Source organism: Oreochromis aureus, linkage group 8 (assembly GCF_013358895.1).
Source record: "Oreochromis aureus strain Israel breed Guangdong linkage group 8, ZZ_aureus, whole genome shotgun sequence".
NCBI classification, from domain to species: Eukaryota; Metazoa; Chordata; class Actinopteri; order Cichliformes; family Cichlidae; genus Oreochromis; species Oreochromis aureus.
Genome location: NC_052949.1, coordinates 6792321 through 7017217, shown reverse-complemented (window position 1 = coordinate 7017217; position 224897 = coordinate 6792321). Strand labels below are relative to the sequence as shown.

General features: G+C 38.8%; 6 protein-coding genes, 1 long non-coding RNA gene and 1 other non-coding gene across 20 annotated transcripts; 4 read left to right on the top strand and 4 right to left on the bottom strand.

The window, feature by feature from the left end:
• Window positions 1–1201: 1201 nt before the first annotated feature.
• Window positions 1202–1274, bottom strand: trnav-cac. The gene has a single exon. It is a non-coding gene; the product is annotated as a tRNA-Val (tRNA).
• An 8681-nt stretch (window positions 1275–9955) lies between these two features.
• LOC120441405 (dickkopf-related protein 3-like) lies at window positions 9956–11514 on the top strand. 2 transcript variants are annotated; one of them, XM_039616243.1, is made up of 4 exons: window positions 9983–10108; window positions 10263–10437; window positions 10531–10732; window positions 11381–11514. In XM_039616243.1, exons 1-4 carry the CDS (start codon window positions 10028–10030, stop codon window positions 11439–11441), a joined length of 519 nt encoding a protein of 172 aa, XP_039472177.1. In that variant the 5' UTR covers window positions 9983–10027; the 3' UTR covers window positions 11442–11514. The 2 variants fall into 2 exon arrangements, with proteins under 2 accessions (XP_039472176.1, XP_039472177.1); XM_039616242.1 differs by lacking the exon at window positions 11381–11514 and having other exon boundaries at window positions 9956–10108; window positions 10531–10736.
• A 2702-nt stretch (window positions 11515–14216) lies between these two features.
• On the top strand, window positions 14217–18307 carry tectb (tectorin beta). The gene is made up of 11 exons (XM_039616001.1): window positions 14217–14541; window positions 14623–14698; window positions 14985–15175; window positions 15865–16016; window positions 16125–16197; window positions 16389–16492; window positions 16586–16669; window positions 16764–16926; window positions 17647–17725; window positions 17823–17855; window positions 18137–18307. Exons 2-11 carry the CDS (start codon window positions 14632–14634, stop codon window positions 18211–18213), a joined length of 1023 nt encoding a protein of 340 aa, XP_039471935.1. The 5' UTR covers window positions 14217–14541; window positions 14623–14631; the 3' UTR covers window positions 18214–18307.
• Window positions 18308–18917: 610 nt separating this feature from the next.
• Window positions 18918–30176, bottom strand: gucy2g (guanylate cyclase 2g). Its single transcript, XM_031744948.2, has 22 exons — window positions 29802–30176; window positions 28481–28829; window positions 27999–28108; window positions 27236–27418; window positions 26994–27138; window positions 26192–26327; window positions 25974–26077; window positions 25412–25578; window positions 25191–25331; window positions 24505–24588; window positions 24229–24333; window positions 24046–24117; window positions 23499–23667; window positions 23249–23404; window positions 22739–22916; window positions 22377–22517; window positions 22099–22291; window positions 21522–21696; window positions 20670–20768; window positions 19820–19911; window positions 19644–19736; window positions 18918–19503 (listed from the first exon to the last, which is right to left on the bottom strand). Exons 1-22 carry the CDS (start codon window positions 30174–30176, stop codon window positions 19408–19410), a joined length of 3363 nt encoding a protein of 1120 aa, XP_031600808.2. The 3' UTR covers window positions 18918–19407.
• A 685-nt stretch (window positions 30177–30861) lies between these two features.
• On the top strand, window positions 30862–40867 carry acsl5 (acyl-CoA synthetase long chain family member 5). Of its 2 annotated transcripts, none has more exons than XM_031743392.2 (22): window positions 30862–30980; window positions 31728–31786; window positions 32365–32530; window positions 32629–32740; window positions 33894–33958; window positions 34086–34187; window positions 34290–34389; window positions 34677–34855; window positions 35001–35033; window positions 35125–35176; window positions 35925–35998; window positions 36131–36208; window positions 36280–36414; window positions 36537–36671; window positions 38001–38096; window positions 38367–38439; window positions 38584–38672; window positions 39031–39147; window positions 39915–40058; window positions 40137–40238; window positions 40328–40399; window positions 40704–40867. In XM_031743392.2, exons 3-22 carry the CDS (start codon window positions 32375–32377, stop codon window positions 40839–40841), a joined length of 2052 nt encoding a protein of 683 aa, XP_031599252.1. In that variant the 5' UTR covers window positions 30862–30980; window positions 31728–31786; window positions 32365–32374; the 3' UTR covers window positions 40842–40867. The 2 variants fall into 2 exon arrangements, with proteins under 2 accessions (XP_031599252.1, XP_039471994.1); XM_039616060.1 differs by having other exon boundaries at window positions 30868–30980; window positions 31640–31786.
• A 3023-nt stretch (window positions 40868–43890) lies between these two features.
• LOC120441426 lies at window positions 43891–44508 on the bottom strand. Its single transcript, XR_005614073.1, has 3 exons — window positions 44277–44508; window positions 44069–44181; window positions 43891–43997 (listed from the first exon to the last, which is right to left on the bottom strand). It is a non-coding gene; the product is annotated as an uncharacterized LOC120441426 (long non-coding RNA).
• LOC116324051 (ankyrin-3-like) lies at window positions 44015–221834 on the top strand. Of its 11 annotated transcripts, XM_039616401.1 has the most exons (48): window positions 95192–95267; window positions 97598–97659; window positions 129536–129637; window positions 130082–130180; window positions 135241–135339; window positions 137764–137862; window positions 143314–143499; window positions 144833–144856; window positions 149494–149592; window positions 151810–151908; window positions 152389–152487; window positions 152581–152778; window positions 154811–154909; window positions 155214–155312; window positions 156915–157013; window positions 158918–159115; window positions 160298–160396; window positions 160576–160674; window positions 161501–161698; window positions 162050–162148; window positions 163421–163519; window positions 163613–163711; window positions 163798–163893; window positions 164395–164467; window positions 171621–171744; window positions 176671–176773; window positions 179335–179441; window positions 181273–181305; window positions 182859–183083; window positions 188609–188763; window positions 189336–189547; window positions 189698–189905; window positions 190953–191049; window positions 191141–191369; window positions 191968–192093; window positions 193337–193459; window positions 193954–193980; window positions 194596–194680; window positions 205757–205831; window positions 207554–207685; window positions 207840–207983; window positions 214283–214967; window positions 215051–215243; window positions 215455–215538; window positions 217184–217267; window positions 217720–217968; window positions 219422–219493; window positions 220353–221834. In XM_039616401.1, the coding sequence occupies exons 2-47, from the start codon at window positions 97627–97629 to the stop codon at window positions 219467–219469; spliced, it is 6042 nt and encodes a 2013-aa protein (XP_039472335.1). In that variant the 5' UTR covers window positions 95192–95267; window positions 97598–97626; the 3' UTR covers window positions 219470–219493; window positions 220353–221834. The 11 variants fall into 11 exon arrangements, with proteins under 11 accessions (XP_039472334.1, XP_039472331.1, XP_039472336.1 ...); XM_039616400.1 differs by lacking the exons at window positions 95192–95267; window positions 97598–97659 and adding an exon at window positions 44015–44143; XM_039616397.1 differs by lacking the exons at window positions 95192–95267; window positions 97598–97659 and adding an exon at window positions 63910–64075.
• LOC116324061 (microfibril-associated glycoprotein 4-like) lies at window positions 114971–119143 on the bottom strand. The gene is made up of 6 exons (XM_031744604.2): window positions 119124–119143; window positions 118975–119029; window positions 117845–118042; window positions 117356–117452; window positions 116985–117152; window positions 114971–116851 (listed from the first exon to the last, which is right to left on the bottom strand). The coding sequence occupies exons 2-6, from the start codon at window positions 118978–118980 to the stop codon at window positions 116601–116603; spliced, it is 720 nt and encodes a 239-aa protein (XP_031600464.1). The 5' UTR covers window positions 118981–119029; window positions 119124–119143; the 3' UTR covers window positions 114971–116600.
• Window positions 221835–224897: the final 3063 nt, after the last annotated feature.

The window sequence follows — 224897 nt, the reverse complement described above, 5'->3', positions numbered from 1 at the left end:
TTGTAAAGTGTACAGGTGCACAGCAGAGATGTGGATTGACTTGCCATGGAGTCAGCCTCAAGTGGCCAATCCAGGAACTGCAGTTTTGGCACTTGTGTGTTGGCCTCTTCTTTTGATTTTTTCTGGTTGTTGTGAGCAGTTTATTATTTGTGGGCTTCGTAAAGCTATTTTTACAAACCTGATGCTGGTGCCCAATCTAGAACTGGATCCACACATTTTCACTGTCAAATACTGGTGTTGGTGCCAAAACACTGACACTGGCACAGCACTACAAAATTGCAGGGTTTAAATTTGGGACCACTGGCATGTTTGACTTGCTATGGATAGGGCTGCCACAAGAAATCTATCAGTAATTAGAATCTGGCTGTTTTGATTTTTCTACCACTGAAATTTTCCCAACTCCCACTAAGCAATGTGCTTGGGTTCTCAAACACAATGCCGCCTGGTTCTCAAAGGGCACCAAGGAAGAAAGACCTGGTGCTTCACTACTAATTACTTAAAGCTCAATGTCAAACTAAATATGAAGGTTTTATAAAACTGATGGATGCAGAGTTATTTCAAATCAGACACAGAATGGGGGATCTTCTTAATTGCCCCTTGGGGATAAATAAAGTCTTTCTGATTCTGCTTCTGATTCAAGTAAAAAAAAAAAAAAAAAAGTAATGGCATGTGTGTATTCTAAGCTCAATCACAAACCCAAAAGGAATAGAAGCAGGATGCCTATAAACTCAAGACTTATTACACAATTGTTTTGGTCAAACATTTATGGGAGAGTGTGGGAATACAATTTCCCAGCAAAATGGAAAATCTAGCCAAATTTCAGACCCTTGTTGGAATTGTGCTAAGTTCAAATCAAATCAAGCTTTTTTGTCAGTTTGCTGTGCATACGGCTGTAGCGCAGGCAAAATGAAAGGGCGTTTCTCCAGGGTCTTAAAAATATTATAACCCACACACAAACAGCATGCAAACACCCTACCCCCCATATTCAGACACACACACATCCCATATGTGTTGCTGTAATTAACTGTAGTTAAAACTGAAGCAAAAAGACTACCAAAGGTCCTGGATACGGTGCTGTACACATCCCAATCAACACTTTAGCACTTTAACAACTTGTGGGAGGAAGCTGTTGATCAGTCTGGAAGTTAGGTAGTGGTTCACAGAATTTGTGGAAAGGCTGTGAGGGGTCCTTTATAAAACATGTTTCCGCCCGGTTTCGAACCAGGGACCTTTCGCGTGTGAGGCGAACGTGATAACCACTACACTACGGAAACTGCTGCTTAACTGCTGCTTGTCACAGCAGCTTGAGGTCAGCTTCCAGAGTGTGTGGATTTGCCTCTACATCAGGAGATTAAAAGAAATCAGTCTCTCGCTTTCTAGGATAACAGTGTCAGTACTTGGCAACATAAAGCAGGTACATTTCCAGCAAGCATAATGAGAGTGAGCAGGTCAAGTAAGCAGGTGGGTCAAGGGTAGACTTTCCCAAAGCATCCCTGAGCAGTGGAAAAGACAAGTGAATAACTATCACACAGAATTAACTCAAGCAAGCTGATAAGTAACTAAAGGCCTGAGCAATGCTACCAAATGGGTATGTTAATAAACTGGCAATGCATATTGAAGGCTGAGTTAAAACACTGTGCTGACTGCAGATTGATGACAGGTATGGCTGGTCAGGGTTTCTTCCCATCACTGGACGACATACACTATATTGCCAAAAGCATTTATCTGTCCATCCAAATCACTGAATTCAGGTGTTCCAATCATTTCCATGGTCAGAGATGTCTAAAATTAAGCACCTAGGCATGCCGACCGCTTCTACAAACATTTGTGAGGTCTCAGGAGCTTATTGAATTCCAGCTTTGTACCGTGATAGGATGCGACCTGTGCAATAAGTCCAGTCATTAAATTCCTCACTAATAAATATTCCAGTCAGCTGGTAGCGGTATTATAACAAAGTGGGAATGATAGCAACTCCGTGGTAAAGCAGGATCAGCAGATATTGAGGTACATAGTGGGCAGAGTTTATCAACTTTCTGCAGAGTCAGTTATTACAGATCTCCAAACTTCATGCAGCCTTCAGATTAGTTCAAGAACAGTACATGGAGAGCTTCATAGAATGGGTTTCCATGGCCAAGCGGCCGCAAGCCTTGCATCACCAAGTGCAATGCAAAGTGTTGGATGCCGTGGTGTAAAGCACCCCACCACTGGACTCTAAAGGGGTGGGTCACGTGTTATCTGGAGTAACAAATCATGCTTTTCCGTCCGGTGATTGCCATGAGAACGGTATTTGTCTGACTGCATTGTGCAGTCAGAAATATAAAGATGGTGAAGGTGGATTATGGTGCGGGGTTGTTTTTAAGAAGTTCCAGTGAGAGGAACAATTTCAGGCTCCCAGCTTCATGGGAACAGTTTAAAGATGGCGCCTTACAGTTCCAACATGAATGCGCACCAGTGCACAAAGCAAGGTCCATAAAGACATGGAGGACAGAGTTTGGTGTGGAAGAACTTGACTGGCCTGCACAGAGTCCTGACCTCAAGCTGAGAGAACACCTTTGGGATTAATTAGAACTGAGACTGCGAGCCAGGCCTTCTCATCCGAAATCACTGTCTGACCTCACAAATGCGCTTCTGGAAGAATGGTAAAAAAATTCCCATAAACACACTCCTAAACCTTATAGAAAGCCTTCCCAGAAGAGTTGACGCTATTATAGCTTCAGAGGGTGGGACAACATCATATTAAACCCTATGAGTTAAAAATGGGATGTCACTTAAGCGAATAATTTTGGAAATATAGTGTAAGTCAATAACCACTCTCCCACAAACAAGGAAGAGAGAGAAAAGGCAGGTGCCACACCTGGTAGACAAGGTGAACAATGACACAGAGTTTTAAGATCTTAACTCTTTTAAAGTGATGTGTTAGGCAGCTCTACACCAAATTAGGGGAAAATCTTTTGCAAGATAGACCAGTAAAGTTTAAGAAACTTAAGATATGTATACCAAAATAAACTGAAGATGTTCCAGAGGTGCATATTTTGACATAATTTACACTGGGGTTTTTTTTGGGGGGGGAAACCCCTTTCCTCAAAAAGAGGATGTTTTCTGGTCCAATTATATGCTTTAAACTAATATTAACAACAGTTTTGACTACTGGGCACCAATGACCCTTGTTCTAGAGTCTCTTCTTGTCCTTTGCTTCTTTTCCCATCTTAATAATAAAAACCCCTAAACCTGGCACAAAGAAAGCATGCCTGTTTCCCATTATAGAAGGAATCACACTCTTGGGTCTTGTTCCAATTGAAAACAGGTTATAGGGAACATTATTTAAACCTGGATAGGAATGTACTCAAAGATCTAACGACAAAATAAAGACACGTTTGGTTCACTTGAGGTTATTTTTAGTGTTAAGGTGGGGGTTTATTTTGTTTTATGGATACAAAACAAAGCTGACATAATACTATCATGAGGTTTAGCACAACATGTCCCTGTCAAATATGTGTCTTTGCAGGATTACTGTCACTCTATATTATTAATCATAACGGACAGATGTGGAACTGGTTGAGTCACAGAGGCAGACATGTCGTGTTTTTGTGAATCCTTCAGCTCGCCATATATTGTGTTAGTCGATTTCAAGATGAGTCAAATTCAAGACTTATTTTTTTCTCACGTCACCCTTTTAAGTTCTTGTTTTCTGTATTAAATTAAAGCATAGAAGTTCAGTTCAATTCAAGAACAAGTCATCTTATTTACAGAAAACCTGGCACTAAACATAGGAGCCATTCCCTTAGAAATAACATCTGTTTTACCAATAATAAAGATCCCTCATTTTTTCGAGAATACAGTTAATGACTAGACATTACTTCATCAATTGTCTGTCAACTACTTTTGTATTACTTTAACTTTACTAGTAATACAAACTTTACTTTAGATTTTTTTTAACATGTACGTGTATTTGTGTACTGATGTGAGTACAGCTTTAATCCTACCTCAGTCGCAGCAGTCTTCTACCTGCTAACATCTACTGGCTTCATTTCACTGCTCACTTCACTTCATGCAAAGCAGCATAAAACCTCAGCCATGCTTGCTCAAGGTGTGAATTGCCTGCCCACAAACACCGAGAAAAGGCTTTAAGGCATTTCTAGCACCTCATTTTAAATTGTAACCTCAATTTAGATTTAAGGCTGGAAAGAACACTGTGATAGGAACACATCGTGCTACAGGGATGCAGCCAGATTCACAGCGTGGGGGTGACACCTGTACACTTTCTGTTCACACTTCTTGTATTGTTCTCGGAGGACAAATTGTATGAATATCATTGCATTTATCAATGTGTTTAGACATTTGGATGGAAGTTGATTATTTGGAAAATCAAAGTCCAAAAAGTCAATTTATCCTTTAAGGTTTACAGGATGTTGGCCAAATACAGAAAAACGTGTGTAGTTTTAAGATTACAAAACAGCCAAGCTGATAAGAAAAAACATGGATGCCCCTCCCCCCAACAGTCCAACAAAAAGAACAATGTTAAGCTTTGTAACTCTACACAAAACAGGGAAATTAAGTAAGTAAAAAAGAATGACAGAGAACTCCTACGAAGCTCTTAAACTCATCAAATGTAGTTATAGAAACCACTTCTGACATTGAGTAAACAAGACAAAGGGGAAGCTAAACAAAGCTGCAACAGCATCCTGTCATAAACAAACATAAGAAACATCAGCAACCACTCAACACGCAGGTCGGTAACCGTATCACAAGAACCACTATTTCAAGGACTTGATATCCAGATATCAATTTTGCAGAAGAAAGTCATTGAATGTTACGCCTTGTGTTTTTAGGTATTTGCTTACAGCCTTTACAGCTTTAGGGAGCTTCTAACATTTGTGAAACACATCCAGCACACAGAGTGATGCTGATATTCATTTGAGTGTTAATTTTGATAAACGGAAGTCAATTTAAATCTATGGTCTCCAACAATCCATGAGAGAAAAACATTTGTCTTGTTCATGGCAAATTTTTTACTGTGTTTAGTGGCTAGGTGCTAATTTTTATTCAGTGCACAGCTAAGTTGTTTCCTGTTGAATCAAAATGAGCTTTAAGAAAACAAGTCTAACAATACTGGGTTCACTGTTACCACTGCCTCCTTCTAGAGTGGATACAATGATTTGATCCATGCTAGTGGATCAAAGTGTTACACATATGTGACATAGCAAAGGAAAAGCTAACCATAAAAACAGAGAGAGAATCCCAAAGACAAACGTGCAAAAGCAATGACAAAATAATTTTTCAATATTTCCAATTTTGTCTTAACTTTACTGTCTGCAGATCTTTTAAAATTAGGTCTGAAAAATGTAGTTATTGAATATTTTCTGATGCATAAACTGCAAATAAACAATGTGCTATTTTTTGCAGATGCAAACATCCGAGCTATGAGGTGAAAACTCCCACTTAGCATAGCCATTCACTGGCCATTCAGCCAGTTGAATTGGCCTTTTCTGTCTTTAGCCTGTGGCAATAATGTTGCATGGATTGTGTTTGATTGGCAGTTTCTTGTAAACCTAATGGATTTAATCAGAAGTTTAATCATTTATGAATGTGCTACATGTGCCTGTTTTTCTTATTGTGTCATTACTAAAGCACATCTATATTACTCTTGATTTACAGGTCTTTCTCAATACATCTAAAACCTTTTTTTTATTATAACTACTGGTGAAAAATGCAAAATCAATGCTGGCAGTTTTCAATCGTACACCATCCACTTACTGATTTTATTGTCCATAAAGTTTCCTCTCTCCAGTTGTCACGAAACATTCAAGCAGCTAACAGGAGAACAAACAACACAGCTGATGTAGCACAACTTGCTTTTGCCTTTCCCAGACTATAAATATTTATTACCATGAAGGCCTGGTATCGTCTGACACTGCACACTGTAATTTCAGTAATGCTGAAACGAAATGTTTTCCACTGACCTGAATAAACATGCACTCTAAGGGACTTTTCCAAATTTTCCATCCGTCTTGCACTGAGTGTTTTCTTGGAAGTGGGAACGAGGACTCGTCATAACCTCCACCATTCACAGCTCCCCATGGTGGTGGTAGAGATGGTGGTGTTGGGGGTGGGGGGCCAAGGTCCATTACAATGGGCAGACATCAGCTTGCCTATTGTCTCTGTTAATCCCTAATTGCACGACCATCAGCGATGTTGATTCTTTACATGCATTACAAGCGTCATTAGCAGAGTCATTAACACAGGGAAAACATGTTGAGGACCGTAGAGACACAGTTATCTGTCACTGCATTGGGTAAATAATCAGGGAGATATCTTACTGAAACTACAGATGTATAACAATAGTGTTTTTGTAAAAGAATGATAAGGGAGGGAGTGGGTGTAGTTTAAACTGTAATCCCTATGATGCAAAATGCAGTGCTGTAAATCTTATTAGGAAGGATGAATATGTGTATGTGTGACTCACTTTAAAAGTTCTGTTTATGAGTTACAGAACAGGAAAGTTGATGATGAAATGATGAGTCTGCAAGCTCTAAAACTTTTCCTACCAAAAAAGACATTGAAAAGATGACTGTGCCAGACATGTACCTAATATTCAGATTTGGCTAAAAAGTTAAAAAAAAAAAGAAAGAAAGAAAAGAAACAAAATATATTACATTAATATGATATAGCATATTTAGTGAAAAGGTTACCACAGGTTTTATTTGAAAGGCAAAATGACATCAGTACTTCTGCAAACTCATCAGACAACCAACACATTCAAATCTAACCCCTTTTTTATTATTAACAATTTTCATTTCTACTTAAAACCAAAGCAAACAGAGAAACAACTCAGCTTAAAGACTAATAATAACTATTACACTGACCTGAGTTTTGCTCAATATTAATTGTGTCTCTTTGTAAGCTTATTGGTGCAGCCCACCACAAGAATCCTAGTTTCTCATGTGGTCCCTAGAGGAAATTAATTGCCCCTCCTCTAAGCATCACCCTTTTCACCCAAGTCTGCACAATCACCGTGGTGACAAAAATAATGGATGCAGAGTCTTAAAATGAAGAAGTTGTGCCCTTGCATCCCTTGACATGATTTTAATGTTCCAAAATATCCTTTCCCCTTCTTTACCATCTGACCCAGCACCTTCATCCTAATAGGCAACACTGCTTCCCAGTTCCCCGGCCTCTGTGGGAATAATATGTTTTCATTATCCAGAGGTCCATATAAATATCCTTATCATGAAACACATATCGAGACATAACCCCATGAGAAACAGAATTTAAGGTCAAATGCTGTTTAACATAAATGGTGTAAGAACATAGATACTTTTTTAAAAAGAAAATCACCATCTGAAATTACTAGTCTGCATACATGGAATGGACATTGTGTAGCTTTGTGGTTGCAATCAAGTCACAGCCAAATAATAAGTGAGTCGGGTGTGTTTAAAAAAAACCCCACATACATAACACATTATCATTTTTGAAACAACAGCTAAGCATCACCTAGACATCTACTAAACTTAACCAAATATAACCCAATTTTAGCTTTGATGTAGCCTACAATTTAGAAACATTGTAATATTTTAGACCAATAATGAACAGAAAACTGATGAGTACGATAAAACTATCTGTCATTTATTTGAATGGATTGGAATGGATTATATTTTCTTTCTCTCATTAATGCATCCCTTCCATTACCTCTTAGTACTCAATACTCCAGTCAAAATGATTAGACTGCTCCAAAGGCTACATAACCCTGACACAGTACTTATTTACACATTGCTAATTGCTACTATTGTACCCACTAACTGTGCCATTAGTCTGTGTTACTCTGTTCTGATAAGGATAAGGAGCTAAGATAGTCCCAGACTGCAATATCTGTGTATCTGATCTGGGCTGTCTGCCACTTAGAAAATGTAAATTAGTGACAATTATTCAGGCACCTCAGTCTGAGTAAGAAATACCTAATGGTAATGTTAGATAAAGCTCTCCATACAAGGTGCATTAATTATAATTATAGACAAGACAAGATGTTGTCTTAGTTGGAGAGACATTAAGTGGTGGGTTTTATGGTGGCCTGGAGGCTCATGAGTGAGGGTCCGTGTGGGCTTATCGAGGTGTAAGCTATGACTACATTCATCCAAGCAAAGCAAAGAACCAAATCCTATTTCCAAAAAAAAAAGACTGGATGCTGTGTACATTGCAAATTTTAAAAAGCGTGAAACCTCTATAATGAATATTAAAAATGTGAAATTTTATGTTTTTGAAAATATATACATGCTTATTTTGTTTTTGATACAAGAAAATGTTTTACAAAGGTCTGCACAGGGGAAACAAAGACTGAAAAAGTTTTATAATGCCTATAAAACATCTAGTGGAACTCAAATGGATATGAAAGAGGATCCCAGAAAGAAGAAGATGACTGTTTCTGAATCTAAAATTACATTTCATCATGGATGGTTCATAATATAATTAAGATTTAAAGGAACTGGAGAAAATTCTGGATGCATGGGACAAAGCCCTCAATCATTACTGAGTAGTCTTTGAAGCTCTCAGTCAGCTCTTCATTAAAAACAGACTCTGTCTTGGACATCACCGTATGGACTCAAAAACACTTCAGTAAACCATGCTGTAGATGTGGAGTGTCATTTGAGCCACCACTGCTGATGGTATGGCCTGTATTTATGTACATGGGTAGCCTTTACATCTGTGAGGACATTACTGAAGAAGAATACTGTTATATTTTTAAGGGAAGGCTTTGCTCATTTCTGCCAAAATGACCACATTTCTGCATGATTGCTGAGGCCATAAAGGAGACTCTAATATCATCCTACTTTTAATAACTGCCTAGAATTATCTGTATCTATATGTGTAAAAACCACAACCAGTATAGTCTATGTCTCACAAATGTTTGTTCCTGGAGTCAGAACAGTACAGAAGGAGCTGAAAATGTCAGAACTGGTCACTGTGGGGGAGTTTAAGCTCTTTTGGTCAGTGTGACTGCTTTTAATCTTACTTTTGTAATGATCTGTTATATGACTTAATCATATGGGAGACTTTCACCTGGATAAATAAAGCATAACGAAATGATCTCAAACACAGACTTTGTGTATATTAAAAACTTAAAATTAGCTGATTGTTGGACATTTCAGTTATTATCATACCTTTGTTATAGAGAATTGCTTGTCCTGCTTGTCCTGTATAAAGATTCCAGGACAAAAATGTGAAAAAAATATTCTTTTTGTTCCCCTACAGCACCTTGTCTCCCCTCTCCTCCTGATGGTAATTACATTTAATGAGATCAGGGTTCATCCGCAGGGTGCACTTCTCCAAATTGCTCACAGCGTGGGGTCTGAAGTGGGATAGGGTAGGGGGTATCAGGACAGTCGAGGTCGGGGCCAGGAGTGTTTGCCCAGTGTTTGGGGTCAAGACTTGCAGTGGCTCTACTTGTCAGAGAGCAGTGAAACATGTCATTAATTTGTCTGCTTTTGTCCTGCTCATTTGTTTTTCTGGTAGAGATAATCACGTGAAGGTGGTGCTTGTCTTGGCTCTATTGTGTGAAACTGTTGTCAGTCCATCACCACCCATCCCCTCAGTGCCCCATCTCTCCTCATTCCCTTTCTCCCCACTCCATGAATGGCCATTTTGCCACTATTTGCTGACTGCAGGGGGTGACCCCAACAATTTAGTTAATCCATTAACAACTAATTGTCTCCTCCTACTCTGTTGTTTGGACAAACAGCCTGGTGGGGGGAGGTCAAGTCCTTCTGACCTATAAAAGTCAAACCAGAAGAGCAGTGAGCCACTGTCACTGCATGGATACCTTCAGTACTGACTGTCTACACTTTGACTTGCACTTTTAAGCTCTGGATTTTTGTTTCGAGGTTTCCTTGCTTTCTCTTTGACTCACCTCTTTTTAAGTTAATCATTGTTCATTTTTTATCAATCCTTTTTGTGCATTTTGGAGATGTTTGGAAATCTGTGGTTCGTTTGTTTGTGTCTGTCCTTTTATGGGACAGAAGCACGTATATGGGCCTGGATGCTGAACATGCCCCACAGTCCTCCCAAAGAAGGAGCAAAAGCACTTCAACAGAGCGCTCCTGTTGCCAAACAAGTCACGGTAAGATACTTGAAAGTGGCCATGATTATTTTGTTTGAATTAACGAAATCATTTGTCATCTGTGGAAAAAGTATGAGAGCAACATGGCACTTCTGTCTTAAACTGGGCTTAAAATTTCAGGCAAAGTTTGCAATGATTTCCTTCTTTTCTTCAGGCTGCATGTGACCACGACAGAGCTTGTGGAAGGGGTTTCTCATGTGATCGCCACTTTGGCCTTTGTGTGCCTCTAAGAGGGGAGGGTCATTACTGTCGGAGAGATGCGCAATGTGTTCGTGGACTTAGCTGCATGTTCGGGAAGTGCCACCGCAGTATCCCTGATGGACAAGAGGGTAAGGGTGGACCAACAAATGTAACCAAATCTTTTAAATTTCCAAATTTTTCTTCAAACGAGAACAGAAGTGACCAGTGTTTCCTTAATCCAGGTGCCAGGTGTAAAGTTGACAGAGACTGTGGAGCATCCATGTGTTGTGCCCGGCATCATGGTGAGCAGGTGTGCAAAAGAAGACTGATGCTTGATGAGAGCTGTTATGTGCCTGATGGTGGTCTGGCATTCAGCATCAACCAGATTTGTCCGTGTGATGAGGGTTTACTTTGTCGTGAAAGCAGTGGAAAGCTACAGAGAGAGTGAGTACTACAAACACTGGTTTTCTTCATCAGATTTTTTACTCAACAAAAAAAGAGTTCGCTAAAGTGACTGATATCAAATCCACTCCAAAACTTTTAGTTCCATTGATCAATAAACGGGAAGTTTTGGGGTCTTGCAAAAAATTAAGCAAATGACAATCACAATTATACCATTTTGTGGGTGTTAATTCAAATTCTTCCTGGACTTCCGCACAATCGAATGGACATGCTGGGTTTTCTGGATTTTTAGGCTTTGGACGCCATTTAGGCATTTGTTCTATTGGTGAAAGTGCAGGTCGAGGACTAACTTCCCAGAAAGCTTTTAAGCCTCTCTGTTCCACAATACAATTTACAGATGAAATTTAAGCAGTGTTCACAGATGGAAAAATGAAAAAGCTTTTAGCTAAAGAAAGAAACAGCTCAGAAAAGTTGCTGTACATTGCAATGTAAATTTGTATGTTTGCATTATGTGCAGTGCATGATTGTCTACTAATCTACAGCCTTAGTAACAGCAAGACCCTTTAAGACCCTTTTTCTTTCATTCAGTATGATAATAACTATAACTCAGTAGTATGCTTTAAACATGGTTCAATTTGTCTAAAGTAATTGCTACGTGCAAAGACTAACTTGGGTTTGTTTGTCTTTCAGGAGGGAGTTTATATACCAGCCAGAACGAGCAAGCTGGACCTGCCAAGTGCCCAGCCTTTGATACGTTATCAACAGAAGTGCTATTTACTGTGTAAACATACTGTATATATTTAAATGTATATATTTCTAAATATGCTGTATTGTTATTAACTCTTATTAGAGACTTAAAGCAAGGTTGTTTTTAAGATTTCATTTTGTAAATTTTGACAAAAAGCACTACTGTATGTAGCTGGGCTCAACAAAGCTAGTGTTTTATCCAAAATCTTCATCAGGATCATTTGCTGATCTTTCTTTCTCTAAATGTCTGAAATGCTTCAAGTTTTAAGCATAAATTAAAGAAAAGGTTTTCCAAAACTAATGAGTATAATTTGTGTTTCACAAAAATATATTAGTTTCTTCATTTTAAAGCTTCCAAGATCATTCCCAATCACTAATCAAAACATATGGGTAAAGAGTAAAGTACCTGTGCATACAGAAACATTATATACATTTATATATTATAAAACATTTATGTAATCCAGACTTTACAGACAAAGAATGTTTTGAAATCAAAATATGTGTTTTGGAGAATTTTGCCAAATAACATCAAGATAACAAAGGTAATTAAATATTGCAAAAATGAGAAGTAGCATCAGAATTATAAATTAAAAAAAAAAAAAAAGTAATGACAGTAAAGTCACTATTATTGTTTAAAATAAAATTATTTTAGATTTTAGTGTTTTTTTTTAGATGATTTGTATATATTCATTTAGCATACAATCAATTAAAAAGTAGAGACATTTTGAGAAAAGTTCATCTTCTTGGATGTTTTGTTATCTTCCTTACTACAAAGCTCACCTTATAGTAAATTTCATATTGCCAAAAATTCTTTATTAAACCTTGTTAAAAAAAAAACGCTAAATGAAATATTGATTGGAAATATAGGAGTTTTAATTTGTTTTACATTTACTACATCTGGTATTTTTTTTTGCAATTCATTGATAAAACATGTATTGTGCAATTTTATTTAGATTTGATTATGTAGAAGTCTCAGAAAACTTCAAATGTTTCAAATATGATGAAACTGAAATGATTTTAGGTGCAGTATCCCTTTAAAGCACCAAGTCGACTGTGCAATCTTATGAAAACAGAGTCTGTCTCCCTCTGAGCACGTTTCTTGGACTACAGGAAGCAGTTACATAATATGAAGGAATCTTGCAACTCCTAATTGTTAGCATCACCAGATGCTGTAATGCTAGCTGTCCCCTGACCCATTCTTAGATCAGTATCTTCCTCGGACTACGTCGGGCATAGTCTGAGGGCCATTCACATGCTAATCGTCCACAGTTTGCCCCTTCAATTTCATGGTGACTTGAATTGTTCTGTGAAGGACATTAGTGTCTAACCTCTTTGCTATCGTGTTACAGAGCTTATCATTAAGTCTTTGCAAGGAGGTATTTGGTGCTGTGAATAGAGCCTCATGACAAGAAAGATTGGAAAGTCTTAGGATGTTTTATTAAGGTATTGATGTGTCTTTTATGACAAACCTTTTGATTTTATGAATAAACAGGATGTAAAAGGCAAAGAAGAATTTATGCCAGAAATAATGAACAGTCACTAATCACAACTAGAGTTAATAAGGCTTCAGGAAAAGCCAGTGTGACTGTTCTAAACCTGCCGGTGAGAACACACGTTTCACACACATAAGAAAGGCAAACGAGACAAAAGCGATATCTAATAGCACAAGACTTTGAGAAACCTTATATTGCCGAATGCTGCAAAACAGTGGCTTATCATCTCCACTTAAGAACAGAAGTTACCATTGTAGGTTGGCACGTATCACAGTCAACAATCGCATTTTGGAGGTATCTATACATGTCTGTTTGCACTATTTAGCTTCTTAAACGGTTTTCTATTCCTGAATGCTTTGTCCTCTAGCATAAAAGGAAATAAAACCATTTTAGAATTTGAAGACATTTTAACGAGCTGCCTATTTCTCTTTTTACTCCAGATTTCTGTAAATATTCACCTGATGTATATTACAAAACCGATCTATCTATAACTATAAAAAGTGATTGTTTTTTGTGAAGTTAGCTTTTATTATTCTATTATTTCATATTTATCTATTTTTATACCCTTTATTGAACCATATAAAAGCTTCAGTGAAATATAAAATCCTTTTTACAAGAGTTACCTGCCCGTGTAAGCAGCAGCATATCATGTTACCAGGTATGGAGTTAAGGGCGTGGCCACCATAATTAACAGAGGTACCAATCATAGATGGTACAAAAGGTGGATGTAACCACCGTGATGTCACCCATTGGTTTGTGAAGTCCTATTTGTAGGCTCAAGATTGGTGTTTTCGGACAACTTTATTTAAAAACAAATTATGTGACAAAGATAACGCTTCCTGCAAAGTACAACCAAGCAAGCAAGTGAAATTTTAGCATTTTATAAGTTTATAAGTTATGTTTTTTGAGTCCTAACATTGTAAGAATGCAGCTTGGTAGTCTAGTTTAGCTGAGCTTTACCCTCTCACCTACAGGCGATAACTTTTGGCTAAGGAAAACCTCCATAAACTCCAAAAAAGTAGTGTCCACAACTAGTGGTCTTCATGCAGTGTATAGTTTTATATAAATCATGTTGTTTTGGTCAGATGGGCTTAATTTGATAAAACTTGCATCCTTCTGGCTAACATTAGCTTACTTGCTAACACGGATCTATGTGCATGATGTTAATATTAGTTTTGCAACAATAGCAACACTGATCACACATAAAGAGATCACACATAAAGAGACTCGCTTTAAATTTTGCACTAGTCAAAAAATAATAGTTTTCAATGTATAAATTTAAGAATTCTCTATTAGCTGTCTCTAACACACAGGGCTCTACAACCCTGAGAGCTAATCCTTTGAGACTTTGGTCATTTGAAAGTCAATGTCTGAGCAGGACAGAGAGCTTTTGTGAGAAGCTGACAATAGAGCTCTTAAACCCATCCTGCCAAGGGAAAAAGTGGAGATAGGAGAATGGGTGAAAGTCGATTAGCCTTACCTGTGATAGTATAAAATCCCTCCCTAGGTTATCAAGAGTTGTTAGCTCTTGAACCACCACTCCAGGTAAACTGCTAAACAGCCATGAGGAACCTCTGACCTCAAGGTGGTTGAAGACATTACTTCTGTCAGGTAAGTGTCATATGTGTTATATTTTCTCAGACTTGCTTTACACATTATCCTGTTATTGATAATTCTTGAATTTCTCTGCAGCATCACACTATGGCTTTTGTCAGTGCACTGTTAATGCTGCTGCCTGTTGCATGGTCATGCATTCCCCAAAAAGCAGGTAAAAACACTTTGACACAAAGATTAGTATGTATTTAACATGCCTGTATAGCATTTATATGTTGATTTTTTGGTCATTGTTTTTTAATGCAAAAATCACCATGCATCCTCAAACCATGACTTATATGAGTTATTTTCATATATATTTGAAAATCATTCCTTAATGTGAATAAACCTCAAGAGGAAAAACAAAGAAGGAATTCATAACCACTACTGTCACAGTATGATTAAATAAACTGTAAGGTAAAGTGTATAATATTCTCTTTTTATTTTCATTTTTACTTCAGATTACGTTATGGTGTCATGTTTCCCTAATGCCATAATTGCCAACGTCCCAGACTGTCCTTACGGCTGGGAGATTGAACACTTGTCTCTCGGTGGAGTCTGTTACAATGGAATACACAGCCCAGGTTACTACCGCTTCATCATCCCAGATCTCACACCCAAAAATCACTCATACTGTGGGACTCAGTCTGAGGTGAGATGCCAAGTAGGCCATAATAACGGGTACTATGCAGCCATGCAGAGAGATTAATTTTGTCAGTTTTTCTTGAGATAATACCTGAGATTATTGTAGCATCTTTACCTTGCAATACAAAGCACCTTGAGGCAGCTGCTGTTGTGTTGTTGGCACCATATAAATAAAACTGAATTGAAAGGTGAAATACTGACTTTTTATTTTGCAGACATAGGACAGGGACTGGAAATATAATGATAGCATATTATTACAGACATTATCAGTATGCTGTGCATCAGAATGCAAACTATAACATGTAATTTGTACAGAGAAAACAATGAATAAAACACATCTCCTAAAAGTAAAAAATAAATAAATTAATTAAATATATATATATTATATATATTTACAGATACACAAATGCAACAATTACATTTAGAGTCAATAAAGATTTCAACAGGTTTTTGCTGTGTTGCATTGCACTGGGAATAACAGACAATCAACAAGACACAGGGTCACTAAAATGCAATCATCCTGAAGTTATCCCAAGATCTATTAAAATGATCTATGTAGGTATTAATACTGCTGCATTATTTTTTGTAATTTGGTTGTAGTATCCCTTGAAGATAATATGATTTAAATACAGAGAAGTTTCTCTCAGTTTATTAAACAAAAATTAATAAAATTATTATATACTCTTCATGCAACAGTACATGCCCGGCAAAGACCCCAAATACATCTTCTACAACTCCATTGTGTCCAACGATACTTCACTGACAGTCAGAAACCAGCCTGTGAACTACACCTTCAGCTGCACGTACCGAGCAGCCTACCTGGTTAATAATGCCGTCTTCAGCCAAAGGTAAGCACCAGTTCAGGACACGAGACGATCACAGCTGCTGTCTGGATGATATGTGCCTTCTGACCCAATGACTTGCAGCGTTTTTACTAAACCCTCTGCTTTTTCCAGAGTGGCTACAGTTTATGTCAACAATGGGAGTATAGGCACTTTTAGATCACAGTTGTCTATGAATGTGTTCACGGTGAGTAGCTGCTCAAAGATTCGCCCAGTGGAATCAACATGTTTAACATAATAAATGCTTTTTATCAGTGTGTTTTTGTTATAAATAGTCTTTAATAAATGAAGGTATTATCATGTACACGCTACGATCATTGGATGCAAATGAGAAACTGCAGACATCTTGAAAAACAAAAAATGTCCCATATTTCATAGAATTCAAAGTTCCTGTATGCCAAGGACGCTCCCTATGTGATTGATACATCTGAGATCGGCTCTGAAGTATTCATTGGCATCGAGGCAAAAGGTCTAAGTAACAGGTAGACTTTAGATGTTTGTATGTTTATTTTCGTAGTTTTAAAGGTACGATTCTCTCAGACTTCCAAACCACATTTGTCCTTTACATCTCAAAGATTCAAAGTTGTGATAAACAACTGCTGGGCCACTCCTTCACCTTACTCCACAGACAGGAAAAGGTGGAGCCTCATCATTAACAGGTACTAAAACACAAAAGGCTAAATTGAACTTAAGGAACATTTTGTTCCCACTTCTTTATGTTTTATAGGATGTTTAATTGCTGTTTTCCAACAGCTGCTCCTCTGACAACACTGTGACTATTTTTGAGAACGCCAAAGACAGCCGCTCCATGTTCAAGTTCAACTCTTTCCGCTTCCAGCGGCAGGAGAAGGTGTCCACTGTTTGGCTTCACTGTGAGGTCCAGGTGTGTGATGGAGAAAGGATCATCTGTCAGCCAGTGAGTGTTTTGTTATTTAATGATACCAAAAACATTATAGTACTGAAGTCGTTCCCATCTACATGTTGCTGTTTTGCAATTGCTCTTTTTATATGTCATAGTAGAAAAAGCACAGATGTTACTAATAACATTAACTGTGGCTCTGTTGTTAATTTCCAAAGATTGACACGCACCAGATACAAAACCTGAAACATCTAAATGGAATTCGGCTAGTACAGTTTAGGTCTCTTAGTCAGTCTTCTTTAGCTCATCATCTCTGAGAGCTGATTTTCTCCCAGGCTTACCTGATTTCTTCCCTGGCAGCAGATCACTTAACAGATGCATTCACAATCCTGCAGGTTAATCTGGGCTGGCCAAACCGTTTTAGATTAAACTGATTAAACTCACTATCAATGGACTGATGCAGACTGCAAAGCTAGCAGCATTAGCCAATACATTTTAAGTCTAGCTTCCTCATAGCTCCATGTTGTGACCTTTGACACCATGCAATTATAAACTAAATAACCGATCAATATAACATTGAATTCTGTGTCTTTATAAAGTTTGGTACTTTTTGTGCAATAACAATTCCACATTAGTGACTTTTCTCTACTAACAAAAAAGATAATTTCATATTCTGACTGGCTGTTTTTCAAGTTCTTCTACTGGCCTTTAACATCAAGTTGAGTACAGTGTAAAAAAACAAACTAAACAGGAAACTATGGTTGCTTTTTCCTGAAGAGCCCCTGCTCTGTGAGGAGTTTGTCATCAGAGGTAGACCCGAATGGGGGGATCCTCACTGCTGAATTTCACATTAAAGGTAGAGTAAAACGTGGCATATTTATGACTGAGATCAATAAAGAGCAACTCATGCACTTGATTGTATAGTATGAACAGTACTGTCTTTATTTTAACAGGTAATCAGTCTTCTAATAATGGACACATAACAGGTAAACAACAATGTGATGATAATTTTGATTCAGATCATAATCGCTACAAAAATAATCTGAACAATTAAAAATTTTGATAACTAAGGTCTTTTATGCTTTAAATAAATAGAGTTTAACTAGAAATGTTTAAATCTGTGTATTGCTTTGTACATGAGCTGCAAAACCACTCAAGTTTAACATGAACTCATCCTCTCAAGGCGTAAACTCAGCTAATCGTGTTTAAACTTGGTTCTCATTCACTGAGATTTGATCTGTTAATTTTTTTCTCCCTCCTTTAACAGGCGTCTCAGTGCTCATCCTGCTGGTGGTCCTGATAAACACATGTTGTGATTTCATCAATGGATCAAGAATTTTATAAAACAAAATCATCAGTTTCCATAAACTCACAAACGCAGAGGGGAGTGCCACCCAGGACTCAGGGAGCGTATGAATATATTCCTCCCCACGCGATCATTATCTCACCAATATGATTTGTATTTAGCATGTTTATTGATGCTTTGAACCTTGTGTGATTTTTCACTCCTTCCTCCAATAAAGATTCATTAAATTTTGAAGGAAAAGGAATTTTTTTCCATTTGTTCCAAACCATAAAAAACAAAAAACAATTTCATTCAGTCCTTAAATTAAAACCAAATTTTCGGTCTGACAGCACTACAACAAACAGAGCACATGACTAAACATAATATGACATTTTTTTCTATTTCCATGACACAATCCAGAGCAACTATAAAATGTCTTCTTTATTTCATGTTACATTGAAAATAAAAACTCTGATGTGTGATTTATTTATTCAAAGGAAAAATGAAAACAGATTTTAAATCTCATTGTTTTCTTGTCATGTTTATATGGAGTGTTTTATAATAGGAAGAGGTGTTTTTTTCAGCGATCAATCACAGGTCAATCACAGGTATTTGCTTTTTCTGTGATGATAATAAGCATTATCAAACTTCTGATTTACGTTGTCTAACCAAACTCAGCAGTGATTGAGTTTAGTTATTTGTGAAATAGTCATATGACAATAATAGAAAAATACTCAATTACTGATTTATTTATTCTCTCCAGGTCTCAGTGGCCAAACTGTGCACAGCTGGATGACAGATGTTAATACAACAACCAGCTCTGCAGCTGTAAGAATAAATTAGAAATGCTTGATTAGCTTACAAAATATCTTCTTATGAGATAACTTTAGGCACGTCAGAGCTGACTACATGTGCCACAACAAACAGTTTGAATTGAACACTAAGCATTTTGAAATCATTTACAGCCTTGTGTGCAAAAGTGGATCCACTAAATACTTAAATCACAAAGAATAAAGATTTTGAACTACATTTTGTTAAATACATTTGTTGCAATCCAAACTGCAGTCTCTGTTCATGCATTGTGTTCTGCACTTTCACTTTGGCCTCCATCCACATTTTGTCTCCAGTTCTTCTTTTTATATATGGATGACTCAAACTCATCTTGCATGGCATTTTTTAAAAGCTGTTAAAAACTGATATCTTAAAATAAATTTTTTCAGTATTCCCTGCTAATTAATAAGCGCCTTTTCTCTTTAAATGTGTACAGGAGGCATCATGGGTTCAGTTATAGGAGGTACAGTCAGGTTTTTTGGGGCTCTTTTGTCTTCACCTCGGGTCACTCCTGGTTTCTTCAATGGGAGAAAATACAGTAAAACAATAAAAATACAAGTCATTATACAATACAATATATATATATATATATATATATATATATATATATATATATATATATATATATATATATATATATATATGTTTGTGACTGTACCTGTGTTTGTACTGGTGAAGAACCACGGTCAGTGAAGACAGGATTAAATCCAGCTCTGTTCAGCAGCCAGTATGTCTTTTGAGTCCCTTTACCCTGTCACAAAGAGAAAGACATGCTGGTCAACCTAACATCGTTGTTATTTCATTGCGAAGGAAAAAATATTGCAGACTGTTCACCTTCATTTCAATTTCTCCTCTTTCTTCCAGTTCAAATGATCCAGCCTGGAAAAGAATGTCTGCTGTGGACTGAGATACATGAATCTTCAAGGCTGTATGTGACAAACACATATACTTCTAAAGAGATATTTTCAGCACCTTTACCAAGACAAACCTCTAGTTTTGCATGTAAGTTCAACAGCTCTGCATGTTTAATCATGCCAACATGTTAATACAGACCATCACATCAAGTTAATTTTTAAGGCATAATACGACTACTGTAGCCTATTAGCGTGAAGATTAGCACAAAATACAGAACCGAATGAAATATTATGAAATATGAAAAATTAAGGGATTATCAACATAATTAGAATTCATCGTCAATTTCATTTCATTCTCATACATTGCACCCAACATAAACTTTGATGTAGATTGTTATTGTCGTATGAGTGATGGATATATCTAACAAACCGAGGACACTGCATGCTAGCCACTGGTCTCTCTGTAGCCAATGGGGTCAGCCCTGGCTGGTCATGTGAAAGAATGCAGTCTTGTGGAACTTTGGCCCTGACTTTGCTTTCAGGTCTTCAGACCCAGACTGTGCATCTATCATTTATAAACAATACCACGATGATCCATTCAAAAGTAGCCAAACTAGTTGACTGAAATCTAAAATTGTCAAACTTATAGTGAAGCAAGAAATCAATAGAGTCATAATAGTTTTGGTTTATCTGAAAAATGCACTGTCATTTCTGCCCTATTAAAAAATTAAAGTGACAATAGTCACTTCAAATCATACCACAACTACATAAATCTTATCTTTTCAGGGTTATTCAGAGTTTAAATTTTGAAATTTCAACTGCTTACTCACGTAAGCTGTTGCTTTCCATGCGAGAAGCTGTGTTCACTGTGTCACCAAAGAGGCAGTATCGAGGCATGGTGGTCCCTACCACTCCAGCAACCACTGGACCTACAAAATTTTTAAAATTCAGAATGGATTTTGTTTAAATTACTCGAACTTTCAATGTACAAACTATTTTTCCCACTACAAAGTCGTTCATACTTCTTGTCACTTGTACTTAGGTCTCAGTAATAGAGCTCTAGGAGCTTGTCAGTGACCATATGCTAGCTAAGTGGTGACAAAGGAAAAATGTGTATTCCATGACCAATTGGCGAGTGTTTGCTGGAGATTGCAGGGTAGTGACTAGTGTGAAATTGGTCCAAAAATTAGTCCTGGACCAAAAGCCCCCGTCCAATGGCTTTGGTCACTAGCCGATTTCCATGGTTGCCAGTAGTTTGTATGGAACACACTAACTTTTCTGTATATATTTGCAAATAACTGAGAAGTGCAACACAAGCCAAAAAGAGAAGTTTTGCCTTCAGCGTAAAAGTTGTGTCTTATTGGTGAAAACAACACATTTTAAAAGGTGCAACTTTTACACTCAAGGCAAATAATCTCAATTTCCAGTTTTGCTTTGCACTTTTTGAAGTTGCACTACCTCTTTGTGGTTCAGCATCTTCCAAGCAAACTACGGGTAACCGTGGCAATCTGCTAGTGACCAAAATAATCAGAAGGATTTTTCTTTGTGCAGCATTCTCTTTGTGACTAATTTTACCCAGCAACAGCCACCAACCTCCGGCAATCACTCACCAACCAGTTGGGGTACTTTTCAAGACCTTCAAATTCTGTAATGCCATGGTCTCCATTGCTACTGTATCTTACCAGAGTGTATCCCAATGCGAATTGCAAGGCTCTCATTTGGCATGTGACGGATTCTGAACACCTTTATGCCTCTCAAGAAATGTAGCGCCATTGTGGATATCTCCAAAGCATGCAAGTTTCCACTGCTGATAGGTAGACCACTTGCCACCATGTATGCATCACCAATTGTTTCCACCTTGTAATGTAAAGATGAAAATGACATTTTTAAAATAAAATAAGGCTGGAAGAAAATAAAACATAGCACAAACAGAAAAAAGGTACCTGAAATTTCAAGGAAATTAAAATTTCCATTAAATAATTGTAAATTGTTTCTTTGATTTCATGTAATAGCAAATACATTTTCTAAAGTTTTAACTTTTAAGATTTTGCTTTTAATCAGATATGATTTCTCTGCATTGCTGGTTAAATTTTTTTAATTGCATTTCTTAATAAGATAATCTAACTGGATGCTGAGTCAGTAAATATGGGAGGAAATGGTAAAGCTATTCTCATGTCTTGGTAAGAAAGTCAATATTTATTAAAATATCTATGGTATTGCTTTGCTTTTTATGATCACAGTATGTTCACTGTCACTTACTTTGTAGACATCGTACATCTTGATGATGTCATCAAAGAGACTGTAGAGGTCGTTGAGGAATGTTACCACTTCCATTGCAGAGCTGACTGAGCACATGGAAGTGAAGCCGACAATGTCAGAAAAGAAGATGGTGACCAAGTCATAGCTTTGTGGCTCCACTGACTTCCCTGACATCAGCTGTTCAGCAATATATCTAAAATCATTGAAAAAAAAACCACAAGATAAGGTTGACTGAGTATAGCAATACAAAAATATATAGTTCCTTTTTTATCAAGTACCTTGGCAACATGCTGGCGAGGAGCTTGTCTGCACGAGTTTTCTCCACCGTAAGCTGATTGGTCCTCTCCTCCACCACCTCCTCCAGGTGATTTGCATACTTTTCCAACTTGTCCACCATATTATCTAGAATGTTTGCATGGCTACAAGATAGAAATTCATCATTAACTCTTTTGCAATGAGGATTTAGTTAGGTTAAATCTTACTTAGATATGAGTAAGACTGAAGACGTTTGGAAGTTTTAGCTTGTGAACTTTAACATTTATGGGCATTATGGGAAATTTGTGTCTCACTTAAATAAAAATGTGGAATATGATTTTACACAAAAACTTTATAAAATAAAATTTTAGGGGTATGATATTACTTCTCTGGACTAATGTCTTTCAGCCGCCTCCGTATAGAACCAAATGGCGGTCGGTAGTCAGGGTTTTCACTCCAGCAGGCTTTTAGCAGTGCATTGATGTTCTCTTCAACCAGCTGCTCAGACAGCACTGGTCGGAGGGGTTCACCTTGAAAAGGTGTCCTCAACTGCATAATAATTTCTATAAGAACATGTAGCATTAGAATTTAATGGGCTATGTCTTTCAACTTTGGTTCAGACTAAAATATAATACCGGAAAAATTGCCATAAAATTTTGTACTTCAATCCAATGCTACATTAGTTCATATATACTCAGTAATCCACAAAGATACTTCAGAACTTGGTTGAAACCATCACATTTTAAAGTCATTACAAAACTGGGATAGACTGATAATTACAGTGCAAAAAGAAAATGGAAGTAGAAATGCTTCTAATGGTGCCGAATTGCCAGTAACTGATTTTGGGAGTTGACAAAAAATTTGTAGGTTAAGACAGTTAAGAAATCATGCCAACCTTTGGGGTCCAGATTGATGTCCTGATACGGACCAGCTTTGGAGTTGTACATTAGTTCCCACATTATGATGGCAAAGCTGTAGACATCACCTTTGGGTGTTCCATTGAGCGGGGAACCGACCTGCCTGAGAAGCTCAGGGGCGATCCAGTACATCTCTAAAACATATTCTTGTGTGTTACTTCTCCATCATGTGAATTTATTTAGGATTACAGTGATTATTACAACAAATTCTGATTTCACATCACTGACCTTCGTAATTGGGGTTTTCCAGTGAGTTCATCTTGCCTTTGTTTCCATATTTAAACTCCCACAATCCAAAGCCAGAGAGTTTGATTTGTAGTCGGCTATCCACCAAACATGTGCTAGGTTTCAGGTTCCCGTGAAATTTTAGGCTACTCTTGTGAATAAACTCCATTCCCTGGACAACAATTTAAGTATTTTAAGATTTAAATAGTAAAACATTTCAGATTACAAAATACATATTCAGAATTTTAACATATAAAAGTAAAACCCCCCCAAAATGGTATAAGTACAGTTTGATGTCTATTTTAAAAATGTGAAAATACATTTCCAATTGATTTTTTAATTTAATTCAGAACTTATAAAAAGGTTAATTAATAAATTAATTCATTCAGCCATCTGTTTCTTTTTCTAGATATGTTTTAATTATTTTATTTATTTATTTTTACAATTTCTTAGTCACTTTATTGTTAATAAAGTTCCTGCTATGGACCTGAGTACATTTTTTAAATTGTTATTAGAATAAGAAATTTAATCAGTAAATAAACAGACTTACATTGACAATGTCATATGCAAAAGACAGCTTGAACATCCCATCTAAGTCAACGTCCGAAGCCTTAAGAACATCCTGCAGAAATATGCCAACACAGTTCACTTTTAAGTTAAAGGTTTATTTATGGATAGATGTTAAATTTCAATGCAATCCATTTTGAAAAAAGAACCTTCGGACTTCACTGACCTTCAAACTACCTTTCTTGCAGTATTGAAAGACCAAACAAATGTTTGGTGGTTCGATGCATGCACCAAAAAATTGCACCAAGTTCTCATGTTTCATCTCTTTCATCTGTCTTGAAGAGTTTAAGAAGGTTAGGTACAAAATAAATAAAAAGTGAAGTAAAAAATAATAGGTTGTAGTTCAGTTAAATACAGTCCACCTGGATTTTTGGCTGTTAGAGTTTTCAGAGTAAATAAAAAGTAAATTATGTTTTATCTTGAAAAAAATTAGGAACTTTACCATATTGAACTCTGCGATGATCGAAGGCTTTTGGAAATTACAGCTAACAGGGTTCTCAGTGTACTTGATGGCCACTTGATTTCCCTATATGAAAATCAAAAAACTTTAGAAATATACATATCTTAAAGTCATACTAAGTAAAGAAAAAAAAACACCTCTTTATTTAAAAAATAAAATAAAAAGTTAATTACATAAGCATTAAAAGCTTTCTTTATAATTCATATTTGTATATGTGTTGATACATTTTCTTTTGCATTTACATTAAATAATATTTAAATAATATTTGAAACTAGCCATTCAGACAATAAGCTTGTTTACTGAATTCATAAAAGCCTATATGATACTCAAACTGCAATTCACATTTATTCAAGTCAATTTTGAATTTAAATTGATTTGAATGTGATTTGAATTACACGTATATTCTGTGTTTGTCTAAAACATGCCCTATGTTATCATTATGTTTAACATGTACACGTAATGGATCAGGTATTCTGTCCTCAATATAGGTGAACTGAGATTGCCAGAAGCAAAACAAAGAGCAGAAGCCATAAAGACTGCTTTAGCTCCGGTTGTGTGGCTTTAAGTTTTGTGTTGGAAAAAAGAGATACCATCCTTCTCTACCTTTAACCTTAATATAGTCCCAAAAGTTACACAGGCTCACTGTAAACTCAGAATAAAACTAGTACCTGGTAGAGGCCTATGGTGGTGTAGATATGTTCTTTGCCTGCTTTGTCCCTCAGGTCGTAGCTGTTGGTGGATAAACTGGCCTGAGAGCTACTGCTCCCAATATGAGTACCTGAATTGCTTAGAGACATACCCTGATTTCCCTGAAGGAAAAAAAACCCACATGTGAAATCTTGTACACTTATCATTGTTTAACTTGACAACACCTGTCGAATGCTCCTACTGTAGGTTCCCTGATGATGGTGATGTCATTGTAGTTGATCATCCACCAGTAGGAGTCTTCCAGCCTCGTCTGGAGTCGTAACTTCTGCAGCACCAGCACCCCAATGCTCAGAACTGCCAGTACCCCAATAACAGGGAAGGTCGCAAGAAGAGCCAGCAGGGCAATGTCTGTGTACAGTGAGAGCAGTAAGTTATGATGACAGTTAGACATCAAAGTTTCTTTAAACAGAATAAAGACAGAATAAAGTCTTAGTGGTTTGAAATGAAAAATTTAGGTAAGGTGTGAAGTCAAGCTGAGCTGCAATCTAGCACACTGGTTGATCATGGTAGACTCAAATAATTTGTGCTTTTAAGCTGCTTAAGGGATGTCCACATCTGCTTCACATCTGCAAGCCACTTTGCAACCTAGTAAGTCCACTCTGTATTTTGTATCAGCTCTGCTCTGTGCTTGGACGTTGCTGCTGCTCTCTCTACCTGTGCCTTTCCACACATGGGTGTGGAAGTCCCAATAGGCATATGAAAAACAAAAACTGAAATCTAATTCCATAAGGAATAAGTTTTACCATTAGTCACCCATTCACAGATTTCATTGTTGAAGCCACATTCTGGCACATCAGGTGGAGGTCTTCCTTTCGGCCACACCACAGATGCAAACATTGAAGTTGGTCTGAAATAACAGATTTTCTAATAACTACCATGTCTCTGTTGTGTTTTTTGTGTTATCATTGAGATGTGACTGAAGATTGTTGTCATACAGATGTGATACAAAACAATTTGGTACCTGATATTTTTGGTGTGACTGTCAAAATGGAGGATTGGGACAAACTTGGTGATGTCACCTGTGTGCTGGAGGTCATAAATTGAGTAGTCTAGATTTCTCTCTCCCTCTTCATCAAAATGGACCAGTCCAGAGGCTCCTGCAATGACAATCTGTTAGTGAATCAAAGTGTCATAGAACATTATGTGTCACCCTTGAGTTTTATTGTTTTAGCAAAGTGTTTGTGGGTGTAACTACAACCTATTAAAAGTCAATTCACCCAAAACATCCAGTATCATGCATCCTCTGCCCATGGATCTGATTTCAGTATCAATCTGTGTTACATCCAGAGATGAAACTACTTTTAACTACAGCAGGTTAAAAAATGCCAACAGCTAGATTGTCTCACTTTTGTTGAGATGAGGAAACACAATTTTGTCCTTCCCCTCTAGATGTAAAATTTGAACTTGGATGACAAACTCTATAACGCGAGTTATCTGAAAAAAATACACTTAAGGTAAATTTAATTCATTTTTTTTTAACACTGTTGGACTGTTGACTACAACTACAGTTGTAGACTGTAACAGGCCCAGAATTATCCTCTTTATTGCTGATGGATAATGCTGATGGTCTGCTGATGGTCAGCTGACATCAGCAGACCATCAGCATTATCCAAATTTATAACAACAAAACAAACTGTTAGCACTAAACTGATTATTTCCTTCACTAAAGCATATAGAAGACTTTCAAGAACCAAATAAAAAAACAATATTTGCACTTTACACTGAATCAAAATTAAAATACAGGTATTGAATTGTGTAGCTACCATAAAATTGAAAGTTGCTTCTTTTTTTCAGGATCTGTAATAACTCCCGACCATCATGAGGGTCTTTGCCATCTTTCAGGACTTCCTTCAGTGCCATCGCGTACAAAAGCACAGCGTCATGCAGATAGGCAGAGTATGGGCTAACCTGAAACACATTAAACCAGTCAAATAAATATATGAAAGTACAGTATTTTCCACGATCAAATTTATGCTTTTATTTTCTGTTCCCTGTGCCTACTTGCCTCTTTTTGAGATGTTAGGTTACTCCGAAACGGATGTCCGTTTAGTCTTTCAAAAACTTGTTCAAAGAAATCATAATACTCGTAGCCTTCGTAGGATTTCTGGGCAATAATGAACACCATGTCAAAAGCTCTTATGGCAACCTGGTCTATCCTGCTGTTCAGGGCATTTTTCCACAAGTTATCCTGCTCAGGAAAAAAAGTTTAACATGAATAATACATGCGTCAGTAGATGCATAAGCACTTTGAGTACTCCAGGAGAGTTGAAAAGCGCTATATAAAAATCAGTCCATTTACTATTTACCATAAACACCTTTAATCAATTTTAACGGCTCATAAAGATTTAACTCAGTCTGGAAGACGGATGCTATGATGCTATTTTATTTAAAAACAAAGCAAAATGTGCACTAAAACTGTATTTCAGCCTTTAGTTTTAGATAATGTGTGCCTAAAAGTTTTATTTAGCATGATTTCCTGATAAATACAGTTCTAAAACACAACATATCCAACTCCAGAGTCATTGGAAAATTAATTTTTGGAATTTCTGAGACTAATTAAAAAAATTCAGGAGGCTGTACATAATTAATGTTCCTGACTTTTGTTTGATAAGAAATATTCTCAGGATATAACGAATTTAATTAAAGCTTACCTCTCCTGTGTCTTTTCAGGCTTTGTTGTCTTGGTGTCCCCATTTGTTGGTGATTTACACAGCTGAATATTTTTCTTACTGTGTTGTGAAAGTTTTACTCACCACAGTGCCACTGACCTCAAAATGTTGTACCAGGAAGAAAACGTAGTCGCCATTCATCAGACCCTGACTCTCAGCCTCCAACAAGAGAGCCATAGTATCCTCTTTGTTCGATAGCACCACGATAACTGAAGAAGGGTGGATGAAGAAATTAGAATTCAATTAAATTTTATTTATACAACAAATAAGATGTTCACAAAAACAAGGTGCTTCTATTGTAAGGTAAAACCCCTTCAATAATAGAGGTAGAATCACAGAGATCCTCTAGGCAACAGTGGGGAGGAAGAGCTCCCTTTTAAGTGAAAGAGACCTCCAGCAAAACCAGGTTCAGATTATGGGACAAAGGGAACAAGACGACAGAAAAGAAAAGCCAAACAAAAAGCAGACAGAGGACAAACTATTGCAGAGAGTAAAAAGAAAAGGAATTAAACAGAAACAGATGACAGACAAAAAAGTGGTTTCATAGTTTGCTACAAATTGCTCATAGACATTTCTCTTACCTCTAGCAACCTTTGAGATGTACCTAACATTCTGTTGAACTAACTGGGGATTTCTGGTGTCAAATTTAACCACTGCAGTCAGCTTGAATTTGGCTCGCAGAGGATTCTCAATCGTTTTCCACAAAGCATCAACCTTGTCCCAAGTATTCAAGTCCAATCCCCCGCCGATCAAAGCTACGTGACTCCACCCGAAGAACTCCAAGGTCTTCACCAGGACCTCGGCGCTTCTTCTAAGAGGGGGCATTACAGTGATGTAGGAATCGTAGATGTCTCTGTCATCCATTTTGGACGATTGTCCCACAAAGCCAAACATTGGGATGTTCCATTTAGACGCAATGAGACCAGTCACCTGGAAAGCAGTTTTAGTAAGTAAAATTTAAAGGGTAAGATTTTTTTTTTTTTACAAACACTCTTTTAAAACACAAAAGGGGTTGGCTTATCAGAAAATGGGAAAGCAATTGAATTAATGTTAACTTGAAAAGGAAAACGTCAAAGCCTTACAACCTTAGACTGTTTTTATTTAACTAAAATGTCTTTTTTTAGAAACACCAAGAGATTTATAACATAAACTAGTCCCTGATGAGGGGAACAACTACTTAATAACCTGTAAAATCAACCACCTTCTTTGGGTGTATGGATGTACAATTAATTTCTGAAAATGGTCATATTTCATGACCCATCCATATACTAAACTGATAAATTGCCTGATTTGTTTTAGGAAATATAATATAAGCAATATTTCTCCAGTTTTCCATGTTCAGTCAATCTCTTGTCAGTAATGTAAATTTGTCCTGATTAGTTTACTATTGTGTGATATGGCAGGTTATTGTTGTAATAAGAAGGCTTTAAAACTGACTATAATTAGACCTTGGACTTCAATCAGTCAGTCAATTTAACAAATTGTTTTGATGGTTTGATCCAAAAACTTCCAGCTACAAAATAAATCTAAAACTCAGAATCTTATCCTCTCCTCTACTGTCATTTTCAGTCTTTGCAGAGACTTCCCATGGCCGATTCTGGACCACTTGAGGAGCCAATTTGGCCCACAAGCCATATGTTTAACGCTCCTGTATTGAATAAGTCTAGCATACAATAACAAAAAGTTAGAGTAAATACAGGTAAAGTCATTTAAAAACCATCAAATGCTCTTTATTTACAGAATTTTATAAACTTTTAGGATGATTGACAATACATCAAAAAGAACCATACTTTCTGCTCTTATATTATATTAGATGTAAATATTGTTCCTACATTGTGTTCTTAACTTATGCAGGATATGTATTTCACATAATCAAAAACATTAATTTCACATGAATTATACCTCAGCTTCTTCAGGACACGCTGGACCAAAGAGCGCAGACACCTTTTCTTTCCACACCTGGTGAATAAATGCTCCTAGGGACTCTTTGGGACTACACTCGGTGTCCTTGAAGACAAAATCCAGACTGATGTTTCCCAGGAAGGTGGGGTTGGCGTTCACCTTCTCCACAGCTATCTGTATGGCTGAGCCCAGCCGCAGGGCGCTGAAAGGGAAGGTCATGTTCCAGGGAGCCTGGAAGGCAATGAGCAGCTTGTGAGGCTGAGATCCATTGGTGCCATTGCTGATGCTAGCAGCAGCAGTTAACGCAAGTGTGAAGTGAAGCACCAGCATTGGACTCGTGCCACGACAATATACCCCCCTCAGCATCACTCTCATCCTGTTAGTGGCTTCGTGTTACAGAGCTTAAATACGCACCTTCACTGGTGATGCTGGACATTTGGTTAGGGAGGGGAAAATGTAAATTCTAGGAGGAGAGGGTGGTATAGAGAGGGAAAGTTTATTATTGTTTTTGTGGTTTGATCCTCTATTCAAAAAAACTTTTAGTTGATACACAATTCAAATAGTAGAATTTGTGCCTCTTTACTTTACTTCTGTGTAGCTCATATTTTTATCCAGAAAACACTCAGCAATCCACATAAGAATTCATAATTAACCAAAGATTAACTTTTGATTTTATTGATTAACAAGATATGCACTTGATTAGGTTTCAACTACAATAGACCAATAAATCCAACTGGTGCCACATTTATGTCCACATGTAGTCACTGCTTGCAATCATAAATCCAGTGTCAAAGTTCAACCTGATCTGTTTTGCCTTTAACAGAGTCATGCTTCCACTTCAAATAAACACATAGCAAAGAGGGAGAGGAAAGGAGGACAGGTTTATTTAAAGAATGTGGGCTAAATTCATAAAGATTTTTTTAGTGGGGAAATGAAAAGTGAAAACTGTTGTAACTCTCCCGGGTGTGTTGTCTGCTCCTGCAGTGCTGCAGGAGCCAGATGAGGCAGGTCGAGCCTTGCTCTGTGCAGAGGAGTTCTCACACCTGTGTGCAGTTTAAGGTGCTAATGACTGCAGGTGGGCAGGTTGTACATTAGTGGTGTTGCTTGCTTCAGCTGTTTTTTCTCCAGGGGGTGAGCCAGCTCAGCCTGGTCCCCAACTACTGCCGCTAATCCCACCAGGTAACTTTTAATGAACCTATTCCCTTCATCTTACTGCCCGACAAAATTAACTCATTCACACAAGAAAACCTGTTAGAAGATCAGCACTGTGTTTCTTGCTTTAAGTGAATTGACAAAGCTAGGTGTGGCGATTGTTTGTCAAACAGGTGTTCTGTACACACAGATAAAAGTTTGACGAGCGAGAAATTGCACAGATAATTAATTGGCATCCTTCAGTATTGCTGTTTGATGTTTCATTTCACCATTACTGACTGTAACCTGATGATAAGATGAGCAAATGTGAGGTGGTGTTTCCTTTTATCTAATCTCTTTCCTGATTTCAACACTATGCAATACACCTTGTACTGTCTTTTGGGGGAAGAAAAGTGCTGTGTGACAATATCCAAGGTTAACCTATGGGATTTAAACTCATGGAAGAATCAAAAAGTAGGGATTTTGAGCTTGATAAAAGGGAGATAAGAATAGTGCCCTTTCACCACGTGCAACCTCTTGCACTTCCAAGTGTACACACATAAAAGTTTTATCTATCTGGACAGAAATCAAATAAATTTTGTGGTTGTAAGAGCTGATTGTTGAAAGGTAGTTTAATAAATTGCACAATGTACACTTTAATACAACACAGGTTTTGATCTCTGTGATCATGTTCTTTTTTTTATCAGCAGAGGTGATGGTGGTCAAGGTTCAAAGGTTTTGAAGTCTCATGCTCGTGCATTTTTATGGGTTCTTATTCTCTGTGTTGCCCTTCAGAGCAGAGGAAGAGGATCTGCTGTGCGCACACACCACGCACCTCTAAGGACCAGCAGCAGGTAGGAGAACCTGTTGTATTTCCAATTATGTTGGTTAATTTCTAAACTATCATTAATTTTAGGACCTGTTCTTAAAAATCTGATTATATATGTGTCAATAGATTTGTTGCACAAAAGGTAAAATATTTTTAAATGCACTTGCTTGACTGTTCACAGCTGTCTTAATTAACATCTTTACCTAAGTGCAGTTCAGCAGGTTGTCACAACGGTCAAGAAACCTTCCTATGCTTAAAGTAAAATTGCCATTAAAGCATGGATTTATGTTCTTCTCATTTCAGGTGTTTGTAAATATTCTGCAGCACTTACTGTCTTTACACTGTACGGGCTGTAATTCTCTCTTGACCTTTTTATGGGTTGGACTCTAACTTGAGTGATTAGGATAACTTGCACAATTCATGTTGACTTTGAACTTGATTTATGGGCACAATATCGAGAGCAGTTGAAGGAGCCCAGATGCATCACAATGATGTACAGTATAGTTTAGCTTTTAAAGAAACTTGACTTATATTTGATCAAATAGTAAAGACCTGGATGTCTAAATCTTTATAAATCCACAACATTGTTCTGTATCCCTGCAGACTCTCCACCATGGACTTCATCTTCCACTTCCTGTTCTCCCCACTCCCAACCCCTATAATTGTCTCCTTGTTCGCTTTGGCCGCTGCCACCCTATTTTACCTGAACACTCGACCAAGTCCCATCCGGTCCCCCACTGACCTCAACTGCCAAACTATGGGTATCAAGGTAAAAGTCAGCAAACTGTAGATATTGTCAAATATGACAGTTAAATTGGTGCATAATCTGCTGCACAATGTCACAGCATCTCTGTTTGAAATCCTTAGGATGGTGCAAGAAAGTCTGCTTTGTTGGAGGATAACAACAACCTGATATCATATTACTACAAAGATGCAAAGACACTCTATGAGGTTTTTCAGAGGGGTCTGAAGGTTTCAGGTAATATCACTGGATCAGTCATATGCATCTTTTACAAAACAAATCCTAATGTTGCCTAACAATTTTTTTTTTTTTTTTTTTTTTAAGGTTTGGTGAGCATGTTTTTCGTCTGCCTTGATAAAGCTGGGTGGTAGAAATGGCAAAGATTACAATGTTATCAGTTCATGTTATCCACAGTTCTGGTTATCTTATTTTGGATATGGATTAAAACCTGATAACATACAAAATGATTTAATTAACCCAAGACCTAAGAAAGTTTTCCAGTCTTAAAGTTGGCATCTACCTGTCCCTTATACTTGGTGGTTAGTTAGTCAAAGTTTAAAAAAAAAAAAAAAAAAAAAAAAACCCATGATCCAACCTCGATCTGACTTAACTACTATATGTATGCTGCAGGTTTAAGCTAAACACTCTTTTGGTAGTAATGAATATGCAGAGTATGAGTGATGTACTGAGAGTGATGTGTGTGGATGGTGAAAATGTGCCATTTGTAAGGAATAAATGCAACAAACAGTTGTAGAGGCTGTGCTGTTCATACTTCATCTGTATAAATCCAAACATGTTAATTTCAAACACCGGTACCCTTTATAAACATTAAAAGGTGTAACAGTTTAAAACTGATATCATAAAAAAAGTTAAAGATTTGGTACCTAAAAACAAAAGAAAGCTATGTAAAAGGTGCATGTAAATTTAAGCGTTCATGTGAAGTTGACTGGAATAAAAGGGGCTGACTACTGTGTCGACAGCCCTGTTATATGCTTTTGGGCACGCCCTCTTCTCAACAACGCTGACAGGTGTCTTAATTGTGGAAGGGTGACGTAGAGCGAGGACTTGCTAAAGAGGAAATCACAATAAACTAAATTACTAGTCAGGCTCATAAATGGGATAACTCTTGTGCTGAACACAGCATAAAATGTGTAGCATAAAGCATTCATGCTCTGTTTAACAAGACAGTTTTTCCAAGCAGGAAAAATGCTTCTAAAGGGAAAACTCAGAAACTAGATGCTGCTTGGTCCTAAAGCAAACAAGTGAAAATGAAAAACTTGAGTATATGCATAAACTAGTTAACTCTTTTGTACTAGATAGATATTGATTGCATTCCTTTAAGCACCTTGACAGTGTTGTGAAGCTCACATTAAATCTCTTGTTGTTCCAGGTAATGGACCATGTTTGGGCTACAGAAAACCAGGAAGACCATACCAGTGGCTGAAGTACCGACAGGTAAAAGGATCAGCATCTATCAGCATCTGGGGGAAAACATTAACACCGGTTGTGAATTTCAGTTCATACTCACTTTTTTTTTTTTTTTTTTTTTTTTTTTTTTTTTTTTCTCTCTCCTCTCCAAAAGGTGTCTGACAGAGCAGAGCACCTGGGATCTGGACTTATTTATAGGGGTTTGAAGCCAAACTCCAACACCTTTGTTGGTATCTTTGCTCAGAACAGACCTGAGGTCAGTGAAGTTTAGATTTTTTTTTTTTCTTTTCTTTTTTTTTGTCTTTTCAGTGTGATCAACATGCTGCAAATGTCTTACTGTTTCATTGGTCACTTGCAGTGGATTATTGGTGAACTGGCGTGTTACACCTATTCAATGGTAGTTGTTCCCCTGTACGACACGCTGGGTCCTGAGGCTCTTGTGTTCATTATCGACCGAGGTAATTGGAGTTTCTCTTTGAATCCAATTCTGCTAATTAGAGCTGGGTAGAAGTCCGGTATCTCCCTGATCCCTACAGGGATCTGTGACTTTCCATTAATCTCTTTTCTTTTTCAATGTGCTCCTTCAAACATATTTTGCTTTTGATTTTCTGATTTAGTTCTGAACAATTTATTATAAGTGACATTAGATTGAGGCATTTGATTGTCTCAAATTGTACTGGTTTCAATTTGAACAATAGCCCTCTAATTTAATGTGAGTCCAACTGATGTTTTTCCTCGGTTTCAGCTGAGCTTTCCACAGTGTTTTGTGACAATCAAAAGAAAGCAGAAACACTCCTCCAGAATCGGGAGAAAGGCCAGACTCCAGTCCTCAAAACCATCATCATTATGGACTCTTTCAACTCAGAGTTGGTCGAACGAGGAGAAAAGTGTGGTGTGAACATTGTATCCTTGGAGGAAATGGAGGTAATGCCCGCTGAGCACATAGTGGTTACAGATGAGTCATTGCTTTTGTTTTGTCCTCGCTTGGGAACGAACATTTAGGATCTGTACTAAAACTGCTAGAAGACACTGAGCATTATTGAAAACATGCTTTGTTTTTATTCTCCAGGCACTGGGGAAAAGTAATCCTCAAAAGCCAATCGTAAGTTTCTGATACAGCCATGTAATGAAATTCATTTGAGTCTTAAAAACGTTGCACACTGTTCTGATGAATTGATTTCATGTTCCAACAGCCACCGAAGCCAGAGGACCTCAGCATTGTTTGTTTCACCAGCGGCACAACAGGTAATGGTTTTACTTAAGATTATCAAAGTCATTTCCTGCAGGAATTAATTCATTTAGGAAACTTAAACTTGATGAAAGTTGAATCCAAATTTTAATATAACAAGACAAAGTGGCAATGATGAAGGTGATAATTAGCCACAATATGGGAAGGATGGCAAACTTGGTCTTAGTGGGGGTGGGAACCCTTTGGAAGGATTGCTATAAAATTATTTTGCACCAAATTTGGTGACTCACTGGACTTCCCATGAGTACAAACATGAAGTTAACATTTGTGGTTTGAAGTAAAATGTGTTGACAGCTGTTTGAGGGAAACTTTTAACCCCTTTTTATGAATATTATGTCGCTAGCAGGAAGAAATGAGGTGTTTATTATCCTGACTGATCCTATAGCAGCATCAAATGTTTTCCAAATGTACATATCTCGTTAGCCTGCAGCCAGGATGTATATTTGACAAATAATTGTATTTGCTGGGGTTTTTTGGGGGGGGTTGTTTGTTTTTTCGGGGACCCTGCACCTAATGAATTGCTCATAAAATGAATCAAATCCCTAGAAATGTGTTGCCAAACAATCTTTAGGAAACGTGCCTTGGTATCATGATGGAAGCATGTAAGGAAAACATCATGTTCTTCCTGGCCTATTATTCAAAGCAGTTGTGAAGGAAATGGTGTGAAAACATTTTGGGAGAAGTGGACAGCACTGCGTTTGATGTTTAGGCTTTGAAGGGTAAATAATTGTACTCATTTGTCAGGAAATCCCAAGGGAGCAATGCTGACCCATGAGAACGTGGTTGCCGATGCTGCAGGTGTACTCAAAACCATTGAGGTACATGAAAAGTGGAGTTGGGTTTTTTTTAATTGATTTTTTTTTTTTTCTTTCCCCATTCTAAATGTTGGGAGGAAAAACTCGTGCAAATGAGTGAAAATTAGTGCTGACAGAGCTTCTGTGTAAATGCAGGTATCGATCATTCCAAACACCCAGGATGTCACCATTTCATTCCTGCCATTGGCACACATGTTTGAGAGAGTCGTGCAGGTAAGGTCCAGACTTGATCATCATTCAAAAAGAGCTCTTTAGGTGTGCTAACTTTGTTTTGTATCTTGCAGACAGTGGTCTTTGGTGCTGGAGCTAAGGTGGGATTCTTCCAGGGTGACATTAAACTGCTGCCAGATGACATGAAAACACTGCAGCCCACCCTCTTTCCAGTTGTGCCTCGACTTCTCAACCGTATCTATGACAAGGTGGGTGTATGTGTTTAAGCTAAACAGCTCACATTCCTTTTAAATCTACTGCAAAGAATTAAAATAACACAGCACAACTCCAGTTTGATATCAAGTGCACAAATTTTCCTTTTGACTTTTAGGTTCAGAGCGGAGCCGCTACACCTTTCAAGAAATGGCTATTGAACTTTGCAGTAGAGAGGAAATATGCAGAGGTGAAGGATGGCATCATCAGGAAGAACAGCATATGGGACAAGCTCATCTTCAACAAAGTCCAGGTACTGCTTCTGTTTGAATAGCTGTAGTTCTCAAGGGACGCACACCTAATAAAAACACAAGCAGCAGAGTAAATTACTTGTGTGCACTCACTGGCCACTTAATTAAGTACAGCTGTTCAGCTGCTTAAGGCAAACATCTGATGAGCCAGTCACATGGCAGCAGCCATGCATTTATGCACGCAGATCAGGAAGTCTTGCTGAAGTTCAAACTGATGATCTTTAAGGGGAAGGAAGGTGTTTTTTAAAAATTCTGTGAACGTGGCATAATTCTTGGTGCCAGACAAGACTGCTCTTAGTATTTCAGAAACTGCAGAAATGCTGGGATCTTTTTTTTTCCCCCTCCCCCACACTGTCATCTTTGGGATGTAAATGGTCCAAAAAAGGATCATTCTAAATCCCGTGAGCAGCTGTTCTCTGGGTGAAAATGCCTTGTTAATGTCAGCTGTGAGCTGATAGGAAGGAAATGGTAAGTCAAATAACCACTCAATACAACCAAGCTGCACTAGACCATCTCTGAACACACAGCATGTTTAACCTTGAAGCAGATGGGCTACAGTAGCAAGCCACAGTCCCGTCACTAAGAAAAGATATCTGAGGCTACAATTTACACAGAAATTACCAAAATCGGACTGGAAAAATGTTACCTGGTCTAATGGGTCCTGGTTTCTGTTGCAATGGTAGGCTCAGAATTTAACAGAAATGACATGAAAGCATGGATCCATATTGTCTTGTATCAACAGTTCAGGTGCTGTAATAGTGGATATTTTCTTTGCACGCTTTGGGTCCTTTGTTACTAACTGAGCATTGTTTATACATCACAGCCTAGTTCTTGTGCATCCCACAGCGTACACAGCTTCCAGCAGAATAACACACAATGTCATAAAGCTCAAATCATCTCAAACTGAACATGACAGTGGATTCACTGATGTCAAATATCCTCCAGTCACTAGATCCCAATCCATCCACCTTTGGGATGTGGAACAGGATATCATGGATGTGCGACTGAAAAATCTGCAGCAAGCTTGTGACACTGTCATGCCAATATTGACCATAATCTTGACTAGACTGTATGGCATAAAGAATTAAGAAGGGGATCCAACCCTGTACTAGCAAGGTGTAACTAATAAAGTCACTGACTGCATGTTGAATTGTCAATGGGTAATTCACTGTGCAAAAAGGGTACACGGTTCATGAGGAAATGGTGATGTTTTGGGATTTTGCATTCACAGGGAGGACCCCCTGATCTCCTAGTTGGTGTAACCTTCCCCTTAAATATTCAAAAGCTGCAATGCATTCACTAAAAGTATATGTGCTCAACCTTTCTTTTAGGACTCTCTAGGGGGGCGTGTGAGGGTCATGGTGACTGGAGCGGCACCCATATCTCCCTCTGTTCTCAAATTTCTCAGAGCTGCTCTGGGTTGCCAGGTAATAAACACTTTAATCCTGTGTGTGTGTAGTTTGTATTCAGATTTCTATGACTCAGGTAGTCTCTTGATATTGAAATGTACTATAAGATGGTGTTTACTAGACTTTCAAGGGCTTTGGTACATGTTGTTTTCCTGTAAACATGCACATCTTTTTAAAATAACATCATTAAAAGTGAATTAGGTCAAGGAACAGGAGGCTCCACAATGGTATCTTACAGATTTAAGATTACGTGATTACAATGTTCACTTGTTTTATTGGTCCCCTTAGATCTTTGAGGGGTATGGTCAGACAGAGTGCACAGCCAGCTGCACGTTCACCATGCCATGTGATGCCACTGCAGGTACATGGCTCAGAAGCATGCTGAGTTTATCATCATTTTTGGCTCTTATAACTTCCCACTTTTCACTGACATTTTGTGTTTAAATGTTATTTTCATCTTAAATATTTGGCTTCAGTGTTTTGTTTTTTGTTCCTCCTCCTACAGGTCATGTTGGGGTGCCGTTGCCTTGCAATTTTGTGAAGTTGGTGGATGTTGAAGATATGAACTACTTTGCTTCAAATGGTGAAGGAGAGGTAGGTTTGTTGCATTTCAGACAGTGAGGCTTTGGGATATTTAAACCTGCAGCAAGAGCAGTGTAATCTGAGGTAAGTTCAGTAATTTATCCGAGCATGTTCTCAAAGAGTAAGTAAGAGTAAGTCTTTAAACATCATCACTTGTCTGAAAAGTAAATAGACTAAGTTGTAGCCTATAGTTAACCATATAGTTCTGCATCGGTTTTCTCCATGAATTAAAACAGGTGGGTGGGCAATAGTTTACTTTGAACTGGTTTTTGTTTTTTTTAAAGGGGAAAAGTGGATAAATGCATGGATGGGTTAAATAAAAAAATGAATGTCCTACTCATCCTGTAATTTCATTACCTTTTCTTTCCAGGTCTGTATCCAGGGCAGGAATGTGTTCAAGGGGTACTTAAAAGATCCAGAGAGGACTGCAGAGGCCTTGGATGAAGAGGGTTGGCTCCATACTGGAGACGTTGGGAAATGGCTTCCGGTAAATAGTCAAGCCATTTTTAAGTCTGACTAAAAGTACGACCACATGCTGTCCTTCCATGTACCCATCATATAGAACACAAAGTAAAGTTTAGTAGAAAAGAATGAGGTGGAATCAGAGTTTAAGAGCTCAAAGGCTCTTATAAGTGAGCTACTAAATTAGTTTTTTTTGTTTGTTTGGTTTTTCTTTTCACTGCTTGCCCTGGAAGACATGATGGTTACACTGCCTGACAAGAATGTAGGGGATTTCTTGAGGTTCTGCCATTTAAAAGGACCAGACTGACCTTGAGGAAATGTGCTTGTTCTCTTGCATGTTAAGTTTAGTAAAGACATCCAGCAACTCATTTATCTGTCAACTAAATGTAAATCTTGAGCAAGTGATGGCTGGCTTTTGAAAATACTGGGGATTTAGGGGGAAAGTTGCATCTGTTTTAATATAGGGAGGGGGGAAAAGTTGTTTGGGTAAAATTAAATCTAATAACATACAAGCTCCTTCACTTTAGAAGTACTGGTGAACAGAGTGTGTGTGTGTGTGTGTGGGGGGTTGTTTTGTTTTTTCTCCTGCAGGCTGTAGCTTTTGGAGTGGTATTGGTTTTCAAGGAACTCTTACCAAGAAACCAACATAACTTCCATTTAAAAATGTTTACTTGAAGCTCAGGAACAATGCTTTCCCAGATGTGGACCATTATTTTAATGAGACGTAAGGACACACAACAGTTCAAATCACTCTCCCCTTCTCTGATCTGGCTTGTCTTTTGTTTATGGCAGAGTGGAGTTCTCAAGATTATTGATCGGAAGAAGAACATCTTCAAGCTGGCTCAAGGAGAGTACATCGCACCAGAGAAGATTGAGAATGTGTATGTACGCAGTGCACCAGTGGCACAAGTGTTTGTGCATGGAGACAGTCTACAGGTAAATCTTTGAGCACCTTTGTCATGTATATACAGTGGATACAATTCACCTAGACTACACTGCCTTCTTTGTTTCTAGTCTTGCCTGGTTGCCGTTGTGGTCCCTGATCCTGAAGTCCTGCCAGGTTTTGCTAAAAATCTTGGCTTCCATGGTTCCATTGAAGAACTCTGCAAGATCCCTGTAATGTTTTTGTCTCTTGCAAGTTTTGTAACACAATCGTATAAACTTGAAATGACTTGCTGAAAATTTGTTTTTGTCTTCGTCTGCAGGAAGTTAAGAAAGCCATTATTTCAGACATGACCAAACTAGGAAAAGAAGCAGGACTCAAGTCTTTTGAGCAGGTGATGACTCATCCTTTATTACGGAAATGAAACGGCTGTCTAATGTCTCTGGAAGTTGGCTGTTATCCACATTATCAACACCTTTTTGGAGGTTTTCTGCACTTCTCAGTAACCTGGCTTTTATCACCCTCTAATGGTTAAAATGTCCAATATCAGCTCATTCTTCTCATGTGCCCCAAAATGTCAGTTTTCTTAATTACTATTAGCCTGTTAATCCTTGGTTTACAATATGTGCCATAACTTCAGAAATGTAACATTAATTTGCTTTCTATCATGGCTAATGTTTTCCATTTTACTTATGCAGGTTAAAGATGTGCACCTCCATCCTGAGCAATTCACCATTGAGAATGGCCTGTTGACCCCCACCCTTAAAGCCAAGCGGGCTGAGCTCAAAAACCTCTTCCAGTCACAGATTGACCAACTTTATGCTAAAATCCAGTAACCTGAATAAACAACTTGACGACTAGTCTTTTTTTTTTTTTTTTGTCTTATTTTCCATTATCTGTCATAAACTTTATAGAATGGTGACTTACACATTGGGTTTTAATGCTTTTTTTTTGGGGGGGGGGGGGGTCTTCCTTTTTTAAACAGCATTGTAGAGCACTGAGACGATGCGGTTTTGTTGGCACCAATTCACGTGTTATAGCTCAAGTGAATTATCGAGTTCCAGTGAAAGGTTGAAAGGTCCCCTAAGTTGAGGAAATGGGTTTGGTGAACTTGGTAGAATCTAATAAGAATAAACTGGGGGGGGGGGGGGTGCATTATGGAAAGTGAACTGAAAACAAAAGCAAAACAAGCAGTGTATACAAATTCATGCTGCCGCTGCCTGACTCTGAGGCCTGTTTGTATGTGGTCTCCAGGACTTCATATCAAGTTTGATTACAGATGAACATTTCTGCTGTGGCTCAACACCGCCCTCATGTGTTGCTTTCAAACATAGCAGGAACAAACACGTGTCGTGCTTCAACAGCTGTATTAAAGGGCTATCAAGTGAATCATTTCCAGTCTATACATCACAGCTTTCAAGAGTTCAGCAGTAAGAAACACTGATTTCAGCAGCATTAAAAGGTAAGGTAGGCAGAACACTGACACTTTAAGTTCACAGCTAATTTATATCTAATTTGTTGTAGAAGTTGAAGCAGTGCTTTTGCATTTCAATTATTTATTTTTTTTATTGAACCCCTTTGTGGATGTATGCCAAGATAAAATCTGAATTTGTGTATATTTTGACTGACTTGTAAACATGCTTGTCAGATAAGCTTAGCACAGAAAGAGGGAGAACAGGAAGTAAAAAGGCTCTTGGAACTCCTTTTAAGATGTTCATTATTAAAAACCAGTATATTTTCCTGCTCCAGTAATACTTTCCACACTCTCCTACCCAAACTATCCATCCTCTCCACTCTTACCTCTCCCTTTCTTGCGTACAATTCTCTTTCTCATCGACTCCCTCCTACCTTCTGTTCTCCCGTTTTCTCCATCTTCTCCACCCTTCTATTCTGTACCTTTCTTTCATACTCACCTTTTTTTGTTACCTTTCTTTCACCCCCATCTCCCTCTTTGACTTCCTTCACTTTTTCACCTCAGACTGTTTCTTCGCTCTTGCGAACAAAGGGCGAGGATGTACCCCTCTCTACCTACCACCAAGCAGGTGTTTTCAGGTTGTAGGTTTCAACCTGAAAGCAGAAATATCACATTTCTAATGTGATCAAATGTTAAACACTGACCTAATTGTGATCCAAGATGCCTTTATTGGTCTGCTCCATATGAAAAGGTCATGTTGTGAGGAAGTCTTTACCTGCAGGAATCAGGAAATTACACAGAGTGAATAAGAGGCTTGAAAATGAAAAATGAATTTTATAAAGAAACATCAGTCGAGAGGTTTGAGGTAACGGGCACCATTGTTTAAATAAAGAATTATTGAATTTACTTTACTTTGCATAATTTTTTTTTTTTTTTTGTTCAAAGTCAATGTAATCATTTGCTTTTATTTTATTCTGAAATGTAACAATAGACTAATCCTTTCTCGGGCGAATATAAAAGAATGAAAACAAAGCGCAGCATGTGTCTGCAGGGCCCATATTTATCGTACGTCTCAATTAGTGATTGACACATTGTTTTCAAAACAGCCTTTGCAGTGCTAATGTAGGTATGCAGGTCCAAAAAAGCTCAAATGTTTTTCTTTGTTCTTTAAGCAAACTGTTACACTGTGCAGAACCATCAGGGTGAAACTGTGTTCATTTAGTTTCCACACGTTAAGTAAAAACTTCGGTTTTCATTCTAATGACTTAACTTGGCAGCAGTAACGTGTTTGCATTTACCATTCACATTCCTGACTATTAATCCTATGCTTGGAAATTTCTCTGTCTAAATCTTTGTTCCGTGCATGAACTTTTTGATGAGCAGGATCTCAACACATGAAATTCTCACATAAAACTGGTATGTCAGGAGTGCTGATGTGCTTTTACAAACCTTGGTGGTAGAAATGTCAGCAAATCTATTCTGATTGAAATAAAGTTTCAGTTCCTGAAAAAACATGATTGCATTAGAATTTGGATCATGCTGATCTCTTATCTTTTCAAGCCCAGAGTTTATTTGCACTAATTCCTCTTCCTGGTGCAAGAAACTGATTTCCCCATAAGGAATTATGTTGAGACAAAGAGTATGGTTCTTTTAAGGTTTTTATAATATACTTTATATTTTTATGTAGTCATATGTTTAATAATTGTTTCAGCAGTTTGCTTGTTTGTCCTTTTAAAACCATTAATTTGAAAAATTCTATTATAGCCACACAAATTTTGAAATGGTCACTAATTTAGAAGATGGCCCATCATATTCACCTATTTTTTTTTCCTTATCCATGAAAGAACTTGATCACTGGCTCCATATTTCTATTTTTCAATAAGAAAGGAAGGTGAATTGACTTTAGTTATTTATTCATAATTTAGCTCCTTATGTTGTGTGTGTGGCTGTGTGATTTCCTTTATGGATCTTTATTCTAGAAAATATTTGGCTGATTGAAAAATAATGAACACTTTAAACATAAAACACCAGAATTTATTAATATAATGTACAACAATGTGCGCCTATATAAATAAAATAAAATAAAATGAATGAATGAACAACCCAATGGGCTTTGAATGGGCTTTCCTATATTTTATACAAATACATTTGATAAGTATCATCCATTATTTGATTTCAATTTGCCGCATTGGACATCTGGGGAAAAAAATCACATTAATAATTTATTTCCAAATTTCTGGCATCTCTGAATATTAATATTGAATATTAGTCCTAAAATAATATATATGCGAGTTTTCCAAACGTGTATTCACTGATATTATCGCCTGCGCCATGTTTTTACCAATGCATACATAATATGGCAAGCTAGGATACTGCAAATGATTATGGTGGTAATGCTGCCCCCTTGTGTCGGGTCTCCTTCTGCGTCGTCTGAGCGTAGCTCCAGGCTGAATCTGCATACCGCTCCACCGCTGCACCTGGACTTTTTACCGTTTCCGAAGAACTTACACCGCCCCCTTCCTGCTCCCTGACCGCTTTAGGGACTCCTTGGAGGTGCACGTTTAGTGAGAAAGTGAATCTGTAAACAAATGTCACCTCTTTTTAAGCGACTATTTGGACTCAGGGTGAATTTGTTGTAAATAAACTTACCTGTGAACCGGACCAGCTGCGCTACACACCTTCTTCAATATGGCTTCTTCCGCTACAGGTGATCACGAAGATCAGGTAAGTGAACTTTTAAGTTGCCCCGCTGCTTAAAACAACTTCACAACATAATGAAGGAGGATTTAGCACCTTGTTGGACCTGTTGGCGTCTGTTTGGACTGTATTTGCAAATGCAAGGAAAGTGTTTACTCACGAAGCACAACTTCTTCACTGTTGATTTAAAGTTTTATTTTCCTCAAAAAGAAAGTGGAAAAACAACAACAGCCATAAATCAAGCGAGGTGTTGCATCACGTATCTAAGAACTCCTTTGATATCCAAATAGTTGCTTAAACTCCTGGTTTAAGAGTTAATCCGTATCGGTAACACATGCAGGTCATTCCTTGTGTTGACAGTGCTGATACGATTCCATGAAATTATTACTAATGCTTAGTCATCACTTTTGTCCTGCTATCCTCTCACATTTCATGTTAGATATGCAAAGGAGCTGCAAATATTGCAAAAAAGGTGAACGGAAACCGTTACTACTTGAAACGATAGTGTGAATTAATCCCTATTTCGAAAATATGACGTGACTTGCAAAATATTTTCTTGTGAAGCTCAGTGAAGTACGGTTTGCACAGATACCGTGACCCTTTTCATGGCTTTATACACTTGGTGTTTCATCCCAAGAAACGATAAGGACTGAATTAAAACTATATTAAATGTATATGTTTTTTATTATTTTATTTTTATGTAGAGTATCGCCGATACTGCAGATTTTAGTGGTTCATGCAGACTTTTATGGTGTAAAAAATATTCTCATATTCTTTATCTATAATTACTAGAGATGCACTGATACATCGACCTATGGCATTGGCAGCAGCCAGTATTTATCTGTTATGTAATGTAAATTTTGCACAAGTTCAATATATACATTAAAATGTGTAATTAAGGTGTAAAAATAATTTGAATAACATTGGATATTTATTCAAAATAAGAGTTTTACACACATTATTTTGAGTTGCTTGATACAACTATGTTGTTAGGGTGGAATAATGTGTATTTTGGGATAGTGAAATGATTCTTGAAGGTTGCTGGTGGGTTCTGTAGAGCAGTGGCAAAACTTGAAAAGGTGCCACACAAACTGGAAATGGAGTCGCTAGACCCATCTGTCAACCACTTGCCAGTCCACTGGGAAATAAACTGTTTTTCTTGCTTTTTTGGGGGGGCAGTCAACAACCACCTCTGTTACTGGAGTCTTATCCACTTGACCCCACAATGTCACCATGATTGACACATGGGCAAAATGGCAGACAAGTTAAAGCCAAGTCAAGGGGTTAGTGGTCGCGTGACAGCGAAAAGGCCACATTGTTATTCTAAACCCCACTGCTGCTGCAGAATTTCACAGGTGGTGCATCACATATTACAGACAGATGACAAGCTGAAGAAAAGAGCAAACATAGGGTCTTTCTAAGGTGTAGGTAATTTGTGCTTTGCAACGTGTGCCGCAGACAGTGCTGAGAGTTTTGTAAACAGCAGACATCAAACTACTCTGCTAGACAACCTATGTTATGACATAATCTCTGAATTACTCCAAACATTGCTTTCTGTATTAGGTTCATTGTCAGTTCGTAGAGGACAACATAGCTGCTGATGAATTTGCATAAGTGCACACTTGAGGTGACAGTGTCTGCAAACACGTTCTGCCTCAGACTGTGTGAAAGTCCCAAAACCTGACCCAGTGGAGGAATGTGTTTTGCATCAGACAGAGTAATTAACAGGCTTCTACGTGTCCCTCTTATCAGTACTGACATAGTTACTAACCCGGCACAACTGATCTGCAAATATCATAAATATTTCTGTTAGTGCAAGCATCTGAGCTTTAGTTTGACTTGCGTGTGCTTGATTGAGACTCTTTTCTTCTCTCTTCATATACGTGTTAGGTGTCTTTCCCATCCCAGGGCTAAAGGTGTCACATTCGAAAGGTGACCACTGAGGAGCTACATATTACTACAGTATCAACACTATACTGATGTTTATGGTCTATTTTGGCAGATGGCATACACGAACTTAATGGACTGCATTGTTTTGTTGTTGAAGAAAATGTTGCTGGCTCCTTAGAAAGATGTTACTTTTATCAGACTTGAATATTTCATTATAAGGAAGTGAGATATGCAAATTTAAATACTGACACTGTTGTAAAGCATGCCCTCAAACTGGATTTTCCTAATATTTTAAACACTGTTAAAGAACAACAACATAAAAAGACTTCAGTAATCTAGTTACATTAGTTACACCTTGCTAGTAGTGGGTTTGACCTCGTTTTGCCTTCACAACTGCCCTAATTTATCTTAACTCATCTGCGCAGCCTCTCTCCTGATGCTTGCTCTATGATGAGTTTTGGTTCTGAATTTTTGTTTTCTGTCTTACCCTTCTAGTTGTCTTGTAACCTGAAGGCTATTGACGAGTCTTGTTTGAGCAGTCCTTGGTGGCATGCAGGCTAACAGTCAACACTGTGTGATGGCATAACAAAAGGATATAATCTAATAATAGTTAAACCATTATTTAAAATAAATAAATAAATAAATAAATAAATGTATCTAAACTGATGAAATCTGACCTGCTGACAGAAACAAAAATCAACCTTGGTTCAAACACCTTTTCATCCATCCATCCATCCATCCATCCATCCATCGTATTATGGAGTGATACATTCATGAATGCTTTTTAAAGGAATTCACTGAGATTTGACCTTAACTCCTAATATGTGCATGGCCTTTTATTTACATATGTATTATATTATTCAGTTCCACTCATGTCCTTTGTACATTTTCAAATATTTGCGAACATTCCTGTGAAATACTGGAAATAGTAAAGCCTTTTTTAGCTCTACCAGCTCTCTTCTTTCCATTGATTTCTTTGTGCATCTGTCTGTTTGCGGTGCCACCTATCTGTCCATTAATGTTGGACCACAGATTGTGATGGGAAATAGAAGGCTGTTCAGTTTTGTGAGTGGTGCTAGTAATAACTGCCTGTTGCCAAGGGGCAGGAGGTTTATTGTGGCAGAACAAACAATGTGAGACTACACCTATGTCCTGCTCAATAGCAAATGGACAACGTGGTGATTACCCTGCAGCTGCAGCCTGCAGAGCTGTGTGTGTACTGGGTGGTCTGATGAGATAAAAAGACTGGCAGTAGTGATATTACTGTCATCTGTCTCACAATCGGCTTTATAAGCTAATGCTAGATTTTTTAGTCCAATGACACCAATGAGACTTGATTAAATTAAAATGCTGTGTTTGAGTTGTTTCTGTTTGAAAAATAGTAGTTATAATTTTCTGCAGCTTGTGGAGGGGAAAAAAATCTGATTGAAGAAGCTAGAGGAGGTGGCTAGGAAGAGGTAGGTCTCGGCTTCTCTGCGTAGGCTGCTGCTCTCGTGATCCGGCCCCAAAGAAGCTCAAGAAAATGGATGGATGGATTTGAAATAATAAAAATTATTTGGTATTTTAATGTTATTATTGACAACAAATTGGATCAATGGTGAAGTGAAGTGACAGAAACTTGTGTAAAATGTTTCTTTGGCTACATACAGCAATTACTTCCTCAGACATAAACCTGTAAAATTAATATATTTTTTGTCAAAGCCACAGGGATGTGCAAAAGAGCCACATGCCACTGTGGAGGTTTGAGGGTCCTGGACTTTTCATTTAAACAGTAAGCCTTAAATCATCATCACTGTTCTTTTGTGAATCTGATTAAGTCCTAGTTTAAAAAAGGCATTTAGTTTGTTGACCGGATTTTCAGCAGTCCTCTGAAAGCCTAAGTTAGAAGAAGATAATGCTTAAAATTAGTGAAGTGGTAAGACATTAAAGCACATTAATGTTTTACCACTCCACTAATATTAAGGATTATTAGTCTCTATTAGAAGCTTATTAACATCAAATTATTTTTACATTAATAAAGAGACAATATTAATATTTTTACTAAGGAATCCAAGTGCTAGTAAATGTATATTTTAAGCTTAAAGCAACCATGTAACAATCATGTAAAACTTTATTTTAGATGTAGTAATGCAGGGGTGTCCAACTCCAGGCCTCGAGATCCGGTGTCCTGCAGGTTTTAGATGTGTCCTTGATCCATCACAGCTGATTTAAATGGCTAAATTACCTCCTCAGTGTTTCTTGAAGTTCTTCAAAGGCCTGGTAATGAACTAATCCAGGGGTAGGGAACGTTAGTCCTCGAGAGCCGGTGTCCTGCAGGTTTTAGATCTCACCCTGGGTCACCACACCTGAATCAAATGATTAGTTCATTACCAGGCCTCTGGAGAACTTCAAGACATGTTGAGGAGCTAATTTAGCCATTTAAATCAGCTGTGATGGATCAAGGATACATCTAAAACCTGCAGGACACCGGATCTCGAGGCCTGGAGTTCCCTACCCCTGAACTAATCATTTGATTCAGGTGTGTTGACCCAGGGTGATATCTAAAACCTGCAGGACACCAGCACTTGAGGCCTGGAGTTGGAAACCCCTGTATTAATGCATACGCAATGCAACATTCAAGTTGCATATCCATCTTCCTATCCATTAAGTGATGCATATCGAAGACTATAATATAAAGCCATACCAAAAATGATTTAATTACGATCCTTGTTACTTTTTACTTTGGCTCAGGCCAACACACCTTTGGGTGCCTCCAAAAATGTTAAACACCCCTAAACTAAGAAATCTCAGAGGATAGAAGAAATTCCTCTGAAATAATTTCCCTAAATGATCGACTAATCTGTTAACTGAATAAGGAGTTTTTGTGGAAGAATTTGTGTTTCCTCATCCCAAGACCACAGCTTTATGCCACGGACTGATGAGTCTTTCAATAACGTTCCCACGTTCGATGAAATGAAATGAATCAGCAGCAAAGCGGAAATTCTTCACTGAGCAAACTGCTAAACATTAACAGACTCAACCTTGGTATATGAAAGGATATATTAAGCAGTTTTGTATGGTTGTTAAACAAAACAGGAATTTTTAAAATGTTACTCTGAATTTTATAAAATTATTCCTGTCTTTTCTTTTAAATAAACCCCATACATGCACATAATCAGTCTTGTAATTAATGATTAATAGCACTAGTGAAAGGTCATGAGACCAGTAAAGGTTAACTTAGTCATTGTACACATTTTCGTTTTTGTTTAATTTATTCTGCATGAGTCCTTTCGTATGTCTGATTATGATGAGAAACTTAAGCTGACTCAGCTTGCTGCAGGGGAGGGAGTGAGCTTACCGAATCACTTTCTCTGGCTTTCAGAGCTGGGTATTGTAATGAAACAAGTAAACATGACCTCAGTTGTGGTGAGGTAATGTCAAGTCATTGAATAAGTGTGTGTTTATCCATTAGTAGTTTGTGTTACCACACTGCAGTTATGTTTAAATACTTGCTTCAAACACAAGCTTCAAACATATCGATGGATTTATGTCGATTTAGCGGCAAGTTTTATTTACACTTCAATGTGAATGACTAATGGCTAATCGGTGTGCGTACATATGAATTCTGAGCTTGCTTTTATGTGTGTGTGTGTGTGTGTGTGTGTGTGTGTGTGTGTGTGTGTGTGTGTGTGTGTGTGTGTGTGTGTGTGTGTGTGTGTGTGCAAATCTGTGACTAGCTGAGCCAGATACATAGCAGGCCACAGAGAAACAAACCAGAGCCTGTGAAACCTGAATGGTAGTCATTCAGAATCAAAGATGGAAGGAAAGATGCCAGTGTATAAATTCCTGGTGGGTTTGTCAAGCTGCATTTGTCCCTAACTTTGAAGGGACTGAGGGGTTGTACTGGTAAAATGAAAGTAAATGCACAATTTTGAAGTGGTTCTTGCCAAAAACACAAAACATGAGGAGAGGAAACAGAAATAAGTGAAATTCACTATTCTTACCTGCTAAAAATACCAATTAAGAACAAAAAGGTGAAAAAAATCATTGTTAAAAAATTAAATATTCATATAAGAAGAAAAATCTAACTTTTGCTCTTCCTTTATTATTACCAATCTTTTTTCCCCTCAGCACACTAAAACCAGATAAACTGCAGCAGTTCTCACTTACAGCAACCTGATAAAATAAAATAATGTTAAAAAATCCCCAAATTTGCTATAGGTTCTATTATACTCCAGTGCTGTTTATCCACCAGGAGACGGATTAAATTGTAAGCATCCCTGCATGTAAACAGATGCTTAAACAAATCTTCCTTCTGACCTGCTTTTGCACACTAAACAGGCACCATAGCGACGCTCACGAAGGGTACAATATTTGATTGTTCACTGACCTTTTCGGCTGCTGCTTAGCTTTGTGTTTTTTTTCTAAAGGTGTTCCAGAAAAGCACCCGTCTGATTGGTTTGTTAAAAAGAGAATTAATAGTAATGGCTGAGGCCTCTGGTGATGTAAAGTGTGCTGGAAATAAAAAAAGCTATGTAAATATAATAGTCTATTTTATGTACCAACACTGTAACATGTGCATGACTAAATGCAATAAATAGATGTGGGTATGATCCTGATCCACAAAGTCCTGCCCAACTTTGGCAGTGTGGGTGAAAAGTACAAGTTGGAACAGCTCATGTTGGTACCTCTCTATAGTCTCATTTCCAGCAATGAGATCAAAGATGTTGCTGTCATGGACATGCAAGGCTGTGTCGACAGCTCAAAACTGGTATGCTGTCAGCATCATGCTTGCCAGTAACCCGGCTTCTGTCAACTTCAGTCAGATGCGGCATGGCGGTACTGATGAGTGTTATGCATATACTGTTATTTTTGTATTCTGAGACTTCTGGCTTGGCAATGCAGTAAACTGAAGCAATTCTTCGGTCTTCAAGTGAGTTAATTTGTGTGCGGGAAGCAAATGATCAAGCCCACTATTCACTGAAAGCGTCCAACCAGAGCTGAAAATTACTCACAGGAGACATTTGGGTATTGTAGTAGATGAAAATGATCTATTGAAAAATTGATTTAAGTTTCTCTAAAGTTCATGTCTGAAAAAAAACGTTCTCACCATACTTCCTATTAGGAAGGCAATGATGACCGCAAACTAAATTATATTTACTTGTTTTTTTGTTTTGTGTCACATGAATCGTAAACTGAAAGTTCCTAGGTGTTGTGATATAGAGATAAAAAGCTAGTAGTTTTTTTTATTAGTAACAATTTCTGTTTTCACCTGACAAATAAATAAATAAATAATAACAAAAACAACCAAAAAACTTGTAATTTGAAATTGGTTGTTTTTAAAAATTTCCCAGTGGGAAATTTCCTTCTTTCTACCAAGTTTATGAGTTTTGAAATGCATCACATTAATTTGTTTTCCTTTACACAAATCCTTCTCTAAGGAAAGAAAGTACATTGATGTCCTCACTGTTATTTTTCTAATTCAGAATCCTGTGAGAGATTATTGCATTAAAAAAGATCTGTCTCTAGATTACCCGTGTAAGTGCATGGGTAATTTGATATCATGAAAACTCTCCCTGCCAGAGTATTGTTTGGAAATTACAGGTGACTCATGAATCACATTCATTCAAGACTTCCAAGAATACTTTTTTGTTCTATGAATATCATCTATGACAATTTTTACAGCAGCATTTTCATACTGTTTTACAAAAACTGTCACATGGTTCTGGTATACAGTAAATTAATGTTATAACACTGTACATTAAATCCCTGGCCTTCCTGGAGCCTAAAATTAAAAATCTATTACAATCGATTGCAGAACAGAAAGTTTCATTTTCTACAGCATGGATATGGACATTACTCACTTATTTCACAAAAGGATAAGAGTGTGATGGTAAAGTGCAGATGTAAAGCTGAGTGAATGCCGACCCCGACCCGGCAGCCAGGCCCTGAACTTGGGATTTGTGTAGCCTCTAGGTTTGTATTGTTAAATCATAATTATGAGACAGTGCGTTTCAGGTCATTTTATGCACGAAAACATGAAAGTAATATAACAAGTAGTGTAACAAATTAATTTCTCCTGGATGTAATTAAGTAACACACTGCATTACTTTTAAGAAAAGTGTTCAGTGTAATATGTGTATTCGATTTGTTTTTGGTTTTTTTGAGTGATCACACCAACAACGATCACAGCTAGAGGGGAAATACCTCCAATGTGCAGAAATATTTGACAACACAGCATGCAATGAATTTGCACAAATGTAATGCCTTTAATATGCTGCAATGGTGGTTACTCTCAAAGTAGAGCCAATGACAACCCAATGAAATCTGATAAGAAAACTGATAAAGAATCAAATCAACAAGTGATATCAAAAGTGGAATTAAAATCACTAAATTCTTATCAATTCCCATCCATAGTCTTAATCTGTAGCATTCAGCATTACAAACAAAGCTTGTATTCTGCTGGTGCCTATAAAATGCGGACACGAGGTTATAAAAGTGCAATACACATTAACCTGGTTTATTCCGTTTGGTTCACTCCAAAGCACAAAGAACTTTAAATGTTAAACATTGACAAAATTAAGAGAAAAAGTGTTCTCATTTTAAACAGATGTGTTTACATGCTGCAGCATGGTGTGCATGCTTAAAATGCGGAGCTTCAAAAGTTCTCCGCTCTGTTTTGATTTTATGGTGCTAAAGATTAAAAAACAACCCACAATAAAACAGACAAACAACTATTATTGGTTTGTAACTAACAGCATCAGAATCGGTTTGCAGTGGCAGAGAAAAGATCGGTTACTGTCTGAACATCTGCACATGGAAAGGAAGGGTGAATGAATGAATGCATACCAGTGTAGTAGCAGTAAATACTAACAGACAGATTTCTCAAACACTCACTCACTCAGAGACACTACATGCAGGGTCATTGCACTGACTGACACCAGAGTCTTATACAGCAGAGACTGAGTGCTTCTGTTATATGTATCTGAATTGGCGAACATGTGACAGCTGCCCCTCTGTCGCATGTGTCTGAACAGAACGTGGGTGCTTGGTCACTGAATGTCAGTGATTTCCATCCGTTGTGATGTGAGGTATGATGTAATCGTTTGTACAAATATAGGTGGACGGAAGTATTTGGGATAGCATTCATGTTAAAAATCATTTGATTGAACTGATTTGGCATTGTAATTTTGCCTATTTAAAATGATTAGAATTTCTTTTACATTTACATTTATTTATCTATACATCCATCCATTTTCTGGCTCTTATCTATCTTATTGTAGGTCTTGGGGCACAGCAGTGTAAGCACAGATCATACTGCTAATAATTTACAGGGGGGCACACACAACAGCCTCATTTCCACTAGTACCTAGTCAGCACGACTTAAAAGATTCAAATTCATACACTATCAGAGGCTTCAAAATTCTCCATACCATCCAGAAGAGTTTCAGCTTGATGAAAGAATAATTATGAAATAATATTTGTCATTGGATGTATATTAAAAACTGAAGTATGGGCCAGGGGAAAGCAGCTGAGTGGTCAGGATCCAGCTCTGCTCTTGTTCCTGTGCCGCTCGCCGGTCTTGGCGATGAGACCATTTTAGGCGTGGAACCATGTCCTTTTCTCTGCCATCGGTATTGTGTGAGAGCGCCGAGTCTCGAGACAAAGACAAATTGTAAATCAGGGGAGGATGGAAAGTCTATCTCTTTGTGGCTTGTGTTTGTGTGTCTGCTTTTTCTCAATAGTTGTGTCTGTGTGTGTGTGAGAGAAAGGATTTCTTCTCTTCTGTAAATGAGGCTCTTTTACTTTACAATTGTTCATTGACCTTTTTTTATGTGATGCTTAACTTTGTTTTTTCATGCATCTTCCAGAAAAGCACACGTCTGATTGGTTGATAAAACAGAAAGAATAACACCTTGAATAAACAATTCCTGTATTCTCTGTAGCCTTTAGTGTTGTAATATGTGGCAGCTTGTAAGGGTGTTAAAAACTGGCAGAAGAAACTGTAAATATTTGAACAGGAGGGAGAAGTTCAGCCACTGCTGACTCTGTCACCTATATAAAAAGTTTCCATCACTCTAGGGAAATTATAGATATTGCACAACTCAGTCCCCTTATTTTTGATGTAGTCATTTTATGTTGGCATCGTCTGCATGCTGTGAGGTTTTAGTAATATTACACTTCTCCTTATTGGTGCCTGCCCAGGTTGCTTTTAGGATGATTGGTTGCTACCAGACTCAGACAATATTCCACTGCTCTGCCACAGCCGGGGTGACTTGTCAACTTGAGATGTTGCATTTTGTGCTGATATAATTAAACTTTTCTGTAGACTGATGTGAATCCCCCCCCCAGAAATCTGACTACCTAACATAGCAATGTATACAACAAGTACTTTGGTCCACAGAAAAGCTGCATCAACATGCAAATCATAAACCGGGCACACTGAGGGAAAGCGATTTCTTCTAGAAAGAATATGTAAGACTCTGGCTTGTTTTGGCCTGCTTATTGTGCTAATGGTGCCCTGCAAGCTGTAACATGTCCCTTCAGTCACGTCAATTATTAGGTATTGTTAATCCCTGGCTTTCTTCCACTCTGTGTCTTTTTACCCGTCTTCCTCCAATCACCCCAACCGGTCATGGAAGATGACCGGTTCATGACCCCTCCATGAGCCTGGTTCTGCTGGAGGTTTCTTCCTGTTTAAAGGGAGTTTTTCCTTCCCACTGTCGTCTAACTGCTTGCTGTTAGGTCATATGATTGTTAGGTTTTTCTGTTTTCTTTGTATTATTGTACGGTCTTTACCTTACAATATAAAGTGCCTTAAGGCAACTGTGGTTGCAATTTGACGCTATATATATAATGAAATTGAATTGAACTGAATTTGGAAAGTTGTTTGTTTTTGTTTTTTTTGGGGGGGGGGGGGGTCAGAAAAGCCCTAGTCAGGAGATTAGCACTTTTTTCTAGATTTGCTAAAATTAGAGAAGATTCTATAACCTGGTGGAGAATGAAGGAAAATAGTTATTTTATAATGAGCTGAATATTAGTTTAATGACAAATTATTTTGTTTATGCTGTCAATTTTAGTAAAAAATGCATTTGGGGTAGATTGAGCTCCTCTTTACTATCTCCAGTACAAACCACCAGGATTGATGACTCAGAGCTCAAATCTTTTGTGCTTCCTATCCCGGACGAGCCCCCACTTTGTTATGTCCCCACATGAAAGCTAGGCGAAGAGGGTGGGGGGACAGTAACAGTTGGATCCGGGTTGAAATGAAAAGAACGCCAGGCAGAGGTATTTAACACAAAATAAATCTTTATTATGATCAATTAACTCAATATTCATATAAACAGTAACAACAAAAAGAGACAGCAACGCTGCTTTAATGATAAATCAGACAGGCCAACCCAAAGGGATGGTGACCACTTCAACAAAGAAAACAACTATAAGGCTTCAACAGAAAAAGACAGCAACGCTGCTCTTAGCAATAACCAGGCAGGCCAAACAAAATAATGGAGGCCGCCGTCACTTAAGCAAAACCACTGCTCGGTTAAGAGCTACTCACAAAGAGACACACACACACACACACACACACACACACACACGTTGGTGGTCAACGAGGGCAGATGAGCAGCAGGTGTGTTCTAAAGGAGAAGGCGGGGCAGAGAGAGACAAGGGGAGGGGCAAGAAAGAAGGAGGAGGAGAGGGTGAAGACAACACCACGCCCACACAGCCTCACAGGATGTAACAGTATGATAAAAGTGAATTGACAGCAACATATATGATGATGGTCATACCAAAATGTATTTTCAAAGCCCAGAGTGGTTCACCTAACAAAAGTCTCAGAGTTTTATGGGTTTGTCATTGAGAACTCCTTACACATTGGTGTTGTTGCCATGGGGATTCATCTTTTGCTGTGGCATTGCCTTGGCAACCACATGTGAACCCGGACTAATTTCCTCCTGGCTGGTCATCACCAAGATTCCCTTCAAAGATATAATTAATATGCAGTATGTGTCACTGATAGTTTGTATGGGAGACAGCTGAAATAAAGTCAGCTTATTTATTCCGTTCTTAATTTGAACATTAAAGGGGTCTGTATGGTCCAAACTGTAGTGTTAAGCTACTGTTTTCTTTATAGATACACAAAAGTGAGGAGAAGAAGTTAAATGTAAAGACTATAGTTGCAAAAGTAGATAGGAGAGGAGGTAAGGGGGATGGAACTATGGAGATGAAAGACAAGAAAGGCAGATATAGGAACAGCTCTTAAGCTTACAGGAAAGACAGGTACTTGATATTAGAGAGGTAAAAGAATGGAGGAGGATTTTTTTCATTGGTACTGTTTACATGAAACATTGATCGTTATCAGGTTGCTGTGGTTGGGCTGACATTCCTAACTGTCAAGCAAACGAAACTGGTGAAAGCACAAAGGCAAGTTGCGCCTGTGTGAGGTTGTTCCTTACATTTAATATCTCTGCTTGGAAAATTTCTGTCTATGGAGGCCACAGTAACCTGAGCAAAACCTCTATGTGCTGTACATTGTTGCGCTTTGTAAGCTAAGACATTAACTACAAATTGAGTTTTGTTCTTTTAAAATTACTTGAGCTCTCTTTTTTAAAATGGATTTCACAATTTACAATTTACAGTTGCAACAAGTTTCCACCTGTGCTTTTGGCATTAACAATTTTTTTTTGAGGGAGGCTGAGGGTGAAACAGCATATGAATCAGGTACTAGTGTGTACAGTAAGTACATGTGGCGGGAAAAGTGTGTGCATAAATTTTATCACAATTCCAAAATATTTTTAGAAATACTGTATTATGATTTTTAATGTATTAAGCCACAAGAGGACATTCTTCGCTGAGCTCAGTGAGCAGTGAAAAATTGCAATTGGAAGTGATACATTTTAATTAGTAAACTGTTTGTTATAAGGTGAAAATGACTCGGAGAGTTGACAGACAAAGCTAGCACTAGCCAGACTCCAACTTGTTTAGCAAGTCTGACTCATAATTCATTGTGATAGATAAATTTAGTAGTAAATACACTTAAAAACAAACCCTAGTTGCAGGAGACACTAAACAGTTGGCTCCTTTGCATGAATTTGTTTACAGCTGAACACTAAACAAACCAAAATGTCATGTTACTCAAAGTGTTCATGCCTCTAAAATGGATAATTGAAAGACAAATTGATAAAACAAAGATGTAGTGAACAGGGAAACCAGAACTATTTTTGTGTTCCCATCTGCAAATATCTTAAACATTCTAGTGTATGAGTATTGTGGGCAACTTAGGAGTTGTGTTGACTTCATTTTTAAAAGGGATTGCTTCTTAAACGTTAGAAGGAGACATGGAACTGAAACAGCCTGAATTTAACATGATGGTAGAAGTATAGTTTCCAGTTTTAAAAAAACAAAACTTTTTAAAACTATGTTTTGAGGCAGCCTACACTTTCGGAGACTTCGACATGCAGTTTAAATGTACAGATAACCACTGAATTCTATGTTAATATAAACAATGCTTTGGGTCAAGAGGCTTTCTCCTGGAAAGACTTTGGTTGCTCAATAATTCACTTTAGCTAAACTTGTTGAGATTGTATTTTCCTGTTGCCATATAAATAAAATTCAAATGAAAATCAAATTAAAGCCATTGTTCACAGAAAATGGAGCGCTTGTCTGTAGCTTAGTGTCATGTCTGATAGTAGATTGTCTTGCAACAATAAAATTTATCTATACAGAAAATCCAAAGAAGGAAAAGTGCTTAGAGCTAATAAAGTAACTGCCATCAAACTTTACAGCATCACTTTTGCATGTGGTTTAGGATAGATGTTAGCTTTAGTTTCCATGCTGATGAACATGCAGTGGGGCAATCTTATATTTGTATATTTGTATTTGCATTTCACTGTTATCTGCTGTCACCTCCACCTGCCTGAATCTAGTATATATAGTAGCAAGATCATTTCAGTGCTATCAAGGACTTTTGCTGTTTTTGTGATGAAAGTAGCATCTCAAGTTTCCGAGGAATGTGTTGACATTTACTTTGTTTATTGTTGCCTACTTTTGAAACAGAAAAAGGGGATTTTCTCATTAAGTTATTATGACAGTTGAAAATCAAACCCACAGATGCTGCCAATGCCACAGGCACAGTTTATACCTATCTGAAGGACTTTTATCCTCTATCAAGATTTATGATTTACTTGTTGTGATAAAGGAGTGTTATGTGTTAACACCCACTCAGACAAGCAGACACAAGCCCACCAACCCATATGCTTTTGAATCATTTGGTACTGTCAGGTATTTTAGGCACAGCATGAAACATTTTAGATTATGAGAAAACTTTTTATCACCATGCAGGGCACAGGGCTGCAAACATGAGAATCCCGTAAACGCAAGTTACAGCATGATCAATAAAAATGTTATTGTAAGCTTGTTAGTATGACAGTAACAGGAATTATTCCCCTTCCGCTTAAACATTTCCTTTGCTTATTGTTACCTAATTTTCTTGTTTCCATATTAATGCATGGAAAAGGTTGTGTGTGCCAAACTTGGCACCTAAAATCTTTGACCTCACTGGATAATTGTCTTAACTGAACATTGTACAAGAAAATGAGGAGAATGAGTTCAGAGAAATGACAGGCAGTAAAATTTTGGGTGGCCGGGAGTTGAACTGAGCTGCTGAGGGTGTTTTTGCTCATGAGGTATGCGTCCTGAACACTTGGCTGCCAGATTCCTGCAAACAGCATGAATTTCCAACTAAATGGAAACTTGCAACTTCTGCTTCATATACACTTTGAATGGTCTTTGCAATGAAGCGGGGACATCTTGCAACTCGTTGTTTTCTTGTTTAATTATTATTTGTAAATAAAAATCCAATGAGGGAGAGGGAGTAAATGCAATTTCAGGAACTTGTAACAAACTATTTTTTATTGTTCTGATAAGTTTTCTGAGATTTTTAAACCAATATAACTCAAATAAGCAATTGTGTTGCTTGAATCCTGTTTTTTTATTTTTATTTCAATGATTAGATATAATATCTCATAAGTAAATGCTGGGTAGCAGAATGAATCAAATGCAGAGACTACACAATACAGAGAAAAACACAGTAAAACACAATATAACTCTTTATTAAGCGCTACTACCACGTTGGATCTACTTTTGCCTTCAGAACTTCATAAATCTTTGTTGTATAGACTCAACAAGGTGCTGAAAACGTTCCTCAAAGGTTTTCTTTGTAACATGATAGCATCACACAGTTGAGGCAGATTTATCAGCAGCACAATCATGATATCCATCTCCTGTTTCGCCACATACCAAAGTTGACCTATTAGATTGAGATCTGGTGATGGAGGTCATTTGAGTACACTGAACTCACTCTTAAGTTCAGGAAACCAGTTTGAGATGATTTGAGCTTTCCGACATGGTGTGATATCCTGCTGGATGCAGCCGTTCAAAGTACTCAACTCAGTCATAGTAGTCATCACATCGTTACATCAGCAACAGCCTGAACCATTAAGTAAGGCAGGATGGAGCCATGCTTTTTCATTGTGATTCAACTATCCAAATGTCACAAAACGTGGTCTCGCTTTCTTGTTCTTATCTGAGAGGAGTGGTGCATCTGCAGCTGTAGCCAACCTGCTTCAACCTTTGATGCATCGTGTCTTCACCTTGCACCTCACCTTCATTTTAACGAGTGATTACTTGAGTTGCTGTTGCTTTCCAGTCAGCTCAAAGCAGACTGGCCTTTCTCCTCTCACCTCTGACATCAACATGGCATTTTTTGCTTAGAGATCAGCAGCTCACTGGAGATTTTTCAATTTTTTTGAACCAAAGTTCACACCTGCTTTCATTAAAAACAAACCACTTGAGAACATCATAGTTTTCCCTGCTGCAGAACTCCACATGATGGCTGTCACTGCATTGAGGAATGTAACATACAAACATCAAAGAGTAGACAAATATAGAAAGGTGGTGTCTCTCTTCTCTGATCCTTCCCATGTCTCTCTTCTCTTGCTCAGAATGAAAACTCTTCTGTTTCAGCCTCTCAAGCTCGCGTTTTCTGTCCCATGTCTGAGATTTTCATATTCTTTAAAATACATACCTACGAGTGCTTCTCATCTCAAGTCTGACTGTTTTGGCGCCAGTAGCAATCTACTGGCGCTTGCCAGCCTCTATCTCCTCTAACCATGAGTTCTCTTTGCCTGTTATTAATCAGGGTTATGGAGCACTTATTGTGCAGTTATAAAACCACTCCCTTTTCCAGTAGACCTTTTAGTGGCTAACTGAAAGAGAATATTAGCTGTAAGCGTATCATGTTACCTCTGGGTGCATGGATGTAAGCCTTTGAAGACACATTATTTGGCGTGTGTGTGTGTGTGTGTGTGTGTGTGTGTGTGTGTTTGAGCTGCCATGTTTAATTCAGGATGAGAGTTGAGGAGACACATCAGAGACTGGACTAAGCAAAATGAAAGGAATAGAAGTGGACGTAAGCAAAAGGTGGTGTTTGGTGACATGACGAGCTAAAATAAAAGTCATACAAAGTTGGATTGCATTTTTTTTTAGCTGTCATCATTTTAAGTCAAAACACAATGACAAATGTCAGTTGTTGTGTTTGATATCGCAATTCCTATTGATGTAGAATTAAAATTTATGCCAGTGGAAAAACTTAAAAGAGAAAGCTTTTTGATTCAGTACAACAGGCATAAGGGCAACATTTGTTTTATATATGCAAGGGCTTTATTGCCTTATTTTTATGCTCACATCTATTGTGGAGGATGAAGTCATCGTTCAAGATGAATTTCCAGGAACTTGAAGCTTCCACTGGTGCCAGAGTTCAATAAACAGACTCTGCAACATCTTCACCACAGACTATAAGTAAAAGATGGAGGTAACCTTTGGGTCTGAAGGAAGGGAGCAAGTCCAAGGTTAACTGCCTTAAACATGCCATCATAATTTTATAAATGTATTATATGTGCTGTATTAAGGCTTCCCTGGCAGAAGAGAGTTCTGCATAGTCTGATAATTTTGGGATGGAGACTTCAGGTTGAAAAAGTAGCGAGGGAAAGAAGTGAGCTCACAGACATCTTTATCCTCGTTTCTGCTTGAGGCCAAAGTTGCCACTAGCATCTGAGTAACTGATCAAACTGCTGGTAGGTTGTATAATGTATCTTTTGTATGGAATAAATATGTTTGGAATAGAAGAAGAAGAAGAAGAAGAAGGCGGCATGGTGGTTAGCACTGTTGCCACACAGCAAGAAGGTCCTGAGTTCAATTCCACCATCAGGTCTTTCTGTGTGGAGTTTGCGTGTTCTCCCCGTGTTTGCGTGGGTTCCCTCCAGGTACTCCGGTTTCCTCCCACCGTCCAAAGACACGCAGTTTGTGGGGATAGGTTAATTGATTAATCCAAATTGCCCATAGGTGTGAATCTGAGCGCAAATGGTTGTCTGTCTCTGTGTGTTAGCCCTGTGACAGACTGGCGACCTGTCCAGGGTGTACCCCGCCTCTCGCCCTATGACAGCTGGGATAGGCTCCAGCGCCCCCCGTGACCCTGAAAAGGATACACGGAAGCGAATGGATGGATATAAGAAGTTATCTCTGATCCTCCTGTACTGATATTTTTATGCCCTTTTCAAGCTCACAAGTAATTTAAGCACTCTGATGTAAGCATTAATCTTTGGAAAATGTAAAGCTTTACTGACATGGTCTAGATTTCCTTTTATAGATCACTGTGGAAAAGTAGGACGCATGCCAATCACTATAAAGTAAACATTGCCTATTTTTAGGTTATCTCTTATGTAATTTGATTAGAGGATCTATGCTATTGTTATGAGGCTTTCTTAATGAAGAACTACAGATACAGGAGATACATTGTTGTTGTAATGACAAACTGTGGCCACCAGATGTCAGACAGGATTCTTGAGGTAAACCAGGAAGTGTTGCAGTAAAACTTCAAAGCTTGTTGGTTTCCACATAGATAGCAACAAAGTAATAATTAACCTTGACTCGCCCAGAGCCAAAGTGAAATATGGCTGATTATTAAACCTTATATTATACCTTATTTCAGTGCATTGTATTCAAGAACTACATACACCGAGGGTGTATGTACCTTGTACCTTATTTCAGTGCATTGTATTCAAGAACTACATACACCGAGGGCAAAAGACAGATGGGGTCAGAAACTGCGTGTGTGTGTAAGTTTGCAGAGTGTGTGTCTCCATAAGGAAAAAAACATTAATGAATAGCCCTGAATACAAATACTTGAATGCCTCTGCTTCTCAATGGACAATACAGTTATAATTGTACTGGGCAAACTGACTCACATTGGTATAATCCACTCACAACACACACACACACACACACACACACACATAAAGGGCAATAATCCACAGTGATCCACCACCAGGGGTTTCCTGTCTTTGTTAATTATTGATAAGGAGGAGGCAGTGAGGGGTGTAATGGGGGTGGTTGTTGAAGAATTTTTGTCCTTATTTTCCAGTAGCAATCCATCACTTCTTTATTTTGTCCTCTTTCTCTTTTGAACCTGTTACATAGGCATCTAATTGTAAAGATTAATAAGTTGGTATGAAATGTCCTCATAAACCTGTGCCTTTGTGTTGTTTAGATTCCTGTACCAATAAAAATGGGGATGACTGAAGTGGATTGGTAGACAGCTTTTGTAAAAAAAAATAAAAATCTCTCTCGCTATATATATTTAGACTACTGGTGATAGCATCATGATTGAACCAATTTGCATTGCTCATTAAATTCTAAAAGAATAATCTATTTATATCTGTATCTAGTACTATATTTATATATATGTTGTAAGTAGGTGTGGCTCAAGAGGTAGAAGCTCCAAATCAAGGAGGTTGGTGCTTCAATTCTTGGTTATAACATTATACATACCAAAACATCCTTAGACAAAATACTAAATCCTAAGTTGCTTTCCAATGAATTCAAACACTAAATAAAATACAACATATAAAAGACTGTTCTGAAAAGTGAAGTCAAGCCTGAATTCAAGAATTAGAATAACTTTATTGACAGAAATCAGTTCATAATAAAAATGCTCATAGTAATCAATACATACTCATACATATACATACGTAAAATCTAAAAAAATATAGAAATACGTCACAGGATCATATTAATCAGTAAACTAAGTACATTTGGCACAAATAACCCCCTATCCACTTTTTTACTAAATAGAAGCGTGCCCTAACGTCGTCTTAGTTCAAAGTTGTTTTCATCATATCTTTAGCAAGCTGAGAGGGACAAAGAGCAGCAGAGTAAAGCAAGAAAGCATCAATTATGTTGATTAGCACTGTCAGCTGAAACCAAGTTTTTAATTTTTGTTCCTTGGCCACCTCACAAAGCTAACATTAATTAGCCTCAGCCAACTAATTTTGTAGATGACGGCTGCGACAGCTGGAGAAAACCAATGACTCAAAAAGTCTATCAGCAGTAACAAACAGGAGTAAGAGTCGTTTTATACGTCTCTAAACCAGAATCTGCTTCCTATTTTTTTCCATCTTTTTTTTTAAGAAGAAATTATCTCTTGCCCTTTAAACTGTAACAAGCACATCCACACACAAAACTCAAGCAACCGCTGATGAGCTGGTATTGATGCCTATTAATACTCAAGCCTCCGTACTGTAGCTTGTTGCTGCTCTGCTATCACTTGTGGAGCGTGTGGGAGGCGACGGCATCCGAAGACAGGTACAAGTGAAGTATGTGAGCGAGAAAGAGAGACAAAAACACACACAGGGACGGAGAAAAAGCCAGAATGTGCGTCTCTCCCCCCCACCATCACTCCTGCTGAGCTGCCTTTTTGGCTTCTCTTCTCGTGGACAGAGTGTGTGTGTGTAACTCTGTGTGCGTGTGTGTTTTTGTGGAAGTGGGTGTGAGCAGCTGAGCGAGTTGGCCGCTGCGCGTGCTGAGAGTGGCCACCACTCCACTCTTCACCGCTCATCCATGCTGGATTAAAAAAACCCTTTTTTGGAGTCACACAAACAGCTGTTGGGGACACGTACAGCTGCTGCCATGAGTGAGGAGGCTAAAGACAAATCTGCGGGGAAGTCGGCTCATCGCAAGAAGAAAGGGAAGAAGGTAAAAGAAACACTGAGCTCTACTTGGCTTTGTAAACAACATGGTGTGGCTGCTTCAGGTGAAGCTAAATTAATTGTTAGTAATTCAGATTGGAAATGAGCGCTGCTTGTATTTTTATAACAAAAGTTGTAGCATATTTTTCCAAAAAGGATTTTTTTTATTTCCATTATTTTGTCTTTGTGTGTGGATTTGATGCTGGAGAGCAGCTCTTTTGTTGTGGTTGCTATCAGCCTTTGTTAGGTGATTTGTTGATAGAGCTCAATCTTGGATTGGCGAGCTCTCTTAACATTTTTAATTACCTTTATCGGTCATATGAATATGGTAATTAATTCAGTATGAATGCAATATTATTTGCTGCGATGTTCACTGTGTACAGTTCACTTACTGAAGTGACTCATACAGAGCGAAAGGATTCGTGATGTGGCAGTAATCCTGTGATACTTGAATATTTGTTTGTCTCACACAGTAATCAGCCACATATACAGGAATCCTGTCTCTTCAACAAAATATTTTAAGTCTGATATTTTTTATTCCCTCTTAATCTGAATACAGTAAACCACAAAGTGTGATTGTAGGCATTAAGCACCTGTTAACCCGTAAAGATGCTCAGTGAGAGCTTAGAATAAGAAGTGGAAGAGATCAACAATGAAATGGAGGGGAGGGCACTCCAGGGAAAGCTGAGACAAAAGGATGACAAAGCAAGGAAAGGCTATGGAGGACAAAGAGGGAGAATAGGTGTAATAAACTGAGAGGTGAAGAAGAAAAGTAGGACAGGGCTGGAAGCGAAAAGTGAACTGAGAGGTCAAGATGGGGGGGTGGGGATGGGGGTGTCTTTGAGTAGCATCTATATTGAAGCCATCCAGGGTCACATCATGCATCAATTCATCAAGACCGAGCAAATGTGGTAATGATTTGTTTGGATGGTAACACAGAAAATGCTTTCTCACTGCTTATTGTGTGATCAAAATGGATTTCCCTTTGCTTAGCAGAACCATTAAGATTTATAGTTCTACATTAGCTGGGTGTCTGGCTGAGTGGGTGGAGTTCTGTGTGTGCGTGTGTGTGTAGTGTGTGTGTGCAGCTCTTGTTTGTAACAAAAAATACACACCCTTTTAAAGAAGAATCTCTGGAACTATGGTAACAGAGACATTTTTGATTAAATTTAATCTAATCAAATCACATTTGCTTACACTTACTAGCCACTTTGTTAGGTACACCTGTTCAACCGCTTATTAATGGAAATATCTAATCAGCCAATCACATGGCAGCAGCTCAGTGCAGACATGGACAAGGAAAGCTGCAAACCACTTATCACAATGGGGAATAGAAATGATTTAAAAGACTTGGAACTCGCATGGTTATTGGTACCAGATGGGCTGGTCTGAGTATTTTAGAAACTGCTGATCTACTGGGATTTTCCTGCACAATCTCTAGGGTTTACAGAAAATCATCGGAAAAAGATAAAATATCCAGTGAGATCTGGTGACCCCCCCCTACAGTCACCAGATCTCAATCCAGTAGAGCCCCTTTGAGACATGATGGAATGGGATATTCACTTCATGCATGTGCAGTCAACAAATCTACAGCGATTGTGCTGTTTCGTGTAACTATGGACCAAAATATCTGAGGGTTGTTTCCAGCACCTTGTTGGATCTATACCATGAAAAATTAAGGCGTCCGAATTAAGGGAGTCCAACCCAGTTCTAGTTTTTATTAAGGAGGATAGCTTAGACAACAGAAACTCTTCCCTGTCTTTAGCCAGGGGCAGCCATTAACCTGCCATTAAGTATAGAGTGACTCTATCACTGTCTGGCACGAATTAATGTGTGAATAACTGAATGAGAGCAGATTGAAACACAAGGTTAAGAAAGGTTAGTCCTGTCAAAGTGTCTATGAGAGCTCAGTGAAGTTCAGCTGATGTCATTGCAGTGTGCAAAAAATGTTTTACTTCAGTGCAGCACTACTTTATATTATTATTTCCATAAATCTTTTTAAGAAATGTTAAAAAGATCTTGCCTACCATCTTGGTTTGAATGCATGATATTGCTCTGACTCTCAGCAACGATTTTCATGCTTCAGTTCATCTTATTGTTGCTAATTAGCAACTTTGTAGCGAGATTTGGTGACTCTTCATACCTCTTTAGCAACTTTTATTCAAGTAGGCACCTAGTGAAAAAAGAGTGGGAGCTCTATCTGTGGAGTGAAGAATGCTTCCCTCTGTACTGTTTGTGTGCTGTGTTTGCTTCTAATTCTTCTGGATAATTGTACCCCAACCATTATGTGTAACTGCTACATCTTTAACCCGAAGCTTTGGACATCTGCTGTTGATTACCATCAAATATCCAAAGCTTGCTAGCCATTTTAAAAACCATAAATTACTTTGTTCTTCTTGCTGAAGGTAAAGTCCAAACAGTGGATGTGTTTTACTGTCTATACAATTTGTGGGTTTTTTGTGGCCTTACTGCCGCAGACTAAAAACTGCAAGCTAAGCATCATTATTCTGTAAGATTCAGCTTTATGTTTAGTCAGCTTTTCCTAATAGCCTCTCTGCACAGATACACCATAGTCTTCTTTATGAATTCAATGTAACAGGTGTTTCTTGTCGTCCCAGAAAGCAACATACCATACATTTACTACGCCTTCTAATATTGATGTCCTTTGGAAGCAACATTATATCAGTACATGTTGGGCTGTCATACTGGTGCTAAGATTAATGGTTCCTATTGTGTTTCAGGAATGCAAGTAGGCAGTCAAGAGAGGACAGAGGGAAATGGGGCTGGAGAGAAATGACCAGAAAAGTAGTGGGTAAAAAGAGAAAGGAGGAAAAGGCGGCCAAGTTAAACAAAAAAGCCAAAGGTCGAAAGAAAGAGAGGGAATGTGATTAATAAAGTGTAGAGAGTGAAAAGAGAGGAGCGATTGGACTGATAACCTCACGATTCGGTTGTGAGACGGCGTCTCAGCTGATGAGAGATGACTGCTGTGTCGCTGTGATCCTGTGAGGATGAGACAGTCAGGGAGAAATGTGAAGGAAGGGGAGAAGTAGCAGCAAAAGCAGATGAAAGAGTGCAGGCTGAAGTGGAAGAAGAGGAGCTTGATGGCTCTATTTTAGTAAAGACGCAAGAAGGCAGATGAAGAGATGGGTAGGCAGAGAGTGAAGAGGAGGGATATAAAGAGGAATCCAAAGACAGGATAAGTAGAGAGATCAGGAGGATAATCTGGAAAAAAGGAGGGGTCATGTTTCTGCTTTGAGATGAATGTTGCCTCCACTTTTTGCCTGTTGCTATCTTCGGTGGAAAAACCAGAGTGGAACGGGAGCACAGTTGTTCATGACAACATGCAGGATGAGTAACGCAGGAAGATCCAAGAACTATCACACATCTCTAAAGGGAACAATTGAATGCTTGCATGTGGGTGTGTTTAAAGTGGAAATTATGTGAACCTGGTGTTATATTTCAGTGGGAGGACCTCAGATGAAGTTCAATAAACGTACTGTTGTCTCAGCTGGGTGGCTATCAAAGGTTAATTCCAGTTTATTTCCTTTTAATTTTTTCTTTTGGTCATAAATTGGACAGCCCAATTCTGCCCCCAACAGTTAGCTGTGATAGCATGTATGTTCTCCAGCACTCACCTGGGAAAAACTTTCGAGATTATGATGCTTACTTCTACATACACAGTTGCTGAATTTGTGTTTTGGGGAGATTGGACACCACGTTGGTGTCCATGTGATTAGCTCTTAACCTTAACTTTTTTGACACTACTTCCTGGTGACAGTAGACAGCTGTCTGCAATGGGTCTGCATGATCAAGAGGCGGCCTTGGCCTAAAACTGAAAAATGAAGCTAGTATAGAATGGGCAGGAACTGCAACTTACCCTAACAACCACTTGAGGCTGACTCCAAAAGCGAATCAGTCACCATACTCTAATTTCAAAATCCTCATCTTTACATAACCCAAAAGCATATTTATAACCACAAAAATGTGGTTTCGGCCTCTGTGGATAGTTAGATAAATACTCCATTATAACAGAGTTGGGTTATTTTAACTCAGCTGGACCTGGGTCACTGGATTTGGCCTTTAGACATATGAATTGTTGTGGTACTGATCATATGAGGTTTTTTGGTTCAGTTTTGCTGAGCGGACTTCTAGTGTTTAATTGTGTGTTCCTTGGCAGTATGAAAAGTTGTGTATGATAACCAAGTTAACTAATGTTAGCTGATAACTTAACACAGCAGTCCCCAACCCCCAGGCCACGGACCTTGTCCGTGAGCTTTTGAAAGAAATATTTATGCATTACCATAGCGACCAGAGAGCATTAAGGGGCAGAAAGCAGGATGTTACTCTCAATGTTGTTGGCGCATTTCAGGAGGACGCTGCTAATAAAGTTACACAATTGAAAGTTACACAGTAAATTCGCGTTTATTATTATATTTACAAAATACCACAGTTTTTGTCTTGGTCGTGTCATTTCTTTTTGTTGTATTTATCTGCGACACCTTAAAGGCCTTGAAAATATTGTCTGACATTAAACTGGTCCGTGGGGCAAAAAAGGTTGGGGTCTGCTGACTTAACACATTACTTTTTCATCCAAATACAGTATATTCTGGCTCTGAAAACAAACGTTGTAGTAAATAAAACACCAGTGTTGAAGCTTCAAAATGCATAGTCCAGAAACAATAGGTGACATCATGGTGGCTATGTCCATCTTTTTTGTTGTCTAATGCTATGGACTGCTAATGCACTTGCACAGGCTATTCTATTCTTTTTTTTTTTTTTTTTTTTTTTTTTTTTTTTTGATTGATTGATTTTATTGATTAGCATACAGAATACAAAATAAAGATTACCAAAAGCAAAAATCATGAGCCAAGGCTAATCAAAAGGTATTGGCTGAAGCATTTGCTTATTATGCCAACCCTTTTAACAAAAATCTTTTGCATGCAGCTCCTGTACACAGGGCTCAAGCAAAGAATAAAACAAAGCAAAAGCAAAACAAACAAACAAACAAACAAAAAAAAAAAATTTCCACAGCAAAACAATCAAGAGTTTCAGAATTATTATTTTTGCTCTTTTCATTCTTGATTAATATATTTTTCTAATACTCTATTTTTAAACATGTTTTTAAACAAGAAAAATGAACGACACCTACATTTCCCATCATGCAATTCAATAACCTGCTAAACTTCTTTTGTTAAACCCTCTCAGCTGTGTTGGAAATCACCATCACATATTCACTACACTTAGAAACTGCTACTTTCACTCTGCGTCATTATTAGCTGTAAAGTCATCCAACCGTCATTGTGCCATCTGTAAAGTGTGATGCATTGTATAGTGGGAGTTGTTAGCAAACATTGTTGTACATGTCATAAACCCTTAGCCTTTTTTTTACTTCCATTGTGCAGCTTTTGAAAGCATCATAAAGTGGACAAAAGTACTTAATCAAAATTCCAACAATCAAATAAATCTATAAAAGTGCTAATGAGTGCAGTTATGCTGTTTTATTTTTATAACTCGGCACCTGGTAATTAACCTGGGTGGACTGGCAAAGTGATGTTGTACTGCCTACAGATAAAATATTTTTAGAGTAGCCAACAAAAGGTGATCCTATTTTTTCTTCTCTTTATTACATCATATTTTGGTCTAGCTTATTAAATGCCAGCGGTTTTCTTTAACGCAAAGTCTCTGAATGTCGCAGAAATGGAAGCAAGAAAAGGTGAGAGGAGGAGACCCTGTGGGACCAGAGAGCTTAGCAGGTGTGTTAATGGATGTAACTATGACAACCAAAGACCTGCTGGGAGAGGGAGGAAGTGAGAGCATCAGAGTGGAGCTGTGGAAGTTAGTCATCAGGTGCAGAGAACGCATAAAGGCTCACGCACTATGTGAAGTTGTTTCATAAGTGGAAATCGTTAAATTGGGCACTAGAGTGCACGTAAGTTTGCCCGGAGTAAAAGTGTCTCTGAATAAACTGGATGAACTCGAGGTTTGGAGGATGAACACATATATATCAGCTGTTACACCCTGTGTGGGTCCACTATACACATATGTACACTTGGTTTGTATGTGCAGAATGGACTCATGCAAGTAGGGAAGACAGGAGACGGCATGCACGTGTACCAAAAAATACCTCAGCAGAGTGTGGAGGTGGAGGTGCCAAATTCTAAGAAATCTCTTCAGTCTGCTCAGAAGTGATGCTATTTTATCTAAATACTTAATAAAATATGATCAAATCCAATCACAATGCGTGATAATACATTAATGTGAGGTATCAGCTCAGCTCTGCAAGTTCAGATTGACTTCAGGAAAAAACATCCCATCTGTCAGAGGTAGGTGAGCGACACATGTATCAGTGTTTTTGTGCTGTTTTAGTGAGAGAAGTGGACTATTGCTTATGTAACATGACTGCCCACGTTCAGTCATTTTCAGCCCACACCCTCTCCAGTGTCAATACTGTCAATGCTTTCAATAGGTACGAAATGGTAGTTTCAGCACACTGGCAAACTGCTTTATCTGCAGTAAAGAGCAAGAAAATAGAGTTGTTTGCTGAATTTTTACTTTGTCATTTACAAGAAATGTATAAATGTTGATCTAAAGCTTTTACTGCTTACATGACTGCTTTGTTTAATTAATAAATAATAAGGTCTTATCTTTTGAGTATCCTTCCCACTCAGAAGGGTTTATTGTGACGATGCTTTAGTCAGAGGTTCATGAAAATTCAGTGGATGGCAATAGTCCTCACATCAGAATAAATGTAATCAAATTGCTCAGATGCTTTATTAATATTACACTCCCATAACATTGTTTTTATAAATCAAAAAGCTTCAAAACTGACACAGACAGGATATTTCTATTTATTATAAATTCTTTATTTTTTGCAGTGCAACTCGGCTGCAGGTATTTCAGCTGCATTTTCAGGTGTATTACGCTATAATATAGTTTGTAACCATAACTTTACAAAAAAATACAAAAAGAATAATTACTCAGTTATTATCATATACACTCACTGGCCTCTTCATTAGTTACACCTTGCTTTGTACTGGGTAGGAGCCCTTTTTTGTCTTCAGCTCTGTCTTATTTCTTCGTGGCACAGAGTCAACAAGGTGCTGGAAACTTTCCTGAGAGATTTTTGTCCATATTGATGCAATAACATCACACAGATGTTACTGCAGATTTGTTGGATGCACATCCACGACGCCGATCTCCCGTTCCACTACATCTTAAAAGTGCTCCATTTGATTGGGATATGGATTGCAGAGGCTGTTTGAGAACAGTGAACTCATTGTTACGTTGAATAAACCAGTTTGAGATGATCTGAGCTTTGTGATATGACACACTATGTTGCTGCAAGCAGTTATCAGATGGGTGCACTGTGGTCATAAAGGAATAGACATGACATAATCAGTAATCAATTGGCATTTGAATAATGCTCAGTTGGTACTGAGGGGGCAAAGTGTGCCAAGGAAATAACCCCCACAGCATTATACCACCACCAGCCTGAACTATTAGTACTATGCAGAATGGATCCATGCTTTCATATTGTTTGTGAACCTACCATCTAAATGTTGCAGCAAAAATTCAGACTCATCAGGTCAGGCAACTTTTTTCCAGTCTTCCGGTGTCCAATTTTAGTGAACTGTAGCCTCAGCTTCCTGTGCTAAGCTGACAGGAATGGCACCCAGGCTGGTCTTCTGCTGCTGTAGTCCATCTGCCTCCAGAGAAGTTTGTCTGGATACCTTGGTTGTAAGGAGTGGTCATTTCATTTACTGTTGCCTTCCTTTCAGCACAAAGCTGTCTGGTCATTTTCCTCTAACATCAACAAAGCATTTCACTTTGTATTTCTATTTTTGAAGTTATTCTCATAAAACCTTAGAGGTGGTCGTATGGGAAAATCCCAGTAGATCAACAGTTTCTGAAATATTCAAACCAGCCCGTCTGGCATAAACAACCAAGTTCAAAGTCTTTCAAGTAAGATTATAGGCATTATATGTGGATTATTGACCTAGTATTAATTAAATTTTTAAATGGTGTGGTTATTGGCAATACATGCTAAGTGCGACACCTCGGTACAGAAATTCTGAAATGCAGTATTTAAAAAATAAAATCAACTTTTCTAGTAGGCTGTCAGCTAAGCTGTATGTGTTTTTATAAATTATGATTGGGCCTAAGCAACGTGAGAGTATTTACACATTGGCCTGAGTTTCCTTCTCTTCCAGAGGGTGGTGCTGGGTGGAGTCAGACAGGTTACCCTACACCGGGGTGTAATCCCAGTTGGAATGCCGGCATAGCATTTTGCAAGCACAGAGCTGGCTGTCCTCCCATACAGTTCACCATTCCTGTTGAGACGGACATTGCCGGGGATATCTGATAAGTCTTCAGACACTGTTATGAGCCATTGGTAGAGTTTGGCCAGGTTGTACTATGGGTGCCATGTTGCAAGCCATTCCCTGAGAGCAGGAAGCGCTGGCTGCACAGCGTGACATTAACTGACGAGATGGCCCATTCTGAAATTCTGCTGGCTTGCTCAGAAAGTCGGCAACGTTATACTCAAGTCACACCCATGGCATCATTTACCACTGGGGTGGAAACAGCATTAGACTGAACCAGGAAAGTGAAAAGATTTTTAAAAGTTGCTAAAAATAACAAAGTCCACGTTAAAAACGATAAGAAACGTGAAACTTATAAGTGGACTGCTGCTGATTTTGCCCCAGGAAATTGTTTATGCATCTTTTATTACAATTTTACACTTCCAATTACAAAAATAAGCGTCTGATTTATAGTAATGATTTAAATTTTTTTTCTTTAGGAGCAAGACCTCTTGAACTTAGCTGCTGGAAGTATTTTACATAACCAACACATATTAATTTTATAATGAATCTTCATTATTATAACTGTCCTTTAAAAAAAAGCATATTACAAGCATCTTTATTTGGCTTTCAGTCTATGAAAAGAAAACAATAATGGAGTGCTGTCAAAATGGCCATCATGTCACTATTTAGCTACATTTTCAGATTACTTCAGTGGTTAAGGACTCTTTCTTGTATAAAAGGTTAAAGTAGCTGCAATAATACAGATTAAAAGGTCAAGAGTCTCATTCAGGCATGCTGCATTGTGAATGTATATGATGTAGTCGAGCATGCTGAGTCAACCAAGTGTCCTTGAATCCCACACACACGGTTATAAAAATAATTAAAAGAATTTGACAGTGAATACAGAAAAAGATAATGATATTAAATCGGACATTTAGCAATAAGATGCTTTTGATGAGGTGATGATAAGAAATGTGTGCATTTAGAGGAGCAGACTTTAATACTTGGTGTTAATACACAGTATATTGATGCACTATTCATCATGCACTGATTTTCAGTCCCTCCCCTGTTTATTGTCTGTATAGATATTCTAGCCAAATAAGCAGCACACGGTATAATGAAGCTGGTGTAATTCTTTGGGGTGAGAGTTCCTGCCAGCGGGGTCCTTTAGAGCCAACATATTGTGTTTTTGCTGAGGCAGCCGTGGAGCAGAATGCTGCACTTGGCTCCATTTTTCACACTTCACAGGAACAGAATGAAGCCCTGTGCTGTTATCATGGCTGCTTCATTTGAAAGGTTTTCACTTTTTCCCCCCTCTTCCTTACTCACACACCCACACGCATGTAGAGACAAAGACAAGTTACGTGGAAGTGATACGGTGAAAGACAAAAGCAAAATAAGTTGGTTCCACTTCTTGGCCTGCACTCAATGAATCTGTTCCAAAGTACATTACTGTGTTTGCCGTACTCAGCAGTTGACTAGCACCCAGGATTGCAGATCTTTTTTTTCTCTCCCAGATCTGTGCTTTAATCAGCTCTTAATCGTCAGAAAATAGAATATCTATACAGCATCTGTTTGTCTTTATTTAGATCTTCAGTGTTTTATTCCTATATACTCATTAACAGCTGAATGAAAGGTTAATTAACAGTAAATTAACAGTAAATTATTTACTTTTTAACTGAACCCCTTATTGAGCTTTGTGACATGGAGAGTTATCCTGTTAGAAGTTGCCAATGGAAAGATGGACACACTGTGGTCATAAAGGGAGGGACATGTCAGGAACACTATGTGACATGGTCAGCAGGTGGTATTTAAACAATGCTCAGTTCCTACTAAGGGACGCAAAGTGTGCCAAGAAATGATTCCTCACATCATTACACAACCAGCAGCCTGAACTACTGATTCAAGGCAGGATGGATCCATGCTTTCATGTTCTGAAACTACCATGTGAATGTCACAGTAGTTAATCGAGACTCAGCAGACCAGGCTTTTGTTTTTTCCCAATCCTCCGTTGTCCAATTTAGGTGAGTTTGTAAGAATTGTGGCCTCAGTTTCCTGTTCTTCTTGACAGGAGAGGCACCCAGTGTGGGCTTTTGATGCTGTAGTCCATCTGCTTCAAGGTCCTACAGGTTTTTATCACCTTCCTTTCAGCAAAAAGCAGTCTAACGATTCTGATCTGGTATTTTGCCCAGAGAACTGCTGCTTACTGGAGCTGGATCAGTTTTTTTGGACCGTGCTCTTTAAACTCTGGGGATGGCTGTGTGGGGAAAATCCCACTTTTTCGACTTTTAGGCAGGGTGATTTTATCTGGCATGGTCTCAGTACATGGTGGCACGCTCCCAAAATGAGTCACATCAAAACATTAAATGTGTATATGTGCACAGAGGAATATTTTTCAAGCAGTGAAGTAAGAGCTTAGGGTTAGCAAAACAGTTATCTGCTCATTTGTATTGCATCTTTAGAAAAGGTTGCCCTGCAGGAACTGCTCTTCAAGTATTGGTGAGATATTTATCTGAGAAAACCAGGCACTTTAAAGACACTTCAAATTGAAATACACAGGCTTGAAAGTTCTGATCAGTGCCATGAAAAAATGAAATTTGTGTGGATGTACAGAAAAAGGAAAAGGTTTCATGAATTGCCTTGGGACCGGGTTGTTATGGAAGAGTTGCGGTCATTTTAAAAACCAGCAAATGGTCTTCTGTGTTGACTCATTAATTACCCACAGTGTTGCTCCTCTGCCAGCTCTCTAGCCCTGCTATATTCACTCTCCTTCCTCTTTCACTGTGATGGACAAGAGTCATAATTCTTCGATCAATTGAGAACTTTCTCAGTTAAGTGAGCAGTACATTATGTTGATTTGGGGTATTGGCTGAAACAACTGATGCTCATGTTTCTTGTGAGGACAGTCTGCGAAGAACTTGTTTTTCCTTTTTTGTCAAATTACTATATTTGAGGTCTTTTTTCATCAGTTTTTAATAAATAGTGAAAAAAGAAAGGTAAATGCTTAAAGGCAATATTTTGTGGTCAGTCTTTTTAGTTATGAGTGAACAAGGTAAGTTATCAGCTAATGATGGAAAGGGAAGAGAAAGTCTTCTGTTTGTGAGCTGTGGTTAACATAAGAAGCTAGTGGTCATTTTCATAGCTTGTCCCCAAGATATTTTTCGTCATATTAAAAACAAACACACACCTTCAATTTTGGTCTTTATGTGATGTGTGGAGCCGATGTAGCAGGTATAAAAGTAATAAATCCCATCGGTGAATACCGTTGTTGCTGAGAGGGGACTTCTTCTAGTATCACTTTATGCCAAAGACTGTAGAAAAATGTAAAATGTGCACACACACCATATAGCTAGTGAATTAGCTTAATGTTGGAGTGACTGACTAAGCAGCAGCAGTCTCAGAAGGAGCCGTAGTTTGCAGAAAAGCTTGCAGCGTGTCAGCTCTAGATCACTGTTCAGTACCTACACCGGCAGTGCAGTAGCTCTACTCGAATACATCCAGATTTCAGCTGTGCTATACAGTTTCCAACCCACAGACCACAAGATAAGATCAGATCTCAGGGGTTGTGACATGATCGGCCAAACCTTAAAGAACAAGTACAAAAACTTGAAGCATGTTTTGTATTTTACAGTTGGTGAAACTGCAATTAAGTGAGGCTGGTTTAATAAATAGGTTCCTTAGAGGATTTTTCATGTGCATGCTTGCTTTTACTTTGTTGTACATTATATGTATATTCTATTTTATATATGTGTGTTCACTTTAGGCAGAAATTGTAAATTGTTTCCCACATCAACAAGTTGTCCATACGGATGTGTTTAATAGGTTTAAGTAGGAAGGAAAAGTTCATCATCAAATCTGTTTGGACTAACATACAAATGGATATGTGGGCAGTTTCAGTAAAAAAAAACAGTTTAATTAGCAGTAACCTAAAAGAATAAGGTATAAAATACAGTGATATTGGTATAGTTGTGGAAAATCTACTGAACTCTTTCTTCTACCACCATTAGGGCTGGAAGTTCATCAAATCACAATTCAAAGCAAAACACGATAATCAAAGCATAATGATTGTTGTATTGCCTCGATTTTCACATTTGTTTTGTTTGTTCTGCGACAGTGCACCTCCACACGCCCCACAGGACCATCCCAAAAATAAAAAAAGACAAAACTCACTGGCAGTGTTGACCCAACTGCAGACACAAAAGACTTGATGAGAAAACCAAAAGTCAATCTTATTTAAAAAGCCAACAACACAGTTCACGAAGGAGGGGAAGTACTATATCAAAAATACTAAACTTAAAAAAGTGCAGAAAATTCCAAACACAAGAAGGAAATGCACTATGCATACACAGAGCAACAGCGAGGAAACAACTAGCAGGAGATTAAGAATGACAAAGGCACAGAAACATAGAAGAGACAGAGGTAGGCACAGACAGGCAAGCACTGGGAAGCTAAACTAATGAAACCAAGACAGAGACTAAAACCCAGCAATATCACAAAAGTGAAACTAATATTTTGACCAAGCAAAGACAGAGAGAGATACACAACTCAACATTTAACAAGCTGACCATGCTGACTCACCCATCACCCCCAGTGCTGTTCCCCTGCCAGCTCTCTGGTTCTGTTATATTCAACTTCCTTCCTCTTCACTTGTGACGGAAAAGAGTCATAGTTCATCGATCGATTGAGTACTTTCTTAATTGACTTTGCACACAGTATTGCCGGTTTTCAGGGAATTGCTGAAATAATTCATGCTGTCTTTCTTATGTGAGCATCATCTCCTCATTCAACCTTTTTTTAATATCACTTAATTTAGATGTGTTTATTTCGTTTTTATCGCTGTTCTTTCAGGTTGTTGTCTTTCTGAAATCAACATATTTCAGATATAAATTTAAATCCCTGCAGGACTCACTTAAATTAGGTTATCCTGGAAAGAAATCACGACTCAAAATATGACTAAACCCTGGTTTCAGTCAAGATGATGGAGAGAGAGAAGAGGCTCTGATCAATAACAATCTGTCTAAAAACCATAAAGATCACAATGTTCCTGTAGTTCAGAAAATGCATGCTGATTGTTAAGCTGTGAATAGTTGTGTTAAATAACAGTTTCTAATACTGACAAGAATAATAATCATGATGGCTCTTGGTATAATAGAGCAGCCCTAATCACTGTGGATATTTGTCACATTCATGAGCACAGTCCCTGCTGATTTTATGTAAACAGAAAGGAGACCTGTTGGCAGGTGGGCAATCTGTGCATTACCACATTGGCCTCCAACCAAATTATGTGCTTGCAGTGAAGCTTGCCCAGCAGAACTAACTGGCTACCAACTCCACCTCCAGAGTGCAATCAAATCTTCTGCTTGAAGCAGTCTAACAAAGCCCTTTGGGGGGTGGTCTATTTCTATAGTCAGAAAGCAAAGTAACCACCTTTTATCCAAACCAACTAACAGGAAGTGGCAGACGAGACAAACCTGACACAGTCAAATGTAGAGAGCCTGGAGCTCATGGATGGAGCTAGCAAGGCAAAGATAGTGAAGGTGTTACAGCGTTATGATTAGTCTAATGTGACTCTGTAGCCATGGCAACAGGAGCATAAGAGGGTGATGTAATCATTTTAGAGGAAACGCGCACATCTCTTTTCTTTCATGTTTGTCACTGTACATCATCCAGTCTTTTCCTTACTTTCTCCTTTCTTTTCTCCCTTTCTTCCCATGAATGACGACTCAGACTCACTCACAGTCTCTCATTTATATGTGCTCTTCCTTTGTCTCACTCTGTCTTCCCACTTTCACCCTCAGTGTTTCTCTGCCTCTTCTATTTTTTTGTTTATTTTTTGCTCTGCTTGCTGTACCCTTGCTACTATAATAAAGGTAAAAACATCATGCAATCAACTTCTCAACAACCTCAAAATTCACATACATGGAATCCAGTGATAACAGACAAATATAGAGGGGAAAAGTGCAGAGGGTTAGATTTACCCTTAAGAGTTGGGCCCTAGGTAGGCTTGCTATTTAATGGTATGTTCAGTCAGTTTTGATATCATGTGTACAGTGCATGTATTACGCCACTTTTTGTGGGGAGTTTGCATGGTGTCCCTGCTTCTGTGTGGTTCTCCCAGGGTACTTCCTCCCACAGTCCAAAGACAGTCTAATAAATGATTCTTGAATTGGCTGTAGATGTGAATGATTGTCTTTGTCGTTTAAATTTTGACAAGCAGTCAGAACATTGGACACAGTTAATTAACAAAAAGATACCTTTATTTTGTGTGGCTGAATCCAACAGGTGGCAGAAAAACAAAGATCATAAATCCAAGAGGAAAAAGGGGGAAAACACACAGGCATACAAAACTGTCCAAACAGTTAGCATGGCGCAGCGAAGAACACAAGGAGACTGAGGTTTTAACTACACAAGGTGTAGGGCCGAGTCGAAATCTGACAATAAGAATTAAGTTGTAAAACTAATTACAAAGCACGAGAAATATCAGGGTACGACTATCCCGGACGAGCCCCCATTTGTCACAGCCCGGCTCAAAGGATGTGACAATTAAGTGGGAGACCACACACAGGCTTTTAAAGGCTGTAAGATATTTTAATGAAATAAAGTAAAGAAACCCAAACGCAGGTTAAATGGTACAACAATCATGACTGAATGCACCAGTTGGAACATATCCAAGGGAGCATAATGAGCCATAGACGGAGAGCCGGAGGTTCAGTTAAAGTAGCTTTATAATGCACTGGGTCTGGCCTTCTCAGGTGTGCTGCATCCATAATTGGGTCAGCTCCACCTACCAGCTACCTGAAAGAGACAGAAAACAAGAAAACAAGGCCAGCCCACTGGCTGTCACAGTACCAAAATAAAACAGGAAGTAACAATGGCAAACAGAGACACAGATTTAACAAGAAACAAAATTGGGCAGCCTATACCACACTGAAACACAAAGAAGTAAATACGAATCACTACTCAAGATGTAAACAGAAAACTGATTACAAAGGTAACTGCAACTAAAGACTAAAACCCCCAAATAAAAAACTCGAAGAACCAGAAACTTTACAGAAATCGATACACTGGGTCTGTATCTGTATTTTAAATCACTAAGGAGAGACCATTGGTATTTTGAAGTCCCATACAAGATGGCAACAGCCAAAAAGCCAAAGTTTCGCTAGTAGGTGATGTCACTGTTACTCATATACAGTCTATAGTTTGACTTTTAGCAGAAAGTGCCGAAATAAACCTTATTCTAAGGGTTACCTGTTTCCACGCGATAACAATAGATGGAGGAGTATAATTGACATAAAATGAGAAATACGAGGGTAAAAGGATCAAGTGCACTAATGATGTGAGTAGAATGAGGAAAGGCAGAAGGCAGAGGGGTTTCTGGATGAGAACACTTGAGAGTACTGGCAGGTCGCCTGCTGGAAATACCCAGACTGTTCCTTACACACTGAGACACACGTCATAATTTGTCTGCATGTGTGTGCGTGACTGTTTGTGTGTGAAAACCATGTATGTTTATAGCGAGTGGTGCCATCATCAATCATGTCATGATTCACCATCACAGCTAACCTTGCAGTTAGGAGGAAATATGATCTGATTGTGTTGTGTACAATATGAACAGCATCCTATTAACAAACAGAACCCTTACAGAACATCATCAAAGAGGCAGGCACACCCTCTGTATGTCTCTCTTACTGTTTCAGACTATTTGTCTCTGTCATTCAGGCATGCACACACCAGTGTTCAGAGTAATATCAGCACAAAAACAGCACTCATATACAATAAAATAGTTGATTGGATTATGCGGTTCTAGCACAAATAGGTGCAAACACCACATTTCTACAGTCAAAATATGACCTTGTCATGCAATTACAATGACTTTTAACCCTTATGTTATCTGGGAGATTTTCAATTTTCATTACTTAATTAAAAAAAAGGAAAAAGAAAGAACCATGTGCTGTTGATTTTCAGATATTTTTGTTTCTCAGCTTGTATATGAGTCACATCCTCACACTTTCTTTGACAGATTGCCTTTTTTCAGCTCCTTGTAGCTTACAGATGATTTGGACCTTGGTGTATTTCTGCAGGCAACCTTGGGATATATCTTTATGTGCCACAAATATATCTCCTCAAACAAGTGTCACATGACAAATTCTTGTAAGTGAAAGTAGATTTTCTTAAGTTGTATAAACCTTTGCAATAAACGCAGGTAAAGACAAAGCTGAAAAAGAAAAAACCCAGCCAACTCTTTCCATCCAAAGAGCATGTGAACATGCAAAGCTGTAGTCCTTGAATGTAACAGCTACATTTTTTTTCTAATACAATTTGCAGAGAAAAATATTGTTTCATTAGGTCATATTAGCTCTTAAACTGGCATTTGTACTCTTGTTTTAGTCCTGTACTTCTGTAGGGCCAGGGGCTCCAACAGAATGATAAATATCTCAGTATTTAAAAGATGGATGTAGACCCTGTGATATCACCCTTCAGATTTCTTTTTTCACCCTTTTCGATGTTGCCGTCTTTGTTTTTTGAGAATGTAGCACACAAGACGTAGATCTCACATCTCCTACTCAATTGATACTCTCATCCTACCCTGATTTCTTGTTTTGACTCTAATGGCATCCATAATTGAATAATGTATTGCAGAACTAAATGAGCTTTGAAACTGATCGGTGACTGAGCAAAGTTTAAGGGGATCGTAGATTGAGGGAGAAGTAGGCTAGTTTTCTCATAGACTGTGGAAACTGACTTATTTTTCAACTAATCTTGTTACCCCCTGGTGGCCTTTAGAAAGAATGCATGTTTAAGGACATATTGGCTTTACTAACTGTGGTTAGATTTCTCTGTTAAGCTTACTTGCATATCACATCAATAAATTTGTAGTTTTAAATGGGAACCTTCAGTATTTAGTCTCAAATTTAGAAGGCTACACAGTGTGCCTCATACCTATGTACTCTTTGTTAAATATATGTTAAATTCAATAATAGAATCAGACTCAGTATTGGTGGATAGACAATATTAAGCACTCTGATCTGATCTGATACCCTTTAGGGATGTTTAGGATTAGCTTTCTAAAACATGGAAGCTCAAAACCCGTTCATTTCCCTTTTTCCATTTCTTCATTCGCTCACCGTTTCACCTCACTCACCTGATAATTTCCAGGGTCTTTAATCTTTTATTCTCATCTCTGCTTCTTCCTTTTTTTATTCACACCCCCATTACCCATTGCTTTTGGTTGTCTTCACCCCGTTACTGTTCCTCTTTCCTCCATTCTGTACTCTTCCTCCCTCATCGTCAGCCAGTGGCCACATGACTGCTACTTGATGTGTTGCCATGACAGCCTGCCAAAGTGTTGTTGCCTGGGTCATTTTTATACATCTTTACTGAGCATGCTCACTAGAGTTGGGTCAGGATCCCCGTCCTGAAGTAACTGCGTCGTTCAAGTATGCATTTTGCATGTGTGTGTGTGTGTGTGTGTGTGTGTGTGTGTGTGTGTGTGTGTGTGTGTGTGTGTGTGTGTGTGTGTGTGCGCGCGTGTGTGTGTGTGTGTTAGGGACCTCAGAGACTACATTTGCAGTGTGTGTGAATACATGGATTAGGATGAGCTATCAGTATCCATAATGGAAAGTTCATGTCTAATTAACCTTTATAATGTCAGGCAGGGTTATCATTCCACATGGATTAGAGTAAATACACACTAGCTTCCAGAGTTTGTTGGATATACAGTATTAGCGTTTGATCTCCAAAGACGACCAGATGAAAGTGTAATGTAATATTCAAATCCAGCGTAATTTCAGTTGATCCTTAAGGAGGTTTTTTGGCGGTTTAGTCATCACACAGGCGACGAGCAACTTCTACAAGCATTAGTGAGCGTGCAAAATTTATCGAGTCTTGTAACCAGGCTAAAAAAAGAAAGCATGCTAACTTCTAATTTTAAGATGAGGGGACCCAGAAACACTCTCTCAAAATGAACCCAGATTTAATAAAACTTGCATCATCTCCTATTAGTGGAGGAGCTATGGTTGTAATGGGTGACCGGGTGCTGTCAGTGCTTGTACGGCCATCTACCCAATGCACGGTATGCCAGATTACCAGTCCAGCCCTGATAATAACCCTTTACATGAAGTGGGAAAAAACATAAACCTGCATTATTATGGCCAAAAGGGTCAACTCCACTGGTTGCAAGAAGAAGTTTCACTTGATTTATCACCCCAGTAAATATTTCCCTGATGACTTTATCATCTCAGTGGGTAATCTTAGGTCTTTTTAAGACTTTTTTCCCTCAATAACCAAAAATTACATTTCAGCTTCCTGAAACTGCTCAGATTACATTTAGATTTGAGTTGAATATGCCAATATAAAGATCTAAAAAAATCCTTGTGTGTTGTGTGGTGTTTTATAAGTAACTTAAATGATTAATCAGTCATTCAAGGTGACCCCTTGAGCTAATTTTAAGATAAGATAAGATAAGATAAGATGACCTTTATTAGTCCCACAGGTGGGAAATTTGTTTTGTTACAGCAAAAGTGCAAAGCTCCAGATATTTAGTTTTGGATTTTGTGTGACTAATAGTTAAAAATAAACCACATTGATCTCATACTGGGCCTTAGTGCAACCAATCAGATCATCCACTGTCTGACACAGGCTTCTTTGTGTCCTCTCACTTTAAGCCTACTTTCTTCTGATTGGCACTAGTCAACACAAAAATTAAAGAGCATGTGTGTGACTTTTGCACTCACAGAGTTGTGTGCCTGAGATGACCATATTAGGCATATCCCCTCTGTTCCACATCATATAGATAACACGTCTAAAACGAAATATTTTATATAAATACATACATAATATGAGATAACCCAAATCATAGTTTTGCATTTTCTTTAATGAGATCTATCTGTTGCTGTGGAGGGATGTGAAATGTGAAGGAGTGTGATGAGGTTTCATATGGCCCTGGCGTGGCGAATGAATACTCTGCTCGCAGTGCTATTTGTGGCTCGTGTATCTGGTTGCCTAGGAGACAGCTGGCAGAGCGCCAGCAGGAGACTGAAGTTGACCCCAGACACAGAGAGACAGACAGACAGAAAGCCCCAGATAAAAAAGAAAAACTGGAACTGAATACACAGATGTATCCATTCAGTCATATATCGCAGTTTGTATCACAATGAAGGTGAACTCTGACTGACTTGTATCTCTCTGTCTCTTCTAGGTAAGTGGCTGTAATCGTCTGTTCCTCTGACTGTGGTCTCAGCCCCTCATTTGAACCCTTCATACTTGTCCTGCGAGCTCTATCCTTCTCTCTTTTGGCTTGAGAAGTCGGGAGGTAAAAAGCAGATTTGACATATAGTTTGACACATGCTGACCATTAATGCCAGGGATTAGATGGCGCTTTTGTGGAAATCACCACAGGGTTTAGTCACTTTAATTCAGACTAAAGCGTTGTTATGATGGGGCTGACCTTTCCATTGTGTAGTGAGAACTCTCTGCTCTCATTAACAGAAGACTTGGTGGATGTGTTGCACAGGTGAAATGCACGACTTAGGGCTGTATTGAAATTACATAAAGTTAAACTCCTCCGTCCTTTCATTACATTTCTCTCAGGCTCATTTGTAGAGCTGCGGTTAGCCTCATCAGTCTCCATAGTGATAGCACACTAATCTTCTCAAGCCCCTTGTCGTTTTTCTATCCTCAGTAGTGCCTCCTTGATTGGTCCTGATGATTTCAAAACAACTTTGTGGATCTCAGTGTGAGAAGGAGTTTGCTGATGTTGGCAGGTTGTAATCAGGTCATTGAAATAGCTCACTGCTTAGACTGATACTCATAGAATGTTTTGACCAATGGGGGGCAGCAAAATCAAACTGTGACCCATTTTTTCCTACCCTTGGCTCTGCATAATGCCCTAACATGGTCATCTAAAAGACACAGAAATCTGTCCACCCATCTTCTTTTTACCATGTTTTCTTACGGTTCACCTCTTCAACATCACGGGGGGACTGGATCCTATTCCAATTGTTTTAAGCCGAGAAACAAGTGCACTCTCAGCACGTCGTCAGTCTGTCTGGGTAGCAAATAAAGACAGAAACCAATTTACATTCACATTCACACCTACAGCAATTAACCTAACCACATGCATGTCTTTGGATTGTGGAAGCAAGCTGAAAGACCCCACCCACATGTGGATAGAAAATCCAAACTCCACAAAGAAATCAAATCCAGAACCTTCTTGCTGTGAGCCAACAGTGAAACTGTGCTGGCCCTGTTGTTTATTTTAATTTTTTATTTGGATTTACTCAATTAGACCACTTGTGAAGTTGGTGGCTCTGGGAGCATTTTTATCGCAGTTGCATGCCATGAGTCTGTAATATTTTATTTGTTCTGATTGGACCGATTAGTAGGTGTCTGTGTGATGGCTTCCAAAATGTTAAAATTGAGGCTTCAAAATGAGACTCAACAAACCAGTGGGTGGTGACTATGTCCATCTATTCTATTCAGTTTATGGTTGATGCAACATTTACGGAGCAATATTCTTCACCGATTCTCAGTCTGGTTCCATTACCCGTATTTGAAGCTCTCTCCTATGTCCTGGCTCTTTAACTTGTAAATGTTTAATATGTTTTTAGTTGCCTTCTGGTTTTGAGTAAAAAAACAAAACAGCAGTCAGAGATTCAGGTGACAGCTCTTAGTGGGGTCATTTATGTTCTCATTCAGTATCTGTTATATGCAAATAGTATATTTAACTGTTAAGAAATTCATGGTTAAGTACAAATAAAGTGCATAGTACAGTATGTAATACTATTAATAAACAATAAAAAAATAACAATGACTCATTATAGTACTGCAAACATTTATAAGAAACTCAAGGCTTTTATTAAAGTCTTTAAGTTTTAGTTTTATTATAACTAGTTATAGATTTTCGAGAATATTAATATAGCAATAAATTGTATTATAAGGGCTTTCTAATGATAACAAACACTTTGTAAATACATACCTTTTAATTAAGCTCTATCTAAAGCTTTACCAAAACTTATGCAGTGCAGTTGCTGGCCTCACCACACATAAAACAAGTCAACTGGTCAGTTGGTTGCACTGTCTCCTCAAACATGAGGGCTCACATAAGCATCTGTGCCAAAGGTCATTCGAGAAGCAGGAGATCTGGGTTCAAATGTGAATTTTTGGTTCTGCTTTGACATTTAAAAAGAGGTTTTGCTACAGTGCTAATGGAGGTCCAAGAAAAGGTGGATGTATGATGGCTACTATTACATGCAGCTTCCCATATGAACTCAACTGTGCTGCTAATGGATGTTTATTTTTTTTTATGGGCTGTCTGGACTAGCCACACCCAAAATCCCCTTGCCTCCAAATGTGATCTAATCTGCCTGACTGCTCCTGCAGACTCCAAGCATCATCCAACAGCTACTTTAACATTGCAGAGCGTATTATGTTGTTATATGTATCCTTATCTAGTTTAGGTCCATTTGCAGTGTACTGTGTCGGATATCTGCGTTGTCAGTGTGGAGAGGGTGGAAGGAATAAAGTGTGTGTGTGTGCGTGAGGAAAAGGGAGATTTGCAGAGAGTATCAGACAGAGCGAAGAGACAGCCGGGGGAGACAGAGGCCATGTGATGTCAAAACAATAAGTGTACTTCTTAGACATGACAGTTGAGAGTCACTGCGAGGGCTGTGATGTATCATTTATTTGTGTATTTAGTAGAGACCAACAACTGCTTGGATTTCCAATATTAACAGCCGTATTTGCAGATTTTTAGATTGGTGCAAACCAGAAATTTATTGGTCTTTAAATGTAGTATAGTATTTATTATTGCATGATAAAAGTAGATCAGAGTATAATAATTACTGCACGATAAACCAGATTTTTGGCCACGAATTTACTCACACAGACTTAAATATTCCCAGCAGTTTACAGATTATGAAGGCAGCATTTGCTATTTAAAGTCACCTAAAGACTGCCAGGGAAAAATCTCCACAGGATTTCTGACTCCAGCTTCACTATCTCCAACTTTGGCTGATGTTTGATGTTGTTCTTGTGTTTTTACTGAAACTGTGTCATTGTAAGATGTTTCAGGCCTCAGTCACAGAGCCTTAGAAACCATTCAGCAACATCCTGGCAACCACAGGTTGCTAGATAAAAATGTGTGTTCTCCAACTGGTTTGAGAGTGATTGCTGCGGGTTGCTGGCTGTCGCAAAGAGAGTGCTTTACCAAAACCCTCTTATGGTAGCTTTGGTCAATAGCAGATTGTTGTAGGTTGCAGGAAAGATGCCATCTTGTCTGCAAACACTGGCCAACTTCTTGCCAAGCGGTAGTCAAACCTGGAAAAAGCGTAAACTTTTGGTTCTTGTTTATGCTTTGTGTTTCACTATGCCTCTGTGACTGACAAATTTGACAATATGTTAGTGACCAAAGCAACCACAAGAACGTTTTTGATGTAGTACCATGTACCTCTTTGCAATCAGTTTCACCTAACGACTTTAGGGAATATCCATCTTTTCCCTAGTGACCTGTGGTTGCTAGGGAGCCCCAAACCTGTATCTAGGCCTGTGTAACTGAAGCCTTAATGAATTGCCTGACAAGTTGGTCATCCAATTAATTCATTTATTTGAAACAATAACAAGATAGACAAACAAAGAAAAGGGACAAAGTGAAAAAAGATAGAAAAGTATGAAAATCAGTATGGTTTACAGCAAACAACAATTCTGAATGACTTTCCATTATGACCACATCCCCTACACAAAAGTTACAGAAAGAAAGTTCCCACAGAAAGTTCCCAGCTCTTGTATTTTATTTAAAATAAAATATTGGTTAGCTTACAGTATGAAGACTTTGTCTAAAATAAGTGTAGCCGAGCAGTTATCTGAGATGACACGTGCATCTAAATTATGTTATTGTTTATAAAACTGTGACCTCATGCCTAAATCCACTGAGATGCCGATGGTGTGCCAAGTAAGATGATGTCTTACCTTTGACCTCTGCATTTTTTTTAAAATTCATTAAACTCCATGCAGTATTTAAGTCAGGATTCAGCAGCAGCAGCTCAAGGCCTTATAGTCTTCTCTGATTGGTCAAGGTTTCCATTTATACCTTTTTTCATGTCCCTTCGCGTATGAATTTCCAGTGTTCTCTGTGTCTTTGCACAAACTCAGATGCAGGCAGATACTGGTTGGACCAGTGCAGGAGTGCCACTTATTAAGAATAGGACATCCGGCTCTCCTGTTGTTAGCGATGAGGCTTATCAGTCAGCAGATATCCTGGCTTTTAACACAAGTGGAGCTCAGTATTGTTTACAAGATATAAATCACTATAATTCTGAGACTGGAGTACCTGAACTAATAAAAAAAAAGAAAAGCAAAAAACTGTGAAGAAAATCTGCTACTGCAGTGGGACATTTTTGTTTTATTCCAGCTCAAATTAGTATATTTGCTTTATCCTGCACTGGTAACATACATTTTTCACGTTGGCAGCTCATATTTGTGGGTGTGGAATTGTGGTTTGGGGAATTCAGTAATCTGCTTATGGTGTTGTTTGTATTCTATGCTCAGTTTCTTCTGCAAACTGGGATTAAGAGTTAAGAAATGCATGAATCAGCGATATTAAACTTGAAATATTATTGTTACTGGAGTCAAAATGATTCCTGTTTCTGGCAAGTGGAATTTGGAACCACAGTGAGGTTGCATATCAAGTTAAAGATTTACTGCATCAAGTTTGATGTCCTTTCTTCAAACAGGATATTGTAATAGGACATAACTCAGGGCGAATCAGTGCTGTATTATAGAGACACTTAAATTTAATGAACAAGGTGGAGAGTTGTGCTCCAAATGGATTAAGGATACCACTCGGGATCATTTAGTGAGTCCCTGAAACTCCATGAGGTATACATACACTAATGGAACATCAAATTATCTGATGGTTTTGTCTTGCTGTTGTAATCCTCACCCACCTGGTGCTCTGGTGGAGGCTGAAACAAACTCTAAGAATGACTTTAATCTATGTTCAGTGCCTAAACGCTTGAGTTTCCTCTGGTTTGTGAGCAGGTGAAAAAGAGCATGTCTTTTGTCCTGATGTCCTTGTGTATGTTAAGCTATATGAAGGAATGTTGCATTAAAAAAACAGGAAAAACAAGCGAATCAACTCGATAAAATCGGACATATTCATGCTGATGCTAATTTGAGTGCATGAATTGAATAGCTTTTTATTTTATTAAAAACTAACTGAGAATTGAACTAAATTTGACTTTTTAAGTCATTTTCACAGTTTACATGTACAGGGGCTGCATTAGGTTGTATGTGAACGCCACTCAAACTTCTAAATATTATATTTTGAACAAGCCCACAGAAAGATTTTTGTCTGTGCTGTGCTGCCCCCAAGTGATCAGAAGAAGTGCACCTGATAGTATATAAAACCTGTATATTGCCAAATCTTTCACTAGCACATATAGACACCCACACAAACGCCCAGCTCTCATGTTTGGATCACAGTCATATATGTGCATATTCCCTCGTGGTGACAGGAAACAGTCTTTGTGAGTTTAACGTCTGCACATTTGCTTCCGCTGCGTTAACTAAAGCTGTGCAGGGACCTGGCTGCACGAAATTGATTTGCCAATAGAGGGAGCCAAACACCACAGTTGAATTATCTGTGGGTGTTGTTGTTAACGACACTAAACAGCTTATAATCCACTTTTAAACATATTCATTTTGCTTTCTCGTTCATTTTGTACACCAGGATGGATGTGCCCTGTTTTTTATGGAAGTAAATATGAGGTTATTGGAGATAAACCTTTTCTTTTGTTCACAAACATACATGAATGCAAAGGCACTTTCTAGCCCTCTGATATGGTTGGCTTTTACTGCCCATCCCTGAACTATTAGACCAAAACATAATAATTGCTGTCTAGAATGTTTGTGCAGATGAAACATGAGTGTTTGTTTTCTCCTTGATAGTTTGATGAGCTCTTCCTCTTTGCAAATTAGCTTGCACAAGCAAAGTAGCTTGTGCATGCCCATGTAAGTTGTAGAATTTTAAGGATTCTTATTTTTCTTTTTTTTTCTTTTTTCTGATGCATTATTAGATGATGAAATGAGTTATAATTCATACATATTCGTATGGATAATAGTTGTTGTTTGGGGGCAATTTTATCTTGGGGAATTCTCTGGTTTTCCCTCAGGTCCATACTGTGATCATCTGCTATATTGGTTTCTACCCTGTAATGCACACTCCTCCATGACTTCATTAACTGCAGTTTCATGGGTATGTGCACTGAGTAGTTTGCTGCAGGCGATGGTTAGATCAGCAGCGTAGGGACAGAAAGATTGATAAAAGAAAAACATCAGAGATAGACTGAAAGGAAAGGAGGAGATGATGAAAGAGTAAAAAGGGGGGAAAATGCAGTTGGCTGGCATGTTTGCTGCTGACCCACATTTGGAATCTTGACATTTTTCCTGAGTGTGCTATTTCCTCTGTGAGTAGGCTCAAAGAAAGTCTGAAAGAAGGGTAATTTCACTGCAAAGACACCGCCAGAGACTGCAAGCAAACCTTGCAAACATCCTCGTCTGTTTTAAAGAATAGTTTTAAACAGCTGATCCGTGTACAGGGAAATCACCTTCTGTTAATCCCAGTTTCACATCAGACAAAAGGACTTTAAGGTCCAGTAATTCTAATTCATAAGCTCCTTTTACAGATGGAGATAATGAAGGATTAGTCCAATAAATCCTGATGTCACTGGCCGACTGATGACTTATTATGGTGCAGTAACTAGAGTTTCGGCTGTGATTAGCTTGAGTTGAATTTTTGACTGTGGAGCATTTTCCTTCTGATTCTAAGGTTGTTTAATTATGTATCATGATAGTTGAGGGGACTGAAAAAGACGCTCAGTACAGTAAATGCATCGACTGGGAGTCAGCATTGTTGATGCATTCCCAAATTGCGTATGCTTTCAGTCCTATGCTATAACCTTTGACCTGTTGTATTGGAACAGCTTTAGTAAGCAGCCCTGCAGGAGACAAGTGTGCAAAAGTGTGGGAACGAGTGCAATTCCCTGTAGTTATTGCACAATTGTAATTTACTGTTTCACAGCTAGTATTTGTACAGTATAACTTTTTGTGACTTTCATTATTTATCTATCATTATCTTTTAAAATATTGTGATTTAGTAACAGTGCAAATAATAAAATACTCACTTGTAGCATGTCTGTGAAATATTCAAATTCAGATAAAAATGCAACTAGATTCACAAGAAACCGCTGATCAGTATTCACACAGTGTTATCGTCCCAGGCTAAGGAAAAGAAAAGTTGCCAGAAATACTACATTTTGTTGGCTGACTGGTCAGGTCACGTTCTGTGTGTGTGTGGATGCATTGATGGGGGTTGGACAAGGATAAGGATAAAAAATAGTGCATTGTTTATTTGCAGTTTATACATCAGAAACCGTACGAAGAACTGTATTTTTCAGCCATAGTTTTGAGAGATCTGCAGACAGTGATGATAACAAACACTGAAAATATGGCAAAGTCTGGTTGTTGCTGATTGTGTTTTTGCTTGGCTGTTTTTGTGAGCAGCCTGAAGCTTTGGCTGGCTTTTGCTGTGCTGTATCACACACACACATGCACACATCTATATATGTGTTAAAGTTAAGTAAAATACTACAAAGAAACAAAAAAAATTACATTATTAAAATACCTAAAAATTACTATATACATTAGTTCCAGTACCAGGCATTAAAGAGCTATTTTAGCTGCTTCTACTGGGAAAACTGTTTCCTTCATCAATCAGTTGTTATTACTGGAAGATTAGCAAGCTTTCTTTACAGTAGCTATGCACATAGGCACCATTTGCAGCTGAGAGATGGTGTTATTTACACTAGATGCAGTCATGATGTTTGTCCATTCACTCATTGGCTCATAGCCAGAGGCAATATCTAGGGCACAAGCTGTAGTGCAGCTTAGCTGTTGTGGCTGCATAGATATACCACACTAAACACCCAATTATGATATTAACACCTTTCCCATGGTGTTATCTTCAGTCAAGCTGCATACAGTTAATAAAACAATGCAGATCTCATTATGTCTTGCCAATCAAAATCATAAAAAACATTCTTGGGCCCAATTATAGCTTAGAAATATAGAAAGAAAAGGAGATAAAACAGAAGACAAATGTTATATGAAAAAAATGCTGGTTGTTCATATGAAACACTCTCTCCTCTCCTCTTTGTTATTGTCTGTTTGTAGGTAGGACCACCCTTTCAAAAGCAGCAAAAATTACAGCGTTCTCATATCCCAGACAACCAATAGCCAGGCTCCTTTGCTCTCACATGTTCTTACCATAGGCCATCCCCCCGCCCATGTTGTTAATATTCAAAGGCTGCAGTATCCAGAAATGAGCTCATAGCAGGACTCATCACACACATCCTGGAAACCCCAAATAAGAAATTAAAAGATTTAGAAATGCATTTATGACATGATCTTTCTGACTTTACACACTGACTGTGAGGTATATATGGAAATATGAATGATCGTCATTTAAGGAGATGTGGTGGCTTGTTGTTCATTACTCTTATCACCTCAGGAAACAAACTGGATGTCTGCTTCTCATTAATTTTATGCTGATTGGTAATGCTTCCTTGAAAGTAGTTAATTGCCTCTAAGGTCTTGTCATCCCATATCTGATTATTTTCATTTAAAATGAATATGTATCTCAATAGTATCCCAGTAATTGATCTGTTGGTCCGAACATGTCTGCATATACTTTTTTCATTTAGTTCTACATCTGAAGTCAAAATGTTTGAGATTTACGAGCTGTTATTTTTAACAGGATGATATTACACAGTATGTTACAGTAAGTTTATTTCATTAATTCAATATTCAATATTTTCTCAGTGTTCTGAGTATGATGCTGAAATATTTTGTGTGAAATCTCAATGTATGCACCATTGCCAGTAATACAATGCCAGCAATATAATACAAGTTACCTTTGAGTAAGCAATGCTAACTAATCTGAATTTCCTCACAGCAGTGTAGCATGTGACGCATGTTAAAGACATCCCACATATTTTTATTAATGAGCAGCCTCCATAAAAAGATCAACATATGAGCCATCCTGTCGTAGTGTATACCAGGATACCAACATTTCCTAGTTACCACTGAACAAAAAGTACAGCGGAAGATAATGGAAAATACGGCCAACAGGGGGCAACGTAGAAAGAAGTCAGACAGACATTAAGGTTAGACATTAAGGTTAGCTGGTATCAATGACTGACACCAGCTAACCTTAATGTTGCAAAACATAGTATGCTGTAAAGTCGATACACACATCCTCACTAGAACTAAAGGCAATCTGTGATGTGCATTGTCCAATATTTATTGTTATGAATGTGTATATCAGGAATACTGGTCTTATTGCTTTCTGCTTTAATAGGCACAAAATTACTCAAAAAGAAGAAAAATGTATTAAACAAGGTTAAATGTGAGTGTGAATGCATGCTGGGTTTGAATCACTCTGTTCCAGGATTTGTTTGTGTAGGGTTTTGATATCTTCATATCATCATGACAACAAAAATCCAGTTTATCAGCCTCACTCAGACAGACAAAAGCAACCCACTAATTTGAGACTGAGGAGAGCAGGATATTCTGATCTAAAATCCATAGTACCAGAGCCAGCCCAAGCTTTGATGGGGTCTTAAGCAGAATTTCATTTGGGGCCCCTGCCCACGCTTAATCCCATCACCAACCACTGACCTCAGCACTGCCAATATTATCTGTATATTGCTATGCACGCTCATTCGTGCTTCATGCATCGAGCACAGCCATTATCATGGCTTATGAGTGTCCTGGAAAGAAAAACAAACAAACAAACAAAAAAACAGGAGACCATATATTTTTCATTATTTTTGGAATGTGCAATGAGGAGAGCAGTCACAAAGAATTTAACATGGGTCTAAATATTTATTTATTTTTTACATAAGAATCCAAATGTAAAAACAGAGAATATTAATTAAATTAAATGGAAACCTACTGACTGGTGAGCAAACAGTAGGTTACAGCCTGTGGTTTCCATAAAACATGACTGCACCAAGTTCACCACACCTTTAGAGAACTAAAGGCTTCTTTGATGCTTCTGTTTAACTAAAGTAATTGTTAGTTAATGTTAATAATAAATAATATGTAATTATTCCTAGAAAAATACCTTTATCCTGTTTTTTTTTTTCTTTTCAGAGCAGAGCGATAAATCCTTTTTGAGACATATTTATCAAAATATTCCACTGTCTTGTGTATGATTACTGTATTACTATATAAATATACATTTATCAGTTGATCAAATGTCTGGTGTGACATTTCAGGTGCTCTTGGGGGCTCCCGCCAGCTGCTTAGTCGGCTTATGCCTCAGGCTGGCTCTGCATGACACAATAAGATTTAGCTCAACTTTCAAAATAAAAGCTTCACTTCACTACTTCAGTTGCAGGTTAGCACTGTTTCCTCGCATTAAAAAGCAATGCTAACATAAGTCACAAAATATACTCAGCTGTTAGTATAACCTACACAAGAATAGTAAGTGTGTGGGTTTATAAGTACAGTATACCTTTATGCTGAATGGTTAGTCAAAAGCTAAGTAAATATTATTATTGTAGGTTTGTATTAGATTGATCTCTGCGTAACACTTTGTGATTCAGACAGTTAAACTCTGATTAAACAAAACGTGGTAATGTATTCAACTCTCCTTGTTTTCATATGTAAATGAAATAAAATGAGGATCAAGATGGCAAAGAGGCTGAAGTTTCATAACCAGAGCGTCATGGCTGCAGACTTCTGCACGGTGGGATATGCTGGACTCCCATTGTGTGTTTGTACTGTATGTACCCTGCATGAAGTCTCATCTTCCTTTCTCTCTTTATCTCTCAGCCATAGCCAGCTGGTACTAAGCAGAGGTATTCATCCATCCCTACTCACTCCTTTTTTTGTGCTGTCCCAGCTGCTCTCTCTACCTCTCTCTCTCTCTGCCCCCTCCTTTTGCACCCCTCCCTCCTCTTCCTCTCCCTCCTTCTCCTTCTCCTATCTAAACCTCCTTTCCTCTGTCATTTCCCTGCTGTTCATGTGTCCCGGCGAGGCGTTGCGGACCAACCGTGTGTGTGTGCACATAGAGGATGGCTCAGTGCTCAGGTGCAGGCAGCAGAACCAGTCAAGCAGGCAACAGGACCAGTCTTTACACCCAGACAGAGCTTTTTGCTGTGCTGAGGGCTGGAGATTGAGCCCCCTTTTTGGACCTCCATCCCTGAAGCTCTCTTAATCTACCTGTAACTAAGCTTTCTTTTATACAGTATTCTTTAACAAGAGGACCATTTCAACTGTGTGTGGATCCTAAATGTTTAAAGGAAATTCTTCTTTTTGTATTTGTTATAATTGGCACTCATTTTACTCTGTGAGCCCTGAGTGGAAGCAGCTGCCTTGTCAGCCGTGGATTTTGCAGAGGTGAAAGAGAGGAGTATGTCCTGTCTGTGCCATGCCCCAAACTGGACCTTAGTGGATAGCTGCTGAGGGAAATAAGGCACAAAAGAGAGAGCCAAATCTTTAAAACGAGGACAGGAAAGTCCTTAGACAATCTCCCTCTCACACACCTGTGAGGGCTCACTCTCTGACAAAAGAACAGCCGAGAAGAGGAGGAACAAAAAGATAATTAGGAGCCAAGAAGATAAGGCTAAAGGGGAGACTTTGGGTCCAGACTCCCTTCCTTCCTTCATCCCTCCTTTTTCAGTTCCCACCTGTGTGGATTAATTGGGCTGGAGAACCATGGCGCATGCCGCCTCGCAGCTGAAGAAAAAGGCGGACGAGAACCTCGCTGCGGAGGAAGAGAAGGAGAAGGAGAGGAAGAAGTCAAGGAAACGGTCACGCGAACCGAAGAAAAAGGTAGAGAAAGACGAGGAGGGAAGGATGAGTTTGGAGGGATAAAATTTGTCTTAGTAAGAGGGAAAGTAAAGGAGGAAGGAGAGCTGACACACAGGGGGAAAGAGAAATGTTTGAGACGTGGTGGTCTAGTGAAGGCTAGGTGCTTCTCTTTTGTCATGATGCAGCCTCCCATCACACACATGCACACACATAATCATGCATGCACGTACGAGACACTCAGCGGGATAAGAGGGGTGATCCCAGAGGGAATACTGTGGGGGGTGAGTGGGGAAAAAAGACAGAAAGATGGATGTGCAGGGAGCCCGGACAGAGAAGAAAGGAGAAAATAACAGGAATCAGCTACAGAGAACAGACTGGGATTTCAGGCAGCTGTGTCAGCTGTTGTTATGTTTTAAGTGACTTAAACTCACTGGTTTGATAGCTTTGTTGTAAAGAAAACGATATTTTGAAAATACATAAAAAAAGGTACCACACATAGGGACACACATACTTTCAATATTTGTCTCTTTAAAGAACTTTTTCAGAAGAAAACATAATGTCCCGTTTTATGCCATCACACATTCAACCTCCTGTTTGACTGTGACGTGAGAGGTGTGGGACTTCGGGGGAGAAACGTGTACCCCGGCCAAAAGCGTCAGCAGTCACACCCTGCGGTTGGGTGTGGGCTGTCTGTCTGTGTGCGCCTGTACAAAAGTCATTGTGCAAGGACAAAGTTAAGACAAAATCACTGACACACAAAAGCACCTATAAGGTGATCAATAGGTCTGACTTGAAATCAATAAATATTCCTCACTGCTTTGACAGCTTCACTTTGTAAACTATCAGTCTTTTAGCTTAAGTTGGACATCAGCGTCAGGTTCAGTGTTCGAATCCCCTTGACAACTTGCGTGTACATGCTTATTTGTCCAAATGCATCTTTGTGTGTGCTTAAAATGCTTCCTGTTTGCTCTTGCATGCACATGCTGACATTTGGGCTTTTGTGTTTGTACACATTGACCAGCCCGAGGCTATCATTAGTTCAGGGTTAGCCACCTGTCACAGAGAGTCAATACCCCTGACCTCATTAACATCAAGGTCAAAATGGAGAGTGACATCACTTCCTAGGCCTACAGGAAGTCAGCTAGATGTGAGTTAGCTGTGCTCTCGTGGTGATTTCATTTATTTATTCATTGGCAATTAAGCTTTTATGAGAAGACATGGTGTAGGAATTAAAAAATAATAACTTAAATATGAGAAGTCCATTCCTACAATCTGCCACTAAATCATTTTCATAACAGATGTTTGCCCATATGTGCTTAAAATTCTTTACATAATTCCAAAGAGTAGTCTCAGAGGAAAATCTTGCCTTAAAACGACCTAAGACATAGGATGCAGACTGTGCTGTTTTAGGAAACCTTTCCACTCAAAAAAATTGCGTAGACCATTCTACCCACCACAGGACTAGAAACCAGACTAACTTTCATATGGCTATAGGAACCCTTCACTTCTCTTGTCCACTTTAAGCAAAATTGATCGGTTCTTTGGAACAATTTTCTGTGCAGTGTCTTATGTTGTGTTTTGTGAGTTGAACAAATAGGACTTAAAATCTGTCTTTATTTCAGTTTCTGTGGAGAAAATCCTTGAAACTACGCAACAGATCAGATTGTGAATGCCGCCTTAAATCAACTGTATTCTTTTTTGTTTTTATGTCAGACACCTCATCTTAATGGAAATGATAGGATGAGCGAATGCTGCAACTAATGGCTATTTTAATTATTTATATATTCTGCAGTTGGAGGAAATGGCTTCACAAACTCCAGGAACTTAAAGTGATGTAGTTTTGTCTGATGTTGTTTTGTTTTAGTTTTAGTTGGGCATGAGTCTCTCTCTGAAGTGTTGTACAATTTCCTTTCTTTCTGTGCAGTGTGTTGGCATTTGATAAGCCTTCAAACTCATTGATCTATTTCTCCAGCTGGTTTTGCTGGGTTATAGAAATATAGGTTAAAGAAATGTAAAACCATGGGAATGTTTTTTTGGGTTTTTTTGCCAAGTTGGAGTCATTTATTTGAGAAGCAGCAATGATCATCAGCTACGTAGAAGGGCAAATGTAGCAGTTAATGATGTGCCATAAAAACACTGCATGATAATGGGGATTCATCAGGAAGCTGAATGAGATTCAAGGATTTTTGAATCAAAAGAACTAAAACTGCAAGAATGCAAGCACAAATGGAGGAGCTGAGGTTTGACAGCACAAGCTGAATTTGAGTCTGTTTGGTCACAGGTTTATGGTTTTACTATAAGGCAACAGATTATGTTGATGTAGTATAATGTGTGTATTCTGACGTCAACAGTTTCCCGGTGTTTGTGGCATAACCTTGTCATGGGGATATCAGCTATCACTGGCTCACTCAAGGTAAATCTATAACCCCGTCTGCCCAGGGCCAATTCTTGGCACCAGGGTGCAAAAAATATCTACTCCCTCCTCGGCTCACATCGCCACAGTTATCTTTAACTCTCCTCACTTTACTTGATCTCTCTCTTTTCTCTTCATCTCTCTCATACTGTATGCCTGAAATGGCTCTTCAATGTTGATTAAATAACACACTTTCATTTTAGATCATAAAAGAACAGCTAAATATAAAGAGTATCAGTATCATTGTTGGCTGTATGTTAAATGGGTCACTGGAGTCACAGCATCATCAACCACCATATTTAGGTGCTTCCCATACGCAGTATAAAAGATGGATGTAGCCATGGTGATGTCTTGGTGTTTTAGACATAGATGTGACAAGTAAGGGTTGAGCTGGAGCTAGTGACTAGTTAGCTTCAGATCTGAGCCATTAATGAGAAAATTCATGGGCTTAGTCAGAAGGAACAGAATGAACAGGGAAGTATTTATTGAGGTCAGGGTCAAGGTTTCCTTAGACTTCTATAGAGCAAAAAATCTTTTTGCAACACCCTTTAGCCTTACTTACTTTAATCCTGCACAAAATGCAGTTGGCTTTTGTGTTGGCTTCACTTTTCAATCATGGAAACCACGTCCATCTTTATGTCATCTGTGTTGCAACCAAAGAGCAACACAGATGATTGCCACGAATGATAGAGCCACGATGATAGAGCCACGAAAACAATTCATGGCTCTACATAAACTTTCCAGCACTTAAAGCAATTTGCTTATTGCCCTTTGCTTTCCACCCAGGACTGATCACACTGGTTGCCTAGGTAACCCTGTAACGTACAGTATTTACCAGCCATTTAATGGCAATTAATGTATCCTTCATTTTATTGATCATTTAAGTTGCTCACATTGAAGTTAAGAAAAGTTTAACCTGAGACCTGGCCACTTTGCATCACCAGTGCTCCCAAGTGGCTGAATGTCATTGACTTTCATTGGTCTCTTCTTACCATGTTGCTGCTAGTCACTTCCTGTGGACAAGCCTTAAGGGTTGCTCTTCAAAAAAAAAAAAAAAAAAACTGTAAAAATACTTAAAAACTCTTGAGTAATTTTTATTTTATACAGCTGGTAATTTAGAAAATTGTTAATTGTGAAAATTTGAATTAACATTTTCATATTTGCAAAAGCAGAGGTGACTTGCTAACTGCTTACTAGACTTAGAGTGCTAATACAATCCCTGACAAAGTGAAATCAAGGATAATGTTGTTAGCCAGTTATTTTCAGTACTGCCTGCCTTGCTTGCTCGGCTGGAACACCACTGATCCCAACCTACAATACATTTGTTTGTTTGTTTGTTTTTAATTCAGTATGAAAATTAAAAATATAAATGTTTGTTAGTAATGTTAGAATTAAACTTTCTCCAGTTACACGAGAAGATTAATACCACTATTATATTATTTAGTCTAGTTATGACACAAATAGAAATGTCAGTTTGGCATTTTAAATCAAGCTATGTGCTTTGTAAGCTCACTCATGACTTATTTGTATTGCTTGCAGTTTTCCTTTTGCCACATTTTTGTAAATAGTAGTCAAGATTGCATGAAATATACATCTTTTTAACTCTTACTTTGTTTTTTAAGTTGCTTCAGTAATGCATTCAGAGCCTATAGATCTCCACTGTCGAGACTGTCCAACACTGTTGTTGGTATGGATGTTACCAGAAACTGGAAAACAGAAGTCATGCATTAAGAGTTCCACTGAGATCAGTGCACTGAAGAGCTACCATTAATGCTATTAGAAGCATGCTCCAGACAAACATGAAGCCACTCAGTGCTTTCAAGTCGGATTACGTGAACAAGTTGCATCTCTTGTAGCAATAAAGTCAGCATGCTTTTCAGATTGGTCAGCTGGCTGGTAAACTGACTGGCTGAGTGGCACACTATGGTTAGCCTGATTGATTTCTACATTAAGAGGCTGTCGGATCGTGTGTGACTGATTAATGCTCTGCTGTGTATTTGCTTTGCCAATAGTCTGACTGACTGACTGACTTAGCACAGCTAAAACTACACGTCACTGTCTTTAGCTCATGGTGGTGGACTTTTTTTTCTATGTTGGAAGCATAATGGACCAATAATACGATTTTTTGTTGAGAAAGTAATTTTTGTGATAGTCTGTCTTCCAGAGTAGCAAAAGACTAAAACCACTGATGGGCTTCAAGTCAGATTGAAAACACTACACTTAGTGAGGATTGTTGGCATTACTTATTCATCTCCTGGTTATTTCCTTTATTAGTTTGGACACTGTGCTTTTAGTGATTGTGTTACTCTAGTTTGTAGCGGCTTTACTTGAAACCTGCCTTGTCCTCAGACTTGAATGTCACACAGAGAGTCGGCAGGATACATTTAAATTCTTATCCTTTAATTATGTGTTTTAAGTCTCGCATGAGTTTGAAGTATATTTAATTATGACTCATAATCAAATTTAGGGAGTAAACACAATTAAAAGGGCAGGGGGAAAGTGTGATGTCTAAATAATCTATAGATCTATAGATAATACTAGATAAACAGATCAAATAAGAACAATTCAGTTTAAAAAATGGACGGTATAGACTTTTCAGTTAGCAACTTCATCAAGTCAGTGGTTTAAATTGTTTAGTCGTTTGGTTTTACTACTGGAAATGTCTGGAGAAATATCCAATTTTGCATCAGCACCAGTGGTAATTTAATTAGCATTTTAGCATGCTAGTTTCATATGAAGATGCCAAACATAGTAAGCTTTATACCTACAAAGTATCAGCATTTTTAAGTTGTCATAACATGATGTTCAACACCTTCTTACTTCTCGATCATTGTATATTTACACTTGGTGAGGAATTCATTCTTTTCATAATTTAATGCAAGAAAAACTCCATAGCTTCACTTTCCAGCATGCTGTGTGCCACTTAACTACTCTTTTGAACTATGTAGGTAAAGAACAACAGCCAAACACCTGCGTTAGGAGCAGTGTTGGTCAAGTTACTTGAAAAAAGTAATCAGTTACTAATTACTGATTACTTCCCCCAAAAAGTAATCCCGTTACTTTACTGATTACTTATTTTCAAAAGTAATCGATTACTTAGTTACTTAGTTACTTAGTTACTTTTTAAAAACACGATTTACAACCTGAATAGGTGATAAAGCGATAGATCTTTCAGCCCAATTCTACTTTTTCTGCATAATTCATCATACAAAATGTAATCAAATGGAAAAGTCTCTTTTTAAAACTTGTTTTATTAGTTTTAATCTTTTAACTTTATGCATCAAGCAAAAATTAAATTATATGCAACATTCTCTGACTGGAAGAAATTTGTTTAACATTTAAACCTATTTTCTGCACATTCCAGCACATAAAATATTTTTTTGTGTTTACACTCACTCTTTCAAATAGATGCAAGTAAAACACAGCAGAAAATAAATAAAATCAAAGACTAGCGGTCCTGTTGCTCTATTTTCACCTGTAAAGCAGGACTGGGGTAGGCGGAGGAGGTTTACCCTGGTGCAGGTGTGCCGCAGCGGTCAGTGGAAGAATCCGCGAGTTTCTCTGTGAATTTCACATTACGTCGTAGTACACTCGGTGCTTGCTTGGAAGTTTAGGGGTTTTTTCGCTGTAAAAAGAAGTTTTCTTCCCACGCACAACGGACACTAATGTTTTTGTCACTTTTTATGGACTCAAACTCAAAATAAGGTCAGTACTTCCACGCTTTAAACGCTGCATGCTACACTCTGTCCCGCACTCGATATATTATGATCTGCAGACAGCTGTTGTCACGAACGTCGCACTCGCCACGTCACTGTCATGAGACGTTCTCGCAAAAAATCACGGTTTTAGTAACGCAGTAACGCAGCGTTCCTACGTGAAAGTAACGGTAATCTAATTACCGTTTTTGCAATAGTAATCCCTTACATTACTCGTTACTTGAAAAAAGTAATCAGATTACAGTAACGCGTTACAAGTAACGCGTTACTGCCCATCTCTGGTTAGGAGACAGGTGGGATAGCAAATGGCATAACCACGCAACCTCCAAACTGAAAACAGGAGTCACAAGAGCTAAAACTGTTTGATTGGGTTTAGAAAAACACTATATTTTGGGTGTTAATAGAACAGAAATGAAGTTCTCCTATCTGCAACACCTTTCTCTACTTGTTTAATACAGCGTATGTGTACCATCTGTATCATGTGACTGAGGATACCAGCAGCACTTTTCTCATGGCACATTTTTTGTATATTGAGGGGTTTTTATGGAGCTCTTTGGAATCCTTCAACACTTTTAGAAATAGCTAAGGAAGCAACATCGCATTGGCATTGTGATATCTTTGGGTCCTGACCAAGCATCAGTATGTGATGAGTAGCGTGTCTGGCATGCTGATACAGAGGGAGTATTGACCAAACTGCTAACATGGCTATACACTGATATAAAACATATGTAAAAACAAATTAAGATATACCGGACTATCTGAGAGGATGAACCTGTATTGAATTGAATATATGATTTGAAGAGAATGAAATCCAACAAAGGTCTCTTACAGGGAGCACTCAGCTGTCTTTTATTTCAAAGTGAGACAAGAATTAGCAAGGGGGGTGGGGGGTGGGGGGGTGAGGCTGGAAAGACACTGCTTCTTCTGAGGTTTATTTTTGGGAAGGACTCGATTCTGGCATCTTTTTTTTTCATCTGCTGCTGCTTCTCTCCTCAACTCTGCTCTCCCCCTACCCATCCGGCTTTATCTTTTTCTCTCTCCCTCCTTTTTTAACCACTCTCCATCAATGCCCTGCCTCCCTCCCTGCATGTCTGTCAGCTGGCAGAAGGCTGTATTGTTCTGCCACACTTCTGCTTCTGGGACTGGGGGTTGGAAGCAGGACACACAAACGCGCGCGCACACACACACACACACACACATGCAGAGATCCCCTGTGACCATGCATTGTACCACATTAATCCCCCGACACTTATTTAAGCCAAGATTCATATCAGAAGCCTGCTCTTCTTTCCTGCTCTTCAACCAGCGTGTTTACATCTCTTTGTCCTCAACTCCATTATACCTGCTGCTCATTAAAATATTCAGTCCTTCCATTTCTCTTTGTTGTCTGTCTTTTCTGAGCACACATGCTTGAATTTTTTATTGTTTGCGTGTTGGAAGGTTTTAAAGAGGTTTTAAAGGGGAAATAATTTTTTGCTTATATTACTTCCAAGTAAAATTTGTATTATAGGCTGTTTTTATGACTTTAAATTAAGGATACCAGTATTAGCAGTGGGGGAAGGGGACACTTTCACCATGCTAAACCAATTTAATCGTCTCCCTAATTGATCAATCAATCAATGAGACGGCCAATCTGCCACATTGTCCCTAAGGCATATGGTGCTGCGCCAGTGAAACAGAAACAGAAATATTATAAATGTATCATATTTAGAGTTGGAATATATGGTCTAAAAACTATCTGCAAGCATTTGTTACTGATTAATGGTTTAGATATATATTTTGAGTGGATACCCCCAAAAATGTCTGTTTTCATTGCTGAATGTTTTTCCTATATCTGTTTAATATTGTTAGCAGAATACCTTCAGACAAAAACTAAACACAATATGGACATTTTGAGCATTTTTTACAAAAATTAGTGGCAAAAGGGACATGCATTGCAACTATGGGATGTCAGTGAATTAAATTCAAATAAATATAAATTCATATATTAAATAATGTTTTTAATATTATAGAAGTCCAAAAATATTTTAATATCAGCAAAGCTAAAGCAAAACGTCAGATTCAGATTCACACTCAAAATGCACTAAGGAATAGGTAAAGAATAGCAAATATAAGATGATATTAAAGTTGCTCAGTATAACAGTTTAAGTTGTAGTAGAGAGCAAAAAACTGTGTTTGTGTATGAGCAGAGTGGTGACAATGCAGGGTTAAACAAACTGCTAATAATGCACCAGTTTTCTAGACGATTTCACAATTATTTAATCACTGTGACCTACCAGTGTTGATTTTCTTTCTAAGAACTATAACTGACAGCATATGCAAAGAATAAATCAACTTTTCTTTTTCTATTATTATATTTAATAAAGCACTAAGGTACAGGATCTGCTCTCACTGAAACACCTGAAGATAAAGTGCTCTGCTACTAAAAAGAGTTACAGATAATAAACAGAAAATGAATTAGTTTGCATCGTTTACCATTCATACTGAGGCTGGCACTGAGCGCTGGCTAGCTTTAAATTTAGCCACTTTCCCTTTGTTAGCTTCTTCAAGCTGGGCATGTTCAGCTGGATGACAGTGATTTAATTGTCTTATTTAGGTTTGTTGTTACGCATGGGTTTTTGGGGGGTGGTTCCCTTATGGTTTTCTTTGGCAAACATTGTGTCTTCCTCATTTACAGTGAGAGTGTGAGTGGCTATTTTCCTGCATCGCTGTGTGCGTGTTGTGGATCCATGAAACAGACTGGTTTATAATCGGACATGTCTGAGACTCATCGGTTGGTCACTGGTTTGGGCTGAGCACCCTGACAATTCGTCGTTCGTCGTTCCAGTCCCTGGCCTATCGATTGGTGCATCTCTAGTGTTAACACAAGAGAACAGATGTTCCTTTTCTATACAGATGTGCTGCAGTGTAAAGAATTAATGCATGTGATATGAAAGAGTTCCTGTATCTGTCCAATCAGTTTGTTACCAACGTTTCTTTGCTGTCTCTCAAGTAAGTGGTGCAGAGGGTGGCGAGAACTATCCATAATGCATAACAGTTTGTTCAGTGAACAGTTTGCAGCCTTCCTAATTAATTTATTCAGTCTGTTGGTGTCAACAGCTCCAATGCAGCCCTCCCCTCCAGAAGACCACAGCATAGCATGCTGCGCTCCCCACAACAGGAGATCTCTAACATATGTTGAGGGATCTCTGTTTCCTTAAGAAACACAGCCTGCCAATCTACTTCTTATACGTACCCACTGTGTTCATCTCCCAGTTGCGCCTGTTGTTGAAGGTGGACACCCAAGTACTTGTTCTCCTCCAACACATCAACACGCTATCCTAGGATAGACAGTCCTGATATGAGCTAAAATTACTCTGACATGTGCAAGTAATTAAATCTCATCTTTGAGGCAAGTTACTGTCAGCTACAAATCAGTGCACTTCAAGCAAAAGTGATATTTTCATACACTGTGTCACCAGCGTTTCATGTCTGTTGTTTGGTGAAGGGCAGGTAGGTTGCTGAAAACAGCAGCCTGCTCTGGCTGTAACAAAGCTGATACATATGATGAATACATAGTATTGCTGGAGCCCATTTAGCCAAAATAATGATGATTAGTGCAGCTTCGGCGGTTGCTAATTTTACAAAATAATTCCTACTGTGAGGCGCTGATTGGGCTGCAGCGAGCTATCACTCTGTTATCTTTGTTGACAGCCAGAGAAGGAAAACTAACAGTGACACACTAAAAGATCTATGAAATGGTTTCATCTCAGAGCTGTCAACATGAAACCCACTCCACTCATTTCTCTTCATGCTCTCTGATTGTTGCAGGGGGTTTTTTATCACCACTGTCAAGCTAAAACAAAAAAAACCCAAACTTTTATTATGCAATCAGAAGAATGCAAAGTCATTTGTATGATAACATTAAGATTTAAAAAGCCACATGTGAGCATTCACAAGCTGCAGCAGCAGATGCCAGCAATGTAGAATCTGACAGGACGGAGCAGAGATAACAGAAAAGGAGTAACCTAACTGAGGAGAGAGCATTATGAATAATAGAAGGACTCCTTTACAGAGCTGAGCAGAAATACAGCTGGAGTAGAGATGTGAAAGGAAAGTAATAAGATAAAGGAAGGTTAAAGGAGAAGAAAGTGTGTGTGAACTGTAGAGATTACAAACACCTGTGTATAGGAAGGAAAGTTATATTAAAGGTAACATGTCACCATATTATGCCATCCTTGTGGCACCAGGATATTATGTTCACTTTAACATGGCTGTGAAGGGGGTTGCTGTGCCAGAGGATTGGTGCAGAGCCTCTCAAGCGTTGTGATTGGTGGACCAGGAAGGCAAGAAAGGGTTGTTGGGGATGCGGGGGAGAGGTGATGCATAACACAAAAAAGCAAGAGGAAGAGAAAAATATATATGATGAAACAAATTGAAAAGATGGGGGAAAAGGCTTAGTGAGGGAGATTGAGTTAGATCCCTGCTACTGATGAAGTAGCAGGGAAAAGTAGGGAAGTGGAGAGTAGGCAGAGTGAGGGCGAAAGAATGACAGAGAAGATGAGGATGTTGTTAGTTAGGTCTTTTATCCTCCCTTCCTCTGCTTCCCTGCAGCCCTGCTCTCTCTTCTCTCCTCTGCAGTGGAAGATCGACACCAAGAACTGGGACAGTCCATTCATTTAGCACACGCACACACACACGCAAAGATGCACGAACACGCGCTTGTGTTTCAACAGATTTAGCTCATCTTGTCTTCTCATTTAACCGAACCCTTCATTATTGTTGCTTTTCCATTTCTACACACAGATTAGTGCTTAGCACAGAGACAGCATAATGCAGTAAATTGAATTAATTTGACTAAAACATATTTATATCCATGTAACTTTCACAGGCAGAGTTGCTGTGCAATCGGAATCTTTGTAGAGGTGTTTTGCAATTCCTGTAGCTCATATTAAGAATATTGGAGAAACTTTTTTCTCTATGTACAACAGAAGCTGCTTTTCTTTCTCCACTTTTTGTCTCTATAGTTTTTGAAATATTTTAATTTTTGAATGCTAAATTCTGGGGCAGGTATTGGTTAACAGGTCTATTATAGAGAACGGTGACTGCATTGTATAGCCCATAAAACCAAAAGAATGAGCTGAAAAATCATAAAAAATGCACACAGAGCTGATGAGGACAGCAAAGTATGGTCATGGAAAGGTCTGGAAGAGAAGCAAATGATTTATTTGAAGGTTTGGATTGTGATATTTATGTTATCTATAGTGGCTTTGGGTTGTCAGTGGGGTTTTCCACTCATTCTGCTTGTCAACATGTGGTGGACACAATGCGGCTTGACCCTTGACACTTTGGTCAGGGACTCAAGTGTGTTAAGAGCAGTTAATGTACTGCAGTCCCAAGCTGCTAAGTCTTAACACAAGTGCAGAAGAGTTTATAGATCGCTAAGTTCACTTTATTCTAAATATTCCCAATGGTTCACATTTAAGCTCTAATCATATATACTGTATATAAAAGATGGACATAGGCAGATTTACATCAGTCATGGGTTTGTTAAGTCCTGTCAACTTTTACTTCATGACTATCTCTGTTTTTTTATTTGTTTTTTTGATGCTACAAACTGCTAACTAGCTTGGTTATCAATACATACATATCCTGCATTGCAGACACACAGTTTGTACTTAGAAGCTAGTTGATCAAATGCAAATGATAGAATATCAAAAGGCACCAACACTAAAAACTTGGCCAAGAGATTCAACATCTGTCTGTCAATCAAAGCTGCCACACCCAGAGTAATATTGTTAGTACTAGTTTATTTTCGCTTGAAACGTGGGCATTTTAACATGGCAGTGTATGGGGATGTGAGGCCTCAAGTGGCCACTGTAGGTACTGCAGTTTTGGCATGTGTTGGCATGTGCCAAGCACCAACCTCAGAGACCGGTTTCAGCTTGGTTTCAGAGGTAAAAAAAGAGACTGTTTATTATATTTGCCACACTCTTCCCAGAAAGGTGTCATCCCCATACAACCCTGCAATTCCTGGACAGAATAGATGCTGAAGAGCTGGTAATCAATATGTATTTTTTTGGTTTAGAAATACAGTTATGTTGTAAAAGAATTACAGAATTACTGGGTGTTAGATCGTGGAAATCAGCAGCAAAGATATCAAAAACTAAATGTCTTATTAGGAAGTTTCTAGATTATCTGAAATGGGTAGGAAATCACAGGATAATTTGATGTTTCAAGGCTGTGTGTGCTCTCTGTGGGTGAGGTGTCGATGCGTGGCATGGGTCCAGCAGAGAGTCACGACACAGGCAGGATGTGGGTCTGTGCGCGTTTGTGTTTGAGAGGAGAAAAAACTACTCCTGTCTCCTGCCCTCCGCTGTATTCTCCCGGCAAGGCGGACATTTTGAAGGTGAGCAGCAGGAGACCTGTGCGGATCAGACTGGACAGAAATAGTGAGACTGACAGAGGCTTGTTCACTCACAGACAGTTCACTGAACGCATTGTTTACATTCGTGTGTGTGTGTGGCAGAACAAAGGGGGGACTCGTCTTGTCTCAGGTAGACAGTAGCTGGTAGCCAGAAGCTTCCAGCTCTCGTGTGGAGAGGCCGCTGGCACTGGAAACTCATGGAACACATTTAAACTTTAATTTAATTCAGGCAAAATTTTGACCTAGCCATTAACATGAACTGGTGTCTTTCAGAAGTCTCGACACAGCACATGAAATTTATTTTGTTTTTAGATAGATGGATTTACAGTTTATGTCAATCAAGTGCAAAATATTTATTTATTTATTTATTTTCTTCCATGTAAGAGTTTTCAGCATGTCTTGTTTACATGTCTAACATTATTTTAGCACAGAAGGAATCACAGCTAGAAGATAAGCTTGATACCAGAATGTAGGTAAAAAGGATACCAGTCATAGGTCATAACCTGTTCTGACCAGCCTCCTTCTTCACATGGTCATATGACCTTTTAAAATTTGCCCCAAATGCACCTTCCCCTTGCAAATGATCAGAAAACAGTTATTTTAGAAAACGCTTATTTCCATTCCTCTACATCATAGACATGAAATTAGTCGACTACTGAAACTGTTATATAATACAGAATATCGATTCTCAAAGAAAGTTTTAGATTGTGATACATGGAGTTATAAATTTGATTTGGTTCTAGTTTTTGACAGAGGTTAAATTCGTTTTTTAGTCCTGAAAATTTCATGTGGACACTTGCACTTAAAAAAGGTATGAGGGTTTAAAAAATGCTGGTAAATTAAGCATTAAAAAGTGCCAAAATTTAAACCATCTCTATATACTGTACTTCAAGGTTTTCTAGCTTGGAAAAAATCATAGTATGAATGCAACCAAAATTATAGTCTAAAAAAACTCTTCTAATTCTGAGTGACCCATCTTTGGAAGTGTTGACTGCAAAAGCAGAAGTATATTGTGCAGTTTTACAGTGATGGAAAAGTGTGAAGGGGAAAACAAAGAAAGAAATATATGTAGACGCAGTTCTATTGATGCAAACAATGTCAGCAGTCAGTTCACATTCACAACAACATCAAATATATCAGTCTTATGAAAACCAGCTGAGTGGAGTTTGCACAGATGAAACTGTTGAACTAATCAAACTGCAGGCAGCTGAGCAAAACTTCAGATGTGCTTGAAATCCAGATGATCAGCCAAAAGCCAGACCTTTAATGGTTCAGGTAATCAAAGTGTAACCAGTTTGGCCTTCACTGGTGAAGTGCTGTGAGGCGCTGTTGTTGTGATTTGGTACCATATAAATAAAATTGAATTGAATTTTACTCGGGGAAACTTTTGACCGATGAATTATTTGATAGAGCGTTAACTGTTATAACAGCATCCTCCACTCATCTCTCAGCATGAAGTCATACATCAGAAAATCCCGTGGGTGTTTCATAACAGCAGTGAGCTTTTCATAATCCTTTTCACTAGGCTAATTTTTCATAGTGTTATTGTCTGCTTTTTGTCAGTGAGCGTTCAGTGAGACAATAGCAGAAGAGAAGATGTTTAGTCCCCGGAGGCTGAGGTGAGAAGTCTCTGCTTCTTATTATTTTCATGAAATTTTGAATGCAGCTTTGCTTCCTAATCTGCAGCAACTGCAGTGGCAGAGGAGGTGATGTGAGGTTGACGCCCACATCTATTGACTGAGGAGTGAATTATTTTCCTGTGATTCATCTTCAGGGCCATATGAAGATGCAGAAAAATGCAGCAGTATTACACAATATGCACATAGACAGAAGGTGAATAGTGGCAATCTGTCTTGCTCTATGGTATGACACTCCTCCTCATCAAACTGTAGATCCGAACATCTGGACACCCAACACAAAATATCCCAGACTGACTTTTAGCACTCATCATTTCCAATGGGATCATTGGTGTAGAGAAACTTTTTATTCAGTTAATTTGATAGAGAGAAAAACACAATTGTGATCATACAAGTCAGGCGGGAACGCCTGTTCTTAATGCAGCTGTTCACACCGACCATTCAACCAGTTTATATGAGGTGAATTGTCCTCGGAATATGAACGAATATCTAAAAATTTAAGGAACATCTCGTTCATATTTATTTGATCAATCTTTCCAAAAAAGATTCTTGAGATTTTCTTTTCGTATTTTGTAGCAAATTAACACAAAGTGAAGTTGTAACCAAAGTGAAATGATTATAGATTTAAAAAAGTGGTAAATACAGCAGAGTTCTTCAGATATTAAGCCTGTGAATATCTACAGATTGGGGACAGGGATGGATATGCTATGGATAACATTAGACTTTATATTACTCTTATCTTTTCCTTTCAGTGGTATATTTCAGTTTATTAGGGTAGCTGGAGCATGTCATGATCTTTTTGTGCCCATAAGTTCTGGTTTTACTTCAGCCATCCATGGCTGACAAAGGATGCTTAATTAAAAAAGTGTAGGACATTAAAATGGGAACCACAGCTCGCTGTCTATGAATGATGATGGTCACTTGGCTCGAGACTCAGCAAAGAGAGGAAGAAGCAATGCTGATGTTGAACATTCATCTTAAGTGCCCCATTGATTTACTGAGCAATTTCTTAATTAGCTTTGTGCTCTGTGAGCTGTAAAGCTAAGCTCACTGCTCACATAGTACGAGTCTCTGTTTACTGAAGTCTTTTGTTGTTGAGAATCAAGCTTGTAATACAAATTTAATGTAAAATACCACAAATTTGGTTTGTTTTTTAATGCTTACTCTTTATCAGTCGAACTTTAGATGATAATACAAGAAAAGAAAAGTGTTACTAAAGTCCATATAAGAATTATCAAATTTTTTGGACATCTCCCCAGAATCCAACTATTCCGATCATTATCATGCGGATAAATTAGTAAAATTAAAAGAGGAAAACAATAAGTCTTAACAGTTAAGAACCTGAAAACCAGTGAAGTTGTATTTGATAAATGGTATAATTATTAGAGTGTAGCTCACAGATTTTCTGTTCAGTGATTCATTAACAAGGTTAAATTGTTTCAGGTCAATTAATATCTTTACTGAAAATAGTGAAAAAAATGCTTTATTATTTGTATTTTTCATATAGATTGCAGTTCATCATCTGGGAGAGAAGTCCACAGCAGTAGTACAGCTTATTTAATTCAATGAAACATCAAAAACTGAAAGAAATAAATTTTATCAACCCATATTAGCTCATGATAGGTCATCTGTATAACTTTTTTTTCTTTAGTTAGAAAAAAAATTGCAATGCTAAAGACAGCCAAGAGGTGTTATAGTTTTGTTATAGCTTGTTATAGTTTTTAAAAACCATATGTGAGGAATCCTGTGAAACACGTTGGTTTATTTTATGTTTTTTTAATTTCACAAGCTTCTGTAATCTGATTTTTAGTCATGCTAACAGTGTGGTAGATTATGTATCCATCTCTTTGTCTGTGATCTCCAATTCTTCTGGATGCATTGCCATGAAATTTTAAAATTCCATTTAACGAACATAGATGATGAATCGATGGGCGGATCTAGAGAAATCTTCTTCTTAGGGTGGCATGGAAATCAAATGGGGTGTCAAAGTCAAAGCAATTTTTTTATACATATGCAGATGTTACATCTGTTTAAAATATTTCAAATGCAATAAGTATACACATGTTTCATATAAATATAGTCTATAACTTAATTTGTTTCTTTGCCCCAGATAATTAAACAATTCAGTTACATAAAACATGCAAATTTTGATTTTATGCACTGTATAGCCTGTATAATAAATAAGTATGTAGTCCAAGAAGTATAAAATCCAGAATGCTTAATGCTTAAATTTCCACAAAATGCCATAAATCTGCAGTGTCAGATTTTTCTATGAGCTGTGGGGGGGAGTAACACTATACAATATATTCAGTCCTAGAATTTATATTCAGTGTTAATTGTAGCTAGGCTCAAACTGTTAATGCTATCTTATTTTAATAAACAATACTGTTATATGCAAAACTATGGTGGTACTTGCCACTCCATGCCACCCCTGTAGATCCGCCCCTGGATGAATCCTGCTGACTGATTTTTGTTTTCCTCTGAATTATTATGATTTATTCTTACTTGTGTTGCCTGCAGGAGGATTATGACATATCCAGTTATATATCTGCATCCATTGGTTAGTGATGTGCGATACTTTGAGTGTACCCCATAATGTACAGGACAGTAAGATGTATATAGTTAGTGAAGTCCGACGTCAGGCACAGCCTGCCATGGTAAACATGCTAAACATTGCTTTTTTAATATGCTGATGTTGGCTTGTAGAACTTATATATCCGAGCACAGCCACTGCCAAGATGGATCTAACCTCTTAGCCTTGTTAAACTCTAATATCAATATATCCCAACAATCCAATATCAGTAAAGCTATTTGTATAATGAGGGAAAATTGATGTTGCAAACAGGATTTTGTGTGTGCATGTATAGACAGTGTGATTGTTGACTTGCACAACACACTTACTGCTCATCACTGCTGATGCATTACGTGCCATGCATGCTGTTGGTCCCAGGCAGATGTTAATTTATTCATGACCAGTGCTCTGTCTCTGTCAGGGAAGATTAGCAGCGAGCAGTGGTACAGTACCTAATCCCATCCTCTCTTTTCTTCATTTTGGACCTTATTGTGTTTGTTTGCTGTCAAGTAAACCATATTGAAATTAACTCTGTTTTAAGGGTGTTTTGGGAAAGGCTAAGAAAACTCGACTGGCTTCTGTCTGAAGGTGTTTCTATCTCATTTCTTGTTTGTCCTTTCTTTTGAGCAGTCAGTCAGTCAGTCTGTCTGCTTCTCAGTGATCATACGCACCCATATAGACGTGCAGGCAGCCTTACATCAGCACAGCCCCTGTAATCCAGCAGCAGAGCGACGTCATCAGCTGCCATCCAGTGAGAGGAGAGGGGGACAGATTTGCCAGCCAATTGTAAGGAGACCTAATGAGGCATAGGGCTTCCTGATGCATGGTACATGTGGTTTCAGCCGGCGTTTTAACTTTTTAAAAAGACACTAAAAATATAGCCAATTTGTCATTCAGTCGTGGTTATGTGCTTCAGAAGAAGAACAGATGTGGAGTCTGTCACGATGAGCTGCCGTGAAATGTGAAAAGAAATGACAGAAAAGGGGAGTTCAAGAGTTGCTGTGTTTTTATCCTCCATCTGTATCTCAAGTGCTGTGAGAATACAGAGACTGCAGTAGCCAAGCAGCCAATCAGATTGCAGCACTCAGAAGCCAGTCAGAGGCAAGACAACTCACATCCCCAGAAACACACAGGTGCTTTGATCTGCGTATTCTGTGCAGGTTTTATAATATACACAATAATGGATGAGACTCTTTATCAAAGAAACACAGTTTTATGTTGCATTCTTATGCAATCAATTACAAGACTATATATTAAAAATGACTTTTGCATAAAGTAGTAAAAACACATTACAACAAACTGAGATAGGACCTTCTCATTGTTTACATATTTTATACTCACAACTGGATTTTTTACATTTTTTACAAAAATGTTTTTCTCTCTTGCTGCAGTTGATGTAGTATTACTGAAAGGCCACTAGGGACTGATAGAGGACCTGAAAAATGAGCTTTGTATTTGTGAGACCGTGCACACTGTAATGGTTTAGTGAAAAATACTTAACACTTACACTTAAAAGCAGTCTTTTTTGCAAGTGCATAAAAATTTCAATGTTATTCTTATAGTTACAAGTTATATAACGCTGATCAAACACACAAACCCACACATGTGCAATAAGACTGCTATATGTGCAATTCTTCTTCTGACGAAGTTGTGTTTTTGTATTTTCCTACTCAGTTGTATATAGTATTTGTATTTCTATTTTATTCTATTGTACATAGTATTTTATTTCATTTTATTTTATTTTATTTTATTGCATTCCAGTGTTTTCTAATTTCTGCTACATAACTTTGCACTTTTGCTGTAACAAAACAAATTTCCCACCTGTGGGACTAATAAAGGCCATCTTATCTTATCTTATCTTATCTTATCTTATCTTATCTTATCTTATCTTATCTTATCTTATATTTTAAATTCCAACAAGGTTGTAGACTTTGATCATCAACAAGTTTGGCTTCTGGGTTCAGCTTCTTAATATTTGTTTTTTCTTGAATGGTTCTAAAGTGAATATCACAAACTCTATAGCAAGTCTGTGTACACTGTTTGGAGACAGGTTGCCTCCTGCCAGATGACCTGCACAGTCACCTTGGGTTCACCTTGCATGCCTCCCCTCACCCAGAGGTTATTGGGAGGATTGCTCAACCTCGGGGTCTCCAGTTGTTTGCTACAACTGCTACAATCGGTCACTGAATGCAAAAAATCAATGCAATCACTGGGGAGCCACAATTTTATTTTCTAGCTGGGATCCTATTTTGTGCTCTAGTGTGACTGAAGCACATTCAGCAAAGATATATAGTGCAGAAGAAAATGCTCTACATTTTCACTAGTAGAGCGTCTCCTTCTCTATTATTTAAAATATTCTGAAAACTGACTGGAGGGCACATAGCAGAGTAGCATCACAGCTGTGTAGTGGTGTGTTTGGTTTAAGTTCTTAACTAATGTGTAAGACACGTGGCTGAGGAGTAAAAAACAAGACAAAATATAGAATATTTAACATGAATAGGAATCCGACCAGACAGTCAGTGCAATTTCTTTCTTAGTCTGCGCTTGTGATCTCTATAGATCGGTACCAAAACATGTTGAGGTTTAAAACCTGCCTCTGCTGATATAGCTGTCTGTTTGTTAACCAACCATCACTATGTGTGTGTAACATCTGTATACCATTGTACACAGATGTTACTGGTGCCAGTCCCACCACATCCATGCCATGTGGGTTACTTTCATTGTCAGTTCTTATAGTTTTAGCACCAAAAGGCCCCAACTGGCCCACAACATGAAATGAACTTGTGAAATTTAGGAACCTCAGTTGCCATGGCAACCCATCCTTCTCAAATTCTTTTTGCCTCCCTTCACAGAAGCCATAAAATACCAAATACGGATCATTAAACTCTGTGTGTGTGCGGGAGTGTGTCATGGTTAACTCTGATTCTGTGGAGCCTTCTGTGAAATCCTAGGCGCAACATACCTGCGGTGACAACAGAAATATAGTCCTCTCTTTTTTATTCTTAGAGTTCATACACATAAAATTTGTTTTAGTGACTCAGTTGGGATGATTGGCCACTTTTCTGGATGCAAATTAAAAATATCTTCAGGGTTTGTCAGCTTCTGAGACATTTTAGCAAACCTTCAACACTGGAAACAGCTTTAGGCTGAAGAAAAATGTGTTTAATAAGCATTTAAATAAGGGTATAACCTCAACTAACAAGGTTAGCATTTATAAGTTATACCAGTGAGTCAAAGCTCTGTTTTTCTAAGTTTGGTTGTGTGTGTTATTAAAGATGAGAGCTAATCTTTAATATTGTCATCTCAGACACGTAGTTTTCACTGAAACCAGAGAAGCCCCACCCACCTGCTATTTAAGCTTTCTGTCTATGAAGGGCAGCCAATTGGAAGAGGAGTAATTAAGAGCTTGTTTCAGACAGTGGAGGGCACAGGATAAGATAAATGAGGATTTTGAACTGCAGCACACCTCTGGACCTCCAATTAGCCTCTATTTAAGTAAAGGCTGATATTTTCTTGACAAATCTTCACCCCAAAAATAAACAAACAAACAAAAAACATTAAATATATCACAAATGTACTTTTGTGTTTTTCATACGATAAACAGCCAAGCAAAATGTGTTTAAATAGCATACAATAATAGAATTAAAAAGAAACTACATGTAACCAGTAAAAGCAGGACTCAAGAATTACAAAAAGCATGGTGTAAATCCAAACAGGTACACTCATAACACCCAAGTTAACATCTAAGCAGATATGCATTCAGCTCACTTTTAAAAGCATCCATGCAATGTGAATGTCTTCACGTCAAGCCAGGCTTTAGGCTGCAGCTATAGACAGCTAGAGCTATAAAAGATGGATGTAGCTTTTACCATGACGTCATCCACTGGTTTCTGAAGTGCCATGTTGAAGCCTTGACATGAGTGTTTCTGCTGTTGCCATCTTGTATGCAAAAAGCCAGATGTGACGAGGATGGCCAGGTCTGACGGTGACTTGTGATCAACACTTCATTAACCAATGAATATGTGGTTTCATATCATGGATTTACAAGATTTACAAATTAGACTTAATTTAGACTCAGCCTGGGATTGTTTTTTGTTGCGTATGAATATATATTTTGTGATTTTTGTCAGTCTCTCTTCTGGTGTCTGTGACGCTGAATCTAAATAGGTGGTCATGAAGGAACATGTCATCCAGTGTTTTCAGCGCTTTTTGGTCAAAAAAATATTTCCGTTGTTATTTTGTTTGTTTATTTTTCTGTTTGGAAAACTTTATGGAGAGATTTCTTATCTGTCCTTAATTTTATTAGAAGTGAGGGTCTTGAAACTTGCAAAGTAAATAACTTTGACTCATCCATAGCAGAGATTTTTCAAAGGATTCTCTATCATGGTTGGTTAGAAACTGAACATTTTTGCTTCATGTCATAACAAGCATATGTACTAAAGTAAGTAAGATATGAAGACAGTCCTAATGTTCTTGCAAATATTATAAACTAATGTGGATACAGGGACTATGTTAATAAATACAAAAGTTTCACAATTTTACAAAATTGTAAGATATTTCAAATCTAGTCACATTGCTACTTCTCCAGGTTGTTGTGTTTTGGTTGGTTTTTATGTAGCAGCTGGTCTAATTTTCATTACCATGGTTTTTAGGGAGTATTCAAGCCCTTTAAAAGTTCTCCAGTGCACGCCAGTTAAACGGGTTGAAGGTCCCCACATGTAGATGGCATTGGGGTTGGCAGCATAGCACGCGCTGTACCAGAATCCTCCATAGCACACCCTGGCACAGTTCGAAGGATGTGTATCTTGATCATTGTCGATGGTAGTGAATTTCATTCCATTGTGAGCACTTAGAGAGTCTCCTGGAAAAACAAAACAAAACAAAACAGAAAACACAAATTTTGCTTCAACTACTGAAAAATCCCAACTTTGTTGATAGATTATGAGTAGAGCAAGTAAAAAAAAAGTTCTTGAAAGAGAGAAAAAAAGTCCCACCTGCTGCCCCTTTGATGAAACTTCCCAGGTTTAGCTTATATCCATCCGACTCTGGGCCAACAGAGAAGGAGGAGTAATGGGCAAAGACCTTCTGGCCTTCAAAATCTTCCATGTCGACCTTCAGCTCATAGTTCTTGCCTTGGGTTAGCAGGTGCATTGTCTCCAGGCCTGGGAAGATAAAACAGTGAGCAACTGTGATCATCTCAAATAAACTGTTTTAGACAAAGTTGATGAGTTTGAGCTGATGTTATTGTTGTTAAGAAAGGAAAAAAATGTACAATAAAATAATTTGATAACAGTAATGTTTATTGACTACTCAAAATATCAGAAGTAAAGGCCAATTTAATCCAAAAAAGAACAACGAATTTTACCCAGCCAGTACTCTCCAGCAGCGCTCCCAAATCCGGTTTTGTAGTGCTCCCACTTCTTGAAGAAGTTCACTGTGCCATCTTGTCTTCTCTGAATCACCTGGATTAAACAGAAGTTCCACACAAACTGTCAGTAAAAGGCAAATTATAGACCCCCCAGCAAAAAGGACTCCTTTCAGCTTTTCTAACTGCACACAGGGTAACTAAAACTAAAAGGTCTTCTGGTGCTTCTCCCTTACCTATAGATTTAAATATATCTGTGTATAGAGATGATCCTTGAATAAAATCAGTTAAAGAGATAAAGAGATATTTAAAGAGATATTTAATACGAAATTCTGACTGTGTTAAACATGAATTTTTGAGCCAAGATGTGTGAAGCAGTTCATAAAGTTAAAAGAGGTAAATTCTGGCCAGATCTTTTTATCTCTTATTTCAAGATCAAAATCAGAAGAGGTAGATTAGTTTGGAAAAAGAGGGCTGAGCAATCCTCACCGTCCATTTTTCTACTGAGTTGTCGATGTCGTCTTTGCTCATGTCACAGTAAACCTGCACAGGAGAGGTGGAGCCAGCTGGATAGATGGTGTATACTCCATCCACGCCTGCACCACCTCTGTAGATGTCACTACAGTCTGTGGGCAGAGGGGATTGATAAGCTGCTGCAGGCAGCAGCACTGCAAACACAAGTCTGATCTACAGCAAAGAAAAAATAATTTCTGTCAAAGTTAAGGTTTGGAACAGGATCATGCACATTTCAGATGATACCTTAAGTTTTTAACATTTTCATAACGCAAGGAGGCAAGCGGTTTTTAGATTGATATTATTAATTTACTTGAACTTCTCATGGCTATTACCGTACTGCGAGGTTGTTCTGGAGCTAGTTTAAAGATAAAATGATTTTTATAGTATTAACCCTCAAACAGCACTGAAGATATATTTATTTGTCATGTTGTGTGAACTGGTTTGACATCAAATTCGTAGAAGATTTGGTGAAGTTCAGGGAGACTTTACCTGGAGAAATGATGGTTGCTGTGATTAAACCTGTAATCTGTTAGTCATGAGTCAAGCTCTGGTATCTCTATATTTGATTGCTTGGCTGTCAGGTGGTGCTGAACAGATCTGTCCTCTCTGTATCTCTAGAACCTTTGGTAATGAGTGCTCTGCTCCTGCAGTAGACTTGACTGTACTTCTCTACTTTGCCGTCTCTAATTTTATTAGAGAAGGTGGCAGTGATGCAATTTAATGATCTTTCTGGTGTAAATATGCACTGCAAGGCTGTTTGACACAGTTTTAAAATGGCTATGATTCTCCACAAATTTGCTCAAATGTTGTGTCTTGGATAGATTTTATTTGTGATTAGAGACTCTGGGTTAATGCTAACATGCACGGGGCACTTGTAAGAGGCTAAGGATAAAGAAAGGTGTGGCTAATATCAGGCAGGCACACATTAAATTACACTAAAATTACACTTGAAGAAAAAAACAGCCATAGAAGGAGGATGGGGTTGCAAATAAATAATTTTAAATATTGTGTCTGTGAAGTGAAACTGTAACATTAAAGTATCGTTTGTGATGCATGTGTTTTTCTAAAATGAGATTGTTTAGGCAGCATCATATGTTACATACCATCATTTTTTCACCAGCTTGAAGTGGTTACCAAAGAGAAGCCACTGCAGATCTCCTGAAAAGAAAGCAGAGACATTTTTAGCTTTTAACAGATTCTATAAAGTTGATTATAGGAGCTAAACATGCAGTGGGGTCAGATACAACCTTACCAGTTAAGTGCTGAACCAAATGTGTTTCCAGAGTAAGCAGCTTCTTTTATATTTGAGCAACTCTGACTGTTTCATCACCCAGTGTTTCCCCCGTGTTCTCCCATTTGCAGTAACATAGTTACATAGTTCGCTCTGTTCATTTGCTACAGTATTTGCCAACTCACTATGTCAGATTAGGCTATGTTAGTCATAACATTTTGCCTTTTTGTGATTGCAGTGTGCCCTTTCATGAGAAAGGAGGTGATATGAAATGGACAAGATAAATAATCAGGATTTATAATAAAAAGGTAACATTAGTTTATTTGAACCATGACCTGAGCAATGACAATATCAATCCCCCAAATTTAAAAAAGCAATAATTCAGTAAAGTGGCAAATTGTCTTTTTGCCTAAACCTGACCAAACCTTGATAACAGCACTGCCACATCGAAATCGCAGTATCACTTAAATTTTTGTAGCCATGGTTTGTATCAGTTTTGCTCCATTAGTTACCAAATTTCCCCTGTGGGACAATTAAAGGATTATTCTATTCTATTCTATTCTATTCTATTCTATTCAAGTTTTGCTCCACTCTCCACACATCAAGTTTATTTCCACCCTGCTATTCAGAAAATAAGAAAATTTCACCAGCATCTATGCAAAAAGTGTTGGCCAACTGCCTGCCACTACTGAAGTCAGGTCATAAAATGCTTGTAACTGCTGTTATGGATGGCATCGCTGACTGACCTACTGTAACTACACATTTTGATTAATTTATTATAAACTGCTATAAGCAGAGCAACTTTGACATTCAGCTGTTCAAAGACACTTTATTTGATGTTTCCAATGCTGCGTACCTAACTATCAAGTTAGCTCAAAACTGACTGCTAACACAATTGTCTCAAGCTTTATTGTCTTGACATGCCTGCTCCTAAATGGATTTTGTCTTGTTTACTGATATTCTCAGTCTCCCTGACAAATTCCTCTATGAAGTTAACCAATGTTGTCTGTCTCTTTAATATCTCCCTAATCTGCCTGCTGGACTTTGACCCTTGAAGTCTCTGCTTGTGTGTACTTGTGTATGTGTGAATCTCACTCTATTGATGAAGAAGGAAAGTCAAGGTAAATATTTTGAGTGTGTGTGTGTTGGTCGTTTTTTACTCAGACACTTTTGTTGTGTGAGTAGATAAAATGCTGATACTTGACTGCCAAGCTTTTTGCTGCAGTTTATTTTAGGTCCAATGGATTGTGTTAACCGTTCAACCCACATACCTTTTCGGAGTCAGACAGGAATTTTCACAGGTGGAGAGATTATTCTACTCGTATTCCATCCTGCATTTATTGTAAGAAATATGCAAACTTACTTCAGTAAAAGTATCAAAATATGCTGCACTAGAGGGCAAGCAGCATATGGCTGTTGTAGCTGTTAAGGTCACACTGTTTTTATAGTTATATAGGGTTAGATACGGTTAGACAGACCAGTGATTGCTAGCCAAGGGTTTACATGCTTCCAAATGATCACAAGTGAGCTGTGAGGGTTCATGGGTTTAAAGGGAAAATGTGTTTCTTGTGAAACTGTTAACAACTCACAGACTTTAAGAAGGACCTTCTATGCTAGTTTCCAACTCCATAATTTTATTTGTGAACTCTACCAGCGTATCTTTGAAGTGACTACAGTTTAAAATAATCCTTAATTTCATTATAAATTGCTTTGCGCGTGGCCTCATTTCGTCCTCCATCTGAACCAAGCTTCCATTTAAACCAACTTTCTTGTAATTTACTGCTAATGGCTGAAAACAGGGTGAGCTTCTGTACTCTGAGCCAGAGCTGTGTACCTAGATGACCCTATGAGGATGTCTGCTCAGTGACATCATATAGAGCCAAAAGCAGAAAAAATTGTCTGAAGTCTGAGTTTTTGGCTTACACTAATTATTTATAGATAATCCATTCTTTTCCGCTTATCTAATACAAGGTTGCAGGGATGCTGGAGCCTATCCCAGCTGTCTTAGGGCAAGAGGCGGGGTATATCCAGACTGGTATTGATGAGAGGCGGGGTCTGTCGTAGGGCTAAACACATGGAGAAGGGCAACCACTCGCACTCACATTCATACCTATGGGCAATTTTAAATCATGAATTAACCTAACCCCACTAACTGCATGTCTTTGGACTGTGGGAGGAAGCCGGAGTACCTGGAGAGAACCCACGCAGACACAGGGAGAACATGCAAACTCCACACAGAAAGGCCCTGGCATGATGGTGAAATTGAACTCAGGACCTTCTTGCTGTGAGGCAACAGTGCCAACCGCTACTTGTAGACAATATTTACATCAGTAATTCATATATTCGCTGTGTTTAAAAGCAGAATCTTCCATCATAATCGTTTTTGACAGAAATTAAGGAGAAAGCATGATAGCTTCACTTGAACTTTGCCACTTTGTGGGAGGGGGGACAAAATTACATGTTAGCTTTGTGTGAGCCTCAGGCCAAAAAGGTTGGGAACTAAAATCTTAAAAACTTATTATATTTTAAATTCCTCTTAAATATAAAGAATTGAAAAGAAGTAGATGGGATTTTTTTTAAAATTTTGCTTTTAACAAGTAGCTGTTGGCATTATTATGTATCTAAAAAAATAGATAAAAATTAAGGACTTCAGAAAGAATCTAAACAGTTTTGTACTAAAAATAAAATAAATTTTGATCTCTTTATAAAAAGTCTTGAGCGTTAGTCTCTGTATTTGTTCAGGTTTTCCAGCCAGTCTGATGTGCATATGTTTATCGAGACTAGGATTCATGAGGGTGAGTCAAGCTTTTTTAGCTCTTTTGTGGATCTTAAATTTTGAACTACTGTGAAACTAGTTAGAAGTAATTATAATAAAACAAACCTTTCTTTAAACAATAAAAACTAAACTGAAACAAGTTAATCCATTTGGGAAACTAGATGAAAGAAAAAATGAATTAAAGGCAAACATTTTTAACCTTAATAAAAATCAAAACTTGAAAATAGAAAACTCTTAGCACACTGGCGTGCACACTCAGAGCCTCTGTCCTCTGATCCTGTGCCGCCACCTGGTCTAAGATTAACGCCGGAAGTCTCCTGCCTCCCCCATCCCTCCCTCTCGTCCTCTTCCATGCTCTGGACTTTCTCACTGCAAGCCAGGTATTTTTAGCTGTGACATAATGCCCCCCTCTCTCTCTTTCACTCACAGCCTTTCACTCTCTGTCTTTCTCTCTCTCCCTCCCTCTCACACAGACAGTCCCTCCTCCTACTCCCTCTCCTCTCTTGCCCCCATCCCTCTCTCCCTAGCTTCCAGGCTAGGGCTAAGCTGCTATAATTGACTGCTCAGGTTTCACACTTTCAGCTGCGGGCTGAGAAACATGGCAGTGGAGGAGGCAGCAGAATATTTGGCAGAAGTAAGTCTTTACTGTACTTTACTGTAAAGTCACTGAGCTCACAGAGTTAGCCTCCTGTCTGCTGATATGCTGCTGTAATGCTAACAGGACTGGAGATTGTGTAGCTGGTGGGATTTAGTGGTGTTGTAGCAGTTACCCGTCCAGACATGAGACACTGTCGAATGATGGTGATGGGAGATTGTAGACTGGGGGGCTGTTGATGGGATGGGTCGCAGTGATAACTCTGCTGCACCACTCTGCTGCAGTGCGTGTGTGTGAATGGATGTGTGGTGTGTGTGTGTGTGTATGCACTCCTGTGTGTCTTGTTGCAATCTTAACTGCTTAACTGTGATTGCACATATATAAAGTCCTCTTTATTGTGTTTTTATAAGTCTATACATACGATTTCCAGTGGATACAGTTTCATGTTACAGACTGATATGAATGGAAGTACCTGACCTTGGATAGTGGCGCATGCTCTGTATTGTTTGTAGAAAAAAGAAAACAAAAGAGCAAAAAAAGGAAGCTAAAAACAACAAGAATGGTGAAGATTGGTGCTTTAATTCATTATTGATGTCGCTTTCATTCAGCTGTGTTTAGTGAGGTAGAAAGGCAGCTTAAACACTGTTAAGTCTTCAGTAACCTGCTGATATGTGATATACTCTATGCAGCATTTTCTGTCTTACTGTAGCCAAGCAGTAGTTTAACAGTAGTTAAAGTGGGGTCACATAATATGTAACCTGGTAAAAACACAAGTGGGAGGGTGTCAACCTTAATGCCCTCTGGAGTTAGCAGAGTACTGTTCAAGTTTTAAAAGTGTGTCTATAAAATTAGCTTCTACACAAAAGCTAGCTGGTGATATGTATGACTAACTCTCACTCTCGTCCCTCGGCGTCAGGGGGCAGCTCTCATGTTGGAATGTGTGTAACTGTATGAGTGTGAAGTGGCGTGTTGTGGAAAAAGAGCGACAGAAGCATTCTTTGCATATCTCTTTCACGGATAAATAAAGTTGCACTCGAATGACACTTAGCAAAAAGCTGAGCAGGTCTCCACTCACATGGCAACTTACAACATGAGCTTTGGGGTAAACAAAGTTTTTGAGTTTGAAGCCTTTATAGTTGCGCTCATGTTGTTACAATCCTACTAGGCTGACGTCCTACAAACTAGATGGCAAACTAAGTGGAACTTTTACACAATAAAATTTGCAAAGTTATTCTGTAACAAGGTAGATTTTGCACATAATTATTTTTAATTACATGTCTGTTGTCTGACTAATTATTATTATTTTCACTGACCAACCATTTGGTTGTTATACAAAATGTATTAATGAGACCAAGAGGCTTGAATAGCTGTCTTCAAATTGATTTTCTTTTTGTTGTTCCAAGAGACCTTACAGGAAACCCAGTTTTCTGTAAGGTCTGAAAAGACAAATAAATAACCAAATAGATTTTTCAGCTCCACTGTAGACAGAAATATTGTGATAAAAGTGACAACTGCGTTGGCTCACACCAGCCAGGTTGGCACAGTATCAGAGCGGAGCAACCTGAGAGCGATGATAACAAATTTATTGGAAGTGTGTGACAGGAACTTGTAGACATCAACTTTCATTCGAAAAGGAAAACATGATTCTTGGTTGTATTATTGTAGCTGAACGGCCTTCGTGGGCAGACATTCCTGAGTGCACGTAACCTCTCCGGTCACTTTGTTGAGCACACCATGCTTATATCAGAATGAACTCCCCTTTGCCTTCAGAACTGCCTTAATTATTTGTGGCATAGATTCAACAAGCAGATCCTCACATATTGTGAACCATATTGACGTGATAGCATCACACAGTCAGTTGAGCTTTGTGACGTGGAATGTTTTCCATCAGAAGATGTGTGCACTGTGGTCAGATTTAATACTCATGTTGCCCGTGGCCTACATCATCAGACTTAACCATTGATACAAGGCAGGCAACGTTTTGTTGAGCAGGTGTTTCCTGTTCTTAGCTGACAGGTGTGCTATTCTTCCGCTTTGAGCTATCTGCTTCAAGGTTCAACTTGTGCGTTCAGAGATGCTTTTCTGCATAGCTTAGTTACAATGAGTGGTTATTTGAGGTGCTTTCGTATCAGCTCATCAGCTGTCTGGCTATTCTCCTCTAACCACTCACACCAACAAGACATTTTCACCCAGAGAACTGCTGCTCACTGAATATGTTCCCTTTTTTGGACCATTCTCTGTAGCCCTAGATTTGATTCGGTGGAAAAATATGGGCTAGGATTACGTTTAATCCATGTCTGGGTGTAAAGCAAAGAACAAAACATGTAAGTTTAAGTTGCAGCACTTTACTTTGTTAAATAGATATCCTTAATTTAACTAGGTAAAACTCTCAGTAAGAACAGAAAACATCTTCTTCAAGCATCCTGGCCAAAAAAAGAAAGCAAATATTTTGTGGGCGTAGATAGAAATGTAGACACGGGTCTTAATTTGTTATATTGGGTATTTTCAGTATACAGTATGCAACTGGGTTTTCAACAAGCACAAGTGTGTTTAGTAAAAATATAACAATTAAATAGTCAAAAACAGATTTTCTCTCGGTCTTTGAAAATGTACTTAAATTTCTCCAGAGTAAATAAGTGTAAATGAATGTATTCTGGAGCTCAAACTGCATTGTTTTCTTTCCAACACATGTTCATACACGGATAAAAAGGATCTCTCTCTAGCACAGGTTAATGTCAAACACGCTCTGTGTTTATTCAGAGCTTTGGTCTAGCTGTGCATTTGTGTTGGTAAGAGAGGCAGAAAATAAGGGTTTCTTTTAATGAACATCTCAAATAAAAGCTATGAAAATATTTAAAGATTATATAAAAAATGTTTTTGCTTCTGTCTTCATCTTGATTAGCTGCCCTGCAGCAGACAATCACAGCAGTGACGTGGTTATTTTCAGTGTCGTGTGCTGTGTATCAGCTGATGTCAACCTGACCAAACTGGGAAGTCCTGAGCTGGACTTGTGCTGCTCTTTGACCAGAGTACTTTTCCAGAGGATGCCGCTTTGAACTGGAACTCTGATAATGCCCTGAATTATAAGCAGCCCAGGCTGCCCCCACATTAAATTTGAAAGGCTTGGCACCAGGCCTTACAACCCGTCTCTGGGTTTTAAAAATCTCCACGGCACACTGTTTCCAGACTGACAGAAAGAACTCTTAGTAAATATTTTATTTTGAAATATGCAAGTGTATTTGATTACTAAGAAATGTTTTTGCATGCATTTACTTGTAGTAAACATTAAACTGTGTTGCAATTTTCTCTGTCACATGTTGTTTTTATTCTTTGGATTAAAGATTATACTTTTTGTTTAAACATCCAAACTATTGGGACAATTTCTGCATGATTCCCTCATAGAGAGAAGAAAATATCTTTTCATTTTACAAAAATTATATGGGGATGCTATTATATTTTTCTTTTTTACATTTGCACTGTTGTTGATATAAACTGACCAACTCTGGCAAACAGGATGGTCTTAGAGTGTTTTATATTAGTTGGGACAGTTTACTAGATCAGTGTTATTGATGTGGTTTCTATTTTGTTTCAGGTTGAGTTACATGTTACAACAAGGCCAGGCAAAAAAGTATGCAGTGATCCTGCATAGAGGTCTAAATAATGACAAGAATCCATAACCTTTACAAAAGCTGCAATGCAGTACTTTCACTAAATGTAATGTTTAATTCTATTAGAGAGGTTACTTGCAGTTTCAGTCATCCAGGAAACTCCCGTGTTTGACATCCAGTAAGCTCTCCTGTGTGTTTGCGTATATGTGATGATGACCTTACATAAGATCCATTCACTGAGTGGGAAATGACCTCACCAAATAACACAGCTCATGGTGCAATGAGCTTGACTTGATTGTTCGTATCACTGTAGAGATTTTTACATTGCACAAACACTGATTGTGAAATACACAATGCAGTTTAAAGCCCAGTTCATTCAGTTCAATTATGCTTTTAATGAAAACATTAAAGCTGCTATAATCTGTATTTTTACAAGAACAATACATCAAAGGCAAAGTTGAAAGACGTAACTTGATTCAAAGTGAATTTCAGCTTTGCTGCTTCAGTTCATTGTTACTGGTCTTTTGTGATAGCAGGCAGCTGCTGCATTTCCTGCTCCATGACAGAGAAATGTAGCTGGAGACTAGCTGGTGAGCACAGCATAGCATTTAGCAGGGAATGTAGCTGTGTTGTTCAAGTATTTGGAGGTTTTGTTGATGAGTGTAGAAAGGGTGGAGTTGATGTACCGTTGTGGTGAAAGCATAGCCAAGTGTTCAGCAAAGCTGTTGATATTCTGGTTTAGCTGTGTTTTTGCTTTTATGTATGGCCATCAGCTGTGTGTAGTGACTGAAAGAATAGGATCAGAAATACAAGTGGCAGAAATTAGTTTCCTCTAAAGGCTGTCTGGGCTCAGTCTTAGAGCTCAGTGAGTTCAGTTATGTTGTCGTCACTCAGAGTAGAGCCACCGTTCCTCCAAAAATCAAAGTAAAAAGGAAAGAAGCACGCTGAAGTGATTTGTGCATCTGATTAGTATCCCTCCTGGACACCTCCTAGCTGAGGTATTCTACCCCGGACACACACATTGTGCCTCTTGGCTAGCTTGGGATCACCTAGCCAGAACAGCTGGAGGAGGTGCATAAGGAGAAGGGAAATTTTAAGAAATCTCACTCTTCTCTTTTTTTTTATCTACTTTAAAGCTACAGTTTAGCATTTGCCATCATCCATGTCATGGTAAACAAATTCTTCTGGTACCATTCTCAGTGATGCTTGAAAGTAATTGTATGTTAGTGAATTAAATTGTCTTTAATGAAGTGAATTCTGTATCAAACACTATGTGAAAATGGGTTTGTGAATGATCCCAGATGTGAAATTGAGATAATCTCCTGGAATGATAGGATCTGCATGATGTTAACTTTAAATCCTTTCATCTACTTTGTTGAGAATACTGCAGGTTAATGGGCTCATGAGCAAACAGTAATTTGAGAGTCCCTATCCTGTGCACTGTGTGGGCATCCATTCAACTACATGGGTGCGGTAGGCTGAAGAATCACAGCACTGCAATCATGAAATCAGATACACACACACACACACACACACACACACACACACACACACACACACACACACTGACTATGTGCCATCTTTTCAACCTTTCTGCTGTCACAGCGCGCTCAAATTCAGCCTGTTTCTGCTCTGCCTACATGGGCCACACCCTGAAATCCTGGCACACAGGGACAGATGTGCACATACAATATATTCACTTCCCTCTTTCAGAATCCTCAGCTCAGCTTGATAATGACACATGTTTGCAGCTGTGACAGGTTAACTGCAAATAGCTCTTCAGCTGCTGCTGCTGCTCCCCTTGGAGACACAGTTAGTCATCAGGGGTGCTCGCAGTAGATGTTAGGGTTGACTGTGTGTGTTTGGCATAATTATACTCTCTTTGCAAAAAAAATTACACTTTACTTTTCAAAAACAATAATTTTGGATGCTCCCAGTAGTTATCCTCTGTAGCTCAGTAGTCAGTCCCGTGTCTAGTGAGCTTTAAGAAATATTTGTTTTTTATTTGTTAATAAGATGGATGTGATCATTTTGTACTAAAGCTTTAATTTTGACTTGCACTGACTTTTTCCTCCATACTTAAATATTAATATAACTAGCATAGTGTTAAATCTGTGCTAAAGCCTGATGTGCATCTTCTCACAAACGTTGCTACATGTTGTAGTTTTATAGATGCCAACAACTGTGATAGGGCTGCTTGATAGCAATATTAGTAAACAGAAGATTAATACTTCTGTAAAACAAAATGCAATAGGCTGTAATACTATCTAGCATGCTCATTATGCTAAAATATAATATTCTTCCAATTTAGACATGCCATTTTTCTCATTTTCATAGTGCTGACAATGCATTTATAGATTAATTTGGTACTGATCTTCTCTTCTTCCTGCATTCAAGACTTATTACCTCACTGCAGAGCGTTGCAAGCACACCAGCAGATGAGTGTAAATGAAAATAATGAGCTTTAGTCTTAATAATGTGGTGTCTTTTGTTCCTAAAGTTGCACAGGTATCACTGTGCTTGTTTGTGACACAATGCTTCCCATAAGAAAGGCTGCATTAGTGACAAAGTACTTCTACTTCATCTGATTGTGATCAAATGTTATTCATTCTTTATTTAGTTACATTGATTAGTTTCCTGAAATGTGCCTTAATAGAATATCAGTCATAACAGGATAGCAAGTTAAAGTTCTTAAGATGCAAATGCAAAAATATCTTCTTGCAAGTATAATGATAAATAAGTTACTTCTACATATTTAATTTTTAGTCAGGGTTGTCAAATTCAGTTAACTCAGTGCAGTTTGATGTTTAGCTTAATCCAGATGTGTCATTGAATCTGTAATAAAATGTCTCATGCTGGCACCAATCAAACTTGAAAAAATGTATCAAGCAGAATAAATCCTGTGGTTGTTGGCTTGGATTTGGCAGGCTGTTTTTTCTTTTCTGGGTTTTAGGGAGTTTAACCCAGCAGGCATGTTGAAGACCACTTTATTTCTCTCAGACCCACTTTTATAAATGTTTTCCTATTTTGGCTCTTATTCAGCTTCTTTGAGCTCTCAAAGGGTTTACCACACACATTCTAATCTATTCATTTTGGCTAATAACATACACGCTTTGGGGGATTTACTCAACTTATCTCCTGTTGCAAGGATTCATAAGTAAGCTGTGACACAAAAATAATAGCCTCAAAGTTGTTTTTCTCAACACATTTCCAAAGTATTAAATAGTCTAAAATAAGCTTCAAACATTAAATATTACTGCTGTTTTAGGATAATAAATTTTACATAGAAAAGGTTTATTTTAGCAGCATTTGAAGATTCTAATTGTTTATGCATTCATTTACACAGTTTTTTTTTTCTTCCCTGATGTCCTGTATGTGTCTTTTGTTCAGCTCACTGTAATACATTGTATGTTTAGGATAATAATCATTTTCTCCTGTCTCTGTTTTCCTGCAGACAGACGTAAACGCTTGTTATCTGCGGGCTGCTCGGGCTGGCAACCTTGAGAAAGCGTTGGATTACCTGAAAAATGGGGTCGACATTAATATTTGCAATCAGGTAAGCTTGCTAATAAGACTGCACCATTGTAGAGTTTTTTAAAGTAAAATTTCTCTTTTCCAAATCACCATATAAACATCTCAAACCATGTATCCACAGTCTTTTTATCCCTGAAACCAAACTCAGCTTTAAATTGTAGGAATGGCTCTTCTAGTTATTTAAATAATTTGTGAAGCAGGCACAACCTAAGACTGTTGCCATGCCTGCATGGTCACCAATTCAGCTTATGGTTTGTTGTGTTACAGTCCCTAAATGCACGACTTACAGGAACTAAACTAAATTAGTTCAAGTATACCAAATGGTTTGGATTCAAAATCACACATAAAGAGTTTATATGTTGTATGTTAGTCTCAATAGAGACCAGATTTGCAGGGAAAAAACAAAACAATAAAGATTATTTTAATTTAATCTCCATTCCTCTTCCTCTCTTTTCTTTCTCTCCAGAATGGCCTCAATGCTCTCCATCTGGCCTCGAAGGAGGGCCATGTGGAAGTGGTGGCTGAGCTCATCAAGCAGGGTGCCAATGTGGATGCTGCTACTAAGGTGTGTGCCACCCAGGAGTCGCATAAACACACAATCACTCACACAGGCACACTGTGCATGCATGAATTCACAGACACACACACACAAGGTTTGCTGAGTCTGCACCTTCCCAAAGTCACATTGATTAAGCAGCAGGAGAGGAGATGAATGGCTGCATGTAAGCAGAGAGGTCAAGTACTGATTTAGTAGAAGTCCCGTCGCGGACATTCCGGTATTTCACCACATAGGGCTTGTTGGTCTGGTAGTGTATGTAAAGTGTTTGACAGTGAAATGCTTCACTGCATTAAATTTATTCATTAGAAGAAAGGCGATTAAATTCATGATGATTGGATTTTCTGCCATGATGCTGACATCACCACACTAAACCAGGTTAGTGGGAGTAATTACGTAGGTAGTAATTCACAATTCTTACAGATGTTTCCCAGCACTGCAGCAGTCTGGTTACTATAATGTTTTTAAAAATACTAATACACAGTTGTGGTATTAACACCAGAGACTTGCAGCTGATGCTATTTGTGCCCTTGTGCCATGCACTATTAGTTTACTTTGTCAGATTTTTCATTATATTGTTCAAGATAGTTGATGGAGTCCCTCAAACCCTTCTGTAACACATCTGCGTGCATGAAAACTCCAAAATACTGGGTATAAATGTGTAAGCATTTGGTTACGCTTGATAATGACTGATTAATACTATCTGAGCATGCTGGAAGTGAGTGAAAAGGCAGATGTAAAAACAGCTCAACAATTAATAAACAAAATTGCAAAAAGCAGCTTAACAGGTGAAACAAACAAACTGAAGTCGAGCTACCCTGCTACACCAGCTGACAACGTGATCTGATCAGCTAAAACTCTTTTGTAAATCCAATTGCAAATTAAGTAATTTTAGCCTATCAGCAGTTACTGTTGCCCCTGCGAGCTGCTGTGCAACCCACCTCCACCCGAGCTTCCCCTTTTCATGCTAGTTTTTCATACCTTTATAGAAAAGGCAGATCTGATATTAAAACATAATAGTGCACATTTGCAGACAGCCTCTCCAGTAAGAACTTCACAGTGCTGCAAGTAGTTATTCACATAAAACACGACAGGCACAGTGCCAGAAACCTAACTTGGTTTCTCACATGGGATTTTTGTGTGACTGTTCTGTTTTAATCTTTGAAAAGTCAACTTTCTAACTAGAATATCTGTCAGAAATGTTTCCAGAAGGTCAGATACCTTAGGAAACTCCATTATCTGTAACTTTCCAAAGCTGATAATCCATTATTGTCCAGCTGCATATACAGGTGACATTTAATTGCACAGGGCAGAAAAAACACAAGAACAAGAGAAGAAAGGAGAGGCCTTTGTAACCCTGCAGGTGTGGACATTGTAATATATCAATAGTTCTCTGGGACTGTAACCTGAATCCTTCCAGAAGAGGACAAATTCTGGTTTTAATATGTGCTTATATAGTAATTATGCAAGTTTTTAAAGTGTTTTATGTGCGACATAAGTGAGCCAAGGAAAGAATAAACTACTGTACATTTCATTCAGTCACAATTTATGTTATGCTGTGATGGAGGGAGCACTTCTATTCAATTTTAGCTTGAATAGCAAACTAAAACTACAACATTAGCAAAAACAACTATGTCAAGGAATGCTATAAAACCAGTCAGAAAATGACCAATAACAGGCATTCTCTGAACAGACGTGTTACAAAAGCAGTTTAAAGGTGTCTGATGTGTATCCCTCACTCATACAATGGCTCCCCAAATGAGCCATGAAAACTTGAAGAATCCCAAATTAATGTCAGAATCAAACCGTTGTATCTTGTTCTAAACTGGATTCAGGAGCAGTAGGAGGAAGAGGTGAAGCATGTGAGGAACGAAGTGAGGTGTATGTGCAGAGGGTTTAGTGGCAGTAAGAATGACAGCATGGCGACAGCTGCTGCTTGCTATGGCTGACACACATATAACAGGTGCATCCTTTAGAGCTGCAGTACGAGTAATGTGCATATCAGACTAGCTCTACTGGTCTTTTCAGTATGCCAAGTTTTCTTCTTTGTATTTCCATATTTTTCTCTTTCTGTGACTCTTGAATGTTTATCTTCCCATTGCACAGTATGTATCTGTTATTCAAGTTGAACCGGTGTTCAGAAGTGATGCTACAGGGAGTGCAGAATTATTAGGCAAATGAGTATTTTGTCCACATCATCCTCTTCATGCATGTTGTCTTACTCCAAGCTGTATAGGCTCGAAAGCCTACTACCAATTAAGCATATTAGGTGATGTGCATCTCTGTAATGAGAAGGGGTGTGGTCTAATGACATCAACACCCTATATCAGGTGTGCATAATTATTAGGCAGCTTCCTTTCCTTTGGCAAAATGGGTCAAAAGAAGGACTTGACAGGCTCAGAAAAGTCAAAAATAGTGAGATATCTTGCAGAGGGATGCAGCAGTCTTAAAATTGCAAAGCTTCTGAAGCGTGATCATCGAACAATCAAGCGTTTCATTCAAAATAGTCAACAGGGTCGCAAGAAGCGTGTGGAAAACCAAGGCGCAAAATAACTGCCCATGAACTGAGAAAAGTCAAGCGTGCAGCTGCCAAGATGCCACTTGCCACCAGTTTGGCCATATTTCAGAGCTGCAACATCACTGGAGTGCCCAAAAGCACAAGGTGTGCAATACTCAGAGACATGGCCAAGGTAAGAAAGGCTGAAAGACGACCACCACTGAACAAGACACACAAGCTGAAACGTCAAGACTGGGCCAAGAAATATCTCAAGACTGATTTTTCTAAGGTTTTATGGACTGATGAAATGAGAGTGAGTCTTGATGGGCCAGATGGATGGGCCCGTGGCTGGATTGGTAAAGGGCAGAGAGCTCCAGTCCCACTCAGACGCCAGCAAGGTGGAGGTGGAGTACTGGTTTGGGCTGGTATCATCAAAGATGAGCTTGTGGGGCCTTTTCGGGTTGAGGATGGAGTCAAGCTCAACTCCCAGTCCTACTGCCAGTTTCTGGAAGACACCTTCTTCAAGCAGTGGTACAGGAAGAAGTCTGCATCCTTCAAGAAAAACATGATTTTCATGCAGGACAACGCTCCATCACACGCGTCCAAGTACTCCACAGCGTGGCTGGCAAGAAAGGGTATAAAAGAAGAAAAACTAATGACATGGCCTCCTTGTTCACCTGATCTGAACCCCATTGAGAACCTGTGGTCCATCATCAAATGTGAGATTTACAAGGAGGAAAACAGTACACCTCTCTGAACAGTGTCTGGGAGGCTGTGGTTGCTGCTGCACGCAATGTTGATGGTGAACAGATCAAAACACTGACAGAATCCATGGATGGCAGGCTTTTGAGTGTCCTTGCAAAGAAAGGTGGCTATATTGGTCGCTGATTTGTTTTTGTTTTGTTTTTGAATGTCAGAAATGTATATTTGTGAATGTGGAGATGTTATATTGGTTTCACTGGTAAAAATAAATAATTGAAATGGGTATATATTTGTTTTTTGTTAAGTTGCCTAATAATTATGCACAGTAATAGTCACCTGCACACACAGATATCCCCCTAAAATAGCTAAAACTAAACACAAACTAAAAACTACTTCCAAAAACATTCAGCTTTGATATTAATGAGTTTTTTGGGTTCATTGAGAACATGGTTGTTGTTCAATAATAAAATTATTCCTCAAAAATACAACTTGCCTAATAATTCTGCACTCCCTGTATAAGCTTAATTTTCAGCCTTAACTAATATGTGCATATGTGTTGTTCATGGTTATGTGTATTTAATCTGTATATATCTGCATATGAATATGCTCAGTCTACGGACAAGGGGAAACAGGCAAAGCTTCTTTTGGTTACACACAGTTAAAACTTCATGTGAAGTGCAAAAGATGCAGTCTTATAATTAGCTAGCTACTGACAACAATTTAGCTGTTTATGTTTCTAAATGTACAGTATCTGACAGTGACCATAGACTGTGTTAGGGGCCTAACAACTTATAAATAATGTAGCATCACCAACAACAACAGTCCTATAAAAGGACAGCTAAAGCATTACTCTGGAAATGCTGTTTATTTCAGTAACAAAGCGCAAGACCAAGTTGACTGGTTATGAAGTATCAATACTTGCAAGTTAAGGCTAATAGGCTAACTGCTGGTGTCCTGACTGTTGGGCTAGTGCACTTGACTCGTGTCATAGTTAGCAGATCTGGACACATCAGGATGCTCTAGTACTAGATAAGTTAACTAGTGTTAAATGTCAAAGTAAACAAAGAATAAAATGCATGCTAGTGAAGTTAGCATCAGTTTTTAGCATCAATGAGCAGACTAGCTAATGGATTCAGATTGTGTGCTCATTTTTATTCAGTGGGCAGCCCTTTAATCTGTGCTCGCCAACAGAACAAAAGACAGTAAAAATGAATGACATTCATGAACAGATATGAACAGATTTTGATTTGTAGACTTATTTAGTTTGTCAGTCTTCTGTTTTGGGGGAATATGCTCTCTCCAAGCTTTATATTATAAATTATGTAAATTATATTGCAAGATGCAATTATGATTTTGTTAGCCTAATTTTATTTATAGTTTGTGAGATTAGCACTAATCACAGTTTGCATATATACACACACAGTACGTACATAAAGCTGTCTCTGAATCATTTTGATACAGCAGAGTCCCAAACTTATATTAATTTTCCTTCCCTGTGAATTCTAATTTATGATTTACAGATGTCAGACAATGATATCATATTGCACCAAATATTAAGGTTTGACTGAGATAGGACTTTAATAAAAAGTGATATTTTTCACTCAATTTGCAGCAATCAGACACTGAAGCTGTAAAAGTGCTTTAATAGCTTAAATAGCCTCAAGTCAATCCATGCTGCTTTTAACTCTCCTGCACTCCCCCAGAGAGATGTGTGTGCAGTTTGCACCTCTGCTGTAAACGAGCAATATGCAAAACATTTCTCCCGTGTGACTCAGAAACATCCACATAGCCCAGGCCTTTACAAAACTAAAAATAATTCTTCCTAAGTTTTCCTAAAATTTTAAATGTTTGTTTTGCTTCTATTCTTTAGAAAGGAAACACTGCCCTCCACATAGCTTCTCTTGCTGGACAGACAGAGGTGGTGAAGGAGCTTGTCACCCACGGTGCCAACGTCAATGCTCAGTCTCAGGTAAGGCATCCCCTCCCGAAAACACAGACACATGAACTCACAAGGCTGTACAGTGAAATCATCTCTTTTGGAAGACGATGTTTGAGTTCGTGCATTCATCCAGAAGAATGTGTACATACAGGGTCCATTTGTGTGTGTGTGTGTGTGTGTGTGTGTGTGTGTGTGTGTGTGTGTGTGTGTGTGTGTGTGTGTGTGTGTGTGTGTGTGTGTGTGTGTGTGTGTGTGTGTGTGTGTGTGTGTGTGTGTGTGTGTGTGTGTGTATTTGCTTGCTGTGTCAGCAACTCTGCTGTGCAGCTTAGCCCACATTCGATAGTCAGCATGCGCACACACTCACAGTGGACTTGTCACCACAGCAACTGTAATGATGTCACTGTGAAGGCTTTGGCTAGAGCTGATGAGAGGAAGAAAATGACATTAGTATTGATGACCTTTAATCTTTAGTGCTGACCTGAACTTCTTTCCATCTCCGATTTTACTTGAAGAGTAGGAGAAGGTCAATTTATTTTAATGCAAATTCTAGTAGTTACCAGTGTGCATCACCAATGTCCATCACTGTTCCAGATTTAGTCATTACAATGCAGTTGCAATGCTTGCGTTAAAAAAGTATCTTTAGTTATCTGCACAGTGCCACGTGCTTTTTCCCAGTGTGAACTTCAGCATTTTGTCCTCTCTTTTTCTACTGACACTTGATTCCACAGTAGAATTGCAGTAATGGGCAATGTGAAGCTTTAGTTTTTAACTATGCAGTCAAATTTGTGTTATTTAAACACTAAAAGAAAGAGTTTGTTTTGTATGACAGTATGTTTATGTGGGACTGTAGCCTCAGGTTTATGCTGTTAGCTGGTAATTATGAGAGAGTGCATTTCAGCACTTCTCATGGAGTAACATGAAAATAATCTAACAAGCAGTGTAACAGTAATGGGTGGTGCTTATTCTCTTCTCACATTAAAAGAGGCTTGTAAACCAGAGTGTCACTATAGCTAAGATTTTTGAGCAGGTAACCCACATGCTGAAAGGCTGCAGGGGCCTTGGTTCAAAAATGACCCAGTCTATTTCCTCCATGTTAATCCCCATTAGTCGCTCTCTACTTTTCTGTCTATGCTTTACTGTCCCTGTCCAATAAAGGATAAAAATGATTGTTCTGAAAAATGCTTTATGGAGACAGGAGGGGGTCTTCTTCTCTTATACTTTCTGGGTCACTAGACACACCGGGGACTTATAATTATGATTCAAAAGAATGAAAAAGCGGATTTCGCATAATTTGCCCCCTTTAAATTTTGTGTATAATGAGAAATGCATTTGGTGCAGTGACACCAGAATAACTACAAAGAATGGCAGAGGAGGATGAAGAGGAGTTTTTTTGCATGCTGAAGTGGTTTTTGGATGCCTGTGTTGCTATGGAGATGTGTTTTCTTATATCTAGTGTGGTAACACATACACACACTTGTCAGCTTCAGCCCCAGATTGACTTTTATCTACACTCTTATCAGGTGTGAGGTATGTGTTGAGGTGACGGTATGTACACCATGATAACGCTGCTGGAATATAACATTTGTGTGGGGTGGTGGAAGTCAGGGTAAAATAATCTCCCTGCTTTCAAGTATGATTGGGTCATCATAGTTTTAGTGCATAATAGCAATGTGTGGCAATCAAGTTTTCTGAAAATTAAATTAAGAAACCTTTTATAGAATAAAAACCTGTTTTGCAGTCAATTTCACGCCTGACACATCAAGGTGCTTTATCACATTAATGCAGAAATCCTATAAACCCAATATTGCCAAAAAGCAGTACCGCTTATTGATGTTTCAGCACTGCCCACATTGACAAATGTAAGCAGAGATATTAACAGGATTAATCACCTTATCACCTGACTCCTTGATATCAGTCAGACCAACATTTGTTGTGTTTTTAGTCCATTAACACTAGTCTTTTTAATCATTTGTATTGTAACTTTATTTAGTTTATTTTGTCAAATGTGTTTTACTGTACAGGTTCTATATTTTTCTTTAGAAAGAAGTTATAGATGTCTACATAATGTCTTTTAGTCCACATGCAGAATTTTATTCATATTTCATTTTTTTCCAATATACGATAATTTCTTTGGGGTGAGAAATGACAGTCACATCCTACCCATGTCCATCTTTCTGTAAGGGTCATTATTTTATATAACTGGAATTTAACTGAGACACTATTATTTGGTACTAATAGAAGTAATTTTTTTCTACAAGCAAGCAAACACTTTATCGATATATACAAAATAAAGCATGCTTCGGTGTCCTTGCGCTGTTTTTGGCTTGGTAAAGTTTCATTAATTACCTCTAATGTTTAAATTCCCTATCCTTGTGACACATAGATCGAGAATCTGTTAGAATGTGTCATTCTTTAAACATTAACAGCATCATTTCTTCTTTTGTTTCTCTGCAGAATGGCTTCACTCCGCTGTATATGGCAGCGCAGGAGAATCACTTGGATGTGGTGCAGTTCTTATTGGACAATGGCTCCAGCCAGAGCATCGCCACTGAGGTAAAGGAAGTCTCTCACACATACACAAAAGCACAAAGAGACAACCTAACATGTGTTTGCACATGCTCACAAACCCATAACATCCTCTAACACCTTACCAACCCCCTCTGTAATTACACTGCAACATTATGACCATCGGTTTCTTTGTTTCAAATGTTAGATTAGTGCCTGCACCCGCTAGCTCATTTAGTAGACGACCGGTGTAACATATGAGATCACTGTTTATTAGGGTTAGAAAAAATAATTATTTTTCAGAGATTAATCTGTTGCCTAGAGGGAGTAAGGAGGCAGAGTGATTAGAGTGAAGGAGGTAGAGAGGGGAGCAGCAGCAGCAGCATGTGTTCGTTCAGAGTGACCTTGACTGTCTTCAGCTGCCAGCAGAAGGAGGAACCAGTGACGTTAACAGGAGAAAAAGCATGAGAGGCGAGACCAAACGCTACGCTGTGAGTGTGACACAGCGATCCATCATCTGCAGTAGTAAAGCAGACGGCCGACTGCCACCGCTGCAAGAGTAAAGTGTGACGATCGTTTTTCATTTTAGTCACATCTTTCAGTTTCTGATCCGTAATCATTCTAACTGACACATGAAAAAACTTTTTAATTTCTTCCAAACAAGTTCATTTTCCTTTCATACAAAATGTAGGGTTAGGGTAAGGTTAGCACTAATGACGACTTAGACCCCAGAGCGTTAACAAGAAGAACTCATTCTGAGTATGAATCATTTAAATACAAGCATCTGTATCAGTATAAATTTTGGCTATGTTGTTACTCTAGATCACACGTGAGCAAAGGAGGGCCAGGAGATCCCTGAAGTATCTCAATCCAGTCCACCATGTGTCAAGAGTAGAATAAAATGAGCATCTAGCGATACATAGACAGTTACTGTATGTGGATCACAAAGAAAAAGTGTTTGGCAGATCGGACATAAAGAATAAATTGTAAACTGAAGCAGTATGCAGAACACATAAAGGTTATACTGTCATGATGTTATTCTATACTTGCAGTCCATTTAGTTTTTGGCTTCCGTACCTTAAATGTTGCACTAACAGGTCATTTAATTTCTGCTAATGATGCAGAAACATCTCATAAATATAGTTCTTTTTTCAGCTTTTATTATGTGTAAAACAGCTGTTATTTGAGCAAACATTATTTTAAAAGGAGCAAATCAAAGTTTTTAGATAGGGATTAATACACATGTTGTGCTCTAGTGAAAAATAATGACAGGACAGGAAACAATGAAGCTCCAAAGTGCACAAAGATAAAAATACCAGGTCTCAGATACCCGGACAATGTTGTAAGTGAGATCAGTCAGACTCATCCTTTTAAAATATACTTTAAAGTTTTAGTTTGAAGGTAATTAGAGAGGTGCCTTTTATGTTCTGCTGATGTGTTCTGCAAATGCACATTTGATGCTGCTTTTATCGTATTAGTATTAGTATTAGTGTGGTGTTTACAGAACTGTGTCTGAGACATTTCACTCAGGCCTTCGTGGCACCTCATTTTTCCTCCTCGTCTTTCTTCCTTTTCTTTCCTCCTCATTTCTTTTTCATGCCCTCCATCATTCTTTTGTCTGCCTCCGTCTCCTCCTGCTCGCCCTCTTATTCCACCACATCTCACTCTTCTCCTCTTTTCACCCTTTTCGCGACTACTCCAGTGGGGTGAGACCAATGTGAATTATTCATGTGAGGAAATATATCTATGAAGCAACTCTTGCCGTTTAATAATTCATGTTTAAGCATTTAATTAGAGAACAAAGCCTTTTTTAAAAATATTTGTCTATATTTGACGTATTTTTGAGCATATTAGAATCATCTTGTTTGCCATCACTTCATAAGGGGCTTTACAAAATCTCTTTATATTTAGTGTGCAACTTTGCTGATAACCCATCAGAATAACTTGATTTTTTTAAATAATTCGCTTTGTATTGTTGAAGCTGGCTGGTGCTATTTTGGTAAGAAGGAAATTGTGCTCTGTCACTTTCCATTTTTAAGCTTTTAAAGAAAGATCAAAACCCTGTCTTTGCCTTTTTGTTTGCAGCTGCTGATGCTTTTGTTTGAGTCCCAAAGTATTTTTAGGACATTAAACTAATTTTTTTCTCTTTTCCTGATTCCTAAATCAGATGAAACGGGAGCTAGTGCTTAGGGATGGATTGTGACCTTTAAAATTCTTACAAAGCCTAAATTTATGCATTTGAATGTGTTTGTGTGCCCAAGGGTATGTGTATGGGTGGGTGTGTTTTGCAAACATGTTTTTGGATCACATTATGAATGTGTGTCAGCCTGTTTATGCACGTGCCTATGTGTGTGTGTGTGTGTGTGTGTCTGTGCAGGCGAGGGTGTGTTTGTTTCTCGCCCTCACTGATTATTTGTGTGAGCGGCGTTGGATCTCTGAGGGGGGAGTTTCGGCTTTGATGTGTGGGTGTGTAGTGATGCCGAGTTGGTTTTATCAAGACAGTTGGTGTCCTGTATAAACATACAAGTGTGCACACAGACACACATAAACACACAAAGACACACATACATGCAGAGTATATTGTTTTCCTTGCAAGGAATCTTTCCTTTGATGAGTCATAGACGCTCTCCTAGTAGCATCTTACATTTATCTTATTGCCTGCATGAGTCAGTGTCTACATATAGTATGTATATGTGTGTGTGTGTGTCTTTGTGTTTCTAGGCAGTATTCAATCTCATCTTATCTGTGTCCTAGTATGTGTCCATTAGCAGTTAAATTTCCTTTCCGTTTGTTCTTAAGTGAGACACTGAACTTACTAAAGCACTTATAGTATCTAAAACTAAAATGCCTAAATTGCTGAATGGTTATGTGATTGCCCTTTACTTGTTCAGCCCCTGTATGTAAATTTGATCATAGGGACTTAAATATTGTTGAATTATAAAGGTGAATGCCAGTGTCTCCATGTCAACTAATGTCTCGAGTTTAAAAAACAGCAACCAAGCTATTTTATAGTAACAGTTGGGTCATTTTATGATAACCTCATATTTTATACATAACTACTTTTTAGCTTTTCTCACTGAAGGACTGATAACCTTAATCTACCGTAAGACGTAATAATTATCCACGATACACAAGGCTCGCTGTTCTTAGAAGATTGCTCAGAATTTAGTGAAACTTGCACACAATGATCATATAATGGGTCCAAATTCACTCAGAATCACATTTTCTTCTACATTAAAGTTCAGTTTAATTCAATTCACTTTTATCTATATAGCACCAAATCACAACAACAGCCACCTGAAGACGCTTAATATTGTAAAGTAAAAACCCTGCAATAATACAGAGAAACCACATCAATCAGACAATCCCCTATGAGCAAGCACTTTAGCAACAGTGGGAAGGAAAAACTCCCTTTTAAGAGGAAGAAACCTCTAGCAGAACCAGGCTAAGGGAGGGGCGGGGCCATCTGTGGCAGATGATTGTCATTGACATTCTGGTTTAAAATAGTTATGTTTATGTTTATCAGACAAACATGTTTATGCGAGAAAGGAGTTAACCTGAAAGATCTCCTTCACATGAACTGTTTTTATTGTCAGTTTGGGTGTTAACCATCTGCCTTTAAGGCTTGCTAGCTATGTAGCATTCTGTTAGCCACTGTTCACTGCAACTCTGACTCTAACATGCATAACATGTGTCTTTCTCAGCCTTACTACAGTTAGTATCTTTCCTAATTTAGCTCTTAACAAGTTCCTAAGGAGCTCTGTCTTCTATGACAATATCAGGCATTTTCTTAATGGGGGGACCAACACAAAAGGGAGGAACCAGTGAAAACACCACCCACAAAAGATTTTCGGTTTTTAATCATGCCAGCTGCCGATTGAATGGATGAATAGTTTGATAGCTGCCGAAATGTTTTAAATATAGAGCGCAATCTGTGAGTGCCAACATAAGAATCTGTCATTTTATACTTCTTCTGTGTTGGACGTCAGTAGACAGGCATCAGATTTAATGTGTGTTATCTGAAATTATGAACTTGAAGTGAAAATGTGTAATTGAATTCACACTGAGAGTATTAGTCACATTCACAGCAGCAAGAAAATAAAAGTTCAGGCTCTGAGAGAACAAAGGCGACTTGATTAAGTCTCTCATTGTCTTATAAAAGCGATGTGGCTGAATCACGAACAGCTGTCACTTTACCAGCTAGAAGCAGCTACAAATGTGTCATATGCCATCTCTGAAAGTGTGACTATCAGCAGACGTCAAGAGGAAAGGAGTGTCCGTGATTATTAAGATGATATTTTAGGATTCTTAGCTCTGATTAAGGTTGTGTTGAAACCTCCGAAGGAGATACAAGCACACTCCTCTTCTTGCCCCATATTTACAGATGGCGTCCACACTGCAGTGCTTCGGACGAGAAAAGAATACTAACATGACTCTGGAGGCACACTGATCCTGTGTCCCTCTCATCTGCTTTACAGGCCGACAGCCCTTCTGATTTATATCATGCAATTTTACAGAGGATGGCCACGCTGTAAGGACAGCAGGCAGACACCTCAAAGGAGTTTGATTCGATTTTTTTGGCTGATGATTTAAAGCACCAGCAGCCAAAAAAAGTCATGTATAAAACATGTTTAGTTCCCACTGCAAGACTTTAAATCACATCAGGTGAGCTTTGGAAAAGGTGACCTGGTGTGCTTTAATACTTTATATCTTTATATGTAGGTTTACCCAATACTTTTTTTTCCAGACTTAAATATATGAGTATATATATGGCTGATATTTTTGCCGACTTTCATGGACTTTACAACTTTTAATAGAAAGAAAATAAAAATAGAAGCAGCTGGTGGTTAACACATTTTTGCCTTACATGCGAAATATTCCCAGTTTGATTCCGGGTGGAGACACAAATCCAGTGTCAGGGGTTTACAAGCCAGTTTAATCCTAGTGACGGTCTCAAGCTCAGATAAAGGGGAGAATTCCTTCAGGAAAGGTATTTAGTAAAAAAAAAATCTGTGCCGAATCGAATATGCAGAGCCGTCTGCTGTGGTGACCTGTTGGGAAATAAGAGAGCAGAAAAGTACTTCCTAGCAAAAGTACTTCCTAGTAGTATGAGCAGCAGTTCCTGAACTCAGATGAGTTTCTCAAAAGTTCCTCTAAAGATAGCCATGTTTAAGACATTTGCTCTTTTCTACCAATTTTACCATTGTTATTATTTCATTATTATTATAATGCTTCTGATTTTGCCCAAATATCTGAAAAACTATGGACATTAACCTTCAGGCTTAATTATAATTTTCTAGTGCAATAGCGACTGTTAGCTTGCCAAGCTAAGAGGTTTTACATAATAAAATATGAGCTTTACATTAGCATGTATTCACTGCCATCATACCGTATGTTTGCATGCTATTGTTAAAGGGTGTCGTACTTTAGGAAAACACTTCTCTTTATTGTGTCTGAGGTGACATTTATAGCTTACAGTTGACTTTTTCTGGTTTGCAGGATGGTTTCACTCCGCTGGCGGTTGCACTGCAGCAGGGCCATGACCAGGTAGTTTCCCTTTTACTGGAAAATGACACCAAGGGGAAGGTCCGCCTCCCAGCGTTGCACATCGCTGCACGTAAAGATGACACCAAGGCTGCCGCCCTCCTCCTCCAGAACGACCACAATGCTGATGTGGAGTCTAAGGTATGAGCTATGAGCTGGACTACACTTCCCATAATGACCTGCTGTTTTATCGTGTCTGAGATCTGGTCTTACTCATTCATAGTCCCATGACACCTTTCATGTATTATGGGTCCGATTCCTGTTACGTCTTTCTTTACGAAGGTACCTGCCAGGGTAAGCGGTGGTTAGATAACTGCTGACCGTAGCATACAAACATCAAGGTGGGCTACATCTTCTCACTTTACTTCAATCATGAGAGGGAATAAGGATATTTCCAAACTATTACACCTATTTCTTTTTTTCCAACCATGTCTAAAGACTTTATTTCCATTGGTGATGCAGAACCAGAACCATTTGTCTTTTAAAATCCCATTTTCTGTTTCCTTAACTTTCGGTCTTAGATTTAGTGACTGAAGTCTCACAAAACAATAAACTGTCCATATATCAAACTACATTGAATTATGTACATTAGATTAAATTATTTCTGTATATTAATGACAATAAACCCCAATCTCAAAACCAGTGATATAACTGAAATGTAATGTAATGGGATAAAACCCCAAAACATCAAAAATATTTACATGTAACATGGGTTAAAATGTCATTTGTACTTTATTTGCATGGAACCGACCATCAATCTCATATTACATATCATAGGATAGGGCAGAAAAGAGTCTTTTGCTGAAGACTAAGATGCTTTTAGAGTATCTATATGAAAACTAAGGATAGTCTACTAACAAAAGAATCGTTCAAAACTTCCATTAATATGTAAGACATTTTGAATTATGTGATTCTCTGGATTAATTAAGGGTACACCTCAAACTGTGGCCTTGACTACCCTCACCCCAATACACCTGTATACTTGTGGTGTGTGTGTATAATTCCCACAGGGTATCATTGGGCTATGAATATTTATAAGTTCCTTCTGTTGTTCTGTGTTGATAGTTCTATTAGTCATTTAAGTTCCAGACGAGTTTTCTGTGGGACAAAAATTGAGCAAGTGATCATATTTTGGATTTTTAGAGGCACTCAGGGCAAGAAACAATATCATCAAAAACAACAATACAGCTACATTTACCCCAAGGACCATTCTCATTGTAGAACAAATACACACTGTAAGGGAGAGTTGCAGTCCATTCCCCAGTTTTGTGTACTTCTATGTGACTGCTTTTTGGTTATTTTCATTGTTTACAGCCACATTGTCACAAACCCATCCTACAGCTTGATGCAACCATGACGTCGGTGTTGCAGTTGTTCTTGTTGTGGTGCACTAACCACCTCATTCTCTCCTCCTCCTTTTGTTCCTCCCTCTACTTGTTCCTTTTTCTTACAAATCCCCCCTTTTCCCTTCTAGATGATGGTGAATAGAACAACAGAGGTACATCTTCTCTTCTCTTCTCTTCTCTTCTCTTCTCTTCTCTTTTCTTCTCTTCTCTTCTCTTCTCTTCTTTTTTCTTCTCTTCTCTTCTCTTCTCTTCTCTTCTCTTCTCTTCTCTTCTCTTCTCTTCTCTTCTCTTTTCTTCTCTTCTCTTCTCTTCTCTTCATTGTTCACTCATGGTCACCATTGCAAAGCCTTCTGTCTGCTAGCATGAGCACTAAATGCTGGCATGAAAGCTTTTGCTGCTGAACCCATGTGCCCATTTTTTTAAGCCTGCATGGCATTTTGACTTTTTTTATTTCTGTGTATGCAGTGGCTTGCTGCTATAGTTTATAGCATTGTAAATTCAGCAGCGCAGTGCATCTGGAGGATTCACAGCGTTTCACTTGGTCCACATTTTGTCATGTTACAGCCTTATTCCAAAATGAATTAAATCCATTTTTCACCTCAAAAATCTACACGCAATAGTCCATAATGACAAAATGAAAAAAACCTTCCTTGAAAATCTTACAAAATTTATTAAAAGTAAAACGCTGTCTATGTAACATCCCATAGTTGACAGTGCATGTCTGAGCACAAACCAGGCCATAAATTCCAAGAAATTGCCTCCGAGACAGGATTGTATTGTGACACAGTTCTCGAGAAGGGTACAGAAAAACTTCTGCACATTGCAATTACAATCCAAAGTCTTTTGAGTATGATGCTGCTGTACAATCTTGGCTGTTTTGGGGCAATTTCTCTCATCCTTCTCTGCAGAACCTCCCAAGACCCATCAGATTTGATGGGGGGCCGTCGATGTATAGCTGGTTTCAGATCTCTCCAGAGACATTAGTGTTGGTTCAAGTTTCAAGGCCACTCACAGACATTCACAGAGTGGTCACAAAGGCACTCCTTTGTGTTCTTGGCTGTGTGCTTGCAGCCGTTGTACTGTTGAAAGATGAAGCAGGTTATCATTAAGGATGTCCCTGTACATTGCTGCATTCATCTTTCCAATTGACCCTGACTAGTCTCACAGTTACTGCTGCTGAAAACATTCCAATAGCATGATGCTGCCACCACCATGTTTCACTGTAGGAATGGTATTGGCCAGGTGATAAGTGGTGCCTGGTTTCTTCCAGACATGATGCTTGGCATGCAGATCAAAGAGTTTGATTGTGGTTTCACCAGACCAGAGAATTTTCTTTTCTCACGGTCTGAGAGTCTTTCAGATGCCTTTTGGCAAACTCCAGTCCTGTGCCTTTTACTGTGGCGTGCCTTCCGTCTGGCAACTCTACCATACGGGCTTGATTAGTGGAGTGCTTCAGAAACTTCTTTCATTAGCGGATGTCGGAGGCCACTGTGCTCATTAGAACCTTTAACGCTGCAGAATTTTTCTGTACCCTTCCGCAGATCTATGCCACAATACAATCCTGTGTCGGCGGTCTACAGACAGTTTCTTGGACTTTATAGCTTGGTTTGTGCTCTGACATGCACTGTCAACTATGCAACTTTATATAGGCAGTTTTTAACTCTTAATAAATTTGCAAGAATTTGAAGCAAGCCTTTTTCACTTTGTCATTATGGGGTATTTTGTAGAATTTTGAGGGGGAAATTAATTAATTTATATTCCATTTTGGAATAAAGCTGTAACGTGACAAAATGTGGAACCAGTGAAGTGCTGCATATACTTTCCAGATGCACTGCATAAAGTATTTCCACACTAGGGTAATACCATCAGTATATCACAGTCATATTACACATAGCGCTTTGCAGAAAAGGAATACCTAATTGATTTTAATTTAATTTAAATAAATGTATTTTATTTTGTTTCATGGTTTTTATAAGTGCAGTCCAAGACACATTCAGCTTCTTCCAGTTCCAATATAATACCAGTGTATAGCCTCCAGGTGTCCAAAGTTCCAGCTTTTTGAGTCCGACCCAGCCAATATCTGATATAAATATCTATAAGTTTATAGTCCCTGCATCTAAAATGATATCTGGTTTTAGATTAATGTGTAATATGTTCCTGGGAACATCTACACCATGTTTCCAAATAGTTATTACATAAATGTAATCTATATTTGTAAAAGTATAATGCGAAATGCCCCAAATTTTTGCCCAGTCTCACAAGGTTAAAGAATCCTCCAAAAATTCCTAGATGGAAAATTCCAGATGTGGATTCAAAACTAAAATTTTTCAAAGTTGGGCCAAGGTATGGTGGCTCTGAAAGGTCAAATGCACTTCAACGAAGGAAACAGTAGAGACTAGAAATAGGCTGCAAAAGTGCACAAATCACAACGGGGGTTGAATAAAACACAGTGAAAGTTGAATTATTATAACAGAAAAAACAAAAACCTTAAAACAAACCTGAAGTGTTTTTGAGGAGACACTAATGTGACAGAACAGCTATATCACAAGCTAACAGTAAACAGAATAGGAAACGTGCATTATATGAATTATGCAATTAAAGTACACATTACCGAGCATCTTTTTCTTCCTCAAAAAACAGATGAATCCTCCACTTCTTTTAAGTGTCTCCCGGTGCAATCCTTATTGTGTTTCAGTTTCCTTTATTTCAGGAGCTGTTCTGTCACGTTAGTGTCTCCCCCAAAATATTTCTGTTGTGTTTTTTTCTGTATTTTTTCTACTTCCATTCTGTTTTTATTCGACTTCCATTATGTTTTGTGTTGTTTTACTGCAAATCTGCCCAAAACTTTTGGAGTAATGCTGAAAACAAAGAGACAAACCAAACCATTACTAAAATGTCTTTGGTGGAGGTAATTGAGCTTCTATCAGTGAAATCCAGCAGGGTACCAACACAGGATTGGGAAAAACAAAACTAAAAGAGGAGGAAAATGTAAAAAAAAAAAAAATAAGCTCAGCAGAGGCATCAAGGTGTAAGATTTGAGTTTGCATAACTTAAAAAAGAACTTTATCTTTACCATAAATCCAGAGTTTATGGGATGCATGAAATCATCACGGTCATCAGGAAGATAAACTGCTACAGCAAACCTAATTTTTATTCAAATTAAATAAAATCAACAAAGAAAATTCTTTTGTTGATGTGATTTTTCTCATGCAAAAAGTAGCAGTAGTCAGTTCATGCGAACACTGCTGTGTTTGCATACTCTTCATCTTGAGTTCATTACTGGGTACATTCTCATTTAGTCTAAAATATGATGTTTAGAATTACAATGTAAACTTTTAAATGTAACTACAATTTATGTAATATTTTTATTCATTTTCTTGTCAAGAGTAAGATATTTTGCAATAACTGGGAAGCTAATGGCAACCTTCAGTTGGCTTCAGCTTATCATACTGTAGCTTAAGGATTACAGATGGGGGTAGTTTGAGTGGTGTTGTTCATACAAAGAATTGTGATTTTACAGAAGTGAATGTCTTGAACTCTTCCATGCTTGTAACATATAACTGTATCCAGCAGTAATGGGCATTGGTTTATCAGACCATTGCACCCAGCTAACATGTGAAATGACGTGTTGAAAAACACATCAGTTTGCAAAGCAAAAACTCAAGAAGAACTTTGAAATAAAAAAAAGCATTAGCTAGTCTTGTTGTCTTTTTGGAGTTGTATTTATCTGTGTTGTGTAATATCCTTGTGTTGTTGACATTTCTTTCTCCCTTCACAGTAGCATCTCTCTGTACTGTGATCCCACTTGAGTTACAATATTTTTATTTGTTATTTGATGTAGAAACATTAATTTTTTGGCATGCACTGCTTGTTGCTGCATAAAGTAATTTGGGGGAAAAAAGCTAAGAATGAACAGTTCGAAATGATCAAACTAAATGAATGATTTCTTTGTTTTTTTAAGCCGTTCATGTTCTGTGAGCCGGTAACTTAAAAGTCTTAAAGAAATGGCAATAGTTTAGGCTTTCAGTCACTGTTTCTTAAAAGCAGTCTTACAAACTCAACTAAAATAGATGCATGCTCACCTGCATGCTGCTGTCTGTCAGATAAAAGCATATAGCAGAAGACAAACAAAAGCTTAATGAGACACTTAGTTTACATTTGTTTTTTAATCTGCATGCTTTTTTTATTTGGTAGGATCTTATTTTTGTTTGTATTGTGTCAGACAGTGTTAAATGCTGCACACTTACCACAATAATTACACAAAAAAGTTGAAATATGCACTCAGTGGCCACTTTATTAGGTACATCTGCAACCTAATATAAACACATATTACCATTCTGTTTTGATCAGCATTGTCAGTCAGGTGGAAACAGAGATGTTACTGAGGTGGCAATTTGCATTGGACGGATTTATATTTGAATTTAAATCCGTCCAATAAAACACCAACATTAAGCAAATAGTTAAATTAATGCCAATTGCCCATCATAAGAAAAATTGGCAGTGCTGTTGGATTTGATTAGATTTTATCAGCTTGCCTAATAAAGTGGCTAGGGAGTTTGTGTTTTTTATAAAAGTCCACTCCTTTTTTGTTGAAATTTTCAAAGCATGTCTGACTCCTGCTCAGCTCTGGTCTGCTGTGCTCTGTTAGTCTGCTTTTAGCAAGATGCTCTTACATGTAATGTCCAATCATGCTTTGCTTATGGCTCATTATTAGACAGTTGCTGCTTCTTTTTCCTTCCTCTTTAATTGTTTCTCTTCCTGTGTGTCTTGTTTTTCTCGTCTCTCTCAGAGCGGTTTCACTCCTCTGCATATTGCGGCTCACTACGGCAACATCAACGTAGCAACACTGCTGCTTAACAGAGGGGCAGCTGTGGACTTCAAGGCGAGGGTAGGTCCTTCACTTCAAAGGCGACAAGCACACACTCATATCTACAAGCAGAGTGCTGCTGCAAACCTTCATACCAAAACTCTTACTTTATGCAGGGAAGTATGTGCAGGAATTTTTGCTTGCCTGTGTGTATAATTCCACAGCTGTACTTGTCACTCTCCTGGAGGAAACATGCACATGCAGTCCACGTGCTATCTGATCCCACAGAATGTAGGAATGGATGCAGCAGTTATGGATTTCGGTAGCTGGTGGTTTGTTAGTGTGTAAGTGCTATAGCAAATAAGCACTTGCCATGTGGAAAAAACCTAAAACACATGTGTCATACCATAATTTACTCATGAAATTGGCCTCTTTTCTAATTTTCTCACCCAATATGCCATTTATTTGATTTATTCATAAATGTTACAGTTATGCTTCCCTAAATATATGTTAGAAGTGGGCACATTCATGAGTAAATTAATCTGTTTGCAACAGAATCCACTCAAACATTATCTTCTGCTTATCTGAAGTCGGGTTGCAGTGTCAGCAGGCTAAGCTGGGTTTTCCATACATCCTTCGTCCCACCAAGACTTTCCAATTCCTCCAGGGAGATCCCAAGGCATTCCTACACATGATGAGATAAATAATCTCCAGTGTGTTCTGGGTCTGTCCCAGGGTCTCCCCCAAGTTGGGCATCCCAGAAAACCCAGAAGGGAGGCTCCCAGTCGATTTCTGAATCACCTCAGTTGGCTTCTTTCCACATGAAGGATCAGTGGCTTTACTCTGAGCTCCTCTATGTCTGCAGCTGAGCCCACCCTTTTATATTTGCGCCCTTATTTTTTTGCTAATTATGCTCATTTCATCACCATAGGTGAGAAGTTGGACAACACAAGCATTAAGCCACATGTACACCCCATGCTCCACCTTCCCATCACTCATGAACAGATTACAAAACATAAACATAAATAAAAGTTGTTTCTTTTCCATGTCTATAATGTCAGTCAAAGTAACTTCTAATGTTCCAAGTTAGGATTAAAGGTGTTTGTCTTTTGCTGTGTTTTGGTCCAGATTCAATAAATGCATCACTTTACTCAAAACAGAAACAGAGAATAGTCATACTGACCTCTCTGATTCCTTTGTGCCACAAAGAGCTTTATTTTTTCCCCCAGGAACCATTAAAAACACATCAGTGAGCCACACCCTCACACTCAACCCTCACTTTCCTTCATTACTGCAAACATGCACATCAGGGGTGGGCCAGTAATTACATTTAAATTGTGATTTTTCCGCTAACAATGTGAAAACAAGATATTGAGCTAAAGCAGTGAATGTGCCGCATTCTGTTTTATCAGGATGTTCTCATTTCATCGTGTTTTTTAAATGCGGGATGTTCCTTTCCTCTACCGCACTTGCATTTATTGTTTCCGAAGCGCCCAAATTCATGCTCTGAATTAGGTTCAGTTCATCTTTATTTTGTTCATTATTTCTATTTAATTATGTTTAAAGTTAAGGAAATCTGCTGAGAGATATTTGTTAGAATCTTCAAATGTTGCACGATGTTTTCAAAGCCAAGAAATCATTTTAATAATCACATTCAAAGCTTGGACCAAGTTTAGTACTTTACATATCATCTCTCTCTCCCACACACACACACACACACACACACACACACACACACAGTTTAGCTTCTCTCACTACTGAAAATGTATTATTCAGCAGCTCGAGATCCCCGGCATATTTATTTACTCTTACATGAGTAACATTTGGATGAAACTCCAGTTATTCAACCTTAAAATAAATATTCAGTGGATGATGACTCTGGCAGTAAGGGCCTCTTCAAACACCGGATATAAGAAGGCTGAAGTGTGTTGATGGTGAGAAAAGTCTAGCTTAAAACTAACATTTCCTTGTAAATAACTCTGAAAACTGTGTTCTTTGGTGGTGAAATATCTAACACATACTGGAAATAAGCACAATCTCTGGTGAACACATAGAGATATTAGAAGCCTCTGGCATTTTTAGAACAGAACCTCAAAGCTAAGGTTGCTCAGGCTGGAATGATCACTGTCCTCTAGAGGGGGGTATTTAGCCATTTCCCTCTGGCACTGTCAAATAGAGCCAATTTTCCCTAAAAGTGACGTATTAGCAGTGGTACTCCTTCTCTTTTCCTGAAATAAATGTTGATTTTTCTTTTCTCTTTGGCTGAATAGCTAAGCAATGCTTTTCTGTTTCCTGCAGAATGACATAACACCGCTGCACGTAGCATCCAAACGTGGAAACAGCAACATGGTGCGACTGCTGCTGGAGAGAGGGGCCAAGATAGATGCACGCACCAAGGTACAATCACATGCGCACAATGTTATTTGATGCAGTGTTCAGTTTATATTTAAATATTGATATTTAAAAGTGTATTCATGTATTTAATGCTCATAGACTTTCAATGTTTCAATATAACTTATGTTAGTTTGATGTAAAGCACTTCTAACTCCTGATAAAGTTAACATATAGCCATACGTAGGCTGTTTACACAGAGTGGTATGTGAAATGAATATAATGGAAGGGTAAAAAACATTAATTAAAAATGAGAGGATAAAATCCATAATCACTAGGTGTAGGGTGATTTACATTTGTCCATCATATAATTTTTAGCTGAGGGATTTCCAAAACCCCTAAAATTATTATTATGTAATCCCACCCACAGCCGTGCGAGGATTAAGCATCACCTGTGGTGTCATGTCATATCTTGTCTGTTGCTCAACGAGCTTGTTGATGATGGTTTGAAGTTCACGGCTGAGCAGCAGGTGTTTGTTTTCACAGGATGGTCTGACTCCTCTTCACTGTGGCGCCAGGAGTGGCCATGAGCAAGTAGTGGAGATGCTGCTGAACAGAGGAGCTCCAATACTGTCAAAGACCAAGGTTTGTAAGAACAAGCCAACAAAATCACATTAGCAAATTGCATCCATATTAACTTCACATCGCTGAACGTCTTTCTCCTCCTTTTCCTTCCAGAACGGTCTGTCTCCTCTTCACATGGCGACGCAAGGCGACCACCTCAACTGCGTTCAGCTGCTGCTGCACCACGATGTGCCCGTGGACGACGTGACAAATGACTACCTGACGGCGCTGCACGTTGCCGCCCACTGTGGGCACTACAAGGTGGCGAAGGTCATCGTGGACAAGAAAGCCAATCCCAACGCCAAGGCACTGGTGAGGGGATCTCAATTATTTATTGTGATTAAAATAAATAAAAATTTATGAAAAGTACAAAATAAAGTAGAGGAATTAAAAGGGCTCATCATCTCAGAGCATCTAGTTGCCTGCACTAATCAGGAGAAGCAGGAATTATTTTATGTAAAGTTAAAAATGATAAGACATTATGTTGTGGCTCTTATTGAAATCCTGTTCCTGCATAAAAACAGTTTTGCTGAATATTTGAGCACCTTCTTTTTAGCAATGACAATTGCATTTAATTTGAATGTAGACAAAGCTATTAGCTGCAGATAAAAGCTCCATGATCTCATGCAGTTGTCTGTGGCTCCCACGTTGAAACCTTAAGCTTAAAAATTTGGTGGATATTTGAAGAAGTGAAGTTCTAACTTGCCAGCTACTGCCAGCTAACTTGGTTAGCAATGTGATAACATGTTAATCAAATGTGGCTTCACTTTCTTTTGGTGTATTGCATAGCCACAGATACCTTCTGATCAGTGCATCTTGCTAATAAATAGCAAATCTGCACTCCCCAAAACTGGAGCACAATATTCTCGGATGAGCTCCAGACTGCACCAGCACTACGAACTCAGCTGAGGTGACAACTAGTAGACAGCCACAGCCGCCTCTTTTGGCAGGCATCTGTCAGCCACACCACAAAGTATGAATAAGCATAAGCCTCAATACATTTTAAATTCAGTTTGAAAAAGAACATCCCTCCTACAGTGTCACAGAACAAAGCTGTATTGTAAACTTGTAAATGTTTATTTCTCCTCGAAGGTTTTAACATTTTAACATGATAGTCTGTGGGGATTGACATGCTTTTGGAGTGAGCCTCAAGTGGCCATTTGAGGTATTGCAATTTCAGCCACTTAACGCCTAGTGTATTATATTTACTACGTATAGTTTTTGTGAGTTTTCGAGACTCCTGCATCATCAGTGAAAATTTTTTTCTCCCCAGAAACCCTAAATAAATTCCACAATACATGTTTAAGCAATAAACTAAATCTGATTGCTGCTATAGTAAACAGGATACAAATTAAAACTCATATATGCAAATTGACATGTAATGATTTTTTTTTTTTTTTAAATTTGTCAAAAGGTTCAATAAATGTTCCATTTTCAAAATAATTTAATTTTGAGGCACTTATTTCAAGGTTCAGGTTTAAAGAGTTTTTATTCTAGCACCAGAGTTTACTGCTGTAAAAATGCTGCTAGACTGCTGCATCTGCATAATATGCAGGGACATAGTAAACTGATGAAAATGAAATATTAGAGCACCTGCTGTGTTGCTCAGGGTTGTGAAATTTCAGTCTTTTCACTTTACAACCAGCCAAAAATGTTTTTTCGTCTATTTAAGTTGTACCTCTCTGCCTTCTCTTATTTTTTCTGCTTTTATTACATTTTTTTAATGAACCTTTCCTTTTTCCACTAGCAAAAAAGAAAAAAAAAGTACTTTAATGGAGAGGCCGCGATGCAGCATTTGAGGGAGAACACAAAGAAACAAGTAGAATTAAATAGACTTTAGTATCCCGGGCAATATCTTGGCATAAGACGAGCATTGCTGCTCTGTAATGGGAGCAGTCTGGGTGTGGTTAGAGCACTGGGACTTTATAACCAGAGAGAATAAGAAAGGGGGGGGGAAAGGACATGGAGAGGAAAATGAAGTCATAGGACTGAGCCTGAAACCTCAAAGTCAGGAGAGTAAAGGAGGGGAGGGATGAAGGAGGATGAGGAGGGAGAGAAAAGTGAGTTGTAAAGGAAAGTATCTATTTCAGTATAGAGGAGTTTTTATTTTTTTTAATAGCTTACAGTCCACTCGATTATTTCCACACATGCTTGTGTGGTTTGCAAGCAGAGGGTTTTAAGAGGCAGAGGGAGAGAAAGAGAGGGGATAAAAGAAAAAACAGTCCCCCCTTTGTGCTGTAGTTTCCACTCAGTGTTCCAGATTTGTCTTCAAGTCCTACAGAGCCAAACACAAAGACTGTTTGGACTATTTTTACTTTTATTTATTTGTTTTTGTCTTTCATAGAATGGTTTCACTCCCCTGCACATTGCCTGCAAGAAAAACAGACTTAAGGTGATGGAGCTGCTTCTGAAGCATGGAGCGTCTATACAGGCTGTCACAGAGGTAAGTGTGTCTGGAGTGTGTGTGTCATTTAAGCACTAAGGCATCATTTATGTTTGTGTAGTTTGTTAATTTAGTTGTTGCAGTGGGAAGATTCTACTTCTACTGTTACTCTACGCTTGTAATCCACTACATTTCAAAGGAAATACTGTAATAGTTGGTGTTCTGCTGATTAATAGCAGACTGACTTTTAAAAGTTTGCACATTTGCATTTAATGACCTACAGAAATGTTCTCATGCTTCTTCAGTGTTTCTTTAATTCATTGACTTTTTTCTTTTCCTCTCTTCTTTGCGTTTCCATCTCTAGTCCGGTCTGACGCCGATCCACGTCGCAGCTTTTATGGGACATGAAAACATCGTCCACCAGCTAATCAACCACGGGGCTTCACCAAACACGAGCAATGTGGTGAGTTCAGGAAGTTCGTCATCATCATTACCGTGTGATAATACAGGGAGCATGAGAGGACATTCCTTCCTTTTCTTTTCCTTCCATGTGCTGGGTGGGCGGGGGGGAGCAAAGTGCAGTATATTTGCTTATAATATATTTTTAACCATAATATTTGAATATTTCCTCTTTACTGTATAACAGATGGAAATTTTGATCTTTTTGCTTCATTTCATTTAGTTCTCAGCATCTTCAAAAATTGTACAAACCATATGATTAGCTCATAACTTCAGTAAATCTTAAATCAGTGGTTCCCAAACTTTTTTTGCTAGGCCCCCTTTGTTTTTACAATAAAATCTTTTATCAAGGCTGATGAGCTCAGAGCTCAGATGGCAAAAACAGAATCAAAATCCATACAGGCACACGGGGGAAGATGGAGATAAGACTATATATACACTGAGGGGTAACTGGGGATGAGAAACAGGTGAAGACGATCAATACGGTCAAAAACATAAAGCCGCAAAAATGACACAAGACATGAAAGAAAACCGACCTTTAAAGTAAAACAGGAAATATCTCTAAACATAGAGACAAGACTATCAGTACACATGGCAGACACAGTAGAAGACTGGACAATGAAGGCAAAAACAGAGAAAGATGAGACAGGAAGGAGCAGTTAGCGAAATGGTGAGGGAAGTACGCCAACAGGAAATGACTAACTCATAACAGACACTTAAACTGAGGAACTCAAAACTAAGACTAGAAAGTTTATAAATTCTAAACAGTAATTAGGACTCAGAGAGTGCAATAAACCTGAGCCTCAGTATTGCTAGAAGGAAAACATATCACAACAGGAATCAAAATTCAGCCTACAAAACACACAAATCAAACCTTCAAAGACCAGAATAGCTTTAGAAAAACCTAAACAGAAACCCAACTCAGATATTTTGACTAAGGATTCAAAACTCAAGAGCAGCACAAAGCCTATGAAACCCTTTAAAAAATCTGAAACAATACCTAAAACAACTAATTGCACAGAGAGAGAGAAATGCAAACATAGGAAGTGACTTTACACTAACTGTTCATCCACAAAATCTAAACCTTAATTGGTGCAGACAGCAGAGAAACCCTCCATAGGTGGAGAGGAGGCTTTTAATGTAATTTGCTCATACGGAAATGTGCTCTAATTCTCATCTGGTCCATCGACACTCCTCAGTAGGAGCTACAAACTTTACTACTGACCCCGTTAACTCTGGGATGACATGAAAGGAGAAAAAGAGAAAAAAGTACGCTGAGCCAAAGAGAAAGGCAAGAGCGAGGAAGAAAGAAAGAGGGGAATGAGTAGTGCACAGTCAACTCTTCAACCCCGAGTGTTTGGTCGCCCACGTCGTGTCTGTGGCCAGGTTACCGTAGTAACAGAGCATTATGGGACGTCATTATGGTGAGTTGGGTGTGGAGAGCGAGCGAGGGGGTCTATCTGGCTCTTTCTCTTTTTCAGCCACTCCTTCCCAGTGTACGTCTTCACAAAAAGAAGTTTTTTTGTATGAGGGTTTTTTTAAAGAAAGAGAAACATTCACAACTTTGGAATAACTATCCATCCCTCGTTTTCTGCGTCTGCTTCAGAGGGGGGAGACGGCACTCCACATGGCAGCGAGGGCGGGACAGTCCAATGTGGTCCGGTATCTGATTCAGAATGGAGCACGAGTCGACGCCAAGGCCAAGGTAGAGCATCACTCTCAATCAGTAACGATTATCTGCACGGTTATATGCGCCTGGGCATTAGAGCCACTAAATGTGAGCACAAGTGTGTGTTTGTATGCTTATGTAATGTGTTTTTGCACGTGTTTAATTACTGAGAAGTTATGGTCATGGGTCAAAATTATTCAGAACAGCTTTCTGTCAGCTTAATTTATTAAGTAGTTCTACCTGGTCTGCATTTCATACATAATAGTATCAAGTGAGTTGTTTTTTTTATGTGTTGCAGTTCTTTTATGTGAGCAGCTGCAGTACTCAACAAATTAGAAAATAATGTTGCCTTATGCTTCACCTGCACACTCTTCATAAATCATTTTTCTTGTTTTTCCTTTTATGCATTTTTTGGATGCAAATAGGAGTAAAAATTCTAGTTACATGAGGCTGTTTTTCGCAAGGATCTACAATCTACTTAGAGCTACAAAAGAGCAGTCATGATAAACAGAGCTGCTGTTATGTGAGTGTGACTTTGACTCAGTAAACGTGTTGCTAAAGTTATCTGGTTATTTACTGGGAAATGTCTTATACAACATATTGAAAGATAATAAGGTTTTGTGAGGATCACAGGCAGTAAGTGCATGTTAAACTGGGTGATTTCCAGCATTGTGGTTCAGTTTACAGTAATGGACTGTGTTGTACTGGTGCAGAGAAGACTGTGGTATCTGTGGTCACTGTGAGCTTAAGTCAAAAGGAGAAGTCATCAATTCCCAAAATCCACCTTTAAACTGGCCAGCGGATGGAAAGCAGCCATATTAGTGCATACCGCATCTGCTCATGTAGTAGAATTCAGTTTAGTAAATCCAAAAAGAGCAAAAAAACCTCCAGCAGAGCCAGCAGCACCAACACAGGTCAGCTGATCGGAGCCTGTACACAAAGAACAATCTCCTGAAGCTCATAGGACAAATAATGTGACTTCTGATAAGTTATTCATGCTCCTGTCCTGCACTGCTATGAAAAATAATAGGGTTTCCTGTACCTGTAACAATATGATGATGAAATAAATTCTTTCCAGTAGATCCCAGCTGATATATTCCTTGGATAATATTATTAGCCAACATGAGCCTGCTGCAAATATGTAACATGTTGCATGTTATCCAGCATGAGCCAATAATAATGGTTGATTTTCTAACATAATTTGTTCACTAGAGCAGCTTCAGATGCTTTGTTTGCAGTCTATCACACATTTAGTAGAATATACATTACTCCTAAAGAGATGGGGATGTGGAGATGAGCAGTGTGTTGCATTTAAAATGCTAAATAGCTTGTGAAATACATCGCATTAAATTTAAAAATGAAGGATGTATTCCAATATATTTGCGCAAATATTTCTTCTGTAAAATTCCTGTGTTGGTTAGGTTCTATAATCATATGTATGCTATTGTTCAAGACCAATACAATGCAAAAACAGTCCCATATATTACATCAGAGAAATGTTTGTGTCAAATATGCTTCAGTATTTTCAATGGATGGCTTCAGGGGAGAATAAATGTTACGCGAAGCACAGAAGCTCATTCAGAATTTACTGTATTTATTTTTAAATGGCAGTGTATAAACAATGTGAAAATATAAGAGAGGTCACTGAAGAGTCTTCAGCTGTGAATCTGTCTCCTTGTTTGCTTTCTCTTGCTTTATGGCAAGTTTCTGCTCATTGTCTTGCTGTTTAAGTTGCAAATGTGTTTTTCTTTTTCTTTTTTGACTGTCACTGCAAAACAACAAAAATGCAGTTGGTGCATTTAGCAGATGGAAACAGAGTTTTCCCACGGGAGTTTGGAGATACCAAAAACTGTGTGGGCTGCATCTTGTCCAGAAACATGACTCCAAATGTTGGTCCTTTTTAATAATAAAAGGTGTTTTTTGCTTGATCTTTCTATCAGGATGACCAGACTCCTCTGCACATCTCAAGCCGTCTTGGTAAGCAAGATATTGTGCAGCAGCTGCTGGCGAACGGAGCATGCCCAGATGCCACGACCAACTCTGGATACACTCCCCTACACCTAGCCGCCAGGGAGGGGCACAGAGATATAGCTGCAACGCTGCTGGACCATGGAGCTAGTCTGGGCATTACTACTAAGGTAAATATGAAACTTGCACATAAACAAAATTATTATTCAAACCCACAGGTGCACACAAACATATTGTGGAGGCAAACTAGTAGATTGGTACTCACACAGACACTGATGGCTTATATGCTTATACTCATAAACTGGTCCAAAAACTTTAATTCAATTTGATTGCTGAAGACAGAGAGGAGGTTTTATCCTGTTGCAGATCAGCTAGATTTGCATCCTTGCAGCTGGTAACCTGATGGTTGTCCTGCCTCATCCTGGAAAAGCTTGAAAAATGTTAATGTATGAATTCTGCAGGGATTTTGCAACATTTGGACTGAGTGAAGGTACATGACTGTGGAATACCAGTTACAGCTGACAGTCTGCCAGTGGAAAAGATGTGTCATAATAAGGTTGTGGACAAAGTAAGAGTATAGAGTCTGAAAATGCTGTTGCTGGAGAAGCCTTTGTCGACTTTTGGCTCAGTTTTCATGTCAGTTACTCATTTCAAAAGCATCAATTTACATTTCAGCAGAGCATTTTATGGCCACGTATTTTTAACTCTTTAAAGACAGACCAGGTAATTTTTAGCAATGTCTGGATGAATCCGAAAATTTAGCAACAGGCTTCAAACGTTCACTTTGTTTTTAAGTTGCTCCGCCCATTAGAAAGTCCACTAAATTCACAACAGCTTTAAAGACTGTGATGCAATTGTAAAACTAGAAGTGTAAGACTTTCTTCTTAGGTTATGTGCATAACATGGTTTTCAAATCTTACCTTTTTGGGACCTGCGGTAACCTGTACTCAATAAAGACATATGACGCACACATACGTCCCAAATCCCAGTGAGGTTTGATTTAATCGAGTTGCAGTTAAACTCCCATCTCTACATCCCAATTAGCTTCCTCTGTCTTTCCATACAAACTTCTACAGGCCCGCTTCTGAACCATGATCATGGTTCTTGAATCTGTTTTCCCTCACAGCTAAAGAATCTAAATCAAGCACTAAGTTTCTCCACCCTGTGCTGATTTGTGTTTAAGCACCAAAGGGGCAGTTCTCCATGTTGTCATGACATAATCCTGAAAATTTCTCACTTACTTTATGATTAAACACATGTGGTTCTGTTGGGCTGCCATGTGTAGAAAATGAGTCATGGCAGAAGAAGTAACTGTATTAAATTAGGTGTAATATTCCTTTGTGTTTCCGCAGAAGGGCTTCACTCCTTTGCACGTCGCAGCAAAATACGGGAAAATTGAGGTGGCCAACCTGCTGCTGCAGAAGAATGCTCAGCCTGATGCTGCTGGAAAGGTAATGCATGTTTGGCCATCTGAGAGAGACTTATATTGAAGTCGCACACATCAGTATCGCCTCAGCTGTCATCGTGGGTGTAGCTCTCACAATACTTTCCACGTCACCTCTGCTCCGGCTGCACTCCACAACATGTACGATAAATCACCATCTAACAATTGTTGTGTATGTGTGTTCAGAGTGGACTAACTCCACTGCATGTAGCAGCACACTATGATAACCAGAAGGTGGCACTGCTCTTGCTCAACCAGGGAGCCTCACCGCACGCTGCTGCAAAGGTAAGAGTCAATCAAACTGTTAGTGGGGGTCAAATCGAATGTTCCTGCAATGCACTAAAACCCCTCACTTTGGCTCAGGATGAGAGCAGACTGACCTAGATTCATTCAACCAATTACATGCAATTACACTGTGCTCCACATGCTGATTAGATTCCCCTTCCACTCTACCATCATATATTTTGGTAGAGCTCCTGCTGAAGTCAACAAGGGTCCAATATTTTCTGGTAGAACACTGAAGGGATGCATTTTTTTTAATCCTTTAAGGCAAATATCTTCAGGTTCGGGACATAAATGAAGCTTAAAAATATTGCTTTTCACCACTAGGTAGATATTTAGAAGCATATAGCATCTCCAGCAACCATGCTGGCCTGGAGAACCTCTCCACTGGGAATTTTATTGGTTTCAGACAAAAGTTACAAATAGGTTTCTTTAAAAATGAAGCAAAAATATCCATCACTCATGCCCAGTTTCCTTGCTGCATAAAAACAAGGATCAATACAAGCTGTTCCTCTTTCCTCTGGTATATATACATGCTACTTTCTCTTCAAGTAGGAAGAGGGAAATAAGTAAAATTCTCAGTCTCCTTTTTTGTCTCCCCTCCTGTCATCGGTGCACATATGCAGCTCTGCTTTTTTTCTTGTGCAGTTAGCATTGTAATTATTACAATTACCAGCAAGCATCATGAAGGGTCAAGAGTGCTACATTAATTCTGTGGAACATTGAACCAGGGTTAGGGTTACAGAGTTTTTGTCTTCTGCAAATTTAAATGTGACTTAGCTCCATTGTAACAGAAAAATAGTAAATTTTCCCGTTCTCTGCTTTCCAGAATGGTTACACTCCACTACATATTGCAGCTAAGAAGAATCAGATGGAGATAACGACCACCTTACTGGAATACAGCGCCTCTACCAACTCTGTAACGCGGCAGGGCATCACTCCCCTGCACCTTGCAGCACAGGAAGGAAACGTGGACATTGTGACGCTGCTGCTGGCTCGGGATGCTCCTGTTAACATGGGCAATAAGGTGTTTTCCCTTTATTAGTGCGTAGCTCTCACAGACTGACATGCAATGACAGAAAATTAATGTTTGCAGTGTATTTGTGTCTGTGTATCATCGACACATGTCTAACAGGCAGGGCCTTGATTTTACTTACACAAATAATATTTGTTTATCCAGAACTCTGTTATTTTGACGGTTATTTCTTTTGTCATTTTTCTGTCATTTGTGCTTCATTACCGTGATGTGCAAACCTGTCATTTTGTCTTAAACGGCTTCATTTCAAGCTGTCTCAGTCAAACTCTACTGTATTCAGCACTCTTCTGTCATTTGTGTATTTGACTGTATTTCTGTATTTCTCTGTTTCTGTACCTTCAGTCTGGTTTGACTCCACTTCACCTGGCTGCCCAGGAGGATAAAGTCAATGTTGCTGAGGTCTTGTGCAACCAAGGAGCCTTCATAGATCCAGAGACCAAGGTAATGATAGCCTCTTCATTTCTTTGGATTAAAGTTATTAAGGCATTGGCAAAATGGATTTGCATGTAATTTGTAAATTACATATCATTTGGGGTTTGGGCTTTGGTCTGTGCCAGTGCTCTCACTTTTTGTATTTTTGACAAGGCAGGTTCCCACAAAAGTGATACATTTCTGGTTTTAATAGGATAATTGAATAATTAAACAAATGCCTTGAAATTTTTAAAAAGATGTGATTTTAAAATGCCATCTAGAAGAGCAAAAATCCTGCCAGAACCTATTTAGACATTAACAGCTGCTGAATCATGTCCAGCCTTTGAGTCTGTTACAGAACTCACACACGGACTGAAATGAACAAGAGCTAAAATAAACGATATCGTTCTTTTATAGCTGCCCTTAAAGGCGCATAAACATTGTGTGATTTCAGCAGTCTTTAAAGTTAATTGCAGTCCACGCTGTCTAATGTTGTTGTTTTATAAATGTAAGATTGGTAATTGCGGGCTATGCTGTGCACAGCTGGAATACCTCTGCTATTTGTTTCCATGTCGTGACCTCCTTGGCTCAGAAATGGCAACAGCTGGAGGACGCATCATACAAACAAAGCTTCTGCTGCTGCAAATTAACTAAATTTCCTTCTTTGTAGGAACTCAGACATTGAATTTTGCCTATTTTTCTTCTCTCGCTTCCATTTGGCTTTATTTTGGAAATGTAGCTTTTACTTTGTGAGGCAGTCAACTTAAATTTCAGATCTTATGAAACAGTGTTACAGTGTCAACTTCAAACTGCACGGCAGAACAACTGTTTTGGGTTGCATTGGACATGTTTCACGTGCAGCTGCTTAAATGTTCACAGTTTACACTCAGCTTAATTTCCAGACAAAATAAATAAGCTCTTGTCTCCAAGTGTGGGTACTGAAGCAGTCTGAACATTAATTTGTCACAGGGCAAAAATCCTCATATGGAAATCAGTTATCCTCACCAGTTTCTCATGTGGTCTTATTGTTTTATAAGGGGACTTGGGAAGAGTTTTAATTCACATAGGCCACAATCAGCTGATAGCTCATCTGCTGCTACCTCTGCAAGCCTCTTTCCAACCCACCTCTACCCCAAGTTTTCCATTTTATGTCATATGTGGTGTTTTTGATTTGAGTGTCGTATCTGTTGTCATTTAGGGGGTCTTGCACCTGCTCTCCCTGCCTTTTGGCTTCAATGTATGAATACATGCCTTATTGTAGCCACAGTGGTGCTAACAGAAGTTACATTTCTTTTCCATCAGCTTGGATATACTCCGCTTCATGTGGCCTGTCACTATGGCAACGTGAAGATGGTTAACTTTCTGCTGAAAAATCAGGCGAAGGTCAACGCCAAGACAAAGGTAACTGTTATTTTCGTGTATATTCACCATACGTCACTGATTTTCTGTCTCTGTGAACATCTTCTAACGCTCCCTCTCATCCCTCCTCCACAGAACGGCTACACACCTCTCCATCAGGCTGCACAGCAGGGACACACACACATCATCAACTTGCTGTTACACCATGGAGCATTGCCCAATGAACTCACTAATGTCAGTACTCAGAAATCTGAAATATGTATTTATTTATTTATTTTTGGTTTCAACATGAATTCTCATCATTTTTATTACTTGTCCAGAATGGAAACAGTGCTCTGTCCATTGCAAGGAGGCTCGGCTACATCTCTGTTGTGGACACACTCAAGGTGGTCACAGAGGAGACTCTGACCACTCAGGTGTGTATGTGTTTAAAAGACTGTTCAAACGTGATGTATGGTTTAACATGGTTTCCCAATAGTTTATTTGTATCTAACTGTATAGATACAGTTATACTTAAACTTTAGTTATACTTAAATCTGAGTCCTAGAGGCAGTTCCTGCCGCTTAGCAGCTATCTTGAAAAACGCCTCCACTTACTTTAATTTCAGTCTTCACAAAAACAGAAGCATTGAAGATGTTGGCCTAAGATAATGTTTAGAAAACTTTATCTTTATAAAAAGCTATAGTTATTTATTGTTATTTAATTATTATTTGCCCACAGAAGTTTATATTGGTATATTAATAAAAATAACATGAAAGAAAAGACCAAAATAAACATAGAAATGCAAAGTTACTGGAACATTTTCACAGTAAACGGTGCAGGAATAGAGATGCTGTTGTACTGGGACAGAAATCTGGATTACGTGTACTTTGTTCAAGTTACTGTCATGATATTAAGAGTGTGTTTCTGTTCAACAGACTGTGATCGAGAAGCACAAAATGAATGTCCCTGAGACCACGAACGAGTTGCTGGACATGTCTGATGATGAAGGTAAAGTTTTGCTTAACAGCTTTTTTAAAGTAATTCTATTGATGTCTAAAAATCAAGGATAGATTTGTCTTTGCAACCTGAAGAGGGTCAAATTCTTTAAAATATCAGCTCGGGTCACATTTGCTTTTGTGGCTGAAATAAGTGAATATTTCAGCTCTGTACTCTCATTGTTAGATTTCCTTCTAATTTTTTTATTGTCAATGAAAGATTTTGTGTTGCTTCTACTTCTTCTGAGTAATTCAAAAGAAAAAGCCCGCTGTTGTTCTTCAACCAGTATGTTTATTCGTTTATTTTTTAATTTGATCATTGAAAGGAAGCTTTGTTTCCGCCACAGAAAAAACCCCCAAACAAACATATTTTTTCCATTCCTAAGTCAAAATTTCAGGTTTTTATCTAAAATGTATGAGTCTCAAATATACCTCAAACATCTAAGAAAACAACTTGAGAATTATAAATTTGAGTCCAAATTTTGACTTGACATACAATCGTGTGCATGATTGGAAAATTTATTTTCAATGTAACAAATGGAACTAAAAACATTTAATAATAATCATCACGTTTATTTTGATGTGAATATGATTTCTCCATCTATTTTTGGTTCTTTATTTTCTCTTTCTGTCATTCAAACACACAGTGTATAAAGCCAATATCCCTGAAATGATCACAGATCATTTGTTCTATTTCCAGTCTTTTGCTTTTCTTGTGTCACAATGGAATCACGATTCATTTAAAATAAATAATAATTCACATGTAAAACAGCCTATATCATGCTACAGATTAATAATGCTATTTTGAGCAAAAATGTTTCGATACTGCAGAGCCTTTTTTCACTGATATTCACTAATACTGATATTCACCAAAGCACCTTTTTTTGTCTGTCAAAATGCAAAAAGGTGTCTTTGTCAGTTATGTCTGCTTGCAAAAATTAATAAATGTCTAAAAGTTGCAATATGATTCATGACAATTACAGAGAATCACTAACTTTGGCATGGGCTCTGCAAACCTCACATGTATTTTCACTGAAAATTCATTAAATGCATGGTAGAGTTGCATTATAGTGTGGTAAAGGTACTCCAAGCCAAATTATTTAATATTTTAACAATTGTTGAGGTCTGTAAATGGTTCATGTCACTGGTATGGCTTTAAAATGGCACTACTTTCTTCTTCATTGTTTTCCCAAGTATTTTTCCAAAACTTTTGTTCTTCATTAATGCATGTTTGAGACACCACGCTGTACTTGAGTACTTTCCCCTGCTGCCTTCCCCCTTCCACACACACACACTGTACTTTTGTGCAACCAAATGCAGGGGATATGCCTTTCTGCCGGTTGCCATGCCAACTGTCTGGATATGGCGCGTCGGGAAGTGTGTAACAGATTTCTTTTCACACCCTGGAGTAGAATACACATACACTTGATCCTTTGTCTTCAAGGGCTTGTCAGTGATGCTTTCATTGTAGTTTCACACATTCAGGCCAAAGCAAACACACTGAAGCAGCTGCTGCAGTGTGTGTGTGTGTGTGTGTGTGTGTGTGTGTGTGTGTGTGTGTGTGTGTGTGTGTGTGTGTGTTTACTCTTTTCTACTCTTTTTTTGGACTCCTGTATGGCTCAAAAGGATCTGAACTTGAGCTCTTGACCACCAGTGCCCAATGACAAACAGACGGGGAATTAATGATCAGTAGATTTCGGGGGGAGGTTGGCTCATCCTCCCCCCGTGGTGTTTTTCCGCTTCATGCTTTCTGTAGTTTACAGTGGAGAAATATCACCAACTTGCAGAAATGTACTCAACTTTTAACAGTTCACTTTCCTGCAGTAGTGTGAATATATCACAAAATTACTAGAAAACTGCTGTCAAATACAGTGTACTTAATGAAATGTAAATACAGTATAGCTCTATGTCTGGATATTCTGGTGAATACAGTGAGTATTACTGAGTTTTACTGGGTCAAGTTTGCACTGGAAATTTGATTTTTTTGAAGGAAAATAGGATAAAAAAAAGAGATGAGATGTCAACTGGTAAAAACGAAGGCTGGAGTAATGTGATTATGCACAAATCTCACCTTCGCCTTCTAGCTTTTTGAAATAGGATGTGACAAGCAAAGTGTGGATCTGACTTGAGATTGACAAGTCATTCCCCAGTGAGCATACGCTAGTTAATCCTCCTCTTAATAATGACCATAATTCACATAATGAACTACATCTTTCATTTAATTTGTCCCGAAAACTAGCGAATGAGTGCATTACATAATACTGAGGTCCCAAATTAAGGGAGCCAAGGGCCATTTTTCTGTTTAGTTTTTGCAGACACATGCCTGCTAACCATGTGATGTTAAATTTTCTGCCATTTTTGACGTGTGATACTCCTGGTGAGAGTGTAAGTTAGTGTGAGACCAGTCTGAAACCACTGGTTGTGAGAGTAAAAAATGTGCATTTCCTGAACGGATGCCAAAAACCTTGTTGGGATTGCTTTGGTTGCTTGCAGATTGCCAAGGTTGCCCATAGATTATTTGGAAGAGACCAACTTCTCTGCAGACACTCAGCTACTCTTCAGGTGGTAGTGAAACTCCACAAGCAAAAAATTGAGAATGTCAAGTTTTACTACAAAGTGTATGCAGACGAGTTGGCATCTTCCGTGCAAACTACAGACGACTTTGGCAGTATACTAGAAATGAAAGCAATCGCAAGCACCTTGTGATTGCACCAGTCTTTGAGACCGATTTCACCTAGCTACAGCCAGGAACCCCAGAAACCCCTTGCCAGCCAGTCTGGAAATGCACATGTTTTTAAGATGAACAACTTTTTAGAAACGTGCACATGACGTTACGCAAGAAACCTCTGCAGACTTGTATAACCAAAAGTGTTTTTTTCAAGGAAAAGAGTCATCCCCTACTGGTCACAAAATAGTTTCCTCTTTTGAGAGCTGGAAGCTAGGTCCATCTTTTATACTGTATGTGTTCCCAAATGTAGACAGCAGAAATGGTCAAATGTGATTCTGCTTGTGTTTAAACAGAAATGGATGTTGGAAATATCTGCATCAGCTATTCCTGTAAGTCAAACGAAAGTGATCTTGTTGTAACTAACTCTAATAACCAGTGTGAACTTGCACAGCTGAACTGATGCAACTAAACACTGTGTGTGATTTTGTTCGTATTAAAAAAAAAAAAAAAAAAAAAAAGATTTCATACATATGTGCATGACTTGCCTTCACGCTGACTTTGTGCAGTGCTTGTTTTGGTTGTAGAGCTTCAGCAGAGTGTCCGTGTTTAATTTTTGATCTAAAAATATAACGAGGGCAACTCAACGCGCACAAATACACACTCTCAAGCTCGCATACCAGCAGAGGAATGGTGTTTAACATCTCCAGTAACACACTCAATCCATGATCTAAATCAGGAGACCCCTGTGCAGTTTGTAAACTTTGCCTTCGTGAGAGATTATCCAGACCAGTAAAGTCAGTTAAAGTTGGTTAAAGGATTTAAAGGGTAAAACATACACACGGCATGTTGGTATTCAGTTTATGACCAACAACCAATGTAGTGACTGATTTTAATGTCTTTTTTCCATCTTTGGCCCTTTATTCCTGTCTGAAGTTTTGCCGATTCACATTGTAAATATAGCTAAATATAGCAACCTGTCATTTAAGGAGGACAACCTGTTCATTTATGTAATAGAACTGATTAAAAGGCTGCAAATAAGATAACCTTCTTTCAGACATGGACTGCCCAACAATGCTGGTGTTATCAATGTATTCAGGGGATGGCATTCTGTCATTGTGATGAGTCACTTGCATTATTGATCTCCTCCCAGTTTCACTCAAATGTTCCCAGAACAGTAACAGAAAGAGTCAGTGTTTCCGAGTTTTTAGGTACTAAAACTCATGAGATCAGAGTTTCCTTTACAGCTGTTTTCTTTATAGTACCTTTGAGAATTTGAGAAGGCTATGACAAGTAATTATGGGAAGCCATCCAAGCAGTCTTTAGTAAACTTTAGAAAAAAAAGACTCAAACTTTTACCAAACTGCAGGTTATAAATGTCCCCTGAAGTGAGCTACAAGTGTGTGTGCAGCTCTCATGCTTTGCAGAAGCTTGCAAACAGATTGTGGCTTTCTAATACTTCAAGTATGTAATAAACTCAAAAGAAAACTTACATAAACAGCTGGAATCAACAAACAAGAAGTAGCTTTTCACCTGTTTTTAAATATACTTGTTTTTTTTAATTGGGGAGTCTTGTTAGGTGGTTACTATAAAGTTGTTATCAACTTTTCAATATGGGTGAAAGCCACTATGTGAAAGGTGTTTTGTGGTTTTGGAAAGTTCTGTGTGCGCCTCAGGCACATTCACTAACCCTCGATATTTAATTATCTGGGGGCTTCAAGTTTTTAATACAGCCTTAGATAGAAAGTGTTTGGACATGTGGCATATAAATGGTCAGCATGAACAGATTTCCTTCTTGGCTTTAAAATGCATTACAAAAACTTGATGCTTTTCTTAATACCCAAGGGCCCTAAAGTTTGAAAACATTCTCCAGTGATTTTCCAAAGTCAGATTCTGTTTACTGCCTCAAATGTTACCTCAAATGAACCCTTTCACATCTGTTACAGACAGAAAATACAAATTTGAAATTGAATTAATTTCGAGGTTCAAGAATCAGGCGTTCATTTATCAGTGGGCTGGTATTATTGGCCAGCATTAGCTATTTACCGGTCTTTCTGTACCAACATTTAAACTGGCTGATAAACGATCATTTAGAAAGTAAAGACTGGAGAAACGCCCTTCAATTATTGTACATATAACAGAGCAATATCTGTTCATGTTTTGTGGCTGAATTAAAAAAAGGGCTGATATATCAGCATACTGGCTTTTACAAAATGATATGATAAAATCTGTGTCAGTATTGATCTTAAAAATCCATCAGGCTCTAGCCAGAACACTGACTGTCAGCCTTGTGGATAATATAACACTTACAACAAAAGACAAGAAGGTTGGAGGTAAAATAAGAAAAAATGATGTTTTTAAAGTGCAGTGCAGTGCAGTCCATAGAAGTGCAAACAGGCATGTTAGCAGAGTACTCTGAAAAATAATGGGATAATGTAAAAGAAAACATGTTCATGAAAATAACATGTTGAATTGCAACTACTGCAGACACACTGAGTATTGGTTTTGTTGACTAGAATCTAAAAAAGTGTGTATACAAGTGAAGACGTGAACAATTTGCGTTATCCATGACAATGTACAGCATCAGTGTGTTGCACAGATAAATACATGCCTGTATTTCCCTCGTGTCTCTCTATAGATGCTTCGGTGTCAGTGCCAACCGGTATAATCTGCATTGTTTCATGCTTTCTTTTGATGTGGGTTGTGGCAGAAGTCACATTGTTAGAATTTGAGGCTAAATTTGGCACAGGTTGCTTTTAGTCACCAAAGCTCACTCTGCCCATAATGCAGTCTAGAACCATTATTATCAGCACATTTTGCTGAACTTGGAATGGCTTTTCAATTTTCTATCGAGCTGCAAGTTCCAGTTCTTTATTAGATATTTGCATAATATCCGATTCAGGAAAGAAGTGGCAAAATTACAACTTTCTGACGTGCAAAGCAGCTGAACGAGTGAGGTCATTTGTGACTGACACCAAAGAATTTACATGGAGAAGCAAGAGAGATAAAAAAGGAGGGGCAGACAGAGTCAGCAGTGCTTTGGAAATTAAAGAGACATACAATATGATATGTAAACAAACCAGTGCACAAATAGAAATCACAAGATTGAGAAATGGAAGTTAAGGAAAACAGAGTTTGTACATTCCACTCTATGTTCTCCTGTACATGCAGTTTCAGTGTTAGACGGCTAAGTCTGAGTCACACACCCACTTACTATTTCTGTCCTGCAGTGAGCTCTAGGTGTCTGTTCGGAAACTCACACACACACACACTCACACACACACACACACTGGATAATCCTGGAGCGGGGTGGGTAGGCGGGAGAAAGCTGATCTGTTTGTGTGAGTGCTGGGCTGTGAAAGAAAGATAGACAGTGTGTGCAGGAGAGAGCGACAGAGAGCTAAAGGAAGGTTACAAGTCGAGGAAAAGTTAGTTCAGGGTGAAATCCTCCAAACTGGACTTGTGGCTGAATGAAGTGCTTTAAAGCAGGAGGTGAGTTTATGGCTAACTGAGGAGGGGGTTTCTGCTCATGTTGAAGCTGAAATGAGAAGGGTTCCTGGAGAATGGGTTGGAATGTGGCCAGATGGGGTCTGTAAAATGTGTGTGAATATGTGTGTGTGCAAGAAAGAGAGAGAAAGTTTAGGGGGAGGGGTGCTGTACCAGCAGGGGGTGAGGGGACACGAGAAAGAGAGGGGGGGGTCTCTGTTGCTTTGTGGTTGCTGGAATGCTTTCCTTTTCTTTCCCCTCATTTTTCCGCCTGCATGCACTTGCTCTCCTCCCCTCGCTTTTTTAACTCTGCAGTCACAGGTTCATCAGTAGGATAGGAACTACTGTACCTCTGAGGGGAAGAGCATGCACCTACCTGTTTTCTTGCGACACCTGTAACGTATGTTTCTAACCACTTCTTTGCTACATACTTGCAATGATGTCCTGGGGCTCGGCTGTAGAGAAAGCATTTTCATCTCGTGGTCAGTTAACCCTGCTGAAAAACTCTGAGTTTACCTTTATTTTGATTTAAAAGTTAGTTTTGTAAGCCCTGATAGTGGAATTATTTACCCTTTTCAAACTTCGCTTGTTACTGTTAACCATTTTTTTTTGTCACCAGGAGACAGAGACAAAAAGCTTTCAGTGACAGCAGGACTTTTGTTTGTGTTTGTTGAACCAAAACTGGACTGGAAAACAGCCTGTAGGCAGAAGCTGCATTGATCTGTCTAAAAGAGCCAGTGTGTGTGTGTGTGTGTGTGTGTGTGTGTGTGTGTGTGTGTGTGTGTGTGTGTGTGTTTGTGTTTTGGTCTGCATGAATGATAAAAAACAAGGCCAACTGACTGGGCAGCACAGATTTGTGTTAAAGATCTAACCTGCTAAAAGAAACCCAGAAAGCAGTTATTGATTGAAGAGACTGCGACTTTAAAGTTTTGGCATTACCTGCTGCAGAGGAGAGTGAAAATGTATGCAGAACCTTTTTTGTAAAGTTAACTCCCTCTGTGTTTTAAACCACCAGGTGACGATGCGATGACGGGGGACACGGACAAATATATGGCCCCCCAGGATCTGCGGGAACTGGGTGACGACTCACTGCCTCAGGATGGCTACATGGGCTTCAGCATTGGTGCACGATCTCAGAGGTAACATGCTATAACATGCAGCAGTTTGCGTTTGTGCTGTGTCTGTTCCTAGCTTTTGTATGTTTTCTACATGTAGCATTGTAACATCAGTTGTTATGACATACATAACATTGTAGCTGCCATAAAGACTGTGAGAAATGTAGAGGTTTAGATCCAGGCATAGCTTCTGGGTTTAAAATGTGAAGCCAACTATCTTAAACGTGCAATCTTGCTAAAGGCCAGCAAGGTGCAACTCTTCTGTTTGTAAAAAGATAAAGAAACTGACTCTAATTCTGACTTAAATTATGACCTCACTAAACCTTTTTTTTGATGATTTTATGGTCTCATCTGGCAGTTTAGGTCTATTAACTTGGTGATGGTGGCATTTAGAATAAAATAGATGATAAAGGGTGTAGATATGTTGCGATTTATTTAGACAACTCAGTGTGTCAGGCAGAATCACTTTTGACTCTTATATACAGCCTAATATGGGAACAGACAAATAGTAGAGTATTTGCAAAAGAATGGAGGTTTAAAGACTAGTTAAAGGTGAAAATATCTTGTGAAGAAAGCGATTACCAACCTGACCGACTTAGCCCATTGATTAACCCTTTATTGATTTAAACAGAGCTTCCTTGCAAGCAGTCAGGTGGCTGCAAGCTATCACTACGTCACCAATCTTCTCATACCACATATTTTACAAAGATGTGCAGATAACGTGTGCTGTGGAACTTGTTCAGCCAAGACCTAAAAGAAAAAACATGGGCGTAGCACAAGTCAAATGGTTGTAAAATAAAATCTCTAAAGTACAAAACAAGAAACTGCTCTTTCAAACGAGTTTATGGGTTTTTTGGAAAAATAGTTGGGCACGTGCTTGTCTTCATTTGTGGTCGTCTCTACTTTTGTAGTGCAATTTATTTTTATTTAATGGATCTTTTTCAGACACAGTTACTGCTTGACTAGATACTGCAGTGTTAATCAGAACAGGGTTCATGAACTACTCCTTTTAACAGCACAAGAAATCTTGTGATAGCTCATGATCTAAAATTACAGTTTGCATACGGAAAATGGATAAAGTCACAGAGCTGCAGGTTTTTAAGTTGTATATGAGCCTGTTTGTATGTCAGAAGATTTTAAATAACAATGGAGCTTTCCATTATTCTGATCCCTACATGTCACACACACAAACACACCCAGAGGTTACAGTTTGCACCCTGCAGCTGCTGAACTTTATGCTTGTATGAAAATATTGACACTTGTGCAACTGACTGAAGAGGGAGGGGTTATTGAATATCTGAAGCGTGACACACATGCACGCTGAGCCACAGGAAATTAGAAGCACGTTCGATTGCATGGCCTTGAGTGCTGGGTTAGATCAACACACACTGTTTGAGGGGTGATGTCTGTGCATGCGTGCGTGTGTGTGTGTGTGTGTGTGTGCGTGTGTGTTTGACCAGTCTAGCTTGGAGGTAGTTTAAAAAACTTGTTTCTCCTGCAGTAACTGGTTCAAATAACTTCCAGTGCAGTTCATTTAGAAGGTAGTTAATTTGAATGAAAATGTTATAAAAATAAAAAAACTGTAGAAAATGCCTTCTAGGTTTTTCCTCATAATATTATTAACAACAAAACATGAGTATCGTGTATAATTTATGATACTAGAGGTTCATGTAATACAAATTCTGATTCCCAATTTCAACTTAGCAATCTATTTTATAACATAGAATAGAATAAAATAGCCATTTTTGTCATTTTACATGTACAACGAAAATAGTGGAAGTTTGTTGTAAGAATGGATCAGATTTAACATCTTATTCAATGTGATGAAATGGAGAATTATCGTCTGCGTGCAGTTCATCTCCGCTCTAGAATATTAGGTGTCTTACAGACATGTGATTTGGTTCCATGGCCTGAAACACGGGCTATTTGGTTTCAGTCTTTTTGTTCTCCCCTTTTTTTATAGCTACAACAGATAAAACTCAAATAAAACTAAGTACTTCATACCCGCAGAGCAACAAAAAGCAGGCAAACCATAGCTAACTGGTGAGAATAGTGGCGCATTTAGCAGCTATGGAGGTACATGTTTCTCCTCAGAGATTAAGGGACATGCAGATCTCAGAGCTGGAATACTCTAACACCTCCCTCTTTGCAACTCCTCCCTCATGCACAAAGTTTCAGGCCACTGGTTAGGCAGTCAGCCATTTGTCATCATTGTACAAACCTGCATCTGTGCTCTGGCTTCTCGTCTTTCTGTCTACTCCTCTGTTTGTTCATGATGTTTTATTCTCTCCTCATGTCCGTTTTTAACGTTAGTCCGAAAGTCAGGTAAGACTCAAGGCATGAAGAGGCCTCGCTATACCTCCCCCAACTCACCCATCTCACCCCTTCCCCACTCCCTTAAACCCCAGTTGCTATCAGTATCATGACTCTGTGGTTCAATGTAATGCATATTGACCAACACATTTGACTACTAACGCAGTGATCTTGACCAGTTTTGTTAACACTGTGGCACTGTGTGTTTGCTGTGGTTCACCTGTGTGATCTCTGTCTGATTTCTTACTTTCAGTTGAAAAGTGCTCAGCTGGTTATAGAGAATAGTGGTGTTATTATTTTTATGTTTGACTGTATCTTGGTCTTTGTGGGTTTTCCACAAAGGTGGAGCTTTGCATCATTTTGATTTCTGTGTGGAGTACTCCATCGAGCTTCCAGGGACCTGAACTGATATCTGTAGCCAATGAGGATGCTATTGCCTTCATCAGTTTAGGCTCAAATAGTTTATTCCTCTGTACTTTCAGAGAATATATACTGCATACTCTGTAATAAAGAAATCAAATGTGATTTCATGTGGATAAGTAGTTACATCATAACAAATATCACAATGTGAAATTGCAATGTTATTGTGGAAGAAACAAATCCATGCCAAGTGACATTTTTGTGATCTCATAACATTGCAAGCATAGTCTGTAAAAAAAACAAAAGAAGAAGAAAAAAAAAACAAAACCTTGGAAAAATCCTTTTGTTGTATCGAGGTCTGTGTAAAGCCAGCATTCACGTCCATTTTTCCGACCTCAGTAAACACCTTCCTGCTGATTTTATGGGCTCGGCTGCTAGTTTCAAGCCTGCTGAATAACATATAAAATTATTATCATAGCATTGTGACCATTATCATAATGAGAGAAGGAGGATTATCTATCATCTAAAGATATCTAAGGTATGTTTACAGGCCAATGATTTGTCATTAACAAGCTGTTAATCAATTCTGTGTCATAGTTAGATCTCCCCTTAAATCCCCTTCGCCCCTGGCTTATCAGGTCCAATTTTAAACCATCAACCTGGTGAAGGTGAAAAAAATGATTCTTGCAGATCTCTGGGACTTCACCTCAGTCGGTGATGTCGCAGAGACACAGCTGAAAAAGCTGCGGACAAAAAACCAAACAAACCCAAATAAATAAATCCCTGCAAACAGGTTGAGTAGCACTTTATTATAATAGTTGTAGTTATTACTATAGTAACTATAGTTATTATAGTTATTTTCCCTGATTTCTAAAGCTGTGACAGCATATATTTGGTCAGTTGCAGTGATAGTGCCAGAGCAACATTATGAAAAATTGCTAGAAGTAGAATTACTTGTAAAAGTATTCAAATTTTAAGTTCAAATTTTAAGTTGGAGCTGTACAAATGAATTTAATGTTATTTAGATTTTTGTTTGGACAGGACAAGTGAGATATCATCTAGTCTTTTTTGAGATCATATCTTTGGCTTTTTATAGAAACTCAAGATTGCTAATTATGCCCTCATTAAGATCATTTTCTGCAGATCACTTTTCTGCAGTTTCCTGTAGTTTAACTAGTATACAGTTTCATCCAATATATATTTGTCTCCCTGAAATTATTCCACCAATTTGAAATAAAACATTTTTTTGTTCTTCAGAATAATTTATGTTGACGACATAACTTTTGATTCCTGGAGACACTAATCAATTGAATGGAATGAATGGAAAAAGGATTCCCAGCTATAAATGTCAAATCTTTGGATAATTGAATGAAAAAATAAATCTGTTGCAGCCACATCTGCTCTTGGTTTCTACAGCCTTGTGATTTTAGCATTTAGAGTTTAGCATGTAGAGCACTTCCTGCCATTGATAGTTAATTGGTTCACATTAGTTTACTTGCATAAAGCTAATGGCACTGATGTAATTGCTGTTGGGATGTTGCAGGCAAACATTCGTCATGTCATTGCTCAGGATTGCTCTTTATTTGCCTCATAAATGTCTGTCTCAAAGCTCCCATCACAAACAACATTACAGCCTGCACAAGCTGACAGATGTATACAAAGACACGAGGAGTCAAAATAGCGCCAGCTAATTATCACCAAAGTTGTCATTATGATGGGTAAATACCAGCTCCCCTCTCCACCAGTGTCTGTCGTCCATCGTGTAGCAACCTGCCTTCCTTTTACATCCTATCCTGCTTTACTCTGGCTTATGGTGCTTTATTCTGTGTGCAGCATGGGGTCAAAGTGAAGAGGCTAAAAATACAGGAAGTGTAAGAACAGGTGTACATGGAACATGTGTTTTTTTTCTTTTACTGTACGCTGATCGCCCCAGATGTATTACAGCCAGCACTGATGTACAATCTCATCTGCATCTGAAATTTTTTATTTAGATTTTTTTTATCACTTCAGTGAAATTACACATCAGTCATTTCTCTCTACCTTTAATCTGTTTTCTTGTGGTTGTTGTTGTCACTGGTGCCATACAGTCAGGTTCCTGGAAGCTGCATGCATTTAATGTGTTTGTGTTTGTTTTTTTGTTTTGTTTTTTCTGTTCACTTTCATACCCTTTTACCCTCTGCCCCCCCTACCACCACCACCTCCTCCTCCTCTTCCTCACCTCCCCTTTCCATCACTGTGACTGTTGTCTTGGTAATCTACTACGACAACCACACCAAGCCTTCGTTCCTTCAGTTCTGATAGGTCCAACATGCTGAACCGGAGCTCGTTCACACGGGACAGCATGATGATAGAGGAGATACTGGCGCCGAGTAAGGAGATGGTACGTACACTGACTGGACCTTCGGGTCTTAAAAGTGGACCTATTGTGCTTTTTCTTATTTCCTGTCATATGAATGCTGTTTCAATGTTGGATCTTTAACATAACCAGGGCCAACGTGTCAAATAATGAGGTCAGTGTATTTACAAATAATCCAGATAAGCTCAGACTTAAGACTGCTCTAAACTCTCAGTTTCACACAATCCCTAATATGGACATCACAAATAGAGGTCACATCCAGCTGCTGTTCAAATCTTTTGTTTGCGAGGGGCAGCCGATCACAAGAAAGTTGGCTTAAAGGAAGGGTGATGGGCTCTGAATCAGCTTGTTTCAGATTTTGGATGAAGTGAGAGGCTGCTCATATAAATAAGGATTATTATGAACTGCAAATCATGCAAAGCTACTCTAGTGGGAGCAAAAAATCAGCATTACAGGCCCCGTTTGAAGCTGCTCATGCTATGCTTTATACCTCTTGCTGGCTGCTCCCTTAGTTTAATTCTCTCAGCCGGTAATCTGCTGGTCATTAACTTTACAAGTGACACACTTCTGTCTCCAAATGTACCGAGGTGTCTTGGTGCTGTGCCAGAGGCTATGCAATACACCAATCCTCTTACACTTGAGTTGCCACTGACATAAAGACGATCAATCCAGTTACAATTTACTGAAAGAGGAAATGAGATTAGTGCTACCTGCTGCTATCTAAGAGGGATTATTGTGATGCCCCACTTACTTGAAAGATGCAAGAAAATAGCATTTAAGGTTAAGAAGAAGTTCAAGTAAAACTTAGACTACCCCATGAGTTCAGTGACAGCACGGATAAAGATTATGTTTGCCTGTGAAGTGACAGGTAAAGTCTTTCTTGCATAAGCAGTGGCAAATGTGCATCTCTGTTTCTTAAAATGTAAAATTGGCACCAAACATGACTCACTGAACTACTTGGTTTGCTGCTGAAACATGCTGAAAACTGCTAAACAGTTTTGCTTTTTTCTTTTCTTTTCTTTGGGAAGTACTTCAGCCAGAACATGGTACATAATCTTTAGATGTCAGCTAGCTATCTAGCTATCTTATTGCTATTGCATAATTTAATTCTGCATTGAATCAGCGTAGAGCCTCTAATGCCTTTTCCATCATTTATAATATCAGTGGAGTTTCGCTCTTCGAGGTTATCTATCCTCCTCCAGTTGATTTAAAAGTCCCACTGAACACCACTCAACCTCTTCAAACCTTTATTTTTCAGTTAATGCTTGACTGTAACACAACTGACCATTTTACTAGATTTACAAAAAACCCAGATGATTTTATTAGATTAAAAGAATTTGGACTTTTGTTTGAAACTCTCAGTGGTTCTTTTATATTTGATTGCTTTTGCAAGCTGAAGGAGCATTTGGACCCAGAAGTGGATACTATGGTTTAACTCTAAATTAAAATCTTTGCTCCTTTGCACAAATAGTGGTCAAAAACTCTGTGGGGTCTATTTTACTGAAATTTTAAAAAAAACTACATCTGAAACTATCTGCAAATTTATGACACCGGGACATATGATTGTATAACTGGAGAGTAAAGATGTTGTTGAATAACCACTTGTTTCCTCTAACGCTGCTCCAGATGCTTCGTAAGGAAAAGTCTTTCATTGTAGAGCAACACAATAAGGTAGATGTAGAAGTCATTATGCACTCTTCATGTCAGTGCGTTTCCACATGTTGGTATCATTTAGTTGTGTAAAGCATTGTTAACTTTTCTTTTTTTATATCACTTATTTCATCAGTTGGATTCAGTTGTTACCTTACTGCTTGTATTTACAGTGTTTTAGTCGCGTAGCCTCCCTGTTTTTACTTATCCATGTGCCTTGGATAAGTAAAACCAAACTTTGTGTCTTTGTTACTCCCTGTTTTTCCGTAGCAATTTGGAGATTAATATAATATTCCAAGTATTTTTTCCTCATTAAAATGTGAGCGAGTTTTCAGACGTACTCTAAAATCTTAGCTTTAATTTTCTGTTCGAAGCATGGCCTTCAGCTTGTCAACTCATATTGGTGCACATCAGGAGTATAAATAGTGCATCTGAATCTTTCAAGAACATCCTCAGACTGATGACACAACAGGCCTGGTGTCAGTGCATCTGTTTGTCTGTAAACATTTTTAGTCGCCTGTTTTCTGCCATCTGATGTCTGTTTTTCTTTCCATCCTTAATGTGGTGATTTTTCATTTGCATTTTACTCTGAGCTTCGTTTTGAATGTCATCAAGATGTTTTTGACAGCTTGTGTTTTAATGAAATGTAACATCCCCAGATTTGTTTTTCACGCTAAGCGACATCTGCTGCTGTCTTTCTCATGAAGAAATGATTTTGTAGCTCATTCATAAAATTGCAAGAAATATCTACAAAACTATTGATCCCCTTGTAAAAATTGACATTAAATAGGAAATACTGAAAAATCTGTAGCTCACTGTTAGCCTTCCATGTGCAAAAGCAAATGTAAAGACACAAGTCTTTACATTAAAAGGAGAAGTTAGTTGAGATTTTCATACACTCGTGAATTGCACTGACTCTGTTGTCTTCTCCACAGCATTTGGCAGCGGCTAAAGACTTTGACAGCGACTCTCTGAGGAGGTACAGCTGGACTGCAGATGCACTGGATAATGTCAACCTAGTGTCCTCACCAATACACTCTGGGTAAGCATGTTTGAAAATGTGAATGGATAAACACAGGAGGAAAGAGTGGGGGGAGTAAAGAGGGAAAATATCTACTCTTCTGTCTGCCTTAATCACAAAGATGGAGTGAAAAGGTGGAAGGAGAGGAAGTAAGACAGCTTACAAGTTTTATACCCTTTAGAGGAAAGGATGAAGTGACTGTCATCATCTCCTTCTGCTTATTATGTGTTTTATGTCTGTTCTTCTTGCTGAGTCTCATTTTCTTTCCCTCTGACGAGGCAGCTCATACATGCTCTTCACCCTTTTTGAATCTTTAAAGCTAATACTTTGAGCATTTCTGTAATTTAAAAAAAATCAAACATTAATAACAAACAGGTGAAACTAGAAACTCTTTAAAGCTGCTGTTAAAAAGAAACTTTTAGTCACAACAAAGTAAAGCTGGAAAGTTGGCCTCTCCTCACCTTGAGCTGAAGGTCACATAACTCATTGGCTCTTGCAGCTGCTGTAACAGGTAATCTTGACCTCTTGGTTAATTGCCCATTAAGGGACTTGTTTGAAAGTTACATACACTGCCCGGCCAAAAAAAAAGAGTCAAAGTTTCATTATTTTTTTATTAAAATTTCGTCTTGTTTATGTGAAAGTCAGACCACTGTGTAAAGCACATCCCAAGATTCTAAGGTTAAGGCCTGGACTGAACCACTGTTTTACAATTTGTCATCTTAGAATATGCCACCAGAGAAGAAACAATCCACTGATCAAAATATCTGGTCATTCAGTATATAGAGGTATTCAGCTGACCTCATTTCTGGGGTATATAACATTGCTGAGACAGATTTCACCAAATGAAGCAACCCCAGATTATAACTCAGGTAGTATAAGGCATGATGGGTACATCGCTTCATCAACTACTCCTGGTGCCTGAGGCCCCCATCATTCTGGAGCAGGGTAAACTGGACTCATCATGTCCACATTTATCATGTAGATTTATTTAAAGAGTCCAATCTTTATACTCCTTATCAAACTGAAGCCTTTAATTCCGATTAGCCTCACTGATAAGACTACAGTTTGTTTAACTCTTCTGAAACATGTCCTACAATGTGTTTGCATGAGAAATGAGAAGCTACTCACTGCATCAGATAGAGTTAAATAACCTGTTTCCAGTCTAAACATATTATGGAAGACTCTTACGTATTTGCTTAGTTAAACGCAGGTGGTGAGTGTTCTTGGCCAGGCAGTGTACAGCTGGACACTTCATCAGGCATTACTTTTTCTCTACTTGTCTTTAATGGATAAACTGTTAAGTTAGGATTACTTAAATTCTATCTGTTACTTAAGTAAAGGAAGATGAAGCTATATTTTAAACAAAGTTTTATTTGACATGTTTGGGAGTGGTGGAAATTTGCCTTTCAAGGGTAGATTTAGAGAAGAAGACTGAGGGAAAAAATGAAGCCGCTGCCAGCAGTTGGTTATCTTTAGATTAGTGCAAAGATGGGAGAGAGGGAAACTGCTACACTGGCTCTGTCCAATGGAAAATCCACCTACAGGCAGCTCTAAAGCTTGATTATCAACATGTTATATCACCTATGTTAAAGCCGTATAAAGACAAAAATACAGTTCTTTTGCCTGTGTGATGTAATTGGCTGCTGGCTGTTTAACGAATAAAGAAGACAATCTCCTCATCCAAATCTCCACAAAACAGCAATTAAGACTATTTCCCATTTCCCACTGTTTTCCCTCAAATTCTTCCTTTAACTTGGGGTTCATTAATAATGATCTTCTCAGCTGTATTTCCAATTACAAAGCTCTGTGGTTGACCTGTCACTCCTGCGTTGCTTTGTCGTCCATCCTGCAGTTTTTCCTCTCCGCTCCCGCAGTACGACAGCAGGTGATTGACTGTGATTGGTTGCCTTCTTTTTATCACCACCACTACCTTTTTTATTTTATTTTATTTCCCGATGACATTGCACCTTCCCCTTTATATTCACTCATAACATCTGTGTTTGCTGTTCTCACCCTGTGTTGTTACAGACTTGACGTAAAGTGTTTCGGACTGTTATCCCTGTATTTATTCCTTCCTGTTTGTTTGTTTGGAGAAAATCTTTGAGTTTCTAACTGATCTGAAAGAGTCTGTGTTGCCAGATCTGACCAAATGTGGGTTTTAAATTTAATTCATGTGCTTTAGACATGTGTTATGGTTTTTGCATTTTGCATTCAGCAGCAAGCCTTTACTGTTTTGACAAGACAGTAGATTAGCTTTAAATAGTCAGTAAAAACTATGGCATGTATCATTCTAGATCAAAATGTTAAAACTGAAACTCTGTAAAAGCGTCGGTTTGGTTTGTAATGTGACGGTGAACCCAGCTCAGTATTTTATTCTTGGACTCTGCTAGAATAGTTTTGCATGAATCTTACACTGGCTCTCTGTGGAGTCTCTCAGCTCATCCACTGTTATATTGCCCTTTCTTCTCCCTTTAAGCATTCTCTCTTTGATTGTCTGCCCCCTGTAAGCAGGGGATTTTAACACCAGGTGGGCGGGGCTTTATTCACATACACGCCCCTCTTTATGGCATCATGCAGAGCCAAGAGTAGAAAAAACTGACTGAAACGTTTCTTGAAACTTTGGCTATGTTTAATATTAGTATAGGTGACAGTTAGGGTGTATGTATGGCAGAAAATAAGGAAGCACATAACAGGTCCCCTTCAAGCATATAAGAACAATTCATGTGCTGTTTGTTAAATAACATAAAAACTAACACCACATTTCAGTTACAGTATTGCATGGTGTGCATCTGTGTGTGTGACTTATAAGTTCCTTGTTTGAGTTAAATGAGCTGCACACAGAGGTACACTACCTTCTAATGTGGGTAAAAAGGAAAGACACACTGGAGGTTCCTGTGTTGGTGTCCTGGCTGTCAAATTTATATATCATCTACAGAAAACAATAAAACATTTAATCTATTATCCTATGGGATCGACTAGTTTTTACATTTTAATTCAAAAACATTCACTTTCTGTAAATCGATTTACCAAATCTGCAACATCTACATGCCAAAGTTGTTTTTCTTCTTATTTTATTTTTTCAACTTCAGTCATAGCCAGCACAGAAACCTCCGTACATTTTTTGTTTTTTCTTCTTTGTTCACCTCTCTTTCTCCCTTTTACTCACACTTACTTTGTCAGTGTTTTGAAGATCACAGCATGGGACCTCGACTAAAGCTCCTCTCTCGTCATCAGTACAGCTGATAAACCAACATTTGTTTTTCTTCTTATTCCATTTTTCTTTACCCTTTACTTGCCCTCCCTGGTTATCTCTTTCTCTCTTCACTTTGTTTTACCTCTTATCTTCGCAAACTCTGTTTCCCTTGTTCTCTCTCTCCTGTCACTCTACGTCTCTCCCCCTCTTTTTCCGACCCTTCCTACCTTTTTACTTTCCGTCAGGTTCCTGGTCAGCTTCATGGTCGACGCCAGGGGTGGTTCTATGAGAGGAAGCCGTCACAACGGCATGAGAATCATCATCCCGCCCAGAAAGTGCACAGCGCCCACCCGGATCACGTGTCGACTGGTGAAGAGGCACAAATTGGCGTCGCCTCCCCCGATGGTGGAAGGAGAAGGCCTGGCCAGCAGACTTGTTGAGGTCGGTCCCGCAGGAGCGCAGTTCCTCGGGTAAGACCTTCTTTTTAAACATCGCTGAGATTGTTTTTGCTGTTGCTTAACGGCTTATTTTTTTGCACCTTTGTTCTGTATCTTGACATCTCCTTTCTTCTGCTTCTTGCCATTGCCATTTCCAGCCACCTGCATTTATATTATAAAGTGTGAATGTGTGTATGTGCATGTTAAGGGGTAATATTCGCAGTACAAGTCTTATTGTTGTAGTCTGCTCACCCTCAAGTAAGCAGTGTTTCCCCTCTGGCAAAGTAAAGGCAACATTAGTAATGACTGCAACATCTTTAAAAATAAATACTGTAATGTAAATATGTAGGCATAATTTGACTTCATGTATAGCTGTATTGCATGTGAGGAGTTTTTTTTTTAATTCAGCAGTTACAGTTTTAACATGATTAAAAAAATGCATGTCTGCCTGTTTGATAAAGATGGCTTAGAGCTGTGTATCTTTGCCCAAAATGCAAGACAACTCAAATATTCTGAAAGAATACTGCTGAATATGATGGGATTTCAATAGAGCATATATCAGGATATTTATTTAGGATGACGCCAAACGCACAAATAGGATCACAAGTGGGAGTTCATAAAACCGGACACAAAGCACAGAACATGGCTCTCTCAGAACTGTATTACCACCTTAACATCAAGGAATATGATTGAGAGCGCTTTAGGCGAGTGTATAGCTGTGCCATTTTGGGTTGTTCCACATAATTAACATGGGAAAAACGGAAAATGATTATTATTTCTCAATTGCTCCAAAACGGTGGTCTTATGCTCCACTGTGAGGGTGATTTAAAGTTGACCTGGACTTACAGCGTTTAGCCAACATGTAGCGTTAAGCCATGCAGCATTAAAAGGTGATTAACTCAATACAAGCGCTTTTCAAAATCACACGGAAGAGATGGAAGTAATAAGTTCAAAACTAAATTTTTGGAAGTTCAACAAAGAATTGAATCCATTTGATTTATGGCAGTCAAAGCTTTGTTTGCATGATGTGTTTTCCAGTTGTTATAAGAACCACAGAATTGCACCGAAGTGCAGTGAAATAACAGCTGTGCATCTGGGTCCCAACCGAGTAGGTTTTCCATAAACCTGATGTTCTACACGAGTTCATTAGACAGATGTAAAATGAAAACGGGCATTAAATTGATTAAAGTCTGGGGGGCCTTGTGGTTAGTCCACAGAATCAGTGACGAACACACAATTCTACCACTGGATTTATAATTTTTGTAGCAGAATTGTTTGTCAAACCAGTCCTCTACAGCCAGGTTCAAGTTTTAACAGTGCAACCTCTTCTTGCAATTTGTATTATCTCAGAAACGTTATCAATAATTTAAAAAAGAGTAACCTTAGCAACTGTTTTTAAACACTTTTAAACCAGTTGAGGATTTATATAAACAAAAGCTTTTCAAATCCTTATGGTGCACATGGCAGTACTGAGTCAATAATAGCTTGGTCACACTAGTTTTAAAACCTGGGGTTACCTGGTGATGTTTTTTTTGGCCTGACTCGTTCTAACTGCAGTCACTCTCAGACATATTGGTGAAGATTTGCAAATATAATTTATAATTGCTGACAGATTGTCGACAAGTTGCAGTCAATCTGAGTCAGCCTTCTGCAACTTGTCTGTTTGCAGTAGGGGACTCAACTCAGCTGGTTGCCAACTGGTTGTATTCTGGTTATATTTCTATATAAATGTGAAATTTGGGGGCACTTGGTTTTTATTTTGCAGTTAATTTATAATTCTGCAACAACTGTGTAACTATTTGTGGAGGCATTTCTGAATTTTTGTTGTAAATCTCTGATGTGAATTTCTATGTGTGCAGACTGCAACTGATTTGCAACGAAAGGCAACAGATTTGAAATTTCCTCCGATTTTTTTCACAGTTAATTATTGCATTATCCTAAACAGAATGCATGTGCAGTGGTTCCCAGCTCGACCTCATTCGATCGCAAACCAATGGCGGGCTGGCTACACTTTATTGCCATTTTATTGCTGTCTTGACACACTAATGTGGCTTTGAAGACAGCAACTAACCAGGTCCATGTCTTTGAAGCAGCAATCTTGAAGGCAACGAGTTCATTGCGCACCTTCACAGTAATTTTGGTTGTACTGCGTTCTGCAGCAACTTGTGTAATATGGTTTAAGAGCCTGAAATCTTTAATTTCCATGTATTATAAAACAGAAAGTAGCAGCATTTGTTCCCATTGAGAAGCCGTCATCAGGAATTCGTTGCTATTTTTGCTTGAAAAATTTCTAATTATTGCCCCATCTGCTACTCATATCACTGCATAACTCATGAGATATGATTAAAGTAAAGAAATCTGGGATGTACAGGCAACAAATATTGCCTCTCTCGCTTGTTGCCATTACTGATGCCACTAATTGTACCTGAAACAATAAATAAGATGTTGTTACTGATAAAAGAGCTTATTACTGATACAGAAATAGAAGTCGGTGGTGTGTGTGTGCTTTTACTGACTTTGCGAGTGTGTGTTTTGTGCGTATGTGTGTTTCATTATTTTGCGGACACAGTAAACTACATCTCCCCAGAAAGCTGCCAGCCCTTAATGAAGGCGAGAGCCTGGTTAGTCCCGTGCTACAGCTGGGACCCAGAGGAACTAGATTTATTGGGTAGGAACCAAACATAGCACCCTTCCCTCCTCCCTGCTCCCCTTTCTCCTGTATTTCCCACCTCCCCAAAGGAAACAACATGACCGAGGCTGATTCATGCTGATGGTTTATTTTACCCATCTCTGTTGACTTTGATTTGATAGGTTACAGCATCAGTATGGGTGCCATGTAGTTTTGGGAAGAAATAATCGATATAGTTGGAAGATGGGTCAACCAGCAGCTGATTTGTAATAGCCTCAGTGAGTTAACAGGCAGAAATTAGTTTTTACATGCAAATTCTTCCTAAAACTACACAGTTTAACTGTGAACTCCATTACAGTTAATTTTCCACCACTTTTATTTATATATCATTGTATTTTTTTTAATTTCAGAAGCTCTCAGTGGGCTTCTGACATCACTGAATGTAAAGTTTTTGATTGGCTGTTTGGACTGGACTGCGCTTGTTGGGCATGAGCCTTTTTTTCCCTGAAGCCAAGCATCATTCTGCTTCTCATGACTACTGTTATCAGTTTTATGTCATCTCACGATAATTTTATATAATTAATGTCAAAAGCTCTTGGTAGAAAGTGTTATACTGATAACATTTTTATGTGAGCAGGGTTAAGATCTTAAAGCTGTGCCTCAACATGCAATTTTGACTCTGTATGTCCAAGAGTACATTTGAATTGAGCTCAAGAACAAATGAAGCCAAACAAAGACCCAACCAGACTTTCAGGATGAGTTAAAGGGCCTGAACAAAGTATTACTTCAACCATGGGGGAACTAAATCCAGTTTAATGCACAGTTGTGTGCTTTCCATTTTTTATGTCTTCAAAACTTCATCAGGTGTCAGATCTAGACTTAATTCCAAGTGTGACATTTGAAGCTTTATATGCAAGTAAAAAAGGACAAATTTGGGCTGCCAAAACAAAAAACGGTGAGCTTGGCAGCATAAAAAGGCCTGAACATCCAGAGAAGACAAGTTTTGTGGATGATCACAGGATCCTTTCTATGGTAAAGAAGAAACCCCTTTACAACATCCACTGAGGCAGGCAGACATAGGAGGTAATCTACCACAAAAAGAAAGACTTTACCAAAGAAAATACACCAGAAAGTGCAAATCATTCATCAGCCCCAAAAAGGGAAATGAAGAATGGCCATAATGAAAAGCATACAAACCTAGTGAGGGAGCTGTATTGCATGGTTTCAGGGACAGTATCCAATAGCAGTGGATCAATAGTATCCACTTGTATCAAGTCAAGTTTACTATGTGTTTTTTTATTACAGGTAGAAAAGCTCTTTCTTCCGCTGACCATGATAGCCAGTAACCTTGCATGTTTTGTCTTTTATGGCACAAGAAACAAAGCATGCAAAGTTCCACTAGAAGTGCCAACAGCTTTGAACCCGGGACTTTCTTGCTGTGACATCATCATACTCCTAGTTTTTATTTATTTTATTACTTTTGTTTTGGTGCTTTTATCAGCACAGAATTATAGAGCTTTATGAACCTAAAATTGAAGCCACACACAGTAGTTAAAGCACATGATTTCACCTTTACAGTTTCTTTTTCTCAAAATTGAAGCAGTCCTGTTGGTTTTCTGGGACAGGTAACTTATCGTACCTACAGTGCAGTGAGGTGCGACTGCAATAATTGCTCCTTGTGTCTTTCAACCAACTCAGTTTGTCTCTAATGTGGCTCAAATTTGTAAAAGTGAATTCTTTCTTCTTTGATTGAGAAAACAGGACATTCAAGAAAAAAATATCGTTTTTAATTTCATTTTTAATGTATATATTTACTCAGACAGCTCCACTTTAAACTTACTCTTCAGTTCTACTGCCTACTCTGAGAGTAGTGCATATTCATCCGTCTCTCTTGTGTTGCTATCATGCCTTGTTTAGTAAGGGCTGTGCAGCTTTCTCCCCTCATTACATCATGACATCATCTGTCTCGTCAAGTCGTGCACATTCACTTTGAACGTCCCATTGACCCTGCAGCATGGCCGCCGCAGTGATTATGAAGCTTCAGTCTCATCAGCAGAACCACATTTCATTCACACCTGTACGTTATTAAGATCATTGTCTCCACTCTTGTTACTTTGTGTAAACTTGGTAATACTTTTTTTTATTTGAATACCATGAATACTGTAGTATCTTCTTAAAGAGCTGTCATTTGAAAACTCTGTTATCATTTGTCTTTCAGGTTTAGATTTAAATTAATCTAGCACAAACTTCCCTCACCATTCTTTTAAGAGAGGACTACACTGTCTGCTCTCCCAGCTGCTCAGATAAAGGCCCTCATTTATAAAAATGTGGAACGTCTTTCCTGAGGGTTTGTGTCATTTGATTCATGAATGACTTTGAGCATAAAAAAGAACTTTGCCTAAATAGGTTCTAAGAATCACATTTGTAACATGAGCATCTGAAATCAGTAATTATAATCAGCAATCTAAATGAATGTGCAATTTCCCCACAAACAGGTTTTGGTTAAGGAATGGAAAAGCAGAAGCCAGGCATCTTGTGTTATTTTATGGATCAAATGGTGAAATGACAAAAACAAACATGAAAGAGTTTGGACAGAAGCAGAACACTTATGTGTATAAAGTTCAGAACACTTATGTGCCTTGAACTGCAATAGCCCTACATGATTATTAAGAAACTCCTTTACATCAAGTTAGAGAAAATTTGCACATCAGCCTTACATTTCAAGTTAGTACTGAAATGTGTGGTTTTTGTGCCTACTTTTGATTTTTGGTATGACTCAACTGTCAGTCCATTTTAGAAAGAGGCCCCAGCTCCTAAAGACAAATGGTAGAGTGGTATCTTTCGTTTTGACTTACCTACCTACTTGTCATACCGCTCAGAAATTAATCAAACTTATTCAATGATATTTCCTCCACATATACCTTACCAGGCCTGTGATAGTGGAGATCCCTCATTTTGGCTCGATGCGGGGTCAGGAGAGAGAGCTGATCCTGCTGCGCAGTGACAACGGAGAAACCTGGAAGGAGCATCTGTACGACTGCAAGACTGACGACCTCAATCAGCTCCTCAATGGCATGGATGAAGGTGAAACAAGTGTTCTAACTTTGCGCTAAACACCTAAACCACAAGTACTTCAGTTTCTGTTTTAGAGCAAGCTGTGGTAAAAGTTAGCGCATTAATGAGCAAACACTGAAATAAACCGAAGCAACACCCTGATGATAACCGGTTCAAGCTGATTGGAGCGCATGTAAAATATGACAAACATGTTGATTTCTGTGTTGAGTAATGAGATACTCTGCTTAAATTGGAGGAAACCCAAAAATAATTCACGTGGAGTAAATGACCTGATTAAATTGCACAGAAATCAGATAAAACATCAAACGAGCTTGATCACAGACTACTACTAGTACAGCGAACATACATTGGCAAATATTTCAAGATTTTAAGATCATTCTGGGATTTAATCTGAAAAATGCCTGTAAGTGTTTGTAAGTCTGTAAGTGCACATTTTTGTGATTATAGAATGTGATCCTGAGGGAGTACGCTTGTGTTTGTAGTCAGTGAAACAAGTGAAGATTTTAAAGTTTACTCCATGAGGTAGTTTTTTCCTTTTTTTCCCCCATTTAATTTATTTGATTTCTTTTCATTCCCTGTAGAGCTGGACAGTCCCAACGAGCTGGAGAGGAAGAGAATCTGCCGCATTATCACCAAGGATTTCCCACAATACTTTGCAGTAGTGTCTCGTATCAGACAGGAGACGCACCAGATGGGACCAGAGGGCGGGACTCTGTGCAGTCGCAGCGTCCCATTGGTTCAGGCTTCCTTTCCAGAGGGAGCACTAACAAAGAAAATCAAGGTTGGATTGCAGGTGAGTTTGAGAGATGTAAAGATTTGCTGTTTCAGTTTAACTGCCAGAGTTTATGACGTATAGACAAAAGCACACATAGTACTATATATGTACAGTAAGGCTACAAAAATAAAACAAAATCCTCATTCCCTGTTGGCTCTGCTATCCCAGGCTCAGCCAGTACCCGATGAGGCCGTGAAGAAAATCCTTGGTAATCGAGCAACCTTCAGCCCCATTGTTACCGTGGAGCCAAGAAGAAGGAAGTTCCATAAGCCAATCACCATGACAATCCCAGTCCCGCCACTCTCAGGGGAGGGGCTTACAAATGGCTACAAAGGAGACTATACTCCCTCCCTGCGCCTTCTCTGTAGCATCACAGGTATATGTGTTTTTTAGATGCCAAGAGAAGAAATATTTGAAAGTAACAACATTTTGGCCAGTCAGCATTTTTCCTGAAATAATGTTTCTTTATTGTTAATGAGAAATATTACACAAAATGGTGTCTTTGTTGTTTGAATGAGATATTTCCATTTAGAAACATGGTAGAACAGGACATTGCTTCATTACTTTACATTCTTGTCGATTAAAATTAGTGTAATAATTCTGGTCTGTGACCTGTTTTAAGTAAGGCCCGTTCCTTCCTTCCTTACTACTTTTAACATGAAAATGCTACACAATGCTTAAACTTGGTGAAAACCACCCTTTTAAATGCTGACCTAACTAGCAAAGCCACTTGTGCTAACTGTAACTCTGAAATATCTCAGCCATGAACAATCTGTGGTAGATGTTTAGTTGGTGGCTGCTAGAGCAAACAAGACTCTCCGAGCGCCCGCGTGCATGTACACAGTGATTTACTTTTATTAAATGTTTGTGCAAACCCTTTTATGCCAGCCTGCTTTCTTAACAAGTACCAGATGGGATATCTGTCAAAGTTAAAGCTCAGTGATCTTCAGTTGTGCAAAGTGTTATTCGATTTAAAGCCCAAGAGAAACGCGCGACAGAGGTGTAAGAGTTGCATTTAAATGTGACCACTTTTTGTCTTTAAAGCAACAACAGTTCTTCTAGAAGGTGGATGTTAATGTGTCTGGTTATATTCTTGGAGTTAGTATATTGTTGTAGAGTTACCTAATTAAACAAAATGAGTAATTTACCTGCTTTGCATATCTAATATTTGGGCCTTGTTCAGTAATATAAGTCCAAAACTCACAGTGAGAATGAACATTTCTGTGAAATGTTAAACTTTTGAAATCAACATCATATTTTAAATTTTTCTAACAAAAAGTGAATGAATAGCATTTAGGTAATTATCCAGTACTTTAATAACATTTGCATCTTACATGTCTTAAAGCATGTCAAGTTGAAAGTGGAATAGACATAAAGAAGAGCCTGATTTTTCCTAAACTTTATCTGGATAATTATCTGCCAGGTGGTACATCACCAGCACAGTGGGAAGACATCACAGGCACAACTCCTCTCACCTTTGTTAATGACTGCGTCTCCTTCACCACTAATGTTTCTGCCAGGTGAGATCAGTTTTTCAAGTCATACATTTATATTTATGCATATATTAATCTCTGTCTTAAACACCGATCACTTTACTTGCTTCTTGTGCAGGTTCTGGTTAGCAGACTGCCACCAGATACCAGAGACGGTGGGCCTGGCCACGCAGCTCTACAGGGAGCTGATCTGTGTGCCCTACATGGCCAAGTTTGTGGTGTTTGCTAAGATGAATGACCCAGTGGAGTCCAGCCTGAGGTGCTTCTGTATGACGGATGACAAGGTGGATAAAACCCTGGAGCAGCAGGAGAACTTTGAGGAGGTGGCCAGGAGCAAAGACATAGAGGTATGAGGGTTAAGTGCAGTTTATTGAAGCATTTTTCTCAACATTAAATACAACTGATGTTACTTTTACTTTAATTATTCCCCAAATCCTATCAAGTATAACTCGTAGTACAGTTTAATCTATAATGAAATATTTTGTCATCTGTAAATTTATGCTTTTTGGAACGTATCAATGATTATTAGTGAAAGCATTATAATTATTCTATGAGGTTATTATAATGCTCTGGATCTACACACACGTCTAGAGCATTAGGAAAATTAGAAAGAAAATGGGAAATGCTGCTGAGGGTGATAAGGACAACTTAATCGAATAAAAGTTAAGAAATGAAGGAATTTAATAGTTTGATAAACTGGAAGAAAGAAAATAAGATTTAATTTTGCACTCCTTAGTTAACTAAAATAAATTTATATTTATTGCTGCATTAGGTTTGTGACACGTCTCACAGCGTGAAATCAGTTTCAGTGCTTAACACTGCTGAGCATTAGGAAGTTTCAGCCTGGTGTCCTTAACTTTATCACAGAAACATTTCTTTATCTCTATTCTTGTAAATTTGTTTTATATTTTTATGTTGACTGTGAATGCTGTTTGTTTTATTCAGGTTCTGGAGGGCAGGCCTATATATGTGGATTGTTATGGGAACTTGGCTCCCCTGACCAAAGCTGGTCAGCAGTTAGTTCTTAACTTCTACGCCTTCAAGGAGAACCGTCTGCCTTTCTGCGTCAAGGTACCTTAACGTGTGCTCCAGCACCACCAGCACCTTTTGGCTAGGCTAGAATACAATGTTGGCTTCATAAATCTATATGGCAAAAACTTAGTGCAGTCCAAATACTGGCTAAAAGCTGTAGTAATGGTTAAGTTAGTTCTATTGTTGTTTACTGCCTTTACTGCTCTTATTCCAATTCAAAACCCAGTTCCTATTCTCGCTAAAGTTGTTAAATCAATCATTTTGCTTGTGTCATTTTGTATATCATCATTGTGAAAACTACACTTCTATGTGTGAATTATTTTATCACATCACTGTAACAAAAATGAAGAGTACTAAAGCAGAAAAGTTGGACTATTTTTATGTTACACTCAAATTCTTAGCATCTTTCCTCCGTCTGATATAACATGCTACAATGCTGACTACTTTGTTTAACATGGTTTCAATTGGTGGTGTAGATGAAACAGGTGGACACAGGTGACGCGACCATGATAAGGTGGAGATGAGGTCACATGAATGAAAGAGTTGAAAGCAGAATGACAGATGAGCACTGAGATTTAAAGGACACACAACAGAGACTGATTGGCTCATAAAAGGCAGATGTAAAAATACAAATTGAGAAACAAAATTGTTGGAAAGTGGAAGTGAAGCCCAAACACTCAGGAATAGTGAATACAGATCTTTTTTACTGAATTTATGAATAAGCTTTCATGAGTTTGGGTAAAATTTCTTGAGTGTTGGGATATCCATTAGACTTCCAGGGGTCAATCCTGGAAGGCTACTAGGGTACCTTTTTTTCCTCTTACAAAAGCACCATAACAGATGAGAATTTGGTCAGGTGGAAGTATATTGACCAAATGTTGATTACATATAAAGTCTATGCAAAGATGCAAATCGAGAAATATTCACATGAATTTGCACCAGTTGACACAAAAAGAGATTCCCCCACAGACCGTGGACTATCCTGATCCCCATTTCTACTCCTCCTCCCATTGGATGTGAACATTTTGTGTATATAAATGCGTGTTTTTGTGAAAATAAAATGATAAGATTCCTTTATAAGGTGTTCTAGGTGCATAAAGGCTAAAAATGGGAAATTTTGGTCTGTTTGTAGATAGTTTCTAGGCAGACAGGCAAATAAAGAATCTACCACTAATACCCTAGTGCTGATAAAAAAAAAAACATATTTATATTAAAGTAAATCTGCAGTAACTACCACATTGTAAAAGAAAGGAGTTCAAAAAGAACCATTTTCTCACTGTAGGTCAGAGATCCCAGTCAAGAGCCGTGTGGTCGACTCACTTTCCTGAAAGAATGTAAGATCACGAAAGGCCTTCCACAAACTGCCGTGTGCAACCTGAACATCACGCTTCCCGCAGTGAAAAAGGTAAGGTAGTATATACCCACCATTCTCTGTTGTCACATCCATAACCATATTCATGGTTAGGGTAGTTTCAGCCCCGGATAGATGAAAGACAGAGAAAGACTTTGGCCAAATTGCCGCCACTGTGTCTTTTATCTGTTTAAAGCTTCTCTCTGTGTATATCGGTTACATCTGCAGTGGATTCTTGTCATTGGCTGTTTCATTTTGTTCCTACTCGCCTTTTGATTTGGATGCTTTTTGGCTGAGGGCTTGTGTGCAATGGTTTTTAATTATCAGGCTGGCTTTTCGTGGCTTCATTTTGCTGCTGAATGTTGGCGCTTTATGCTCTTTTTTTTTGTTTGGTCTGTTTTTTTTGGTTTTTGCTTTTTCCTTTGCTTAAGTGGCTCTCTTCTGAGTTGGAGCTTCTGTCAATCACTCCTTTTTCACCCCCTGTTTCTTTTCCCCCTGCTTTCCATTATGTTACTCCCCCTGTTCCTGCAATGCATCTTGGGAACCAGGAAACGGAGTCAGATGCCGAGGATGAGGTAAACCACACCCTCCCCACCCTGTGCTGTCCTCTGCGCTAGACCTATAGTGGCCCTGCTCTGCTCTTCATAGCCTTATTTTTTCCGCTTCTATAAGGGCATTACAGGCTTCTTCAAAGCAACTTTTAGCTGCTCAGTTTTGCATGATATATGGTAGAAATGAAAAACTACTTGTCTTATGTCCACTTCTTATCCCTTGCGTTCTATAGTATGTGATACAAATGGCTCTAGAGTTTACTTGTTCTTAAGATTTAGCATGTATTAACACTAGCTCCAAACTCATTATTTTCATTTTTAAGTACATGCAGTAGATAGTTTGTAGGCTTAGCTTGACAAACTCAAGCTAAAAGACTAGCTTGGCAAAGTAACATTTAATCTAAATAGTATAAGTACTTCCTAAATAGAAGATTAAAACCTCTTGAATACTCTTAAAGGAGTTGTTGTTGGTGCCATATTTTGCAGTCATATATGGGCTTTGTATTTAATGTCAGTGCAGACTGAAGGGTTTGCTTTAATTTGACATTGCAAGGTCCAGTTGTTGCTCATTTGGCAGCAATAGTCAATGTAGGGTGACCTAGAACTGATAGGTTTTTGTGTTGTTTGCTATTGTTGCAGACTGAAAAGCCAGATCGACAACGTCATACCTTTGCATCCCTAGCCTTACGTAAGCGCTACAGCTATCTGGCCGAGCCTGCACTGAGTGAGTTTGACATCTTCACTAACAAACCCTGTGATGAATTTAATTATGCCAAGTTTCGTGGATAAGTTAGTTAATTAACAGCTCTAATTAACCTGTAAAATACGTAATCAATATGTAGATCGGTGTGACTTATTTAATGTGCAAATGCATTATTTCTCATCCTACATGACACGCAGTGTCCACATGCTTGTTTACAAAGTGGTATATATTTTTGCATGGGTCAGTAAGTGGTTTTAAGTTTCTGTGCCATGCTTGCCCACATTGTGAGTTGTTGTTCTTCTGGGTTGATTTCCACTGCTGTGTTATACAAGTCAAATTTTTCCTTTGACTTACCAGGACCATGGTAATAGACATTTTGGATGGAGGTCAAAGTAAAAATTTTTCTGTATTTCATTTGTCCCCTCTGAGTTTAAAGCTCTTTTTGGCTTTGTGATGAAGTAGCAGTTTTGTGTGGGACAAAAATGCATGTCGGAGGTCTTGAGTTTGGCTTTCTTTCAGGTGTTTATTTTAAGTTTTACCACAATCTTTGCTTGTCACCAATTTGATGCTGCATGACAAAATGGGCCAAAACTTTAGTCTTGGAAAACACATTTTGTCATATTTGTTTTAAGAGAAAATGAAAATGGAACTTTCAACAGCCATTGGCTCTGTTGGATCACAGTTTCTAAATTGTCTGAGGAATCTGTCATCATGTACTTTTTGGACCAAACAGATAAAAGGCACTTAAAAAGCGGATTGAAATTAGAGCCAGGACCCAAATGCTGATATTAGAGTTTCTAAAGTCCAAAGAGAGAAGTTGTTTTTGTGCTTATCCTGGTGCATTTGTCTTGCCATTTTTTCTGTTGTCAGTTGTTGGTCTACGCCATTGTCTTTGGAAATTTACTTTGCTGCTGTGTGTGCTCTCTTCTGTTTACTTCTTATGTTGTTTTTGCTGTTTTTTGATTCATCTACCAAACAGAAATCACACAGGAACACAACTGTTTTTTTACTCCATCTTTAGTCTGTAATTAAATATCTTACCTCATGTAACTGTTATTATTCCTTATTTAATACTAGGACTGTTTTACTGACCAACTCTTCCTCCTCTGATCTCCTCTTCTTTCACTTTTTTTTCTCCTTTACCTTCCCCCAACATGATTTTCTGTTTATCTTTACTGTTCTGCGTTTTTGTTGTTATTTTTTTGCCATTCCTTCTTCATCATTGTTCCTATGAATTCACCTGAAGAAACAGCAGTTGAACGAAGCGCAGCAACAAGAGCATTGCCTGCTGGTTACCCTCACAAACCTGTCTTTCCAACCAGACCTTGCCCACCATGGTCGACTGCTCCTATTACCGTCCCTGGCCAAACAAGGTCCGTCGGAATGGGGGGTGCCCTCATCTCTACCGATTCACCGGCAGCCTCACCAGCTGCTTCTCCACTGAAATCTACTTGGTCCCTCTCAGCCCCATCAGCTGCATGTCCCACAACTATAAAAGTTCCACCAGCACTTACCCTGTCATCCCCAGTCAAATCTGCCAGTGACATAGCGTCCTCATCCCCCATCCGTTCTTACAGGACTATGCCCTCACCCATTAAAACTGTAGTCCAGCAGGGTCAGTACCCTGTCCAGGGATCTACCAGCTTTGTGTCCTCTGGAAGTCCATGCAAACCTGCCACTGATCCAGCTTCTATCAAAAGTCTTGCTTCAGCATATACATCAAGGACTTCTCCACTTCACTCAATGCCCAATGGTTATATACCAGAAAAGTCTCCAGCTCCTGTTCCTTCTACAGCATCACCAAAGACATCGTACAGCATGTACAGTTCTAATCTACCTTTTAAAACTGCCCTTGGGTCCACAGTTGTGACAGATGCAGGGGCCCATACCCTTTCTTCTGTTAAAAGCATCTCCAGTCTGTCCTCTTTGAAAACCTCTGTAGACTCAACACTCTCATCCCGAGGAGGGAGGACATCCATCTCATCTCTCTCCTCCACTGGCCAAACAACCATTGCTTCTTCAGAATTGTCCATGATGAATGGATCTGTCTCACCTGTAAAATATCCATCCTCTTCGTCCACTCCATCCTCCCCTTCTTCACGCCTTGTTTCAGAGAGAAGTAGCAGCCTTCAAGAGAGGATCCAGGCCACCACCCAGGCAGCAACCTCTGGTGTCAGCGCAGCCATAAATGAGGCTATAGACTCGTACTCTGTCTCAGGCTACGGCACTCTTAAGTCACTGTCGTCCTCACGTAGATCTGCAACAGCAAGCTCTGCTTATGGTTCTCTGAGATCTGTAGCTGCCTCCCCAAACACGGCAGTTTCATCTAATACAATGACTGTGCCTGTCTATTCACTGGTCAATGTCATCCCAGAGACCCCTGCCAAACCAGGACCTGGGTCTCTTAAGATGGCTCTTCCCGACCCCTCTCGCACCTCATCATCTTCATCTTCCTCTTTGTCTTCCTGTGTTACTACAACAAAAATAAATTCCCAGTTAAAATCCCCTCCATTTATCACACCACCCATTATCCACCCGACTGCAGCTTCTAACCAGGAGATATTAAAAGATGTAGCAGACATGAAAGAAGATCTGATTAGGATGACAGCTATTCTGCAGACAGATACACAGACTGCAGCTAAAACTGTCCAAACATCACATACTGGCACTCCCAAAGAGACTAAGTTAGAGGAAGAGGAGCCATATACTCTAGTGGAGAAAGTAAAAGAAGATTTAGTCAAAGTCAGTGAGATATTACAGAAAGATATCATTAGTGAAGCTAAAGAAAGAGCCTCAGAGGACGAATGGGAAGAATTTTCCAAAGATGAGATTGAAGAGGCGCAAAGAAGTGCCATCTCAGACTATTACCCTCCTTTTGATGAACACACACTTTTACTTAAGCACCAGTCAAGCAAAGAGTTAGACTTGGCTAAAGTAGTAGACTTTTTAACAAATGATATCGGTGCTAGCTCTCTCTCAAAAATGGCAGAGCTGAAATGTAGGTATGAGGAAGAGGCAAAAAGGGATGGGGAAGAGAAACAGAAACGTGTTCTCAAGCCATCCATGTCAATACAGGAGCACAAACTCAAAATGCCTCCTCCAGTTTCAGGCATGCTCAGATCTCCCTCAGAGAAGGACCTAAGCAAACTTGCCGAGTCATATCAAGGGTCGGACACTATATTGGAATCGCCAGAGGATCTGTCTCATGAGCAGGATAAGAGTCCTCTGTCAGACAGTGGGTTTGAGACCAGGAGTGAAAAGACACCCTCTGCTCCCCAAAGTGCAGAGAGCACAGGACCTAAGCCTTTATTCACAGATTCCCCTATCCCCCCCTGCGTAACAGAGACCAGGACTGAAGTAGTCCATATTAGGAGCTATGAGCAGCCTGACGAGCTTTGTGAGCCTGGACTAATGGAAGAGGCTGCAACTGCTCTCCCTGCCATAGAACCACCTGAAGCAATTTCAGCAAGCTCCAGTAAAGCCCTACAGATGAAAATGCCTGAAGAGGACTCAATGAAAAGCATGTGTCTTAAAGAGGAAACCCACATTACTACTACTACCAGGATGGTCTATCACAAGCCCCAACTGACTGATGGTGCAGAGATGATAGAGGAGGCAATGTCAGTTAGAGATATCATGAAAGCTTTCCAGTCAGGTAGGGATCCATCTAAAGATTTTGCAGGCCTTTTTGAACACAAAGCTAGCCAGGATTCTGTCAAAGGTGATGAGCTCACTCCTAGATTTCTTGACAGAGATGTTAAATCCAAACCCAAAGTTGAAAGGATAATTGAGGTTCACATTGAGAAGGGCCACAGCACTGCAGAACCGACTGAGGTCATTATCAGGGAAACCAAGAAACACCCTGAGCTTTATGTTTACAAAGGTGATCGGGGGATAAAGGAACTGACTGATTATGATGAAGCCCAACAAGAAGAAGAGGAGCTTGCTATTGAAGAATCCCTGCCCACCTTCCTGGAAACATCTCGCGTTAATACTCCGGTGTCACAGGAAGAAGACAGTCGTCCGAGTTCTGCTCAACTCATAGCAGATGATTCATATAAAGCACTTAAACTGTTGAGCCAGCAGTCCATAGAATACTGTGATGATGAGCTATCAGAGATCCGAGGCGAGTCGTACAGGTTTGCTGAGAAAATGCTTCTCTCTGAAAAACTTGATGCGACATCACTGAGCCAATCTGACACAGAGGATTCAGCACTGGTTTGTGACAAAATCCGCCACCTGGGTACTGAAGAAAGTAGTAGCCGTAGCACTGAGGGTGCAAGTCAGCAGCAAGGAAGCCCCAAAAGAGAGTTTGTCTCAAAGTCATCAAAAGATGGGTCTCCTAAATCTGCTAAATTCCTGCACAGGGATGATCCATCTCAGTTTGATAAGGTAACAGTGCTCCATTACTCCACAGAACAGGGCAGCCCTAAACATGCAGTTTGGATGCGTTTTACAGAGGATAAACATGACAGGAGTAGGGATAAGTTACTGTACGAGGATAGGGTGGACCAAACTGTAAAGGAAGCTGAAGAAAAACTCAGTGAAGTCTCACAGTTCTTCCGTGATAAAACGGAAAAGCTCAATGATGAGCTTCAGTCTCCTGAGAAAAAGCCTATAAAACGAGAGCTCAAGGATCCTAGGTCCTGGCCTAGCTCACCCAGCAGCAGCCCAGAGAAAACCCAGCAGAAACCCAAAGCAGAAGAGGTGTTCAGTAGAAGCAAACTCAGGGAGCCTTCAGTTGGTAAAATGTTTGGCAGCACCACAGCAGCTGAAAAGAAAAGCTCTAGTCTACCAAGCAGCCCACAGAAAACTGTTCTCTCTCATACTAGTGAGGATAAAATCAAACAACAGACAAAGTCCTGTGTGTCTGAACCCTCCTCTCCTGCTCATGTAAAATCAACATCCAAAGTGAGTGAAGTGAGAAAGAAGTTTGAATCGGAGGCTCAGAAAGTTAGTCAAAGTCAGTCTAGTCCAGCCAAAATTCCTCCTCCAGTACAGCCAAAACCGTCAATAAAGAAATTGCAGGAGAGCAAACTTCCTGTTTATCAGTTTTTTGCAGGAGGAAAAGTGTCAAAAGCACCTGAAACTTCAGAAGAAGTAAGCCCAAAAAAGGATGCTGAGAAGGACACAAATGGAAGTAAACCTGGTTTGATATCAGCATGTCCAAAAGTCCCAAAACTAGACATGCCACCTAACAAAAACATCTCAGATGCCTCTGTACAAATCAGTGAAACCAAGACAGACAAAATAAGCACTAAAGGGAAGGATAGTCCATCCAGTGCAACTCAGGCAATTAAAGAAAGCAATAAAAGTCAGAAAGTTCAATCACCTATAATTTCTGACAGTGCTAAAATTCCAGAAAAAGCCACTGACAGTAAAAAATACCAACAAGTTACAAAAAGTGAAAGTGCTTCCAAAGAAATTATAACTGAGCTATTCAAAAAGGATGCAGAGGAAACACTAAATAAAAATCTTAGAAAAAAGACAGAATCTCAAATTCCTGTTAGAACTACATCCCTCTCTTTAGATAATGACCTCACTAAGAAACCAACAATAACTAGACCCTCACAGATACCAACACTACCTAAAACCAAAGTACAAAGTCATGAGACAGTCCCAGCCAAAACAGATCTAACATTTGAAATTCTTGATAATGCGCCCAAAGATTCAAATTCCAATAACCTTCCTAGCCCCATAGAAATGTTGGAGAAAGCCATTACACCTCCAACTGCTACAACAACCAGAGAGAACTTCAAGGGCATAAAAACATTACCTGTTTATGTTGGCGTTCAGGTGGGTAGACAGGCAGAGAGGGAAGCTAAAGGAGCACTGTACAATGTCAAACAAAAATCAAACCTAGCTCTAAGCCCCATAAGCCCAGATGATGACACACTAGAGCAGGTTTCTTTCATTGACAGCTCAGGAAAAAGTCCCATTACACCAGAGACTCCCAGCTCGGAGGAGGTCAGCTATGATCTCACATGCAGGACCCCTGATGGCTTTATGGGATTCTTGCCAGGGAAACCAAGCCCCATCATGGAGGTATCTGAGGAATCAGAGGGAGATGACCAGGGCAAGGTTTTCTCTTTTAAAGAGGCCCTACCAGAAAGTAAAACCAGTATTTACTCTACCCAAGCAGACATAGCTAATGCCAATAAGGAAGAAATAAAAACTGATAATCAACACGAGTTGAGCATCAGCAATTTAAACCAACATGAAAGAGTCACTGGCATGCATGACGAAATAACAGGACAGGAGAAGCAACAAGCATCAAAAGACAAAGGTATTGCATATATTGAGTTCCCTCCCCCTCCTCCTCTGGACTCAAGTTCAGAAATGTCAGACCCAGAGAGAAAAGGTTCCTGTGCTTCTTCCGAGACCGAGACGGAAATGATGGAGGTGAATTTGCAGGAAGAACATGACAAGCATTTCCTGACCGAGCCAATTATACGAATACAGCCCCCATCCCCAGTGCCCCCTGGAGCAGATGACAGTCAGTCAAATGCTGACGAAGAGGATGATGAATCAATCTTCCAACCCATTCCTTGCAAGAAATTCACTTCTAAAGTTTCTGAGGAGGAGGACCAAAAGAAAGAGAAGGAAAAGGCATCTAAATCCAAAAAACATGACAAAAATGGAAATGGGCCCAATGGTGGCACGAATGGCACTAATGGTTCTAGTAATGGCTCAAAAGTTTCAAATGGCAAAGGAGAGGACTATGAATGTGAACAAAATGGAAATGACCAGTCAATTACAGACTGTTCAATTGCTACTACGGCTGAATTTTCCCATGACACTGATGCGACAGAAATAGACTCCCTCGATGGATATGAACTCCAAGATGAGGATGATGGCCTGTGTGAGCAGGCAGACTTACGGCTGTTTGGTCTTCCAGACAGCCGGAGAGATGTCTGGGCAACAGATACATTTAGGTCCTCTGATCGCTCTTTTCCCCAGACTAAACTGGAGGTTATTGAAGAGGAAAAAACCCCAGAGGAATGTCAAAAAGATATTATTGATAAAGAGATGGCCTCAAATGGTGAAAAGACTGATGGTGTTAGTAAAGATGGAGCTAAAAGTCAGGAACAAAAACTTTCAGATAAAGAGGGGTTTTCAGACACTTACTTTAGTTATAAGATAGAAGAGGAGTTTAATTCTCCTTTTAAGACTGTTGCCACCAAAGGGCTGGACTTTGACCCTTGGCCCAGTAAAGGTGGAGAAGAAGTCGTTGATATGGGAGGGACACGGGGAAACAATGGTGAGCCTAAGCCTTTTGGACTGGCAGTCGACGACCAGTCCCAGGCCACAACACCAGACACTACCCCAGCCCGAACTCCAACGGATGATAGCACGCCGACGAGCGAGCCAAATCCATTCCCCTTCCATGAAGGGAAGATGTTTGAGATGACACGCAGTGGTGCGATTGACATGAGCAAGAGGGACATGGTGGAGGAGAGGCTCCAGTTTTTTCAGATTGGTGAGCATTATTACGCAGCGGGCAGGTACAGGGTCAGGGACACTGAAGTAGATGGGAGGGAGCAGTTTTATATTCAGGAACCCACAAATACCTTCTCAGTCCCCCAAGTACCCATTCAGACTACTACTGTCCAACTAGAAATATCAAATCAGGCTAGCAGTTATAGCACATGTACAAACTCATTCTGTAACACCAAGCCTAAATTCTCCACTTTTAGAACTGAATTCACGCTGTCATCTGATAAAACATCCAGTGCCTCAAATAGCACTACTAAAAGTGGAACACCAAGCACCTTTGATCATTGTAAAGACAAAACCTCAGGGGCAACTGTAGATAGTTTTTACCATGCAACATCAAATTACACAGACTATTTTAATTTTTGTGCATCAAACATTACTCCAGATAGGTCCAAACAGACGGATCATTTGGCATGGACCTCAGAGTTTCAAAACACAGTTTACCAAAGTACAGATTATTCTACTGCACCTTTGCAACAGATTAGCAATTTGCAAACATCAAGCGACAATATCAGTAGCAATATCCCAGAGTGCCATTCAGATGTCTTTCAGACTGGCAGTGTCATGTACAATGTGTTGTCCTCTTTAAGATCCACTCTGCAAGAGGTCAGCAGGATAGAAGCTTCCTTCAGCCAGTTAAATGAAAGCAGATGTGAAGGCAGGGGTTTTTCTAATGTAGCAATAATAAACACTGAAGCCAAAAAGGTCAAAAGCCAGATATTCAAGTCCAGGTTACCACTGAGGGTACCCTGCCAAAAACTATGCAGTCATAGTGAACTGGTGACGAAAGACAAGTCACAAAAAAATGATAAAGTCCTACTTAGGAAACATGGAATGCTTAAAATCAGGGAACGATTAGATCCTTTTAAGACTTTATTACCAAGGTCGAAAATTCCAGTGTTAAAAGCCTTTAAATACCCTTCTTATTTGCAAGAGCAGAAGCAGGTCAGTACTAAATCTACAGTTAGGGGTAGGAGCAATAACTCTGCCAGGGATGGTAAGCAGCTAGCTAAAAGCAAACCCATTTTGATAAAAACCACCAGTAGAAGTACAACAAAAGAGATGGGGAGAAAGAACAGCACAGTGTCAAAATGTTTTAAAGCAAAGTCTGTCAGTAGCCAGATAGCCAAGTCTTCGGACAAAACCATTTCCAAGGAGGCTGAAGCAAAGTTAGAGGGGAAAACACTGCTCACTGAGGATGAAGAGAGCTGCAGCCTCAGCACTACCAGGAACACTTCCTTGTCACAACCATCTAGAGCTTCTAGAAGTTCCTGCCCTTCACGCACCTCTACCTCCACCTCCACCAGCACCACTACATCAACATCATCTCCTGTAAATGTGAGAGCTGAGGTTGAGCAGGCCAGCAGTAAGAGGATGAGGAGGAGCATGAGGAAAAGTAGGCGGACACTTGGAGGGAAGGAGCAAGAGCAGAAGGAGGAAGGGAGTCAGGTTGATCAACCAATCCCCGCTCCTGTCACGGAGAACGAGACTAGTTTGTAAACTCTTTCTAAAAACTTGTTATACTTTACCTTTCTCTCTATGAGATGCATGCAGCCGTTGTGGGTGCTTGTGATGTGACTTTGTAATGTAGCCGTCATTTCTTCTTCCTGTCATTCTTGTTATGTGTCCTGTGCTGTCTGATTTGTTCAGATAGAGGCTACAACATGGAGAATCTGTCACAGGCTCTTTCGGTAGAGCAGAAGATTTTCACATAATTTAAGGTTTTAATTCTTTTAGGAAACAGGATATCACTTAATAACATCATAGAAGTACTGTTCTGGTGGACAGAGCTTTATGAAAGCAAGGTCTTTGGATAGAAACCGGTACAAGCAATTAAATTTCAATATCAGGAAGCACCTTTTAATTGTCATAAATGGTTGCAAAAGCACCTCTGGGAGGCTAAGTTAGTGAGTGTACATTCCTTTCACAATAAGACGAAGTTAGCTTTGCACTGACCCACATGACGCAACACCACGGCACTCACCTTCACTCTAGATGTGTCTGAGATCTAGACTGTTTGGGGGAAATATGAAGGTGTGTTTGTTTTGATCTGCTTGCCTGGTTTGTAGATATGTTTGGTGGTACTTTTGCTCTGTGAAATCACTGTGAAAACAATACATCGGCTGAACTTGACAATCACTTGAATAACAGCTACACAAGGGCATGTCAGTGTAGTTAGCCACTGGCACTTTGTTGTAGCTAGATTGCTTTTGATTTCAAGTTTAAGCTATGAATTGTTTTTATCAGTGAGTGGGAATGTTGCTTGATGGTAGATTGTTTGTGGTTAGTTGTGTGATACTCTGAACTCTAATTACGGAAACTAATACTACTAAATATCAAACTTATTAATGTAAAAATGTCATTGAGAATTTTTCTGGCCTCACAGATTCTCAAATCTTTGATTCCCCTTGATATTATCAGCCACCCGTAAGCCTAAAAATAGTTAATATAATGATTCAGTTACATTAAGACCTAATATTTAGTACACTGAACTAAAGAAAATAAACTGAATATAAAAGAACAGGTCTGCAAAGTAATGTCAATGTGGAAGGGTTTGACACCTGCATTCCTTCTAATGGCCAGCAAGGAGCATCTTCTGTCCTTGCAAAAAGAAATCCGATTAGTTTTAAGTTGAATCCGCCTCAAGGCACTTTGCATAGTAAGCCAAAAACTCAGCAGTAAAACAGAGAAAATCCCGACAATCAGCCAACCCCCTATGAGCAAGCACTTGGCAACAGTGGGAAGGAAAAACTCCCTTTTGCCAGGAAGAAACCTCAGAGTAGAAGCAGGCTCAGTGAGGAGGAGCCATCTGCCACGACAGGTTGGAATGAAGGGTGCATCTAATTGTAAAGTTGTCATATTTTAAAGAACTGATCAAAATGTAATCAAGTAATGCTTCATTATAGTTGTATGTTTTAATACTTCTTTTTAAATGTAGGTTAGAGTAAGTAACATTAGAGTTACTTCTTTTAAAGGTTGCATAATCAAAACTGTGCAAATGTTTCCCATCCCTGGGTACAGATGATGTGGAGGCCCACACAAGGTCTGGAAATGAAATCAAAAGCTGTAGAATATAGCCCTTAAAACATCTCATTGGAGAGCTTCAGCAGTTGTGGTAGGTTTTGTGTTAAGCTAAGTAAACCATAGACTATGACTAAATTAATACCAAACAGACAGATAGTATTGGATTCCTTGTCATCCAGTTTTCATCAAAAGAGCAGAAAAAAATCCTAAAACTATTTAAATAAGCATTTAGTTTCTTAACAGAACATTGAGGTTTGTCAGGCCAGAAAATCTCTTTTTTTCTTAGAAGTGAGATGTGGGACAGTGAGCTAAAGTTGGTCTTTCTTTGTTCTGTTTAATATAAACACTGCATTAAAAACAAATGTTCATTAAGTAGTTATTTAGCAGGTTACATCAAGGTGAAAGGTCCAAAACAGACAAACTTAAAGTTCACAATCCCAATCTGTTACTTTCATTACATTCTCTGAGTCTCTGTGTGTGTCTCTCACTGAGAACCACATGTGATTCATTTGGAAATTTCTGTCATTACATAACACTAACTGTTTGTACCCTGCCCTTCCTTGCTTCCTCGCACAGGCCCTCACAGTCCCTGTGAGAGAACAGACCTCCGCATGGCGATAGTAGCTGACCACCTTGGACTCAGTTGGACTGGTGAGTCTGAACACATCTCCCCTTTTTTTTTTTGTTTGTTTACTTTCACACTGTGTAAAAATTAAGCCAAACAGAACCACAAAGTGATGTAAGAAAAATGATTATCATAAAATGTGAGAATTTTTAAGGCTGAAGGAATGATCTGGACTGAAACGGGCTCTAGGTGTCAATTCTTAAGGGTTTGTTGCCACCTGGTGGATGTATACTATAAAAACGTCTCAACTGAGCAGTACTGCAGTGGTATTTATAGCCACATAATACTACAGCATCATCGGTACATAGCATATAACAAAAAATAACTAAAAAAACTTCTCATGTTTGGATGTTTTTCAAACTGTGAAGATACTTAACTGCTGAATACATGTAGGAGATACTAGGATTTGAAAGGGTGAAGAAAATATATAAAGCAATAAAAGCTTCATTGATTTTAAGGAGCATAAAGCTTTGTTACATCTTTATATTTGAGTGTATTTTTAGAGGAATAGCAGGCGTATATTTTACTTGAGCAGCGATTAGGGCGTGGCCCCTGCGGCCGCCTGCACTGCAGCACTTTGCCCCACGCCTACCAGCATTTGTGCGAATGGCTGTGAGTGCACTGCAAACGTATGTCCGCTGAATGAGTGCCCAGCTGAGAGAAGGAATCTAATCCATATTTAATGTGTGTTCCAATTGCAGAGCTGCAGTGAACCATCAGACCTGCTGAACATTAGCTTCTCGTGGGTTTAGATTTAGAGTCGTAATTCTAGTCCTTCATTAGCTGCAGACTGTGTCTGACACATTGTTTGGCAGTAATTCATTTCGGTGCTGCAGTTTAATCAGTGCATCAGCACATCCGTCACCTCCTGCTTTGTAGGCAATCAAGTGTAGCCTGTAACATGGGCCCAGATCAGATGTAAGTGATGCAAACATGAAAACTAATTCAAAATGCCACTTTCTCCACATGCATTTTCTAGCTAAATACTGTCGCTGTATTTGTTTTTCTACACATTTTCCTTTGTTAGGCATGATACTGTCAGATTTATCAACTAGAGAGCAATCGCTATAAACGGAGATCTTCATATGAACGTGCCAGATCTGTAAGCTAGGGACACCTTTTCTGTTTGCTTTCTCTTTGTAGTATGAGTTCTAGTCACGTTTGAGCAGGCTTTGGCATGCATGCCAGTAAATAGTGATAAAGTGAAATGATCGTCTATTGTCTCACAATGATTTAACTTTACAAAAAAGAAGGAAGCGATGCATCGCACTGGCATCAGATGCAGCAAAACTCCAGAGCAACAGAGGCACACCACCCACATTCTTACCACAGGTGTAAATGCTGGCAATGGCAGTGGCATCACGCTTGCAAGCAGTTCTCCAGAAAACCAACAACACGTCGTGTCAGCTTGACATGGACAATGTTGTGCATAGGTTGAATGCTGACTGGTTAAAAAGAGGGAACAAGAAAGGGAACAATAGCTCAATTTTTTTTTTTTTTTTAAAAAGATAAGATAAAAAAGATTTTTTAAAAACTAAAGGCACTTAGTTTCACTTTAGCTCTTTGTATGTTTGAGTTTCGCTTGTGTGAATGGATGGCTGTGGGACTAACAAGAGCATGAGTAAGCGTAGCCCACAGACCAGATAAAACAAAACATGTAACTTTGGTGGTAAATAATGGCGCTGCAGAAATGTCCTGTTGTGGAACTCCAGCCCTGCAATTCATCTATCTATATGCTGCTGTTACAGAGCTGGCCAGGGAGCTGGATTTCTCTGTGGATGAGATCAACTTGATCAGAGTGGAAAACCCCAATTCCCTGACGGCACAGAGCTTCATGCTCCTAAAGAAATGGGTGCACAGGGACGGTAAAAATGCCACAAGTAAGTACAGAAGTAGATATGGCTGCTGAAATTCATACTCATATACATTTCAGTTGCTGGTTTATGAGAAAACGAATCAATAAAAGGACATTATCAATGTTTGCGAGGCCACAACATCACCTTATGAAGTAATTCCTGTCTCTCTCCTCCCCAGCGGATGCTTTAACCGCGGTGCTGACTAAGATCAATCGGTTGGATATTGTGACTTTGCTGGAAGGGCCCATATTTGACTACGGTAACATTTCAGGCACACGCTGCTTTGCCGATGATAACGCAGTATTCCCGGATCAGTCCGATGGTAAAGTGTAGCCCACCCTAGCTGAACTCAGTCTATCTCTCAGTCTATCCCTTCACCCTTCTTCACCACCTCTCTCAGCCAGAGGCAGTCGGACATGACTGCGTAAATAAATATTGAACCAATCAGGCTTGACTAAACTGTGGAAGTTAATGACCAAAGTGAATTAATGCTCCAGCAGGTTCATTGAGTTCATGTCAGATAATGGACCGTCAGGTAGTAAACGCACTGGAGCCGTGTTTATTGAGCAGTCAGCTTGTTCGTTCACCAACACAGGCCAGTGCAATTCGTTCATAGCACTCAGTCTTTGGAACTGTAATGACAAGTGACAGATTGATAGAAATTCGTTCCCATATTATTGATTTTAATTCAGCGCAGGAAACTCTGTACCATTTTTGGGTGCATGAAACTTATAGTATGTTTCATTGTTTTTGTCAGATGTACAAAAGCATGATGAAGGAAATGAATGCCGCCTCTGTCCCCACTGATAAATGCATTTTTTTGACATCTTGAAATGAATTTTTCAGATGGGGCAGGGCACTGCTTTGTAATTTGGTTTAACAATAGTTATGTTTATGTGTGTTTTTATAATTAAACACAGCCATGACATGAGGATACATGAAAACATAATTATAACAACCAATTTTTAACAATGGCATGCTTGCTTTAAGCAGTATGGCAGACCCTTTTCTCTCCCTCTTCTGTATTTCTCTCTTTCCTCTTGTATGAAAATGAAGTATGGCAGCAGTTTGTGACTCTGACAGACACATTGAAGGCCATTTCAGAACTTTTACCATAATGTGCCGTTTCCCTCCTCACATTGCAGATAGGTTCTCAAGTACATTTCAAATGAAAATGCTTTATTGTTAGTCCTCTGTGTTTTTAAGACCACTGTAGTCACTTTTTATATACAAAATACTGTATTTTCTTTTATTAATTTGACAGTTTTCCACTTTAAAAACACATTGTTAATATATCATTAGATAACTATATTTCAATAAGGAGAGATTACTTGGAAGAATTGAACATGATTTATTGAGATGGAGAAATTCATGTATTCAGCGATTAGACTCTGATGACCCATTATAGCAGAAGAAAATCCCAGCGGTGATGGATTTAGGACAGGACCCCCTGGAGTCTAGACACTGATGGTGGTGAAGATGAAGACTGAGGCTTAAATAGAGCTCTGGCTGAGGTGGAGATGGGGAGGTGGTGGGTTGCATGAAAGAGAGCCTGAAAGGTAGAATGACAAGAAGATGATCGGCCTAAAGAAATGATGTCAGATTATTGAGATTGACAGCGTGGGAAAGCGGTAAACATGTAAAAAGAAAAGAAGCTGAACACCCAGGAATGCAAGCAGATGAGTGATTACAGATCTTCCTTATTGAACTTAAGCACAAGCTTCATAAAACAGGGGTAGAGCCAAAGGGTGGACACGGGGAGCAGCACTGCAGGCTCAAGATTGCCAATCCCTTTGACAACTCAACAACCACCACGTAGTATCAAAGGACTGAAAAGAAAAGCATGTCAGAATCAGCATATAATTATGCTGTTTAATAATAAACAGCATAATTATATTCACGAATGTCTTCAGTTAAAGCAGTAACAATGCTTTTTTATTTCTCTAGCCTGTCTTTTGTCCCTGGCTATTACTGCAGTTCTATTAACCGACTGCTAGTTTTTATTTAAGGAAGTACAGTTTAACATGATTAAAATTAGCACGAGTAATGATGACTAATTATTAACTTCTGTCACCAAATGCAATGCCAACCTTTTTCCCATCGATATTACAGAACCATTGCTATGAATGTTGTACAGTAAAATACATTTTTCACTTTAAAACACTTTAAAACAAAATTCTGAAATGGTCTCATTTCCAGTCTGTCTAATGAGGTTTTCTTGAAGTCATCTTAACACAAGGATCAGTGTTCCTGTTGCCTTGAATAACGACAGAGCTGAGGTGATCTTTTTGCAAAGATGATTTCAAGGGGAACCGACTTAAGTAGATTAACAAAATGCATGGCTATGGCTTTGTGTGAAGGGCTGCCTGCTCTGTTGTTGTTGACTCACATTAATACACTTCTAACACTCTTTAAATGGGCGAAGCCTTTTCAACACATCCAGAAGTGGTTTTTTATTTTTTGATGACTTGCACATTTGGTTTTGGATGTGCTCTGCTCCACACGGCACTCACAGATGAGTTGAAAATGAAACGCCTTTTTTCAAAGTGTACAGTGTATACTAATGCTTCTGTGTCACTGCTGTTAGCTATGTGATACCTGTCATCTCCTGGTTCCTCCCAGCCTCCCAGCCTCTACGCTCCACTGTAGCTTCCTCTGCTTTGAGACCAGCAGACTCCCTGCCTCTTCATCCTCCTCTTCCTCTTGCTTCTGAGTGACTAATTTCCACAGCAAATGCCCTTGTCTACTGAGCAGCACTAATCAGCTACTTCCCACCAATGGCTACCTTTTGCTAACCTCAGCAGCTTCAGGATCCAGTCATAGCTTCTGCTCCCACCCTTGCAGTTGAGTAGAATAAGACTAGAACAGCACAGTCTGTCATTACTAACAGCTTTCTACAGGTTGTGGAGGAATCTAGCAATCTTACAGCTCTTTGGTGAGAGTTTAAGATCGCTCTTGTCAGCCTCTGCGCAAGCTGGATGACACTGAGAGCTAATTGCTGTCAAGGCCCATTTCAGATGCTCTTATCCATGGCATAGAAGTGCTCCAGGGGAGTCTCTAACAGTAAAGATCATTTAACCCAATGTACATTTGCCAAACCAAACCTTAAAGACTATCAAGTCTTAAAAAAATCAATTTAAGGTTGAGAAGTTATTGTTTGGTTTGGCAAATGTGAATCATGGCCATTCTTCTGAACTTTTCGATGTGAAACATTCAGGACCTTTTTCCATGAAACAGTCTAAACATTGGTGGCATACTGTGTAATTTCCTTTTAGTAAGAAATCTGATTTGAGGTGTTATCATAAGGTTCTGCAACTTTGTCCACAAACCATACTTGATCTGAATTTAATCAGATTTCGACATCACGTCCTTTTGCACCAATAGACCGCTTTCAAATGGCTGCCATTTTTAGGTCACTCCATGAAAGTCGTTCTGACTGCTGACTGTGATTTCAGCATGAACCTCAAACTTGCAGATTGAGCCTACATGACCTTTTGAGTTTAACATCATTGGTGATGAGAGTTTTTCACCTACAATCTAGAGACAAAACAGCAGTTATGAATGTACAAAGAACAGGAAAAACTTGAGCAACTAATGTGTTTGCCTCCCAAGAAAAATATGACACATAAATGCATAAATGCTGGCAATGCGTCGGCCGCTCACATCGAAAGATTCACCACAGATGTGAGATTGATCCTGGGGAGCAGGATCAGGCATCCTTTAGATGTCTTTGAAGGATGACGAGTTCTGATGGGAGAACTTCAAGGAAGCCATCTTATACCAGCAAATAGTGGATTAAAAAGGAAGAAATAACAAAATCACCTGCTCTCCTCATCTGATTTGGATCCCTGCAACTTTAGTCATGTTGCCTAAATGATTTGAGATAGAGTCATTTTTATGATAGACTGGAGGAGATTCAGTGCGCATCACAGAGGCACAAGTGCACATGGTCAGAATGGGACTTTCATGGAGCGATCTACAGAACAGCACATGCAGGTTTTATGGACAGGGTCACAAAACCTCACACTTTAGTATGCTCTGCATAAAATTAGTAAAAGTCTGGATTTCTCTTAGAGAGTGGCGGTATTAGAACTTGGAATTTATAGAGTCTAGACTTTTAGTATGTCCAAGCATTTGCCCTTTCTCTTTTTATAAACATCTCCTCCTCTTTAAACATCCTAGACTGTAAAACCTCAGTTTTCCAGCGAGATCTGAAATTATTTTTACTACCCTGGGGTGAAGGGCCCAAAGAGATGATACTCCTGCTGACTATGATGCCTCTTCTTGCTTATCAGCTGAGATGAGCAACCCGATGAGTCCTATGCTCAATCTCTTCGCTTCTGCAGCTTCATAGATTTTAAGCCTTCATCAGTCACATGTTCACTTCATTGTCTGTGTGTTTGACCTGTTTTATTTTTACATGCTGTGTTTTGTCTTCTAACCAGTTTTTGTCTAACATTTGTTCTGTGCCTTTTGTTTTGTGTCTTGTGAACCTTGCTAATTGCAACAGCTCCAAAACTTCTTAGAAGTCCTCAAACGTCTCAGCCTTCCCCTCTGCACACCACCTCCCTTTCTTCTTCCTCTCCACCCATTCAAACCACCCATATCAACACTTTCTCTTCCTCCTCTGTCTTTTTCTTCCCATCTCCCCCTTCCACACCTCCTGTTTACCTCCTGCCTGTGGCCCCTGTTCTCCCTCACTTCTTCACTCTGCCTTATTCCCCTCCTCTTCCCTCCTCCCCTCAAAGTCCTTTTAGCTGCCCTTCTTTCTTCTCTCCTCACTTTCCGTCCTTGGCCCTCTACAAGCCCCTGCCTCCTCTTTCTTCCTCCCTCCCAACTCTTCACCTTTTACCGCCTCCTCATTCTGCCTCTCCTACATCTGCTGAGTCTTCTCTCCCTTGTGCCTCTCCTCCCACCTTCTCAGCTACTACTGTCCCCTCTTCTCCTTCTCCATCTTTAATATGTGCCTCCTCTCCACCTTTACTTCCTCCCTCTTCTACACCTCCTCTCTGTCCTTGCTCTTCATCCTCTTCTCCACCTCAAAATCGCCATTCTCTATCTCCACCTCCCCCATCTCCCCCACCCTCTCCCCTCCCTCCTGGTGTTCCTCCTTACTTCAGGCGAGATCGTTCAGTTCCTGAGGTTTACATTTAGAGGCCTGTGTGCTTCTCACTGCCTTTTGTTTGAACCAGCACAACTAAGCTACCTGAACTCTTCTCAAGCTTTTGCTCATAAACTGACCTAATTACTGAAAATGAAGTCCAGCTTGTTTTAAAGCATTGTAATGAAGTCTCCCGCCTCACTAACTTCACTAATGTTGCATTTATTTGAGTGAGGCTGGGTCTAAGGCTGCGTAGGTTTAAAAAGAAAACTCATCTGACTCAAGTGCCAATTTTAGGATACATAAACAGTATATGCCAGGTTTTTGGTTTTATTTTTATATTTTGTGTATTTCTCTGTTTCCACTACTTTTTGATGTGGTCATGTCTCCTCAGTAGGGCTGGTTCAAAAGTCATTTAAAAGTACTTGAAATTATTGATTCTTTTTCTACTTCTGGAGCAACAGAACAAGATTTAAACACAACGAATCTGATGTTCGTATATATTACAGAGTACAACTGGAATAGCATTATCATTTATCCACAGGAATAAATTACAGAGTCTGGTTTGAACGCTGGTTTGTTCTGCAAGAAGCAATCCAGTCCCGGCACAACACATTCGGAGAGAAATGCAGCCAAAGAAACAAAAGTGTCGAAATATTTGTCTTAGATGGCATGGTGTACAAAGCAGGAGAGATGTTTCCTCTAAGTGAAGAAGTAGATTAATTAACTCACTCTGGACACAGATTGTGCAAAATATCCTCAACACATCGTGCATTTAAACTAGCTGAACGCCTGATGAATGGCCTGTTTTTAGTTCAGAAGAGACATGAAGGGTATGCCTCTCTTAACAACAATATTTCCAAACTCTATGACCTAATTAAACTTGTAGTTGTAAAAATATGTTGCAAGAATTCAGCTGAAAGCACACTGGGACCTTTGTAGATGTGTATAGGTGTGTTTAGCATCTAAAGAGCCAGTTATGTTTCTGAGCAGTTCACAAAGATTAAATTATAGCTTAAAGGGTCAGCGGCTCCCATTCAGCCAGCAAATTCCACTGCAAATATTGCCCCATGTCTGCTCTATGTATATGTGATTTGAGATCAAATACGGATGTAATACTTTGCATCCATAGACTTTAAAGGTAATGGCATGAAGTATTTTTTTTTTCTTATTTCAATTTGATATATTTCTGAATACTAAAATTCACCCACCAAATGCACAAATACCACAAGCAGAATCTAGAGGTGCAGTTCCCAGGAAGTTACCACTCAGTTTAAACAGACAAAGGTTCACCATAATAACTTTATAATATGTAAAGTTGTGTTTACATCTTATTCTGCTACCTGATCAGTTACACTTGTGACTTTTGAACAGATGCTACCCTTAAATGTTTCAAATGTTTCTCATTTCATCACCTCCACCACTTTACCTTCCCTCCCTCTTCCAACCCCCTTTTTTTAATCTTTACCCCCTCTTCAATCCTCCTACCCTCTAATCCTGTACTCCTACAATCCACCCAGGCTACGACAATATAGATCTGGAGCTCCAAACCCCCTCAGACCTCAACTACGTGCCCCCAACCCCACTGCGCTCAGATGACTTCTTTAGCGAGGGCGATCCTTTAGTAGAGTCCCCTAACAAGTCCACGCTTACTAGACCTAGCGACCTCTCTCTCACTCAGACCACCAGCACCTCCAGCAGCGACCCCCTCACAGTGGCCCCGGGTCCAGGCTCCACTGCCACAGAGCTACCTATTGCTGGGCCTGAAGATACAGAAACTGAGATGTTTACCGAAGAAAAAACAGGATTGGTGTGTGTAGAGAGGCCAGATAATGACAGACGGTTGGTAGAGCAATCAGGAAAGGAGACAGAAGAAGTAAAAGCAGGAGACCATCTTGTTTTGGAGAGTCAGGGAGGGGCCGTAAAAGAGGAGGCTACCGCAGACACTGGTCTTGGAAATGGAGTGGAGGAAGAAGAGGAGGAGGAAATGACGCAGGAGAGGTTGCAGAGTCTGCTGGAGGATATAAAGCTGGAAGAGGGCATGGAGGAAGAGGAGGTGTCAGAGGAGCTTGTGAATGCCATCCTTGAACAAGTACGGAAAGCAGAAAAAGACATTTATTCAGTTCCAGGCAGGAGCAGTGAGACGTCTGGTGCAATCGGGGAGTCAGCAGCCCCTGGCCCCAGCCCGGGCTCTGAGGAGGGCAGGTAGGACTTGATTTTATTTGAAATTTACTGTCACATCTTTCTGCTCCCAAGTGTATTGTCCTAAATCTATTTAATTCGTCCAGCCCTGACAGTCTAGCTGATTCGCTGGAGGAGCCCCTGGTTCAGACCAACAAACAGAATGGAGGTCACACTGAATCAGCCAGGGAAGGGATGGAAAAGGAGCCCAGGAGGAAGGAATCCCAGGAGGACAGCAGCACAGCGGGACCAAGCAGAGGAGACGGGGAGGGAGGCAACAAGTCCCAGCACAAAGTCCAGGTGGGAATCGGTCCTTCACAGAGAATCTTGTCTTGAAGCCTTGAAAAAGTCTATAACTGTGTATTATATTATTCTCCTGCTGTTATGTGGGCTTAAAATATTTAACCCTCTTAGATTAGCCCAATTCTTCTATCATATGTTAACTTTTTATATGAATCCCACACACTCTGGCCTCGTTGACGTTACTCTGCTGCTGGGCTGCCTTCATCAGGAGAGCGTTAGAGAGAAGGTGTCCGACTCTGATGAGGAGACCACTGTCACTACCAGGGTGATACGCAGACGGGTTGTACTCAAGGTCTGTTAGGCCTGGTGTGCAGAGACATGTTGAAGCAGAGTGCAGTGGACCGATAGCGAGAGACTGAACAGAAGCTATTTGCTATGTGTGCTGAGCATGACAGTAGCAGTGTTTTTGTGCAGGTTTGTTAACATGGAGTGGAGTGTGTGTGCAGCTATAGTAACTTTAAAAGATAACTGGAGACGGGATATGTGTGAGGAAACAAAGAGGCATTTTTTAGATTAACATATGACCCAAAGAGGAGTTCTAAATTTTCTCTAAATTGAAATAGAAACTTGACTACAGCTGTTTATACGTTTAGCTTTGCTATAGCATTAAGTTCTAATTGCTTGCTTGCCTTGCTTGTGCTCATCTACCTGGCTGATGGATTGTTGGTTTTGCTTTACCATATATATTTAATTCACTGACTAAAAGTAATGTGCCAAGCTTCTTCTGATGGGCGAAAAAAAAGGTGGCCTTATATTTAAGCTTCTTTTTTGCATCAGCTAGAAGCAACTAATAGATATTTTAATTATTGATGCTAAGTGCTAAGTGTTTCCAGGGAGTCATTAGTTAATTGCTTAGTCTAAAAAATAAAAAAAATCTGAAAATAGTTTTTAAAAAAATCAACCCTGGATTCATAAAGCCCTAAGTGAGGCCTTCATACAAATTAACAAGATTAAATCAGCATATATTTACATTTAGGATAGCTGAAATAAAAAATTGTGGCGTTTTTGCCTAATGCTGCTTTGGAATTGACACATTGCCCATGTTGGAGCTGACTTGTTCCACATTCTGTCATGTTACAACCTTATTTGAAATTAATTAAATACATTTTTTTCACCCCAAAATTCTATACACAATATCTCATAATGACAAAGTGGAAAAAGTCTGCTTGAAGAGCTTATAAATTTAATAAAAATAAAAAAAACTAAACTAAAACAAGAATATAACATGTACATAAGTATTCACAGTCTTTGCTGTGACACTGAAAATTGAGCTCAGGTGCATCCTGTTTCCACTGAAATTACTCCAGCCATCATTCAACATTCAACACAACCTCTTCACACCCTCCACAAAAGGCCAAACTGGCTCGACACCAGTGGATACCAGTTATATTCTGTATTCTTTATTGTTTTGTTACAATCTCTGGCTCTATCGAGGTTTATTTTGAGTTGATAATAGGACGCATTTGTAGTGTTTTAAGTGTTTTTGAACGAGGTTTTGCCTGAACTTTTTTTTTTTCCCATCTATGGACACATCCTTCTGAAGCTTTGTTTAAAAGAAACACTTTTATTGTATTTTTTCCATATTTCTATATTATAAATGTCTTTTAAACAGCATTGGGGTTTCCAGGGCTTTTGCTCCTGCTGGCTTGGGTTTTGAAGTTTGGATGCATTGAGACGGCCCACAGGATGGAGTATTATTACATGATTTAACAAACCTGCCAATCTAAATACTCACCTTTCCAAAACCTTTCCACTTTATATGATAAATATGTTCTAGGGCAATTATCCTGGTTTTGCATCCATTATTATTTGTGGGCTGTTTGGAAATACTGCTTTATTTATTCGATGAATAACAGTCTTGGAGCTAACCCTACCTGCACCTTTACCTTCCTCATTTCTTTCTCACTTTTCCATCCGTATAAAAACTTTCACCCCAGGGAGAGGAGGCCAGAAACATTCCTGGAGACTCTGTGACAGAGGAGCAGTTCATAGATGAAGATGGGAATCTGGTCACCAGAAAAGTAACCAGTCTTTCTCCTCCATTGCTTTTGTTGTCTTACACCACATGTATATGCCATGTACAGCCACAGTAAAATTTAATAGGGAAAACGATGAACCATGAAAGGCACAAATCTGTTATGTGGGCTCGATCTGTTTCCCCTTTGGCCATATGCCCTTGGTTTGGGATTGATTGGTCATCTCACCCTCCAGTTTGCTGTCCATGTGCAGACTAGAAGGATTAGATGACCAGTACCCTTCAAAATTGAGGGTTTGGGCCAAGGAGGGGAATTCAGATTGGACCTTATTGTCACAATGATGCCGACAACCTCTTAGATGCATGAAACAAGCCTATCACATACCATCCCATTGACTTTTACACAACACTTCTACATATCTCCCTCATCCTTTTCTCTATCGCTTCTCCTCTCAACACCCCCACCCTCCTCCTGCTGACATGCTTCCGCCCCTGCAGGTGATCAGAAAGGTTGTACGCAGAGTGTTCAGCTCAGAGGAAAGGAGGCAAAGTGAAGGCGAATTTATTGCAGCAGAAGAACCTGTTGCTGCTGGTGGAGGAGGTGTTGGTGGTGGTGTAGCTTCAGGTGGAGCTGACACTGCTTCTTCATCAGGAGCGGCAGCAAGAGCCACGGGGGGGAAGGGCAAGAAGAAGGGGAAGCGCTCCCGACATGGCCATAAGGAGGAGCCTCACAGAGTGAAAACTGAGGTTGCTGTCGAAACAAACTGCCTGAGTCTGCCTTAGTGAGCTGAGCTGTCTGCATGAAGCTGTAGTTTTGTGTAAACTCGTAATCAATCAATGGAAACTCTTAATCACCTTTTAGATGAGCAGAGGACACACAATCTGACAGCATTAAGGCAGCCATAAACCAAAGTAAACTGCATTCCAGTGAGGGGAGGTGTACTACAAAGCGAGATTAATGGGTTAGTGAGGTATGTTTAGCCTGACTAGATCACCATGGCAACTTCTGCTGAACCGATAACATGGTCCAGAGTGGTTTATATTCAGGGTTTTGTTGTGAAATTGTCTAGAAGCATCACATTTCCACAAATGCTTTTCCATACGAAGTGCTTGGTTGCATCCCATTTCTCTGTAGGTGACACTCAATAAACCCGTTTGTGTAAAAAAGAGTAAAATGATGCGTCAAACACTCCCTTTGATGTGAGCATGCATAGATCCTAAAGCAGAAAGCCCGGGTTGCCAAAGAAAGTTGATAATTATCATCACTGAAGGTTTAGTTTTCATAGAGCAAGCTAACACAAAGAAATGCTCTCTAGTAGCCTCTTGTGGACCAAGCAATAAGTTTTAGTTCAGGTTCAAGACCCTTCTTGCCCCAAGTTGAACCTGAAGCATAGCTGAGCTGTGATTAAGACCAAAAAAAGCATTTGTGATAAAAACAAACAAACAAACAAACAAAAAACAGCACCTAAAAGTCCAGCTAAAATTTGGGCGAAGCAGGTTGGTCAGGAGAAGCAAGAGACAGGTGAGCAAAGACAAAATGCAATGGTCATATCTTCACTGGGGGCCTCAAGTACATTTATAAATACACATCAGTTTACGCATGTAAAAACAGAAGATGAAGATCTTGGCTAAGATTGGTTTATCCATACAAAATGGTAAAATGACAGAAGTGTGAAATGTAATGACTAAATCGTGATATTCGTGCAACTTAAACTTTATTTTGGCATTTAGGTTTTGTTTGCTGTTTCCTGTGTGAAAAACTGAGTGTGAGTTTATGAAATGCTGTACAGTTTAGAACAGTTTCATAACAGCAACCTTACTGTCTGAATACAGTTTGCAGTAGTTGCAGTGTGTGTTTCCTCAGTAGCAGCCACAGCCTCTAGGTTGGGTTTGAGAACTACTAATATCAAGTAATTCAACTAATATAGAATGTCTTTATTCTCTCTATTAAGCATGTGTGATTTCATTTGCAAATATACAGATGGAGTAATTTTAACATTTTTCTCTCCTTAAACTCATCTTTCCTCCAGCATGCTGCCTGATGCAGAAGATGAACCAAACTGTGCTTCATTAACACTCACGGATCATACCTAGCCTGAGTTCAGTACTGACATTTCCTTTCTCTCTCCCTCTCTCTCTCTTTTGTTTGTTCCTGTCTTGTGCTGAACCTCGCTGCTTTTCTTAATCTCCTTCTGCCAAGCCTGGAAACGGTGCCAACAAGAAACCAGGGAGGAAAAGTCAGTCGTAACAGTAGAGCTCTCAACTACAACTGGTAAGAGGCCACTCATAAAGACACTAAAAACTCTAGTAAGTTACCCAAAAATTGACCATAAAGATTAATTATGTGTTTTTGTAAATACAATAAAAATATAGTTTATATTTTTTGCTTAATATAAAGTATGGTATATAAAGGCATGTTTAGCTGAAGACTTTAATTATGAAATTTAGAGATAAGACCACTCAGATGTCTGTATGCTGAGTATGAAGCCATCTACCTTTTAACTCTGATTTAATCAGCAAGACAAGAACTGGGTTTTTCAACTGCAATAAAATTGTCAGTGCTGTTGTACTCCCAGGCATTACAGTCAAGCGCACCATGCAGATGCTTGGTAACACGAATATTTGCAAGGATTTAAAAGCTAGCAGTAAGTTAAGTTGCTAGTTGACATCTAAATGTGACTTTTATGTTCTAGTTAGTATTTTAAAAAATATACCCGAAAAACTCTCAAAAATATACATCACTGTTTCATGTTGGGTGTAAACAAAAATGAAAACTAATTACTTGCGAGGTTTTGGAGGACACTTTCTGTAACGTTCCAAAATTAACTAAAGCTATCAAAAGAATATGAACAAACAATTGCTTATGATTGTATGTCCAATATGTCTTTGTACTGTGTAGAACAGATATCAACTGGAATGAACTAGGGCCAGATGGTACTTTCATGTAATTCCAATTTGTACCACAAGGTGGTGCAGTGAGTAAATGAAACATTTAAACAGGAGAATCAATGAAAACACAATTACAATTGAGGCCAAGAAAAGACAAAAAATTATAATTTAAAACTGCAATTGTAAAACACTTTTTTAAAACCACAACTCAATCTGAAGTATAAACTTTCCTTTACACTCAGGTCCACGGACATCCACCTGTGACCCCCACACACGACACTGGGAGGAAAAACAGACCGGAGCCAATGAAACCGGGAGCCAACACGTGTCTGAAGCTTTCGCTTTACAACGCATGGTTTTCAGCAAGACAACACGTTACTTTTCTTTGATTTCGCATGAGCATGTCACCAAACTCACTCACTGTTGGAAAACAACACCGAAGGACACGCATGGACGTGAGCTGGAAACTTCTTTAATCTTCGGCGAATGAAAGGCGTCTGTGACCAAAGACGGCACAAACAGCGGAGAAAAAGACTTCACTCTCTCAGACACTCGCCTTGTATGGCTTTATTTTTTCCTCCTGCACTCACAGTTTTGGGGTGCACCATGTGGTTCTTTTATAAAACAAAACAAAGGAGATATAATAGTACCTGGGTGTTTTTGTTGTACATAAATGACACTGTATAAAATCTTTAAAAAAAGAATCGGTAGCTTCACAGATTGTTTATGCACTGATTTGAGTTGATGAAGCTTTGCAGAGCCTGTGCATTTGTATTGAGAGGTCGACACTGTTCGTGCAGCCTGGAGTGTGTCACCTGACATGCTCTTCCCAAATATGAAAAGGAACAAAAAAAGCTGTACGTGAATGAAACGAATGGAGAAAAAAAATGATGCTTGATTTTAAACAGAGGACATTTTCTTTAAAGCCAACAGCTACTCCGCTCTGTCTGAGGGACATTCTTCAGAGAAATGATATTTTGCTGCATGTGACGTCACTTTATTTTTAACGCTTTCCTTTCTTTCTCTTAATTCAAAGCACTGTAATACAACTTAGAGAGGGTGTGATGGTACTTCTGTCTGTGTGAGCACTCATAGTAACCCAAACATCTGTCATCTATAACTGTTTTTTTAATTTCATTTCTTTTTCTTTTCTTGTTTTTACAAATGAAATGACACTCCACATCCTAGTGACGAGATACTACAGCATCCTTCTTATGCAACGGGAAAGTACTGACACTGTCCAATGCATCTTTTAGACTAGCACATTGTTAGCTCTAGACAGCTAGCAACGCTGTGTGTGTGCGTGTGTGTGTGTTTGTGTGTGTGATTAACATAAAAAAAAAAAAAAATCCATGCATACTAAAAGTGTATGTTTAAGCTTTTAGTTCTACTGTGGTTTTTAAAAGGGGACTTTTACTTTGATGATTTTTATCTTGTTTATTTGCTTCTATTTACACGAGAACAGAGAATCTCATTTTTAGCCCCATCACTCAAATCTAAATCTTTGTAATCACACACAAATCACTGTCAGTTATTAAAAATGTGACTTTCTGTTCATGTGTAAATCATTTTTCTGTGTTTTTTTTTTTTTTCATATGAATCCACCCTAAGCATCCATTGTTGATAATAAATCTGGTACCAACATGTATGACAAACCAACATAGCCTACACTGGATGATCCAAGTAATTATTTAAGCAGAAAAATAAATTGTGTTTAAACTGAACCTCTGCGAGTCAGTCTGATTTCTCTTTCTGGTTGCACAGGCCCAATGAAACACTGGACATGAATCATACCGATGTCTTTAAGACGTCATTTAGTCTCTCTCTCTCCTTCTCCAAGAAATCCCATGGAAACTAAAAGACAATAAAGACCAGAAGATGTATGCTGAAGAGCTTTGTGTATCACAACATATATGCCTCACATGCTAGTGTCCACCAGTAAATAATGCCAAATAAATGAAATGCAGTCACTAAACATGTGACCCATTCTCCTTGTAAAGGCAGTATAACACATTACAAAACATTACACAATATAAATAGGTAAAAATGATAATTGTATACACGTCTTAGACCGAATGCAGTATAAGGGTATTCAGGGGGCTATATGTCCATGCTTCCATGCCACTTGTGACCCACAATGCCCCAGTCATGATCTTAACTAAACACTGGTCATGTGACCCCTTACATTGTGCATCTAACAAATTTTAGACAAAAATATATATTTAAAAAATTCTATATATAAAAAGGATCTTTGCAACAAACTTTTTCACTTTATACGTCAACATCTGGCATAAATCAAACATGCAGATCATCAAGAATGTGATTTCTATGCTGGAATTGGTCGGGGTTAACAGGGTGCTGGTGGAAACTGTGCTACTGTTAGCTAAAGACAAACGAAGAGGAGAAGGGGAAGGCATGATGGAACCATCATTGGTAAAGTGAAAGAGCTGACGGGACATGCAGAGGGTTGGTGTAACAGAGGAGGACGCTAATGATAGGGTGAGTTGGAGGTGATCTGCTGTGGTGACCCCAAAACTGAGCAGAGAAGAAGAAAAAGAGGAATTTGACCAATAACATCGCTGAAAAAGGTCATTCCCTGTTTTGCAGACTAACATCCTTCAACCGCTTGCATCCAAGAATTCCGAATATGGAAATACAGCATTTCTTTAGACCAACTATATTCTTTATCAAACTTATTGGAGATTTATTTTTTAAAATAATGTTTCAACTATAAAAAACTACTGAAAATCTATAAAGGAAATATACATTTATTGCTGTAATTTTCATTTATAGTGACTTTGAAAAAATAAGATGTGAAGCTCTACATAGGAAGGTATTAACTGCGAAATCATACAGAGCTGTTTTTATCATTAAAGCACAAACATTTTACACATATGATTTCTTCTTAAAAAAAACTGGCAAGCAAACAAAAAGATGACTGGAAACATCCAATGAAAATATTTCCAGTATTTGCCCCGCAATCTAGCTAGGATTCACACGATTGGCAGGTCTCTCTTGAAAAAGAGATTTTAATCTCTTTTAAACATATGTGATTTTTTTACCTGACTGAAATATTCAAATTCAAATCTTATAACAAAAAGGACATCAAGCCAAAATATAAGGGACTGGATTTCAGAGTTAACATCATTTAGTCTCTGAAACTGTGCATGTTTACCTTGGTGCTCAAATGAAATCTAACAGTAAGACCTGATTGATGTAACCTGACTGTTTGGATTAATAAGTAGTACCTAATCTCAGCCTTAAAGACTTTAATAGACTGATCAGCTGGATGGATTCATCCCCGTGAGTTTTTAGATGTCTTTTCAGTTCGTCTTTCCTCAGGAATGTTTTCCCACGGGATGTGTCAGCTCTCCTTTGTGGACACCCATGTGTTTGGTGAGTGAAGCTTTTCCCACAGACATTACACAGATAGAGCTTCTCACCTGTGTGGGATCTCATGTGGATCTTCAGCACGTCGGGGCTATACAACTTTTTATCACAGATCACGCTTTGATGTGTGGATGCTGCTGTATGGATCTTCATGTGTGTTTTCAGAGCACCCCTTTGCCTGAACTCTTTTCTGCAGATCCTGCAAAGAAACAGCTTCTCCTCCGTATGGATTCTCATGTGAACCTTCATGTATTCTTCAAAGCTAAAGCTCCGACCACACATGCTGCAAACACATGGGCTCTCCCCAGTGGGAGCTCTCATATGCCCCATCGAGTTTCCATTTAGAGACAGTGCAGACAAATGGTTTCTCTCCTGTGTGTGTTCTCATGTACAGCTCCGTGTGTTTGTGGCCTTCAAAATGTTTGCCGCAAACTTCACAGTCATTTATTTGGGGGTAAGCTTACAAGCGAAGCTTCAAGGTTTCCTGGGTCTCAAAATGTTTCCCACACACGCCACACATATCTGCATCCTTCTTGCCTTCCTGCGCATGCTTCAAGAAAGAGGTAGCAGAAAGACTTGCTAGAGAAATCCCTCTTCCTGTGTCCCTTAGGCTTTGTTTTTTCTGTCCGTTTTATCACTCTGTTCACTTTTCTTCCAGTCCTCATCACTTTCACCCTCTGTACTCTCAGCATCAGAAAGGTCTGCCTCAGATGTTTTCCACAGACTTCACACACATCTGCACTTTTTTTCATGCGTCAGTGAACATTTCAGAAAAATGCATCTGTACTGGAAAAACTTTCTGCAAACTCTGCAACAACTGCGTTCAGTATTTGGTTTTTGTTTGTTGTAGCTGTTCTCTGAGAACGATTTTTCATCTTTTTTGGTAAGATTTTCCACTCACTTTGTAAACATCCATACCTGGAGTTCCTGTCCGAAGTGTTCTTGTCTTTGATTTAAGTAGCTCATCACTTATATCTTTATCTTGACTCCCACCTTTTGGGTTTTTTGATGACAGTACCTTTGGGTCAGCAGGTGGCACAGGTAGGTGCTCTCCATCCTTCTCCATTTCCACCGTTGTTGAGGTCCCCTTTTCTGCTTGTTGGATTTAGTAAAACTGTGAAGGCTTGCTGTTGATAAACTCAGGGTCTATCTCTGTACACGTCTTTAATCTGTCGTAGATCAGGCCTTGTCTCATCATGCATCTGCTACTCAGATGAAATGTTCTTTTCACCGTTGGAACCAAACAGTGATACTTTATCTAAATGGAATATCAAAGAGGAAATTCCACATGGAAACGGTGCCAATTAAAAAAAACAACATTAAAGCCAGCGATTATATTTCCGACATGTATTGATTTGTGTTTCTGGATGTAAATTAAATAGTCCTACTTTTAAAAG

Coding starts and splice junctions, on each gene's coding strand:
- LOC120441405 (XM_039616242.1), top strand. CDS start 9,956: ATGTTTGGAAATCTGTGGTTCGTTTGTTTGTGTCTGTCCTTTTATGGG. Junction 10,109..10,262: donor CTGTTGCCAAACAAGTCACG/GTAAGATACTTG, acceptor TCTTTTCTTCAG/GCTGCATGTGACCACGACAG. Junction 10,438..10,530: donor TATCCCTGATGGACAAGAGG/GTAAGGGTGGAC, acceptor TCCTTAATCCAG/GTGCCAGGTGTAAAGTTGAC.
- tectb (XM_039616001.1), top strand. CDS start 14,632: ATGGCTTTTGTCAGTGCACTGTTAATGCTGCTGCCTGTTGCATGGTCA. Junction 16,670..16,763: donor TGGAGCCTCATCATTAACAG/GTACTAAAACAC, acceptor GTTTTCCAACAG/CTGCTCCTCTGACAACACTG. Junction 17,856..18,136: donor TAATAATGGACACATAACAG/GTAAACAACAAT, acceptor CTCCTTTAACAG/GCGTCTCAGTGCTCATCCTG.
- gucy2g (XM_031744948.2), bottom strand. CDS start 30,176: ATGAGAGTGATGCTGAGGGGGGTATATTGTCGTGGCACGAGTCCAATG. Junction 28,109..28,480: donor CATCTCAAAGGTTGCTAGAG/GTAAGAGAAATG, acceptor ACCCTTCTTCAG/TTATCGTGGTGCTATCGAAC. Junction 26,078..26,191: donor AGTCACACCAAAAATATCAG/GTACCAAATTGT, acceptor CTGTTATTTCAG/ACCAACTTCAATGTTTGCAT.
- acsl5 (XM_031743392.2), top strand. CDS start 32,375: ATGGACTTCATCTTCCACTTCCTGTTCTCCCCACTCCCAACCCCTATA. Junction 32,741..33,893: donor GAGGGGTCTGAAGGTTTCAG/GTAATATCACTG, acceptor TTGTTGTTCCAG/GTAATGGACCATGTTTGGGC. Junction 34,856..35,000: donor TATCCTTGGAGGAAATGGAG/GTAATGCCCGCT, acceptor TTTATTCTCCAG/GCACTGGGGAAAAGTAATCC.
- LOC116324051 (XM_039616402.1), top strand. CDS start 95,151: ATGGCGCATGCCGCCTCGCAGCTGAAGAAAAAGGCGGACGAGAACCTC. Junction 130,181..135,240: donor ATGTGGATGCTGCTACTAAG/GTGTGTGCCACC, acceptor TCTATTCTTTAG/AAAGGAAACACTGCCCTCCA. Junction 191,050..191,140: donor ACCACTAATGTTTCTGCCAG/GTGAGATCAGTT, acceptor CTTCTTGTGCAG/GTTCTGGTTAGCAGACTGCC.
- LOC116324061 (XM_031744604.2), bottom strand. Junction 117,453..117,844: donor ACTCAGTAGAAAAATGGACG/GTGAGGATTGCT, acceptor TGTTTAATCCAG/GTGATTCAGAGAAGACAAGA. Junction 116,852..116,984: donor TTTCATCAAAGGGGCAGCAG/GTGGGACTTTTT, acceptor TTGTTTTTCCAG/GAGACTCTCTAAGTGCTCAC.